The 288,358-nt window shown below is 38.6% G+C and overlaps 1 protein-coding gene and 3 long non-coding RNA genes across 9 annotated transcripts; 3 read left to right on the forward strand and 1 right to left on the reverse strand.

Moving 5' to 3' along the window:
* The first annotated feature begins 78,741 nt into the window (after nt 1-78,741).
* Nucleotides 78,742-82,625, forward strand: LOC120739495. Its single transcript, XR_005697231.1, has 3 exons — nt 78,742-78,806; nt 79,894-79,975; nt 82,454-82,625. It is a non-coding gene; the product is annotated as an uncharacterized LOC120739495 (long non-coding RNA).
* A 7,773-nt stretch (nt 82,626-90,398) lies between these two features.
* Nucleotides 90,399-224,567, reverse strand: LOC120739480 (leucine-rich repeat and fibronectin type-III domain-containing protein 2). Of its 6 annotated transcripts, XM_040041241.1 has the most exons (6): nt 223,485-224,567; nt 174,761-174,935; nt 150,231-150,349; nt 128,902-128,989; nt 98,589-99,985; nt 90,399-95,351 (listed from the first exon to the last, which is right to left on the reverse strand). In XM_040041241.1, the coding sequence occupies exons 5-6, from the start codon at nt 99,962-99,964 to the stop codon at nt 94,370-94,372; spliced, it is 2,358 nt and encodes a 785-aa protein (XP_039897175.1). In that variant the 5' UTR covers nt 99,965-99,985; nt 128,902-128,989; nt 150,231-150,349; nt 174,761-174,935; nt 223,485-224,567; the 3' UTR covers nt 90,399-94,369. The 6 variants fall into 6 exon arrangements, with proteins under 6 accessions (XP_039897175.1, XP_039897174.1, XP_039897176.1 ...); XM_040041240.1 differs by lacking the exon at nt 174,761-174,935; XM_040041242.1 differs by lacking the exons at nt 174,761-174,935; nt 223,485-224,567 and adding an exon at nt 152,901-152,970.
* LOC120739482 lies at nt 156,404-165,063 on the forward strand. Its single transcript, XR_005697228.1, has 3 exons — nt 156,404-156,517; nt 157,538-157,541; nt 165,052-165,063. It is a non-coding gene; the product is annotated as an uncharacterized LOC120739482 (long non-coding RNA).
* A 46,579-nt stretch (nt 224,568-271,146) lies between the features above and the next one.
* Nucleotides 271,147-273,243, forward strand: LOC120739503. The gene is made up of 4 exons (XR_005697233.1): nt 271,147-271,556; nt 271,711-271,863; nt 272,440-272,523; nt 272,624-273,243. It is a non-coding gene; the product is annotated as an uncharacterized LOC120739503 (long non-coding RNA).
* The last annotated feature ends 15,115 nt before the right edge of the window (nt 273,244-288,358 follow it).

A 288,358-nucleotide genomic window follows, 5' to 3' on the forward strand; every position in this document is an offset into this window, starting at 1 on the left:
AGAGGACCAGTCACTGGCTATGGTTAAAAAGGGCTGACATCACTTGGGCAGCTAAGACAGTCAGCTAACCACACAAGAAAAGAAAATATTCCTCTTCTTCCCTCTGCTCTTCTTCCCTTTTCTGGGAGGCAGTGGGAGGTAGAGCGTACAGCCCGATCTGGCCGGGAGGTGTGGGAAGCTCAGATCGGGCTCCCCCCTTCCGGCTCTCCTCTCTGCTCTCTCCTATCTTGTCCCTTTTGTCTTACTTCTCTCTATCACCTTTTCTATCCCTTTGAAGAAGTGAGGCTCCATAAATGTTAAAGAGGTAAGTACTGTATCTCATTTGCAGTGAATAGATAGGAGAAAATAAACTGTAGAAAACTAAACAGAAGGAAGTTGTTATTTCTCTTCTTCTTAAGATAAACCAGTGACACACTCCGGGGCCTGATCAACCCTGGGAGGGCCTCCTTGGATGAGGGTGTCTAGTGATCCAAAATCTTGATATGGTAATCTAGATCAGATCTCTAATCCCAAAAAATGGCAGATTAGCTTGGGTAAAAGATCGAAAGTTGAGGCACACAACGATGTGTGCTGCTGGTAAAGTTTCTGGGCTGCCTTTCCTCATAACAGCCATCCCTCAAGATTCTCTCCATTTAAAGCAATGCAATATTAGGGACTATAACATCTAGTCCTTTTACTGAATTTACTGGAAGGATACTATTTATTACACTGTAATTTCTTCCATTAATTTTTCATCAATTTTTGCGTCTAAGATATGAGAACAGCACTACTATTTTAATTTGTGTTTACTAGCATGCTTGTTTTATTCGCTAGTGTACATTTTCACTAGTGTCATGCTACTGCTAGGTGTCTTTTCAGTCTGATTAATGCAGATTGAAAATGAGAGGTCCAGTTTTACGTTTTAATTCAAATATCATTACATCCAAAGAAAACTGCAGGAATATTCAATATTTTCACATTAAAATTGTTGAAAGAGGAATTCCTTCTTGTTACAGCCAAGTACTACTTGCTGCTGGACAGCTGACAACATTTATCCCCAATATGATTTTAAGCAAATTCTATCAATCAAAAAAGCTAATTACAGCATAATAGATTATTTATTTTTGTATCAAAATGCAGCCGTTGCTATGGTAGACCAGTTCTAGCAGCAGTTGTTTGCTATTATTACTTCACCACTGCCTTCCATTGCAAACCGAATGTGTAATCATATTTTGTGTGACAACTATAGCAGCAAAGCCATTCCACACTCATAACTGCACAGGACTGCAAAGTTCAAAGTCATGGTGTCCTTACCATTTTCTGTGAGCACTGAACTGCTGCATAAGTGAAATTACCAGGAAAAGGAAATAAGAGCAACGGTAAGAGCAGAAAAATATATTTTTGAGAGGGATTAGAGTGTGCAGAGGTGAGATGAATGGACCGAGTGAGACTGATGTGTGGTACTTGTTGAAAAAAGATTTCTTAACCTAAAATGGGTGAGAGGGGCTAACGCCACTGTTCTGACTGAAAAGGACAGAGTTAGTTCAACACTGGGCAGCCAATATGTCACAGAGTGATGATGTAAAGGCAGGTGTGCAGGAAAAGAGGAGCTAAATCTCTAGTGGTGGCAGAACATTTGAGGATCAAAAGTGAAATGTTCTTTACTTTAGTCTTTTTTTTTAAATGCTGAGAAACTTGAAAAAATAGATAGAAAAGCAGCTTGACAGTAAATTTGTATATGTGTGTGTGTGTGTCTGTGTGTGTACACATGTCAGTATTGCTGCCCTTGGTATCCTTTGAATGAGTGACTGAGGATATTGAGATCAAGGTTTATCTAATATAGTAGTTTTCAAACTGCTGGGCAAACCCTGTTGGTGGGGTGTGTGAATGTAGAGCAGAAAAACAACAAAGGAGACTACTATGATTTGGATTTTTAAAGGGAAAACAGACAATTTGTGCTAAAAATTATTTTACTGAATTTAGTTTTAATTTTTTTTAAATACTGATAAAAATCATGGAATGTTGAACAGATACTCTTTCGCTCCGTTGTTCTGATTGATTGGCCGTCATAGCCAAAAGTAGAAAAAAAAAACTAGTGCCACAAGTCTTTTTTGAGTAACATAGAGAAAGGACTGAAGAAAATGACAACTGATGTACAGAGTCTGAAGTAGAAGCTACAGTGTTATGAAAAGGTGTTCATCCCCTTTCCCGATTTCTTATTATTATTTTTACATTACTTACACGTTTCAGATCAAACAAATTCTATTAATAGACAAAATTAACCAGAGTAAAACCAAAATATAGTTTTGTTTTTACTCAGGGGGAAAAGCTATCTAAACCTATCATGACAGAGCTGTGATTAATTCATGGTAGTTCCTAAAAAACTTTTCTGGAGTTTTAGTGTTCTGTGTATTGCAGTAGTAAAGTTATATGTGATCAAGCTAACAGCTGACAGGAAAAGAGTTTTGATGCTCGTAGTGGCAGAGGTGAAGCAAGCGGAGGGTGATTCTTTAAGTGATCAGGATGCAGTGTAGATGGGGAGGAGGCAGGTCTGTCTGAAAGGGAGGACGGCAATAGGTACTAGGATTTAAAACTAATGGAACAGAGACTGACTGGCACACAGAAGGTGGTTGAGAAAGTGACTTAGAGAGGTGGCAACAGAACTGACAGCTTAGGGACGAGGAAGTGGTGATAACGAACCGAGCCCAAATGCTCATGAATGCAAGCAGACAGGTGCAGATGTTCCTTATCAAATTGCCACTAAGCTGCATTATTTGAAACTTTGGCATATTATATCCCTAATTTCCTTCGGGATTAATAAAGTATTCTGATTCTGATTCTGATATTAAAAATCAGCATCACCAATGTAATAAACACACACATACACATACAAACTTTTCAGGGAATTCTGGATTTGCATGAATAATAGGCCAGTGAAAAAGAAAAACAGTAACTCTTGTTTTCAGCTGCCTGGAATGCCATTTTGACAAAGACATTAGGGATCTTAATATGGGATGTCTCCCAAAACCTAAATGCTGCCCCTGGAGTCCCCATGAACAGTATTTTACAGCTGGCAAATATGCTATATGGCAGTAGCTTTATGACCAGGGTAGTACAAAACTTGTTTTTAACCCAAACTTGTGATCAGAGCTTGTCCAACATGCTGTTAGCCTGAAGAGAGAGTGTCAAAGCTAAAATATAAAGTGGAGATCTGAAGGTGTAAATCCTCTCAAAGCCTTGAACATCACTGAGGTTTAGACTGAGCAGCCACAGGCCATCATAGAAGGAGCTTTAAATGTAAGAGTGAGATAAGATAATTCATGAAGGAAGGAGGGAATGTGGCCTGCAAAGGTCTCAATGAGCCGCAGGTGAGCATTTCAGGTGGCAATTGCACTTTAGATTGAAGATGACCAAAGCTAGAGGTGCAGGGCCAAGTGTTTGATGATTAGATTTTGTCTGCACTCTACCTCATAACAAACACTTGCCTGTGGGAGCATCAGTCATTGTAGAGTGATGCCATGCATCCCAACATTGTTTGAACTCACAAAACAAGTTTCCAAATATGTCAGGCCTATAAAATATATATTAAATGATGTATTGTGTATTTAGAAATTTCCAGTGTGTGAAATTACTTATTTCTTCTTCTTTTTTTTTGTTGTTGTCCCGTTTGGATCTTTAGCTATCAGAAATGTTGTCTTGATGATAAAAATGATAACAAAATAACGCTGAAAACCGATAAAAACCCTGAAAACCACACATTTCACACTTGAGCCTCAACTCTCGCGGCCCGGTACCAAACGACTCACGGACCGGTACCGGTCCGAGGCCCGGGGGTTGGGGACCGCTGAGATAGAGAATGGTTTAAAACGAATTACAGGGAAGTGAAATGGGAAAGATGCGCAGGATTAGTCAAAAGATTGGTCGCTCTTGCTGACAAAAATGAAGACATCAAAAGTATAAAGTAACAAATAGGAGAGTATTAATAATTAGGAATCAAAATACTATAAACAAAGAACAGACATTTTATGTTATGTTTGTTCACTCCTCATCCTTCCAGTCAGCTTTATGTCATGTATAAGGTGGGCTTTTCCAACAGTCCTGAAGGTATTTCCACATCCTGTACACAGAGAACTTGTTGGCTGCTTTTCTTTTAATGAGATGACACTGAAATTTGTGGTAGCTATGGATTATGACTAAATCACTGAAACACATTTAATACTTAACCAAAAACAAACTAAAATTATAACTGGGCATGCTAATTTTCACTCTCTATAATGACCGCCGCAATTGTTGCCTCTACTAACGTCTTTAAAAAGACAATCTGTTCCAGGTAACCATTGCTCAAACATCATTCAGTCAGTACTGGGTTTGAAAAGACTGAAATAAAAACTGTTGGCCTTTGCAGTAGGTTTAAAATGTGAGGCTGTAACCCAAATGGCTACCATCTTTATCTGTACTTAAAGCTGTTTATTTGGGTCATGAAGTCCAATTAAGGTCTGATTTCTGATGCTTGTAACTAGTACAAACATGTTCTGAAACAATAGAAACTCTTCTTCCAGTCTTCAGTCATCATTGTTTTTCAAACTGTCCTACTTTCATGTTCTAAAGTAATGCAGTGGGAACCTGTATATCGTACATCTTGTCCAATGCCAGCTGCAATAGGCTCCAACTATCCTCCACCAAAATGGTTGGATGAGTGTTATAGAAAAGTAACAGACACATTTCTTTTTACTTGACTTTTCTGAGACATTCTTGTCATATTCTCGCAACTGTGTCAGTCTCGCAGCTGTGCAAGTCTCTGAGCACTGTGTGAGTTGCTACAATTCATATGTCAATAGAATAATTTACTAACCCACAGAGGTGACAGTAGAGACACTTGGGATTCGCCATCATCAATCTGTACAACCATTAAACAGGAAGACCGTTCAGCAGTCTCAGAGTGAAGAGTGTGAGTGGATGCTGCTATGTCACAGGGGTCTTCACAGATGTTTTATTGAATTAGACCCTTGACACTTCTACTATGGGACTCAACTGTGATTTCTGGCACTCCAGAAAGACAGCAATGGTGCAATGAAATAGAGTGAAGCTGTTTGAGACTAGAGACGATATGGGGGTAGCTGTGATATTGTCAGAGCTGATCAAAGGAGTTTGGTTTCAAAGAGAAAGGAATAATATGATGGGATAGATGTAAAGCCTTGTTTCAGAAGTTTTAGCACAGTCCTCGATATATAGTTTTCGTAATATATATATATTTTTTAACAATACATTACCTACATTTTGTACAGACAAACACTAAGATAGACCACACAGAAGGACAAGTTTTACTATTCTTTTTGCACCTATGTTAACACAGCAGTTGGGTTCGGAAAACCATAGAAAAGGCCTTCATGTTGAAGGTACTAAAGTGTGTGTGTGTGTGTGTGTGTGTGCGTGTGTGTGTGTGTGCGTGACAAGACAAGAATAAATAGCTTGAACTTGACTGAACTATACCATCCAATCAGCCGAGAAAAATAGTGAGAAATAGTGAGACTGTATTAAATACAATATTTTAACACAGACATTACGATAACTGGGCAGGAGGGTGGCATGGTGGTTTCAACTGTTGCCTCACAGCGAGAATAGTGGAGTTCAAATCCACCATCTGGCTGAGGTCTTTTTGTGTGGAGTTTGCATGTTCTCTCTGTGTTTGCGTGGGTTCACTCCGGATACTTCGACTTCCTCCCAAAGTCCAAACACTGTGCTAAATTAGCCTAACAAAGTGGGGTTAGGGTAACTGGAGATTCCAAACTGCCATTAGGTGTGAGTGTGAATATTTGTCTGTCTTTATGTGTTAGCCCTGTGACAGACTGGTGACCTGTGCAGAGTGTACCATGCCTCTCAGCCTGTGGTGGCTGGAAAAGGCTCCAGCCCCTCCATGACTCTGATAAGGAAAAGTGGAAGTGGAGGAATGGATTACAATAACTAAAATGCCAGTTCTGCAATGACAAAGTTCTCTAAGACACAGCAGTCAAAAATACAATAAGCTTATCTGTAGTTATCACAGCTAACTAGAATCTATCCAAGCATACAGATTTTACTCAGCCTGAGGGCCAATTTTGCACAGTGTATAACATAGTCATGTACCCCTTTGCAGCAAAGATAGACTGTGAAATTTCTGCTTAATGATAATAATAGGCCAAAGCATTACCTTCATTTTATTTCAAGAATATAATACTCCAAATGTGACTTGGCACTCAGAGGTTTAGATGATAAATTTCCTCAAGAGGTGCACTGAGAAAATTGTTCCAAGTGTTCAAAATGTCTGTGAGGGCATTCATCAGGGATAGGTGTACAAGTGTATTTTCCTTCACTGGGGTGCTGTAACCACTTTCTAATGGAGGATGATCATTCAGAGGAGGCCAGTGCAGGGACGACTGGCAGCAATGAATTCATAGTTTGAGAATAAAACACTACAAAGTGTTAGTATTAGTCAGAAATCAGAAAGTGCATTTCTGTAAGAGATGGCAACGGTGTTTAAAGGCATAGATATTATTTGTTGGACAAGCTGCTTCAGTGTCCATTAAACTCTGATTAATTCCTCAAAACAACATACAACATCATCATTTTGCTAAATGAAGAGTGCCCTTCATATTGTATATTTGCTCCAACAGTTAAAACTCACTCAGTTCACTAAAAGGTAATCAGGAGGTGCTGTCTAAGGGAACAGCAAAACCCTTTCAAAGTAAATGTAATTCCAGTTAGGAAAGCTGTGTGCTGCTGAGTTGGATCATTTGAGATGACCAGCTGGATAGTGCAGTATGCCAAGTGGGATGCATGGCGTGTCCAGCTGGATGAGTGGTGTTGTGTTTGGTCAAGCTTTTGAACTGTTTTGCCTCCCATACAAATCAACAGAGCAAAGCCATGTTGGCCAATCAGAAGCTTGAAAAAGGACAAAATTAAATGATTTTAAAATTCGCTTTTCCTATTTCTAAGTTACACAAACATATTTCTAATGTTCGTATTGCTCTTGCCAAAACACATTAAAATAAACCAAGGTGTCACCATAAAATGCAGAAGAGAGGCTGACAGGAGCAAAAACTGGCACTACAAAGTGGGCACAGCCTCTTTGGGCAGTTCTGGCACAGTTATAACTACCGTGATGTCACCCACTCCTTTTCAGACAAAACCATGTTCTTTTTGTAGCATCAGAGTTTAACATATTTACGTGGGAAGCTGGAGCTGTTAGTTGTGAGCTACCACTTGCAGGCTTGTTAGCAAGGTGCGTATGGATGCATCACACAGACATAGATGTCTACTGTTGTACAATCAACCACACAACAAACACATTTGCATTAACATGATCCAAAAGGCATAAAAAACTCCAAAGGCAGCTTTATTTCTGCTCTAAAGTTTCTCATTTTAACATTGGTAAGTGAAGCCAACACTATTGGATTTACGTTTCAGCCTCAGGAACTGCCACGTGATATTAACCGACTGGCAATTAGACCACCTGTGTAGGTCATCAGTTTAAAAGATTAATAATTGCATTAAACATAAATGCATTTCAGCAAGGATCACAGTCTGTGAGAAAGCTGCAGCTTAAATCACTTGAATCTGATGACGAGTCTACAAAGTGATTCACTTTGTAATATCCAGCCCTGCAGAAATATGAAGTCAAAATATTATACCGCTTTCTAAATATTTTAATTAACAATGTTTCATAAATACATAAATAGAAAAGATAATCCAGCTGCCATTATGTGTTCTTCAAAAAAATAGTTTGCTCCAATTTCATTGCAAAGCTTTATCAGCTTCCACTCAACTTTGCAGCCATTATTTTCTCTTAATGATGTGATGTGCGCTAAATGCAGGTGCTTTGAAATATTCTAGATGAAACAAGTAGCAGAAGCAACAAAGTTAAAGGTTAACAGCTTTAATGTCAACAACCTTCTTCTCGAAAAAAAAAAAAAATCAAAGTGACAAAGAGAGAAAAGGGTCCAGGTTAGATGCACTAGATAGAGTGGAAAAACAGCACCAATACCAAGAGAGAAGAGCAGAACAGACCAAGAGAAAGAGGTCAGCTGACAAGCCAGGCCTGTGTCACTTTCTTTTAACTGTTTTCAGCCTTGTGTTACAGACTCCCAGGGCAGGTGTGGAGACAGATGGAAAGGTCTAGATGAACACAGAGAGGAGAGGGTGGGGAAGAGGGAGACCAAATGTTATGCCCTGTGGTGATGGCATGAAGGTAGACAGTCAAGAACGCTTATTAGCGAGGGGATTGGGGAAGAAAATCAGCTGCGTGCAAAGAAAACTAAAATGGTACAGCTGCAGAGAAGCCCAGGAAGAAGTGGCCCTCATTTAAACTGTTTTAACAGAACTAACACACACACACGCCAGGAAACATCACTGCTTCAGAGCTGTGCACATTCATTATTTTGTTTATTTTAGGATTTCATAATAGCTGTGTTTTCACTCAGACATGACATAAATTGGTTTTTCTCCCGAACAAAATAATGTGCTCATTATTTGTTTTTGCTTGCTTTCCTGAGATGAAAAATCACATCTCTTTGTGAGATGCTTCTTGATTGTTTGGGGAATTACTTCATTTGTGCAATGGATTTGATTTGAACCCCCACCTTTCTTTTGGTAATCTGAATTGAGACTCAATGCAAAAAAGGCATCATAGTGTAGAGAAATTATTCCTTTAACATTGATACAGATTGGATCCATCTTTATTAAGCAGCCTTATTGTGATCGCACTGGAGCAAGCAGTTAACAAATCAGAAGTGTAGGTAAGAACTGCTTTGACTAAATTTCATGGTGTAAATCAGTCCTTAGGAAAAAAACATTACTTTGCATGAAGGTGAAAAGGATTAAAAAGTAATCTCAAGGAGTTTAGATATTAAGTACTTTTTGTAGATGTGGAAACCAGATTCAAAAGAAAACATCTCTGTTCTTGAGTCTACCATGAATCGTGGATCTTGCATAAACATCATGCATCATGAGGAATGGTTGCATCATGGTTTTCCAAATACCACCTTGCCACTTGGGAAATACTGCGTCACATTTATATCGCATGTAGGAGCCTAGATGTAGTTTGTGGAATTTATATGATTAACACAATTTGGGTTAATTATTAAAACTATAAAGTTATGACTCACTTGCTTAGAAGTTGTATTATATTGGAAGGAATGCTTGCAGATCGACATATTAAGAATAATGGAATACGTTCATAGTTTGATTGCTTGTACTTGAAATGTATGCTTTTATTTTGATGGTCTGGGAGAGAAAAGAAGTTAGGTGAGAGGGGAGTGGAGCTACACAGTTTTTTGACCTCTCAATTACTCTGCATCCGTTTGAACTTTCTAAGTCTTTGATAATTCTGGACTCAGTTATCCTGTACCAATCTTTGGACATTTGTAAGTAACTTAAAACTATATCAAAGACGTCCGCGGATTTTTGGAAAAGGAAAAGACAGACAAAGTGGAGCATCAAGCTAAGCCTTCATTCACTGGAAAGGTACTTTACACTTCTCTAGTCTTACTGATCAGTCAAAATGCTTTTAACTACAAGATGCACCTGTACATATGACAGTACATAAGCACTTTATCTACTGCACATCCATGGCCAATAACAAACCATTAACCGATCATGTATGTCTCTGGAAAAACTCCACTTTACATACTCTAGACCTGGTTAGACATTCAAACTCCACACAGAAAGACCCCAGCCAGGATACAAACAGAATCCTTCTATCCTTCATATGTCACTTCTATGCTTTATCTGGGAATTTGCAGGAACCTCGCAATTACGTGACAGGAACACAAACAGTTCTCTTAACAGTGTCAAGAGCCACTGGGAAGGATAACAAACATTACAAGAAAGCGAAGAGAGCACTATTTATACACACTTGGGTAATCACATAATTGAACGCAGCTGAACAAAAAACAGGTGAAAGCAATCAGGGAAAATGAAAAATAGGAAGTGAAACTAGAGACTAGTCAGAAGAAAAACCCTAACAAAGTAAAACAGGAAGTTACAAATAAACAGAGAGGCAAAGTAAGACATGCACTAAGAAGTACTGGGGAAGGGTAGGGAAATAACTCAAAATACCAAAAAATACAGATCATGAATCACTAAATCATTTTTTTCAGGGATTTTCAGTGGTTTTATAGAGCATGATAAGGATTTTCAGCAATCTATGCAATATCTGAGGATATGTTTTCAAGTTCAAAGTATGACTGAAAAAAATTATTTATGCACCAAGTCTTTCCCCTATAATTTAGCATTGTACCAAATGATTTGGCCACTTAAGACTTATTCTGAAATTCTCAAAGAATGCAAACCATGATTAATCCTATAGTGGAAACTTCCAGGAATACCACTGCATTTTATAATTCAAAATTAAAGCTATTGCTCGAGATTTAAGTTGTGTTGTCATCCCATATTTGAAAATCAGCATTTTACAAAGCAACATGTTACTCATGTGGATGTGATATGCAAGCGTGGCTACTATACATTTTATACCCTCCTCAATGACAGCTGAAGCCTCTGTTCAACAATTTCCAACCAGAGAATATTCAGCCATCACATTCTGTTTCCATATGAGAGAAAGTTTTAATAAAAGCACAGAGTGATTTTAAGGCTTTAAGACTGGATCAGCACCATGACAAGATAAAGAAATCCCTGTACAAAAGTGCTGAATTATGTACAAGCTCAGATTTTGAACGGCGCTCATCAGAACTTTTGAGCCCTACCGCAGCGCATCCATGACAGATCCACATGAGACGCAACAAGCCCCTGGGTGGCAGGGAGTGGGTGGGGGAATAGGGGAGCTTAGAGGAACCGTTGAGTCGTGAGGGATGTACTCGTCTCTCACCTGCTATTAGCATGCAGAGAGACTGCCTAGTCGAGGCAGAGGTTTGTGGGTGATGTGGGAGGATGTGTGAGGGGACAGCAGGCCATTTGACCCTTTGCCTCAAAAGGATCTGTGCTTTTCACATCCTGCTGGGTGAAGGGAAGGAAATATACATCATGATGCTGCTCTGGGCCCTGTGGGGAATACAAGCTCTTGAAATACCAGCTCATGGCTTGAAACTCTGTGTGCGCGGATGTGTATGGGTGATTTCTTGTGTCCCTTGGCGTGAGTCTCCCGAAGCATCATGGAATACAAATGGCAGTCATCATTCCACCAACCACAAAGACCACACAAACACAAGCACACCACCACAGCTACACTTGCTGCCTCCCTGCCCCTGAACTGCTCTGCTGCTTTCCCACACATACACACAATGGGATTAACTAACACTTCGTCTGGCCTGAGGGCTTGTCACCAGAGGGGAATCATGAGCTCAGCCCCCAATTTACTGTGCTGCTTTTCCACAGCTGCCACATGCTGCCTGTAGTAAATGACTAAGGAAGGTCTTGAGGAAAGAGCGGGAGAAAAATAAGCCTCCTGCTTCTATTCTTGTGTTCTCCAGCTGAATACCTGAACATGGACAAATCTGCGCTCTGTCACATGTGCAGATATCAGTCTCTGTCACTCAGTGTCCCCAGTTCAGCTTACTGACAAAGGGAAAAATAAACACCTGAGGGCTGTTGAACAGTTTGTAGAATGCCAACTGCAGGTGGTTGGAGTCATAGGGGATCCAGAAATGGATGGATACACAGGTGCCAAACAGGTGTCTGTGCGCTTGGGGGGAAACACAGATTTTACATTATTTTTCTTTACCAAATCCACTGTGTTTTGAAAAACCATGCCTTGTGAAGGATGTAGAAATGGCGGAGAAACTGTCACAAGTGTGTGATTAAAAACAACTCATATATTAGCGAGTGGGCATGTAGAAACAGCAAATCCAAAACTTGTAAACAAGCAAAGAAATTGCAGATAAATGACAATAAGAAAGGGAAAAACCCCTGAGAACATAGGACCATCTATATAGAGAGAGACCAAATGATAAATAAGAAGCAGGGGAGGACCATGCAGTTTACATTTCCTCCACATCATGCATAATTCAAGCTACTTGCTTGCCGAGATTCCTGGCTCCAGTAAATATAAATACATTTCTGGCCTAGGACATTTATTTTCTAGGTGAGATTTCAGTCAACAGTTTCCTGCGCTCTCATTGGTAGTCACTTAAAAAAAAAAAAAAAAAGCTGGGAAGTTGAAAAAGGTTTAGTTCGGATCACCGTCACCAGCAGTTCACCTGTGGTCTCTCTCTATGCTCTCCGGTCGTCATGTCACAGCAAGTCGCTTTCAGTGTAAATGCAGCTTTACCTACATTTTTACATGTTTTCAATTAAACAGGTACCAACATCTATAGGGCTCCTGGTTGATGTCAAAGAATTCCCCTTTTTGTTGACAGATTTGATGGAATGTAATCCAGTTCATCATCTTGGTTCCAATTATCTAAATAAGCTGCTTGAATAATAAAAATAATGTTTCTTGCTGCTTGTTTACCACATGGTGATCACAGGTTAGATTCTTGTGAGTGACATTGCATTTCACAAATACCAGATTGCAGCCCTTTCCCTTTCACTCAGGGTACATTTACACATACGTTGACATTCCACAAGCTGCTTTTAATGCAGGTTCAGATACAAATCATGGCACAAGAAAAATGAATAAGTTTGCCATTAAAGGAGCAGAAGGAAACGGATTTGCTATTCTCAAAACAGATATCTGCTCCTGCACCAGTTTCACCTCAGCAAGTATTTCTGTCAAGTTGTGCTGACACATATGTGACTTATCTGACTAAGTGAGCCCTTTATCTTCAACCCAAACTTCATTTTATGAAAAGGAATATAGTCGCAGAGATGGTTGTTTTCAGGCAGATAGAATGAAGTTCTGAAACTCGCTGCATGCTTCAATAGTTTTGGTCAAAAGTCATTAATTCAACCCAGTAGCACCAGCAAACTTTTCCATCCCTGTAGGTAATTTGTGACACAGAAGTGGATGTGCAGCAGCTGAAGAGAGGTGACAGCAGACAGAACCTTTACATCTGTTGTTGAGATGCCTCACACATGACCTAATGACATGTTTCCTAAAATGACTCTACAGGGCCTTCACACTGCTGAAAGACCGCACTCAAACATAAGGCAACTTACAATTTTGAACAGAAGGAGACTCTTGCCTACTTAAATTTTGGTATTGTATATAGTATTAAAGTGCAGTTACACTTGTATGTGACGCTGAATTGCTGAATTGAGTCTCACTGCCTTTAAAAATAGTTCTCGGGATGTGCTTATATGATTATACTATAGTGCAGATAGGCAAGAATAATAATAGTAATGGCTTTTTCTTTTTCTAACATGTGCATTGATCAGTGTTGGTGGGCGTGGCTTCCCTGACTTTCTTTTTGCCCACGGCTCAGATTAGTCAACAAATATTGTCCACACTTATTGAGCGTTTCAGACAGATTGTAGAGCCTATGACACAACCAACTCAAAGGTTGAACAGAATTGATCTGTTACTCCGTTTTAAACACATGAAGATGAAGCTAAATTAGCTGATCTCCTGGTTCTAAAAAGATATCCCATCTGCTTAATGATTCAGCAAATCATTTCAAAAAAATCTGATGTTTATAGGGTACGTTTTGTTTTTTAATGTCATACAAGCATGCATTCTCCTCTTGGGACTAATTGGAAAGTTCAGTTCAGTTTGGTTCAGCTTTGGCACAACTAACGACTTTTAAGTCAGCCGCATATGTGTTTTGTTGCCCGCTGTGTCTAAATCAGCATCACAGAGCCTCAAGCAAGACTGTAAACTCCGATAGGAATTTGCAGCCTTTCTACACTTTTGACAGTCAATCAGCATTTTTCCTTATTTGTTGACAGTGTTGGGATTTTACGCATATCAAATAAAGTGCCACCACTAAACAATCCTTGTCTGTTCTTCTGCAGTAAGTATTTTCATGCACAAAATGTGTGAGGGAGGGCTGAACATTTATTCAAACAGTTGTCTGATTCATTACTCCAGATTGACCACTGTGGCAGGAACAGAGAGAAACACAAAGCCGCATTATAAAGTTGACAAGGGTTCACTCGAGGATACAATTAAACACAGCAGAACAAAAATCTAACAAGCTGCTACCTTTTACACACCTTTAAGTTTTTGTTTCTATCAGCCACCTCCTGCCAGAACATGCTTTTTATTCTTAACAGAGGCTCACAGGAGGTTCCAGTTTAGTGAAGCATAACTGGAGTAGCTTATATCTGCTTACTTTTTTACAATTTTAATATAGCACTTTACATTTAATTATTTATTTATATTTATATCTTAATTTATTCATTCATTTTCTTGGTGAGTTTATGGCATCAGTGTATTTAACAAAAAAAAAGTCATTTTCTTTTTGTGGCATGTGTGCAGCTCTATCCACCAGTGCTCAGTATTCAAGTTGAACAGCAGAAAACTTTAGTCATGCACTTTTTGACACTTTATGCAAATCAAATGAGCTGCGGTTGGTTTCATTTACATTTTCAGCCTAAGTAAAATCACTCTAAATTGAAAAAAAGTCTTGTTAATGAAAAATTCTGCTTCGGTTTTCACTCGCCTTCACGCACATTGAAAAAAACTTACAACCCCCCCCAACACTATAATATGCTATATTCATTGAAAAAAAAAAAATAGAAAGAATTACTTCCTAATTTAAGAGGAATGGTTGTTTTTGAATATTTACATAGTCATTTAAGTTTATGTGACCGTGTCTGCTCTTAAAATATATATTATAAATCGGTCCCCAGAGAGGGACAGTCATCTTTTTCAACTGTTTGGAGGTTGGTGAAAGAAAAGAGAATTATACCAAGCCAGGAAGCGAAAACAAATAAGATGTTACAGAAAGCAACACAAAACTCCCACATGTAATAAAATAGTAGTTTCCTTGCTGCCAAACTCGACTTATTCTGGCCATCCTTCCAGGTTTCTAAATGCCAGATCTTTAAAACATGGCCACTATTCCACTGTTACAGGTAGTACACATCAGAAGCACCAGCTTCGAATTACATCTAACAAAAACGGACTATATGATTCCCTGAGAACGTGTTGGTCTTAACCACAATAATGTGGAAAAATGCAGGAGTTTGCCTAACAGGAGACCTGTGTGACATTTAGAATGTAGGCTGGCACACTATGCAATGCAATTTCCTTTGATTTAGTCCATGACTGCTTTTTGAGAACATGAACATTATTGGCTGAAAGAACTTTCATTCTATTAAATTATTATTTCTTAAAAGACAAACTTGTGAGAAAACAGATCCAAAAAAAGAGAAAAAATGCCTGTGGAGACCGGAATAAAAAATCCCAGATGAAGAGGAGATCAGCAGCTCTCATAAAAGACTCAGGACTGAAGGCCACTGAGATCATTATTTCTGTAAGAACAGCAAGTTTTCTCATCAAAGCCATCTTCAATCTAAAAGTGATGAAAAAGCATGTAATTACAATTATGCCATCCACAGTGAGACTTCGCTAATCAGACTGAGAAGTGCCCTGAGTGGACTTCTCCTGTCCATCAACAACAGCAGCTCAATGAGCCAGAGGTTTCCCCCCGAAGAAGCACATCTGTCTGCTTGTTATGGATGAACTAAGAGGCTCTCACTCATGTTTCACGACTTCAATAACACAAATACAGGCAAATAAAATGACAGATTTAGAGCAGATGAGAAAACAGCAGCAAATTTATTAAGACAGATGCATTCTAAGGGTACAGTTTTTCATTAAAAAATAATTATTTAAAATGACAGTTTAAATGTAAACATACTTAACTGTACACCATTGAAGATTTTGGTGGATATTTGGCAATTAGGCATGTGATGACTTCATCCGCTGCCGAACCCTGAGAATTCACAGGGTCCATGGGATGGCTTTTCACATTTGGTGTTGTTCAACCCTTTGCACAACTTCAAGTTAGACCAAGCCCTTCCAATGTGAAGTTTATAGACTGCGTCAATTTCTTGAATTAAAAATTGACTAGATTCCTGCATCTGTTCTACTCTTATGCAACCACATTTTGTGCCAAACTCACAGTAGTTTGTCTTTGTGTTTGTTATTATCAATGAATTATGTTTAATAGTCTCATAGACCTTCCATTTGCAATTAAGACTCTTGCAAAGTACTTCACATCTGTGAAAGAAAAAAAATGCACCAGATCAAATGTGCAAAAGAAAACATTTTTAATTAATGATTTATAAAAAGAATAATTTTAAATGACAAGTGCCCTGAAAAAGGTCTAAAACAATAACCCAACTAAAGGCCTGAACATCTACCATATGGAAAAAGTCTACCAAATGATAACCACTGAGGGAAGCTTCCAAAAACAATATCATCTGAAATGATATCAACAATACCCAGAAATGAAAGATTGTTTTCTAAGAATTTCAAACACAACTGTCAATCTCTTCCATTTTTCTTTTTCCCCTGCTCAAAGCACTCTTTTCCTGCCATCAAGTCTTTTACCAGAGGAGCTGTGCAGGAGAACAAGGGTAAACAAAAGTAAGCAAAATGGAAACTGCTGTGAGTGATCCAGGAACATAAGGCCGACTTTAAAAACTAGATAAAGCCATTTGTGAGATGACATAACCATGTATAACCAGCTGCTTCTACTGAAACACTACTGTTGAAGTTAATTCAGGCTGGCATTGACAATATACGTTTTGAAAAGATAAAAACTAATTTTTGTTTTATTTCATGAAAATCAGAGGTTTCATTTAAAACTCTCTGGCAGTCCGGGCTGCTGAGTGGACCAGCAGTTGGGGCACACAGTTAATGGTAAAGACTGAGGAGAAAGGCACCACCACATGAAGTTAAACTGTGAAAGAAACAAACAAACAAAAAACTGATACACTACCAACATTAAATCACATTACCCAGAGTGCAGAGAACTGTAGAAAATGTGCCTTCCGGCCATATTGTACATTACTTTTACAATACATATTTAATTAGTATCATCTATTGAAAGGTTTTACACATTTAAACAGGTGCAGAGGATGGTGCCCTACTTTCCCATATTAACCTACGTCCACTGATTTGTATGTGTGAAATGTTAGGACTCTTCATGCGACTACCTTTACAAAATGAACGGGTGGTGGAACCTGCGTGGTGGGGCTGACAAACAGGTTGCCCAAGATAGTCGTACCAAATGCCCTGCAAACACTAATGTGAAACTGAGCATTTCCTCGTCTTCTGCGTGGCTGCTTAACCACAACCCCGACTGTGACCATTTTATCACTGTTAATTATAATTTGAAGGGGCCAAAGAACTGAAGCAAGACAACAGCTGTCCGTTAAGATGAAATATGTAGTTGTAAGATATAGAACTATAGAACTGAGTATAAGCAATGGATTGGACAAAATGCATCTTCTGGCCAGCCTGTGCATTTCAAGTTTTACATTTAATTCTAAACAAGGAAGAAAAAGGGAAACAAAATGTGAAGGCACTAAAGGAAAAATTAGGGTATCAATAATTTTCTGTAAGTCCAAGGCCAGTTAAAAACATCCATCTCACCTTCACCTGCCTCCCTAAGCCTCTCTATAAACCATAGAAAGAAAGGAAATCAAAGTGTAAGCAGCAGCTACTAGCAGCTTGTAATGTCGGGTGTTTTCTGACTTTGTTGTTACTCATTATCTGAGCAAATTTGAATTAGTTAACGCACCCTAAATATCAATACACAACTCTGTTCAACCAATTTGTTTTTATTAGCTGCCTTGCGTAGGGTATGCTATACTGATGATTTGATTATACAAAGTGTGGATGTTCCATTTCCTCACTTGGAGGGTAAAAAGGGGGCAGAACTTGATTCCAGTGGGCTCCAACTTCGTGATGTTTTTCTTGAGAAATTCTTAGCCCTCTTATAAGTACCACTCACCACTCCTAGTAGTAGCCTACCTTATGAGCATAAATTTTCATATTAGTTCTAACTTTGAGGTAAAATTCTTAGAAAATGTAATTATTATTGAAAAATTGTGAAGAATGTAATTTCTAGCAGCAATTCTTAATAATAGGAAACCTAGGTCTGTTATTGTGGTCCTTGAACCCTTTCTGAACATTTTTTCAGAGTAACAAGGAGCACTGACAAATCCTGTTGCCACAGTTGGGTGTGCAACAATATTTAGGTAGCTGATATGTGTCAAATATCAACAACTATAAAACACTGACCAGTGTTACTCACTTCACCTGTGAGTGGTTTTGATGCTGGGACTAATGGGTGTACATCAAGCAGCATCAAAGCCATGGCAAATGGATGTCATTCCTAAATCTGCAAACCTTTGTGGGCAAAACACAAAAGTTTTTAGCAGTGGAAGAAGAGAAATCATGTAGTGTAGTTGGCTCTTTGTTACTAGTTGAAATGAAATTATGTCTTTTTTTGGACATGTAAAACAGCTCCCACCTCCATTATTAATTTATCTGTTAATTTTTCATTTACTTTAAACCACAATGGATAACTCAGTTATGGCACTTTGCCTGTAATGCTTAGAATAAATGCAGGAACAGAACTTGCACTAACCAAGTAACAAACCCACAGCTTGCATGTGTGAAATTTTTCCAAACAATGGAATCCTGTCTTAACTCAGTGATTTATTGATTTGTTTATGTTGCCCACAGAGTTACCAGTTGTGTAAAGAAAGTTTTTACTGTCATAGTTGCAAATTGCACAAGAAAGAGCATGCATCAAGACATGCACAAGAAAGCTGCTTTGTAAGGGGTAGAAGGCAAAGCCACAGAGAGATGGAGAATGCAAAAGACATTTTTCATACTGCTCCAGGTTGTTGTACACATACAGCTACCAGCACTGTACTGTGTATGTAAAGGTTGGCATGTCGGAGCAATGGAGAATTCATAAGCACTTATTTTTAAAAGAGATCTTAATCAGCAGTGACTCCCAAAAACAAGAACTTTGGATGCAGTATTCTAAGTGTTACCCACATCATAAGGCCAGCAGACACTGATCTAGCTATGTTGTGGACAGGAATTAGCCTGCTATGCGCAGCTTGAAATACCAAATGCCACCATACAGTGACTGAGAAGAGAGAAGAAGAACAAAAACATTTTTAGTGTGCAGATGGTTTACCTTTGAACTGCCTGTGAGCTGAAGTGCAGCATGAGATCCTTGAACACTGAGTGAAAGTCTACATTTAAGTAGTTATTCTGCTGTTGTCACACCCTGCTGGAGGAGGTATAAAAAACTTCCAGTTTGATGGTACAGAGAATCCACTCTATAAAATGCTTTAAATGCTTACACATTGATATAATTCATACAGAGTAAGTAGTACAGAATATATCCAATATCAGCAAACCAGAGTTTGACTAATCAACTACTTGGACACCCCTGGTGATGGAGATGTAGCTGGTCTTGGATGAGTATCTGAGTAACTAGGATGAGGTGAAAATGGGGAGGAGGGAGGTCCCACTATTAAGAATCTGAAAGGCAGAATGACAGAATGTTACTGACACTGTAGCACAGGTAACTAAGACTGACTGGGTTGGAGAAGGCAGGCAAGAAAACTATTGGACCGGTGTGATGACCACAGAATTGAGTTTGACAGTGCGAGAAAGCGGAAGTGACAAAAAGAATAGACTAGGAAGAATAAGCAGCCCATATGCCAAGGAATGCAGGCAGGGAAGTGAATACTGGTATTTCTAAAGGAAAAGCTTAATTTAAACTTGTAGTATTTCCACCTTAGGATAACATAAACTTGAGCACAGCACTAACTGAATGAATGCGATGACTTGAAGCTTGAATAATAATTTAGGTGCCTTGAAAAATTATAGGCTAAATTATTTTTTTCTTGTAATTTTGAAAAAATGGTGGCTGCCCAGTGATCACATTGAGTTTTTTTTTCCATAATTGGGGACTGACTGCAAGTAGCTGCAACAACCAGTTGGTCACCCAGAGACTGAGCACGCAACACCATCAACTTCAAGCTTGTTTTACAGATGCATTTCTTGAACAGTACAGGAAATTTGCATGCATGTAAAACCACAACATGATAATAACAATTTCAAAAATCAGTCTGTCAGAATGCATTTATATACACTAGAAGCAAAACAGCTTTTTACAACCAAGCAACCTACAACTTGAAACTTCTAAAGAAACCCAACTCTGCATAAAAGCGATTTCTTTTTGAAAGTTCCATGTTTCACACGTGTGTTAACAGAAAGGAAGCTATAGACTTCACAGTCTCCAAGGTAAAAACAAGAAACAAAACCACCTAACCACAGATTTACTCAGACACTGGGTATGCAGGAAAAAAGCATTGCCCTGGATGAGTGTGGCTTTTATGCAGTTTACTAATGAGGAAGTGACTTTAGCTGTGCATCAAGGCGTTGCAGCAGGCCTGCAAACAAACAATAGAAGAAAAGAAAAAACCTTCTTGTAGTAAATAGAGCCCCTAGAGGACAAATGGATGTAATACAGCTTGACAAAAAAAAAAAGAAACAAAAAACCCTTAAAAATAAAAAAGAACAACCACAAAAGCAAGCACTTCACAGTTATTAAAAAGAATAAAACCTTTACAGAAAATTAATAAGCCACATGATTTTTAATGTACACCACTGACTTGGTCTGTTCGATAACGATTCTTTCACAGGTCATAGCATATGAGCAACGACTACATCTTCACTATGTTTAGGAGCGGTGGGGAAGGAGCAGCTGGTATTTGAAGACCTCAGGGCTTGTGCAAAAATGTGTGGATATAAAGTTAAAGCCAAGCATTGATTTTAAAGTTCTGAAAACCAAAGAATGGATTTTAAAATCAATGTTAAATGCTGTAAGGAGCTAATGTAATGAAAAAAGAATGCTTCAATGCTTTTCTGCTTTGTAATTTATATGATAGGAAGATGTGCTAACGGGGCACCACAGAGTATGTCTGACTGTATCATGATAAAATGTAGTTTGGTGATCTTAAGGACAGTTATAATTTCAAATGCAACATTCTGCTGTAAAACCTTGGGTCCTGGCATATCCATCCACCTGAACAGAGAAGATCCACACCAGTACTCCCTGATGGAATCATCTTCACCCAGTGGAAGTGGAAGTACTCACAAAATTCCACTTGACAAAGTATTCAGGAATGACTTCACACAATAAAGAGCTAAGTGCAACTGTGAGGCTGTTACTTGGGGTTGCCATGTTATCGCTACTTACCGTACTGTAGATACACTTCATTGGGGGTTTAGCTTCACTTGTGACCTTGGCAATTCTGCTCCACTTTTCAGCTGTTAAAAATAACTAAAAAAAACCCAAAGGCAGCAGGCTGCACTGGAAATTATGGCTTCTTAAAACTGCCCTTATGAATGGCCATAAACATAACCTCCGTCTGAACAAATAAGCCTTGCTGAGGGCTACAGCAGAGCTGCCATTAAACAGGAGTCCCCTGTAGCTCAGATTAGTTTTTGCGCGGTCAGCCTGCCAAGAATAAAACTCAGTCTATATAGTGAAGGGTTGTAACGACCATGAACCAGACGACTCCCCTCGGTCTTTAACGGCGGCCTCAGTGAATGGAGTATGAATCAGGAGACTAACATGCAAGTCAAGAGGAACGGTGCGGACAGGGATATCACAAGGCCCAGCTCAGACAGCAGCAATAATGCAGCCCTCCAAATCCTATTATCATTGTAATGGAACGGATGGCGTGGGAGGACAGAAGATGGGTGTGTGGGAGGGGGAGAGAGACGAGGTGTAAGGGTGCTCCTTCTCTCAGTCTTTCTTTGTCTCAAGAAAATGTGTGTGCTTGTACATACACGTAGACAGAGACACACATAGTCTTCTATCTTATTGCCAGTCTAGCGGAAAGCTCCAGGGTGACACCTGCGTGTCAAATAAATTTCTCCCTAAAGAAGAAAAATATCAAGAGATGTGGAGATTTCCGACGTATTTCCGGACTTTAACTGAAAACATCTTATAGGATTCCGGCAGGAACAAGACAGCCAGAAAAACCTGAAAGCAGATGAGGAATGCGTAACATAAAAGAGGCTGTGATATAAGGCAGAATACATACAGGCAAAAATAGACAAATGATAAACAATGCAATGAACCCTTATCACATTTCACTCAATTCATCATAAGAAGACTGCACAGAAAAGGTGTCTAAGCTGATGATTATCTCCAAAAACTCGAGTCCTAACAGCCATGTGAAATAATGAATAAGAAAAGCAATGAACCCCATCTGGATTTAATACTCATTAAGTCTTCAAATAAAAGCACAGCATTTTTCAAAAGTAATTGAGATGGTCCAGAGGGCAATAAATGGCTGTCTGGCACTAGTATATGGATTATGGATACCTTAATGAGACCCGTGCCATTTGCAGAGATAAAACCCTGTGACCCATTTGGACAGGTATAAAAACAGCTGAGAGACCGCCAACTCACAGGAGTTCATATAATGATGCATCTTTGTACAGTAGTATTACTCCATGTGCTAATTACTTGTTATATTTACTATGAAAAACATAGCCCCATAGCTTCCTTTGATCTGTGTATATATACAGTATATGTTAAAGCTTTCATGAGAAGTAATTCATGTTATTGTGATGATAAAACCATTATGTGCATAAATAAACCTCCTTTTATGTAGCTCGGGATAGCTGTTTTCTCGCTTGTAGTTTCAGGGTTTATTCTGCATCTTACATTTAATGAAAACCTGGAATTGGGGTCTAAGAATAGAGAATAAGGTCAAAAACACAAATGTAGATGTTTACACTATGTTATTAAGCGACACATCTTCACACACGGTTGCTTCAAACACACAAAGAGGCAGCAAGCTCGAATTTTCTGAAGAGTTAAATTGGAAAAAAAAATTAACATATCAGATATTTATGTGAAATTTTGCCATATCATATGAATCCTTGACGTTTGGTTAAAACCATCCTTGGTGAGGTCCAGCTTGCATATACATCCATCACCTGTTTATTACCTGATTTAAAGAGTCTTATTCCTTCAGTTTCTTGACTTTGTTCTGTCGTCCCCTCTCCTAGTCATTCTTTTAGTTTGATCCCCACCTGGACTCAGAAAGAACCTGCAAGACCTGAATACTTTGAGGTGTTTTCCTCTGCAAAGGAAAACTCACCTTGTTATTCCAAGACAGTCATCTCTTCTAAAAAGAGAAACCTTTCACCACCAGGGGTCATGCATTGTACTCCTTTTATTTCGGCATTATGACAAGTACAGATGGAAAAAACTGCTGCTGGTGCATAGGCAAGGTTACCTGGCTCATGAAACCCCCCCAAAACTCACTAATCAGGAAAGGCAGTAAAAGACAAGCATACTGACCCAAGAGGTTTGGTTACTTGGACTATGGACTATATTCCATCAGAAACTCATGTGTCTGTGTCTTACTGTCTTTTGTTATATGTGCATATGTGATGTTAATGTTAGGTTTAGCAAGCAGTGAGCCACCATCAAGGCTGTTGTAACCATTATGTTTACAAGTAAAGTATTGATCCTGAAGCTACAGTATGTAGCGTATGAGGAGATGCCGGACTAGAGCAGCGCAGATACTGAAGGACCCGTCCCATCCTGGCAACAAACTGTTCCAACTTCTGCAATCTGGTAGAAGGTTCCGCATCTTCCGGGCAAGGACAGAGAGACTCAAGAGGAGCTTCTATCCCCAAGCCATCCGTGCCCTAAACACACACACCCGCCCTCTCACATCATCTATAATTGACTGAGACAGGACTCTTCCAGACACTCTAAACCAAGGAACAATGTACATTTCAATTCCTTTAATTTTAAATATGTTTATATTGTCTATCCTGTAAAATAGTCAGATGTCTATTCATATTAATGTACAGAATTCACCTGCTTGCTGCTACTACTGCACATTCACCCAGTGTATATACTAAATGTCTGTATATATATATATATATATATATATATATGTATATATATATATATATATATATATATATATAATGTTCTTCCTCTACACCCCCCCCCAATTTTTTGCACATGTCGAGGAGCGTGTCAGGCTACATTTCACTGTGTGTTATACTTGTATAACCATGCATGTGACAAATAAAGAACCTTGAACCTTGATGAAGGACAGGGTTTGCAACTAAGAATTAGGATTTCTGTCTTCTGAGCCCATCTTCCCTACACAGTATTCAACAAATAACTTTATGGCTTTGGATGATTTATTAATATTATTTATTCACAATTTCCTCCTTAATGCACTTAAGATTTCAGTCTATGTGGGGCAATGGGCATGAATAAAGTTTCTGGTGCTACAGCACTGAGGCACTTAGAAAAGTGAATGCCCAGAAGACAGTGGAGATTATTGTGGACTTCAGGAAGCACACAGCCCCACTCCCCCCCATCATCCTGACTGACACCCCCATCACCTCTGTGGACTCATTCCGCTTCCTGGGTACCACCATCACCCAGGACCTGAAATGGGAGCCCACCATCACCTCCGTCATCAAGAAAGCCCAGCAGAGGATGTACTTCCTGAGGCAGCTGAAGAAATTCAACCTGCCAACACGGACGATGATGCAGTTCTACACTGCAATCATCGAGTCCATCCTCACCTCCTCCATCACCGTGTGGTACGCTGGAGCCACTATCAGGGACAAACAGAGACTGCAGCGTGTTGTGCGCTCTGCTGAGAAGGTGATTGGCTGCAGACTCCCATCTTTGCAGGACCTGTACACCTCCAGGACATTGCGGCGTGCAGCTCGGATCTCAGCTGACCCTTCTCACCCTGGACACAGTCTGTTTGACCTGCTACCCTCAGGCAGGAGGCTCCGGTCCATTCGCACCAGAACCTCTCGCCATAAGAACAGTTTCTTCCCCTCTGCTGTCGGACACATGAACAATAACCATATGACTGTCCCCGCCACTAACACATGACCCTACGCTGTGTCACTGCATCATTCCATGTTTGGCACTGATCACCACCTGCACTCATGTATATATCTTTCTACGTAGCACTTTAATTCTTATTCCTACTTTTATTTTTTTCATGTCTATTTAAGTGCTATTTATGACACTATGTTTGCACTGAAGCACCGCAGCAATTTCCTAATGTTGTAAACCTGCTCAACATTTGGCAATAAACCCCTTTCTGATTCTGATTCTGATTCTGAATGGGCGCCAGTGCATTTATGAATGCATGGATGAAGCTGGTTGCACCTTATCCAAGATAAGTACTCATGTTAGGACCTTTGGATATAAAAGTATTAGAACTGCATTGGAAGTCAGAGAACAGGACCTGCCATGAACAACCATTGTTCTCTATTTATATTGTCAGCATCTCCAAATGCTGGCCTCAGTGCAAACCATTCTACACTAACAGACTTTTTTTTTGCTGCTATTCCATTAACCCAGACAAATCAGTGCTCATTTCTAAAGCTTCTCGAGACCTCACAATAGACTGGATTGCATTGGAATTTTTCGGCCATCTTTTGAGCCAGCATGGATGTAAAATAGGCCTTAAATTGTATTCATAATTGTCATAAAAGTCTTAAATTCAAATTGTTAAAAGTTGAAGCAACTCTAAAATAGCAAATTTTCTAGAGGTAAAATTCGGTTTGCTCTACTGCCAGCAAATAAGCCACAAAAGAATACTTTTTTTCAAGTACAAGATGTGCTTCCTTGTGCCACATTTTTTTTTCTATAACTGAAAATGACGACGACGCTTTCAACACCTCATTTCCTTGTGATAATGTGGATGCTGACATAGTGTTTACTCTTGAACCAGCAAAATGCTCCTCACACGTTTGTACAATGGAAGAGACTTTCATTATGCAGCCATAGCAGAGCGCATGCAGCATTTCACAGATAAAATACAGAACATACTGTGTTGTGGAAAACAGACCATCAATTTAGCAGTGCAATTTTCAGTGAAAACATGCAATACACACAGATCTGATTGCAATGACAAATAGTGTTGGAAATGGGTATGAATAGAGGATAAAGAAGACTCATGGGCTTAATGTAGTGAGTGCATAAATAAAAGACAAGACTGCAAGTGGCAAAGGGTGGATACTGAGACATATTTGTTTTATTTGACAAAGGACACAAGCTGGGCAATGATAGAACTGGAAAGGTTAGCAGACACTGGGTGCAGAAAGTGGAGGAATTTAGATTTGCTATAAGTGGAAACACTAAATTTTGCAGTGACAAGAACCAGCTGCAGTCTGGCCAAGTGACATTTATATTCATGGTTAAGTTAGTGTTGTAAACAACCTATTCCTCCTACATATTCAGCCGCAAAGTTATGAGAAGGAATCTTGTAAGGAGATGGAGAAAACCATGTAAAAGCATCACATAACCTCCCAGAGCAGTTGTCAAAACTTTAGCTGGGCATCAGAGCATGCACTGGATCGCTTCAATATCTTCTCATCCTGTGCAGAATCAAAAATCCCAGTGAGAATGTAAAGCTGTGTTCTAGCCATTAAATACTGCATGAAAGTAGTGAGTGCAAGTAAAGCAAGTAAGACAGAGATGTACATTGATGATCCCCATAGGATACACAATGCAAAGAGACATTGCGGAGTCTAGATTTCAGCACTGTGATTTCAGGAATTTGTTTTAAGGCGCTCCTACATTAATGAATTTAAAAACATGTAACATTTAATATATAACATATGTTAAGCACAGGGCACAAGGGCAACTGACTTAACTGGAAGATTACTGAAGAATAATGGATGATCTAAGATGTACTTGGGACCTCGGATTCATTTATGCCGTCTGAAGCCTTTCAAGCCTCTTACTGAATCTATTTATGGTGAACTTCTGAACATTGCTAAAAATATAAGCAAAATTCATGAGATACATCTGAAATCTGTTGGTTTACAGCGTTTTAAAATTTCTCTTTAGTTTTTGAGACATTCGCTCTCTTCTTTTACCTACCATACTGGCTGTTTGTGACAAAATAATGTATGTCAGTATAATAACTGCAAATATGGTCAAGTCACGAATAAACAGACAGATGTTTTGCAGTGATTTCATGATCAGGCAATGGAAGACAAATTCAGAGCAAGGGGCATGTTGAATTAAAAATGTTATTACAAAACAAGTTGGACAAGTTTGAGATGTTGAGCTTGTGAAGAGAGAAGGGAAGTCAGCGAAAGGTACTGAAGTATATGTTGGAAAATGGGCAAGCAGGCAAATTAGATGATTTGAAGCTGGAAAAGAAAATATGAGGCTGGCAGGGAGACAGCTAAGTTACAATAAGGAAATCCTAACACAGAAGCAGAAACACAAGCTTAAGATGATCGGATTAGTTGATAGAGTCAAGGTGTCTGATAAGGGACCAGTAGAAACTGGTGGATGCATCATGCATCCTGAGGTCAGACAAAAACAACAAGCCAGTTCCACATTTGCACTGCATCCTGACAGAGGTGATTATCACATCCAATACACCCCCAGAAATGTTTAGGTTAAATTCCATTTGGTTACAGAGCACCTTTGATCAGATGTCTCTAGCAAGCATATTTAAATTAAGAATAATTCCACCTTCTTGAAGGACAATCCACATTAAACTTTAATATCACGAGATCCCTCAACCTGTGATATGAGTAATCCAGATGACACTGGTAGGATAGTAAATCAAACTGTGCACAATTTAATTCTGTGAGGAAATCCTATCATAGATGGAAGAGTTCAGTGACAAATCTGAATGGTGTTAAGATGCAGAGATCCTCCTGCATGAAACAGATACCTGCCAGCCAATGTTTACTGCAAGGCAACGTTTTAAACTGGCTGCTTTGTGTTTGCATGGCTGCACAGAGGAAAGGAGACAGATGCAAGGTTCCGGGATGAGGTCATTAAGATAGAAGACAACATGGATAGGTAGGAAAGCAGAGGAGCTGCTGAAAAGTCCTGAAGGCACCATTTACAAAACTGGTTCTCGATGATGACCGCTGATACTTAGAAAAGCCTACTGATGTGGACACTGAGCACCAGGATGTGAAAGGTTAGTTTCTACACCCTTATGGTTCAACGGCAAATGTTCACATGAAGGGATGTCCGTTTCTGTCCACTCTGTTGAATCTAGCAGGGAGGTTGTCTCCACTCACATCAAGCTGGAAAAAAGAGAGCTCTGAAGCATGGCCCCCGATGTAATTGACTTCACAGAGAGCACTCACTTCTGCAGCCTGCTTCCCAGTGGTCATACAGGTCAGATGGAAATTAACTGTTAAGAAATTCATCTTAATTCAAACAGGGCTGCAGAACAGACTGAGCAAAACCACAGGCAGAGAAGAGTCAAACAGACTGAAACCAGAGGTGGTAAAAACCAAACCAAACAAACGAGCTGAAAACATGGGCACCAAAATAGACCATAGACACAACAAAACAGAAAAAATAGGAACATCAAGATGCTGGTGAAACCAAGAAGGTTGGGCCCACCTTTGGAAAAAATATCAGTCAGTACTTTGCTAATTTACTGAGAAATATCTTTAGGTAATTAAAAACTTTACTCTCACACTGGATTTGCCAACATGATATTAGTGTGTTTAATAGAAATGAAACAAAGTGGGACTGATAATTCAATTCAAGTAATTCAATTTTCAAAAAGTGTTATTAAAAAATTTATTTCATAAATGCTATTTTTATGACATCTTTGTCTTCAAATACACTCATGTGTGACTTTACGCCTGTTTATCTGCTTATTATTTTTCAGTTGCAGTGAATAGAAAATAAACTGTAGGAAACTAAACAGAACAAAGAAGAAGAGAAATAACAAGTTAACATAAACCAGTGACACACTCCAGGGCCTGATCAACCCTGGCAGGGCCTCCTTGGATGAGGGTGTCTAGTGATAATGGCTGAAACACCCGATGAATCCAAGGTCCACTACTGACAATGTGTCCCAAACTGGTAAAGTGTCTGGGCTGCCTTTCCTCATAACAGCCATCCCTCAAGATATTCTCCATTTAAAGCACTGCATTATAAGTGACTGTAACATCTAGTCCTTTTTACTGAATCAGCCAGTCATATAACAGCACCCCAGTGCAGTTAGACATGTAGACATGGTCTAGATGACCTGCTGAAGTTCAAACCGAGCATCAGAAGGGGGACAAAGGTGATTTAAGTGACTAGTTTCATGAATTGCTGACCATTCCCTCTCTTTATTACCAGAGTGTACCCATCTACTGATAGCTGTTTGCAGCAGGATCATGTGTCATGTCACAAAGCTCAAAACATCTCAGTGTGGGTTTTTGAACCACAGTCACCAGATTTCAGTCTTACAGAGCACCTTCGGGAAGTGATGGAATGAACGACTTGCATCGATGATGTACAGTTGACAAAAGTGCAGCAGCTGCATGATGCTGTGCTGTAAATATAGACCAAAATCTCAGAGGAACGTTTCCAGGATCTTGTTGAATCTATGCCACGTAGCATTAATGCAACTCTGGAAGGGGTGTAACCCTGGACTAGCAAGGTGTACCTAATAAAGCGACTTTGAGTGTGTTATCTCAAATACAATAAATTAAAAGGTTCATAATTGCATTTTTACAAACACTAATGGAGTTTTTCGGACTAATCTAGTCATTGTTCAGATTAAAACATATGGGGTGATTTATGTAATGCATTTTTAATTCTTAAAATACACTTAGTACTTTAAATTGGATATTTACACACACCTGGAAACGACTGCCTTCAAACTGACTCCAAAGTAATTAGAGCAATTGGATTTACAAACTGTTTATTTAATGGTGTGTAATTAACTGCATACTTTATATAGTTTATATATTACATGTACAAGAAAGTCCTCTGATGAGATTTGCTTCTACATGCTGCCGATTAATGAAGTGAACAGCAAACAGCAGCTCTGCCAATATGTTTCTTGTCATTATGTCATCCAGGCAAAACATTACTCCCATTTGTACAAATATCTTGTCAAAGCAGTTTAGAGGAGATAAAACACTGCAGAAAGTAAATCTGTTGGTTTGGAACAGTGGGGCGAAGGGTCATAACCAAGGGCAAGTCTAGCAGTGCGTGAAATTGCAGCACTGAAAATAAAAATATCTGTTGTGGTAATAACAGGTTTGGAGTAGCTCCAGTATATTTTATTGAACAGTTAATGAATCCCTGCTGTATTAATTTTGACACTTAAGATGGCATGAAATTAAGCCTTTTGTGGCAGGTGTTACATTACTGCTAACACTCTAAAGGGACTTTTACATAAGTAAATGACATATTATACTAAATAACATTGAGCACTTAGTGAAAAGTAAGCAAATATTTACAGCTGCTGAAACAGGCTTGACATGTCTCAAGCATTTCACCTAGACACACAATTCATATTACAACTAAACCAAGAAACCCACATCTTCGATCACCACTTACCACCAACCATTAAGACCGTTCTCTAGATCTATAAATCATAGTCCCAGACTAGCGAGTCCAACTCAAAGCTAATTAAAGGATTTCAGCCTTCTTACTTCTGCCTTGAAATCTACAATCTTAAGCCTGTCCCTTTCGAGAGGTTGTCTATTGATCACTGCTCCCTTTGTCGAGTGTAGAGCTGTACGGCCGATGCAATCAGTTTTGATATAATGGGCCCATGCGTTTAATTGGGCTTGGCCTCTGCATTCTTCTCTATTGATTAAAATCTCCAGACTAAACCCCTAATCAAGCTCCAACATCGGTCAGACAATCACTTCCTGACAATAACCATGCAAGAGGATTTGTACAAGAATCCTGTCACATTAAGTTGAAGCTCTATAGTATTTAAAAGGACACATTATTTCTCGACACAGTGCTAAACTTTGTACAATGACATGTTTGAAACTTAATGCACTGTAGTTTGGTCATAGGATGGGCAAAATGAAATATGCATGATATGAGGGATGGACATTATAATGTGGATAATTTCTGCCAGGAAAGTCTGACAGCACACCAGAAACGATATATATTAAAGAAAAAAAAAAAAAGATGGCTACCACAGGAAACTGTATGAAAACCGATCCAACCAAAACAAGCATAAGAATAAAGACACCAGTGCAGAGTGACAACAAATTGACCTGCTAGTGTCCAGAAACTTGGCATTAGTGACTACTCAGCAGAGTACTGGTGAACTGCTGACTGTGAATTGTTCTCAACATTTACTGAGTGTATAGACACCTAACTGGCTCAGCAATTTCATAGTTGTGTGGAGAAAAACAAAAAACAAAAAAAAAAAGTTTGGTATTACTTTTACAAAACTAATATTTTAATATTATGTGATGAGGCTTCACTGGGCAGTAGATGGATCAACTGAATGACCAGATGCATAGATTTTGACTAATTACTCTTTGGGAATCATCTTGCTGGTATGAAAATACTTTTCATGCTTACCAAACTGTGTTCTCTTTGCCATTTTTGTATTTTAACAAAAGAAATGGGAAGAAATTACATGTTTTTGCAGTGCATCCAATTCAATGTTCCAGGGAGATTGGATACACCCTGGTCAGGTCACCAGCCTGCCGTGGGGCTAACACATGGACATACAGATTCACACCTATGGGAAATTTAGAGTAACCAGTTAACCTAACCCCACTAACTGTGTTTCTTTGGACTGTGAGAGGAAGCTGGAGTGCCCGGAGAGAAACCCATACCATTCATCAGAAAATGTTCAGATGTAAGAAGAAACTCTGGCTCCGTGAAGCAAAACATAAAAGAGGGGTTGCTCCACTTTTGCAGTCACTTACAGTCCAGTCCATTATCAAATTACATTTAACTGAGAATGGGCATCATGTTCACAACCATAAGCAAAATTCCATGAGTAACATTAATAATGTCTACAAAGTGAGGTGAAGCCTCATTGTGCATCATTGGTTCGTTGACACATTGCATTAAGGTCACCCATGAATCAGAAAACTCCAGGCAGTCAGTTTTGCTGAGTACAGCAATGTCTCCAAAAGACTCCAACAGATAATAGCAAAATATATGACATGATTATCGATCCCGTCCACTCCTCTGAGATCCAAGGGGACAGCTGATGACATCAAAACAAGTTTTATCTTTTGCCATTTCCAAAGTCTTTTTATCTTGATTGTTCAGTTTACTACCACAGGAGACACATCATTGTCCAGTGTGAACGTAACTGCCACCAGTGCACAAGCTAATAATGAAAAAAACAAAAGCAAAACACACGACTCCCAAAACCTGCTTGTTTATCGAGCATAGAAGGCAATTACCACACCGCTTGCAACTAGTTAGCCATATGCTCGGCGTATGCTTTGTACAGAAAGTGTATCTAGCTTTCATTAAATACATGCTTTTACTAGTTTATATATTCATTACTCCGTGTAAGCTCTTTTTGCCTGGAGTACCCTAATGGAACATTTTAATGGTCTTAGTAAATCACGATGAAATTCTTGTAAATGTTTGCTTGGTATATATGCTTGTATTATCAGAGAATACAGAATGAGACTTAACATTGGGAACGTAACAAGTGAAAAACAAACAAGACGTAATATGAAAAAAATATGACAGTCTGCATGATTTAGAGGCAGAACAAACAAGCAGTAATATTGTTTTATTCCACTCTGGACACTCACATCAAACAGAAGTAGCTGTGTTGCACTTCCACATCAATTATTCATCAGTACATTGGAGTATATAATCATAAATGGCTTTGCTGAAGAGGAATTCAAAGAATGTAGCATTTGTATGTTTGATGAGCCACCCACTACATATTTATTTTTTAGACCTTGTGACTTAATGTTGGGTATTGCAAAGAATTAAGCATGATAAATAAGCAGCTGATGAAAGGAGTAAATCAAAGTTACTACTACTACTACTATTATGTTTGCTTTTATAACATTTATCTTCCATCTCCAGCCCCATATGTCACCAAGACCCCATTTTAAAATTGAGTAACAAAATCAATACTTCAATAAATCAAGAGATATGGCTTGGTGCACCTGGTAATTATTTCTTTCATTCAGGTGGACACATCTCAGGTCAGCGTTTTATGAGCTGTCATGGACTTTGAGGGCTTCTAAGAGCAATTTCTTATCATAAGGTTGCATCTCAAAAATACATTAAGGCTGGCATTTTTTCCTCATTAACTATGTTGACACTTTCCATCAGACATCTTTACATAAATCAACTTGGGAAGCTGTCCTAGCCTGTCGAGCTTATGAAACATTTTTGTGTTGTGCAAGACCTTGAAACCTGCATACAGCCAACAAACATCAGAAGCCTTTTGTACAGCAATGAGAATAATGAGAGTTTTAAAAAAATGAAATTCGGGATGAAATAGTGTGGAGCAAAGAAAATGCAACAGAGGCATGTTTTATCAAAGTGTAAGAGACATTACTTTGAAGTCACCCTTGAACTTGAACTAAGGAGTGTACTTCTCAGACAGACCACTTCTGTGATTTTCTTTGGAAATTCTGCTGTCAGATCAAGTACAGGAAGGACAAAGAGTGGGGGGAAAAGCTACTGGTCAAGGAGAGGTCTCTGTATTCAGGGATTCAAATTATCTCCTAGAGCTGCTCTCTGACAGCGCTTTGACTGCAGCAGTGAAGTCAGTCTGGACATATTGTCATGATATAGTTTTCTGCTGCCATGCTAGAGAGAAAAGCTTTCTGACTGCAGCCATCATTTCAATTTTTGATTGGTTTACTACAGCTTACACTTTTTGGCTGTGCCGTGCCATTCTATTGCTTTTTTGGGCACCAAATGAAATTGTGAGTAATAGTTTTCTTAGGCCACCATAATTATATATTCAGGAAATTCTACATGTCTGTAGCTGGGAGCAGCACAGAAACAGAGATTGCTTCAATATCCAAAAGTTTCCTTCCTTGAAGTTTAATCTTTTTCTTGATTTAAGACTGTTTGTGTATGACGCATAGACCATATATATTGTAACAGGAGGGGAGTCATCCACATTATAGCATCCATGAGTATTACTTTGTGACCTCCAGCTCCAAAGCAATATCAAACTAATGTTTTTAACATAAGTGAACAGCTTTCACCAACTTCTATTTTGATATCAGTGAATATACAGTGACTTCCAAAGGTCTTGAGCCATCCTGTCATGGTCCTGGGTGGGTGACCCAGCGCTTTTAGTTTATTATCATTTTCTAGTTTATTATGATGATGATGATTATTATTGTTTGAGTTCTATGTGTTATATTCGGTCTGCCTTTGAGTCTGTGTTTCTGTCTGTCTATCGTGTCACCCCGTCTGTTTGTGAAGCTGTCTGTTTAGTTCTGTGTCTTGTTTGGTTCCCCGTGTCTGAGTTTCCTGTTTTATTGTGAAGGTCTCTGTCTGATGTGAGTATGTTCAGTTTACATTTCCCCTGTCCCGTCAGCTCTGATTCCTCCCAGCTGTGTTGCCCTCCTGTCTCTCATCCCCTGATTACTGGTGTGTGTATTTAAGCCCTGTGTGTTCTCCTGCCTGTTGCTGGTTCGTCTGTGGTCCTCCTCCTCGTCGTCAGTCTGTGGTCCTCGTCGTCAGTCTGTGGTCCTCGTCGTCAGTCTGTGGTCCTCGTCGTCAGTCTGTGGTCCTCGTCGTCAGTCTGTGGTGGTCCTCGTCGTCGTCAGTCTGTGGTGGTCCTCGTCGTCGTCGTCAGTCTGTGGTGGTCCTCGTCGTCGTCGTCAGTCTGTGGTGGTCCTCGTCGTCGTCGTCAGTCTGTGGTGGTCCTCGTCGTCGTCAGTCTGTGGTGGTCCTCGTCGTCAGTCTGTGGTGGTCCTCCTCCTCGTCGTCTGCCTCTCTGCCCTTTGTCGTATGCTCCCAGGTCTGTTATTTTAGTTCTCCCAGTTTAGGTGTCTTCAGTTATTTGTCATCCCCCACTGCTTGTTTGCCACTACACCTTGTAAATAAATTTCACTAGCATTTTCATCCATTGCTTGCATCTTGGGTCCTCCTTCCTCCACACCACACGGCTCGCCTTCCCAGCCGTGACACATCCCTCATTTCTTCATACATTGCTTCAATGGACAGAGACTTTTTTTAAAGTGGTTTTTGAACAGTTATTCCCCAGGCTTTCTGAAAGTCTTCCAAAGTGTTTCTTTGGACACTGGGTGCTTTCTCACCCATTTTAATCCAGTCCTGTACCTGTACCATTGTCAAATAAGAAACCAGTGTATCAGTCTACACATAAAAGATAACGGGCATTAGCTTGTTGCAAAAACGCACATTTTTCAGATTCATGTAGCTGAATCTATGAAAAATATCAGAGACAGCACATGCGGATAGGTATTAAACAGTCATGTTTGTGTCAGCAAGGTGATACCCAAAGGGCTATTAGCTGAAAAACTTGCCAGGATAGCTCAGCATGGTGTGCAGTGTGTTCTTAAAAAAACTGAGGATACTCAACAGGTGGAGGACAAAAGAAAAGGTAGCAGACAGAGAAAGATATCTAAAGCAGTTAAATAGTAATTGAAAGTCATGTCCTTAAGAAATAGGCAAAAAAAAATCCAGATCTGACAGAGGACCTGAAAGATGCGTCTGGTGGCTGGCAAGAAGAAGCCCTTCTTTAGAAAGGGAGGAAGGGGGAGAAGGCTGACATTGGCCAAATCGCACTAGAACTGGACTGAAAATCAGGGGCAACACAAACCTTGTGGAGAAATGAATCCAAATTTGAAGTTTTTGTTTCAAATTATTGTCATTTTTTTTTATTGAGGAGATCAAGAGAGGTACAGCAGTGAGTGTCTACAGCATCTATAAAACATGGTGGAGGCATGATGTTGGAGATCTTGTCCGAAGTGGTGGCTCTGCAAAAATACACTATCAGATTTTGTTCCATCATTCAATGCCATCATATTTTATTATGAAATTGATTGAAAACACATTGCAAATAAAGTAAAATCAAGAAACCTGGGGAACTATTCTCCTACTGGAGACTGCTTAAAGAAGTTACATGCCAGACAGCAGTGTTATTAGAAATTCTGAGAAAGCTTGCTTTGAAAAATAAAAGTGGTCAAACCAAATATATCTTGTTAGAACTGTGCAAAAACAAATAAATGGCTGCACCTATTTCCCATTTAACGAGAAAAATAAAAGAACTGAAAAGTAGCGGCAGCCTTTTACACATTACTGTTCACTACCACCCATTCACCTTACAAGTCTAATGCTTGAACTCAAAACACTAAAGCAAAATTTTCTTCTGGTCTAGTGTCTATTCCTCGTGTATCTTCTAATTGGTCTCCCTTAGTACTGTTTTTACCCACCACGAAGGCCTGATTTATGCAGTCTGCCCTGAACATTTGCTCTTGAGATCTATCGGTTCTGAGCTGAGAGGCCAGCTCTGAGGTTGGTTTATTTAATGAACTTTTAGAAAACACTTTCCTTTCCTAAGGCATTTTTCCCAGAAAACACGTTTGACAATTTTTTTCTACGACACTTAAAGAAAGTTATTGAAATGTTTTTGACTGACTGACCTTCATGCCTAAAGGGCTGCTGTTGTTTTGTTACTTAGTTGAGGTGCTCAGATCATTATTTAGATATTTACTAGATTTTAATGGCACAGGTGAATACATTATCAAGGTAATCATTTCTTTGAACAAGGCTCATCTATGAAAATATCAACAGTGTTCCTGTGGATGAAGCTAAGAAACCAATGTATATTACTTCCTTCTGTTGCCAAATAATTCCATATTGACCAGTATGCTCTACAATATAGTAGATGGTAAAAAAAATAAAATAAAGAACAAACCTTGAAAAAATATCAAATGTTTGACTGGTACTGTGCATGTAATGATCTTGTTCTATACTGACAATTCCAACCTCCCATATTCACAAGTACATGCCTCAACCATCTCTGCATAATCTGTTGACACAGTGTCTGTAGCTTAACACGGCTTCAGAGATGGAGGTCACAATAAAGGCCGTAGAGTTGTCTCTTTGATGTGTGACAAAAAACTGATTCTTTATACTTTTTTATTCAGCTCAATGTGCTTTAAATAGTGCCTTTTCTGTTTGATGACCCATCCTGTGGACTACTAGCAGGAAAAGAAGAGAACCTGCTTGTTGGACAGGTTACAACAGTTATTCAGTGACAACATTAAAAGGTGGAGTATAGATATGCCTTTGATTAAACCATATAACACTTTAAATGATTCATCTCTTTGTTAATAACTTGTACAATGGAAGAATTTAAACATCAATCTTGTTCATCAAGAGCTAAAATGTAATTTTAACAATAACGCTATGGATTGGCATAAATTACTCAATAGCTCTACCACACAGTATTCCTTTAATGCTCATTACGCCCCAACCATTTGTGCTCTAATCTGTTCTTCTTGATATCTGTGTCTTTTTCTCATAGCTGCACTTAATCAGAGAAGACAGGTTAATAGTCAGTGGCCTGTAGTAGCCGTAATAGCTTCACATACATGAAGAGCCATTGTAATGACTACATCTTCATGCCTATTAGGTTTAGACATTTTACTAATAACCTTCCACTTTAAGCTTCCTGATTCTTTAAGGTTGATGCTTTAGGGTTGCAGTGGTTCCAGTGTACATAAAGAGTGACAAAGGAGAATGCAAAGAGCATTCATGAGCATCGGCTGTAATATATATATATGAGTAAAAATTCAATTAGAAGAGGTCAGGCTTTTGCATATCAGCAGGCACTGAGCTCATCTACTGTTAATTGGGGTGCTAAAAGGTAGATCTGGCTCAAGAAGACTTTGATTTTCATTATATTGTATTTATTGTGGACTCTCCAGTTTAAAATATCTTTACATATATTTCCTAAACTGAATGAAAACATATTTCTCAGTGCAGAAACTGCAAATGTATTTTTTCTCATTAAGATTAAATTAATAGTATTTGGTTTTGAGTTATACACCGAAGCATGCTCTTTCATGTAGACTATTCAAAATAAAAGGCCTGTTCTGGCCAATTGCTATGAAATTACACCCTTAAATCAGATGTGAACAACAGGACGACCTGAACTTTAACAATAAATGCTTCCAAAGCATACACTTCTGGAAGCAGGGTGTGACGAATAAGCACAAGTGGAATCTCGTTTTTTCTGACTCTGTTATGTCAGAGTGTAGGCACAGCATAGAAATTAGACCTATATAAAGACAAATGACCTGGTGCTTTTAATCTACATTATTACAGCTCAGTCCTAACTATGATAGAGGAGGTTTGGGGAGAGGTGCAGCCAATGTGGTTTACAGTAGCAATTTCATCTTTAAACGTCCGACTACCGTTTCATGTTATAATTTTGATGCTTTCTGTCAGTAGATGCACATTTGGCACATTCGAGCTAAAAGGAAGGGAGGGTTGGAGGTGAGGTGTTTATGTGTATGTATGTATGTGTGTGTGTACCCATATCTATCAAACCGTATTTTGTTCTTTGAGGCCTTTGCTTCAGCACTTTGAACACTCTGAAACCAATAACCACTACATGAAAGTACCTAATGCGTAGGTGTTCTCTTTCTATGAAGGTATTATTTACTTATATATATATTGTATCCTGAAGAGTATTCAATTCAAACAGTGATTTTTAAACTAATCAGTTAAATAAAACATTTATTGGGAAATACTTTGCAGTTGATGGCTGGCATCTTTGACTGAGCAGCTGATTGAAATAAGAGCTCACTGAGAATACTCCCTCTATTCACCATGAAAAGTTTGATTGCTTTCGTTATAGGCTAGCTTTAGTTATTGCATGTACCCAATGGGTCTGAAGCATTAAGCTAATGGCTCCAAAGTAAAAACTCCTTTAAATCTGTATTCATCAGCAACATTTTTTAATTAGTGTTGTCAAGTTGTGCCCATTCCAGCAGCAGCCATAGACATTCAAAAGAGAGTAGAGCGATTGTTGTACCTGACAGTGGTCGGTACCTTGGGTCATGAGCTTCTAGGCCATACTCTTCTACACTTCCATACATACTAAACTTTTCATCAGTGCCATTGTGCAGGTTGATTTTATTTGATCAAGTCCATAAAAGTTTTTCCAGAACTTTTGTAAACTGCAGTCTGGCCTCTCAGCTGTTCAGCTGTTCGTAACATGGCTTGGAAGTTGTGCTGAATTCTCTGAGCTTCTCTTTCATATGCAGTCGTGATTTCCCACATCCTCGCATTTTTAAGCAGTTTTTAACTCACCATGCAAATGAAAAAACAAAACAAAAAAATAAATGAATAAATGAAAAAATAGAAAGTATCAGAAGTAACTCGGGTTATTAAAAGAAAATGCCACAATATGTTGTTAATTAATCAGTGATTTTGGCATGCACTTTGTGCATGAGTGCTAGCATGTTGAGTTAGGTACTGTTTAATAGAAAAGCAAAAAACAGATCCCAGCACCATGCAGATTAGGAGGAGAGTTGTAATTTCTAAATTCCTGTGGGAGTGGAGTGTGCTTTTATACTGGGAACTCTAGGACCAGGTGTTTAAAATCACTGACAACCTGAGCACACTCACAGGGCATCGGCAATACAGATAATTTGTGCTTCCTCATCTACTCTCTTTTCAGTTAATAGTACACCATGTTGATGGATATCTTAATTCCTGGAAAGCATCTGGGGAACAAAGGAATGAGGTGGCTTACCTAAGGAACTGTAATTAGCATGCACATGTACGTGTACTTCAGAAGTGTTTTTATGCTTAACAATTGAAGAAATAAATAAAGGTGTGGCAACAAAACCAAGGCAGGATTAAGTTAAGTTGTATCGAGTATTTAAGATGATCAAATTTCTGCTTACATCTGATTAAGTGAGGTATGAGATATTATCACAACTTTTTAAAAGATGCCATTCAAAAGAAAGTGCCATGTTATAAATTTAACACACATCATGAATACTTGTTACATCTGAGAGCACGAAGATAAAATAAAGCAGTAGTCGGGCTATAACAAAACAGTTTAAGATGCACTTATGCCACAAATCATTTTTGGTTGACACTACTTCAAAATGAGGCTACGAGGCGAAGATATCTCATTTTGTCAAGATGCTTGCTGTCTAGTCTGCTCTCTCTTCCTCGCCTATGAAAGAGGCAATCTTCCTCTCCTCTTTCACTTGCGTCACTGGTTAACAGACTAAGAAGGAAGGAGAATTTGAGAATTAAGATAAGGGGGAAAAAGACAACCTGCCAGCCCAGCAGCCAAAAAAGAGGCAGGTTGTCACAGATTTTAGCTTTAATAAAATCTGTGCTGACATATATTTTTGTCTATTGTCTGAGTCTCATTATTACATCCTTCCCTTGCATAGTTCCCCTTTACTCTTCATACTGACAGTCAGCTCAGCCTCAATCTAGAAGGGAATCCTCAGTCAGTTATGTGCCACATGAGAGGTTGTTTGGATACTGAATGGAAGTTTTTGCTTGTTTAAGTTGAAGTCGTGTCTTGTTTTTCTAATACTTTGGATTTCCTTCCCATGATTTACTATATTGTCTCCTATATCAATGAAAAGTGAGTATTTTATTAAATATAATTTTTTATAGATTTTTATCAGGATCAAAAGAATAAAGCCGTATCTGCTGCTATCTCATGCACTCTTTCTACATCACATCAGATACAATATTAGCTTGTTTTCCTGCAGCATGGGGCTGCACTAAAAACCTCACTGGGAATATTCATTAAGTCATACAGCGTATAGGGTCAAGGTCATCCTTGGTTTAGCAGTGGGGGAAGAAATAAAAGGGAAGTGAGATACACTACAAGAGAGCAGTGTCGATTCATCCTCTGCTGCCTTGCTCTTTCTGTTCATATATCTATTCAGCATGGAGGTTTAGTATTTTAAATGTCAGCCTTTACACAGCCAACTACACGTATAGCTCATTTAGAATTAACAGGAGAAAACAGGCACAGGAACTGAGGTAGCATTGAAATGACTGTATAAAATTAGAAACATTGTTCAAAACGACTTCAAATTAAATGTACGTGAATATTGTCGAGCTGTTGACTTGAAGTTGTCTTAGCTACCGAAGGCAAGAAAAAGAAAGAAAAAATAAAAAATTTAATTGTTTAATCATTTTTCCTTGTTTCCTGTTTCGTCAATCTTGGGGAATGACAGACCTGTATAGCAAATGTTGAGCAGGAATCCCACAAAAATTGAATAATCTAAGGGTTCTCTCACTTTCGTAGCAGGTGGTGATGACAAAAAAGAAAAACCTTCATTGCTGCACTGGAAAAATGCATTATGCAAATGTTACCATTTTTACTGCCTAAATGTGTGGCAAAAAATAAGACATAGACAGATCAGGCTATCCGTATCACCTTTGGCTCCTCAGTGAACAATATCCTCGGGTAGAGGAAAACAAATGAGCCCCCATCATAGAGTGTGGCGGTAGGCCCGTAACAGCAGGTGGAGATAAGGAGGATGTTGTTGAGGGTGGATGGCTGAGACGCATTGTCTGAGAAAACAACCAAGTAAACGCTCAATACCCAGAGCCCAGATTCTCAGAGAGTGCCTATTAATGAATGTTCTCCTGATAATATTCTGCAGTGGATACACTCATTTTATGAGAGCACAGAGGTTTCACCAAATTACACTGGCCTGTATTATGCATGCGAAGCAACAAAGGCCAGATGACTAAAAATGAACTCTAGTGTGGAGTCTCTCTATCTCTCTAACCTGCAGTGGTTCCCATGTAGAAATAACGTATACAGATATGGACTCCCCATATTTATAGCATCTGTTCCCTCAGCTACACTGTGCCATATGTGTTTCTTCTTCTTTTTTTTGCTGGTTCATCACAGCCAGGGCAGATATGTTTGTGGTGCTTTACTTGCTTGTGGAGCACAGGTGTTTTTAACTAGGCCACTAACTTAATCAAAGTCAAAGCTTTCTAGGTTGTTTGAGACTAAAAATGATATGTGGTCAACTTTGTCCAACAGTGAGGAATATGGACAGGGTGTCAGTAAAAACCAGAGGAAGCTGGTTCATAGAAGCAGAGGATACTACTCGCTCTTTATTCAATGAATGTAAGAGTTCTGAATTATTTTTTTTTTAATGCTACTGATTGATGTAAAGTATTATTAAAACTCAATTTTAAGTAAATATTGATTAAATGTCTTTAAAGAAATTAATTATATAAATTAAGAACAATATTTCAAGGACTAATCTAACACGTCTGTCACACAGGCTTAGAGACAAGTGGGCGAACCCGGTCAGTGGGGGTTGCTGGCTTTTGCTGGGTGAAAACTGTCACGAATAAGGTGCTGCAACATAAACTTCCTGGTTTTGGTCACACTGTACAGTTTCACTAGTACTTAATGAGTGTTTGCAGATTGGTTGAGGTCTTCTAAAACATGGGTGATTGTGGCAATTTGCTAGCAACCAAAGCAACTGGAAGCAGGTTTTTGGTGCAGCATCATATTCTTTGCTTAGCAAGAGCACGAAACACGAAGTAGAACAGCAACCCAATGCTGTTGCATTTACTGTCAGATTTTACAGCAGTGCATTTTCTTACTATGAATTCCCAAATCTTCCAGTGTTGTTCATGAAATGTTACATTTCATTGTAAAGAATCAACAAATGGCATATCTTCTTTCATCCCGCTGTTTTCTGAGGTATCTTTAGATTCTCTGGCAGCCAGAGAACACTTGCCCTAGACATAGGACAACCTTTTACACCAGTTCAAAGCTTGATTTTTGCTTTTTAATTTGAAGTAATATTGGCTTGTTTTCTACTTTCTCTTTTTACAGTTAGTTAAAACTGGTGTAGATCACATTGTCCAGGAATCCAACCTGAAAGGTCTGACTAATTTTTCACAGAGAAATTGCTAAGTTTATTAACTTCTTTAATTTCTCTTAAGAACCTAATAAACTTAATAAAAAATACACAAAATACACTGTAGAGGGAGAGCTGACTGTAAACTCTGTGGGTCAGCATTTTGGTGTAAACCTACTAGTATATTCAAATTGTAGCTGGCATCTTCACTGCAAGGAAAACACTGGTGTGCACAAATGGGCTGCTGACCTGTCACACTGACCTGACACATTACTACCACATCTGTGTGGAGAAGATACTAATCCCCTTAAGGTGGGTAACTCTTATCTGCCTACTGGTCACACTAGTGGCTCTTCATTACAGCCACCTGAAGCAAATAGAGGCTGCTCAGCAGATACCTAAGTCTTGTTTGGTTGTAAAATATCTAGCAGCTACAGCTATAAGACAAATGTATTTACATAAAAGAAATACAATATCACCCTCTGAAATGTAGCTCTGCTTAGAGAGAAAGATGCATGATATTAAAATAGGCTAGTAAAGTACAAATAGCTCTAACTGTAGGATTGCAAGTACATTAATTTTGTTATTTCATGTGTTACAGATCACTAATTTACTCATTTGCATCACACTGTGAAATAAAAGTCCCACATGTTAAAAAAGCAGGCTGAGTCTAAAGGCAAAGATAAATTAGTGACGAGTAGCTTCACCCCAAACACCTTGACCTTACCTGTACTCAACATCTATTAGCACAACAGTCTACTCATCTATAGAACTTTGCATTTACACTTAAGCTTACACCTACTTAACAGTCAAACACAAATGGCAGTGAGTCAGAACCTCTCCATAATGATTAAGTGAAAACACTTTTACTCCACAGGAGGACTTTTACATGCAATTGCTACAAATCCAATCCAGTACTAGAAACTGCACGTGTACTAATTCACAACAACTTCTCACATCATTGTGCAAACAATCTGTTTTACCTACTCTTCTCACCTGCAGCATAAATATACACAAACACATCAGTTTGCAATAAAGTGAAGTTATCCTTTAACACATTTTATTCTTATTAACAACTAAGATCTTGGTTACATTTCCTCAAAAACACTGTTAGGGCAAACTACCTGCAATTAAAAATAGGAATGTTGCCATGCTATGATTTCCTTATCCAACCTATTCCTTATCCTATTAAGGGTTTTGACACTTTCCTCTGAAATGCAGCTGGGATGAGTTTATACCGTTAACTCTTTACATTTCAGCTGCCTCTCCACCCTGTTAAGACATATTTAGAATGTTACTTCTATAGTAAAAGCACAGCTGTTCTTAATAGCATTTTAGTCCTTTACACATACAGTATAAATTCATTTTTAAATTCCTTCTCTCCAGTTTGAGTTCATGTCCTTAGACCCCTGGGGGGCAATTAGAAATTGTAAGCCTTTACCTGATTGCTCTTTAATTAGCCCCTCTGAGTGCATTTCCTCGTAAATGAGCCAATAGCAGATAGTCACCACTTGAGCCTTAGGTGGCCACTTTGACTGTGTTCACATGACAATAGTTGCCTGACTCGCATACTAGAAATCTGTAACGATTCACTTTTATCACTCTCGTCTTACTGGTAGATTTTACCCATACCGTACTCCGATGGTGAGCCTGTCTTGAGAATTTTTTGACTGAATTGTTTAGGTCAAAATTATGAAAAAGGAAAACTGCTGTGTTGTTATGACACACAATCTAGATGCTGTTTTACAGAAACAAGCCTTCTGCATAGATCCTTTGAGCAAGGGGTAAAGAAACATTGCACAATGCAGGTTAAAGCTAACAGTCCAAAAGTGGGTGATTGTGCTTCTCTCCTGTTCCAAATTATAGACAGAGCTTATAGTTCAGAAACTGCAAATGAACAGTCAGAAAGAGTGCGACATCAACCTGCACTCAACCTCCAACGATTTCACCTTAAACACTGTGATGCCTTCGTCTTGCACCACTTTTCAAACCTGCTTTCTAAAAGTTTGCAAATGTATTTCTACTGTTGAATTCAATAGAGCAATGTGTCTGCTGATTAAGATTGATGTGTTAGAGGTTGAGGGAGAAAACTAATAACCACCTCACCGAGGACACTCAGTGAGAATTATTGATCCTATCATGGATTTTTTTTGCCCCCAAAAGTCACTTCCACATGTCATAAACATTTTCTTTCATTTATTAAACTCCTAAAAATCTACCCGTGATCATCAAAACTACATCTTTGATGGTTTTGTTGTCTTTGACTGAAGACATTGGATGTATTGTTGTACCATTGCCTATGATTTATATGGCACCAATTCACAACAATCAGTCATTACAAGGGATTTTATATTTTTAAATGCGGTAATATGCACAGAGCTGTGAACATGTAGATAAGTGACTGTTGGTTTTGTTAAACAGAGGAGGAAAATCCATTGGAAGAAAAAAGCCTTTAAATGAATTACAACATATTGGGCCAGCATTGGGTCTTTTATTGCCCTTATAGTAACATAACATAATAAAAAAAAACATTGTAAAATGCTTCGTCAGAAGACAATATACATGTGAGAATTAGTGGATAATTTGCCACTAGTTCATCTCAGCTAAAGTAGACTGCCTTTCTATTTAGCTGTCTTTAAACTGGTCCAACAACAAAGACACCTTATGTGGGGGTACAGGTGCAAAGGGCTAAAGCACTTTCTTTAAGGTAACGCCATTTTAAAGGTTTATTATATGTTGCAAATGTCATTCACTGACATTTGAGTCTTTAAATGACTCTTCATCTTCCTTGGCTCCTGCTAAGCATGAACACTTACATGAAGAAAAAAAGTATAATTTTAACAAATAGTTACACTTTTAGCAAATTTTAGAATCACTACAGTAAAGGGTACTTGCATGAATGTGTGTGGCAATGGGCTTGCCATGTGTGCATTCACTGAAAAAGATGGAAAACCTGTCATCTGACAGAACAGCTGCATTTCTATTTTTATCACTCCAGCTGTCTAGTATCTTTCACTGCATCTTACAGCTGTCATTTTAACAAAGTGTTGGCCTGTGCGTGCTCCACAGCTGACCCAAACGTCACCTTTTTAGACACTGACGAGCACCAAGACTGCTGCTCTGGTTCTCGCACTACTGCCTCTGCAGTAAGGAAATACAGCTTAAAAGCCTACCGCTTTGTATTTCAGATATAATTAGTTTTGTTCGTAACCAAAGTATTAAAGGTTGATGATGATATATTGAGAGATCAGGAAATCCTTGGTGTTATTTTAACATTATGTTGGGAGCATGAATGTTCAAATAACATGACAATTACTGTTCATATATTTCATTCTGAGCTAAAATAACAGCCTGCTGGTTGTGCTGGATGAAAAGCCTGAAGCTAGTTGCACCAGCTGTTTATTAGTTCAAACTATGCTATATGTAACAATAGATGATGTATCACTGCTTCAGTGCAAATCCATTTGGTGCTATTACCTTTGAATAATTTTATACGAAATAAACAGACAAAACATTACCTGGCAAAACGTTGTGTATCTATATTATGTGATTATTTTTAAGAAAATTGTGAGAAAATTGGACATTTTATGCAATATCTTTTTAAATAACATTAAATTGTAACTAGAAAAAAAAAATTGGGAGACATTGTTGACATGTTTTGTTTCCAAGAAAATAATCTAGACTGAATTATCCCCCTGTATATAGGGACTCAAATTATGTTCATGATGACATATGACATATGCAGCCTTTGGCCTCTTGCTAATTATAAAGTGCCAATTTATTGCAAAGACCTCACAATATCAAAAAGCGAAAACCAAACAATTTCCACAGAGTAAAAGCTTTTAATAAGAAAAACCTTCCTGAAAAACAAACAAAGAAAAATAAAATTAATATATGACTTGTTCAAGTTTGTAATAGTGTTACTACATTACTCTCGAACATTGCCTGTGGAACTGACAATACTATATATTTTTTTATATGTGTAAATTAAATTACTTCCTTATATCCTTAAAAGTATCATAAGAGGACATTCAGAAAACCTCTTTTTAGTAGCATATTTAAGCATTACCACCAAGCTGGCAGTAAAGCCAGTGAGTAACAGCTCATAAGCCAGAAAAAAATATTGTGGTGACAGTGATTCTATTGTAGGAATGAGTAATGAGGAATGAGTACAGCCTGTTCGTCTTTGCTTTTTTTTTTTACCTGTAGCACATAAAGCTTTGGCTGCGTGGATATGGCTGGAATGCAGTCTGTTTGAGCATTACTCTGGGTTAGATGCTTTGTCACTGCTAATTTTGTGTTAGCATCATATATGGTACACAAACGAGACCAACATCTTGCTTGTGAAAGTGTTTATAGAGCTTTAATGTCTTGTTTGCAGTGGTGGATTGTTGTTTCTGGACTGAGAACAGTTCACTTTTTTCATTGTTTGCTTCCATTTTGGAGTAAATTGGAAGCAAAAGTTATTACTCAAAACTTATAGATTTGCCCAACAATTTCCGTCCTATCTCCGGCATGAATAGAGGTCAAGCAACAGTTGCTCAAATGTCCATATAAAGAATTTTTTTTCTTTTATTTTTTATTTTCTTTTATTTTTTTGTGTGTCCCGTTTGGACCTTTAGCCATCAGAATTGTTGTCTTAAGGCCAAGAAAGATGCCAAGCGGATTTATTTTACCAAGTGGATCATCATGGCCTTGCCATATTGGTCCATTTGATTGACCTTTATTATAATTATGAATTTATTTTATTTTCAGTTGCTACAAACGGGACAGACATGACTGGGGGATAGGACAGGGAGAAAGTGTCACGGTCCGGGGCAGCGGCCGTGTGGAGAGTGGAAGGAGGACTCAAAGTGCAGCACTTATTCAGGTGTGAGGGTGATTTATTGATAATAACAAACATAAAGAGGAGATGGCAAAACAGAACTACGGATGAACTAAACTGGGTGAAACTACACAAAGGAGTGGCAAACCTGAACACGAAGGGAGAACAGCAGGGAGAGCACGCAGAGGATTCCACAGGGTAGATGCAGAGTACGCAGGATAGCACAGAGGATGAACACAGGGTATGTACACAGACGACGCGACAAGGAGCAGAGGAAATCACACACTATAAATACACAAAGAGACACTGGGAAATCACACACAGGTGGGGGAAACAGCTGGACCTGATTAACCTGACGAGACAGGGGAACACTAACACCAGGGACCAACAGAGGGAGCACAAACCCAGAACCCAGTGTCTAAAATCCCAAACACAAACCATCCCAAAACAGCCATGAATAATAATGAAAGTAATAACGATAAGTACATAAACACAAAGTCACTGAGTCATGGTCGCAGGACCATGACAGTACCCCCCCCTCAAGGGCTGGCCCCCGACAGCCACAGAAACACACCACCAGATCCGGGCGGGCGGCAGGGGGCCCAGGACGGAGGGACCGGGCCACGACCATGGACGGAGGCCCCAGAGTCCCAAAACAAAGATGAACACAAAACCCACAGGGGAGCAGAGTCCAAAGCACAGTTCAGGAGGCCGTCCACGAAAGGGGCTGCGGCAGCGCGTAAAGAGTTCAGGAGGCCGGCCGTGCGGAAGGCAGCGGCGGCGCGTAAAGAGTTCAGGAGGCCGGCCGTGCGGAAGGCAACGGCGGCCGCTCAGGCGATGGCGGTCCGGGGGCCGGCCGTGCGGAAGGCAACGGCGGCCAGTCAGGCGACGGCGCCCGGCCAGTAGCCTAGCCAGCGGTCTAGAAAACGGCCGTTTAGGTCCAGACCCAAACGAGGCTGGGCCAGGCGAGGCTGAAGGCACGGAAGACGCTGCTGCAGGCGATGGTGCGGATGCTGCAGGCTCTACTGCAGGCGGAGATGCAGACACGAAGGCTGGACCAGACGAAGATGCAGACACGAAGGCTGGACCAGACGAAGATGCAGACACGAAGGCTGGACCAGACGAGGATGCAGACACGAAGGCTGGACCAGACGAGGATGCAGACACGAAGGCTGGACCAGACGAGGAAGATGATGGAGCTGGGCCAGGCGAAGCAGCTGATGAGGAGACTGAAGCTGAAGCTGGACCAGGCGTGGACGAAGCTGAAGCAGAAGCTGGACCAGGTGTGAATGAAGACACGGAGGCTGGACCAGGCGAAGCTGAAGCTGAAGCTGAAGCTGGACCAGGTGTGAATGAAGACACGGAGGCTGGACCAGGCGAAGCTGAAGCTGGAGCTGGACCAGGCGAAGCTGAAGCTGAAGCTGGAGCTGGACCAGGTGTGAATGAAGACACGGAGGCTGGACCAGACGTGAATGAAGACGCGGAGGCTGGACCAGACGTGAATGAAGACGATGAGGCTGGACCAGACGATGACGCTGGACCAGACGATGCGGATGACGCTGGACCAGACGATGCGGATGATGCTGGGCCAGGCGTGGATGAAACCGGGCCAGGCGTGGATGAAGCTGTAGCTGAAGCTGGGCCGGGCGAAGCTGACGCTGTAGCTGAAGCTGGGCCAGGTGAGGATGAAGCTGGACCAGAATCAGGCGTGGATGAAGCCGGGCCAGGCGATGATGAAGCCGGGCCAGGCGAGGATGCGTCCTCAGGCTGAGGTGTGGCCGTAGCAGGCGGTAGCACTGCCGGTGGTGGTACTGCAGGAGGCGGCGCTGCAGCCACAGGTGGAGAAGCAGCCACAGGTGGAGAAGCAGCCACAGGAGGCCGGACGGGCTCCTCGGGCCCCCCAGCCGACGTGGCAGCCGGTGTGGCATGAGGCCGGACGGGCTCCTCGGGCCCCCCAGCAGGCGAAACAGGAGGCTGGACGGGCTCCTCGGGCCCCCCAGCAAAAACAGCCTCAGAACCAGCGGGCACCGGGGCCCCCGGCACACACAAAACAAAACTAGGAGGCACGTGGGCCTCTGGCACACATGAAACAAAACTAGGAGGCACGTGGGCCTCTGGCACACATGAAACAAAACTAGGAGGCACGTGGGCCTCTGGCACACAGGAAACAAAACTAGGAGGCACGTGGGCCTCTGGCACACATGAAAAAGAACCAGTAGGCACGTGGGCCTCTGGCACATTTGAAACAAAACCAGTAGGCACGTGGGCCTCTGGCACATTTGAAACAAAACCAGTAGGCACGTGGGCCTCTGGCACACATGAAACAAAACCAGTAGGCACGTGGGCCTCCGGCACACATACGGAGGGCTGCAGCTGCGCAGAGCACTGACCCTGCTCAGGCAGTGACAGCCCGGTGCAGTTCACAGCTGGCATCTTGGCCACCAGGGGTCCAGAGTAAGCTGAGGGCAGCAACCCCGCCTCTGGGGAAGCCCCGGAGTGAGTAACAGTCACTAATGTTGCCAGCTGTTGAGGAACAGGTCCGTAATGAAACAGTTTGTCTCCCTGCTCAGAAACAGCGGTGGAAAAACAGTGTGAAAATTGTGGCTTAAGGGAGGCTAATGGTTGAGCTACAGACTGGGAAGCTTGTGGCTGGACACAGAACTGAGCCGGAGAATGGTGATAAAGTCCTGGCTCAGAAGGAGCGGCAGAGAAACAGTCTCTCGGTTTCACAGAGGGTCTGTACACGCCCACTTGCGAAGGATCCGTTACCACGAAGGTAGGTAAGCGATCCGAACAGTCTCCCATCCCGCTCTGAATAGCCCCAGAAAACAGAGTCTCGGAATCTGGGGAAGCCAGAACATGTCGCTCGCTCACCGCCTCGGGCTGCTCGAAAGTAAAAGCAGACGGGGGGTGAAGTCCGAGGTCCAAAAGGAGAAACTCCCGCTCCCACGAACAGAGCGAGTCCAGAAGCCATGGGAGACCGGTCACCAGACGCTGTAGCCGCCTCTCTATAGCGCGCTGGGACGTGCCACCCGGGCTTTCCAGCCACAGGTCGATCAGCTCCTGTGTGGCGTCGATGAGCGTCTCCCGTAGCTCCCTGGATGGATTAAGCGCTGCTGGGTCCATCTTGTGGTCGCGTCGTACTGTCACGGTCCGGGGCAGCGGCCGTGTGGAGAGTGGAAGGAGGACTCAAAGTGCAGCACTTATTCAGGTGTGAGGGTGATTTATTGATAATAACAAACATAAAGAGGAGATGGCAAAACAGAACTACGGATGAACTAAACTGGGTGAAACTACACAAAGGAGTGGCAAACCTGAACACGAAGGGAGAACAGCAGGGAGAGCACGCAGAGGATTCCACAGGGTAGATGCAGAGTACGCAGGATAGCACAGAGGATGAACACAGGGTATGTACACAGACGACGCGACAAGGAGCAGAGGAAATCACACACTATAAATACACAAAGAGACACTGGGAAATCACACACAGGTGGGGGAAACAGCTGGACCTGATTAACCTGACGAGACAGGGGAACACTAACACCAGGGACCAACAGAGGGAGCACAAACCCAGAACCCAGTGTCTAAAATCCCAAACACAAACCATCCCAAAACAGCCATGAATAATAATGAAAGTAATAACGATAAGTACATAAACACAAAGTCACTGAGTCATGGTCGCAGGACCATGACAGAAAGAATGAAAGAAAGAGAGGGAGAGAAAGAAAACCAAAGGGGAGAAGAGACGGTGAGAAGGGGGGGAAGAAAGAAAAACAAACAAACAAAAAAAAACAAAACACCTGGGTCACCTGTATGGAGAAAAAAAACAGAAGAGAAAGCAAACAACAAAGAGCAACATAATGAAAAAAACGGCACCATCACAATAAACTAGCTAGCAGTAGATATCAGTAGATACTAAATAATAAACGATATTGTGCAGCACGCAAGATAGACAGCGCACAATGTGCTTTGAGGCAGCAGCCAAGAAAGCTGTAGTCCGCGTCTGTGAATACCCGTGTGCATACCTGTGTGGATCAGCATGCTTGCATTCCAAAGGTTTCTCCATGTAACGATCTGCTAGGGAGTGTGGGGAGCCACAGCCCCGTCCTCCAGGGCATGAAGCAGGTATGGAGGAGATCAAGACTCCAGACATCCAGAGGCCCCCAGAACACAAGAGACCAAGGAAGACCAACAGAGGGGCAGCCGCGCCACTGTCCCAGAAAGAGCTGAGGAGAGTCCCAGATGAGGGCTCACTCAGCAGCCGCGGAGCAGAAGCCAGGGGGAGTTGCAGTGACGCGCCCGTGAGCTCCGCCGGCAGCCAGCTGTGCCTGAGTGACCGAGCCCCAGGCCGAGAGGCCGGGGGCACCCCACCTCCGAAGTGGCCCGAGCGAGCCCCAGGCTCCAGGCCCCGATAAGCGGCTGCCAAGGAGTGAGCCGGTGTGTACCCGGACGCCCACCCCCAGACACAAAGAACCACCAACGCACCGACAGAATTTTTTTCCCCATGTAGCCATCATTCAAAGATTGAAGAACTTATGGACCTCAAATATCGACATTTTTACAAAAATAAATATCTAACGTATCTAACTAATATCTAACATAGCGCACAAACAGTTCCATTTATCATTGTTTCTGCCAGTTGTACCCCTGATTTATTATTGCAGTTAACTTTTAGTCTACCTGCAAACAACACTGTTACAGATTTTCTAATTTAACATTAATCTAGGTATAATGTTTTGTGTCAAACCCTGCGCCGTGTCACTAACGCTCTTTAACATCCCTGGCATGTTATCAGGGCTTCTGGCTAACTAGCATGGGCATGACAGCAGGATCACCATTAGTTCACTATCGCTGGTATTTTTTTTTTTTCAAACTCTGTCTCAAAATTTTTTAGCAGTCAAGCCAAAGAGTTTACCACAAGTTTTTTGATCACACTGTGTGAAGATAAACATGAAGAACAAGTAGTGCATGGATTAGGTTACAAATTTTGTAGCAGTTCATGGAACTTTAATTAGTTCTCCATAAGCATCACAGAGACCCCCTGTGAATTACACGTTTGTTAAGTTAATTAAGTTGCTATAATATTTTCTGTAATAATGCAATACTCAGAGACATGGCCAAGGTAAGAAAGGCTGAAAGACGACCACCACTGAACAAGACACACAAGCTGAAATGTCAAGACTGGGCCAAGAAATATCTCAAGACTGGTTTTTCTAAGGTTTTATGGACTGATGAAATGAGAGTGAGTCTTGATGGGCCAGATGGATGGGCCCGTGGCTGGATTGGTAAAGGGCAGAGAGCTCCAGTCCGACTCAGACGCCAGCAAGGTGGAGGTGGAGTACTGGTTTGGGCTGGTATCATCAAAGATGAGCTTGTGGGGCCTTTTCGGGTTGAGGATGGAGTCAAGCTCAACTCCCAGTCCTACTGCCAGTTTCTGGAAGACACCTTCTTCAAGCAGTGGTACAGGAAGAAGTCTGCATCCTTCAAGAAAAACATGATTTTCATGCAGGACAATGCTCCATCACACGCGTCCAAGTACTCCACAGCGTGGCTGGCAAGAAAGGGTATAAAAGAAGAAAAACTAATGACATGGCCACCTTGTTCACCTGATCTGAACCCCATTGAGAACCTGTGGTCCATCATCAAATGTGAGATTTACAAGGAGGGAAAACAGTACACCTCTCTGGACAGTGTCTGGGAGGCTGTGGTTGCTGCTGCACGCAATGTTGATGGTGAACAGATCAAAACACTGACAGAATCCATGGATGGCAGGCTTTTGAGTGTCCTTGCAAAGAAAGGTGGCTATATTGGTCGCTGATTTGTTTTTGTTTTGTTTTTGAATGTCAGAAATGTATATTTGTGAATGTGGAGATGTTATATTGGTTTCACTGGTAAAAATAAATAATTGGAATGGGTATATATTTGTTTTTTGTTAAGTTGCCTAATAATTATGCACAGTAATAGTCACCTGCACACACAGATATCCCCCTAAAATGGCTAAAACTAAAAACAAACTAAAAACTACTTCCAAAAACATTCAGCTTTGATATTAATGAGTTTTTTGGGTTCATTGAGAACATGGTTGTTGTTCAATAATAAAATGATTCCTCAAAAATACAACTTGCCTAATAATTCTGCACTCCCTATATAACATACTAGTTTCCTATCAAATTTTGAATAAACCTTAAGTGACACCAACCAGACCGGGACATCAATGTCTTCAGGACATATTATTAATTTATCCCAGTCCGTAAAGCTAATATATGGTAAAATACCAGATAGTCTAATAATCTAAAGGTGATAGAAAAGTCACATCAGAGTCTGCATGATTTATTCTAGCTGTTGGGATAATTTTAAGACCTGCCGTATGACATGTAGAGTTTGTGTTAAAATCTGCTAATAAGTTTTAGTTCCATTTTCGTTGATGGGCCATCTGTACAGGTGATTGAATTAGTTGTCTTCAGTGAAGAGAAAATAAGTACATGACATTTATATTATAGTGACTTTCAAATGATTTTTGTTTGGGTGAAAATGTGGAACTAGGAGCAAAGTAAATATCATAAAAGTATAAATTGTAAAGATGGTCATGAAAAGGATTTGTATTGTTGTTTTTTAAAATAATTACCTGGATGAATATTGTATTAAAGTTTTTATTTTATACATGGGTCTGGGCAGCAGTAAATGACTCACAGTGATACGATGACCCGCATCATGATTCAGCTGCTACCTTCAATTAGTTCTCATCACTGCACTGGACACCCTGTCTACTTCTTTTTTTGCCTCATACAACACGGATCCTGTCTTCATGTCAGTTTTTTTTGCTGTTGTTGTTTTATTAGTATGTGGACAGACAGGAACAGCTGTTATTTCATGTGTTTAAAAAAAAAAAAGGAAAAGTGTGAAATTAGTGGCAGGAATGACGTAGCTGTCCCCCAATTAAATGTCAGCATACCTGCAGCCAATCAATAATTGGGTCCGTATGATTATTATATTAGGACTGACAATTAAATTAGGGAGTTAAGAGAGACGCAGACGTCAGTCAAACCCTTTAAACCTAATTAACTGCTGCCGTCTGAAACTTCCAATCAGTAAAATAATCCACACGCATTCACTCTATTACGGGCTAGATTAATTGTTTCACTGACGTCCTGAGGCATGAAAGCGCCTGGTGAAATTCACATTCATATATACAGACACAGATTTGCTATTTGAACTTCACTCAAACAATTCAGGGAAAGAAGAGTTGTTCTTTCCTGTCATATCTAGTTTAGGAAGCATACATTCTTCCCACAGCTCCCAGTGAACATTCACTGTAGCTGCTGACAGTACACAGTCTCTTTATGCAGAAACTACTTCTTTTGACAGGCAATTGCTCAAAATCAGTCCTGAATGTGAACGTACAGATGAAAGGAGTGGTGTTCTTCATAAACTGCTGAGGAATAATTACTTAATATTTACTACTTAGATTCTTTCAAGGAATGTATTTTTTTTTTTTACCTAAAGGACTGTACCTGCTCCTCTTTGAGACGCCCTGTAATTATACATCTTTTCCACTGTCAGTCATTTTAATCATTTTAATTATAGTTCTGTTTTTAATTTCTAGATGGAAAAAAAATATCTGATTTACCTCCACAAAACCTAATTAAATTATTTATGACTACTACTTTGACTGCATTTTGACGATTAGAGAAGAAACAGAATGGGAACTGTGAAAAGAGGTTTGTTGAGTGGGGGTTATGCGCAAATGGGGATTACAAATATTTGCTGGCTTTTGTATTTACAATTGCTCAGCCACTAAAACACCTGGGTAACAACTCTGACCTACCAGGATATGGACATGGAACTGTGGTAATTGGGGTGTCTGCCACCTTTGGGTACTGTGTATTTCAAAGTGAGACCTTGGGCTTGTTCCACCACATTTTGCTGTTGCTCTGGTATACTGGGATTTTAGGATTTTTCGTGGCTGGGTCAGTGCCTCAGGAACTGATGACTTCCTGAGCAGTTTATGCAGTAAGGTGGGGCCCATTGTGCTGCTGGGCAAGGGCAATGCCAGTGGGCTACGAGTTAACCTGCAACAATGTTTAGGTGGCTCATATATTGCAGTAACAACATGAACACCACAGCATAAATTATCTCAGTCAATCATTGCTTTGCAATGATATGACGAATGCTATTATCTGTCAGTAGTTTTAATGCAATGACATACAAACCAGCAACATTTTAGGACCAGCTTGAGCTTCTACTCTCTGCCAGATCTTTACTGTGTTGGTAAACAGGCCTCTGATGGTTACCTGTTGCTCCTACAGTATTTTCCCTTCTATTAGTGAAACATGCTTTCCTTTTGTGAATCCAACTCGCCTGCAAATCTCAAGATAATAATCAATAATTAACCTAAACCTACTAACTGTATGTCTTTGAACTGTGGGAGTACCCTGGAGAGAATCCACGTAAACATGGAGAAAACATGGACACTACAAACAAAAAGTCCCTGGGCAGATGGTGGAGTCAAACTAACACCTTCTTGCTGTGAGGCAACAATGCTAACCACCATGTCACCATGCTGTAAATTATCTACCAGTAATAATAATTGGAGATATTAGCTTCAACTGCCATATCATAGTCCTGCTCAACTTTGTTTTCTGAGTCAACATCATGTTTATATGTTTCATATATTTTACCAGCTCATCCACATGCACTGGATGTGTCTGTATTTGTCTGAGAAGCTCTTCTTTGGAAAACTCTGAACACTCATGGGCTAAAGAGCTGACTGAACTGCCATATTGTCTGGGTCCTCGATGATTAGGGTCATGAGTGTTCGTTCACTTTTAGAACAGACGGATTATTGCCTAGCTGAACAACATCTAAAATTCCCTGCCTTTTCACATGTCATAAAGCAATTTTCACTCTCTTCCCAAGGGCGTTTCGATTCCTTGTTGAAGAAAATTGCAGGAAGAGAATTTGGTTTTAGTCAATGCTCTTAACCAGCAGCATTTGGAGCTTGACTACATGTAAAAAAAATGCATCAGTGGAGAAGTTCTGAGAGCGCAGCTTCTAGAAACTTTGTCCACAAGCATTATCCAATTTTTTCTTCTCTGTTTATCCAAAAGAAAGCTGTGAAAATAATATTGCCTGTGCTGTTTACTTCCAGCTTAAAATCACAACTCAAAGCAGAGCAGTATGTCATCTTTCAGACACTGCATACTTGAGGCCATTAGAAAAAGCAGCTTTATAGCCTCCTTAGTCAGTGTTCCTTTAAACAAAAGTTGAAATGCATTTAACTTAGTATTAATAAACATGAATAATTCAAAGGGTTAAAACAGCTGTGCCAAATACTGGTCAAGTTTTTAAAATTATTATCATAATTCAAAATGCAGTGAACTATGTATGCATACCACACATACAGGACATTGCTCTTTGAAATTGTGTTGTAAACTTTAAGTCTGAAGGATGGTGCATAATCCCTATAGCTGGCTATGGGAGGATGCATTACAGGATATATTCCTAAACAAAAAAGAATAAATTAAAAAATATGAAATATGATAAAGGCCTACTGTGGCATGCAATATTATATTCTAGTTGCAGAATTCATTTCAGGTGCCTTTCATTAATGCTTAAATGTTCAGTATTATGAAGAAACCTGAGTGTCATTCCCATCCCGCTATATTAATCCTAAAGCTTATTCAGTACAACAAAGATATTACAAAGGCACAGAGGAAATGTAATTTTAAATGTAAATGTAAAAGACTTTCTATCCTCTTGTGCTGCATTGTTGAATGCGATTTAGGTAAACAACTCGGAACAGGACACAAAGCAGTGAGGGATGAGGTTGGACTGTAAATGACCTGCTGATAGCGACTGTTGCTAACAGATGAAAACAAGCTCATTACATTTCCCATGGCAAAGTGTGCTGTGATTAAAAGGATTACACAATGAATTCAGGGCACCTCAAACACTTAGGCAGAAAATAAATGGGCACATATGATGACGCCTCAGACTGCCTACAGTGGCTTGTCTGTCACATATGAGCAACACCCTCACATGATGGGAATTACCATGCATCTAGAAGGGTTTGCCCTGAACAAATTGCATTTTTCCAGTCAAGACCTTTCTCCGTCTTCACTCCCAGTGAGGTCACCAGTTGTTGCATTCAGCCGTTTCCTCTCGAGGACCCACAGTGATCCTATTTCATTCGTTGGATGCCTCGTTATTAATCCAGGAACACAACTAGTGGTATTTTCGCCTCTCTGTCCAAGTATTTTCTCTCCTCTGCTGCTGTGCTGAGGTAGTCTTTATCTAATAACTGCTCTACATTCTCATATCTCAGACTGGGATGTACAGTTTCAGAAACAATAACCTGAAGAAATGTTTTAACCCTAACTCAATTCCCCCTCTTTCTTGCTGTGATAATCGTTTCAACCATGGTGGCCCTTCATAGCTTTTATGACATCTCCATGATTTTTTTCTCTCTCTGCTGTGCTGTGTTCTCTTCATTTTCAAAGATTCTATTACATGATTTTGGTATGTGCTGGGAGGTCTTGAGTGGTTATCTCCTCTTTTTCGTGCTAAAGTCATGTGATTCTACCCAGTGTAATATGCTCAATTGATATTAAACTCCATCCTCTTTTTCTCTTTTCTTGGGAGTAAATCTACCCAAACCACACAGCTCAGCTAAAGTTCTGTGTGCCACAATGACCCCACAATCTGTGCCACAGCATCCTTCTCTTTCAGTCGGTGGCTACAGCTGAAGCTCTGGCCAAAAACTGAAAGCTGGGAAACCACTTTGGGCTGCTCCCCTTAAGGCACAATTACAAACGAGAAGAAGAAAAGTAGCTGTGGGTAGAAGGGCCTTGGGTTATGCTCAGCTTGGACCATCTGTTCCCTCTACAGGAGATTCTTGATCTATTATATCAGAGGGGAAAAATAATGGAGCCTGAGGGGGGGGGTCAGTGGCCCTATCAGAGAGTAGCTCTAATACAATGGGAAGAATGTTTGCGTTACACTGCTGTTTCCTGACTCTGCAGGTTTCAGCTGACCTCTGCGTGACATAGTGTAAGACTGCAGTCTTAAGCAAGAAGCACAAGGTCTTCTTGGGAGAATGCCTCGTATTGCTGGTGAGATGAATAATGTGGACAAAATAAAGTCAGCACATTATGTTCTTGTGAGGGCAACATAATCTTCATCAGACACAATTTCATCCCAGAAGATGAAAACACAATGAACAGCTTGACCCAGACGAGGCTTTCTCCCAACTCAGCTTTACTCAAACCTAACCAAGTAAATTTGCTGTCTTGAAACCATGAAAACCAATCGAGGCTAAGTGATGAAACAAAACTTCCGCTTCTTAAAGTGTGAGCACAAATATCAAAGAAATTTGATTTAATTCATTTCAATTCAATTTTATTTATACAGCACCAAACTCCCAGGAAGAAACCTCCGGCAGAACCAGGCTCAGGGAGGGGCGGCCATCTGCCACAACCGGTTGGGGAGGGAGAAGGAATAATTAAGAGTTAATTAAGAGAAGAGATGGAAAAATGAAGGTACTCTAATTCAGTAAGAACCAAGGGGTGGAGCCTCTTCTTTCCCACACATTCAATGGTGAATCCCATTTGACTGCTAAGCACATACTCTTAGAACTAGAGTTACATGTATGAACTGACATGAAAAAGCTGAAGCCCCCTCATCACCTGGGAAGCCACACAGAAGGCGAAAGAATTAGGCTTTCTGAAGTCCTCTCAAAACATGCGTTAGATTTTTTAATTACAGCAAAGCACAAATCTAAACTAAATATAATTTAAATAAGAATAGAACATATTTTGATGAAAGACTTTCGCAGACAAACCTTGAAATAAAACAAAAAATGTCTCTAATTTTGTATATACAGCTACAGCCATCTTGATTCTCCACCAGACATGTGTCTGAATGGAAGCAAAAGCAGAGTTAAAAATTGATATTTGGTATGATCATCTTTATTTCTCACCTCAAGTCTGAACTTTCTTAGGCAAGTTTTTGTCCATAGCAGATGACCATCAAAATTAATCTCACGAGCTGATGTCAGCAGTGGCAAATTTGAGTATTTTAAAGGGGTTTAAAATCTGAGCTTTTGGAAAATTAGTAGTATTAGTAGTTACTATTTGAAAATCAACTTTAGATAATCAATTATGGCATTACTTTTCTTGAAGAGTTATTTTATAATGCTTTATAGGACTGTGTTGGAGACTGCTCCCTTATGTGAATGTAAGCTTAATGCTCCCTGGTCGATCCAGTGGGATAGTACGGGACTATTCCCTTTCTCTTGTCCCTTTCATATCTATGTCCCAGGAGACGAATTGATTAACTCCTGATTTCTTCCTGCATGGCCAAGCTGATAATAAAAATAGATCCATTACAGACAGACTGGGGGAAAAAAGAACAGAAAAAAAAAATACACTTGTGATATTGTCTAACTTTCCAATCAGCTAGAGAAGATTTTCCATTAATGGAATTTAATCCTGTTATTAATAAAAATATATCACTGTAGGGATTACAGTCCACCTTCACATTTGTGGAATCTAGAATCCATATAAGCAATGATTTTCCTGTATATTCTACAGTAACACCTTTTTATGTACAGCAGATGTAAAACAGTATGCTGTTTATTTTTGGATCTACATTAGCCTATGTCTATAGCAGTCTTTTTCCATTTTCCTCCTGCTTGCCAACAAAGATAAAACTATCAGGGCTGCATCGGTTTCCAGCAATATGGAATGTTTTTTTCAGGTGCAATAAACAAATTCTCACCACAGGACAGCAGGCTGAAACAAGGTTGTTCAAAAATGTACCTGCCACAGCAGGGCAGTCCTGGGATCTGGTAATACTGTATGCTAGACTAAGACAGCATCATGCACTTCTATAACTTCTGGAGTTGTCACAAGAGATGCATTCTGTCTACGTGAATGTCATGCATGAGCTCTCAGGGTGAAATTAAGAGATAGCAATGCAGGAAAATAATGTCTGATTGATGTTTAATAGATGTAGTCAAACTTGATCTCCTGAGGTGCGGTTCACCAAGAAGAGTTCCACCAACTGCTTGACAAACAGCAGGGAGCCTTCGTCAGTGCACTACTTAATTACGTCAACACCACCCAGATTCCACTCTTGTCTGCACACTCCCACCCTTTTTGCAAACAAAGCATGTTCTGTAGTCAAGGTGAGTCCTTCAGAGGTGGTATATTTGCATCTGGTGCTACAGCAAATTAACATGATCCTCTCTTATCCTCAATGCTGTGTCACCTGGTCCATTCCCTGTCATTATGACAGCTATGAGCTGTGGCCTCCTTGTAATGGGATTATCCCACATGTTCACTATAGAAGATGTGTAGGCTGCTTGGAATGTTATCTTCTGTGTACTCTGTGACTGCATCTGTGTGCACCGTCATTACACAGACCTCCTTTCCAGTGAAAGACGGTCTATGTTCTAGCATAACAGGCTAGTATGACTCGAACATTCTGTGCCTCATGATTCCACCAAGCTAGAAAAGAAGTTTTGTGCATGCACCTGAACTACTGTCTAGCTTTGCATGGATGGAGTGGAAGTGGAGTGGAATAAATGATGATGGAGGTATCAAAAGTTTTACTGAACTTTTTATATGAAGAAAAAAAAAATGAAAATAAATGTTAACTGTGTAGTTAATTTAGGTTTTAGCCTTAGTTAGGGGCTGTTTAAAAGTTTTGATAATATAGGCAAAGACTTTGTCCAATATTGCGGTCATCAAATGAATTAACGGAGTAATTTTTATTTTTTTTTATTTTTTATTTATTAAGTCAACAGTCTGTCATAAAGATAGAAAATATAGAGCTTTACTAACTCTGCCAATGTAATTAGTGGCAGAAATTAAATGGAATGCTAGTCCCCATATATTTAATGATCCTACCATAGTTAAGGAGGTCAAAGTGGTGGATATATATGCAGTTTTTTTAGGGTTCCGATTTCAAAGATTTGCATTTAATATTCAACTTCTGGACAGCCATTATTACAATTTCTTTGTGATCCTAATTAAAAAAAATCTTTGCTTATTTCATTTATTCCTGTTTCTCATTAATGTGGCTACCATGTGGGATTAGGGTTAGTCATGTTAACACTAACTCTATGGGTCATATTAACTTTGCTCCACTGTCTTTTTGCAGAGATTCTGGGAATTGATGAGATGCACAAAATGCTGCATAGCTCCTGTTTCATGTAATTCAATTTATACTCAGGTCATTTTAAATAGAAACTGGCAGACACAAATTTATTTTCACCAAGGAAAGAAACCCATCATTAATGACGTGATCAATTTGGAGATTAATATGAAATGGGATTACATAATATAACTACAGAAACTAGCTAAATTTATATACTTACTTGCTTCAATGTACATGTACACTGTTTTTCCAAGTCATGACCAATAGAATTACAATGGGAAACACAATAGGTTCCAACAGAATATTCTTAAACAGTGCGTTTAGGAAATATTTCAGTTCTGTTTTTACAGTGCATCCAGAAAGTATTCACAGCACTTCACTTGTCATGTTGCACTCCTAAAAGTGCCCACAAATAAGTGTGCATCATACTCAAAAAGACTTGACTATGTAATTACTGCCAAAGGTGTTCCCATAAACTGCCCAGCAAAGTATGTATATACTTATGTGCGTATTGTATTTCAATTTTCTATTTAAAAAAAAAACAAAAAAAAAAACACAACTGTAAGAATTTCAAGCTTTTTTTCCCACTTTTTGGGGCAGTCTGTGTAGAATTCTGTGTGGGTGAAAAATTAATTTAATCACTTTGGAATAAAGGTGTAATCTGACAAAACACAAGTGAAGTGCTGTAAGTATGTTCTGGATGTGTTGTAAGTAACAGCTTGCATTTCACTTGTGTTTCACACTTGTTTATCACAAGTGAAATACATATATTTTATGTATGTATGCATTCCTTAGTAGAATGTGGCAGAAAACTGAAGCTTCTGATCTACTAAACTTAAGTAGAAAGTCTCAGCTCACAGCAGTACTGCATATTTTTGACAGTTGATGGTATATAGGAATAAATGTAGAGGAATAAGTGATCAGTGGCAGCATCATTTTATCATTTTTTCCAAATGTTTGGGACCATTTTCAGCCGTGGGTTTACTCACAATATGTACTGTGGTAAAGATTTAGGACAACAGGATGACAAATGTGGTTTGAATGGGACTAAACTACAGTGTGTGCGTGTGCACGTTCATTGTTATGATGTCTGTGCAATGGTTGGGCTATATTTTAATAGTTTTTATACATCAGTGAAGCTCTATGGGTAATAAAAAATGTATATCAGGGATGGAAACAGATGTTATGACCCTGCTTAAACTTCTGAAACACAATTCTGTTAAACCACAGGTGAGAAATGGAAAACTCTGAACCACTAACTTGTATTACACTGGTATCAGTCAACAACATAGCAAACCCTTGCAGATAGTTTACAGTCATTTTCTGGAAAACTTGTATTCATAGCCTTCTTTATACACAATTCACCCAGCAGCTTGTCACAGAAAAATAATCTGACAGCCACACAAGTGTTTTCTGAATATTTGAAGGACTTGTTGCTTGTATTCTTGTCACACCATGTTGAACTTGGTCTGTCTTGCAGGTGCAAAGTGGCCCTGCTGTCTCACTTCACTTTTATTTAGTATTCCAGCGGTCATGCGGGCAACTTGAGCTCATCTGCAACATTCTTGTCTCTGGCTGCAACAAAGGAGGTTTTAATGTCAGGGGATGGAACAGGCAGTGACAGAATCTCCCCAATGACTCTTTATGGAGTCTTCCTGAAAAACAAAGTCAATAAGACTTGGAACGCCGAGCCACGGGTATTGATTATCTGTCTCTGACTATGAGGCATGAGGGGTGATATAGTGAGGATGAAGGGAAAGGGGAGTGAGAGTAAGGCGCGGTCAGGGATATGAATAGAGTGAGAAATGGAAAAAAATAAGGATGGGGATGCTTTTGGGATTTGTAGACATCAGTGAGATGCAGGGGGGGGGGGCTGGTGAGTTGAATGAAGTATAAATGAGATATGCTCTTACAAATCAAAGCAAAAGTGCAGAAAGTTCAAAAAAGGTGCAAAGTGCCATTTAAAACAAAAATAATGAGACAGTAATCCACTACATCGCTACATGTTGTGTAGATATCAGAGATGAATATAATAGCTGGAAGATGTGAGAAGTACATTTTGTAATTCAAATTGAAAATTTGAGCTGAAAAATTCTGCTAATTAAATTCATATACATGCTTACGTTTATCTGCAAAAACCAAACAAAATAAAAACTTTTTTTCTCCTTTTTTTTTTTTTTTTTGCTGAATAAAAATAACTGCACTGTTAGCACAAGTTGTAGTTACCTTGTTGCCAAGGGGGTCAAAATGATCCCCTTTGTGGTTCTAATGTTAACTATTAATATGAATAAATTAAAAATATTAGATCAGATAAATTAAAGCCATTTATTCTGATTAGATAGTAATCTAACAATATCACTACATCAGGCACATCATTGTATTTACGGGCTCAAGAGTGGTTCCGAGTATTAAAAAATAAAAATAAAAAATATTTTAAAAAAACGTTTGTTTGCAGCACTTAAACCACCAACTAGTGTATCTGAACTGCTGCTGAGGACAGTGTCCAAGAGACCCACACTGTTTGCCTGATAAATCATCTCATGAAGTGCAATAACAAAATATGATAGCTCAGCACAGCAGAGGTCAGCACTAAACAGCACAGCATCATGCCGTTTCCTCCTAAGATCCAACCTTGGAGACAGAAACAGGCTCTGAAGCTCCTCCGCCACATCGAGGTCACCACAGCAGGTAGCTCCACATATTTGATTTTTACATCGGGTGCCCTTCCCAGTGCAACCCCAGTGGATTTATCTCTCCACCTAAACCAGAGACTTTTCACTTGTTTTGAAACCTTACAAGCTTTAAGTTAGCATTTTCCCTAAAATTAGAAGTAGATTAATTGGACGATAATGTACTATAAAAAGTTATTATGCCTGTTTCTAGGCACATGTTTTACTTAAATTACTTAAGTAGCACTAGTAGTTAACAATCAATCAGTCAGTATTGGTACTTATCAGGATTTGTCTTCTACATTTTCTCTTACTGTGCTAGAAGTGTTCATCAGCAGCATCCACCAGAACAGCTCACAGGATGGGTTTCTCCATAAGAAAGGATAAAATCAGTTTGCATGTTATTAATAAACAGATAAAAGTTTTTTTGTTTTTGTTTCATGCTTATAAAGTTGTTAACGTTTTTATATCGGCCACTGCTCTGTCTTACTGTAATTCCAGACAGTCAGCTGAAACTGACAGGAACAAATAAGAGTGTAAGAGAGGGGGGAAAACTGTTACCCTAGAAAATGTGAGATCAAATAAATAAATGACAAGTCCTCCTACATTCATGTACAATGCTTCTTTCCAGAATGACTGGAAAGAAGCATTAAGGCAGTAGAAAAAAAGAAAACAAGCCTGTCATGTGTTTTTTATCTAAACCTAGATGACCTACTAAACCTATTGTCTCCCCTTTTGACAATATATCACAGTTAAGAGTGGCTGCTTGAGAGGTCAGGCTCCAATAACATAACTCAGAAAATAATAGGTTAGGGTGTGACAAGCAAAAGCTCGACATAACTCCAGTCCACTGGGAGGGTTACAAAGCTCTGATTAAAAAGCAGACTTCCTCTCATCTCTGGAAATGCAGTGCTAAAAAAAGAAGAAGGAGGAGGTGTGAAACAAGAGTCAGGTGAGATCGAAAAAGTGAACTGATGAGGACAGAGACTATGTAGGAGGAAGGAGAGGGCAGGAGGGTGAGATAGATCCTGCTCACTGACTCCTTGCATTATTAACCCATAAAGCCCAGATATGATAAATTTACATGCTGTAGCATGACTTAGTGGTAGACATCTCACAGTACAAGATAATAAAAGGGTACTCAAGAACCAACAATGCATTTCATATTTTATGTGATAAGAAAATAGTACTGCAAGCTTACTTAAATAAAAGATATTGAAAAACTTGACCTGACCTTGGAGTGAGAGTTATTTATATTCATTTTCTTTTACAAAACTAGTAAAAAGTTCAGATGTACCTGCTGCTCCAAGGAAATCTTTATTTCGATTGGAAGATACTGACATGACTAATACTGTTGTATGAATTAAGAAATTGAACTGTGTGTTAAACAAGTGTAAAGAGTGACAAGTAACAAATGGCAATGGGGATCAGGAAACACTACAAAAAAAAAAAAAAAAAAAAAAAAACATATTAGTGGTGAACACCAAGTCTTGCTCCTGGTAGAGCAAGACTACCAAGAGCAAGAGGGCAATTTAAAACCTGACACAGGTGTGAAAAAGGGCACAGGTGAGGACAATGAAACACAGGAAAAAACAAAGATGTGGCGCAACGGAGGGAAGACAAGAAGTAAAAACAAAAACAAAACACATGAGAAACCAATGTAAAACAGGATGTAGAGGACATTTAAAGACAGAAAAATCAAAATGAGCACAGGCCACAATGAAAAATACTTCTTTGCCTACTCCAATCAGAGACGTTATCAGACACTGGTGATAACGATGAGAAAATGGTGATTGAAAGTCTCTACAGAACATAATACAACAATAAAAATGCAACACAGCTACAAATGAGACAAATTGTTATATCTGCAGAAAGTGGTTAACCAAGGGATTTATCACACAGAGAAGCAAAATAAACATTTTCATTTTAATTAATTACATTATTGCTGATCACTCTCAGTCCTGCTGTTTATTTCTAAGTTGTGGCTGCACATTAGAGCTCTGAAACTTTAAAGTGGATCCATTTAGATAATAAATGCTACTGCCCCACAGCCTAACAAAGCATACATGGAAATCCCTTTAGTTTGTCAGCAGATCAAAGTGAAGCTCTTTATTAATTGAACAGGTATCATTGGTGTGTTTTCTGCATTCTAGCAGCTACAACTCAAGCTATGTAAAAAAAAAAAAAAAAAGACTTAGCAGCAGTTTCAGAATACACTTTATTCAGTTGTTTTAGTAAAGTATAGCTTAACAGCGTGCATATATAAAGCACATTCGCCCAAGATAGTCTCTGCATGTAAAACATGCTGTATAGATAAGAATTTGCGAAAACAGAACATAAGCTAGTCCCAACCAGGTTTCAGAGGGCAGTAAGAGTCATCAAAAGTTCATTTTGATGCACTTAGGCTACACTTAAAGAAACTTCTACAAATCCGCTGGGTGAATGTTAGCTCATTTAAAAATCTATGCAAAGGTTTTTTCAGGATTGTGTTGTACTATTTTACTAAGTATGACTGTGCACAGACAATAAAGAGTTATTTTAAGGTGAAGAGACATCAGCAAGGAAAGAGGATGCAGAACTTTGGAGGATGGTCACTGCTACTGAAGGACCCAGCGACCATTTGGGATTTTTTTTTTTTTTTTTTTTTAATTAAATCTGCTATTTTGACAGTATCTCATCCTCCTTTTATCTTGTCTTTACATGTTTTCAGTGAATCATTGCAAGATGGACTGAAGAAGATTATCTTAGTTTGGTTCTTTGGTTTTTTAAGACAGAAAACTGCAGCTGTGTACTGTGGCCTCAGTTTGTTTCTCTGCTGCATTTATATAAATTATCAAAAATATTTCATGGGCTAAATCAAATTTGTAATGAACAAAGTCTCTAACAGATTAAGTTTTTTTTCTTCCATCTTATAAGGATATTTCATATTTTTTTTATTTACAAACATTTCTTTTATTTTTTATGAGATCCAATTTATGTGAAATATGCAGAAGCCACAATAATTCTACCTCATTGTCCTTTCTTACCTCTTTGTTTGCAATGGTAAGCATTTCCTTGTTGACATTCAATAAAAACCTTCACTCTGTGCTGTCCTTGCATCTCTGCACCTGTGTGACTTGACCTTTTCTTAACAAGTTAAGTAACACACCTGGGAGATTCGGTATATGGAAAAAGCAATATTTTTTCCCCTACTGAACCATTACTAGGCATAGCTTAGAGAAAGCTTTAGCCTGCAGTTCAATTTATTCTTACTTCATAAAAAGAAGTGGTGGGGGAGCGCGCCTTGGAGGATGAAAAAACACTCAGCGCTGGTTGATCTGGGGGGGTTCAGCGCTGCGGGGATCATAAACAGATGCCAAGACACTCAGAGGGAAGGTTTTCTTCTCTTTTGTTTGACGCCCTGTGTCGCTCCTTCAACAGCAAGTAGCTCTGTCGATGGATTTCTGTAAACATTCACCCTCAGTTGCTTAGTGCATTTCATCTTTTCTATATCCCTTAAAACAATAAAATGTTCACTATTCAGCTCAGTAACTGCTGAGAACCCATGGAGAAATCATTTGAAATAAAACAGCAATATAGTTTATCTGCTGCCATGTAGAACAAAGTTCAATATATCTTTTTGCAATGTAACAAAAACCCCCATTTTGATGCTTAGCTTACATAAATGCACAAGTAACACACACGCTTTTGCTATATTTTCAAAATGTACGTTTTACTTGCAATAAGAGAGACTTTTATGAGCTCTGCATTTGACCAGTTAATACCCTCTCCCATTAAAAGAGTCAGGCAGATGGTTTGAAATAATGACAAACTACTTTAACGTGCATACATTAGATTACATCCATCTATAGGTAGATGGACATTGTCCATAAAAAAATGTCAGTGCAGTGAAAGTGTTCCAGACACATTTGTTTTGTTTCTTCAGTCTTTAATCCGTCTCTTTATGAAAAGGCAACTTAAGCACCACGGTAAAACTGCACCAAGTGTGATGATAAACTCTGCCTTAAATACTAACTCTTTATATAAGCCCATGCAGCTTCATCACTCACATAGATACAAAAAATATGAAGTCAACACATTAGTGCACTTTTAAACTTTGTCAACAAGAAAATACTGCCAAGATTACAGATAGTTGTTTCAAGCTAAAGAGAGAAATCTCCAGAAGGAGACAGTAATGGACATGACATGCTGGTAAGTGGTGGAGCAATTATTCAGGCTTAGGAAACAGTGACATTGCATCATGATCGTATATATGCTAATATATAAAAAGTCAGCAATTTTCCCTTGTGAGTGCTTTGCTATATGATTGGGTCTTTACTGCTGTTGAATAAAAGTGCAGACAGCATTTTACTGTTGTACTTTATCAAGGGAGATCTGGTTTAAACTCATTTATATGGATTTTGGCAGTAAAATCTGGGTGAGTGCTTGTATATTATCAGCTTATATGTATAAAAGCTTAATTGAAAAAAGGAAATGGCTGAAAAATAAATGCAGTGGACTACGTAGTGCTAAATCTCCCTGTATATAGTTGATCAAAAGTGGAAATACTCAATGCTGTCACGGTCTGCGAGGGCAGACCGTGTGGAGAGTGTGTTTGGTGGACATGTCCAATACCAAATCTTGCAGGCTAGACTCCTGATGTGCAGCTAGAAATAACAGGGTGCATGAACAGACAACGCAACACTAACACGAAGACACACTGGGCTTAAATACACTGAGGAAGTCATCAAGGAATTAGAGACAGAAGGGGAACACAGCTGGGAGGAATAAGACCTAATGAGACTGGGGGGAACAAAGCTAGAAACACTGACATAAGACAGGAACATGAACCTTCAGAGTAAAACAGGAAACAAGACACCAATAAACAAAGACGCAGACATGACACTGAGAGACAGACTAGACACTGAACTAAACCTGCAATAAACATGAGAGCACAAAACCTACGAACTAATCCCTAAACAAGAATAACTGAAACATAGATTCATAATCATCATCATCATCATCGGAAAAGAATCCAGAAACACACCAAAACATAACTCAAAATACTGGGTCAAACTGACCCAGAACCGTGACAAATGCATTCCAGTCTGTCTTTAATGACTGATTACCTGCTGACTTTTAAATTTGTTACTTACTTAGACCACTCTAGCTGCTCTGTTGGAGAATTGACTGTTTTGTTTAACAAACCCAAAATATATGCTAATTTAACATTGATTGTATTAAGCACCCCTCAGATGAATGTTTCGATTGACCTTTTCATAAATGACTTAGCTCACAGAGGTAAGTGGAATAATTTAGAACTGAGATTTGTCACTTTTTCACAATTTATTTTCCTGTGTCGCTTGTCATATACCAAAATATCACTTTTCTCTCCATTCGTCCTAGTTCTGTCAGCATGTGCTGAACTTTTACTTGATAGCATAATGCCTGAGCAAAAATTTTAAACTTCAGAATGTGACCTGCTCCTTTTTCGTTTGGAGAAAAGTTGACTCAGTTATTTGAAATAACCTACTATTTTATGCATCACTGAAAATTGGCGGAGGAAAAATGTTGCTTTTCAGTTGCTTTGTAAAACGTAGATACCACAAGGACATTCGCAAGGAAAAAAGAAAAAAAAAAAAAAAAAAGCTATGCACATTAGAGTGCTGTGTGACAAAGCTTCACAATAAAGGCACTCAATATCCCGCAGCCCCCTGTCATTCCAGCCTTTCACAATTTTCCCAGCATGGACCATTAATGCTTAGTCGCCTGGGACTGGTTCCAGAGGAAAAGGGGAATAAAGAGATGATGTGTACATGTGCGTGATACACATTCTAATGCTGCCATTAGTGCTGTCAGTAAGTAATTTAACATTTGAATTTTGGAATGGAAAGCTTGTAAGACATTTTCATCACACTTTGTTTTTTGGCATTCTAGCACTTAGATATTGCGAAACAGAAAACTGGCAACAGCAGCTGACTTATTTGAAATTACTGCCAGCAGGACATCATTGTTGTTTTCTTTTTCTGTGGAGTGGTAGGTCAGCTGATGTTAGCAAGCTTGGTTAACAAGCATTCCTGCATACTATTGGTGAATTCCAGAGGCACAGATACGTGCTATGTGTTAACTAACACAGAAATAAACCATTTTACTCACTGCCACTGGGGTACATATTTCTTGGACTGTCTTTTGTTGCAATTAACTACACTTTTTCAGAAAATGATAAATTAAAAATGTTCCAAATGTCAACAACACCACAAACATAGTCAGGTGGTCCACAGCTTTATCAAAGAAACTGCTGTACTATATGTGGATAAGCCATATCTGTGCTGTCCAGTTGATTATATAGTTGTGAAAATGTAAGCTATAACACTGATTCACTTGCTAATTCTAACTCCTCACATTACTCTTCAGATCTTTAGAGCAGTAGTTCTAGTTTAAACATAGCATATTTCGTGTTAATATGTTTTCTTTCAATCAATATATTCTATCCATCCATCTTCTTTCACTTATCCAGAGTCAGGTAGCAGGGGCAGCAGCCTAAGCAGTGAAGCCAAGATCTCCCAGTAACCTCAGCCAGCTTATCCTAGGGAACATTGGGGCATTCCCAGGCCATCTGAGAGGTATAATATCTCCAGCGTTTCATGGGTCTGCCCCGGGGCCTCCTCACCTCACCAAGAGGCAACTTTTTTAGATGCCGGAAACCACCTCAGCTGGCTCCTTTCGATGTGGAGCAGCAGTGGCTAAGCCTGTCCGGGATGCCTGAGCTCCTCACCCTATTTCCAAGGGAGAGGCCAGCCACCCTTTGGAGAAAGCTCACTTCCACCGCTTGTATTCTGATGTCATTCTTTCGGTCACTACCCAGAGCTTGCGACCACCGGTGAGGGTAAAGACAAATATCGACTGGTAAATCAAGAGTTTCACTTCTATGCTCAGCTCACTCTTCACCACAACAGACTTGTACAGCGACCACATCACTGGATCTGTAGCCCTAATCTGTCTGTCGAATCCCCGGTCCACTCTCCCCTCACTCATGAACTAGACCCAGAGAAACTCCTCTACTTGGAGGGCAGCACCTCATCCCTCACCCAGAGGGGCACTCTAACCTTTTCCAGCTGAAGACTGTGGCCTCAGACTTGGAGGTCCTTATCATAATTCCCGCTACTTCACACTAAGTTGCGAACCAATCCAATGTGACCTGGAGGCCAGTACCTACTGGTGCCATCAGAACCACATCATCTGCGAAAAGCAGAGATGAGATTCTAAGACCACAATTTTAATTTTAATTTTAATTTATCCAGCATGACCAGAGGGTAGGGATGGGTATCGTTTAGGTTTTATCCGATACCGGTGCCAAATCGGTACTTTTGAAACGGTGCCGGTGCTTAAACGGTGCTCAAACCGGTGCTTAAAGAATGGAGAACACAAAATTGGTCCAAAAACCTCTCATGTTCAGCTGTTTTTTGTAAAAAGATAACAATGTTAGCCTTTTCTGCAGCTATGGGGCATATATGGTATCACTCTTGGCTGGAAGCAGTGCTTAAACAATGGAAAAAACACAAACTTTGTCCAAAAACCTCTCATGTTTAACTGTTTTCCACTTTTTCTTTGGTAGTTTTAGCCTTTTTGGCCAGGGTGAAGGGAGTATCTGCCATCAAACAAGAAGACAGCCGCATGTAGCTATGATCATGTTTGCTAGTTCACCTTACATGCATTAATGTAATAACGTGGTTAGCCTACTCAACGTAAATTACACACGAACAACATTAAGCTGCTCACGCAGAGAAGAACGGCTGCTGCATCATCATCCGTCATTATTTCTGCTACACTGGCAGGGCTAGGGGCCAGGACTCTCCTCTTCGTGTTTTTGCGGGATGTTGCATAACAGGCAACCCACCCGCAGTAGATGTGCTCGGTGTGAGGTCTCACAGCAAGCTATCAAATACGGCGCATTTCTGGGCTTTTAAAAAAAAAACGCTATGCGTTGCCAGGTGTTTCATCAGATTTGAGGTGTTACCTCCTTTGACAGTATCACAGTATCAGCTTAAAGCACTTGTTGCAGGCTGCTGAGTTTGCATCTTTTGCTGTGAAGTACAGCCAGACTTTTGACCACTTCGCCTTGGGCATTTTTAATCTGTAGCTCTGCTCTAAAAGAACGTACGTACCTGGGCCCGCCTACTATCCTCGGAAACGTAAAATGATTGGCTAGAAGTGTATCACAGCTCAGGAAAAAAAAGCACCGAAATAAAGCACCGAAATGTGCGCTGCTTTTCGGTCTGGTTACTACCGTTTATGTCAGAACCGGTGCCACCATGGCACCGGACACCGGTACCCATCCCTACCAGAGGGTATGCTTTCAGGACATAGTAGAGCCAGCTTTTCTCAAACCCCTAGTTTGAGAAAATTACATAAATTACTTATTACTTATAAAATACTTCACTAAAATATAACACAGACATCTTTTTCACATCAGATTTCTTCCATCCAGGCAGTTACTTGAGTCATTGTTGTTGATTAGCACATCTCAGCTCAAACAAAGGTGAATCATTGTTATTTTGTTCCTGGAGCAGAAATGATTTTTGTTATTGTCCCTTTTAAAGAGATAAAGATCATACAGAAAACAATTCAAACATGACCTGGATGCACTACTTTAAAAAAACCTGCCTTTTTAAATAAAACCCATCCTTCTTAGGTCCAGTGCTATTCACGTATAGAACAACCTGAAAGGGGCCACATTTTGTAAAAGCACAAATATGCATGTTTGGCATCAGTAATGACAAATTATATGCAAAAAGCTTTCCTCAGAGGATCTCTGTAGACCTTGTGTACTGTTTCCCTGACTTATGTGTTTGTTAGCAGATTCCTAAGGTAGTCCAGGGGGATTTCAGGCATGACCGGAGGGTATGCTTTCAGGACATAGCTAGTGGAGCCAGCTTTTCTCAAAACCTAGTTGCACAGATGTCTAGGACACACTGTTCTAAGCCCTGCTACTGTCTCAGGGGAACAGAAAATCTGAGTTGATAAAGGATATACACTGGCTGGTAAGTCTTTGCTCATTCAGTTTTTAAAAATTCAAGCATCCGTTTTCTTTTAGATTAATAATTTTTTGCTTCAAAAAAATTGCCCCATTGGTGTTCTGAAGAAATCACCAGCTTTTTCAACCTAAGAAGTTAATGTGCTTAATGCACGCACATAAGTATCACAGCGCCAATCACCTATATGTACTGGATAGATGCTTGCTTCAGATAAATGCTAAAGGTTAATGATGTGAAAAACAGCACTAAGCAACAACCAGATGGAGCTGCTGCGTGTGTTAATCTCCTTCTGTCTTTATTTCTTTGCCACACAGAGAACAACACATTATTGCACCTTGAAAGATTTTTCATGAGCGTTCATGGTGTTGTGTAAAGAAATGGATCATTAGTTATTGTTTGGGTTTATATCATTACCTCTCAGCACTGTTAGCATAAATTATGCATTGTTGGGAAATGCAGATGCAACATATAAACAGTTTATACTTTCTTGTCAATATTCATTTATTGTGCCTGGTTTGAAAGAGAAAAGCAAGGGTTACAGTGTTCTCTGATGTATTCAGCTCAATGAAAAGAAGTAGTAATTATGTGAAGAGGAAATTAAAAGGGTTTAGATTTTAAAACCTTTACACGGGTACAAGGGTAACCTGACAAAACTTTAGTTTCTTCCTTTTGTGCTTTTTTCAGGAAGAGTTTAGGCTAATTAAAACAGAATAATGGCTTGCAGAGAGTCAACAGAAATAGAGGACAGACAAAACAGTGCACGTACAAAGCAATGCAACGCAACAGACTGATAATTTAACAAACAGAAGAAGAGAAAGATGCAAAGTTACAAACAAGTGTTGTGACAGTAGAGCTGGGCGATAGAACGATAATGATATGTATTGCGAAATAACTTTTTCTCGATAGAAAAGTTAAACTATTGTGATAAGCCTCATCTCGCTTGTCCTCTTAAAAAAAAAAAAAAAAAAGAAGAAGAAGAAGAACAGCCAATCCAAATTAACTAGCGCAGAGCCGAATCAATCACAGCCGCAGCGTCACGTCAGGTGACTTGTTACGTACAGCACAAGTGCCAAGCCGCACATGTGTATTTGTTTGGGAAGCAGCCAGCCGCCGTGCCGCCCAGGTAATGGAGGAAATGAGTGTGCTGACTAGAGAAAAATCAACCGACAGCGTGACCGAAGGTTACCGAAGAGAAAACCGATGATGGTTCCAATGCTGGAGAGATTGTCGAACGGAAGAGCCATAGAAGTTCCGTAGTGTGAAGGTATTTCGGCTATTTCAAGTCTGACAAAAAACAGAGTAGCGCGCACTATAAATTGTGCCGAAAGCAAGTCTGGAAATACAATAAATCGCTTTCTGACTGAAAGCGCTAATTCGTCATTCGGCTTTTGTCAGACTAACGTAACTGTTAAAACTGTTTGAAAAGCTCATCTATACAACAAGGAGAGATTGAGAATTTCCTTTTAGTTCTCAGTTTATTTGATATTGACAAAAGTTAGTTTGTTTTACAGAAGAACAGACAAAATTGACTAAGATTTATTTTTAGAATTAATATTTTGTTTCTAAGTGGAATTGACAATTTAGTAGCCTGTTTCGTTTGTTCTATTTTGAAACTTAAACGCTTTAGCAGCTGCCTTTTGTGTAGTTTGCAATATTTGCCTTTTATTTATCTGAAAAAGTCATGTTCCTTAAGTACATCTACCCTGTTGAGCTTATTATGGGAAATAAATATTTAAATCAAAACAAGCTGCTGATTATTTCACATTTTACTTGTGAGCAACGGCACATTTAAATCTTACAAATATAGTTATTTAGCTTATATCGTGATATATATATCGTTATCGCCTGAAATGAAAAAAAAAACAACATATCGTGATATGAAAAAATCTTATATCGCCCAGCTCTATGTGACAGGCTGGTAAATTGGAAACAGGTGGAGTGGGAAGGTGGGTGTGTGAGTCAGGTGACTTCAAACATGAAGAAACATGCAGCACTGGTGATATGTGATAAAAGGTTTTCTAATATATCACACGAACCACTGAATAAACTTAATTGACCTATTCTTAAATATCTGTGTAACATATTAAACCATATAATTTTTGAAAAGTTGTAATGCCATGTAACAATTTAAAATTTTAAATCAATATTTTATTCAAAATAGAACTGAGAAAGTCTATCAAATGTTAAAACTGTGACAGCAACATGTATTATCAAAGTTGGGATCAGGGCAACAAAAAGGCTGCAAAAGTGGAACTGAAGGGAAACAGCTGGAGGAACACTATGCAACTAATTAGGCTAATTGGCAACAGGTCATGATGATGTAAATGGTTTAAACAGAGCGTCTTTCTCAGAAATAAAGGTGGGCAGAGGTTCACCGATCTTTACATAACTGAGGCTAAAGGTAATGGAACAATTTCAAAACATGTTTGTCAAAGTAAAATTACGAAGACTTTCAAAAGATTCCTGAATCTTTTGATGATATTGAAGCCTGGTTCAAAAGCCTGAATCTCTGATGGAGTATGGTGTATATGAGTCTTTATAAAAGTGGCAGCTTTTCCACATGGTAAGACACCAGTGCTCTGATGCATATAGGTTTAGTAGCATATGCTCCCATCAAAATGCATATTTACACATGCTAAGCTATATACAGCATCTTATAAAAGCATGGTTTTATAGTAGAAAAGTCTGGGTGCCAAATATGCCTGCCTGACTGCATGTTTGTATTGCTGCCATCAAATTCCAAATGAGCTAATATTTTTTTAAGTAATCATACATTTTCTCAGCTTAAACATTTGGTATGCATTCTGTGTTTTATTGTGAATAAAATATGAGTTTGAGATCTGCAAATTATTATTTTGTTAATCACATTTTACAGTGTCACAACTTTTTTAAAAGCGAGTTTAGATAAAATTGTCATTGATGTAGGACTCAAACGCAGGACTCGTACACAGAATGAAACTTAAAGTCTTCTTGCTGGGAAGACTTCTCCATAAAAATAAACTTCACAAAAAACAAACCAAAACCTCAATTATGAAAACCAGAAACTAAAAACACAACCTAGGAAACCAAACCAGGGACTGAGAACTAGAACTTCATCAGGACCACGCAGGGAGAAACACAGCACAGTGAGGGTACAACGTGGCAAAGGGAAACACGGGGCTTAAATGCACTGGGAAGCCAACGAGAGGATGGAGAACAGGTGGGAACACAGCTGGGACAAATCAGACTAACGAGATATAGAAAGCAAAGCAGAATACATTGACAATGATTCAGACTGCCAAAATAAAACAGGAATCATAACACAGAGACACGGACTTGACACAGAGACAGACTCTGAAACAGCGGGAATATGAAGCAGAGAGACAAGAGTCAAAGGATGTGGGACACTGAGAAGACATAAAGACAGAAAACTAAGACTAAACATACGACACACGGAGAACAGAATTAGACCTTCACCAGGAACACAGAGGAGGCACAGAAACAGAAACCTTCTAACCAGAAACTATAAATATAAGACAAACAGAAAACCATAATTCAAAGAGTATAGCCCAGGGGTGGGCAATCTCAGTCCACGAGGGCCGGTGTCCCTGCAGGTTTTAGATCTCACCTTGGGTCAACACACCTGAATCACATGATTAGTTCGTTACCAGGCCTCTGGAGAACTTCAGGACATGTTGAGGAGCTAATTTGGCCATTTAAATCAGCTGTGTTGGTTCGAGGACACATCTAAAACCTGCAGGGACACCGGCCCTCGTGGACTGAGATTGCCCACCCCGGTATAGCCTAAACCAAAAACACAAACACTGGGTCACCAGACCCAGTGCCATGACAAAAATATAGGCACATTTATTACAGAAATTCTTTATTGCAGGGGAAGGAAAAAAAAAAAAAAAAAAAGGTAAATGGCCTGTATTTTTATAGCACCTTACTTTGCCCCTATGGACCCCAAAGCGCTTTACACTACATTCAGTCATCCACCCATTCACACACTGGTGATGGCAAGCTACATTGTAGCCACAGCTGACAGAGGCGAGGCTGCCAGACACTGGCACCATCGGGCCCTCCGACCCCCACCAGTAGGCAACGGGTGAAGTGTCTTGCCCAAGGACACAACGACCGAGACTGTCGGACCCAGGGCTCGAACCGGCAACCTTCCGATTACAAGACGAACGCCCAACTCTTGAGCCGTGATCGCCCCAAGTTAATCTTTCATATCCCTGTCCAGATAAAGAACTCAGAAACCTTATTTGAAACAAAGCAAACAGCCTGAAAATCAATGGTAAATTAAGTTTCCTGCTATGGCAGACAAATGAATAGGGACGACTGATGTATTTAAATCTAATCCACTTGGTCCCATCACTCTACACTGTAACAGTACTACATAATTTGAATTACTTTATTTTAGCACATTCATGCAAGTGCCAACCAGAGGTCAGTTTGTCCATGCTGTTTGTGTGCTGGACTGAGAAGGATAATGAGCATGCTCTCTAGGTCACTGTACACCTAACATTTGGATTCTTCATGAAGTGGCATATGTACAACTCGCCAGCTTTCACTGGAAGGAGATCAACTATAGATTTTGGCTTTACAGGACACAAGCCCAACAAATCCTGATAATCTACTGTGAAAAAGGCAATGACTCAACAGTGAAACACTCAACAAGAGTTTAAAATGAGCTGTATAGTGTACACAGTCATAATGTGTTTGAACCGAGCACACATCTAACACGCTGCTTCAAATGAATTCTTCCTGCACATTTTAATCTTTAGGAAATATATGAAAACACCAGAATGAAAGTGAACGTGCCACTGGTGTCCATGTGATCTCCACACTGGTGAAACAAACAAAATAGATATAACCAGAAAAGACTTACCTGGCAGATGGGCCTGAGAAAATAGCATTTCAGTTAATATGATTTGTGGATGGAACTTATTTCCGGGACCATTTGCACACTTGAAAGTGTGCCATAAAATATTCATAATGCTTGTAGCAGAGAAAGAAAATCTGTCTCTTCAATTACAGAGGCAATTTTTATGCATGAGATTTGAAAACAAGTTTACCACATATACCTGCTACAGTTGGATACAATGATTTAGTCCCATTCATCATCCCAACCATCTGGATGACATGGGGGTGGAGGACGTAGCACCGGGGACGGTAGCCGCCAAGAGGAAGGGTTTGAGGTTATACACACTTCTATGCTCTATTTACTGAGTGACATTTACACAATGTTTTACAAAAGGGTGAGCTGAGGTGAGCTACTGAGATGCATCATGCTGTGCTTCAGATGTCATACAGAGCTTCGTTATGCGGTGCTCACTGTTTGAGCATCAACTCAAACATGAATCGATAGGTAGAACTAGCTTTTTCTTTCAAATGAAACTTTGGACCATTTATTAGTGTACCAACTTGTGATTTTTTGGTATATGTTCCAGTGATCAGATGGGTACAAAATTATGATTATATGAGCATAATCCTGTTATGAGACGTGATACATTTCATATGTCATGCCTTAAGACATGGCATGGGAAAAACAGGCTAAAGACACAGACCTAGAACGGATCTCCATCCATTATCCATCCAGCTCAGGGATGTGGGGTCTATCCTAATGTCACTGGGTAAGAAACACACACTGTATATAGTTTAGTTTGCACGTTTCGTCTCCTTTCTTCATCCCTCTCCTCATGCCTTAGTCCATCTACAGAGGAGGAGACAAAAAGGAGAGAGAGGAGTCAAGGCAACTAATATTTAACAAAATGAGACAGCCTTGCTTTGAAACCTAGTTTTAAAGCGGCGTCAAATGAATATGAAGTTTGGCACAGATGCTTCATAAACTGTTTTGTCATAGCCAAAAAATGCTCTGTTTTATCATCTCAGATGTAACAGTTTTTTACCATCCTAACAGTGATACTTTTTGCCCTATATTTAAGGCTGGTTTTATTAAATTCACAGCATTTGCCGTCTGACAGCAAATCTTACAGTTTTGATCATTTTATATAACAGATGTAAGTAATGGACACAAAGTTTAAGGGAATATAAGGCAATATACAAACTCCCATCACAGTTTGTATATTGCTGATGTGTGCTATGACTCTTTTACACAATGAAGGTAAAAAACTTTTCCACAAAGGATAAGTCTGTGAATCCTTGATTATAGCTCCTCTGTCAAGCCTTTTCTCTCTTTTTCTGATGCATTTTAGGAAGTCAGACACCTATCAGCACAGCGTATTGAGACTGTTTTCCAGGACATAGACAGGAAGACAGAGAACAGAGGAAAAAAGAAGGCACACATTCAAGAAATTCCTATCGAGACAACCATTCACACTCACATTCACATCTACAGTTGATTTAGAATCAGAAATTAACTGAACAGGCACAGCCTTTGAGGGGAAGCTAGAATACCTGGAGAGAACCCACAGAGTAAAGAACACGCTGCACACAGGAAGCCCCAAAACCAGGACATGCTTGCTGTGAGGCAACAGTGAGCACTGTTATGATGTTAGTACCTTTGTGCATGGTTCATTTTAGTCAACAGAACATATTCATGTTACATTTATTAAGGTTATATCTTATATTTGATGTTTTACATAATATAATCACAGGTTATTATACATCTTTTATGTCTTTTAAACATTTTGACACAACTCCTGCCATCTTTGTGCACAGTTGCCATGGTTCCTACTGTTATTTTTTATCTTTTGCAAGGTTAGTGGAAACTCTGCAGTGTTACCACAGACTATCACCAGTAAGAGTCTGTAAAATCCAGTTAAATCATCAGTAAATCCAGGTAAGTCACTTCTAAACTCTGACTAAATTCTCTGGTATTACCTACCCGATCTTACCACTGAATTGTAACTCATTCAGGAGAGGCTTCTATTACTTGTTCGCTGAAGTATTTTCTGTCTGGTTTCAGCTTTAGTGGCGATACTAAATCTTTAGATAACATTAATAAAGTGATGTTTCTTCAGCCAGCAGTCAAAGGATGATTTAGACCGCCACCATTAATGGAGCTTATTTGCTTCTCCTGACAGCAAAACAAAAGTTGTCCATCTGAAAGTCGCATCTGCTTTTGTGTAATTTGTCTCCTTTGTTTCCACCCCATCTCTGGGAAATGTATAGATAACTCCAGTTATCTTATTTTTCTTCCAATAACCTACAATGTCATACATTAGTGACAAACATATATTGTTAATTAATGCTGCTGGCACTTCTTGTTATCACTGATACAACAGCAGTGAGACACAATATAGGCCTGTTAAGGAAAGGCAGACGAACGTTATTGATCAGGAGCTGCAGTATGTAATTCTACTGATGCTGCGGGTCACTAAATTAGATTTTGCATTATTGCAGTGATAGCTAGAGTCAGCAGCAATCTTAACTTATCTTATATATTGACATTAATTCTCACCTCGAGTTGTTATTTAATTTGGTTGCAATTTATTTTTTTGTTTTGTTTTTTTGGACACGAGCCTACTAAAAAAGGAACCAGTTGGTTAGAAACATTTAGAGTTTGCTGTTGGGCAGATTTGACAAGAAGCCATAATTGCTATTATGCTATAGAAGACACAACATTAGTTTGAATCACCTGATGATTTTGGGGTCAGTGTGTGCCTCCTGAAACACTTGGGGGAACAACTGTCTGTTATGCTTGCTAGCTCTGCTGTGTTCACTGGCTAGCTGGCACTGCAGTTTGGTGAAGGGCATAGAAATTGTAAGATGACTGCATCCATAGCATTTTATTGTTTTATCAACCACTCATCTTGATTAACACAAAGTTATATTCACCCCTTCAAACATACATTCACACAAAGCCTGAAGTTTTGTATGTTTGTACATCACATTTTCTTGTGCCAAGTCTGTGATTCAGTTTCTTGCTTAAACACACTTTGAAATGTGGAGTGGAGGAGCCTGGGAGCGAACCCCTTTCACCTTCCAATTAGTGGATTCCACACTCTACCTCCGGATCTGTCGCCCACATGCTGTGAGATTTTATTTAATTTAATTTTTTCCCACCAAACAGTTCCATCCAATCCATCAGCCGAGACACGCAAAAACAAAATAGACCTTAAAGTGCACATCAAAATCAGATGACTGTTTCCTATAGGTTCATTATACACACAGTCATTTAATCATTTACCAAATATAAAAAGAGATTAACTGGTGCAGCTAAGACATTTAACACCAAACAGTTGCTTCTTCTGTCATTAGACAAAATGTATTAAACTTCTGCTCAGATCATCGCAGATTTTTGAATAATAAAAAAATCAGTCTGTCAACCAACCGATTCGAGCTGTCAAACTGCTGCATCGCTTCTAACAGTCAGTTAGAAACTCCATCATGACAGATTTTACATTTCTGTTCCAGAGCTTTTTTCAGTCTGCAAGGCAGCAATTACATTTTAGAGCTCAAAGTTTTATTCTCCTGGGTACATTCAGTAAACACAACTTTATCTAAGCTTTTCTTTAGTAAGTTTGTGATTAACTGTCAGCTGAATGAAGCATTGCTTAAGCGCTTATAGGTTGAGTTTGCACAGATAAGGTTGAAAAGCCTTCATAGACTTACTTTAATTTATAGAAATGTGTGTCTGTTGATAACACTATTTGACAGGGGAGATTTAGTTAGTTTTTCTTTTTTTTTTTTTTTTAAATTGATGATTGAGGTTTACCCCTTTTTTGCTTGTGACCTTCACGCGTTAGTATTGACATGCTCACTTAACAGGGCTATCGACAGCATACAGGGGTGATTTCAGTGCCAAATCTCTCATCGCATATGACATCATACTCTGAATAGCACAGGAGTCCTTGAGCTGAAAGATGAAAAATTGGAGGTGTTGAAAAAAATAATCAGTGGAGGTGGAGAAGTACTGATGCAACGCAGGGCACGCATTGACTGGTTATTTGGAAACTTAGCGCAGCTCCCATGCAGGGAAAGTTTAGGGGAACACAGACATTGTGTAGGTGCATCACAGGAGGCCAAGTCAATGAGATAGCTCCGGTTGATTGTGAAAACTCACAAAAAACTTAAATGTAAAATAAACAGAAAAAAAAAATATTTCAATATGTAAAGGAGTGAAGTTATTCTTTTTATTATTCTCCCATTTGCGTAGGTATTTGCCTACACAGAAGAATGCTGAGCCCTTAATACAACACCATACTCTCTACCTACTAGCTGTCTGCTGTGTATAGAGTTATGTGAAGCCTGCATGCCTGCTGTATTGGGAAATTAATGTAAATGACAGGACTGAATCTTTTACATCTTCTTTCAGATGATTCCTTTGGGGCCACCACAGAGGATTATCTCCCCCATGCTTCTTGTGTCAGACCAGCCCTCTGCATGTTCTCCTTCACTATAGCCATAAAACTTCTCTTTAGTCTTCCTCTTTTTCTCTGCTGCTCAGAGGTCCAATTGTTCAATTTATTCATTATCCCACCTCAGGTATCTCAGCCTTATTTCTCTAACTTTGTCTCCAAACTGCTGAATCTGAATAAATTATATAGATTAGTGAAGTTTTACTCTACAATTGTTAATGATTTTCTTCAGCCAGTCATTACTACATCTGCTGAAATAACTAGACGTTGGTAAAATTATTCAAGGAATAAATACTTCATAAAATCATGTTAGGTATGGCAGACATGAAAATATCAAGACTGGAATTAATAGAAATATGAGCCCATCATGAAGAAGCTGTAGAAATGACAGTTAATGTAATAATGGGGTGATGTGATTGCATTTTCTATCCATCCAGAGAAGCATTTTATTGCAGTTTGACTATTATTACACTATTATACAGGTTTCACTTAATTGCTTGTTACAGAGAGAGAGTCAGAGTGACAGCTAATGTGATACTTATTAAGCCTGATAGAAAGCAGACCGACTCGGAGAAGAGGCAAAATTGCATCTGGCAGGCACAAATTTTAAACTTTCCCTGCCCAGACAACTTTGTCTCAGGAATAAACAAACCCCACGCTGAGTTAGTGTGTCCCTTAGGAGCTATTAATAATAGGGTTATTAATATAGCATTCAAGGAATACAGGAACACCATGAATGTAGTGATGAGGGAGATGATAGATAAGGCTTGGTTTCACAAAGCACGTTGGACATGAAAACCTTTATTCATGACCTCCAATAAAATCTGCTTTGACTCTATAAAAAGACAAAACAGACTGCTGCAGGCCGTGCTCAGGCATCCTAGAAGATGGATAGATGCACTGTGGGTCTGCTAGCATGCAAAAGCTGCATTAAAGTAACTGTTTAAAAAAAAAAAAATCAGACAGCCTAAACGGGGTTACTGCCCTGTAAAATAAAACTTAAGTAGTAGTTTCTGGAGTAAAGCACTGACAGTGAAAGTCAAAGATGAAAGCAGATCAAGATAATTAGGATGAACGCGCCTACCGGGTAGCACAGCCAAAGAAACAATGATAGTCAACAAATCTTGCCTGCTTTTTCTCTATTCATCAAAACTTTGCTGTTAACAAAGTGCTTATTTCGTATCCTAGCTGGCACAAATCAGAACACTTATTCCACTCAAGTGAGGAAGCTGAATCTGCATATACTGCCATGTTTGTTTGTGTGTGTGTGTGTGTGTGTGTGTGTGTGTGTGTGTGTGTGTGGAGACTCCTGGCATATCATTAGCCTTAGTGCTAATGATATGGAGTTAAACTGAATTATTTATATTTGTGTAGGGAATGAAAGTTTTAAGCTTGTGTGGAGGCCAATGTCATTTTCAATTCTGCTTATTGGTAGGATTTATTTCGGGTTAGCTCATTTATCCGAGGTAAATTTTTCTGTGTGGAAAAATAAGAAATCTGCTTAACGTTATGCATTAGTCGAGGTGGTTGTAGTCTAAGGGCTGTATTGGGGAGTGGGGAACTACATGTAATTAAACAAATAGAATATGTATATGTAAACCCCAGGTGTAGCTTTTGGGTCTCAATTAACACTTTCCTAAAAACTTAGATGCTTTCTTTATTTTCAGGTTAATTAAAAAAAAAGTCTGTTTTGTAAATTATGGTCTCTGTGATATCATTACTGACACCATCTGATGCTTTACCTTTCCAAAGGACATGCACGCAGTAAGTTGCTGTAACAAAAGAGGGAGATGTTTTATTTCAAGCCAACACTCCAATTACCTACTAAGCCAGTATTTAAACAAACATTATTAACACATTTACATGTATACATATTAGTCACCTAGCGTAATCGTCTCTGGCGATGCACTTTATACGTTTTTTTGCTCATTAGTGACTCCTTGGCTTTAAATATATAATCTCCCTCTGCTGGTAATGCAACTTCTGCATTCTTGTCCATTTCATGTTTTGGAGAGGCAAAGCATGAAATGGACACAATGTACTGGCGTGTCTATTGCACGTATTACATGGGACTCTGTGAGAGTCAGAAAGAAAAACTATATTGGGCATGCTCATTGGGTCAGACTGTCATGGTTTGCTGTACTCACCTTTTCCTCCAGGGCGCTGTCTGGGTGTTTGGGCCATCTTGGACTCCACGCTCACGCACTACTCACCTGCTGCTCATCTCTGCTAATTGCTTCAGGCAGTACTTAAGGCCTTGGTGGAGTGTTGGTCCTCGGTGGATCGTTGTACTTACTTCCACCTTCTTGGACCCCCGCCTGTCTTCCCTGAACCCTACCTGAAGGAGCAAGAGTGTGAATGAGGCACGGCATGGATTTTGGACTGAGTGTGTTTTGTATCATGGGCTAAGTGAAGAGGAGTGTGAGTGTGTTTCCCCCCCAGCCTTGGACCTTCCCTTGGAATCCCTGGAGGCCACTCCCCACATTTGCTGTATATGTGTACATATCTCACCTGCTGCTGTAAATAAATCCTTTTCTGCATGCACAGCTCTGAATGCCACATTTGAATTATTATTTTTATTGTTATTAGTATCCCATTTTGTTTAGTTAACATATTTTTGTGCTACTACTTCCCTACTTTAAATCTTCTGTGACAGGCTCCGCCCTTTTTTAATGCCATGATTAAGCCCACTGTGATGCATTTGCCTCCAGTTACACCCCCACATACTGTATCTGAGACTTTGCTCAATTCTTTCCATCATCTTGGATAAACTCTATAAATGTATTAACTATTGCTTTTTATTGTTTCTTTAGAGCTGTTGCCTGTTCCCCAGTTTCTTGAAGTACATGGACCTGTCCCTCATTGTGAATCTTTGGTTTGAACGTGTGTGAGTGGGCAGGCCTTACTTTGTCAGAGGTGTTCCTGGATGCACGTACTCTCAGCAGTTCCTGTTTGATCCGTAACTGGTACACCTGCACCAGATCACATCCCTCGTGAATATTTAAGGACTGGCTCAGTCATCCAGCCTTTGCCAGATTCTACAGCTCAACACTGGTATCAGATTCAGTCTTTTTTTCTTTCCTAGTGTGTGCCTGAGCTTCTCTCCCCGTCTCACATTGTCATGTGCCAGCCAGTCGGACTGAGAATTCACTCTGAAATAAATCTCTCAGGAAAACCTCTGTCTGGGATTCATCCGTCCCCTTGCACACGTCATCCTAATAAATAAACCTTGAATTGAGCTCCCACTGTTTGTGTCTGCAATTTTGACTCTGCTAATTATGCTTTATTCATGTTATTTGAGACATTGACTGTTTTACTGAGCAGTCCTGCTTGGTGCACTTTCCTGACCTGGAAAACACTAAAGCTGACCAGCTTGCACCTGATGAATAGTACATTTTTTTTTTTTTGGTTGTTTTGCTGTTCTGGACCCTGTTTTGCATAACTATTTAAATCCTTTAAATTCTTCCTTTTAAATTCTAATCCTTGTAGAACTGCAACCACATAAGCTAGCGCAATAATTCTTTTTGCATATGAAACCGGAGGAGTTGTACTTACATTTTATGCCATCAGCTTGTCCTGATCAGCTGTTCAGAACACTTCCTACATTGGAATAGCTGTTAGCACAAACTATCGTATATCTGCCATTTCCTGCCCAAAACCGGAAGTGACATCATTTTCACGGAAAATGTAGTTTTTTATCTTCGGGGCCTTGTAAGCCTATTCTGGTGATTTTAAAAGTCGTGTTTGACTTTATGCTTTTCTGTATAGTTTCTGGGATGCTTAGAACTCAAATTGCACTGCTGGAAATAGTTTATTTTGATGCACTTTTTTTTTTTTTTTTTTACAAATTTACATTATGATATTTATTTTTGGTTTTTCCTGCAGTATATAAAAATTGGTGTATCTCAAAAATAAAACTATGAAGACACTCAAAATAAATTTCCTGTGGTGGGAAACTATTTTGTGCTACTTATTTGTATTTACAGTTTTGAGGGATAAACGTCTTAAATGTCTCTAGCTAGAAAAATATGTAAAAAAGAAACCAAAACGATTTTCAATTTTTTTGTAGTTTTTTTCCACTTTTTTGCAGTTTATGTAGTTACTATGGACTTAATGCATACATATTATTAAAATTTGGGATATAACAGTTGTATTGATGTATAGCAATTTGAAATGCTCCCAATAATGGCACTACAGCGTGTAAAAACATAAAGATAAGCTCTGGCGGACTTGGTTCTATGGTAGGTAGGGTTAAAGTGATAATTTGTAAAACTATCCCTTTAAATTACTAAGATGTACCTGCAGTAACTGTCTGCTATTATTTGAAATAGAATAACATTTTACACTTGTTAATAAATAATCAGTCCTGAAGCAGGGGTGCTTTTGAGGAAGTTTCATAGAAGTTACCTTTCTTTGTGAAGCCACGGATTGGACCATTTAATTTCATCAGAAACTGGATCTGATTCTTGAGTCATATCTCTTCAAAGATGGCGGTGTCAGCCCATGGTGTGCAGATTAAAAAATATATCATCAAGTAGGAAACTCTGGATTTTGACCAATACCTGCAAAACTCACCTTTATCTTTGGTAAATAGCATATGATAACATTCTAACATGGTGGGAATAAATAATGCATCGATCAGTTCTGGTATGATTTTTGTTCAAGCTGACTTCCTAGAAACCAGCCAAAATTAAAGCACTTATTAGACAGACTAATAAGTAACTCGGAGAACTGCTGCATGTTTTGCATTCTGGAGTGGGCATTCTAAAACTTCTTGTGTACATTTATGTTCTACTGCGGCACTAAGAGCTCACAAAGAAATGAGTAATTATGGACGTGATTGTTATGTTTATCACTCTGCACCTGCAGATAAGTCACTTAATTCTAACAAACACTTCATGAGAGAACGCAGAGGCATCTGTACAAACATTCTGGGATGCTACTCTTTTGAATCAACTTAAACCACAAAGGATGTAAGCAAAACAGAATAGTTCTCTGTCCTAATGTGCTGGCCATGGTTATCCAGTGATTTACATAAATACATGCTAAACAGAAATATTCCCCGAACAGTTCGTAGACAGCAGATATATTTGTTACTAGCAATTTACTCTAAAATCCCAGAACTGTTTTCACAAAAATCAAATCAAATGTGTTTGGTTATTTTCCTCTGGAAAGAAAACTCACCAGAGTCCACTGACTACACTGGAAAGAGGCTCTTCGGGCCACATTTGATTTGACCGACACTCTCACCATTTCAAATTAAATACACTAGAATTTGTTTCAGCTGAATAGATTTGAAGTGAAAATGCTTAAAGACATGTGGCCTAAGGATGAACAGTCCTTTTCACGTGCTGTACATTAAGGTCTCTGTTTCAGAAATAGAAGAAAAGCAAAGGTGCAAATTGCACAGTTGTTCAGTTTTGTGCATCTTGCAAAGATAATCCTGTATAATATAGAATTAGAGATCAGAAAATCACACAAACATTTACTGAACCTGACTGTTTTCCCCAATAGACTGGCTGAGCAGCAAAAATCACATCTGAAAAGTCTAGAGATTACAGATACAGTACAGCTATCGCGTGCACACAAAGGGACCGGGAGTAAGCCTGATGAGTGAGAGAGACGGAAGCTGATTTTTTTTTTTTTCATGAGTCATCCAACCATTACACCTCCGGTTAAGAAATCACCAGACTGTGTAACCCTTTATCACTAAGGGACTTTTTTGTAGCACTCAGTGGTAAGACAATTCTGCTTTCCTCTGCATTCACTTTTTTTTTAAAGAATTATTTTTGTTGTGGTATTAATATCTTAAAATATTTTATATTATTTGAAGTGCCACTGCTTTGCCATTATTTATGCTGTTTCTTTATATCTTCTCGATTGCAAGAATCCATGTTTTCCTGTGTGGCAAATCATACCTGCGCTATATTTAGAAAGGTGGACGTAGAAGCAGGCTGTATTTCCTCATGTAGCTTTCTTCTTGTGGGCTGTACGGTTACATTTTTTTTTTCATCAACATTCCAAATTCAGCAATAGTGAGGGGAAAAAACATTTCTTTGTTTTCCAGATACATCAAAACATCAGGTTTATTTACCAAGGCTTTATGCAAATATGATGACCTGCAGACTGGGCTCATGTTCAGTTTCAGTGAATAAATGCTAAGTGGCAGCAGACTTTGTAAACACATTGACACTCTGATTTGTTTTCAATGTAGCTGTCACAAAAAGAAACAACAGTGTAAGAAAAAAAAACACACAAAAAGACTACTGTCAGGTTTGTTAAAGGTGCTTTTTTCTTCAACTTGTTTTACTGAATAGCAACCTGATAGCTCTTACAGATCTCACACATAAACCTGTGATGTGAGAAAAAAATGCAGTGTCCTTAATTTACTCTCTTAAAAAATGCTGCTGTCTATCTGATAATCTTTCAGCTCAGATCCTATAAAAGTGTATATCTGAATATCCGTTGTATCGTGAAAACACAAAGCCCCGTTCCAAACAAACTTCCCGACGTTCAGCACGCAGCGGTCATCTTCCTCTTGAGCCTTCAGGAGGTGCACATCGCTGTCTTATCAAGCAGCGCTTGGCCCTTGTGGAGATTATATTTACTCTGTGCTGCCGTAAGCACCTTTCCTGACAGATTATATGAATTAAGGCCTTATTATGGGCTCTGGCCAGGAGCTGCATGTACCGGTGATTTGTAATAAGGGCAGTGCTGAGGTGAGTCAGCAGCAACTGGCCTGATTACAGCAGCTGGACCTCAGGAGGAAAACCCGTGGCTCATCTGCGGTAAACAAACACCGCATGAGGGGAAGAACACTCCATTAGCTTCTTTGTACTTTGTAGGCAGACGCGGTTAGACAACACTTTCCATTCATAAGGATCACATTTGAAAAATGTCATCAATAATGGAATCTGTAAAGTAACTTGATGTCGCAGGAAGAAGAACGACAGAAGAGCCATTTTGGTTCATAGGAATTAGACAATATTTTATATTCTTTTGTAGCAAAATGTTTTCACACATAAACAGTTTTTTTTTCTTGTTTTTGTCCTGGAACCTCAGGTGAGAATCATGACTATGTTGAGTCAAATACACACTTAAATTTATATCTTAGTTAGCAGAGTGGAGGGGGATGTTATATGATGTCACAAGCAGAGACGGCAGGTTAAAGGGTCACTTCACACATTCACTAAAATACATATTTCAACGTGTACCTCCAGTGTCACAAAAGCAAATGTTTTCTGGTTTTATTTGCTCAAATTCCAAAATAAGCATCCTTGAAACTTCAGATGAAATAAAACAGATGGGAATAGATTTAGGTTTCTTCTGCTTATAGTCACAATGAATTCAATTTCAAAATCTTTAGCAAAACAACTTGTTTTAATATGTAAGGTAAAATGCTCTCCGCTTATAATAATGAGTGAAACTATCAGGATTCTCAGGATATAATGAGAAATTAATAGAAATGAAACCAAAAGAGGGAGGATGATTTGTTGCATGAAAGTGGACAATATAGATAAAAATTTACCTAACTTGTTTTTTTTTTTTGTGTGACTTTGTTGCATCGTTGTCATTAAAACCTACTGTTATTGGCAAATTAGGCAGACAAGTGTCTGCAAACAAAACACCTGAGATACTAAAGTAACGTGCTGATGATATTGGGTAATCTGACTTATTCTGTTAAGAATAAATAATAAATGTTATGAATCACACAGTCTGTAGCACTCATTCATTCGTAGCAAAGACAAAAATCTTCAAAAATGTAAGCTAACAATTGTTTAAAAAGTTGTAATGTTTTGGCAAACATTAAATTGAGGGTAAAACGACATTCGTTGAGGACTCAAAATCTCAAAGATACAGATTAACACTTTATTACGGGCTCAGTCATTTCGATTTTTTCTGTTCAGCATTGTGTAGGTATTCCTCAGGCTAGCAAATTCTTGCGAAAAGTTACATAGTTGGCAGTGATTCGAAGTCTTTCATACAGGTTTTCGTGGAAAACAATATGCTGGGAACAAAAAAAATCAGACAGTGATACAGAAGCATGTCTGTGTAGCTTATTGCTGCACCTGGGCTACAGCTCTGGTACAGAAGAACATTTACACTGATATTAGAGGGTTTTGATGAGAACGGTTTTGCTGCTGCTGCTGAGGAATTAGTTTTTGTTCAATTCATGAATCAGATCATTTTGGAACTGAACTGGAAAATGGGAACGATTGTCAAAACAGTAGAAATGTTATTATAAAACAATATATGGTTCTTAAAGAAGTAAGGACTAATATGAGTACTTTTCTGTCACTTTTATGCAAACAAACAAGATAATTTTGCAAAAAAAAAGAAAGAAAGAAAGAAAAAGCTGTATAGATGTTTTTCCTTATTTCCTTAGTTTTCTTTTCATTGATTTAATATCAATCAAACTTTTGAGCGTAAATCGAAAACTGCTGCTGGTTAAGTCGAACGTGGGTGTTAAGGTGAAATATGACATGTCTCTACTGATTAGAGTCACAGCACTCACAGTTGGTAAATAATTGTGTGGTGAAAGCATAGAAAGAGCAAAGAAGGCAGAAAAGTCACTGCACAGGTATGTTTATATCTAGCCTTTGCCTCAATAACACAAAGAATGTTTTGTTTTATAAAGTACTCCATGTAGATTGCTTTTGTTCAACAAACTGTGAGGTGGAAACTGATTATGAAAATCCATATCTGGCTACAGGCAAAAAAAAAAGTGAAGTAAAATAATACCAATCGTAGTTTAAACATAACATTATTGCCATTACCAAGATGAATGTTATGTGCAAACACACCTACACATTGATTTTATGTCATTCATGCTCTCACTCTCTTATTTGCAAACTGTGGAAGCTGCCATGCTGACCAACAGAGACTGCCCACGAGAGTGAGCTCAACAGTAAAACCTTTGGATTTAAAAACAAGGTTTTTTTTTTTTTTTGTTTTATAATGCAAATGTAATAGTTTAAATGACACAAAAGTAACTCCATGCCTCAACTGTCTCAGTCCTAAATGCACATGTGGCTTTCTGGAACAAAGTGCTATCCCTGCAACTGAATAATAAGAATAATAAGAAAAAAAGTCTCATTCATCCATTGGAGCAGTGCACGCTTCGTCCCATAACCCTGTTGCAATTATCTTGAACAAATGATTTATGTCGTTGGCCGCTTTGTAGGTATTACTCTGAATTTATCATTTATTTTAGACACATTATTGGAAAATGTTTGTGCTTTTTAAATTGCTGAATTTATAAGCTCATGATTTTAAAGCTCATTTGGATATACTGTATGTCATATACAGTTAAACACACTGAATGTCAGCAGTGTGGCTCACTGGCTAGAATGGATATACTGTATGGCATGGATACAGTGCAACTCAGTATTGCGGCAAAACATGTAATATACACTCTGGTCCACCGCGTCCGTTTCACGCTTTGCCTCTCCAAAACATGAAATGGACACACAAACAGAAGTTACATTACCGCATTACCAGCAGGGGGAGATAATATATTTAAAGCCAAGAAGTCAGTAGTGACCAAAAAAACGTATGCAGGACATTCCAAGGTCCTTAATCGCCACAAATGATTAAGCTAGGGGGCTAATATGTATTTACATGTAAATGTGTTAATAATATCTATTTAAACACTTTACTGTGATTATTTTCAAGTTGGCTTGAAATAAAATATCTCCCTCTTCCTTTACTGCAGCTTACTGGAACTTCGACATGCGTGTCCTTTTCACGCTTCGGAGAGGCAAAGAGTGAAACGGACACGGTGGACTGGCGTGTCTATTGCACGTTTTGTGGTGATATTGGGTTAAACAATGATTAAAGCTTTAGGTAAACAGGGTCCTGATCATTTTTGTAACAGATGTAACAGATCTATAGAAGAGATACATTGTTAAACTATATATATATTGGTCTGCATTTTCCAACACCGTTGTATTGCACTAGAGGCAAAGCTCTCTGAAACCATGAGCAAATAAAACCAAGATTGTCTACAGTGTACATGCAGGAATACCACTTGAGATAAGTTGGAAAATAAGTATTTTAGTCATTTGAGTGGCTTGACCCTTTAACAAAAGCCAGTCCTCCACTTCCCCCTTGCAGTATCACATAAAATCCCATTTCAGTAAGCCAACTAACAATGATCAAGTTGGTACGTCACAGTAAAGCACCTTCTCACTGTTTGCTTCACATAAAAATAAAAGTACTACTGCACGATTGCCCCCTTCCCCCATCCCCATTTACATTCTCACCCAGTTATTGTACAAAAAGAATGCCAATATACAGAACGGTACACCTACTGTAGGGAAGAAACGAAAACCGATGACCATCCCACATGTTAAAATGCAGCAGAGATCCACAGAATATCGAGAAAGGCATTAAAATGCAGAGATGTTGCAGTTTTGATCAGCAGTAATCTGAGTAGAGTCTAATTCAAAGTATTTTACTGCAATGTACAGCCCTGTATGAAAGAGAATGAAAGATAAATGGGCTCTCTGATGGATCAATTGAAATAATACATAAACCAACAAAGGTTCTGTATCATGTAACTTGGTGAAATGTTTGGCCCTTAATGAGTTATCGTTCCCCTTTTTTCCTTTCTTCTAAGCAGCACGATGACCTTTATCAAATGACAAATTCCCCCATTTAACCTGGCTAAATGAGTAATTGCCATACTCTCTTGTTTGTGTTACCTCATGAGAATAACAGCCTGACGATAGATCCTGCTTTTGGCAGCTTTGGGCAAATGATTAAGTGGGCTTGATGGATTTCAAACACCATCCACGTCCAGTGACTATAATATATCTTGATAACATCTGAAACCGTACCCTGAGGCGAACACTCTGTTTACATCAATGGGCCTTTTGCCTGCAGGGACCATTGTCACCAGGGCTAACCTATGGGGAGAGTATCAAAGCACTCAAACTGACATTTTGTTAGAGCAGGATTTAACCTGAGCTGGAAACACACTGGATTTTGACTGGATGGCAACAAATAGTTTTTTGACAGCTTTATAATCAAGCAAAGAACTTTGTGTGTGGAGCTGTTTGTGTTCAATCTTAGCTGTAGTCCTACTTGCTTTAAAATAACAACGTACGATACATAACCTGAGGTACAAATACAAGACTGGCTTGCTGTGGTTCATTGTTATGGTATCTAGAAAATAGGACCATATTGTTACTGAAAATTAATCATGTTATCAATTTGAAAGTGTTTGCAATGGCTGTATGAGAGATGGTAGCCTCTACATATGTGTATGTGTGAGAGGGTCTATTTGTATGTGACCAACAGCTACAACCTCAGTACCGAGATGTGCTTCTGCTGATGAATTGCCTCAAATAATAAATAGTAAAAATGATAGAAAAAATGACTGAAAATAAAAATGACTTTGTTTTAATTTTCTACTAGCTCCTCTGGTCTTTCTACTGTTGCAGTAGTCCCATTTCATGCTGAGGGTCCATGACATTGTGATCCACTTCACCACAATCGAGGCAAATCCTCTTGGTATTCAGTTGTTTTAATAAAGACATAGTAAATCCACTTAGAATTTCTTGTCTTTCTTTCCCTTTTCTCCCCTCAGGGATAATCTCATGTACCCTGTGGTTTGGGAAATATTCCTTGTGGGCCATTTCTGCAGTTGTTTTAAAATGGGGACATTTTTCAAATACAGTTTGACACTGTCAGAGATGAGATCATGACCAGGAATCTATTGATTTGAGTGTCTTATATTGTCACTTGGGTTAGCTTCATGCAGAAGATAGTTTCCCTTTGGGATATCCTTCACTTTTCACTCATGTTTCTTTTATTCTCATATAGATTTATTGTTTGGTCATGAATCTCACATGTGGTCTTTATGGTCTTCAAACCGTGCTCTCCATTACCCACTCGGAGCTCTCAAAACTGGGCTTCTCATCCTCACTGTCATCATACTGCAGCAGCATGCCATTAACAGACAGACTGCGTTTAGTCCAGATATTACTGATCCTGCGTGGGTAGCTGCTGCGACTCTGTGTGGCCCCTACGTGACCCATGTCAAACGAATGGCTCCTCTTTGGCTTACCCTCCTGGGGGAGCCCTAGGATGCGTCCCAGCATGGTTGTGGACTCTGCCCTTCCAAGCAATGGTTCTTTATCAGACGGTGGTGCCACAGCCACTGCCATAGCATTGGAACTGGTGGAGGGTCCAGAAGTCCCTGCGCCATCTCTCCCTGCCCCTCGCAGCTCCAGTGAGGTGAAGGCCCCTAAAAGGTGGTCCAAGTTTGGGCGTGCTTTGGGGCCGTGCCTCCTGAACTTGTTGCTGGGCAGGGTGGTGCACTCACTGCTTTGCATGCTGTAGCGGTCACCAGCCCCTCTTGCTGTTTGGCTGTCTAACGAGTTAGAAGAGGAGGAGGACGAAGAGAGACTGCTCTGGAGCGATCCACACTTGAACTCTACCATTTCCTCACGCATGACCACCACTGTAGATTTGACCTGTGGTGGGGCACCGTTGAACCTGTTCATTCCTCCGTTCGTCTGAGAGTATGTGTTACTCACAGTGGGCAGTTTATTAGTCTGGATCCCACTCGTCACCTTATAGCGAACCATGAGGATAATGATGAAAACCAGCAGTGTGGCCACGATGATGCCACCGATGACCAGGATCATAGTGCCACCCATGAAGCCACTGTGAATAGATTGACACTGTGGGTAATCCTCAGTGGTGACAAATTGGACACAGCCTACAATATTGGTGGCAGTGAGAGTCGTAGCAGTATCATCCCAAATGGCCAAGACACACAGGTCATACTGCATCCCTGGGACCAGATTAGTGAGTACAAAGGCCCTGTTAGTCATGGGAATCATTCTGAAAACAGAAACAGAGAGACGACATTAAAAATACAGACCTCTTGCCACAGGGATTCAAAACAAGGCCATAGTGCCAAAATGTTGAAAGTAGTTTGAATTAATATCTTATGCTTTGACATATCAAGGAAATAGTACACAATTAACCATGCTAAGTAGTTATTTATATGCACAAAGTAATTCAAAAAGATTACTTCATTGCTCCCGGTATATACCATTTGATATCCATGCAAGCAAATAGTAATGAGATAAATAGTGAATGGCCAATTTTTAAATATTGTTTTGGCTAAATGTAATATCTTGTACAATCCATTAAACACACATTAAGTTGTTTCAAGTCAATTTGTTATTATTTCTGATGTTTTAATATGACTGGTTAATTAAGCTTCAGTGCCTTTTGAGTTAAACTGAAACTCAAATCTGCAGTAAGTTAATTGCCCAAGAGCTTTGCCAATGAAAAGGGTGTTTTCAAAACCTGTATTTTATTGCATAGACAGCAATTGCTTTTATCCACTCATTCATCTGGATATTTGATCTCAGAGACATTTAATTAGTAAATCCTCTTTCTCCACATGTCAAAACATGTAATTTAAAACCCTGCGCATGACTTTCCAAATGAATGCAGTAAAGTTTTTTAAGTGTTACCCTACAAAGAAGCAAGTCAATTGTAATTTGCTGTGCTTGACAGGTCGCACATGCTGCTATCGAATCCAAAACTTCAAAGTAGTTGGATTTAAAATGCTGTTTTGATGCTAAATTAATAAATCTTTGGTAATGTCAAAATAACATTAGTGGACATGCACAGTTTAGAGAACACTATTTCTGTGTTTAAGGTACTTTACGTATAAATTCACGACCACTTTCAGCTACCGTGTCCTAGACCATTAGATTTTTAAAAATCTAACATAGGAGCAGTACCATAAGGAACAGGTTGCACCTTGAAGTGACTTGTTGTGATTTGGAAACTGAACTGAATTAAACAGAATTAAATAGAATGGAAGTTGGCCATTGATCTTCTGCCAAAAAACACAATAGATGAATATAATTGGTCTTCAATCTTGCTTTAACATCATGGTTAGAGAAGCCTCAACAAACTTTCGAATCCAAGCCATTTTTGAGCCATAATGTATTTCAACTTTTGATTTGAAAATGTATCATATGCCAACACAATTCTGTAATTACATGTACAATACAACAAATAATTAATTGATGTGAAACTGGAAAACACTGGGGTAAAAAAGGTTGAGACTCCAACATACCCATAAGGGCATGTATAAATAGATTCCTCAGTCATTCATCCATTGTTGCTTGCTGTTTTCCTATAGCATATGTGTTGAAAGCTTTGATCCCTCTGAAGTGCCTCCACCAAAGAGCCCAGACACCAGCGGGGCTACAGTTCATTATTCATCCTTAATTGCCTCTTTCTCCCATAACCAGGAAGAAGCTGTGCTTCCTCACATGTTCCAGTGGACTCATGCAATCCCTCCTCTGCTCCACATGGCTGTGATTGATTTTTAATCATGCCATTGTTTCAGTGCAGGCAGTGGGAAACTACATCGGCCAGCTAGGGGTGCACATATGCATGCTATGAAAGGATATCAGTATTAATTCAGAAACAGTAGTTGTCCTGTCTTTTCACATTATCTTTTCCTTCCAGTTTATAATGTGCATTCTGGTGTGCAGATAAATGAATTGCTTTAGGCCATTTTTTCTTCTGCATATAAACTACATACTGAGGATTACATTAAAGAATAAAGCATCAAATCACATGGTAAGCAAAGTTAGTGCTCAACACTTAAATTAATGGCTACCAACTGTGCACTAAAGTGAAGTTAAACTAAGAAATTCATCCTTAAATCTGCATTTAAGAACTTGCATGATTTTAATATCTCAAACTAGCATTCAAACATATAAATGTAAATGTTTTGTTATATGGGGCCAGTCTTGACTGACAACATCAAGAATGCAATTTAAATAATCTCTTTTCAGGGAAACAATTTTGCTGCTGCGAATCACTGAATGAAAAAGGAAAATACATTTTACAAAGCTTACATTAGCTTTACAGTTGCAGTTTTGTACAAATTAGAGAAAATTCATAAGGCCGTTTACTAGAACACAGATGAGTCATCCACTGTTTCTGTCACTGGGATAAAAAAAAAAAAATCTCAAAATTCATGTTGTTCCCTTTTTCTGGCATGAAAAGCTGGCACTAAGTATGAAAGCAAGGATATCAGATAAACAGCTTATTATTGAATTTACAGTGATGGCAAGTTGCATTAAAAGCATTTGGGCAGAGTGATATCTTTCACAATTGCTGTGCACAGTTCTATTCTTAGAATCCTAGCTAATACCCAGCCGTTTGGATTTTCTTATTATTTCATTAGATCAGGTATTGGTGATCAGATATGGTGTTTGATAGAGAAAGTAAGCCTCAGTTATCAGTACTAGTAAGCATGATATGAAAATGCTCAATTTCCTGCCTAAAACAGACCATAATGTGGTAATGTATAAACTTCAGCATACTAGTCATTCAAGGATCCTTCAGTGAGTTTCTTTAGATAAGTTAACATTAGTTTGAGGAAATAAAACACATTATGTGGCAAAAAAAAAAAAAAAAAAGCCCAAATAGCAAAGACAAATTAAAAATGTATGCCATGAAAGAGTTGGGGTCTTAGGAGGTTAATGTACCTAAATGCATCAATTTAATATTAAACAGCATGGCTGTATTTTTGTATTTCCAAACAGTTATCTTTGCTGAATGTTGCCACTTTCACTGTCTCATTTGACATAGGAAATTGATTTCACAGAGCCCAAAGATCTTCAGTAACAGTCTCCAAGCTCACACTTTATGGACTTGAGCAGCTTAAGAAGGATACATTGAAATGAGGGTCTATAATCCTTTTTCTTCTTGGATTTCTAATTAATGGTTCAGGGCAAGGATTTCACTTTGGATTGCACTTTTTACTTAAAAATGTGAACACAGCAACCCGTCAATTCTCAATTTAAAGAAAAAAATCTCAAGAAGGATTAAGAAAAATGAATGTTGATCTTCAAGTAACACTTCAAAGGAACTGACTGTCTTAGGTACTCACCCACCACACAATTAACAGCTGAGAGAAGAAACCCAACTGTATGTATTCTAAAGCTAAAGATTACACTCAAGACTCAGTGTGCCACTTTGAAGAGAGAGTTATTAGCCCATACTTAGATGTAATCAAGTTTCAGTAATCACTCTTACCTGTAAATGAGCACTTCATCTTCAGAACAATTGTACTGAAGCTGATACATTTTGACCTTTGGAGTTGCTTTGCTAACACTCCACTTGACCAGAGCAGAAACAGCGGTCACTTCTGATACAGACACCACCTTCTCTGGAAGAGTTTTAGGCTCCCCTTTACTGATCTTAGTAGAGCTTGTTATGTCTGACAGGCCTGACTTGTTCTGGGTGGTACGGTTTGTACCATTACTCAGATGGGGGAGTTGAATGATTGATAGTTCAATGGACGCTGTAGATTCTCCTGCAGCATTAGCAGCAATGCAGGTGAATGTACCGTAGTCCTTAGATGTGGTGACTGTTATATCCAGAGTCCCATTTTCATATACAGTTGCTCTGGAGGAGTTGCTAATCAAACGGTCATCAGGAGCAACCCAATGCACTGTTGGCATTGGATCGCCAACAGCTTTGCAGCGCAAGCTAGCTGTCTGTCCCTCGAGCACGAGCAATTTGTGTGTATGTTGTGTGATCAGAGGGGGCTCACACACAAATTCCTCCTCACGAACAGACCAAAAGTAGCGTCCCTTTAGACTGGCAGGAGAAGCACAGGTTTCCATATCGTCCTCCCGTTCCAGTCTCCGAAGCCAAAGCACTTCACAATTGCAGTGCAAAGGGTTTCCGCCAAAGCTTAGTGAGAGCAGAGGTGCATATGGTGTGCTCATCACCACATTGCTCTGGGAGCGTGCAAAGATAGGATCTGGAGGGAGCTTCTGAAGACGATTAGAGGTGAGGTCCAAGCGTGCCAGTTTGTCGAGATCTGTAAAGGTCCCCTCAGCAATGAAGGAGATGAGGTTATGGTCCAGACTCATTTGATGGAGGTTAACCATCTTTCGGATGGCCTCCCAAGGCACAGTGCGCAAGTTGTTATATGACAGATCAAGATCCTCCAATGTCAGTAACAAGTCATCAAAGGCTACTTTAGAGATACGGCTCAGTTGATTGTTGTTGAGGATCAGGTGTTGCAGGTTAACCAGTCCTCGGAGGTCATCTGGTCCCAGTTCAGTCAACCGGTTACTATCCAGGTGTAACGATCTTAATGTCTCCAGGTCAATAAATGAGAAAGGCTGGATGTCGCTGATGGTGTTCCGGGACAAAGTGAGATCCACCAGACCTGTCATATTGGCAAAGTCCAGGGTGGAGATCTTTAGGATGAAGTTGCCACCCAGCCGGAGCTCCACAGTTCGCCGGTCAATGTCTGGTGGAACAAAGAGCAGACCTTTGGAGGGGCATAAAGTCCCCAAGGACTCTGACAAGTTCTGGCAGACACAGTATTTGGGACATGCATGGACCATCGTAACTGCGGTTCCCAGGAACAGGAGACTGATGACCACTTTGTCCATGTTAGCTTATGCAACGAGGACCTGAAAAAAAGAAAAGCAAAACAAAAGATAAGCTTTATGATCAAAACTAACGTTATACATTTTCAGTTGCATGTAACTTAATGAGCCTGTGTGATCATGGATTGTGTACAGGGTTGGGAGCCAGAAATCCAGTTCTGACAGAATGCCAGTATAGTCTTTGGACCATATGGTCCAAAAGCACTTGTTTAATGAGCAGGTCTGATATTTATGCTTGAGACTGTTTTACATTAATATTCTCTATTATAACCTTCATATGCATGTACTTTGCAATGCAAAGAAGGTGTGAGAAATCACACGAGGATTGTCTGAATGAAGCTCAGGATTAAACTGTGCTAAGAAGCTATTTTTAATGACGCACATGCTTATAAGCTGTCATTACAGATACCGACATACATGCAGTGGAAACTAGTTCAAGTGTAGGGTACCTGAACTAGTTTCCACAACAAACAATGCATGTTGTGTTATCTCTTGGGATGTTACACAATTTTGTTAAGACAAAATGCAAAAGTTACATGAACTACTCCTCATTTACTACATTTTTTTATGCTGTGCGCTATATATGATTTTACACAGTTTTTCTCATTTGTTTCCATTTTTCATTGTGTCTGCACCATTGTAGTCAGAGATTTGGAAAGAATAATAACAAAAACCACATGTGTTAGACATGGAAAAAGTCAGCCCGCCTCTGTACGTTAACAGTCCTCACACCTGGCTGACTGCTCCAAATGGATGGCCACACTTGACTTCATACAGCTAGCTTTTAATTCCCCCAGATATTTGTATCATTAATTCCTAATACACTCAAAACCTAAAAATCAATTTCAATCATCCTTTTTTTTTTTACATGAGCAATTTTGATTAATGGGAAACTCTGCCTTGTAGTCTGCATGGTTCTCTCTAGAACCATGGAAGCATGGTTGTAATTTGTTTTACATTAACTACGTCAATTCAGATATTCATTATTATGTATGTGTGAGGTGCTAGTTGCAGCATTGTGACTTATGTGTGACTACCTTGCAACATCTCTTCATGTGTAGGCTGTGCTTTTCAATAACTTAGAAGAAGAAATATATGACTATTTTTTCTAATTTACAAAATCAATCTGTAATAATATCACAAATGCTTCCTCATTTGGGTTGTGTGTCACAGTGAAATGCTTAGAAAGCTCATGCAAAGTGAGGTTTTTTTGCAATAATCACTTTCACCAAAGAAGTTGATTAAAAAAACAAAGCAAAAAAACAGCAGAACTACCAAAATTATGATCCACAGTTTTGATGAGGCCAAATGGTACTATAAACCTTTTAATACCAAGAAGAAATACAACACAAAATTCTTAGAAATAAAGAAGCAACATGTTATAGATATATGAGAAAGAGAGAGAGAGAAAGAGAGATTTCTCATTTTTCAGTTCACACAGCTAAAGTCCTTTTCTTAATTTTTAGTGTCGTAGAAAAAAGCTACAATGTGGTACTAATATTTATGCTACAGACTTTTCTGAGGTTTCACTGTCTGAATCCTAATGTAACAATTTAAAATCAGCACTCTTTAAAACTGTGAAACTCTGTGCAAAAGGTTTTTCTTTTAGCCAAGTACTGCAGGCTGGATGCCTACTGTTCTGATCCTCTCAGCGCTCTGAAGCTGATCCCCAAAAGGCCTCATGGTGAGAGCTGTCAGTGATGACAGACAGGTTGTCTCATGGACTCATTTTAATGGACACCATCTAGAAACAGCAGCTGAAAAGTCCTATAACCTCAAAGAATCTGCCTTTATATTTTATGTATCGTTTTTCATAGGCAGTTTTTCATTTGAAGGGTACAATTTTGGTGGGTAAATATTATCAAAAAATATAGAAATTCTGCAGAAATTCATATGTATTAGATATAATCTCAGAAAGATTCCTAGTATTATCTACGTATATTCAACGTGTATTACGGTTACTGGGCAGAGAAATGTAGGCAGAAGAGATTCAGAGGTGACTTTTCAGGAAGAGAAGAGGTTCACTCACAAAGGCGTACAGTATAAACCGTGGACCATGTTTGAGGCCCATATCTATTTACTCATGACCTTTACCAAGCCTGCACCACCATCTAAAATTTACTGTAAGGGACAAAAAAACAGAAATACCAACAAGGATATGTTCTATACAGTTCCACAGTACATTAATGACGCTGACATATAGTTCAATAAGAAGAGATCATTAGAAGGAATTGAGCATGGTTTATTTATGTACAGAATTCAATTTGAGGTATTTGGCGGTTAGACCTCGATGGCATTAGGGCAGGACCCCCTGGAGTCTAAACGCTGGTGGTGGAGATAAAGATGGAGTCTTGAATAGAGCCTGAATAATTAGAGGTGGTGATCGGGGAGAGGGTTGGTTGGAGGAAGGAAACTGCAAGACAGACGCACAGTGAGATTTAAAGTACGCGGAGTGAAGGCTGATTGGCCGGCAGAAAGCCGATTGGACTAGACCAGTGATGTCAATCAGCTTGACAGTGTGGGAAAGTGGAAGTTATGTAAAACTTAGATTAGGTGCCAACACCTGAGAAGCAGACAGATGAGTGACTACAGATGTTCTTTATTGATCTTACAGATAAGCTTCTGTGAAATTAATTCAACTTACGACACAACAATAGAAGTCGAACAAATAGACACAAAGTGTTCATCTATTTGTTAGATATTTTATAGACATATACTTCATTGTAGTATTTTTGTAATATACTATATGTCTATGATTGCATCAAAAGTTCAGAGATCTTTTTGTCACGATCTGGTTGTAGGGACTCAAGCGCAGAGCGGTTAGATGTCTCCAAAAAACAGTTTATTTACGGCTCCAGTGCACAATATATATACAGTGAAGGGAATCCAAAACTCCAGGGAATCACAAGGTAGCTCTCTCACTCTTGCTCACGTCTTCTTGCCCACACTCACACACGTTCACACGGCAGAGAGGTCGCAGGTCCGGGGGGGGGGAAGGTCTGAAGCAGAAGAGAAGGTCAAATCACAAACTAAGCACAAGTTCACAGGAGCTGTGAGAACACTAACGTCAGTAGTACAATCATCCAGCGACGAGAGGATCTGTGTTCCAGCCTCAAATAGTGCTCCCGGTGATGACAGGTGATTGTTGTCAGGTGTGTGGGCCAAGGGCGGGAGCCCACAGTGAGCTCCGCCCAGGCAGAGAGGGAGAGAACCGAAACAGCAAATGTACCCTTGTGGGGCCGGCCGGGCAGGCACGGAGACCATGACACTTTTAGCGCTGGGAAATATTCACCTTTTCAAATCTTTCGTATTGGTTGCTGTCTTTGTATGAGACTCTTTATCCACTTTATGTAAAAATGCCACCCATATGTTACTTTTAAACAGAATTCACGAGCAATAAAAGCGATTATTTTTTCCTGAGGCACGTAATATAGAATGTTATTGCACCATTAGGAGCTTCTGCTTGAGCTCCTTGAATTTAGTTTCATAAATGAATTTATAAATCTATGAGCAAATGCAGTTTTCAAACTTCTTGTTCTTGCATTTTATCGGTAAAGGTTCCACACAGTAATGTGGAGAAATGCGAGATTACAGTAATTAATGTTTTTTTTTTCTTGTTTTGTCCATTTGCTGAAAGAGAACATGTATTATTGGAAATTATTTTCTGTCAGAAACAAACCAGAAAGAAATCTTATTGACTGCTAAAATGCACTGATTGGACAGCTGATGGCTTTCAGTCAGTTTGAACTAGATTGAAGATAAAGTATTATTCAGGTGACCCCAAACTTTTTATACATTATAAACTGAGTAAGAAATCTAGCTGAAAGCAAGGTACATACTTAGTTGTATGGAGATTCGTTTAACTACAGCATTACTATAGTATTAGCATTGGTTAGCTTAACATAAAGAACAAATTGTCCAAAAGAAACAAAACTGGGCTGATTAATATATTTTATCTCTTTCTAAAGGCTATGTCATGTTTGGGAAAAAGATTATGACTTGGGTTGAAATACAGCCATTCACAACAAGTTGATGTGATGCCTTACTTCAATGGTTTTAAAGATGTAAACAGAAGACACTTGAATCAGAAGACTAAATCCAAACACCATACTTTTAAATCCAACAAGCTAAATATCATTAACAGGTGACTGAAAATGAAAATGTAAGGTCCAAAAAACAGACAAAAAAAAAACAGTAAGATGCACAATAGAACAAAAATACACAACAAAAATGTAGAAACTGGGAAAACACAAAGAACACTAGTTTGAAAGGAGAAAATGACATAATGGTGGAAACCCTTAACTGTTTAGTACAAAACACAAAGATGATCAAGCAAGTTGATGGTAAAAGATTGTGAAGATAAGACATGGAGAACAATAATTGTATAATACGACCGTATGTAACAGAATTAAAACCCCATAACTATGACAATGACCAAGCATCTTTTTGTGACCCACTGTGAACGAGACCATTCTAACCATTGGTGTAAGGAGTGCATCAGCCCAACAACGCAAAGAAGACATTGTGCCTCTCTCTCAGATGCCAGTGGCTTTGATATAAAGACAGCATCCCACACCCTAGTAATGAGGACACGCTTGAATTAGGGGAACACAAACACACAAGGACGAAAAGTTTGTCAAAAACAAGGTGTATTTTGTAAGTGGAAATTTGTTGTACAAGGGTAACCATCACATGAACATGCTTACACAGCTGTGTTGCCATCTGTTAGACAAAAATCCGACTGTACTATATAGGTTGAGTTAGCCCTGAGGGAGATGACGGTCACTCTGATGGTTTTGCCTTCCCTTGGCACCAACAAAGCCTTGTCCGCATCAGTTTTATTCCTAATGCAGGTAAGCCAGGCTGTAAACGTCAGGAAAATCTATGTTATACAAAATTTTCATTCTTTCTTCGACCCATTTGTCGTGTTAGAAGAAAAAACAATAAAACTTCTAGCTGAGTCCTTTCACTGAGATTTGTCCTTTTTTGCCTCAGTTGTCAGCTTTGTTCACAAATCTTCCAATACATTGCTGTCTCCTTAACAACGGGAAGAGAGCGCAGTGCAGACGGAGCTGGACTCTCCAGCATTACATCTTTCTCTTTCTTCTGGTATGCTTTGATAAAACATGTCACAGGCTGACAGCTCAGTAAGCCTGACTGTGCTACATACAATCCACTGATGTCATGTTGCATCATTTGTGGGTGCTGACGCTCAAAGTAGTGACAACAGCTCTCTCTCACTACCGTACGGAGCCGCCAGCACATACAAAGGTGCCTTACGCAGGTGTAAAATGACAGGCTAAGCAGTCTTCTTCCTTTCACGTAATATAAATCTTTTGATTTGATTATTAGAATATATATGTGAGAGTATGTACAAGCATAAGACGACAACTGCTCACAGGATTTAGAAAGTGAATTTTGCAATTCTGGAATAATCTCGACAAAAGATGGAAATTATCAGAGTGAAAAATGGAGGGAGGAGACAATGGCTGAAACCTTCTCTGGATGCTAACCAAAGTAATCTGTGTGCTCAGTCAAACATACGTGTTGCACAGAATTGCCAGTGACTGGTAGCAAAGAAAAGATTAACTGAATTGCTCCACCTTTCCAGAACACGAAAGCCAGCTACCGAGGATTACATCAACCAGCTGTGAGCTCGTCTTTTCAGCTACCTGTCCTGACAAGCTTCTCAGACATGGCTCTATGAATTACATGCAGTCCTTTATCAGACTTGAACCTCCTGGATAGCTGCACAAGCAGACTGAGGCAAAGCTTGGAGGGAGTCCTGGTACAACAAAGTTCTGTTGTACCAAGAGTTTTTTTTTTTTCTTTTTCAGAAGGGTGCTCTGATGTTAAATTGAAAATTTCACCACTGCCAGCTGATTTTTGGATTCTAGAGACAGTTTTTAAGCCTGGGCAAGCTTTACTCTTGAGGGTATCAAGTGTCTAAATCCTGTCCAGACTTTCCTTCAGCAGATTCACACACACAACCTTTTGTCTATAGAGATAATAGAAAATACTTTACTGTAGGATACTAAAGGAAGAAATGGGATCCAGCTATTAAACTGTTCTAAGGTCCTTTCTGTTCCCCATCTAAATCTGCACACTGTGTGTTATATACTGAATACAAAAATACAAAACCAATGATGAACTGAGTGTCGGTACAGTCAGTAGAGAAATGACAGATACAGATAATATCCTAAACTTAATGATATTTGTTGTAAACCATAAAACACTAATAAAGTGATGAAAGGACTGTAAATTTAATTAGCTCCTCTATGCGCTGTGGTTAAGCTCCATGCTTGGCACCTTTCTTTTTAATGAGGACAGAGTAACAAAGTGAGAGCAGTTATTTCTGGTGTCCAGGAAATGCCAGTGCAGCATTAAGCAGTCTGGCTGGTTAATGGTGGGCATTGGGGCACTTTCTCTCTTTTCAATTATCCAGAAAAAAACGAAAAACAAACTCTACTTATTCAAGTTAAACATAAATTATTGATCCATCTTCTTCCACTAATCCAATTCAGTGTCATGGGGCAAGGCGTGCTGGAGGCTATCCCAGCACAAGAGGCAGGGTATACCCTAGACAGGTCGCCAGTCCATCACAGGGTCAACAGAGAGAGAGAGAGAGAGAGAGAGAGAGAGAGACAACTATTCACAAGATTATTCACAAAGATTACGCAAAGACATCTGCCAATTTTCCCAGAACTGGACTTCCCAGGAAATTCGCCACATGGTCAGACTGCAAAATAACCCAAGAGCGACATCTCAGATACTCCAGACCTAAGTTGACATGTTAAACATTAAAGGTAATATTAGAACACTTGGGAAAAACACTGAAAGACTTGTCTTTAAAAAGATACATAAAAGCTTAGATTTGAGAGAGGGTGTACTTTCTTTTCATCATGGCTATATTTCTATAGTATTAGCCAGGTAAGTACTTTAATCTTTGCAAGCAGGTGACTCAAGACTGACCAATTAAATCTAATCTAACAAGCTGTATATATTTTATAGATATACAAGCATTTCCCAGCCAGCATTTTTTTTGTATTATGCTGGTGTTTATTTCACTGCTCCTAATGATGGTTTGAAAAAAAAAGGAAATTCATATTTGCTGAGAAGGAAACTAAAAGTTAAGAAAGCTACAGAAAAAACACCCCAAAACAAAACCAACTTGTCATATGTTCATAAATCTGTTATGGAAGAAAAAATATTACCAGTTGTATAGTTATGTTTCAATCTTACACAAACTACTCATCTCTTCTTGGTTTCTATCAGTCTCCTTTCCTCTCATTACAGACAGAATTTATTCAAATATATCTAAAGTCTGAGATGAAATCTAACTGAAAGACAAAATTTCCAGGATGTTTAACTATAAAATGAAAATAAAAAAATCCACACTTTGCCTTCAGCCTCACACAGCTAATATGAAGTCATTACACAATTAGACGGGGCTATGTAAGACACAACTAAACAGATCTATTCTTTGTGGGTGGGTAAAGAAGCAAACTTTGATATGGCAGACTTAACTTTTGTTGAAAATGAGACGTTCTTGAAAGCTGTGTTCACTTCAATTCTTAGTCAGTGAGTGTGTTGGCTGTGGGCTACAACTTCAGCCCTATGTTTGCTACATTTTGGCTTTTAAAAGTAAATTGAATTAGTTGTTAACAGCACCTTTTAATGTACAAAAAAGAAAAGGATCACTATCAAGAGTACCAAGAGGGATTTGTTTTCCCCTACGCTTTCTCTGTCTTAGATTTTAAGGATATGTATTTCCAATGAACATGTAATATTGACATCCTTGCAAAGTTTAATTCACACTGAATCTCTGAAAATATCAGTTACTGATCATGTTGAATTTATTTCCTGTTGTTGCTGTTATTGCTTTACAGTTCACCCTATGTAGCAGTTTTGCATCGTGTTTCTCAAATAAGTTGTCTAATAAACGAACCAATAGTTCAGGAAAAGAAAGCCTAATTGCATTTGAGCAAAAACAAATCTCCCTAAGCTTTCATTTCAGCACTGTTTGCAGCATGCACTTGCTGATACATCAACATCTTTGACATCATTAACATTTGCAGGGTGTGAGTGGGTGTGTGTAAGTTCTCTGTGAGCATATGAGTAACCCTTTGTTTTACTGTTTCTTCCCTACATTTTCATTCATCACACATGACAGCCAGGTCATAAACAAGTCATCAAAGTAGCAAAAGGCAGACATGTTAAAGCTGTGTACCTTCTTCATTCCTCTAGTTTACCTTTGTCATGTGCTCAGTGCAGGCATATCGCTGACATCCAAAGACAAACACATGTTGTCACGCACGTGATAATTAATCAAAGAATACCCACAAACCCTGCAATAAAGATAAAGATTTCCTGCCCTTGCACAGAAATGAGTGCTAACAACAGGAGGTGGGGTGTGGGGAAGATGACGGGTACTGTAGGTGAGGAAGGGGGTTGAACACCCTCAAACAGCAACAAATTAATTGATGCCAACTTGAGACCAGCAGTTAGAAATGTGACTGTTCATTATTTTAAAGCTATTTTCTGACCCAATTAACCTTTATCAAATTAGACAATGTCCATCTATCGCTGTTGTTTTGTCTGGCATAATAATATCTCACATGCTAAAATTCCATAATGTTTTCAAGTCTAAAAAAGGCAGAGAAGCAATTTGGACAATGCTAGTGGTCTTTAGATAAAAAAAAAAAAGAATTAATAAAAATGTTAATAAGTTTTAAGATAAATTAAGACGTGAGCTGCCAGAGTCTTAAGCCAAGTAAGAAGCTTGATCATGATGGCTATACAATGTGCACAGGCAGTCTGGAATGTCTGATATGAGCTTAATTCATATTCAGCAGCTAATGTGCCAATGGAGGTGAAGCTGAATCATCTGAGCAGAACAGGTTGCACTGAATTGTCAGGGATATTGTGCAACAAAAATGTGCCAGAAGCATGATTAAGACGCGGATCCTGCAGATGGAGAGTCGGGCTTTGACAGGGTTTTATTTTCTTTTCAACCACCATAATGATGTAGGCTGCTTAAACCATCTGGAGGTTGTCGCACAGTGACACACACTTGACGCCGCTCCTCCTAGGTAAAGAAATTAGCTGGTGAAATCGTTGTTGGTCACTGGCATTTCAATCCCGTCACGTGAGAGTTGTAATTACTCAGATTCTTTCACTGAATGCTTCAGTTTGAATTTTAGCTGGCTGAGGCAGTTTCCCCATTGATATCATTTTTCAGCATGTGTTGAAAGCTCGCTGTGGGCAGCTCGTCCAAACAAACTACCGTGAAAATGCTGATCATTGAAAAGCTGTCACACAATTATTTTATGCCAAACAGTGTAGCAAAGGCTCAACTATACCTGTATGTGTGACTTAATCTGTCAGGTCTGGTGTTAGCCATAAAGTTAAGACTGCAGCAAAGCAATTAGTTTAAGAGGAGAGAGCTACAGCAAACCAAAAAGAGTCTGTAATCATGACTGCACCACAGTTTTTACAGTCCTTTCATTCATTACTTTTTTATTTTCATGTTTAACCATGTTTAGTTTATATAAAAGGCCCTGAATAAAAAGTTATAAAAAAAAAGCAACAAATAGAGAGAAGAATCACAACAAACTAGCGTTTTAGAATATGGTAATGACATAATTACTAAAGAATTACCCAATTCTGTAGCTGCTAATAGGAAGGGTTTAGTAGTATACAAGGATATATTGTAAAACAAGAGAACCTTGTAGGGATGAGTCAGTATTCTGTGCACTTTCAGAAATCTCCCACTCAAATTTGACTTTAAAGCTATATATATAGTTCCAGTGGTGGATACGCTCTTGTATTCATCACATAACATCCCTCACACCACCTGAGGCAAGTCATAGGTTCTGCTCTGTATCAGACTTAAATGGGTAATTGACAAGTCATTGCCTACGCCTCATGCTCTTGCTCCCTTTATCCAACTAAAACATCTTACTTGTGTCTCTTATTCATTCAATATTTAGTTGGCCTCTTGCACAATACTGCTGAAATTTCAGATCAGACCTTCTGAACCGTTCAAGTGTGAGATGGAGCAACGTGTAACATATTCAGGGTCATGACAGTGTACATGTGTATCTCTGCATTATCACGGTTTTTGTACGTATTCCTATGCTTGACAGCATGCCTAACACGAGAATCAAGATCCTGAAACACACAAAGCCTGAGGATAAGAAATTAATAAATATGCAAGTTGTGAAGTCATATTTTATTTATAGTGATTTGCCTCAAGCCTGAATTATACTTTCTGCACCCACGAGTCTGCTAGGGTCCACTCAGCTCTGCTTGACCTGAGTGAAAATCTCCATCAGATGGTGAATAAGAGGGTCCGTGTGGATGCCAGTGTTTGCCTGAAATTTGTAACCCTGCAGACTAGACCATGGGGAATTTAAATTATGCCATTACAATGGACAAACTACACATTCACCCCAGCTGGTAGACTTCAAGCGGACATCAAAGAAGTATAAAAGGAATGACTGCTCATCTGTTGGGCCTCGAGCTGACTGTGTCTGTAACACAATGTAATCCAGGCATCAGTGTAAAAAAGCCAAAAGGCTAATGCTGTAGGAAAGAAAACATCTTAAAGACTCAAAGTTCTTGAAAATCTACAGTGAATTTTTATATGACAAACTTTTGGGCAAGTAATTATAATAAGTACATTACAAAATCATCTTGCATCTCAAATCCACATTATTTATTTACTGGGTTAAAAAAAACGTCATTCTTTCTTAATTACACATCTTAAAAGATATAAAAACTTGATCCAACATAAAAACATAGTTTTGAATATTTCACATGAAAGATTTTCCTTACTTTTTACCGTGGTTTTCTCACTGTAGCTAATATCATATAGAAATGCTCTTAAAACTTTTATTATGATAAAGATCCCTCTGCTTCCTCCCACTAGCTGCAACACTTAGTTGCAGCGATGCTAACAAGCCCATTTTTTTCATAAAAAATATCTTATATGCTAAACTCAGTGATCCAAATAAATTAGTCTCTGTTGTTTGTTTTGAAGCAAAATACAAATAAACTCCTTGTGCAGAGGATATCTAATACCACTGCTAGCAAAGCTACAATCAATCTGTGGCTAATGATGCCCCACATTCTCTCACAGGGCCTAACATGGAGATGATTATAGCAGTTAGGTATGTCTGGCTCTTTCCCCAGAGGAACATTTTGAATTAATTGCAGACTGACAAATAGTGAAAGTCCCCATGCCCACCCTTCTACCCCTAGGTCAAGCACAAAATGAAACAAATGGAAAAAGTGAAACAGGGGAGATGTTTCTATTAGGAAGGCACACTATTCAACAAAGGAGGACTGGGAGTCGAATTAATACACATAAATTGCAGTATTTGTCCTATGAGGTAAGCATAGCTTCTAGAAAGAAAAAAAAATGACTGTGATAAACTACAGCCCATTGCTCAGATTTTCTATTCACAATCACTATGTGAAGGAATATTTTGATTTTCCAAGGTCAACTTTTACAGAGTGCCTCTTTGCAAGTTCAAACACACATTTCCTCACCTTTGTGCCAGTATTTGATAAACAGGCCACTCATAGAGCTTTCATATTAGCAGTGGATGAAACTACAGTGTAATGGTCATTGTTTAGTGATACAACCACAAAACCTATTAGCATAGGTAAGGGTTTCCTCAGTCTATTTAGGGTATTTTTTTTACTTATTGTTTTGTTTTTACAGAAAGAGAGTTTAGGGGAAAAAACCCAAAAGGCAACAATAACAATAAAACTTCAGGTGCACAACTTCTGATTGCACTCTGAGCACAGTGGCTCCCATCATTTGTAAATGGGAGATGTTTGGAACCACCAGGACTTCCTAGAGCTGGACAAACAGCTTTAGTCAGGGAAGTAACCAAGAACCCAATGGCCACTCTGACAGAGCTCCAGTGTTGCTCTCTGAAGAGCAACACTGCAGGCTGTCCTTTTGTGTGGTTTTTTTCTTTTTCAGAAGGCCTGCAGCACTTCACGAATCAGGCCTTGTAGAGTGACAGCCTGACTAAAGTTTTCCAAAGGCGCTTGAAGGGCCCTCAGACCTTGAGAAACAAAATTCTCTGGGCAGATGAAACAAAGACTGAACTCTTTGGGCTGAATGCCAAGCGTCATGTTTAGAGGAAACTAGGCACCACTTACTGTATCACCTGACCAATATCTTCCCTATACTGAAGTATGGTGGCGGCAGCATCATGCTGTGGGGATTTTTTTGGCAGCAGGAACTGGGAGACTAGTGACGGAAAGGTGAATGCAGCCATGTATAGAGACATCCTTGATGATAACCTGCTCCTGTGTTTTCTGGACCTCAGACTGGAGAAAAGGTTCATCTTCCAATAGGACAATGGCCCTTGAGTGGCCCAGCCAGAGACCAGCCTTGAACACATCTGAAAAAAGATCTGAAAATGGCTATCAACCGGTGCTCCCCAATGAAACCTCCCCGAGAGGAGAGAAGAATGCAGAGAAGAAAGGGAGAAACTGCCCAAAAATTAAGTTTTGTGTGTGTGTTCCTACTGTACCCAGTCCAGACGTTGGGGCCTAAATTAAAGTAGCTGGTTGGGTTTGCAGTTCACAATTTCTGAAAGCTGGTGATGATGACACCACATTACACTGACAATTAAAATTATGTGTAAAGGCTTGTTGTTTTCTATGGGAAAGCATATAATTCCACATAACATGGCTCAGCCATGGGATAGGGTCATGATCATTTCATGTTTTTCTGTGAGACTAGGGTGTTCCACTTCTATTGTATAGTATATTCTTGGCACTGTCCTTCAGACATTGTGAAAAAAAAAATCTTGGCCAGTGGTCTCCCTGGACACTCCGTCAACCCCCCCCCCCAAAAAAAGAAAAAAAATTCAAAAGAATCTCAGAAGGAATAGAACCAGCTCACTCGCTCTCTTATCAGAGGCTGCCAGATGCCAACCCACAACACCATCCCACACACAGCCTGAAGGTGCACCACAACATGGAGCCATTGCAGTGGGGAGTGAGAATGAGGGGGAGAGTGAGATACAGTAGAGAGGAGGGTGGAAAAGGAAGAAAGAGATGTATAGCCTAGGAACATTCAGAAGGAAAAGTGGATCACAGTGCAGAGGAGGGTCGACTGGAGCAGAGGGAGTCCGGGCAAAAGAACTTATAGAGACCAATCGCCTTTTCCCCCTGCGGTGCCCGATAGGCTAAAGACCAAAGAAAGGAGAGAAACAACTGTAGATATGCTCTGTTACCATGAAAAGACAGAAAAAATGTGTTTTATGATGGTTCCCACGTAAGCTTTGTGGCAACGGTAAAGATGATGCAAATCACTTGTGAGTAACAGCCTCCATCCATCACCCTTGTTACAGCTCCAATGTATAGCACAACACCAGCGGCAAAGCCACTCAAGCTCACATTGTATGCAAAAGCCTACAGGCTGTCTTTTTCTGTGGGTGGAAGATTTTCTTAATTTTACATGTGGAAGGCAGAAAACCTTTTACCAGAGTGAGACACACTGTTTGATCAAGCCATCTGTGATTAGATTTTGACAGGCTGCTCAAAGTGTGCTGGTTGACAGCCTCAAAATTCAATTTTATTTCACTTTCTCATGTGCTCTGCTTAAAGACTACCATCTATGGTGACATTCAGATGCACACACAAACAGACACGCTGATGCACACACTCGTGCACACGATGGCTGGCAGCTGTTCAGTGCCTTAACTTCTTTTTCAAGCCACCAGAAAAAGCTGATTACTGGCACCAGTCGTCCTCCAACCAAACGGCAGAGAGCTAGCAGAGTATGAGAGCAGAACATTTAAGTTTAAGAGGAAGACAGAGAAAGACAGGAACATACAAGAAGCTGTCATGGAAAGCACTGAGCCTTGTATAGATACATAATTCGAGCATGCCAGGTGAAAGAGAGAAGGAGGCAGCTTAATGTGGATGTTTTAAATGGTTAAAGCAACACTGTCAAATGTCAAAGAATAGAACTGGTTGAACCTGATTAATGATGAATAGCTTATATAACAAAAAAAGTGAAATTGTCCATGACAAGCTAAGGTGCTACTTAGCAAAGTACAAAGTAAATGGCCTGCATGGTAAATGGCCTGTATTTATATAGCTCTTTACTAGTCCCTAAGGACCCCAAAGCGCTTTACATATCCAGTCATTCACCCAGTCACACACACATTCACACACTGGTGATGGCAAGCTACATTGTAGCCACAGCCACCCTGGGGTGCACTGACAGAGGCGAGGCTGCCGGACACTGGCGCCACCGGGCCCTCTGACTACTTAAAGGCATCGTAAGAGTGGCAATCATATGGTTATTTAGGATAATACATGATGTACATAGTTTAGAAAATGCTTCAAGTCTCAGTTCCCCATATTCATTAGTTTGGGTGTGTGAATCTGGACTGTAGATTGCAGATTGCTACCGGCATAGTTTTTGTAGTGGTAGCTTATCTGCTACCTTGGTTGTAATGACTGTTTTGATTCTATTAGATTGAAGCAGTCTGATCAATGTTCTCTGACCTCTTGCATAAAAAAGGTACTGAATATTTTCTCATTTCCACGCCACTTTCTGTAAACCTTACAGATGACTGTGCAGGAACCAACCCTTTGGGAACGAACAACCATGCCACATTCAAAGTCACTCATTAAATAACATGTTTTCTCCATTCTGATGTTCAGTTTGAACTTTAGCAGGTGCACTTGACCTACATGCTTAAATACACCTAGTTGGTGCCATATGTTTGGCTGGTGAAACAGATAAGTGGCAAGTCAGTATGTATTTGTTTATTCTTTAACAATGTACTCTGGTCATAAACATATTTGTTTTCCATTTCCTAGTTCTGTGAGCTTTGGCATGGGAAGGGGAGGTGGACATAGTGGTGAGTCTCAGTACTCGGTACTGATCTCCCTGTTGGAGCTCAGTCTGGGGGGAGTTATTTTTTCTCCTCGTCTTTCCTCATGTTGTGCATTTTCCATTGTTATACCTCTCTGACCTGTCTTCCCCATGTGATGTTGTAATGTATGTATGGTCGGAAGGGTAAGATGGCACTGGCAAAGGTCAGCGGCCTTAACCCAACAAATTTCCCACACGTGGGACTAATAAAGGTTATCTTATCTTATCTTACTTTAGCTTCCTCTCAAAGACATGTGTGTGGTTCGGTTAGCTGGTAACCACAGACGTGAAGGTGAGCATGAATTCTTTCCCGTCGATATTTGTTGGCCCTGCAACAAATTCCAGGCTGTACTTTGCCTGTTATTCTCGAGGACCATTAGGATTTGTATTTAACAAAATCATGTAGACTGATAAGACAGTTCATTTTTAAAACAAGTCTGAAACATGACAAAAATAACAAAATGTAACGACCTGAAAACTTTGCAAATGCACTACAGAGTGATCTCCTTTTAAATCAGTGTATTAAGATTACCATGCCACAACTCTTAAAGTATTTTTTTCTAATAAGATGAAATCATACAAAATCTTCCAGCAGCTGTAAAGTCTGAAATGATCAGAAATTAACTCAGATATTCCAGTCATACACTAATATGAACAAGTATATTGACCTCATTAACTACTATTGGCCAACTGACAAATAATGTAGCACTTGCCAGTCTCAGTGGCCCATGTATTTGTTATTCAACATCAGTTGCAAGTTTTTATTTTCCATTGTTCGATCTCTGAAGTCCGAGTTATCGTCAATGCTGCCTCCATCCCTAGTCCTTACCCTAAGGATTGAGTGCAGGATTCAAATTGGGGTCATCACTGACACTGGCTTAGATCTCATAGGGATACCTTATCTGACCTACTGACCTCACAGTAAGGGAAGTGGAAGCTTTACTTATTTTGGCTGACCTGCTCAAAAATGCAAGCACATGAAATGTCTAGACAGTCAGAGGGAAAGTGTTTGCAAGAGGAATTAATGCTGCCATCTGTAATCCAAACTTTACCCAACACGGAAAACTCTAAAGTGCTAAACTCCACCCATCTGTCACTGCAAGAAGGATAAAACAAATACCAAGAACTGTAAGCAAATATAAATTTAACCCAAGCCTATCCTCAGACTGAGAGAAAGCTAATCAGTCTGTTGACAGATATGATACGAGGTGATTAGTCTCCATTTGTGGCTCGCAAACACTCATGCCAGGAAAATATGTGGCTATTCAGAAGACTGTCCATATGGGGAATTGTTATATAATTCATACTGCATGTGTTAAAGAGCTTAAGCTTGCTGAATGAGAGACAAGAGGCTTGAAATAGGGTCCCTCATATACAATGAGTCTACATGTTTGCAAAATGGCTGACAGGTAGAACTCATTGAAGAGAAATATGCCTGGGACAGAGGTACACAACGGGGGGAGAATATGAAGGGCACAAAAGTAATCAGCCAGCTGTCAGCCAGCTTTTTGTCAAACAGGAACATGTCTGATGTGAATCTTCCATTGTAGGGAGAATGAAGGATGTTTCAAATGTGTTTGAAGATGAGCTGCTAGAATAGATTCCCATCAAATCAAAATAATCTGCATGAAATTCAGAAAGCCAATATTCCTGCTTCAATAAAAGGATTAACTTTTGTTTCTTGTTTCTTATTCAATATGTGACTTCCTTTCAAAGTCTGATAAGAGTCCATTTTAATTAGTATCAGCAATAATAAAAGATAATGAAAGAAATCAAAGTGACGTATGATTAAAGCAGGCAGCAATTTGGAGAATCGTCCCTTTGATGTGAGATGCACTTTGCTGCATATTCTGTATAGTGATATAGTGAACGTCCCTGTCACAGATGCTGATGCCTCTTTTTGTCATCTTCCATCAGTGAAGGCTTGCGCGCATATATATCCAAATAAATAAATAAACAGTAGCAGGAAAATTATAGTAGGCTTGAAGATAAATACTTTTCAGAGTCTTCCCACCTCTGAACTCTGTGGGCTTTGTGGTGTCACCAGTATATAATCCACTTGTGATACTGGAGGCAGCAAAGGCAGAGGCACAACTCTGTTATTTTTTTTGTTTTGTTCTGTTGGCGTCATCTGTTAGAGTTAAATTTCTAATTCAGCTCTCTCCACACTACATTCTCTTCTTCCTGTGCTGCATCACAGTTCAGAAAACAGATGTCTAAAACTAACCATTTCAAAATAAAGTCTGGCCTAGGTTCTACTAATTTATCTTAACAACAAACAGGCTCATGAACTTTTTTTTACGATTGCATTACCACCATGGTTCAAATGGTATAATCCTGTAAGGTCTGACTAATGATAAATCACATGTAGCATTAGTATCAGTATGAAAATTGGGTTTTACGACTACAGCTGCAGAGCACATAATGCACACTGTGGCTCGATAAGCTGTGGGGATGATTGTGCTGACCATAGATGCCCATTCAGTAAAGTATATTGACTGAAATACAACATTCAAAGCAAGTGTCAGAAAGACCAGTGTGTGTACTGTCAAACTCAGTCTGGAGGCCTCCTGAAATCCATTTATCGATCCTTGCTGGATGCTCACTGCTTCTTTTGACAAGGTACCCTCAGAAGGATGTCATCGATGCACAGTACTTCAAAAATCCTATACTCCTGCACCACGTAAAGCAGTTTGATTCTAAACTCTAGCTCTTTTGTATCTTATTGTTCTCTTTTTAAAGGAGTCCTTTAAATGTTTTAACAATATTAATGATCTGGAACAATTCTTTCTTCACTTTAAAGAGAACAAATCTTACTAACTTTTAAAATCTTTGCTGAGGACATGTCACCTGTGAATTATGTTTGTAGTTAAGTGTTCGTGGTGTTTCTTCTCTTCATCTTTTCAGATTTAAATTAGATTCGATTTTCTGTGTTGGTTTATTTCTTGTCCTCACTGCATTTGAATCTTGTAGACTCTGATAACTGTACAATATATTTTCCAGCACCATAAGAGACATCTGGCCTCATATACTAAAGAGGATTTGTCACCAGTTAGTTCTTTTTTTATTCTGTCTGTCATTTAAATCAGACACTTTTTGAAAAAGTGCTCAATTTTTCCCACGCACTTGTGAGAACGTGTTCAGGGGGATAAAAGAAGACCTTGGACTCATGCTTTCCTCTCAAAAACATTTCCAAAGCATAAAAATAATGCAGAAGCCATGATGCAATGAGAAGCAATGAAACATGTTGGACTACCATATTTCTGTCTACATCCTTGTCCACAAAAGCCCTACACTTGATGTTGTACTGAAATTGAAAGCTAATCACAGAGGGGAGACAGGTGAGGGACAGCACCAGGAAAAAGAAGAAAGTTGAAACTGCAAATGATTTATAGAGGAAAAAAATGATACGGTATCACAAAAAAGATGCTCTTTCTTATCAGGATTGAGCTCTTCTGCCTTTTGACTCTGTGTTAAACTTTTCTTCCTCTCCAAAGTGAGAAAAACACATCTGACAAAAGCACATGCCCGCTTGTGCAAATTTTAACAGCATTAGCTGAGCTCCGGGGGGGTTGTCACACTGAATAGGGGAGTGGGATCAAAAACTTAGCGCTGATTAATTCTCCTCTTTTTCAGAAACTCTTCAATGTGTGCAACAGGTTTGAGCAACAGAGTTGGCCTAGTTTGATTCAAATTTCTTTAGCTGATGGGTGCCGCTGCGGAGGGTTTCATTTGTGGACTGAATCTCATTAATTATCACACGAAATCACATCAATAAAACACAAAGTAATCCCGTGGTAATAAGCAATTACATCAAGCGATAAAGAAATATTCTTGTTGTTGTTCCAGTTGAATGCTGCAATAATAATATTCATCTGCTTTGATCCAGTAAGAAGACCTGCTGTATTAAACTAAAACTGGGTTTGTAACTTCACCTTGACTGAGCTTCGTGACCCCTGCTGCGACTAAAATGGTAAAATGGCCTGTATTTGTATAGCGCTTTACTAGTCCCTAAGGACCCCAAAGCGCTTTACACAACCAGTCATCCACCCATTCACACACACATTCACACACTGGTGATGGCAAGCTACATTGTAGCCACAGCCACCCTGGGGCGCACTGACAAAGGCGAGGCTGCCGGACACTGGCGCCACCGGGCCCTCTGACCACCACCAGTAGGCAACGGGTGAAGTGTCTTGCCCAAGGACACAACGACCGAGACTGTCCAAGCCGGGGCTCGAACCGGCAACCTTCCAATTACAAGGTGAACTCCCAACTCTTGAGCCACGATCGCCCCATAAAGGACGAGAAAATCATGTTGGAAATTTTTGGAGATTTTGAATTTTTAACTACATAAATAATAAGTTTAGATCAGGGGTAGGCAACGCCAGGCCTCGAGTACCAGTGTCCTGCAGGTTTTAGATATCACCCTGGGTCAACACACCTGAATCAAATGATTAGTTCATTACCAGACCCCTGGAGAACTTCAATACATGTTGAGGAGGTAATTTAGCCATTTGAATCAGTTGTGTTTGATCAAGGACACATCTAAAACCTGCAGGACACCGGCACTCGAGGCCTGGAGTTGCCTACCCCTGGTTTAGATCAACTTCCAGTTTGAAATAGTTATAATATACAGAAATTTGGTTCTAAAATATTTACAAAATACCTGCCTGTATTATGAAGCACTGCTGCAAACTGCAATTTAGAGGCATATGGTAATAATTATGTAAAAGGGTCATTTCAAATGCATTGATGGGGTTTTCCAGGATTAAAATGAAGAACAGTCAGGCCAGTCTGCATTACATTTTTCTGGTTTTAATGACTTCCTTTCAGTGATGATAATTACATCCGTCGTTAAACACAAGAACGCGTTTTGTGCTCTGGATTTTCAAAGGCGTCACTTGAAGCTGCACTTGCCGATGTCTTCATAACGACAATAACAACTACACCAGTCAGCCACAATGTGGATGACATTTCATAAAAATTCAACTTGGAAACTTTATTTTCCATCAACTTTTTTCTGCTTCTGAATTTTAAGAAGGAAAAACCAAAACACTTTAAAAGAAAACACAATTTCTCTTTAATGAGACTGTGTTAAACTCCAAGAACACTGGGACTTACATTTCCCATGATACAACTCTGTGGTGTATTTCTTGTAAACACTTGTCTTAAAAAGTCATTGGTTCTGGTTTGTTACGCATGCTTTCAATTAAAATGTGATATCTCCAAGACAGCACTGATGCCGCTTAATTATTTATCCAAATTTCACAAAGATCCTCGACTTGTGAAAAACGAAAAATTTGAGGGTGACAAATGAGATCTGTGCTTGTAGTCTGATCTCACACTTCTTTTTTAATTACCAAAGGTGAAATACCAAAACAGTCATCAGTAATCTGAATCTGAATATAAAGATGATATTTTGAAATCAACAGATCTTAAAGGAGACATGTTTTCAAGTTCACATTTTATTTTTGGACTTTACTAAAGTTACTTTGCATGATACACAAATAGTTTTTATTTGTTTTATATTTGGCCTTGGTGAAGCCCTTCAGCTCATCCACTGCCTAAAACAAGCTTTTTTTTAAGCTCCCCTCTAATTTCACTTTACTTTAAAGCCAGTTTTCACCTGGTTGCATTTGCAGATTTGAACACCAGGTGGATGTAGTTTCTGTGCTCAAATCGCCACATTAGGGATATTCCCTCTGACAACATCAAACAGATTCAAGGAGGGAAAAAACGTGTATGAAATCAAGCATTTAAAACAATCTGGAGCCTGACATTTTCCCCTATAATGGCATACATTGATGTCAATATTTGGATAAAGTCTTTCCATGCTTATTAGGAGCAGCAACCATTGTGAGAGGATATACTGTATTTTGCAGAAAATATGTAAAAGCTTATTAGGTCCACTTTAAAGCAAAACCCCATCAGTAATGCAAACCTTTGAGCTCATTAAATTCATGTTGCTCTGACACAGACTCAAAGACTTTTATTTTGTTGCACCAGACGTGGGCAATGTCGAAGGCGACAGAATGTAGTAATGAAAAGAATGAATAGGGATAAAACAAGTGTTACACCCACCCACAGTCCTCACTAATTTAGTTTCTATTCATCTTCATAAAGCAAAAGACAAGAGCTGTGTGGGTTTGCTGAGTGTTGTTCCTTGATAATTAGATCTGCAATAGTGTTGTGTTGGGCAAAAAAAAAAAGCATCAGTCAATCAATTAATCTAATACTATTGAAAACTAGACTGATGTACCGTATCTGGCAGTGGGGTAACATTACGCTTGTTCAAAATGCATATCAGCTGTTTGTTTGAAGATAATAACACACCCACTAGCAAATTACATCAGAGGGGGGAAGAAAAGAACTAAGCATGAGAGAACAAATGGCCTGCTAAAAGGACATTTCTTGCAGTGAAGATGCTGTATGCTCTATACTCTACATGTATCTTGATATCTCCTTTGGAAATCATAACGTGGTACATGGGGCAGATCAGAACATTTTCCATGGCGCCAGTGAAGTAGAAAGAGCTTCTAAGCCTGATATAGATACTGTAATTGGTTGATCTCTGGAGTCTAGTAAGGCGGAGAAAATTCTCAAAGCAGAAAAAAAAGGAAAAGGTTAGAAAGAGGAATGCTGCAGCCAATCAATAAGGAGCTGCAAGTAGAAATAAAGCAAAGTAATTGAAAAGGAGTGGCATGGGTGGTTGTATTGTGTTTTTTTTACTATGTTAATATCGATGATGGGTCATTCAACTTCATAAAGAGTGGTCAGTATCGCATTTGAGCCACTATTGTGGTCTCCTGGAAGTTGGGGGAAAATAGGGTTAGATCTGTATAGAAAATTATTATTTTGCAGAATGGTTTTATAGCAGAACAAACTGGCAAAAAAAACCAACAAAAAAACCCAAGGCCAACAACAACGACAACAAAAAAAAGCACATAAAGGATACACAGTAAAGGAGCCATAAAAGCCATAGAAGCCAACATTCACAGCCAATTCCTTGGTATGTTTGGAGATTTGAAAGCTCTCAGAAGCATCAATGGTTTAATAATTAAACTAAAAAACGCAGCAGCTTTGCAGAATAATTGAAAGTGGTTTGTGATAGAAACAATGTGTGTGGCTGAAACGAGGAAAAGGTTTTTCCTTGTCCATTTTAATCACTTACTGCCATTACATTTTCTCAGTTTATGGGAAAGGGTTTCATTTGGTTTGTTTTAAACTCACTCACTCCATGTCTTAGCCTTAGACTCTTCTTTATGTATGATCTTCATACATAAAGAAGAGTCTGTATCTAAACCACAGAATAAAGATGCACCACTGTAATGTCACCATATGGTTAGTAAAATTTCACCTGATAGCTTTGAGCTGAATGTTTTGGCTATCATCACCTGGGTATTTTGAAATCAGACATGATGTAGGAACCCAAGGGACTTTCAAATGGTCTTTCAAATGAACTTTTTTTTTTTTTTTTCAGTGGGGTTTATTACTTACAAAACTGAACGTGTGAAACAGACTGTCACCTCATAAGGAAAGTATTTACTTAGGATCAAACAAGGAGAAGACCAGATTTGCCATAAACTTATCCACACTCACTTTCCACTTCATTAGGTACACTTGTTACTGTTACTGTCAGCTGCTTGTTAACATAAATATTTAATTAGGCAATCTTATGGAAACAACTCAGTGCATTTAGTTATGTAGACATGGTCAAGACGACCTGCTGAAGTTCAAACTGAGCAGAATCAGAATGGGAAAGAAAGGTGATTTGAGCGACTTTGAACATGGCATGGTTGTTACTGCCAGACAAGCTGGTCTAAGCAACTCAGAAAGTGCTGATCTACAATCTACTTTCCCACAGAACCATCTCTGGGGTTTACAGAGAATTGGCTGTAATAGCAAAAATATCCAGTGAGAAGCAGTTCTCTGGAAATAAAATGCCTTGTGGATCCCAGAGGTCAGAGGTGAATGGTCAGACTCTTTCAAGTTGATGGGAAAGCAACAGAGACTCAGATATACTTATTACTACCAGGGTATGCAGATGAGCATCTTTAACCTCACAGCATATAAAACCCTGAAGCAGATGGGCTCCACCAGTGGAAGGCCACTCTTTCTTATATCTGGACGCTCTTGTCAGTTATAAGAAACGCAGGCTACAAGTTACTCAGGCTCAACAAAATTGGACAACAGACGACTGGAAACATTGCCTAGTCTGTTGAGTCTTGATTTTTGCAACAAAATTCAAACCCGTAGTTTGACATAACGAACATGGATCAGTCCTGTCTTGTCTCAAAGGCTGCTGGTGGTGGTGTAATGGTGTGGGAATATTTTCTTGACATGTGGCGAAGCTCAAAGCTCAAATCATTTCAAATGAGCTTGTTGAGAAAGACCATGAGTTGACTTTACTCAAATGCACTCCACAGTCTTCAGATTTCAATACAATAGAAGTGGCCAGCAAGTGTATATTCAGGCTGTGTTTGCAATGCAAATCTCATGACCATTAAACATGGGCTTATTTATATGCAGTCTGTGGTCTAAATAAAACTCTTTACTCAGTGGGGCAAGCTATTCTTTTTCTTTTTTCTTTTTTTTAAGTTTCGGTCAAAAGACAGTGCAGATGTTTCTTTAACACCTCTAGTTCATTCTGTCTGTAGATTAGTCCAATTTTCATTCAATCTTTTTATCTCTGATTATGCAATAAAAATGTAAAAGCATTGCGTATCTAAGAAAATGTGTATGCTTCACCCAAAGGATGTTAGATTGTTGAAGTTTCTAACATTGATGTTTGAAGTGAATTGTGCCACACTAAAAACCAATAGCGACAGTATACTGGATGAGTAATTCAACACAGTTTATGTTGTTCTCACTGGAAGTGGATCCCATAGCAACTCCAGCAGCTGACTTCTCCCTCGGTATCTTTGATCACTTTTCTTTCATCTTTTGTGAGCCTGGGACGGGCACAAAATTGCTGCATAGCATGATATATGACATTCCATCTCAGCAGCGTATGAAAAATAAATTAGATTTCCCTACACCATTTCCTGATCACCCCAACCCCCCTCTACCACCAGCCCTCCCTCCTGTCATCACACCTGCCTCTTTCTTCCTGCCGATGCATGTGGCCGCTCAGCTGCAAGACACAAACACTCAGAGTGTGTTCACACCAAGTATGTGTGAGGAGGTTTTTTTCAAGCTAGAAGCCTTGATTTGTACTTTGAATGGTAGTAGAAAGAGCCAAACATGGACAATTTCCAAGACCTGTAAAATAGGTGTACTGCTATGGCACTTAGTAGATAGAGTGCATTATTTTACAAGATCAAATTGATTTTAATTTTACACACTGATGATGATGAGCACCTGTTTTCATCCATTCAGTACTTCTGTGTAACATCTGTGACTGTAGCAGCAGACGACATTGTATCAGACATGTTTTGAATTTTAGGCTGTGAACAGATTCAATCCTGACAACCTAACTGTGACAAAATCTACTCTGTCATGGCATATCATATTTTCAGGCAGAAATAATAAGTGGTTGGGTTTTCCTAGGGAGCCATGGGAAGAAACAGAGGCCTCTTTCTCTAATTTTCAAGAGGATTCACCAAATCAAAGCTCCTTTGATAGGTTGTTTTCCAAACATATTTGCATTTCTTAAAATTGTCATTCACAATAGAAAACAGAGGTTGTTTAAGTCAGCTTAGCTAACTTACATTATAAGACCATGCCAATCTTAACATGTTAGAGAATAGCAAATACATTTGACAGATTTTTCTTTTTGTGTGATTTTTGTGTTTCAGCGGGCTGTTATTCTGTTTTAGTGAGCATTAGATTGTTGACAAACCCAGGTTAACCACATTTCCCTATGCCTCTTGTATGCTAAGCTAGCAACAAAGAACATGGAAAACATCTACCATTTTAGATGCTACAATTTCTGCTCGTCACTGTTGTGAGTTATCCAAAACGTTAAACTTGCAAAGCAAAGACTCCTACAAAAAGATAGGAGATCTACTCTTAGAGTGCTAAGAAGTGCTGCACAGGGATTAGTAGACATGTGGATTTGGGTGATGGCTGCTTTCTTTCACAATGCACATGTTCACTGGGCTTAAAGTTTATATAGAATATTCATTATAAATTACAGCTTGGAGGTTGTGATACTTATTGTACATTTGTTCATCTTACTTAGTTATCAGATGATTAATTTGAAGCAGATTGCAATTAAGTACAAGAGAAAATGTAGATGTTATCTGACTATAGCAAGGCTCCAGTAATTTGAAAGTTAACATCTGTAGCATGTGTGCCAACAGTTTCCATTAACATTTCAGTGTTCTTGGAATCCTGGGATGAAGAGGGGAACTAACAGAAACAATGCATGATGGATTTCCAGAGACATTCCAAAGAGGAATCCAATTACTGAGTCAGAGCTTGTCGGCTCCCCTTACTGTTGGTCAAAAATGATTTAGCAAGCTTTCACTCAGTGAGGTCTAAAAATATGTCCTCATCTATCTGTGTTTTATCTTCTCAGCCTCAGGAGTTTCCTTTTCACCAAAAAAAAAGATATTAATGAAAATATGTGACGCACCATCTTCCACGTCACAAAAGACACCTATGAATCATCTTGTACTACTGCACTTTACTTTATATTATGGGCATTAATATAATCACATTACACTATATTAAATCCATCCAATCCGAACCTGTGTTAGATGTATAAAAAAGGTATGTCAGAGCCAAAGTACCAGCTTCAAATGATTTGTAACAGTTTGATTCTTTCAGTGCCAACAAAAACCAGACACAAACCCATTCTCTTTAAGTACTGTATGCTCTAAGCTGGACGTACTTTGGATGAAAACAAATCCCCCGCAGCTCTGAATGTAAGCATTGCTTTGTTTCATTGCAGGGCTTACTAAGACTGAGGCCAAATGGTGAAAGTAATGATCTAAAAATAGAAAAAGTGGAAATAATTCTGCATGTCTTCAAATATCTCTATTTTTTTCATGAGCTTCATTTCCTTCTGAGTGAACCAGAATAAAGTGTCAAAAGCATAAGAGCATCGCATTGAATCTCCTGCATATCATGATGGATTTAAAGTGTGCATCAAGAAAGTAGGACAGCTTTCACAGAGGCTCCAGACTGATGCTCAGTGACATCACTTTCATAGCAGAAGCCTCATTTTGAAGCATTTATAATCATAGAATCGCACCCATAATCATCATCACACTCTGCTGCACCTGCAACCTCTTCATACGTTTAATGTTATATTCAGATGTATAGGTGGAATAAATGGGTGTCTGCATTTAACGACTCATCAGACAGCTACAAATGGTTCATAGTATGCACACTGTCAGTTTTTTCAGCACATTTATAGCCATCAGAATCCCATTGTGCAAGACATTTGCACTTTCACCTTGTTAAAGTGCTGCATGACTGTAATTAAAAAAAGAAAAAAAAGCTCTGTGAGTAAGTAAAAGAGAGGACAAATATGTCCTAAACTGAGAAATAATTTGAGTTGTCAAATATACAAATACAAACTAAAATGCTATATTAAAAGTATTTAGTCAGTGTATCACTAAAGTGGCTAAATGCACTAATTTTCAGTTACGTCCTTGTTCCAACTCCTTCTAAGTAATCCTTCTCAGTCAGTTGTGTAACTCTTTAGGTTGGTCAGGAATTTAACCTTTAAAGGAATTTAACATTTGGAGAACATTCTTGTGTGATTTTTGAGTAGACTGATGCCTACTTAGGCAATAAAAAGCAACCTGGAACACTAACTTTAGCATATATACAAGAAATAAGGCAAATAAGTTAGTCAGCTAACTGCTGACCCCTGACCCAGGAAAACTTTGCATAGTTCCCTTAAGAATTTATTTGTAAAATCAGCATTTTTATTTGATTGTGTTTCAGACTGAACAGCTACTAAATATTGACACCAAAAAAATCCTTCACACCAAATGAACTCCATTCAGAATAATCACAGCTAGTCACCCTCTTTTTCAACAAGTCATTACCATCTTGATTGGCTAATTTTAGCATCTCCCTGTTTGATGGCGGAGGTCATTTTGAATATTGTTGTACTATTACTGGGAAGTTAAGGCTTTGACGCTTGGTATGTGGTGATTGATTGACACTTGCTATCCCTCCTGTGCTCCTTGTAGCTTAATCATCTAACATTTGCTCACGTGTGAATTCATCTTTGTTCGCATTACTGTAAGTTATTTTTACTTTAGTCTCGCTGCTTCCAAGTTGGGACCTTAGCTGGAAAAGTTAAAGTTGGTACAGTCTAAAAACTGCAAATCAGTGTAATCAATTGGTGGGACATGAATACATGAACCTATATAGAGAGTCTGTGGAGGAAACAGCAAGTGGTGTTTATTTTTTCCTATACTAACTGTATAGACATGATATTGGCATCCTTAACATTGACTTTCTTAACGTTTGTTTCTATGATAATTCCAAGTCTGTCAATCCAAAAACCACTCCAGATAACTCTTTGAGTGCTTTGCGCATCACCCTGTAACTCGAATATAAATTTGAACAAGTGGGCACCTCCATCTGCTGATCAAGATTATGTGATAACGCCGAAAGCCCCCGAATAGCTATTGTGTCAACATTGTTCTGTCAGGAGCGGGACTGTCGTAGTTTCACTGGAAACAGACAGTTATTGCCCATTTTTGTATTCATATTTCACAGGGACTTCAGACAAGAAAATCAAGATGAATAGGTAGGTGTGTGACAAAAATGTAACACAGGCAACCTTGAGACTGATTTGGAGCAAAGCTGAATGGTTTCTCCTTTGCTATTGTGAATGTTTCTGTAAAACACTTTAATGAACACTCAGCCAATAGGATTGTTTATCTATCGAGTAATTTTGTCAAAGTTCTGCAGGGATATTCAGGATATTCAATTGTTTTCAAATGCAGGGTAATAATTTCCTCAGTAGATGTACTCTGACATGCAAAATTGGTGGAATATTTCCCACAGTGCATCCAAATAATATCATTTCACTGCTTATGTATTTACCCACCTTACATTTACTTTGTATGCATTTGTCTCTGAATTCAGAAATCATCAGGGTTTTCTCTTTCAAACTTTGAAAAGCTCCCTGCTGAGTCACTGAAGATATTATGCAACTATTTTCACAAAGTGAGCAGCAGTAATATTACGAGCAATGACCCGTGTGTGTGTAAAATTGGTGGTGCGTCACTTTAGATCATCAATATGATGTTAATGTAGTTATTAAACCTTTTCACCGACAGACCATACTAAAAATTACTCTGTAAAAACAGAAATATAGCACACACATTTTGGTAGGTGGTTAATTGTGCAAGAAAGCAACACTTTTAAGTCCATTTAATTCACCTTTTTGGCAGCTAAGACAGGCTATGTACATGACAGGTGAAAACTAGAATACTTTGTGCCTGCAATGACTAAATAATATGCAAGGCCTAATATGTGGAGGGCAGTGTTATTAGACTGTTTGACTTGTTTATGTTCTCCACATCTGTTATGGAAATTTTTAGGATATATTTTGACAGTTTCACTTTACTTCAAGACTTTGAAGAAAAGAAATGCTCACTAATGGCTGTAAGAGTCTGGTAGGAGTCAAATTGGGATTTCCTACTCAGGGCATTTAGGTATGGGGTAACAGCTGTATGTGGGAATGAATTTAATGCAAATGAGAGAAAAGAGGTTTCACTTGATGACAGTGAGCTATACACTTAATGAGACAGTCGAATATGTTGACATAGCTGCTAATTCACCGAAAGAAACTACAGGGTATTAAACCCTGTAGTTTCTTTTTTAGCCATTGAGAGAAAGGTTACATACACTATAAAAAGAAACACTATGCACTATCATGTCTTCCTTACATTTCCATAATATTTATTAGATTAAATATCTTTTGAACAGTGGATATCCTGCCAAGCCCTCATTTTGTATGTGTGCTGGAAAAAGAAAGGTCAAGGACTAAAACTATTCCTGTCTCCGACACAAAAATTGACAAAACGAGATCAAATCTTACCTATATTGTGCGGTATTTTGCCATATGGTCCCTTGGAAATATCTCAAGGCCACACATTCACACTCAAAGTGCAAGGTGAAGAATTAGCCTGGACAAAATAAAAGAGAAGTATATAAGAAGCCAAAAATGAAAAGGTCACCAAAGTTCAATTGCAATATACTTCTGCTAAGGACTATTTTAATTAGGAAGAACACATGCGGTGACGAATCACACTTCATATCGTACATGTCAGATATATGTCTGTGCGAAAATAACTTTGTGTTGTGTGGTCTGAAATTAGGCCATCTGAAGTCCATCGCAAACAATACAGGTGTTATCATGCATACTTGCTGTGAACCAATCATGCCACTAAGCTGAGAAACCTTTTACAATTCAGTGAGCGCTATTATGATTTATAAGGAATTATCTGCTTCTCAAACAAAAGCCTATAAAATCTTCTTAAAGCACAGTGTAGGAGGGAGGGAGATTAGATTGGTTTATGGAAAATTATTGAAATAGAGCACAGCAGGGTGTTTGTGCAGGGCTGCAGCTCCCGAGTGACATTGTAATCTCTGCAATGACTTAATGCACATTATTTGTCTCTTTTCTTTCATTTTTTGCGACCAGTTGTCCCTACAAGCTGTTTGCCTTTCTAAACACACAGTCTGGAAGCTGTGCTATGTCTTTGCCGTCTGTGGGAGTAAGAGTGTGGGTGTGTTTGAATGCGTGTCTATGAATCTGTTTGGGCACTGATTCATGTATGTGCTGCATTACAGACTTAATGCAGGATATCATGCATGACCAATTTTTTGTTCTTACATGCATTATATGCCCTCTACAGTGAACAATATAGTCTCTAAGAGTGTGCTTTGAAAACATAGTCTTGCTGTAAGTGATGTTCATAATATTAATGACTCTTTCTTTTCTACATTGATAACAAACATATTGGTATTCCACTTATCCTTTAGGGAGTATCACTTCTCTCTTACTTTTTAATAAGTAAGTCAAATCAGTCAATTGAAGTCCAGAGGCAGGAGAATCCCCACAGTCCTCAGGGAATCAGCACCCAGTTCGAAGTTCATTGTCGTACAGACTCCCCCATAGTCTCCAGATCGGAACTCAGTCAAATCCAGCCAGTAGCAGTTCCCAGTCTAGAGCTTAGCCAGCCACACCCAATATTAGATTCTAGCTCAGGGCACACAACGATGCGTGCTGCTGACAAAGTTCCTGGGCTGCCTTTCCTCATAACAGCCATCCCTCAAGAGTCTCTCCATCTAAAGCAATGCATTATCAGGGACTGTAACATCTAGTCCTTCTTACTGAATCAGAACTCTGGAGTGATCCAGTGACCGCTGCAAAAGGGCAGCTGACAATCAGGGAAAGACCAGATGACAGCCTGGAAAGACTGCTGACAGGAGGGAATAGACCCTAACGGGGCTGGTGTGGGTTAGCACCTCATACCAGCAGGACCCAGCGCTTCTTAGCGTACCTGGGTACTCCCATTATTGCTACAAAATCTTTAAAGGAGAAGATACCCCTAGGGTCTGCGAGAGCAGGGGCAGAAGAAGACCCTTTCTGGACGGATTTAATGGCAACGAACCACGGAACGGTACCAATGATGAATAGATCAACCAGCATTGCTAATAATGATACATCAATGATGGTAGGAAAGAAGCTGCAGAACTGCATTTGTGGCTGGTCAAAACTAACAACTGACATGGGCCTTAAAATCCACCAAGGCAGGAAGAAGTGCCTCAGCGAGCTGAGAAAGGGGCCTCGCACTGACACATACTTTTTAATAAGTAAGTCAAATCAGTCAATTGAAGTCCAGAGGCAGGAGAATCCCCACAGTCCTCAGGGCATCAGCACCCCGTTCGAAGTTCATTGTCGTACAGACTCCCCCATAGTCTCCAGATCGGAACTCAGTCAAATCCAGCCAGTAGCAGTTCCCAGTCTAGAGCTTAGCCAGCCACACCCAATATTAGGATTCTAGCTCAGGGCACACAACGATGCGTGCTGCTGACAAAGTTCCTGGGCTGCCTTTCCTCAAGAGTCTCTCCATCTAAAGCAATGCATTATCAGGGACCGTAACATCTAGTCCTTCTTACTGAATCAGAACTCTGGAGTGATCCTGTGACCACTGCAAAAGGGCAACTGACAATCAGGGAAAGACCAGATGACAGCCAGATGGAAAGACTGCTGACAGGAGGGAATAGACCCTAATGGGGCTGGTGTGGGTTAGCACCTCATACCAGATTCTTACTGAATCTTGCCTAACTACACAAAAGCCAAACAATCCAAATTCTCTAGCTTCAATTCTGTATTTTTCTGGAACCGAATCACGGGAACAATCACCTCAAGGTTCTTTATATTGTAAGGTAAAGACTATACAATAATACAGAGAAAACCCAGACAATCACATGACCAAGCGAGCACTTGGAGACCGTGAGAAAGAAAAATCCCCGTTTAACAGGAACAAACCTCCGGCAGAACCAGGGTCAGGGACGGGTAGCCATCTTTTCATAGCTAGTCAATGCTCCCTTTCACTGAAACCACTTTTTATCTACTGTTCTCTTCTTGCCTGTCTTCAATGTCTCATAACACACCTTGTTTCATTCAGGTTCATTTTTCTCCTGCCTCCCCTTTCCTCATCATCTCACAATGACAGGCTGGTGAATTGAAGGTCTCCAAGAGCACTACTAGCTGTATTTTCAATCCGGGCTAGATTTTGCTCATCAACAGTTGTCACAAGACCAAGGAATCCTACAAAAAGAACAACCTAAGCCTCAGCTTTTAGCTGGTCCCCAGTTGGACTTTACCTGTCAGTCTCAGTGTTACCAAACACAGCATGCACCACATACTTACCTAAGAGAATTGATCTGACTTCCTGGAATATTTAAGGTGAAATGATCTGAGAAGGTGTGTGGTGGGTTGATGCTGATCATTTGAGATTTCCCCGGTTATAATGTCATTATTAGCCTTTAAGGCACAGCAGCCAGGGAATGCAAATAACACATTATTGACCTGCTGTCATTAACTGTCTGCATTTAAAGACACTGCTTAGAGCAAATAACCTGCTGTGATGCCCATTCAGGCTTGGAAAATGACTGAGGGAATTGAGACTTTCAAAGATGCCAGGAGAGCAGAGTTTCATTATAACAACACAACAAGCCTATTAATAAAATGTATAATGCATTTGAAATCTGTTTGCTCCTGTTTCCGTGTTTCAGTCACCATCAAATTGATCTTTAACTAGTTCATTTACAAATATGAACCTAATATGAATGTAAAATCAGCAGCTTAATGAAGTGGTAGTGAGGGGACATTCTGTTTCAGCAGCTGAAATCAAATCTAGTGAACCAGCAGGCAATGAAGAAAACAGCTTGATGTCATAGGTGCTCAGAGAAACCATTTCACTGCTATCTGAATAATCTTCAGGCATTGTGGACATAATATGTAGTGATATTATTATGTGACTGTGCAATGGGAAAAGTTTAATTAGGTTTTGGCACAAGAACAAAACAATCCTGACCAACAGGTGTATCATCATCAGGGCAAATCCACCTTGACCTACAGTCTAGACTTTGTAGTTTCTATAAAACCAGTTCTTAGTCCCAGGACTATGTCATATTTTCTAAGCTGCTGCCATGTCACAGATATGTGCAGGATGTTCTCACACTCTATGCAATTTGGCATGATTTCAGTGATGTATGTAGCTTATAGCAACATTAGGGGCATATTTTAGTAAAAGATCCTTATTTGGACTAAATCCAACTGAGATTTTTGTGACTAAACTTCACCAGCAAATAAAAATGAAATGAATGAATCTAAGTGGAAAAAAGCACAAAACATGAAGGTCCAAACAGGAAATAAACTGTGATCTTGAGAAGATATGACTTTTCACCATCACCTCTCGAACCTGAAAATACAGACTGAGGAGGAAGGCTGTGATCTAGACAATCAGCAATGCTGAAGCTGGTTAGAAATTGTTACTAAAAATATCACTCCGCTTCCTCCTTTATCCCTGTCATAATTGCAACACCCACTAGAGACCAATGTCTTCTGAAGACAAATGTGTTATCGTGTAAAGTTTTTCACTGGTTCTTTGTTTGAATTTTATGGATCGGATTTTGCTATGAAGCATTATTTCCTGTTTAATAGTTGGTAATAAGAAAAAGGGATCACAAGTCTTTAATGAAAATACCAGGATATTGTGGATATTATAGCAAAACTAAGCTCACTGAAAAAATGAATTGTCAGTAGTATAATGCATTTTCAAGTTCCTAGAAAAGATAACTAGTTCTAAAAAAAGAAAGAAGGTCAATCTTGGAATCCATATATTCAATTAAATAGGGCTGTTGATTTTTGTAGCATTATTTGAAAGACAAACTATTGAATCTGTGTGCTTAATCTCAGTATGGCATCAAGTAAAATGAATAAATTCCATTTCATTTGCCTTCTTTGAAATTTCACTTTGAGGAGTTGAGGTCTGGCAGAACAGATTGCCGTCTGGAAGAAAATAACACGAGAACAAAACAGAGACTGATGAAGATTTTAATGAAATGTTCTGTTCGCTTCAAACTCCAGACGTGGCTCACTGATTGGCATTCATGCTTGAAACCTGGAAACACACGGTGTCCCAAACCAGTGCCTGACAAAAATGACAGAATGTACAGTGGAAAGTTTTACCAAGTATATCCAAATTAGGATGTTTTATGATTCATTTGAAGGGTTTATTCATGTTATTATCAAGGCCAGTGGCTAAGAAATATATTATTCAAAATAGGGACGGAGAAACATACTTTCAGACTTACTGTAACTCCAGATTTATCAGCTGTATCTCTTACCTGTTACCTCCTACAATTACTCTATCGTTTTACTATTAGAGCAACCAAGTACATATTAAGAAATAAGACAAAAATGAAATAGTACTACAAGACTACAAGTAAAACGGACAAAGTATGTGTGTTTATTCCCTTGTGAAATGTATGTTACCTATAACCCAAAAGACCTTGAGAGAGTCCACACAGGCACATGTAGAACATGCAAACTCTACAGAGAAAGGCCTGACCCAGCCAACAAGTCAAACTAGAAGCGCTTTTGCTGTGAGACAACAGGAGTGAAAACTGCACCACTCTTCCACCCTCCCCCAAATATTATTTATATTAAAAAGCATTATGAAAACAAGATTTCAGCTCACAACATTATCACCTTGGGGACACGACCAAAATACTTGCAAGTAGCTTTCAGTTTTATTCCTCTAGCAGGCATTGGTTAGCTCTGGATTTGTTTTTAACGTTCAGCTTCTCACTGGGGTTCTTTCCAAGTAATTGCAATGGCAGTTAAATGGATATTCTTACATTCCCACCCCATTTTTTCAGTATGTGCTTCAAGCTAAGACTTCCACTTATTTTAATTGCAGAACAGTGTCTTGTGCCCTGTACTTGACCATTTCACATGAGGAAACTGTATATTTGTGGTTCATTTTGAAAGATATGTTTTTCAGTAGGAACTAAAAGCCACTGGTAAAATATCAAGAGAGGAACTAAGGCATTATTGGTCTTTTCATAACATTCGTTGACAAGAGAAACACCAGCATTATCCCTAAACATCAAAGGCAAAGCTATGGGCTTTCAGATGTTGGGCTTGCTAAAAGGATATCTTCAACCATTAATGTAAAGCATTAAAAAAAAAAAGAAAAAAAAAGAAAGACTTTAAATATCAGCTATCATACGTCTACTATGTCTACTCTGGCACACTGTAAGTGAGTTATTCATTTTCTCTTTTTCAGGAAAGTGAGTTTCAGTCATGAGAGCTGTTGGGAGCTGGCAGGCTTTTACCATTCTGGCTCAAACTAAAAACCCACTTTGTGACCACAGCATGTTGGTTTCTTCATTCACTCATATTTCAGTTCACTTTAACTTAATAGTCAGTTTACACCAGTGAGGCTACAACACATGCTGTCATCCTGTCATCCACATTACGCATCATTCAGTCATTATTAACTGACTCACGTTCAGCTTAAAAAAAAAGAAAAAACAACAGAGGGAAAAAAAAAGAAATCACACATAAATTCTTCCTCCGCAATCTGCCTCGGACTTACACGCGTCACAAAGTTGTTAGTGGGTTTGAGGTAAGAGACAAACATGGGTCTCAATGACAAGCCAGGTAAACCCCCCGCAACAACATGCTACACTGCACCTCCCGCTGAGAAATGTAATCACATTTTCTGCCAGGGTGGTTCTAGTGCCCGTGAGAAAAGGGTTTATCGAAACACACACACTGTCATTATGCAGTCCGTGTGGTTTCCCCTCCATATCTGTGACCACTCATCCAGCCAGTGCAGTTTAAAGAGCTTCAAAGCTTCAGAACACACACACTCGTCATTACACTGAAAGCACTGGAGATAACAGACAGAAGAAAATTGCAAGGCAGGTGAGGGATGTGTACCGAGTGGTATTTGTCTGCTTTTGAGCACACATACAAGGATCTTGTGTCGAATCCTTCAAGCAAGACCTTGAAATGTGTATACCTACACAATAGCAGCAGCCATGACCTAAATAATTATGTTTTCAGATTGCCCGACAGTATCATATTCATAAAAATAAACACACTGCAAAAAATATTTTAAATTATTTACAATTGGCCTCCGTAATTCACTTAAGAGTTGGAAGGTCAAAAGTCACCGGCATCTCAAAAAATACATTTTGGTCATAACTCATACACCAGTTCTAACAAACTTCCATACAAATTCCAAATACTATGAAATGATGATTTGATCATTTCTTGGGTGCCTGCCTATTGATTTCATTCAAAGACTTTACTTCATTCTGTATATGATACGAATGCAGACAGAACAAAACCAGTTCCACTGTCATAATGGTGACTTAATCTATTCCACTGCAATCTTAAAGCCTCTCCTTGATTTAACTTGTCATAGAGCTGACAATTTTTCTGTAATCGGTTATTTTTAGGGCCTTTCTGTCCAAGCACGACTGCAAAATCTACAGTGAAGTGATTTCCAAATGGCATCCATACATACACTGGTGCGTCATTAGGTGAATGAAGTGTGTCTTATGATTTTGTGTCAACCCTATATTATTATTATCATCACGATTACTATTATTATTACAACATACAATTGTCTATAAAGCAACAGATACGTACTGGAGTTTACTATATTGGCACTTTGTGGGTGATAGGTGTGTATGTTTCCATACCCCACTTCATAAATTGAGAACAGTTTGTAACTTGGCCCTGGCCTTCAGAGTCACCACATTTCAACCAACTCAACACAAGGAAACATCAGCACTAAATCCTTTAAAAAATGAATAAAGTATTACACTTCTTTAAAAGTCTACTCCATCCATTATAGTTATATTTTTATTTCTTTTACTTTTTGCCAGGGACGTTCTCAGTAACATCATTTAGGTTGATAAAGCCACGGTTGGTTGGGTATCAACATGTATTTAACCCATAATGTGAGCTTATTTTTTTAAATGTTTCTTCTGCAACTTTCATTATTTTACTGTAGTAACTCTAAAAGTGGGCTAAGAAGTTCTTTGGCCTGCTTAGAACTTCAAACTATGTCATCCCTGATGTCTAGGCATGGAGAAGTATGAGCATGTTTACTCCAGTTTGGATGACACAGTCAGATTGGCCATCTGGAGTTTTTTTTTTTTTTTTTTTCCTTGGAGGTTGGTGGATATGTTGTCCAGCAGCGAGCCAGGTTAAGTTTAAAATGCATCCCTCTGTGATATTGGCTGGTGGCTGTCATGAGTATAGTGCATCTTTCTACCCCCAGGTAATGTTACTTTGGTGCCATTCAGACACTGAGCAGACAGTAATATCTAATGTTTAATGTAAAAATGAAATGAAGTGTAAAATTGAAAAAAATAAAAGGAAAAAAGAAACATCCCTGGGGCAAAAGTGGCCTTATGCCACAAATTGATTCAGTCATTTTGGCATGACAACAACTACTGTCAGGACAACAGTGCTCCCAAAAACATCCTCAATTCGGCTAAATACTTTGTTCTTTTGCCTATAATGGCTCACAGGATTTATTCCCTCCTGAAAGGTATCTCAATACAGATCCACAGCTTCAAAATGTGAAAAGCAGTCCTAATTTATATTGGCAGGTGCCAGGATCGTTAACCAAAAGAGCTTGAAAAGAAGATGAAAAGAGCCAGCAAAGCAACTTAAACAGGCTAACACAATCTTCCCTTTTCAATATGTATTGATATAGTTTATTTAAATGGAGTGAAGGTGATTCAGATCATTAGGTAACGCTTCAAGGCTTCAACTTTAAACTGGCCAAGTTTCCTCTGCACACCCATCTTGAATAGAAATGAGGACCACCGCCTCCACCCTTTGTCTTCCTGACACTAAGAATATTTATTAATTTAAAACATTTGTCTTTTTGACCTTCATTCTTTTCCTGTGTTTGGGCAAGATACACATATCTACTGTAGATACATATACTCGTGACATTGTAAACAACTTTAATGAGCATAGACAGTTTAATCACACTTTTTGCTAATAAACTCTTGACTGAAAAAAATGCTTGGAGAGGACACATGAAGCACATTCTTTTTAAAATGCTGACCATCATCGACGTGCACTGTGGATTCTTTGTGGAATCTAAAATATGAAGATTTTGGTTGATTTAGGACTGTTTTGTTTTACTTTATGAATCTACTTCTGTTGTCTCACAGTTCTAATGTGTGAAGTTTGCATGTTCTACCCACGTTTGCTTGGGTTCTTTCCAGGTACTCCAACTTCCTCCCACAGTCTAAACAACAGGATAGTTTCCAGTAACCCCACTCCACCCCACACCCCCCACCCCCATCAAGGATGGATGAATGGATTTGCGAGTGAGTTAATAAGGCCATGATTGCTATATTATTTTCACTAAGCAACATAAATATTCCTTCTTGATTATTCATTAAAGAGAGAAATCAGCCATTTGATTGTATTTTTGATTGTAATCTTTTCCTAGTATGTTTCTAATTAATCTACCCAGCCCAGATTTGCATGCATATTTGCTCCATTACATTAGTTGTAAAGGTGCTGATTTATTTTAAGCAACTTTCAGTGTTTTTATTTTATAGCTTTCAATGAAGCACTGGGGAGGGAAAACACGTTTTGAGAGCCTTCCTGCTGCTAAATTGGCAAATTAAAACGTCTATAATTGCCACTCTGAGCATGTGGTCAATTTAGGAGTCTGTTTGGCTCCTGATAGCCTGACTTCTAGTGTCAAAGACTTTAGATGTGCATGTTTGAAGAGTACAACCCTTTGTATATTTTACAAAAATGGAAAGAAAATTTTAGATCTGTTGCTTGTCTATAACTTCTTCCGATGGTTGTTTTGTGATAATGTGGACCAGAGTAGAGCAACTAGAAAATTCAGAATCTGTGAGTTTGGACAACTTTGGACAGATTTCTTGACAATCACAGGAGCTTCACTTGAAACAACTAAAAATCAGTGTGCAGGCTGGTGCAGATGCTCCACTTAGAGTATGTCCTTTCTTTTAATAACAACCTGGTTTTTGTGCATAACCAAACCTGCCAGGATTCAAATCAGTTCTGTGAAATCAGTTTTACTGCAACAACAACAGATGGGAATTTAAAATTATGTGACTGTTTGTAGTGAACATGCATTCCCTACCGTGGTAGATGGGCCAGTTTTTGAAAGCTATTTTAATGAATAAATACCTCACTTTGCAGTTGATGCGGTCTAGATTGAGGTTCAGCTTTGGTAGTTTAAATTTTTTTAATGGGGTAGTAAAGGTGCATTTACTTGTATTTCAAAAGCTGTCTAAAATATAATTAGACCGAAAAACAAAATCAGACTGTGATAAAATAACAATAGAGAGATACTTGTTCATGACACATGAAACGCACCTAGGTGGTCTGGATCTACTATTTATGCACAATATTTTTAATGGTCTCTTGAATCAGCAGAAATCAGTTTTTGAAACTGACTAATCAGAACAGAATGGGCTCATTGGGGCCTTGAACAGATAGGAGCCAAAACAGCCTGCATTAAAAAGAGCTCAACTGAACTGTTGCAAACAGGCCACAAAACATAAAGAAAGAGTGAAAAAATATATTGCGTACATTGAGTGATGACATATAAATTAGACAAAGAATGAAAATGAAGGTTTCTTTAAAGATACTTCCTTATGAGAGTATGAGAAACAATTAAGTTATTCTCCACAACCCATGTAACAGCTGGTTTCACTACAATTCTGTAAATGATCCCTTTCACTCTTGCTGGTACCCATATGTTGGGAATCATTCGTGACTTTTATGTTGTTTTTCCTGCCATATGTCACATGCAACAATCAGTTGCAGCAGTGAAATACACTGGAAACCATTTTTACTCACTTATTGCTATTAAATATTATGTTGACTTTACATTTTTTTAACCAGATCAAAAAAATTCCCATGTAGACTCCATCCATCTATCCGCTTATCCTTATTAAGGTCACATGGGTGCTGGAGCCCACCCATCTAGACACATAATATTTAAATAAAAGAGTAAATTGTGTAACAAAATGTCCCATGTACCAAAAATTTGCTAGAGTTACACAGTTTTAAACGACAACTTGTGCTCCATTCTGTGGAGGATATAAAGAAAACTGCTGAGTCATAATTAGCTGTTATCACCTAGACAACCCCTGGTTTTTCATCGTAATACCTTGTCATACACTTAACTCCTCTGGTACAGTATTTCACATCTATTCTCTTCCCCCTCTGGGATTAGAAAAAATCCTTACTACCAGTCATTTATAAATAGAACACCTCATCAGCCTGTGCATATTTTTGGACGGAAAGCCAAAGCTTCTCAACTTTGTGATTCAGTCTGAGAGCGGATGATTTTCATTCTTCAAGCCCATCTCCTGCTGCCTGTCACTGGCATTTTAGCACCGTTTGTCAAAGGGCTTTATGCGATTGGATGGGCATGATGCATCACCAGGATTTTCAGATGCAGGTTGGACTCTGACGACGGTGCTCCCGATTGGTCTCAGTTGTTTCCGAGATGAATCAGAAAGGCTTTTAATAAGGAAATCCAAAGAGCTCACGGGCTGTATGGGTAACTTCAAAGGGAGGTTAATATAGATCCCTCGAGCACTTGCCACTCTGCCACAACCTTTACACAAGCTGAAGAGCAGGCAGAATTGCATTAAGTCAAGGAAACTCAATTTTTCAGCCTATGAAAAGTATATTTGTTTTTGTGCTCTCAGAACTTCAGGGTGAATTTGGTATAGTGCAATACGATAAAACACAAAGAATAACAGCAATAAATGCAAGATGGATTCTGCCCGGAGGCTTAATGTGCAGTATCAAACAGCAAATACACACATAACATTATAACTATCCCTGCAACTCAAAGAGGAATATCAGAGTCCAAAAGAAAACACTTTAGCTCCAACGTAGGTGAATACAGTGTGTGCTAAAGGCCAGCTTTATAGTATAAAAAGTAACGTTGATAGAAGCTCACAGAGAGTCTGTAACAAGCAGCATGAGTGCAATCCAAGCAATTTTCCCTTCACCACCAAAATGAAGTGAGAGTAGCTGCCTTTTCCCATTTTATCTGGTCCTGCAGCTGACAGAGACATCAAAATCCTGACACACATACTATATTGCACATGGCAAATTCATGTCATCTGCACATGCTGCCAAAGATGAAAGCTAGAAGTCTGGTACAAGGCATGTGGGAATAGATGTACAGTAATGAGAGCCCTGGGGCCTGACTTAATGAGCAGGATTAGTGAATCGTGATAGCGCTCTTGTGTGCAGCTTTAAGAGGGGCGATGAGTCGGGTAGTGGTGAGAACTGGACAGCTGAAGGAGTAGCAGTTTGTCAGGTAGAGGACGGGCTCACCTCAGCTACCAGGAAACTCTGAGACCAACAGAATAGGCCAGATTGTAAAAGCTGACAAGTGCAATCAATAGATCGCAAGTTGATATTAACTTGCTATCGTCTTTTTGATTTCCTGCTGGGATGGGACAGAATAGGAAGGCCATTCCCAGGTTCAGCAAATTTGCCATTTCTTCTCCTGGCTGCAAATTTTCAAGGTTGATTTTACATAGACGTTGTGACCTTAAAACACTTTTTTAATTTCGAGTTAAATTAAAATGAAAAGAGGCACTTTGATACTTCACTGTTACCTGCTACAGCACACGGGTATGAATGACTGCCATTTATTGACAAAAATGTCGCGAAAAAAAGGTTTTTGCTGAAAAAGGATTTATGATTTATTTCTTTTCATGTTCTATAAAAGTTCTACATTAGCCAGATTAGAAACAAGATGTATATTGATAAAAAATAATTTTGTTTTAGGTTATAGTTCCTGTAATATGAGGTGTCTTTTATTATAGAACTATAACTCTGAGTATTGTTAATGGGTTAAGAAATTACAAGCATGATAACTAACCATCAGTTTCTGATCTAATGTGTGATTGGTAAAAATACTGCTCTTAAATGTTGAATGCCTGCTTAATAATTGACCCTCAGATCAGAAAATGTCACAATGAAGGTCATGTAAGCTTACATGGGATACAGGTGGTACTAGAAGCTTTGTGAGGTAGGCAGAACCTACAGGGTTACTTGATGAACTATAGTAGGGTCATATGGCTCTGTTCCCATACTTAATGCAGGATTTCTGAGAAGATTTAGTCATTCAAAGTATTCAAAGTGTCTTAAGCAGACATTATAGCCTGAGCCAACCTGAATGACCTACTAAAAGAAAACATATAGCATGGACTTTAGGTCATACAGAAATAAATATTTTGCCCTTCATTTTGGTTTAATAACTTTCATAGCTTTAGGGGGGAAAAGGTATATTTTATCTTAAAACACCAGGTTTACTGTTTTAAAGCAAAATGTTGTGATATTATTCAATGATCATGTACGATATTGGATCAAAGTGGGAAACAGTCTGCAACAAACCTATATAGTATTTGTGGCTCATGAGCTACTTCTCATTTCATCATATTTTACTTCCAAGGAGACTTTCTTTTAATTTATTAACAGTTAGTTTTGAGCAATAGTTCTCCAGGCTTTCTGAAGGTTTTTCAAAGATTTCTTTGGACAATGGCTGCTTCCTCACTCATTTTCAATACCTGACTATTTTCCTTTTTTGCTTGTTCGTTTATTTTGTTAAGCCACTCACCAGTGTGTCCTGTGAGCCAAGCATAATACAGAAAGAGGAAATTCAAAGGATCAAACAGTCAATGTATATCTGCACATATTCAAACAAACTCTGCTCCTATTACCAATTTTCCTGAAGAAAAATATGAAGAAATGAGTGGTGACTCTGGATCTTTTGCACAGTACCATATAACACCATGCCTGCAGCTTTCCCTTTGTTCCTGGCGACATCTCTAGAGTCAAAAGGGGGGCTGACACAATGAACCTAATATATGGGTCATATTATGCTCATTGTACAAGCACCTTGCACAGGTGCTGTACCAAAAATTGAAGTAAAGCCAAAGGTCAGACAAAAGGTTCACACAAACTTCATAAGTAGCTCCTTAAAATGTGAACTTAACAAAACTCATTGTCAGGAATTTTCAAATAAAATTTCAAAGAAGAGCGCAAACAATAAACAGAAACAGAACATCCATCACTCAGGTGGTGGTGATTTGTTTGATTGAGAGCCAGTGTATTCTCAGGCTGGGCCAAACAGACCAAAGCTGTCTAATACTGCTGTGTAGAGGACTGAACAGGCCTCTGTGGAAATGTCAAAAGATGAAAAACACATAAAATATCAGAAAAAATATATATCTTTCCAAAAGAATATTTGAATGCTGGACCACATAAAGAAAATAAAGAGCAGGATACATCAAGACAAACTCCTGGGATAGACAACAAAATTCATTTTCAAAGTGAAGCTGACAAGATGACAATGCCTGACAGATATCTGTTAGATTGAAACATTGCTCTGTTAAATTAAATTTGCTGGCGTCTATGAGTGCACTGTGTGTCAAACACTATATTTAACACATAAATGCATCCACAGTCTACTGTACAACACTCGGTTGTCTGCCTAAGCTCATGTTATGATTAAAGATAATGGACCGGGGATGGTGGGGGTGGAGAGGTGTTAGCTCCCATCTGATAACACATTTGCAGACCAGCACTCAGTCTTTGAGAATCACTATTCGAGGTAACATTCTTAATAGCAATGTTGCAAATTCTTTTTCTCAGAGGAATTCAAACTATTGGCTATTACATTTGCCAGCTTGAAATTAATTTTGCAGTACGCCTGTAATATTCTACGACAGCAATGTTTTTACTGTAAAAATTACAAAGCAGCGTGATCTATAGGGAAACATTTCAAAAACTGAAGTGTAATGGTATGTTATAGAAGTATAATTATGTTATAAAATTATTTTTAACAGGTTCAATCTGCATGTCCTCATCTATGTACCAAAGATTTAGTTCCTTTGCTTTGTTTTTTAGTTTTCTAGAATAACACAGTTCAGCTATCCTTTGTACTGGACAGTTACCAAAATGTTAACAACTACCCCGAGAATGACCACTAGCTTGACCTAACCAGTTGCTGACATTGTCCTCAGCCACATAAACACCAGAAACCACACCACACAACATATAACTATTAAACCACGTCTAAATTAATCATTTGAAATTACTGCTCAATGATGCCACTAGTCTCTGTGCTTCTCCAGAGTCTCCAATCTCCTGGATTTTCTGCAATATCACTCTACAGTTTAAATCCTTTACATTGAATGTATGATAAATAGCGGGATGTGACGCTTGTCTTGATTTTGCTCAGATGAGTTATGGGGTAGTCTCAAGCAAGAGAGTGTGACTCGAGACTAATGTACCTCAGGACAATGCTGTATTATACTATAAGAGTGTATAGAAACTTCCTGGTAATATTGATTTGCCTCAAAGGCATTTACAATATTCAGCTGGAGTCACAATAAACGGTACATTAAGCAAAATTCTGTTTTTTTTTCAGGAACATATTATAGTGCAGTTTAATACTCTAAGGGTGCTAAAAATAACTTATTTTGAAACTTAAAACAAAGCACCCTTATAAACAGTTATTCTTAATAATTCTAAATTCTAGTCATAATACATGATGAAGTCTTAAAATGATGGTTTATATTTCACTTTTATATTTTGATATAGGGTATATATAGATATATAGATATTGGGAAGGGTATTTTTAGGTTTTAAATAAGGCTAGCTTACTCTGTTTCCCATTTCTCTGAAGAAATTACAGAAGGTATGTCACTGGAGGACAATATGCTGTCTTAAGTGAATGAATATTTCTCCATGTGTCTCCATATGGCTAGCTCCAGAACTAGTATCTCAAATAAACAGCTCTTCTTTTCTGTCTTTCCTGTCCCTTCACTCTGGCCAGCTGCAGCAGATAGTTGCCTCCTTGAGTCTATGGGGGAGGTTTTATTCCACTAAAAGGGAGTTCTTCATCCCCACTGTTGCCGAATGCTTGTTCATAGAGGATTGTTGGACTTCAATATAAAATATAAAACGTACCTTACTGATCTGACCTATATTAACTGAGCTGAACTGAAAAGAAGCCCAGTCAGCAACCACAGACTGTCCAAAAGCTAAACCTAAAAATAAAGCAACACGCCACATTTTGGAATGAGAAGAGAAATATAGGTCTGCCAAGTAAAGCCATTTACTTGGCAGACCTATTTGGATCAACTTTCTGACTCTCTCAACACTAATTCTGGTCTCTTAGGTAAATACTGTGGATATAATTAGGTAAGCTTTCTCTAGGTTAACAATTCAGCTTATTGGACTTGCTATAATTAGACTCCTGGAAAGAGCTTTATCTAAGACAGTGAGCTTTACTGATGATGGTTTACATTTCAGTGGAAGAGCAGAACAGTATAAATAGGACTGCCAGTTTTTCCTAAAGCTTCTGCCCAACTTCAGTAGCACTGTTTTGTGCTTCACCTTTTGTGGTGAGGCCAACTGATGCGCCACAACACCTTTTTTCCTTTTATTGTCTAAAAAATTAGTTTTAGTTGATCTGTCTTGTTACTCTGTACTGTACAGTAAGTATGAAGCAATTTGAAGTAAAAAAAAACAAACAACCAAGCAAAAAAAAAAAAACTTACAGAAACACCAAACATGTCCATGACGGTCTTATAGAAATCAGCTCAGTTCTTCTGTTATGCCTGGGGTATGGTGCCTCCTTACCTGAACTCTCTATCTGTTTTCTCCCCCCGAAAAGCTAAATTGAAACAAGCACGGATTAACTCAATGTCATGGTAGCTTTGTCCCTGGGATAATGGGGGACAATGAGCTCCGCGGTGACAGCAGTAAATGATGCCAATTTTCTCCCAGAAAGAGAAAATGATAGAACAAGAATGGAGGGGAAGAGTTTGGGGAGATAGCTTAAGACTCTAATCCAACTTTGTAAATCAGAATGCTTGGGGGCTTTGCTGAGTGTTTTTCCTGTAGAAGTGATTCATATCATCACATCATTGCAATGTAAGCAGTACAAATGCTGGCTGAGGGCTTGTGACGGGATGGTTTTTAGAAGACTGGGTAAATGTCACATTTTGGAGAAAAGAAAATTTGACATTTTTCTTAAGGGAATGAAAAGGTTCAGTTTTCTCCTACTGGTAGGAGTGAACACTATGCAGTATAATTCTCTATACTCTGAACTTCTGTTCCAAAACTGTTCATATGTTTGGCTACCTTTGGCCTTTGTTACTCACTGACAGAAGACCCTTATCTGTAGCTAGCACATCAAGGCTTCAATTGACTAGATAAAGGAATCCTTTGGACTTATTTGTGCAAAGCAAGCAGTATTTGATAGAATGTCAGTATTTGAAGCCTTGGTATGGAAACGCTTTAATGTATGACAGCTAATCTTTTTAGGCTAGTTCATTTAAATAGTGTATTTATGCTTGCTTTACTTTTATTACATTTCACAGAAACCGAGTCAGCTGCATGTTTGTTCATTTTTCATTCTATAAAATGGAGGATAGTTCTTATCTATTATACAGTGTTTTTTTTTTCCTTTTCAGTTCTGGCTGCCCAGTACAACCTTTTAACATCTGAAGATATTGCATTTTTTTATATTGAAGTTACATTAAAGCTGTGTTTATTTCTGTTATTACTGCCAGTTACATTTCTGACTCGTGAAGCTCCTGTATAGTCTCATACCTTTTGACATATTGCTCAGCCTTTTCAACATCATAGGAAATAATCTCTAAGAAAGATATTGGGTGACTGACTTATCAGGAAAATAGAGCTGCACACATATGCTCTGTGTTTTTAAGTTAGCAACCACAATCTGCACACGGTCAATCCCTGACAGATGCCTGATAGCAGTTCAACATCCACACAGGGCTGACCCGGGAAGAGCTCCGCATGGACTCAGCAGGGGGATTTATATGATTTCTATCTCTGAGGTCTAAAAAGACATGATAACCTATTGATCTTAAACATCATGAGAAATGAAAAGAAGATTAACTGAAATGCTATGGATTATAAAAAAAAACCTCACAAAATATACACTGAGCACCAGAGAGAGAGAATTATACCTAGATTCAACAATCACTTCATTATAAGCAGTCATCCCATACTAGGTCAGGCCTGCCTTTGCTCTGAAAATAGCTTTCATTCCTTGGAGTCATGGAGTCTGATGTTTTGGAAACCCCCCTTTAAGATTATGTGATGCTAACTATTCATGCTTATTTAAAAAGGGAGAGTGCTTCACATTCATGCTGCCAAGCTACCATTTTACCACATTCAAATTCAGACCTGCCAACTGGTGAGGTCCCTGACATCCACTGAACTGAAACCTGTCTAAAATTACTTTTGATTTATGATATGTTTTATTATCGTGGTGGTTGTTGTGAATGAAAGAAGGGTCCGGCAAAGGCTAAAGTGCGTTGTGCTTTCTGTGCACTCGTCACAATTGTGGTTATTTGGGTCATGGTATCCTTTCTACCCCACTTAATCTGGCCACTCTCCTCTGAACTTATTCATCAACAAGGAGCTGCAATCTGCAGACCAGCTGTTTGCTATGGGATCCCCACCATTCTGATAAAACTGAAAAAGCCCCCAAAAACCATTTCACACACACACACACACACACACACACACACACACACACACACACACACACACACACACACACACAGCATTCCCACTCCATCACATCATATACCATACATGATTCTAATCTGTATGCATAAAATTTCAGGCATTGCATTCTTGCCACAAGATTGGTGATTGGATTAATACCTGAATATTCAGGCAAAAGGGTATTACTTTTTAAAGTGTTCAGTAAGCACACTTACTTACACTTACGCTGCATTAAACAAAACAGCAACAAAAGCATATCCCCATCCATTAGTCTATTTCTTGTCTTTCTTTTTGTCTCAGTATAATTCTTTTTTCACCATCATAACCTTCCTAATGGTTCTGCCTTTAAGAGTTGGCAAATTCTTCCCGCAAAAATGTATGGGGCAGCAGATTAAATATCTAACCTGTGTCCTCCTGTCATTTTCAGTAATGAGAAGAGAAATGGAACCCGGGACCTTGTTCATCTATCTGAAAAATACATCACACACATTTGAGACACAATGTGTTACAGCTACACCAGAAACAAAAGCACAAAAGCCACCTAGCAAATCTACCCTTTACATATGCAGAAGTAACCAGGTTACTCTGGCAAATCAGGAGAAATTGAACAAACACTATATGTTACTGCAGTAGGTTAGTGTTTACTGCCTCTCCCTCGTCAAGCTTGTTTTGAAACTGTGGCTTTCTTACTTTAAGCAGGATATGTGCTGCTTTCCTGATTCATTGAGCATGTGGTGGAGTGCCCTGTACTGCGAATACACTGTTTTCCTTTACAAACGTCTAAATATTGGAGTAAGAGATTTAGTACTACATGACCCCTGCACCCTAGCAGTGCAGCGTGGGGAAGCAAGTCACCTGATAATTTGTTTTGTGAGCTCCAGCTACTACAATATTCACTGCTCTTTGTGGATGTAGCCAACTGAGATCAACAAGATATAAGCAGATGGTACGTGAGCTATATGGCTGATTTCCAACCTGTAGCCACTAAAGCTAGTATAAAGGTACAAATTCAGTCAGTAAATCTAATCAACACCACAAACCTTAAAAATAAATCAGTGCAACCAGTCCAAGACCTACTATGGATGTGGATTGGTCAACACTTACTGCCCTGAAAACCAAGCACCCCAGCACCAAAGGTTTCTTGTCACCTACAGTATAGTGTAAAGGTCTAGCAAATAAAATGCTTTTGTAGTGAAGAAGGGGTGAATACCTTATTTGGAAAATTTGTTATTATTGTTATTTGTCCCCTTAATTCTCCAAATTATAAGATGCTATAGATTATTTTATGACAAACAGACAGCTAGTGTACAACCGTGCTGCCATGGTGGAAATACATCCATCCATCCATAATGAGTGAGAAGAAATTCAAAGAGTCTCCAGACATCTTTGGCAATGGAAAAAAAAATAAACTAGGAGACATCATGTCAAACAGCCAAGAATTACAGCTGTCATTGATGAGCTAGCTGATGAGCTAAAAAAAAAAAAAAAAAGTGAATGTTTACTGTCAAAGAAAATTATTCAGATTACTTCAACAGCCAGACAGAAGAATATGTGAATCTGTGATTGACAGAAAAGATGAACAAATATGGATTTCAGCAGATATGGTTTTACTTTTATGAGTTCAGTTAAATTCACTTTAATGATATAGGTCAAATTAACAACAACAATTCCCTCAAGGCACTTTATATTGTAAGCTAAAGACCTTACAATATTAGAAAGAAACCCAAACAATCACGCAATTCCCTTTTAATAAGAAGAAAACCATCGGTAAAAGCAGGCAAAGAGAGGGGCAGCAACCTGCCTTAATTGGTTGAGTGAGTGAAAAGAGAAGAGAACAGAGAGACGGGGCAAAATACAGACCGTGGCATAGACAGACAGAGTTTAATAATTACTAATGATTAAATACAGTAGTGCTTAAACACACGAGGAGTGAAACTGGGAGCTGGTTCCATAGTAGAGGGGCTCTATCTCCCATTCTATGTTTAGATACCTTAGCAACCATAAGTAAGACTGCAGTCTAAGAGCAAAGTGGTCTGTTAAGATACTGTGAGGATAAAATGTTTTAAGATAAGATGTGGGGCCTGATTCTTTAGGACCTTGTACGTGAGGAAAGATTTAAATTGGAATCTCAATTAAACATGGAGACAATGAAGTGAAGCTAATATGGGAGAAATATACTTGCTCTTTCTAGTCCCTGCAGCGTTCTGGATCAACTGAAGGCTTTTCGAGGAGCTTATAGCACAGCTTAATAATAATGTATTACAATAGTCCAACCTAGAATTAATAAATACATGAACTAGTTTGCAATGGAAGCTTTGCATGTAATCATTAGCTAATATTCATGTCTGGCTCTCTTCCACAGTATGCCTTTTGTCCTGGGATCGTGTGATTGTTGGCATTTTCTCTGCATTATTCTAGGGTCTTTACCTTACAATATAAAGCAGCTTGAGGTGGTTGTTATTATGACTTGGTGTGATATAAATACAATTGAATTGACAGGTCATTGAAGGTCATCATGTGGTATTTAGTGCCAATTTAGCCTCTACATAAATTCCATCCTTAGAGAACCACAAGCAAGTCTGGTGTTTTAAGCCTGCATTTGTGCATGGACACATACACAATGTAACTGTGAAACTGTTAGGAGTTGCTCACATAGTCATTTCTGTAACATGAGCTAAAGGGGTCTTGATATTATTATTGCTTTGGCACATTGGAGTGTCAAAGTGTTTAACATGACAAAATGATGCACAAAATGAAAGGGTTTTTTTTTTGTTTCTTTCTTTTCCAGTTGAACTTTTACAACTCCATTTTTTGTTGAAATTAAAACACTGAAGCACCCCAGAAACTCTATCATCAATTTGCACCTCCTGGGAAAATCAAAGCTCAGTTAACATTCTGTTTTTAAGTATTTTCAAAGAAATGGTGGAAAATATGAATAACTGAAGAAATTCTGCCTATACAAAAAAATTAAAAAATAAAAATGTTGGAAGAGGCTACGAGGGAGATTAATAGAAACTGAATGCAAAGCAAAAGTGAACCTCAAAGAAGGATTAATTTGATGCAGAGCTCTGAGAGTTGGCAGGGTTCAAAAGTAAGTTTTTGTTGGCAACGTGTGGTTGTGGTGGGGAAATATTCTCTTCCTACTTTAAGTACAGAACTTAAGTAAACTAACAAGTTAGACTCTACCACTATAGCTTGAATGACTATACTTTCTTGTGCATTATATTTGTACTCACAGTAAAAGCATCTGTTGTGTGGTCAGGTCAGGTATCCAAACTCATATTGATTCATCTTTATTCATACAACCACTCTTCTATGTGGTTCTCAATCACATCTGTTGAGTCTGTTAGGTGACCTAAAACAGAAGGTGCACAACAAAAAACCCCACTGTTAGAAAAAGGCAGTTATGTTCATCTGGTCATACTAAAAACAACAACAGTAAAATAATAAAAATGCTGAATTAAGCAACAGTTTTGGTATCTGGTTCCAAAAGCACACGGTTATATTCAAAGTGCACTTTAGAGTGTAGGAGGGGCAGAAAAAAAAAAAAAAAAACACCTTTTGCTTTCCGATTTGATGATTACATCACTCAAAGTGGTTTTTTTTTTTCAGTCTTCACAGTTAAGGGGAAACATATAAAGATGTATCTAAAAAGGTCAAACAGAGGCTGACTCAGGTCCAAGATGTTTCGTTAGAGTCCTCCCTGACCAAATCTCTTAGCTTCATAAAGGGAGGAAATGTGAATGGTGGAATAATGCAGCTCTTAATAAATCTCCTCATTAAAATTCTGTGACCATGTCATAGCACATGTCCTCCCAGAGCCCACTGCAGCTTCTCATCCTAATGAGAGCAGATAAAAGCACCGAAAGTGAGGAAGAGAAAGGTAGACACAAGCCGGTTTCAGAGTGTTTATTTAGGCAAAAACTGTGTGTTCTGGCTTCAGGCTGCATCAGGTGAGGTGCACGAACAAAAAGCAATTTTGAAGTCCCATTACAATTTCTACTGTTCTTGTAGAATAATGTGTCTCTGCAAAAACAAGGCTCCTCTAAAGATCTGCATCTGTCAAGCACCCGTCTTTGCCAAATCAGACGGTTGGGGTAGAACAGTAAATGACACAAAATCTCATTGGATGAACCAGAAGGAGCCGCAGTCTTATGGCAGCGGACAAGACACACCAAATTAAATAGTGTCACTTCGATACTGGATAATAAGCACTGTGTCGCAGTAGTCGAGCATAACAAAAAAGCAGATGGCTTGATCTCTGAAAATAGCCATTCTTTGCAGTATCTCCATTAAAAGCTGCCAGTAGCTCCAGAGATGTGAAGCTTCTTTAAATGGTTTGCTCACATAAAATTATGGAAAACAAATATATTCTCAACTCAGTGTAGCCATGTTGATACTTTTTAGTCTGTTCACATTTTTTTTATGTTTCTCCAAATGAACAGAAGTGAAAGTATTTTTATTAGAAACCAGAAATGGATACCCTAGACAATCTGCAGAGTACACAGTCTGCAGTTTTCTGATCATTCTTAGCAGGAGAAAGTACTTCTAATGACTTTGTCAGTGTCACTCAAGCTAATGGCTCATTGTGCTGCAATGTAAAACTATTACATATGTACCAATAGTAAATTAATTGTTTTGGCTTAATTCAAATGAATAAAGATACTTTAATATATCTACAAACACTGTCAATATGGGAAAAGATGAAATTACGTTGGATTTCAAGATCTAAGACGTCACCCGCTGCTCAGAATGGGGACACTGAAGTGGGGTCCTCATCCTTGGCACAGATAAACAGAGCGCAACTGATTAAATTTCTTCACCTCTATGTCATGGTCCATCTAGACTGTGGACACTGTTTCTGACACATTTTCGCATCAAGTTTTTCAAATGATCACTTTTCCAGTGCTGTAGGGATGATACATGTCCCCACTCACTCTAACGGTGAGCCAATTTCTGCCTCCATCCCAAATAATCTGGGTCTCTATCAATTCAGATCATCTGTATTCCATTCAATCATAAACTATGATCTATTTAATGATAACTCATGTTAAGCCAATATGCTTTTTAAGAAAACTCATTGATAGGCATTGCAATTTTGGAATCTTTCTCCATGCACAGTGTCTGAATGTTGACTTAAGAATACTGAAACTCTTTCAGAAAATGTTGGGGTTTCTTTCCAGATTGTAGACACAGACTGAGAGTAATCAGGTGAGATTTGTATTTCCAAACATCACCAAACCTGTACACAAACCCATCAATATGTTCTCCATAATGTTTGGTGCATAGCTGCATGGATTTTCTCAGCACATCTGTCATTGTAGATTTGACACCACTGTTATGAGTGAGTGGTGCAAAAGCTCATTTTAAATGCGATTTGTGCATCTCAAGTGTCCACAGTGAGACACATCTGAACAAATCCAATTGTAATCACATTTCAAACCACCTAACCACCAAACGTGGTTTGGATCAAATGTGCAAAATGTGATTTCATGTTGCTTTTTAGTGTATAGGCCTTTCTAAAATCAATCTGGATACAATCTTGATTTGTCCAAAGTAAGAAAGGCCTAAGTAATAATTTCCACCTTTATGCAATCATTGTTTATTCCAGTGACTGGAATCTGCCTCACAGTGGAAATGTTTGCTGAATTCAATACAACTAAGAACACAAGAACACACACAACAATAATTGTTGTAACGTGTATCTTGTAGCAATTAAGAAGTTTATACACTTAAGCACAGGTAAACGTCAATTTCTCACTTTTTTCCTACTAGCTGGAAATTAATGTTTGAGACAATATTTGCCATGCAAAATATAAATTAACCTTTCAAGCTAACTGTGAAATGCACTATACACAGGTACACACACACATAGGTCTTTATCACCAGGTTCCACATTTATTTACAATTTTCCCCGGTTATGACTGAACACAGTCTGACAGCTGTCGGTCCCAGCCGATTTCCCTCTCCCTCCGCTCCTCTCCGCCTCACTATAAAAAGGGAAGGAAACCATTATCAGTCCAAATCGCCATCAGCTGTTCTCACCGGCATCTCCAGCACCGCCCCGTTGAGCCCACTGCACCACTCCTCCCCTGCAGCCGCGCCCGGGACCACACCTCCGCCACACTAACTAATCAATGACCACAACCGCATTGTTCATTAGGAAACAACAAATTCATGGGAATGTTAAGCTGCAATTCCTAATAAAAACTACAATCAGTGAAAAAAAGAGAAAACAAACTTTTCCTTTAGAGGCAAAGTGTTATGTTGTTGTGTCAAGTGAGTTCTGCCTCTGTCACGGTGACAGGCAGCAGCATATCCTCCCAAAATCCCATTGACAAGCTCTTTCTGCAATGAGAGATGTTACTAAGCCACAGAGATTTCCTGACTCCCTTGGTTGAAGCGGTTAGGTGTTGCCAAGTACACCTCTGCTTTCATTCTGGCAAAACAATATACTTAATGAGATTCCAGAGCCTGCAAGCAGTGTTCTCCGTCTCTGCGTAAACCCACCTACGGCAGCCCAAGTGCCCACACTGGCTCGTGGTGGGCTTAACATTGTTCAAGTGCAAACAGGCATGGAGTTGTAAAAGTTCAACTGGAATTCAGACAGTTACAATTTCATGCTGTATAATTGAGGCGCTGCTGTTGGCATACATGTGGCGTAGGTCATCAACAGCTGTCACTCTGGATTATGGTTGATGTAAGAGAGTGAAACATGGCACACTGAAAAAATAATATTCTTTTCCTTACTTTTCCTTTTTATTTCTCAGCACCTAAAAATTGCTAGAGTGGTACAATACCTCTGCTGTGGTGGTCCCTTCCTTCATATAAAACAAGCTGCATGCAAGCAAATGCAAGCAAATCAGATGCATTAGGAAAGGCAAGAGCTCATCCTGAGAACATCTGATTCAAAATTACTTTCATCAGTCATTATGCATGGTCATTTATGCCAAATGATCAAAATGGATGGATAATACTATAATAAGAAATAAGAAATACTAAATAATATTCAAGAAATTACTTGAATAAAGAGTGTTCACTGTCAACCACAGATGTGCATCCACATCACAAATCTGTTGTACAAGCCAACATTTGAGGAGAGAGGAAGTCCTAGAAGTTTCTATTGACCTTGTTTTGTCTTTTACAAAACAAGGTCAAGCATATGCACATCTACGTGCATTCTCCTTATTCCTGATGTATTGACCTTTCAAATCACACCCAATCTCTTGCAAAGAGGCTTGTCATCAAAGCGTTGCAGATAAGCTGAGTATTCCATGACTTTACCTCTTTGAAAGAATTTGCACATGACACCTGAGCTGCAAATGAGGTCTCTCATAGATGTGAAGTCAAAAAGAATGCCACACACGTCCCTCTGCCCTGCTGTTGGCATCGTTTTGATCCAAGCGCTGGGAGAAGGGCAGGGGTGGATGGCGGGGTTGTACCTATGAATGCTAATAAATTGTGTCTTCAAAGACGTAACACTCCTCTAAAGTCACCTTAAACTCTTATACGAACAATATGTCTAGACTCAAAAGTAGGCCTGAAGATTATTTTCCATAACAGAAAGTCATTTTTACTTTACGGCACACAGTCCTGAAAAAAAACAACAACAAACAAATCCTTCCATTCAACTAAATCATGAAAACATGAGAGATGTATGGTAGAGTTGAGAATGAGTGAACCTTTAGAAAAAGTTACCAAACAAATATTTTGCAATGCTTTGCTACCTCTCAACTTCATACACTCATATCCCAGCATGCAAGCTAGCACATTGTCTCACCCATTTAAATAGCTATTTTGTCATTGCCAGCACCCCAACTGTGCCATACATTATTAATATATGCATCACTTGCCTCACTTCTTTCATACTGTATGGGCATGCGTTCAGTCTTACATTACATTAAATAAGCTCTCTGAACCACCTCTTCATTGAACCTACTGTGGTTTTACAACACTGTAGGCTCAGTGCAGGGGAGGTTAGCTTGACCTGCTGTTGGTTCTATCTTTAGCTTTGCAGCACACAGCTTGTGGTTTGCCACAGAGGGCCTTTTGGTTCATAATTCATGTATTTGAGCAAAATCAGCTTGAAAGGAATTAATGCTACCTTGGCTCCAACCAGCAACCATTTATTCATTATATACATGCTTAACTGTTGAAACCAGTCTTGCTGCTTGACCTCTCGGGAGAATACCAAGTGAGGATATGTGGAGAGTTGTGTTGTGAAGCAGCTTGTGTGGGGGATGGAGAGTGGTCACAACAAATTAGTGAAGAAAATGTATAAAATTAACTAGAAGCCTATGTGGAGAGCACATCTTCTGCAAAGGCCAATAGCCTATTTTGGAATTTTTGAAGACAGTGATCCAAAGCTGCACCTGATTTTATAGAGGCTCATTTTTGCCCATAACCCACCACGCTAGCAGATCTCAGGGAATGCAGCTTTGTAGTTTTTTGTTTTTTTTTTTCTCTCAATTCCTCCCCCTTGGCAGAGGAATAATCAAACATGGATTTTCAAATAACAGCAGGATGGAGTAGCTTTAATGTAAAGTAGGCCTGTCTGCTCTGATCTCATAATACCAATATTTTTACCCAAGCTTTACAAATGTAACTACTATATCCTATCCCTATATGTTTATTATATGTTAATACCATATACTGCACATAATATGTGCAGCAAATACATTAAGCCTGTTGAACAGAACTCTATGACAGTGATGTTGATCTTGCAGCTCACTTGGTTTGTTGCATAGTAATCATATTCCTCATTTATGGTCTCAGTTACAAGCTTAATGTTGAATGCAACATTAAAAAGCATATGGTTCAATTAGAATCCAACACATGAAAGCTAATTCAGAGCATTAGGTGCATTCAGTTTTTAACTTGTGATATCTTGTTTTGTTTTTTTAAGAAAGACTCAAACACAAAAGGCTTTAAATTGGTATTAACTAAACTAATAACGACTTCAGGCTAAGTATGTCCATTTCTTTTACACAGTCTGTGTACATGGTGTGAAATGGTGGGAAGGAAAGTGTAATACAGTGCATTGCACACTGTTTAACATCCCAAAGGCTGATGCAGAAATGAGATTGTGGTCTCATTTGCATGGAAGAGCTATGATAAAGCTGCATATAGTAATCGCCTGTGTAAACTGGCCCTCCAGTGCTGTACACAAGATGTATGCAAAAAGCAATGACATGTTTTAAAATCCAAAATTCTTTCTTGTTGTAAAATGTGTTTAGGAAGAGTATTGAGAGGAGGCTTTTATAAAGACGCTGCACCTCCAGGTCCTGTTTTCATTTTTGCTGTCAGGTTAAAATGCACTTGCGTCTATTACACTCGATGTACTGTAAATGTTAAAATGTATTAGACCCAAAATGAACTCCCAAAACAAGCTCATTTCATCTCCTGTCCTGTGCATTATCTACCCTGTTTACACTAACTGCTATTCATTTGCATACAAAAACACCAACTGACTCATTCATTTTAAACAGCTCCTTCACACCAAGTTCTCAGTAAAAGAACACGGGTCCGAGCTGATGGACACATTATGCATGTAGGCACTGCAGCAGTGAAACTGCTCTCCTTTGCCAGAGGGTCATTCCTTGACGACAAAGGCTGGCATTTTCAAAGGTCAGCCCATACAGTATGAATACATGGGATCTCTCTTTCTAACCTCTGCTCGTGGCATGCAGTCTCTTTTGTTTCTTTTTCTTTTTGGCAAACAACCACTCGGTGAAAACGGCACTATGGTGTTGTTTTGACTCTTGCATTTTACGGTTTACAGAACATCCCTGAGGTATTGAAATGTACTCAGTGAATTATATGTCTGATAGCTTGTACCCTAAAAGCATCACTTGACAACCGCTTTTAAAACAGAGCTTGTTTAAAATAAACTAGGCTGTTTGAATGCCTTTCACACAGATGACAAATGCATACATTTGTCATCGAGACAGATTTTTAATTAACGTCAAGGCATTTTTATTAACAGCAAAAGCTTATTAACTGAAAGGCCATTTGTTGTCCATTAATAAAAACAGGGAATAATTAAGGTTAAGTCCTGTCTAATTTATGGATTAAATTTGAGTTGAGTAATGGGTTAGTTAAGTGCAAGTAGTTTCGTAGTCATGGGACTAACTTGTAGTTTCCAAAGCCCCAGGGTACTTTCAGTGTGACGGCCATACACTACATTTAGTTAATCACAGACAGTCAAGTGAAAAAAACCAAAAATGTCTCATTTAACACTTCATCGGCAGAAAACACTTTCCCTATTCGGATATCTTTTGTATTTGAGTGCCATTTCTGGTTTTGTGCTTATCAGTGTGTGTGTTTGTTAATCATGACTGAAAATATAGTAAGCATAATTTAAATCTTACTTTTGATTACCTTCAAGGCATAAGGTTTAATGCTTTAAAGTAGAGGTATGACAGTTGCTTCACAACTACAAAGTTTGGAGGTGTGAATGTTATAGAACGTTATGCCCTCTGACCTGGGTGGGTTTTCTCTGGAAGCTCTAATTTCCTCCCATATTAGGTTAAATGTTGGCTAGAAGAGTGAGGTGGTGAGTCATGGAAAGCATCAGACATGCAAACACATACAAGTCAGTACTTATAACCTTTCTAACATGTTTTTTTTTTTTAACATAAACAGCTTAGGTAAGTAAGTAAGATGCTTGTCTCCCCATTTAACTTTTTTCAGTATTCTGTTCGGGACCATTCTCTAAAGAACCCAGCAAAAACCATATTTGAACTGTATAAGCTTGTGTGTTTTGCTTACACTGACGATGGATGATGTGCATTAAAGAAAAATTTCTCCATATGAATCAAGTGACAGTAACTGAAATGAAGATTTGGAAGCCTCCTCTCTAGGATGCCTTTTACAATTGTGACTTAGACACAAACAGTCACAAAAATTGATGTATGAAATATCTTTAAACAAGTTTTTAAAAGGAAAATCATCCATTCATTATGCATCATTTCAGCGAGGATCAATGCTTTTACAAAAAAAATTAATCCATTACCTGATTAGAAATGCTTCACACGTATCAAATACAAATTAATATTCAAAGCAGAATATTTTTTAAGCATTTGCAAATATGCTTGGTTGAGGATCTTTAAGTACAATAATTCTGAAACTGCTTTATAATTTCAAACACATTTGAAATGCTGTGTGTAAAGTCAAATTTTCCAGTGCTATTAATTCTGATAGTTATATTATGATTAAATTTAATAAATGGTTGCTTGGATCGAATCATCAAGTCATTAGGCCATTTCTTTGCTTTCACAATTCCCTCAGCTGTTGTAGCTTCACCTACATTTGTATCATAAAGGTTTGTAGCCACACTGGAGCTGGTCAGTGTGGCTGCATTATGCTAATAAGCAACCTCTGTATGTCACATTCTTGCACTATTGTAGGCGTTAAATGTTTGTCAAACACTCAAGCGCTAAATCCTTTATGACTTAGAAATGTCTAACAGCTATTTACACATACATATGTGTGTGTGTGTGTGTGTGTGTGTGTGTGTTAAAACAGATAATGGAGACAAGACTGATGGTTCATTTGTCTTTGCTGCTCTATCACTGAAACACATTCAGAGACTTTTGATTTGAGCAGTTGTGTATAGAAAAGCAGTCCAGGTACATAAGGCTTTTGGTTATGATGGCTGCACCTTTGATTGCTGTACCTACTAATCAGCCTACCAGCATCGGGGTGGATGATGCCAACATCTACCTCCTGCACTGAGCTCTGACTCACCTGGAGAAGTCTGGAAGCACTGTGAAGATCATGCTCTCTGATTTCTCCAGTGCTTATAACACCATCCCGAATGGTCTGGAGCTGTCAGGAGAGGACCATCACCTGTCACAGTGGATACTGGACTACCTCACTGGCCACCCACAGTATGTGAGAACACAGGGCTACGTCTCTGACAGGCTGGTCTGCGGTACCAGGGCCCTGCAGAGAACTGTGCTGGCACCGTTCCTGTTCATCCTGTAAACTGCAGACTTTTCTATCAACTCCCCAGGCTGCCATCAACAAAAGTTCTCTGATGACTCTGCCATAGTTGGCCTCATTACAGGTGAGAATGACTCAGAGTACACACAGTGGATTCGGGACTTTGTGGACTGGTGTCAGTGGAACCATCTCCTGATCAACGCAGAGAAAACCAAGGAGCCGGTGATGGATTTCCGCAGGCGTAGATCCACCACACCGACACCAGTGGAAATCCAGAGAACTGGCATTGAGATATTGGACTCTTATAAGTACCTGGGTGTTCACCTGAACAAAAAACTGGACTGGAGTCACAACACTGATGCTCTTTACAGGAAGGTTCAAAGCAGACTCTACCTGCTGAGGAAACTGAGATATTTTTTGACTCTGTGGCGGATTCAGGCATCTTCTATAGCGTTGTCTATTTGAACAGCAGCTTATCTAAAGCTAAGAGGAAGCAGTTGGATAAGCTCATCAGGCCAGCTCTGTCCTAGGATGGCCCCTCGACCCAGTGCAGTGCAGGTGGTAGGAGACAGAAGAACTCTGGCAAAAACAACATCACTCTTGGACAATGTCTCCCACCCCATGCATGAAGCTGTTGCAGAACTGGAGAGCTCCTTCAGTGACAGACTGCTGCATCGTAGGTGCACAAATGAGCGTTATTCCAGGTCCTTCCTCCCATCAGCTGTTAGACTTTATAACCATCAGTGCTCCCAACAAACAGAAAAAGTTGTTTACATCCCTGCTGTCATTGGCACAGTTTTTCCATTTTCTGTAAAAAGCCTGTTGTTTTGTTTAAGTACAAATATACAGCACATTGTGTACATTTAAAAAAAATTCTCATGTTGAAAATTGTCCTCACTTACTGTACAGTCACTATTTTATTTTTCTGTTCTTTACTTTTGTCTGAATCTGCACATCTACCTTTGACTTTGCTGCTGGAACACTTGAATTTCCCCTGATAAGGGAGAATAAAGGATATTTCTATAAAGAATATTTGTGCAACACAAACATTTTTATTTTTTTCTCCTCATTTTTGCCCACCAGACAATATGTTTTGTGTTTTCAAGTTGTCTTATCAACATTTTTCATTGCATCTTTACAGGCTCAGGAGACTAAAGGAGGAAACGACAAATCTGTTTTATCTGTCAAAGTTTCTGGGGTATACAGCAGTGAAACTTGTACTAAACTCAGGAATTGACATTGCTGATGTTGATATGACATCAACATTACTTAACGGTTTCACTTTTACCAATAATTACAATTTCTTTAAGCATTTCCGCAGTCTAGAGAAAATACGGAGGCCAGACTTTTCTGTTTGCTTGTTTATATTATTTGACAGTAAATTGTTTTTGTCACCAAAGCCATTAGACTAGAGTATTATGAACTTTTCAATTCCCAATACAATTTCATAAGACCACATATAGGACCGGGAATGTAACTGAGCACATTTACTCAGGAACTCATATTTAATGTACTTGTACTTTAGGTGTTTCCAAATATTTTGAATTCAGTTATTGTACTTTGTCCTACATGTTATTTCTGTTAAAGTCTGAGTTATTTATTTTGCAGATTACTTGCAATATTATAGATCATGCTATTGAACAATGTATACATAGTTAAAATCAATAGCATCTACAACATTAAAGAGATATCTACATCAAAAAATTAATAATTATGATCCAATAATGCCATGTATGTAATTCTGAAAATTCCACATAGTAAGTAAATTAAATGTAAGTACCATGAATATATCTTGATGAAACAGCCTGTGCAGTGATTGAGTTCTTCAGTAGTTTAAAAGTTCAGCAGAACTTTTAAAGTTTTTTTTTTTTCCAATTTGCAACGGAAGAGAGAAAAATTTTAATTAAAATTTTTAACTTTTAATTAATTAATTAATTAATTAATTTTTTGGGGGGGCGATCTCCTTATTTCTTTGCAATGTCTCTTGGTGACATTTCATTAATGGAAGTTTCGAGCAGTTTAATCAAGGAGTCACTTCTTTAATACCTTCTTAAGCCCCATTTGGACAGGATTCGCAATGCAGCAAGCGATGGGGAAGAACATACTTGGCTCTTCTTTTATATATTGCTTTGTCCTAGATGGAATCTTGCAGGAATCAAGGTCAGCTGCTTCTATAAATGTACTTGATGAAATCGAGTAAAAAAAATAAATAAATAAATACTTCCTAGGGTCTTAGAATACTCAAGTCTAAACCTGAAATGCATCTTAAAATGCTGTGTGATTGATACAGTATTCTAGTTTATTTCAAATAAATCTTAGAAGAAAGCTGCTGGAGAATCATCCTATTATCCTAGTGCTATCTGTACATAAAAAAAATTACATCACAAAGAGAAACTCTACATTGTCTACATTGCTGTTTGTATAGTATGGTCAAAGAAATTACCAGTACCTATGTGTAGAAAACTCATTTGATGAGCTTCTGCAGAGTTTTCTCCTGATGGCTTTCTATTTTTTTTCCAATGGTCATTTTATATAAGCTCTTTATGCTGGTGTTGCCAAGCTTCAGGCATTTTTTTAAGTTTAGCAAAATCATTCCACCTTATTCAGAAAAGTTACACTTCACACAGAGAAAAAAGAGGAGAAAGAATATGACTACTAAATGAGATCTAAATTAGTCTAGCAACTTGGGAATATTAAAATAATCCACCCTCTGCTAGAGGGATAAATCCACTCTGACTAAGCATTTGACATGCAGTATTTAAAGCCCTAATGATTAAATCAATCACAAAAAGATGGACATGGAACCATATAAATAAACACATCTTTCTGTACCATAAAATCCTTTTAATACTCTTGGATTTACCCAGTGACCCCGTGGAAAAAAGTCTTCTATACGTTGTTTAATCCTATTTATATTATAAAACTGCTAAATTAATAATAAATAATTGAGAACGCTGAGAGGCGATAAAAAAAAAAAAATGAATTGCATATGGGTTGGTTCCAAACTGTCCACCCCTTTCGTGTTTGGTCAAGCCTTCAGTGAGCTGATTTACAGGCAGAACTGAAAATTTCATTACATTAAACAAAGTTCACTGACATAAGAAGAGATGTTAATAGTAAAGTAGCCTGTAAATGACTGTACATACAAAGGTTGGGCTGTGTCGCATGTGATTAACTTATTGAAAACACCCATAAAGTATTCCATTAAAAATTCAGAATGCTGTCAGTCAGTGAAATATGACTGCATTGCTTTCCCTCCCTTTGATCAAACAGTGATGTTTGTTGATAACAAGCTGCCTTCTGTTTGCCGAGCGCTGTAAATCCAGCTGCTGATGGCAAAAAACAAGATGCTGAAGCACAAAAATACCAGAAAACACCCCAGAGAGACATGAATGAATAAATAGGGCTGGCTCTATATTTAGCTTCAGCATCAGCATGGAGTCAGCTCTTCTGATGAGGCAAATGAAAAGTTGCTCCACATTTGCATGAAGTGGGGCTTTTGTTGTCTGGCAGTACAATATATGTGTCACCAGCTAATTAGAGGAAGAAAAACACATCCCTCTATCAATAGTTCCTTTGATCAGGAAAACATTAGAGGTTTTGTCAGTAGTCAGTCACACTAAAATAAAAAGATGTCCTTTTCTCCTTTTTTTCTATTAACTGAAACTAGAAATGAAATAGATTTGCACATTTTATTTGCCGATCTGTTCTGATTCTCTAAGTTTTAATAGACTTTAAAGAAGAAATGTCTTGCTTTGCATTAATTGGAAGCATTCATTGGATATCTTAATGACCCAGTGGCCCCTGAATGATGGTTTAACCTATGGTTGTTCCCTTTGTTCACTTCAAATGATACAATATGACAAGTTTGCCAGTATTACACCCACACTTGCCTTATACATGCTGAAGCTTCATGAAAACGCACTCATGTAGCACAAAAAGATCTAGTTGATATAAATAGAACACATGTTTTGGGTACTAAAAATCATTCCCTTCCCTACAGACTCATGCACCTGCTCTGAACTAAGTCATTGCTGTGAAGGCTTGGGTTAAATATTTTGCTAAAAGGTGAATAACCCCTCTTGTCAGATATTCCCCATCATATTTCCAGCAGGGATAGACCTAATGACATGATGATCAGTATGTGTAATGTTTGCCTGTTACCCTTGTAGCTTTAGCCTAAAGAATTCATGCTTCCTCCTCAGCCCGTATAATGTTTTTCTTTGTACCCTTAAAAGCTCTTTAAATGCCACTCATCAAACTCCAGGCAGGCTGTCATATGCCCTGCTCTAGTGCTATCTTTAAAGCCACTCCACTAAAGGCCAGATTAATAGAGCACTGATGACAAGGCCATGCTTCAAGGAGGTTCTCTTATTTCTGCAATTGAGTTCTGAGGGTTTTTTTCAAGAGTCTTCAGGCTTCTTAGTCAGTTTGCTCACCTTCTTATTTAGCTTTCAAACTTGAATTATTAAGGTTTCTGTCTTCACAAAATGATGAAAACTTTAAAAATGTTTTATTCTCTTGCTCTAACACTGGAACAATTACAACTTCATCATGACTTGGACATAATGTGGGTGTGTGCCATTCTAAACTAAGTCATGTGGAAGCTTAAGCCAATCACAGACTTCCTAATTGAAGTTCCAAACTGAAGGTAATTGAAACAAACACTACAAAGCTGAAGTGCCAGAGCAAAAATGTCAGTGTTTTTTGCGAAGGAAAAACTTTGGGTTTGCTTTATGTATAACACTAGAAAATAAAATGTGTCACTTATATATGATATATGAATATCAGGTTTATATTAATAGGAAATACCGGTGTAAATCGAAATGTACAATAAAGTATGCAATAAGTAAGTCTGATGTTTTCTGAGTTTTGTTTGAATCCTTGCATCACATAGTGACTCAAATTTCACTAACTCAATTTTCCAGCAGTGATACCACTTTCAGTGTAATTAAGATTGTGTAATCTAGATGGTCACCTGTTGTGTTAAACAGTGTTTAGGAAACAGTTTTTTGCTGTTGACAATCATTGCCATCATTAAACCCTGGCAGCGATTTGAGGATATATTATTCTCATTAGAATAGTTAGTCATTTTGCTGAAAAATGTCCCCTTACAGCAATATTATTAATTTGTTCAGTGCAATGCTACTTTCTACATACCATTTAATCCGGTTTAACTCAATTTAGATTGAGACGTATGAGGAATCAACTTGCAAATGTTATGTATGCAATCATATAGACATTGCAGTTTTTACAATGTGGGGATTGCACAACAATGGAGACTTTTGTAAAGCTCAAGAAACAGCTGTTTGTGTACCGATGGATTGATCTTTTGGGGGCACAATTGTGTTCTGTACATTGCAGGGAAATCCCCCTGTCAGATTTGGTCAGTTTTAAAGTTTTAAAAGGTTTTTGTATTTATAAATCCTCTCAAGACCATGAATTTGCACAGCTTGCCATGAACCAGCTCATTCTTTTGAGGAGTGACGTTCAAATGGGATCAATACAAATCACAATTTATGTCTACTGCTAGTATATACTAATGAGCCAAAACATTATGACATTTTCTAATATTTTGGTTCCAACAATGATATAGATACATTTAATGTACAAGCATAGAGCCTGTGTGAGTCTGACTTGCCACATAACTTATCACCAAATAATGTTTTGTCCCTCTTCAGATCTTCAGGCTGACTGACAGTGTCCCACAAGTCAAGAAGTTTTGATGTTGCTACCCACTTATCTGATATTTTGGTCTTCATTAAAGCTGCTCATTTCCTAGTCTCTCTGTAATAAATTACTGTCTATTATAAATGAAACCCAGGCATACACCACGTTATAATTTTATCACTTTACTTAAAAGTGGTTGGAATACTGATTTTTTTATATGTGGTTAGGTGCAAGGATATGATGTGGATATAGGAAAGTAGTATATCCAACTATCTTGCCTAAAACCAGTGTTTCCCAAACCCCAATCATTGAATCCTGCTTTTGTTTCCTTATCCCCATCACACCACACTTTTAACCATCCTCTAGTACAACTTGGAGGTTTGCATGGTTGGATGGTTTCTACAGTCTTATCTGGACCCTAAACATATGTAATACTTAAAGGCACAAGTCTGAGTACTTAGTCTTGCACACCATTCAGGTCTTGAGAGTGTAGTGCACAGGGACAGCAGTTTGGCATGTACTGTCAAGAGCAGAAAATCAGGTCAAGTATGGGAGTTTCTAATACTGAATATTCTCAGCAGTGAGCGGATAGCATAAGCCCTAAGGGGGGAAACCTGTATCAGGCTACCCACCCTCCGAAATTGCTTATTTGATGGAAGCACTACAAATGTGTATAGCCTCCACTGAACTCATAAAAGTACTGACACAAATAATATGCAGTATCTATACAACGAACACATTTCTGGGTTTTGCTCTATTCTTCAACATCAATTTTTAGGTGATAATCAATCTTCAGGTGGTGATCCAACCTTATCTTTATTTATTGGACTGGCCAATGCATTTCAGATTGACTTTTATAGGAAAGTTAACAGGAAGCCTTCTAAATGCATTACACAATGGCATGGTATTCATGTAAACTGCCGACAAGTCAATAAGCAATAAAGACAGTTGGGCCAGTTGGAGTTGAGGGACGATAGCAGATATAAGTTCCAGCATATGAGAAGTGTTTCACATATTAGATAGACGTGAAGCTCTGAGTCATACCAGCTCTGAGAGAACAAACAGCTGTGGTTCTAATCATCACTGTCAACAGCACATCCAGGAACTGTTACTCAAAACTGAAGAGGTTGTGTAGGCTGCAGAATGTACTGTCTGTCTGTTTCTGTTTCTATTGTCGGCACAAATGTATGTTATAATGATAACTCATTTCATTTTGTTTTTTCTTGTGCCAAAGATGAAAAAACAGAAGAAAGGAATAAAAGACATTACCCATGCTGTTATACGAGAGCGTATTCAAATACAACTACTGTCAAACTAAGTCCCATTGTATGTGTTTGACAGTGACAATCACAGAAGGCTCTATTTAAAATCAAATCTGTATCTAAGAAGCCCTTGAGCTTTCAATGGGCTAAACGGCAGGTTAGGCAGACAGTGCACGTCGTAACACCATAGAAAGCTGAGAGTTTGGTTGTTTTTTTCACTTCTGGCTGACAGAAAATAGCCCAGATCCCCTTCCATTCTCAATCAATACTTTTTAATCAAGGCAGACACTTTTTCAGGTCACTGACAAGTTTTTGATGAAGAGACGTGTCTTTCTCAGGTTTTATCAGGGCCAAGGCTGAGATTTTTTTAACATCTAATTTCACATTCTGTTCAAGTCTTTAATAGGGCTTTATGATGGCTCAGAAGTGATCATCACTGTCTCATAAAATGCCCAAATACTTTTATGAGACAGTGATATCCATCTGTCTTTGTCAGAGATACTGCTACCTTATCTGCACTTGCATTTAAATAGCAACTAATAACTTAATAACTGGTTTTATTGCTTTCATATTAATATGCATGTATCTCTGATGGTTGGAGGTTATTTACAATTCAGTACCTGTGAAATTGTTCGGTTCTTCTTAAACGTTTGCTAGGGAATGATGCAGGCTGCCAAAATCTTTAATGCTGATGTCATTCAAAGGGTGTCAGAAGACAAAATCTGATGAGAGTTGTTGCTCCTAAGTTTCGATTTGTCTTGCCCATTGTCCATAATCACCTTTGTCCTCATCTGGATGTGTGGAAATTATGATAAATATCCTGTGGTGGTGTGGTGATATTACCAACTGAAATTATAAATGCTTAAAATAAGTTTTATAGTCACTTTTAATCATGCTTTTGTTTTGGTTGGTTTTTCTAGAAAACAGCAACAACCTGGCACTGAATAAAGTGAAGGAAGGGAACATATCTATACACTAAGGACTAACTAGCTTATTGAAACCATGATAATAATCGCCATCAGGCTGGTAATCACAAAAGACATAAAATAAATAATGAAAGCAGAATCAATGCTGACAGATGTAAAATGAGAATCAAGGCAGAGTCCCAAAACAATGATGAACAAACGAATGACTACTAAGTCACAAGTGCAGTCACGACAAAATAAAATCTTACATTAAAGCAGGTGCAATTGATTCAGCTAATTAAAAGGGGCAACTCTTTGTGACTGTTTTCTCTTGTTAACAAAGACAGATATGTAACACACAGAAGCAGCTAATTTAGTCTAAACTTTTATTTCCCATGTGCCTATAATAAGGCTAATCAATTAGGAATAATGTGAATGCTCAGGAGCCAGGATGGCAAGAGATTTCACTGTTCCTCCCACTCTCCCAGCAGGGTGTGAATGCAACTCTTTAGAATTAGCATGCATAATGGCTAAATCTTTTCATTTCAATGGAGATTACTGCCATCAGTCGAATAATTGGCTCCGATGCACTAGTCACTTTTATTTAAGTCACTTTAACTAAACTACAAACTGTTGAACTAAAGAGACACAGTTTGGTGAGTCAGTGGTGAATAAATTCTAGACTTAACTACTTTGCTTAAGAGATTTTTTTTTTAAGGAAAAGATAATGATGACATCCTGACTATCTTTCTCTGTCTGGAAAAGCATGATGAGTCATTTATTTTGACACTTTACAAGGGCATAAGCTACACAACTGAAACAACATTATGTCAAACCCATAAGCAGCAGAAAGAGAGACATAATGGTTCTTTGCTACACAACCACCCAACAAGATTTTCATGTTTCCAAAATTAACCTAGACTTTGACAATCATATGGAACAAAAAAAAAAAAAAAATCGGTACCTATAATAGGTAGTAAAATGTTCAAGTCAGAGCTCAGTAGAAAGTCATGTTGGATTTGCAAAGGCTAAAAGAAACACATGCTTTACCAACTCCACTTTCTAGATACATCAAGCAGACAATAAGAACCAATAGGTCCTGCATGATTGTGATTGTGCAACACTGGCTGCATTATTACTGGAAACCTCCCCACTGGATGTAGCTCTTTGTGCTTAATGTAAGTAGGCCAAGGATTTATATGAAAAAGTATATATTTTTGTCCTTACTCTATAAAAGTACAACCCAAATGGCATAACAAAATCCTTAGCCAGTGAACAATTGAAGATACTTTATCACTGTCTTACTCTGTTTTCCCCCAGAACTCAGTCAGCATGAGGCCAGTTTATCTGTATCTATAAAAGAAGTCTTATTTAGCACAAAACACTGCCTACTATAGCACAAATGAAAGAATGTCTAGGTAGAAATATATGTTTGGCCCTCAGGAAACCTCTAACCATATGTCACTGTTTTGACTACAATTACACACATGAGAAACAAAACCTTAGCTGGCTTACACGTTTCTCCTAACATGTGTGGCAAGTACATGCCTTCAAACACACCCACTTATCATTTTGATTAACTAGCTAATGCTTTACTGTTCACCAACCAGGGTGGAAGTTTTGGGACAAGTTCACAAACACTTGCTGAAGGATGAAAAAACTATTCAGAGATCTCACCATCCAGACATTTTCTGATCAAAGCTCAGTCAAAGTAGGCAAAACACATTTTGCTGCACAGAAAAATCTGTTACAGTTTCATCAGCCAGTTTTTATATAATCTTCATGACTGTGGGATGTAGCAGATTTTGTTTGAATGTCAAGTTTGGTTTAGTTCTTTGAACTCAATTTGCTTGGGCAACGTTTTAAGCATATCACATATTTCCCGATATTCCTTTCACAGATCTCTTAGGAGAGGCTTCCAAACACACCCACTCTCTGAAGATATCTGCAGTGGAAACAATACATCTCGGCTTTATTTAAAAAAAAAAAAAAAAAGATCTGAGCACATCACTTCCAATGCATTACAACATGTGCCTAGCAGTATTTTCTTCTTGTCAGAGAAACCAGCTATTTCACCAACTGACAGTAATAGTTATGCTGTATTCGATGGTGCATCTAAGCAGTACAAACAGTACATGCAATGCGTATTGATGTGATGCAGTAGTAACATAGTAGTGACCTGTAATTCGTAGGACATTCACATTGTAAGCTGAAAGTAGTGTACCATATGCTGGATGCAGAACATAGACTGTATATAAATAGACATAGCCACCTAGACATCATGGAGTGTTTTCTTAAGCCAAAAGCTATCATATTTGAATTAGGGCTGGAGCACAAGCTCAAATAGCAAACTGTGTGCATGCAACACAACAACACTAACACATTTTAAAAAATAAATTTAGCTAAATAGAAATTTAAAACTGCAATCAAACCTTAAATTGAAAGAACAGCTTATTCTCTGCTAGACAGTGTTGCCTGTATCGGTCCTTGTGGTGGAATTGAAAAGCTCTATTATAGAAGGTGCCCTGCTGTCTGTCCAGTAAGTACTGGCGGTCAAGGATTATCCAAAAGTGTATTGAAATGTGTCTTATTTGCAGCCAGTCACAGAGCCAGCCTTCTTAATCAGTTTAGTTAGTTTGACTGTATCACCAGACCTGACGGTGCTCCCCTCTGCTCCCCCAGCCGACCACATAAATGTATACTCAAAGCTCACCACAACTGACTTATTATTATTATTTATTTATTTATTTTTTAGAAAATCTTCAGCAAATTGTTGCACACATTAGACGATTTCAACTTTCTTAGGAAATAGAGACTCCTATTTTTACAGATGCTTTCTTGTTTTTCCAGATCAGCAAGTTCATATGGAGACCCCATTATAGACACAGGTTGTGGAGTTGTCCGCCTCATTCTTCCCCTCATTTATACTTCCAACCATTGCAGAACTGTGCTACTGTAGGTGGCAAGTTGTAATGAAAGTCTGAGGTGTCCATGGTGTACTCACCAAAATTGAGACACCATCTTCAACCATCTGTAGCATACAGCAAGCCACATTATTTGTTATATAATTCCATAAAAATGCTCTCAAAGGCACCAAACGCACAAATATAATCAAAAGCCCCAGCTCAGCAACTCCGATTAGTGGCAGTCAAGCTTAGCAGACGGTTATCAGCTACACTAGCCTGCTGGTGCACCCGTCAATCAAAATGGCTAGGTTTCATTTTTCAGCCCCAGAAGCTGCCACTTGATTTGGCCAAGATATACTTTTTTCTTCTTTTTTTGGTGACAGGGTTATTGATAGGTTTGTAACATAAACTTATTCACTGGAATGTTCAAGACAATTCAATTGCACAGCAAAGCAAGACACGAGTAGGCAAAGTTCTTTATGTTGCTCTCGTCGGCTCCCCTGGTAACACTGCTCTTTATTGAGGTTACATGAGTATGTATAGGTTCATTAACACATGATGTCTTACATAGGTATACACGGGGACAAAGAATACCTTGTCTGTGTGTCGTGTAGGTGTAGGTGTGTGTGTGTGTGTGTGTGTGTGTGTGTGTGTGTGTGCGTGTGTGGGGGGGTCACGATGTGACCCTGTGAAGAGTCCCCAAAGCTGGTGCCCGGAGTCTAGCGGTCCATCTGAACAAAAGGCTCTTATACTTAACCAGATACAGAGTAGGTGTCCTCCTATACCATAAATCAGTAAGAGCAGATATAACCTTTCTCCTGACCTTAAGTTGTGTGTGCATGCCAGAGTGCTCTGGGAGGCACACAGAGTCTCCACAGACTACTACGGCTCAAACCTCTATCAATCTACAACTAATTATAAAACTCTAAGCATATATGAGTAAATATTTCCAAGCATAAATGACAATCCACTATATAAACCTGACAGTTATCAATACACAAAATGATCCAATATTGTCTGCAAGGCTGTTTCAAAAGGGAAACTCACCAAGCAATAAAAAGAGAAATACTCTAAGCTACAAAACAAACGTTTTTTCCATTTAAACTTCAGTAAACCAGAGTCACCATCTATGTCCTTGAAGTCATTCAAAAACTCACTAAGTCCTTGTTTCAATACTTTTAATCATTCGATAGCCATGGAAACATGTTGATACTTCCTGAAAACACTTGGCATGTTAATTGATTATTAGTAAAAGACTATAAACAACCCTCAACTCAAATAGCTCTAACTACAACCAGTCCACAAAGAGCTATATTTCTCTTAATCTATATAATTTATAAAGATCAAATCAATATTCCCTTAGCTATTATCAAAATTCAGATTATGGAATAGGAAGTGTGTGGAGGTTGAGAGGTAGGTGCACTATGGAAAGAGCTGATTGACTTTTAACATATCAATTAGACTGGAATAATGTGACAGAATGACTATTTCCATTCACCCAATGAGTTCCAGAACACTGATTGGCTAACATTACTGATATTCTGTCTTATTTACCATTGTTGCTCTGAAGTTTTTGTATAGATTTCTAATTCGTGTAGTGATTAACGCCTATTACATCTCGTCGCATGCTGCAAGAAGGGCAGGATGAAGAGTCTCCTAATTTAATTGTCTAACACAGTGATTTTTATAATATTAGCTGCTGTTGAGGAACTGCTGGAGTTAAGTGATGAGGGGGACTTAACGATCACACTACACACTATGCTCAGGTCCAGCTGAGTCACAATCGGCCCACCTCTTTGATTGCCATGCTTAATCATGCCTGAGCGTGGAACACAGCAACACTCCTCAAACAAATTGGACATTGGGGTTCAAATGTGCTTGGGGGCAATCATCTTTCTGCCCACTTTCTTAAAGCCAATCAGCCTCCACTCTAGGTTCTTTAAATTGCACTGCTCATATTTCATTCTTCCTTGTAGACTCAACCATGCGACCCACCTTGTCTCCATCCCCAACTAATGCAAGTCACTCATCCGGCCCTAATTCCTGTCACTGCTATGATGTGCCATTGGAATCTAATCGCCAAATAGCATAATTGAATTCAGTATATCAATAAATCATGTTAAATTCCCTCTAATGATCTCTTCTTATTGAAATACAGTAGGAGGTTAAAGAGTTTAAGTTAATGAGCAGTGGTTGCTGGTTAAAAATTTCCATGTTTTACAGTGACTGTAGCTCAACACCGATTCAAATCAGTGAAGAATATCAGCAGTTTGCATGCTGCACAACACACAACCCTGCTTTATTTGTCCATTAGTGTAGGTGCCGAATACTTATGTGTGTAAACAACTCTGTAAACTTCCTATAAGGTCTAAAACTAGTGTTGTCAAACTATAGGTTCACCATAATGTTCCCTGGCAGCGAAACACAATTTACAGTCTCCCTTTGTTTCCGGCTGACCCTCCTTGTCCTTCACAGTGCCCTGAGATTCTAAACCTATAAAACAGGTCTTATTTTCCTCAGCTAGTGACGTAACTTGTTGGAATATTTTACACAGATTCTGTGGCAGGTATCGGTCAGAAGGAGTTTGTTAGTGTATGGCCCTAACCTCATCTAAAGGTATCATTGAATCCATGACAGCTGTCTACAGTTACCAAGAAGTAAGGTAGAAACTGAGAAAATTATGGGGAGAACAAAAATATGAAACTGACAAAAGATTCAATGTCAGACTGATGAGTAAGGAAGAAACTTAAAAAAAGGCAGAAGGGAAAAGCTTTGAACCCTTAAAAGTCACAAAGGAAAGGCTCGACTTTACAAGAAAAATAAACAATATCAAAGCAGTTTTCACTCTTGATCATTCAAATGTCTGTAGTCTAATTATAGATGTAGAGTATATCAGATGTAGCAATTTACTCACATTTTTTCCACATCATTTTCTTTTGTAATGTCAATAAAAAACATGTGGCAGATCCAGACCTTCTTTTGTTAGTCAGACTGGGCAGATGGCGTGAGTAGATGAATGAATGACACAGTGTTCAGAAACTGACTCACTTCAGTTATTTTTTTTTTTTTTAAAGCAAACTGTTCTGATATTCTCCATGTTTAATACTACATCCTACAGACTGGTTAAACTGAAAGACTTAACCTATTTGATAAAACAGACAACTGCATAGTTTGTAATTCCCTGATTTAAATCTGCCTCTTTTTTTAGTTGTACCATACCATTTCTGTATTAGGTACTAATATAGGAGAGTGCATTTACAGAAGACTAATTTAATGAAATCAATCTGTTGTTTTGCCCAGTGCCACATGCAGAGCTGACTGCGTTCTGCGTATATTTGACCCTGTTATAATTTGTATACATACAGTACATGATATTTATTCCAAGCCTCTATTAGCATCTAGAAGTAGTTTTGATTCAAATTTAGGCCTTTTGAATATAGGAAGTAAAATAAAAATAAGGAAGAAATGACAGGAGGGAGGCTGGGAGCAGAAAAAAAATCAGGGGGTGAGGAAGGGAACAATAAAACCAATCAGGGAATCAAGGATTAAGAGAACTAAAGGAAGCAGAGCTTGATAAAACAGAATCCAGCAGAGAAGGCCGAAAGAAGAAAGAACAAGGCAGGGGAGGGAAATTCAAGGAAAAGAAAGCAGGGAGAAAGAAGGCTAGATATAAACTGAGGGGCTGAGGAGGGATGATCAGGTATTGTGTGAAATCCTTGTCTGTTCTTACTAATGACTGGCTAAAATCCCAGAATACAATTGGGAATAAAATGGGAATAAAAACGTTTGACTTCCACACATTGAGTGCATTAGTTTATCATCCTGACATTTAACAGTTTCTTGGTTAATAATGCAGCTGTGAGATCAGCCTGAGGACTATCAGTTAACTAATAAGTGCACAACTAATGCCACTGTGTGGTCGACATGAAACCTTAGTGCTTGCTTGTTTTCAGCACTTTTGGGGCATGATTATAACAAATAGGTGAGCATGATGAACTAAACTTATTTCACTTCCTTCCACCCTTAAGACCCTGGCAAAAACACCATGTTAACTTGAAGTGGATAGATTCATACATTGCTGCTTAGGGATATCAAATCCCTTCCCCCATGGGAATCGGTTAGAGGAAGCAATGTTAGATTGAGATGAAGTGAAGGCTTTGAAAACTTAGTAGTAAGTAAAGTTTTTGTACTATATTTAACCTTAAAGCAACCTTTGTAGGTGTAGCTCACTTACAGCATTGAACTGCTAAATAGACACAGTAAACATGATCCTGTCAGGATGTCTTTGCAGGAATGACACTTTAAAAGCTTTTTGAAACTGGCGTCGTCATTCCCAGAAAACAGCTGGATATCATCTTTATTTCCATAGCTGTAGCTAAATAACCTGCGACACGGCTTTGCTGGAGTTACTGTGGCTGGCAGCATTCAATTAAAATGCCTCTGTCTTCTTATGCAATTAACCCAGTTCCTTGGTGAGGCAGGGATCTATGGGGAAGCAATTAAAATCCAAATTCTTCCCAGTATGTGGACTTCACAGGGAAAAAAATCCTTGGACAGCCTAATGTTTGTTTGGTGTGTTGACTAGTGGTTTTCTTTAGATATAAGAAATGTTAAGGGGGGATAAAGGACAGAAGGAAGGACAGCAGAAGCAAAATGAAAAAGAAAGCGGGGATTAAAATAAATGAGAGAGGAAGGAGGGGATAAAATTCAGAGCCAAGCAGAGATGAGTAAGGAAGTAAGAAATGAAGAGAGAAAAAAGAAAGAGGGAAGTAAGACTTGCAAGATCAAGAAAAGAAAGGAAGGAAGTGTGTGTATGTGTGTGTGTGTGTCGGGGGGAGGGGTTAAAAAGGGGCAACCAAAGATGCAAACTTACTTGAAAAGGATTAAAAAAAAAAAAACTGGTGAAAGAATGCAAGGATGAAAGGAACTGTCAATAAATACCGATATAAAACTCTATTATTTATCTATTAAGCTTATAATTATAGTCAAGCAGCAACAGAAAGGAAGACTGTCCTTCTGTTTATTTGTTCTCAAGTCAGACTCTGTGAGTTCGTGTGTGAACGCACTATGCACTGACCTTGAATTCCTCCTGCGGGCAACAAACAATCCAAAGTTGTTCTCTTCCTCCCACGGATGAATGTTGCAAGGTGACGTTTGTGTGTGTGCTTGTGTGTGTGTGTGTGTGTGTGTGTGTGTGTGTGTGTGTGTGTGTGCACGTGTGTGTCCTCCACCTCATCCGTTCACTTTTTCACCTGCAGGAAAACAATGCGGAGAGACAGGGAGCAGGATGGGATGAGAAATGGCACTGATCTTGGACATTTGTGTGGCTTCTAATCCTGTTTATTTAGAAGAAGAGAGACGAGTGGCCCTAGAAACCTATAGCCGAGGTCTGGAGTTTGATCTGTTGTTTTGGGGGCAGCATAATTTTGAAACCTGCCTCTATATTTGCTGCTTGTTTCTGGATTTATTATATCTAGTAAGATACATGACAAGATTTCTTTATGACTGGTGTTTTGTTCTTAGACAATTAATTTGTTACATTTTAGGGGGAAAATGCATAAAATAAGCATAGCGTCATCACAATTTAAAAATCAATGTTCCCAACACAACTGCTGTGATCATGAGGCTCACCTTTCTAATCTTTAAAGAGTGGCTCTAATAATGATCAGATCAAAATCAGGATCTAAGCACACACAGTCTATCAAAATTAATTAATAAGAAAATCAGATACCTGTAAAATGTGAACTGTGTTTAAACTACCTCTTTAAGTTTTATTAAGACATTGACCTAAGACTGGACCTCTCTACCATCTTTTCATAGTGGCTGCCTTACAGTGTTTTTACTTGCAATATCAAATAAAAACAGTTCAACTGGTCTAATAATAAGGTTTGTTGTGGTTACTCAAAAAGTAATGCATTCCACATTATCCATTCCTTTTTTTAAATTTATGGGTCATGTTGCTTATTTAGTCTTTGAAGTAATAATACTTGTGTTACTCCACAACACATCCCGAGATGTTACATAATTACCAGTTAAATTTAGACTACTGCTCCAAACACTGGCACAGATCTCTATCCTAATGAGGAAACAAGGTCTTTCTATTAGTGTTTGAGCGCTCTAACACACTGACAGCAAAGTTGGTGAAATCCAGGTCAAGGAACACTTCACAGAAAAGTCTTGCCAGCTGTAGCAACCTTTGACTGCTTGGCTGGGGTCGGCATATACTGGTATTTTGTTGTTGCAGAAACAGAGGGAGATCTGATTTTATGTACGTAGAAGTACAGTTTGGGTTCAGATTGCATTTTACCTTCTTATGCTTTGTAAGCTTGTACATTGCTTTGCCATTTTCCCCTTCCTTCACACAAACTTTCCATCTGCAAAGACTGCATATAATTAAAGAACGTGTGTTTTGAAATGCTTTGTTATGCACTGCATTGTTCTTTGCTGAAAAATGTAAAGTTGTTTTGGTATAGCTTAGTTCTTTCTAATGAAGATAGTGTTTACTGATCGCTTATCATTGACTGGAAATCAGTGTGGTTTATTATTTAAAACTCTCTCACACACACACATACATTTTAGCTTATCACTTTTCTCATTTTACCTGACTACGTCATGCCTGAACTTAGAGTTGCACTGCTGGGTAGTAAGATGTGTGGGTATAGTTTCAATTCCAGGTTCACACCATAGGCACAGTTTTCTTCTAACCTTGAACCTACTGTTGTTCCCTACTGTGTGGCCCAATCATACAGCCTTGGGTCAACATGATAATAAAGGACGCTTCTTTGCGTCATGCTGACTTTGCAAATCACTTCAACATGTTTTCCAGGCAGGTGCCCGCGGCGTACATCACTCAGCCACCAGCCAGCTTCTCTTGGAGCTAAGTGCTGTGCCAATTATTGCATGACACCACCATCCATATCTGTTCTCATGGAAATTCATAATTTATGACACATCCTCATTTCTGCCTCCAGGGACCTGAATGCTATTATCCTTCCAAAGTGAGATCTGATTGGGCAGCTGCTATCTCAGTTGCTTCTTTGAAGTCTCATTTCTTCAAGTGCCCTACTAAAGTCACTATAATGTATCATTGTCCAGCAGATATCCAGCCGCATAAACACCACCTATTGACTCTGAGTGGAAACTGTAAATCTTTGGCTGAAACCTTTAGAATTGTCGGGTTAATGCTCTAACATTTAAATCCATATCTATCTGAACACAAAAAACCATCCCAGTTGTCAGAAGACACTCCCAAACAGACTGAATAACTACTTCAGTGCATTAATTTTAACATAAGCACTCTGCCTGTAGTTAGATATAAAGTTCACAAACATCTAAATGATGAATGCAGTAGAAAATGACTAAACCTCTAAACACAAACACAGCCTGTTAGCTTTAAATCATAGTAGGTCTGTTCTGTTTGCCATTTGGTTCATCTTTCTAACATTTCTGTACTGTTAGCTTAACTTTTCCACCTTTAACCTTAGCTTGACTGTTTTAAACCTTAAAACTAACTGTAGCCTAATGGTTTCAACCTAAAAATAATAATATTTATTTCGTTTTTTTTAAAAAGAAAGAAAAAAAACCACCACGAGTTTAAATTTAAACTTCGGTCCATTTTTATGACATGTGCTGTAGAACATTAGTAACATTTTATGAACTTTTTGTGTGCTACAAGTTTGTAATGATTTACTCCTTTAATAATATTTGGGGGGTCATTTCAAATATTTTATAGAATGGATTTATTGTAAAGTATTCTTCCACTAAATGTGTCACAATTTATTGATTATTTTCAACTTATGGGATGTAGCTTGGCTATTCTTTTATTCTAGTATTATTATTTGCCAAGATTTTATATGAAATAATGTACCATTAGCCTGACGTTTACACATATTACCCAGTAATGGCTTATATCCTCAGACATATCAACCAAAAACTCTACTTACATTCCTGAGTTATAAATATGTTATTAAAATCTATCATACAGTGATCATTATGCCTCCTGGCTGACTACAGTTTTTTCAGCCGGCACAAAATGAAAGGTTAACAAGGGACGTTACATATTTCAATACATCCCTGATTAACACGAGTCAGCTAATGAATCATTCCTGCAAACCTTGTAGGTTGAATAGTTTTTGAATGTGCTTTACATTTTCTGCCTTGTAGAATACCAGTGAGTGATATTACCAGAGAATGTCATTAAGAACTCTTTGTTCTTTGGAAAAAGGCAGTGAAAAGATAATAACATTGCAATTTGTTATGAGTTGTACTTGTGTAATTGTTTCCCTAATGAAAAAAAGACTTCATTGTTGTATGATTCATATAACACCAGTCACATCAAGCTGTCACAGAAGCTGCACAGTCCACCTTTACTCAAGTTTGAAAAACACAGGCAATTTGAATTTAGTTTGTCCTACCTGAGAATCTAACTGACAGTCTTAATCTTGTGCACTGACACTTATTTAAGAACTTAAGTTTTGCTTTTCCTTGTCTGCCCTTGTTGTTGCTCTATTCAACTGCACACAATAACACCACAATCATCACACCTGTCAAACCCAATACTTCACAATAAGTCTCCAATTGTAAATGAAATTTGTCTATTTTTCAGATGGCTGATGAAAAATCATCTGAACTATAAAATTATGGATTTTAACTAATGCACACAGCTCAGAAAGTTTCAAACAAAAATCCACACACAAAAAAAAAAAAATCCACCGAATTGAAGGATAAAGACCGCCTCTCACTGCGAGAGGAAAATTTTTAATATATTATAATATATTAAAAATTCTCCTCTCGCAGTGAGAGGCGGTCTTTATCCTTCAATTCAGGTCGTCTACCAGAGCTTGAAGGTCATACACTGTGTCTTTGCTTTTCCTGCGACTGCTTTCTAGTGGACAGAAATCTCAGATCTTTTTTTTTGTCCGCTTTGTCGTCTTCCTCCCTCCCTCCACTATTGCCTTCACCCACACCCACATTTTCTTGAGTTCTTCTCTCAGCCCTTTGTATTTCTTAAGCTTCTCATGTTCCTTCTTCCTGATGTCGCTATCAGTCGGTATAGCTACATCTATCACTACAGCCGTCTTCCTTTGCTTGTCCACCACTACTATGTCCGGTTTGTTGGCCATCACCAGTTTATCTGTCTGTATCTGGAAGTTCCACAGGATCTTAGCTTGGTCACTCTCAACTACCCTAGAAATCTCCCATTTTGATGTGCCTGTACACTGTGTCAGCCACTTGGTTATGGCGTTCCATGTATGCCTTGCCTGCTATCATCTTGCACCCTGCTGTTATGTGCTGGATTGTCTCAGGGGCATCTTTACACAGCCTGCACCCGGGGTCTTGCCTGGTGTGATAGACCTCAGCCTCTATCAATCTTGTGCTGAGAGCTTGTTCCAGTGCTGCCATGATAAGTGCCTCTGCGCTGTCTTTTAGTCCACCTTTGTCCAGCCACTGGTAGGATTTTTGGATGCCAGCCACTCCCTCTGCAACGGGGACAGGGCCTTTCCTTGGTAGATCCTGCACTTGATGGTAAATTGTGCAATTAGCTTAAAGTTGGCATCTAGTATTGTTTGCCACGTCTCATTGAGTTCCTGATGAAAGCTTTTAGGGTCCTGTGATCTTGTATACACTGAATAGAAGTGGACTACTGGAACAAGAAGGCATAAATGAGGAAGAGTTGAGAACAGGAATATATATCATATTTTCCAGTCTATTGCTCTGTCATTGAACTACCTTTTTGGAGCCACTTCTTTTTAGGAGATAGTTCTTCAACTTCATTAGGAAAAAAGTTGGCTAAGAATGCCACAAAGCAATGCCACAATTATTTTCTCCTCACACATTTAGGTTATTAATAAACTTTTAAGTTTCACTTTATAAACTTTGGTTATTTTGCCTCAGAGCATATCTCCTAATTGCAGTTTGCCTCTTTGATATTTAACCCTATTCTTTTATTTAGAATTATTAACCATATAGCTTATAGACCTTATAGACCAGTTGTGATGTAATGCTTAATACACTTCAAACACATCTCTGCATTTCTAAGCCAAATATCTTTTATATCACTACACTTGAAGAACTTGATAAAATAAATTGTACAAATGAGGATGGAGGTTTAAAGATAAAGATCTTGGTCACGCTAATGTAGTGCTCTCCTGCTTTTTGGGTAAATGAGGAGACCTACAAGAAAAAAAAAATGCATGTTAATATTTCATATGGAAAGCTAATTACTTGTTACATCCTGCAGCGGGTGGAGGTGTTCTTAAGGCACTGTTGGATGATCTCATTAGTACTTTAAAGCCTACTAAGGCTTCCACAGTCAATTTGCTAAATGCTAGCAAGTTATAGTCTTAATAAACCAGCATGCACTGGGTCCAGCTCAATGCTCGAGAACACGGCAGTCATTTTTACAGTTTATATTTTCTCGTTTTGCTCACTGTGACGTTAGAATCGAACACAATCTAACAGACCACACTGTGGCTGCGACATTCTGCCCTCATGTGTAAAGAAACTAATCCCGGCCTCTGACGTCGAAATGAATGCGCTGAAACAAAGCTGTTACAATGGGCAACCTTCCAAGACTGTGACTGGACATGGTAAAACATCTGTGAAAGGTTTAATCCCTCTAAAATGAAAAGAACAAAGAAAAAAAAAATCTAAAGCAAAGATTTAAAATGAAATAGAAACAGACCACTGCCCCTTTTGATTATTAAGCATGAATCCTACTTATGTACTGCCTTTCTGGATATTTCCTGATCAAAGGTAAATTTCCCAAACTCCTGCCATAGAGAGATCTTAATACTTGTCTACAGAGCCAGCAATGGATATTTTAATGACGCATGCAGAGTTTAATGTGATTGTTCTGCTTGTCAGCATTACCTGAGAAAAAGCCTGTGGACTCATTTAGATCCTGCATACCACAGATCTGTGCAAAGTGCTTGTGAGTGTACAGACAGATCTCAGGGATGCAAGCTTTTCCTAATGCCTTTACTGAGATTTTTTTCTTATTATAAGTCTAAGCTGAGATATTTTGGCATGTCGTGTCATAAGCTTAAGGCTGGAAAGAACTTGATTTGCAATTCTTGATCTGGACCAATAGCCAAGTCTTTCCTTAATGCTAGTGGTGGTGTCCTTATGGGTCAGAGTCTATTACAAACGAGAACCTTTCCTCACCCAGCTCTCCCTCTTTCACTGAAGAGGAAATACAAATGCCTTGTGTTGGGTAAACAAAAATCAGCCCAGTTGTTTCCTTCTCTTCTGTGATCTATTGCTGCCATGAAATGACACAGAATAAGGAGTCACAAGAAACTCCAGTCACAATGCACAGTGGAAAAAACCACTGCAAAATAAAGAGCGTGAAAAGGAAAGAAACAGATTTTTTCAGGATGACTGTGAGCTGAGGTCAAAGAACCCATTTAAATGGCTTCACTGCACAGAAAAACACCTCACAGTTTTCTTTGCAACCTAGAATGGCAGCTATGTCATCCAAAGCAGCGATTAGATTCAGTTAGCATTTCTGATATCACACAATAAGGGACCACTCAGCATAAATATGTAAATATTTAAATAAATGTGCATGACAGCAGAGCTCTGTAGTGAAATATATGCTGTAAATTTTATCATATGTGACAGCTTATATCAGCATGATGTGGTTTCCCATAATACTGCTGAGATTAAGTGATACGGTGCCATCAGTTTATTTCATTGGCAACTTCTGACTATCAATTGTGCTGTGGGAAAAATGCAGCAGTTATCCTTCTTTGCCCAATCCAGTTACAGCACACTGACATAAGAGAAACAACTAGAAACATACTAGAGATACGACAGTAATGAGAGACCAGGAAAAAGTGACACCTTACATGATGAATGGGCTCTTTTTACTTCTTTCACAAGCTTTTATGATTGAAGCTATAGATGTGCCTATAGCTCACAGCATCAGCTGAATATAGGATACTATGGATACAGCAGCTTGCTGCTCCTTTTCCTTTGCCTTTATTTTGGCTTAGTTTCACTGAAATACAAAATTTCCCTTTAAAGTAACAATTTAAATTAATTTTATAATTAACGAAATTTCAGAAAATAGAAATAAATATGAAGACCATTCAGCATTTAGTCAACTAAATGCTGAAAACTGTAGTAGCTGCCAGCTGAATACTAACAGTATAAAATTTGACAATATTTAATTCATTGTTTCTTCTTCTTCTTCTTCTTCTTATTATTATTATTATTATAATAATACTGCTATCACTTTCTATTTAAAAAAATAAATAAAGAATTTAATCTGGAGAACATACCATGTAAAAAACTTCAGCATTAACTTCCTAGACAATACACAGCAGCACAGTATTAATCTAATACTCAACAATGTCAGTTCGCTGCACACGCACAAACCCTGCATTAGCTGGTGTTACATCCAGTGTAAGCTGATGTGTCAAAGTACGTCTCAATGAGCTTTGGCAGAAACAGCATCTGCTGCATATTTCTAATTCGGCTTTCTATGGATTAGAGGAATACACTGTATTGCATGGTAACACAAAATACTTTGAATTAATGCAAAGTATTAAGAAAATATCTTGAGTGATCTGATTATAGTTCTTCGTACTGTTTATTGCATTTCATTTCAAATGAATGAGCTCTACTATGATAAAGGTTGGTTAAAAAGGGATCATGTCACCCAGATTACAAACCTGGTAATTTAGCTGTATTACTTATTATGTCATTTAAAGGAAAATGGTCTGCACACTACTAATAAACCTTTAAATTACAGGGAATCTTGAACCAAACAATACTGTCCAATGAATCTGTACTCGGCTTTCATTTGTTCTTTCAATGAAACTGTCCTCCTCTTTGTTGTTTTCTGCAATCTTTTGTTTGACCCGTCGTTATGTTTAAAGCAAAGTAACCTCTAGCAGCTCTGTGCATAAATGAAAGTCTTTCAAACAGGTTCAATGAAAAAAGCATGATCTTTGATCTTGATGCCAACAATTATTATACAATGTAAAGTTTTACTGATGGCTACCAGAAAAACTTGGTAATAAATGGTTTAATAGCATATTCTTGATTTTTGTTATCAAGCATGCCTCCTTTAAAAACCCTGAAAAAATGTAGTCAGGCTATACCAAAACATTTCCAGATACATATTTGCTTAAGCATAAGCAAAACAGCAGCCGTTTTAAACTTCACTCTTTGCTTATGTTAGCTTGATGAATGCAATGCTGTGAAGCGAAACCCAACCAATAAAAAAGTGTTTCTTCATTTCTCTTTGGCAGTCTTGGGTTTGTGTGTCTTTACATAAATGTATGTGGGAGAGTCTAACAATGTGATGAACAATGTTACATCTTAAAGCGTATGCACCCACAAGAAAAGAGTACAGCCAAAAACCATTTTATGTCTGCAAGCCTTTCTCTGCCCTCATTATTGAGACATCAGGGATCCATATGCTTCGCACACACTTCCAAATCCACCCGAAATACAGAGACACATGCATGGGCATAATTCATTCTCCCAGCAAAACAAAATCAATCATCATATTGGTTTTAGACGGCGGTTTGTGACTATCTCTGCACGTGAGGTTTGAGTCACGTGCCTGATCCTTCCCATTAAGCTAATTCAAGGCTTTACTCAGGGGCTACCTTTAAATCCTAAGCTTAAGAATAATATGTAGCGCAAAGAAGCCATGGGCGGTGAATCCACTTTGTGACACCACAAAAAATGCTTTCCTGGGCTGTGCCAGCATCTTAACAAGGCCACTGTTTACTCGCCTACCCTGGCAATAAGCGTTGCCAGTACCCCGGCAGCCACCTGTTTATGCCCATAGGTGGCTGTGGATCGGGGAAAGTGCTGCCTTCTGCTTTTCCTGGTCAGAAGTCAACAGCCTGCCATCACACTTAATCCGTCCTTCAGAAAATTCTGAAATCCACTAGTAGTCTTTCTAAGGGCGGCTTGACAGCACAGCTTCATCTCCAATATTTCAATTGTTTTGATGAACCATCATATCTGAAGCCCCCGCCCCTCCCCAAATGCTGCAGGTGAATAACTGCTCATTCTTCTCTTTTCTTTGCTCTTTTAACTCGGCTCTTCCTTCAGGCAACCCAAATTGAGCCAAGCTTGGCAGTCAGAGAAGCAATTTGTTAAAGGACTGTGGAGTGCACTTGTCTAATGTTTCATTAAATTATCCCTATTCACCCGCCTCTAGCCTGTAGTAAAGCCTCTTATGGCGGCATTGGGATTTCGAGCAGCAGGACTGAGGTCAGCTGCAATCTGATATTTCTTTCCGTGGATGGAGAATGTTACGGAGTAACTCCAGCTGGGGTTCCAAGGGTCAGTGCTTTGTTTTTCCATCATATGTGACACTGTGTCCCTCCAGCTGCTCAACAGAGGCTAACACAGACAATTAGGGAGCTACATGAGCTACACCATGTGCTTGTCTGTTGTTTCACACATTAGTGTTTTGCTGCACATAATTATGTCATGGTTGTTATTAGGTTCCTTGTGCTAAGTAGCTTATTAGTTTAGGTCCATATACACAGCTACTCTTAGAGACAATCAGATTCAAACTGAATTGTTTTGTTTCCCTAGACCAGAAATACAAGGTAGCCCTATTAAAGAAGCTAACGCAAACCACTGCCCTGCACTTCATGCATATCATGTCATGCAGCGTATTATTTCCTTTCCTCAGTTGTGTACAGTTGTCAGCTTCTTGGCTTATTCCCTTGAGGCAGAGCATTAGCATCTGTAAAGGTTGGAAATCTGCTATGGCTAATGTAGCTACAGTGTCCCAAGGCAGCTGTTAGCTTTTGCTGTGGTTTGCTTATCAGCAACAGAAACATGCTTTGATAAAGCCTGAAGCAAAATAGCACCTGAGAGAGAAAAAGCGCAAAGGCTCCTTTACTGTACACCTACCACATGTTTAATCTATAGCAGAACTGTACTGCTAACCAGGGCTGATGTGGGACATTTTTTGGAGAACAATCTCCAACTTTTATTGCTGAATAAAAGACTAAATGTGTGCATAATTCTAGCTTTAATGCCAGCATGCAGCACTATGCCCTAATTCAGTGCGTTAGGAATAATACAGTACAATGCGGTTATAATAGGTTCTCTCATTTGAAACTAGCTTGCAATGGAATGTAATTCATCCCATACATGATTCTGCTCGTGGTGTGTTTTCTCTGTTACTGTATTTCAAATTTGTAACCCCTGCGTGTTAAATATAGGTTAAGTCCCATGCTCTCTGACACGCTTCTTATGTGTACAATACATGTTAGCCTATCTCAGTAGTGCTTAGCTAATCAGTTAATTTACTTCCACACTAAGAAGCTCAGGTACATTTCACTACCATCCTAAACTGTTCATAACCAGGAGTGCAGCAGGTACTTAACACACCCACACCACAATTTCTTCGTCCTTTACTAAGCACAACCACATAATGCTTCTTAAATATCCACATTTTCAAGGAAGCCCAAAGACAGAGAATCCCGTACACCAGAAACTGGAATGAACACACTGCAGTAAGAACATATTGGCTCTGCAACCTTGGATCTCAGCTGGCATGACCTGAATAACAATCTGCCATGAGCAGGAAACCCTGCTGATCTATTCCATATGTTGAGAAGGTAACAATATTATATCACTGACACTAAATGCACAATAAATTTTAGTTGTACCATGTAGCTTTGCACCTTAGGAGACGAGCAAGAAACTGGCACTAAGTGAACATGGTCTCCTCATATTTAAGAATCATATAAGTAGTTAGTTATATTCTTCAGAGGCTCTGTAGTCTAGTCATTTACATATTTTCCTAACAAGCAAAACCCCTGGTCTGACATTAAGAAAACACACATCACTTTGGGGTTATGTCATGAACGGCATCTGGTGTAAAAATCTACCAAATCAAACATTTAGAGCTACCTGCTTTGTTGATCCAGTGGAATAAGGGAGTAGCTGAAATTATTCTATATAGGTATATACTTCATTTTCATATCTGGCTATGGCTGTATCGATAAGTCTGGTGTGTAGGAGACTCTTCCAGCAAAATGTATTAGTTGACATGGTATGAAATTTTGTATCCCAGAGGATGGAGACTTAATTATGATCCACTGACATTTCTCGTCCACCAACTTTTCAAAAGCTAGAAAATTCTGTGTTTGGGCATAACATTTGGTAACATTTAACATAATTTAACAATGACTTAAAAGTATCTTAAATCTAGACGGGTGTAATTTGCACACATATTAATGGGTTTTAGTTGACATTAGTAGATTTACTGTGGAATGCATTGTTGGAAAATCTCTGGAGAATTCCTATTGCTATACATAGAATCACTGGCAATTCCAAATTAGACATAGATGTGAGCATGAATGGCTCTGTGTCTCCGTTCTACCCCCATGATGACTGACGACCCTGCCTCGTTTCCTATGACATCTGGGCTAGGATGAGAGGTTGAGAAAATGGATAGATGGTTGTATTCCAATTACATTAGTGATCACATGTGCATCACCTACAAATGAGTAACGACTATTGAGAGGAATTTAATTAAAAGAGTTTGTGTTCTTTGATATGGTAGATAAGGTCAAGGTAGAAACAATGAAATGTGTCCTTTTACCTTCTGGCAAACTGTGAGCATAGTAATAATAAGATTAAATTGCATTGTCTGCCAGAAAAAAAATATTGCGAGATTAACTTGAACCAATAATGAAAAGAAAGCCTAGCAACATAAATCAATCATGAGCATGTAATGACATTATACTGTGGGCCCGGTTGCTTTTTGCCTTTAGCTGTATTGTCTGTTTTCTCCCTTGACAGCTTTCTTTGAAAAGCAGCTAAAACCAACTAAGCCAAGATGTGATTGCCCTTAACATGAGACTCCTTCTGGATACTCCTTCCCTCTATCTTTTGACCTTTTTTCTCAATGCAAATTCCAGTGTTTATATGCCTGGCTGGCTGGAAACCTAAAGTTATTTCACCAAGGGAAATGAGGAATGGTGGAGCCTTTAGTCATAGAACTGGTGCAAATTTGACATGTAGGCTTGTGTCTGTTTCTCAGGGAAAAAAAACTGCATCATCATTTCTCAAGTAGAGAAAGCAAATAGTGCTGCATTGAAGCAAAAATCTCTAAACAAATTTTGAGCTGTGTAGTCAAAATTCATCAGCACTGAACAATTCTTAAAGCTATAAACATATTCTAAAATACACACAAGCGCCACTTTATTGAATTATACACTAGATTATTTAAACACAGGTTCTCGGCTTGCAGTTGCTTTAAAAACCCACTCAACATGATGCTTCTCACTTCTCACTCACTGAAGTGTAAGATTATTGGGCAAACCATAAGTACACCACCCACATGAGCAGCATCTGTTGCTACATTTCCCACAGCCACACTGTTTAGCCTCACTAGACAACCTGGGAGCAGGGAAATTTAATTTAATCCATACCGTTCTAAGATTCACTTAAAGTAATTGGTTGATCAATGATTAACTTTTCCCTGAAAAGGTCTATTTATCCATTTGAAGTGTGAAAAAACAAGTCCATCGGGACAGAGCTAAAGTCTGGATTTAAATAACTGTTTGATGCCTTTTAGTAGCTTTACAGTATTTGTTGACCTGATATTTATTTTTCTATAAAGGACCAATTAGACAATCTTTACTTTGTTCTGATAATGTTCTGTGTTATCCGTGATCTGCAATTTTTAAGACTTAAAGCTGCACTAGACATTTTTTTAATAACAGATTAAATGACTGTAAGAAATGCAATACAAAGAAGGTTGCTTGTCATAAACATAACAGTTCCCTTGCAGCATCTTTCAGCTCATGGTTCATGTTTTACACCCTGCAGCTTTAACATTTTAGTTCACTGTGACAGTGAAACAACCCTAATCCTAGCCAGAAGCCATTTTTAAGATAAAAATTGTAACGCCAGCAACACTGAACTGCTTAGCATCTAAACATAGGCAAACAAATAGCAATGAGAACACTTTATTCAAAATATGAATGTTATTTCCAATAATTGTAATTTGTATTTGGTAGTCTGTTTCAGCTCTGAGATGTTCATGCCCTTCCAGTCACCTTAATGGAAAGCCTAGGTCCGTGACAGCAGAATATCAGCGTCAACCAAAACAAAACTGTGAGAAATACTATGCAGCCCACTTGTCAATGCTTCCTTTTAAAGTATTGTGTAGCAACAAGGGCAATTGTAGGCTTAAAATGTACAGAAGGGCATCAGCTGATGTTGGCTGGCACTGAGGTCAGCTGATATACTGGGAATGCTGGCTGAGCGCTATGCACAATTGAGCAACTTGTAGCATTGGTTTAAAAAAAAAAAAACTGGAGCAGTTAGCTGTGTTTTATATTCTTAGATTACAGTACTGCGCAAAAATATTGACCCACCCCATATTTAATATATATGGCAGGAGAACACGTAATATGCAGTATCTCTAAAACTATCCATCATTCATGAAAATCATTGAATTCACACGTTCCAATCATTTCCAAGGGCACAGATATATAAAATCAAGCACCCAGGCACCTTGACTACTTCAACAAACATTTGCAACTCAGCCACAATGTGGAAGGCCATTTAAAATTGCTAAGTTCTATAGTCAATCGCTACAGTCCTCCAAACTTCATGAGGCCTTCAGATTAGTTTAAGCACAGTGTGTTTCCATAACCCAGCAGCTACATCTGCAGCCAAAAATATTTCCATAAACATACTCCCAAACCATGTGGACTGCCTTCCCAAAAGATTTGGAGCCATTATAGCTGTGAAGGATGGGCTGACATCATATTAAACTCTATGGATTAAGTATGAGATGTCTTTCAAGTTCATGTGCGTGTGAAGAAGCGCGAATAAGTTTAGCAATGGTGTAACAATTTATTGAAAAACGTGCAAACATGCATGGATGAAGAATATTTGAGTTAAAGACCGAATTTGTATAACTTTAATAAACCTAAGCATTAATATTTGGTATGACCACCTTTATTCTTCAGCACGGCCTAAACTAGTTACAGTAGGTCAGGCAAGCTGTCTTTGAATCCCATTAAGTAGTCGTTAGGAATGGTTTCCCAAGCTTTTTCAGAAAACATTCAGAGCTCTTGTTTGGATGTTGGCTGCCTTTCCTTGTGTTTTCTGTTAAGATGATCCCACCCTGCCTCAATAATGTTGAGGTCCAGACTCTAGTGAGGACAATCTATGACCAATAATGTTCCATTGTGTGTTTTTTCTATCCAGATATGTTTTTCTTGCATTAACAGTATATTTGTAATTATTGTCAGGTTGACAAATGAATCAAATGGTTTTCATATAAATATTCATAATTACTGTTGACAGTCATCTGTAGACACTGTTATGCCTTTCTTCTGACCTTCTCTGTACATGTTTTTTGATGATTTGACCCAAAAATGTCAAATTTGGATAAATCACTCTATAAAACCTGTTCTACCACTGATTTTTAGTCCAGTTCTTAGATACCTCAAGTCTTTTCCTCATTGGGTATGACTTCTTGACAGTCAGCAAACAGTAAGGGGATCAATTAAAGGTCTAGATGCATCGCTCATGTCCTTTATGTCCATGTCCTTTATCAAGCCTTTGCAGGATTTTTCCTTTAAGATTCTGAGCTAAGCTGTCTGTTATTTGTAGACAAAAAACTGGTTCATCCCTTCAGTTTAGTGGCTTGTTTTATGCTTGAATGATTCACAGTCAGCTTAACAAACATAAACAAAAAAGGTCAGATAAAAGTACTGAACAAAGACTCATGACTTTTGCACAGCACTGTAAGTTTGTGTTTAAAGAAGGGTTACATTCTCCATGTGGAACAAACCATACCTCTATTATTTAATATGTTAGCTCTTAAGTATCCAAAAATGCACTAAGACATAAAATACCCAAATCTATGAATCTATAAATGCTTGACCCTTCTGAATTAGACGGAAGTAGCATAATTAAGTAAACATGATAAAACACAACTGATAAGAAACAAAAGACAACCAAATTTATTATTTGCCTCAACTAATTTACCATTCAAACTGTGATGCCACCCACTGGATAAGCAGGAATATGTTTTTTCCTTTGCTTTTAGATATTTTTCAGCCCTGAAGGCTCGGAGCTATAGCTTCGACATTTGTGTGGTTCTGGGATTAAATTTTGGAAAGTTGGGTTTTAATCTTGCATATTCTTCTAAACCTAAAAAACAAATTAGTCTCAAATGCATTAAAATAAACCATAGTGTATAATGCAATCAGCTCAGGCTTTTCCCTGTGGCTACATCCAGAGCTTCTACCTGTAATATGCAGCACTGAAATAAACATCATGTGTTGAATGTTCCCTAACTCAAAGTGTTGTGTGTGTTTGTTTAAATTTCATTGTGCACATTTTTAGAATTTATTTAACTAGTAAAACTAAAGGTTCGAGCTGGACTACAAGAAAGTCATGGCTCTGACTTCTGCATCCTCTGCAAGCCAAATAACAGACTGAGCATGCTCAGACAGGCTTACATTTATAAATTCAACCTGACAGTGATAATTGCTCTTGGTTTAATGTATCCTAAGGAGTTCTAGCTTTCTTTTACACTTGCTTCTTTTAATCACTCCTGAAGAAAAAAAACAGAAGATCCATCTATTATCTAAACCAGTTTGTCCTGTGCAGGAACAAGGAGGCTGTGGCTCACAGTGAGCCAGTGATTTGGTGCACAATGGACAGGATGCAATGCTGTCAGAGAGCTAACACATTTGGGCAGAAAACCATTCACACTAACCTTTCCAATTAACCCGAGCTTGGACTGGACAACGTCGGGAAGATGTTTCACATTTTTCCTAGTTGAAGTCAAGACAAGTCTTCATGACATCACAATGGCTTTCTCAGATTTGGCTATTCAAACTGAGCAGGATGACACTTTAAATCCACAACCAAAGACTTTTTGGGTTTCTTTCCTCATTCTTCCTTACACTCTTAGATCCTTACACTCTAGTGAGCAACCCCTTCTGTTCTATTTTTCTTTTCTTAATCCATCCATTACAAAATGTCAAATTGTATCTCGCTGAGTCTCTACAACACACAGCAGCTCTGTGGTCATTGTCACAGAGGCCACGAGGAAGTGTTATTGCTGGATAAAGACCAGACGGCTTACTGTCACAATGTGGCTAGTAAAACATCAGAAACTCTGATTCTATTTTAGGTTGCCTGTAGTATCAGAGTATTTAGCCTTGTCCTTATATACCAACCATTTTGGAAGAATTCTTGGTATTTCTTTTGACTTATGAGTTGTAATTTCTCAGAATGATTAACCAGTATTAATGCTTTCCTTTCATTTTTATATGCATTTCTGGAGTTAAGGAGTACAAATTCAGTTCACAACTGTTAAACTTTGTTACCAGTTTTTTTCTTCTGGTTACTCAAAATTTTGCAGTGAAAGAAAATTATTTGCTGCTCTGAATGAACTAGTTTCTGAGGCACTTTAAGCATGATAAATTCCCTTAACTATATAAATCATTAAATTGATTGTAGACTATAATAAACAGCACTGATATTCTAAAGGGATTTTATATTACCCTCACTGTAAAAAACTACAATTAAAAATATTACATAATGTTATTTTTTTGTAGTTGATATGTAGACTTTATGGGCACCTACATTACACCTACAGGAGCTTTTATGAAATCCCCATTTGATATGTAGACAGATAGATAGTAGATAGATAGCTAAGAGTAAGGACATTGCCAGGGCAATTTCAAGTGACCACTAGAGGAACTGGAGTTATTGGAAAGGAAAGGAAAATATTTAGATGCTAAAAATCCCAAAATGGTTTTATTCAGCATCAAATTCAAATTTAAATCCAGCTGTCCATTTTTTGACAACTTGTGATGTTAAGACCACTGGTAGTCTGTTATTTTTATCTTGTGTTCCACCAAAAAGAGCCCACAGGTGTAAAAGGGTAGTTATGCAAGTCATTGGCATGGTGAAAAAGTACTTCAAAAGGTAAGACTTACATCAGCTCATCCTACACAGACCTAAAGATTTGTAGTCATATCCAACAAGCCCTGGATTTTTTTTAAACTACATAAAGAAATGTCAGTAACAATGAAAGAAAAAAAAATACAATGTTGCTGAGAAACAGTTATTGTAAACAATGAGCACTCAGAGTGCATTCTAGCTAGACTGACTCACATGTTACATAGTACTTAGTGGCACTGTAAGCTTACAAGTTACTTTGATACAAAAGCAAACACGTCTAATTGTGCACGCCCTACAGTGGGACTTTGAGTCCTTGATTTGACCTCCACAGTGGAATAACTGGCAGCTGAAAGCAAAAAGCTTTTATTTCACTTCTTGAATTAAACATACACCAGTGAACTCTCACAGAGATCCAACAAACTACGTAGCAGACAAATCCCAGACCAGAGATGTGTGTTTTCCCTCAAGGCTTAGTTTATTCATCCATAATTCCTTTAACCTCAATTAGACATCTGCCAACTAGAATAGAGCACATAAACGACTCTAAACGAGCCAGATTGTCTGCAATAGTTGAATAAAATGCACAGTTTCTGCCCTTGAGGTCCTCTGTTCACTCTGGAGCACTAAAAAATGAAAAGCTGTATGGCGTCAATGCCCTTAAGTGCACATACAGAGGCTATGTTGCTACAGTACATGAAGCATTTTCAAGAATGGACTAGAGACTATTTTTATTCTCCATGACCAGTGCATGCTGAAGCCCTTCTATCATATTGCCTGCCTGCGGGCAAGCAATAAGAAAACCAAACTTTTTTTCAAAACTGCAAGCACCTCTAAATGTAAAGTTTTGCAGCAGTGAAAACTGACTCAGTTTGAATTCCTAACGCCATCCAAAATGCTCACAGCACCTCTGACAGATTTGCACTCTGTTTCTTTCAAGTCATTATCTGTGAATGTCAAACTGTTGAACTGAAAAAGAAAATGACCAAAAATGAAGCAAGAATTCCTCCACTGAGCAAGAACTGAGGGACTAACTGAGCAGATTTCCAGAGCTAGTTGCTTCACTGTTATGACAGCATTTACTGGATACTTTATTGTCACTGCTGAATAAAAAGAAACTCCTGTTAAAAAAAAAACACTCATCGTAAAAAGTACAATTCAGTAATTGGGGCAAGGTTGTTTCTTATTGTTAATTTTGATTTCCTAAAATTTGATTATAAAATTGGTGAACAAGCTTAAAAAACTGTCTTGAATACCAAAAGACAGCGTTATTATGTTATGTCTCACAATAGCACACAACGAGAAGGCATTCTGATGTTAATATATCACTTCTGTTTTACTGGGACTAAGTAAATTAAGGATAGCATTAGTACGGGCAGGCCACAAACTCAAGCTTAGATGCAATCCTTTTAAATCAACTAATCTCAAAGTCAGGCCACAGCAGCTGATGGATCATCTTCTAACCTTCTACACATCCAAATCTCTATAGATCTACAGGGTGTACTTTTCAAGTTACTGTATACTGTGAGATTATTATATTATCTTATGCCACGTTATACCCCTAATTAAAGATTGTGAAATCATTATGTAGTTTTAGGTTGCATTATTCTCCTGACTTAGAAGAAGGTGACAACTATTACATTTATTAAACTGATTTGCATTATTATATTAGTATACTTCTGATTCATAAGAAATACTGTTTTCAGAGAAACATGGCCTTATTTGTCTGATTAGAAAAGAACAGAACATACTGCACAGGAAGCCAAGCTCATAAGTTTAAAAAGAATGTGGATGCTTAGGTTTTATGACTGTGGAAGGGGGGCCAAAGCAATAAGAATGTGAGAAACGGTCAGACACGTTGAGATCTGCTGTGACCCTGTTCATCTCCCCATCCCGATGGTTAATGCTCAAAAGTGTTGTATGGAATAATGAGAATTGTATGGAATAAAGGGATTGTTGATTAAGCATTTATACACCGAGTGGTGTTCTTCCTTCAGCCCAAAGATCAAAGAATTGAGGATTTAACAATACCTTCAAGCTCCTTTTCACTATAACTCTAGCGCGCTTAGGAGAGCTCTTTCAGACATCAGGACAATTAACAATTTTCCACACATATCACCATTCTTTCAGCTCAGTTTTGTAGCATCATCCACGCAATACTTTCATCATCGTCTCACACACATCGCCTTTTCTCTCAAAACAATGTGCATCTTTAATCATTCATCCAAATGACAATTTTACCCTTCACTTATTCATTCACACATTTATATATAACAAAAGACACTGACTGCCAATATAAATTATTTCCATTACCATATCACAACTTCACTTCATCTTCCTCTAGTACTAGTCATCCTACCATTTCCACTAATTTAAAAGCATCTAAGCCCAGGTTCGCCCACCTTGCTGGTCAATTATAGCCGTTATCTGCCCGGGGCAGCAATCCGATTGCTAAGTCCTATCTTAATTTAAAAGCGCTTCTCGCAGTTTGACAGGAACCCCACCCCAGCGTCCTGTTGGCGTCTGGAGCTTTACGTAAGATTACCTGCCGTCCACGTTTGAAATGGTCACACCCAAGGGCCCCCCTCTGTCGGTCAAATGGTGCAAGTAAAGTGGTGCTTGACCACTAGCTATTAACAAGCGTCCCCAGTGCTCGCAGTTGCCAGCTGAATTAACCCTCTCGCCCAAGGACAATGTTCCGCGTCCGGAACAGAGTGGAGGCATAACCCTCAGAACATTTTGCACCCCTAGGAAGTCCAAATTCCCTTCCTAAGTACTTTAAATAATTCTGGAAGCATCACTGTGGACTATAACCACCAGTTTATTATCTGATGCCCGGGTCCCACCCTATAATCAGTGTGGGAATAAAATTCCCTGACCAAATGTCCTAATCTAATCTCTTTTCTTGGCTGACTTGACACACACATAACACACCAACTTCAAACATACATCACAACAACTTTCAACTTCACCCTAAAATTAATCACAATAAATTTTATCAAATATCCCCAAACTTTACCTGTATTTATTTCTAATTACCCAAAGGTATCATGGACATGTCACCTGAGATCTACTTAATAGATTTTATAATTTAGTTTAATTTCCACTACTGAGCCACTTTAATGGTAATAATCATCAATTCAGTGGACAACTAATTTAGAATTCATCCAATGTGCACAATTTTCAACAGGCTTGCGCTTACCTATACTCTTTTAGACCGGTCTGTTGTCCACCTCATATCAGATCGTACCTTAAGGTCCAAATTAGTCTTAAATTAGTATTAAATCCCAGTTCTTTAGTATTCTTTAAGGCCAAGAAAGACACAGGGCTCAAAGTGGTCCTTTTACTTCAAAAATGATCTTTATTTTACATATCCGGGATATGGAGACCTGAACACAAAACACACAACCCCAGGTCTGAAGCACAAACGGAAGCCTAGGTATCTATATACTTGCTCTCTACGTCACACCACTATAAGTTTCGATCAAAGACTCTGCTTAGTTTCACTTTCTGGCTGCAAAAGCGTGTAATTTCCTGTCAGCCTGCAACCTAATTTTACACTGAAGTCTGGGCCTCTCTTATATAAACCAATATAATCAGCATATAAGCATTTAAGATTATATATTTATTAACTAACACCTTAAAGCTGTATGACTGAATCACTATAATGTCATCACTGATATCTGTAAAGATCTCTAGTTTTGGTTTCTCCAGCCTTATGCTTTCCACATATGCAAATGAGAAGGGGAGCAACCAACATCAATATAAATGATTGCTTGTGAAAATATTTTTATTCATAAATGTATGCCACTTAGATCTGAAACAATTAATTAATGAATCACCTTTGATAAAATTATGTGCTTTTTTACATTTTTTGTTTGAAAATAGCTCTTAATTGTGACATATTAACGTGCGACTGCAAATGAAAAACAAAAATATAATTGTTCACTGTATATACAATTAAGGAATGATGTTTTACTCCTATAGTAATATAGAGACAGGTGAGAGCTAAAATGTCTTACTAATACTGTACACCTAAGCATTTTTCATTCTATGCTCCATATATGCTTCAGGCATATATGGCACATATCAGAACTCTGAAAACGGGAAGTTAGAAGTTATGACTGTGCCCAAAAGGTCTCACAATATCACACTAAGGAAAACATACTAAGTCCTTGTGCTGTTGTGGACTTTTCTACAGTGACCTTCATGCAATATTGAAATATTTTTAAAAGTCAATTTAAAAAGGAACCGTTCAGACTTTTCAGTAGAGCACAAATGAATACAGCGTTGAGAGAGGAATGAAACATCTATAAAAATGAAATGGAATAAATTGATTTGTTTGTGTCCAGATGAGCACAGAGTGAACACCTGGGGCCCGTGTCTGGTGGAAGGCTAACACATGGTACCATTCTCTTTGCAGATGCTAATATCTGAGCTCTATTGTTGAAAAAAAAGAAAAAGAGAAAGACTGAGACCCAGGTCAAGGCTTCATTTAGCAATAAGGGCCATATGAGGATTGTGTTCTTGGGAAAATTTAGCACAGGGAAGTATGCTCACTGGATTCCAAACTGTGAATGATGTAAGCTATATTTTGTTGATTTATACCATTGATTGTCCATAAATTAGGAGGGAAATTTGACAAAGCTTCCTTTTGTGTTCCCAGTCATAAAACAAAATGTTCACCACTGCCCATTTATTATTGAAAGAAACAAATAATCAAGTACCAATTACAGAGTAAGTCAACAACAGGGAAAACATACTAATTTAATCCACTGCATGACCAAGGCATCTTGATAAGATTCAGTACAGGGATAAAACCACAAAACCAATAACAGAATCTTTTTCATTATGTTGATCTTCAATATTGTAAATGGATTGGAAGTGTTGCTCTGGGTGACTAATTCACAGCAAAGTAGAAGAATGAAGCTGATGTCTTTGCTACTCCAGAAATAATACAATAACAATTTCATCAGCAAAAGCTGACCATAAATGTGTTGACATCTTTTTCAGCACAATTTTTAAAAGGTTATATTTAAGGTTTGCACAGTTTCTGGTCCCTTGGAATGTAACATTTACAGCATTAGCCACACAATGTAGGGATGCCGTTTTCTGATTGGTACGGGGGTATACTGAAAGATGAGCTATTTTGTAATTTTAAAGACAAAATTAAAGAATAAATCCAGCTGGTAGTATGATACTTGGGAAATAAACGGTTAATTCCAATGGAAGTGAGTTCCACAACAGTGGAGCCACAATTTCAAAAGCACAGTCTCCTTTTGTCTCTAATTTGGACCTAGGTACAGCCAACAAAGACTGATCAGCTGACCTCAGATCATCATTATGTACTTTACAATTACACTGATAAATGTATTGTGAGCAGTTTGGGATGCGAAACTGGAGGAGTCAAGGATGCACTCCTCTACTTTTTAATTCCCACGTGACTCGTTCTAGTTCCTGAAAGATCCCAACCCTAAAAATAAATGCTATCTGCTGGGTCTTCAGGTCCTCACATGCAGTAAATGAAAATGATTTGGATATTCAATCCTGCAGCAAGCAGCAGAGCACTGGGTGTGCTTTGCCTAAAATTTAGTTAGCAGAGGTGGCTGTAGATAGGAGATAACAATGGCAGACAGCTCCTCGGGTTACATGCAGTCTCTCCATAGCAACCATATGTAATTATAATCGCACTGAGCGACTGATACTTTCAAAGTATTTATGCAGGACCTATTGTTTGATTAAAAAACAATATGAAAAAACAGAAGGAAACGTTTAGTTTTTAAATTAGTAACGTGGCAAACCAGAAGAGGATTGCTTATAATGTGACTTTATTCCATTCTTTTTTTTAAACATATTCTTCTTATAAAAATAGGTAGAAGGTAATATGCTAAAAACAGTACAAACAATTTAAAAGCATGCCAAACTATACAGGACACTCCTTCACAAGCCTATAATTACTGATATATTCACTTTTTACAGTAGTACAAAAGTGCAGTAACCTTGACAGATTTACTTAAACGCTTAACCATGTAGATTGGACTGTATTTTATAATACTTTAATGATAATCATAGCAGGATTAAATCAAAAGCTTACCATCTGGATCTGAACTTCATGCACATTCTAAACTGTGTAATTTCTATTCTGAGCAAGATTCAGTCATAAAAGTTGCATGCTTGTAAGCTGAGCCTTTCATTGGGATATCAAGCACTTTCTCACGAAGGCTTTCAGTCACTTTGCAATTTCAGACATATGTCCTCACAGACAACTCATGTCAAAAACTCTGACCAGTACTCATGAAAAAATAAAACATCTTTCAAAGAATAAAAGCAGGTTATGAGCTGTGATCCTCGTTAAAGTGTAATGACATGATGTTAACTCGGCTCAGCCAAAACAGCATGACTTCTGCATTGTTTTTGGTGCATGTATTCCCAATCCACAGGGCTTTCTATTATTTATGACAGCCTACATCTAGGCTGCAGAAACTGGCAGTGGATTTGAGTGCTGGGCATGCTGGGAAACTGACAGATGACACCACTCTGCTGGTTGACACGCTTGGTCTCTCTGCTGGGGGAGGAGTGCTGAGCGAGAGTCGGCAGTCTGGTTCGTAGACTATCTTTAGGTATAATGCAACCGTGTGTGTTAAGCCTCTGCTTGACTATTAGTTTGAGCTTTCTTAATCATAATAACAAATACCAGCTTGTGCTTAAAGTTGCTTTTGTGGTCTCTGTGTAAATTCTACTTTATACAGAAAATAAAGAACAAAAACAAAAGTAACAAAGCATCCCTAAATAGTTTCAGTGTAATACATAACAGTGATAAAGGTTAATGAGTAGCAAAACTGTACAATGGAAATAGACACTGAGCAATGAGTAGATGTCCCTGAAATTAAGACGCATTGCCAACCCTTGCTTTCTCTAAGAATGTCCCATAAAACACTGAGCTTTTGTCACTGTTTTTATTTATGTCAACGGCTTTAATCACAACTAAATTATGCTATTTGCTATTTTGTGTTGTGGAAACTTATTCACTAATGTACCATTTTGCACTGTATTGTTAACTGTTGAGTTGTTAAGTGATGTATCTAAAGTTGGTTCCAAAATTAGGCTTTTATTCTACAAATAAAGTAGTAGTACAAATTGAGGATAAAACACAAGCAAAAAAATGTCAGCCTCAGCCTTACTCAAGGTAAGCCTCAATAATGCTCTTACCTACGTTAGAGCTGAAAAACACCCTTACTTTATGCAACTCAAGATACACAGAATATTTAAAAATTAATTATTAAAAAAAATGTCTTTGTTTGTGGTGGATTTAAAGCTCTGCTAATAGATCTAAATGGATCATACCAATTTGTTTGTCTGTTATCTCAAACATTTTTATTACCTCAACCCCCTGATGCAATATCTTATTTCACTTAAATGTTTGTCTGAACTTCTAAATTTAACTTGTGAATTTTAGCATGCGATATAATATTTCACTCCTCTTTTCAATATAGTTTTCATTTATTTCTGACTGTTACTTTTCTAATTTAATTACCCCATTCAATTCAGGTGCATAGGCAATAGTCATCTTAAAATGCTTTATATTGCAAGATGAAGACCATAGAGAGGTAAGCACAACCATCAGACAGTTTATTATGATCAAGGATTTGGCGACAGTGGGGAGAAAGAACTCATTTTTAACAGGAAGAGACCCATGGCTCTTTTAAATTAGGTTAATGGCTAACTGAAGAGTTAAGTTAACTTGAGACTGAAGTTCAGTAAAAATTTGCATTAAACTATTTCCACATGGCTTGCAAGGAATGATCTTGCAAGCCATGTGGAAATAAATTCTGTATTCTCACCTGCCAATGTTAGCAGGTTTAACCAGCATTTGCCTTCAGAACTACCTTAATTCTATGTGGCACATATTCAACAAGGCACTTGAAACATTTCTTATGGATTATATGTCCATGTTGACATGATAGCATCATGGATTTGCTGCAGACTTATTGGCTGCACATCCATGACTGAATCTCCCATTCCCCCACATTCCAAATGTGCTCTATTGAATTGGGATCTGGTGACTCTGAAGACTATTTGAACTCATGTAGTGTTCAAGAAATCAGTTTGAGATTATTTTTTGTCATTGTGTGCTATCATGCTTGAAGCAGTCTTGGATGCTTGAAACAAAAAAGGCACCTGAACTTCTTTTTGTTTGTGAAGACATTTGTCCTCTCATTGAAGAGGCCTCTTCAGTACTAAAACAATTGACAGAGTCATGGGTACTATTATTGAACAGAAGTCGTGTTGTTATAGAACTGAAGAAGGCTGTAGCATTTAAATGATGCTCAGCTGGTACTAGGGGGCCCAGAAAATATCACACACCATTACACCTCAAGCAGTCTCTCCCTCTGACTCAAGACAGGATGGATCCATTCTGACTCTGCTATCTCAGTGTTGCAGCAAAAATCTAGACTCATCAGACCAGGGAACATTTTTTCCCCAATCTTGCATTGTCCAATTTTCATGTGCCTTTGCAAATTACAGTATCAGTTTCCTATCCTTAGCTATCAGAAGTGTCAATAATGTGGTCTTGTGTTGCTGTAGCCCATGACCATCGTGGTTGAACATGTGCATTTATCACAGATGCTTTTCTGAATAACTCTGTATTATTTAGATGTAATTTGACTCACTGTCGCCTTCCTATTAGCTCGAAGAAGTCTGGTCACTATCCTCTGATCCCCAACTTCAACAAGGATAATTTCATATGTCAGTTGTTAATGGCCCATCAGTATGTGGGAGCCATGCTGAAAATCCATGCAGGCAGGGGTGGGACTTTTTGATGAGAACACCATGTGCCCAATCACAAGCAAAGACAGACTGGGCTCATACCATTATGTGAAAGAAAGAAGGGTGGGGAGATGTTCCAAAACAGCAAGTGTAGTGGTACAGATGGGAGCCCTATGTAAATGCAAGCCTGTTGGGAAAACATAAAATAAGCAGTATCTGGCTACATTGCAATAATACTGGAGACTGCAACACTGAGTGAAGAATTTATAAAATTAGGAGTTGGATAAAGTGATACCTGTTTTAATTTTCAGCAATGTTGTATTGCGGAGGACAAAAGGTTTCAAAACTGTGCAGGCCTTAAACCTCATGTGTGTTGTGCCTAGTGGTAGAAAATCCATAAAAATAAGGCTTTTTTTTTTTTTAAAAAACACTAAATAAAATAAAAATGTTCCATGAAAAAGACTAAAGTTACTTTTCAGTATTGAATATCACAAAAAATAAACTATGTACAAAGTGTCTTTGAATGGCACAGATGCAGAAATGTCTGCATGTAGCACAGAGCCTCAGGCTCAGTGTCTGAGTGTTTAAATGAGTCTCAAAGGCCTAAATGTGCACTTGAAGCCATTTATATTCTTGATTGGTTGATCGGCTGCTCACCACAAACAAGCATAAATCTTGGACTTTTAACTGTATTTTCATAAGTTTTACAGTTTGTCCTAATGATAAAAAACCTCCCTTATGGCCATTCATACAACACAAAGTAATTGAGCAATAACCAATTAACCTGTTAAACCCCAATGCCCCCTGTACCGGGGTCAATAGGGAGAACATCTGGTTTAACGGTATGTACCACCAGATCTGTTATACAAATATAGACATGTGTGGTATTCCACAGAAATGTCAAAATGTCAGCTAAAAGCCAATGAAACCATTTCAGCAACCACCAAACAGTTAAAATGAAGCAAATGATTAAAGAGCAGGTAAACAGATTGTGCAAAAAGTTGTAAATACAAAGCACGTATCCCTCTGTTCACATGGTGGCACATACACGGACATTCTGCCAAATTACAAAACGCTTAGCTATGTCCCTGTCATGAGATTTTGCAGTGAAGTATTCCCAGCTGGCATTGCCACTATTGTTCTAACTGTGCAACTATCAAAACCTTGCAAAACTCAGTTTGCTAGTAAAAGACCTTAATCAATCAAAGCTCACACTGATTGCAGCTGAAATTTGTCTCCTAGTTTTTGGAGTTTTTTTTTTTCCCCTCTCATCCTTGATTGAGATTGGATGCACTTTGTCATTGGACACTTTGCAGTTAATCAGCCTGCACTGAGCTGCACTGTTTAAAAGGAACTTGGATCTTTTCTTTTTACAGACATCCACGGTTGCGTGAAGACATTCTGAATTTTGATGTGTGCGTCTGAGATTTGTACAGACAACCATAGAGAGAGGAAGCAATCGAAGTCAGGCAAGCACCCAAGTCAGTCAAGTCTTGTTATCCATGGGAAAAAAATCAATGTTTTCCCTTCTTAGTGGGCTTGCTGCTCTGCACAGCTTTCACACACAACAGCAGAGTCTGAATACGTGGGGCCATGCTGACTGACATTTAAGGAGTCAGCTTAGCAAAGCTGTGTTTAAGTATTAACTAGAAGGGATGCCATTTACTTTGAATGGAAACAATTAGCTGTTTTTGAGCACAGAATGAGTTGGGTCATAATTTCATGCCATTATATAAAACACTCTTACCTGATTATATTGGACCTACTCACTTGGGTTTTTGGTGTGCGGTAGTTTCCAATCTACAGTTAAATTAAGACGTTAATGATATCACCATGTAACCATATGCAGCTATCAGCTTGATTGTTTTCTGCACTGAGGCAGATCAGCTACACCTGTGTTTCTCAATCTGTTTGATCATCAGAACCAATATTAAGCTGTTCTCTGTCTTTACTACTTAGCATCAATTTCAATAAATTGACACCGAGTATAAATTGGAGTTTTTGGATAGTCATACGATTGTTTTTAAAACTTTGAACAAATCATTTTATTACTGTCCCTATAGCAGCACTTGTCTTAATAGGAGGGCCCATTTTGTTGTTTTAAGTGTAAACATCACACTGATTTTATTCTTATGCCATGTACAAAACATTATACCACATATACCAAACACCATGCAACAAAGGCAACTAGTTAAGAACATACAATTCCAATGGGTTGATTAGTTTTCTGAGATAAAGCTTCCAGAAGAAAAAAAACAGCAATAGCAAAGCTGAGGTGTTTCCAGTAAACATAGATTTTTCTGTACTCAGAAGTGGAGCTGGAGGGAAAAAGAAGGATTGATTTTCTGCTTTTTGTGTCTTTAGTCTCTTTTAGCAGTGCTTTTTATGCAGAGGTGAGAGCTCGAGAAATATACAGATCGTGTATGATGTTAAAACTACTTAAAAGTAAGGTGAAATACATTTTGCAACATGTCGTTTAAAGACATCAGGTCAAGACAAACATAACTTACACAATATCAGTATTTATTATGTTATGTTTATATCACGGTAATTTTATATCCTTATATATAGAAATATATGTAGAAAGGTTTCCATTCTCTGACATTAAATAAACAACTGCATACAATGACATGTTTGGTTTTCATGTAAGATGGGTTAGATAAATAAGCTTCATTTCCATATAGAAAACAATCTGCCACTGAATGATCTCAAGAAACATCCATCCATTCATCCATCCAACATCCATCCATCCCCTTCAGCTTATCCTTTTCAGGGTTGCGGGGGGTGCTGGAGCCTATCCCAGCTGTCATAGGGCGAGAGGCGAGACAGGTCGCCAGTCTATCTCAGGGCTAACACATAGAGACAGACAACCATTCATGCTCACATTCACTCGTGCATTCTCACCTATGGGCAATTTTCGATCAATCAATATCTCAAGAAACACTTCAGAGTAAAATAAAATCCATGAGTGTGACAATATAGGACTATACAATCCTTTTTAGCTTTTGAATAAGGTTTTTACTATTCTTTTACTAATCTTCCTTTTATCTTTCTGTATTCCCACACATTGCATCCAACCAGTAAGATATACTTTTAGCCCACAGACCATAGGTATACAATTCTTACTCAAATCCCATGACTACCACATTTAAGCTTTTATGTAAGGTACAAAGTGACCTTTAACATTGTCCCCGATTACTTCACCCTGAAAAATATATATTCTTAGATCCCCTTATGTTTCATACCGTATCTGTGGTTTACATTGTATCATTCCATATGAGAGTTTGATAAACTATGAATGCAAAAGGAAAGTCATGTTATTTAACATTATTTACAACCATGTATATCAAAGACTTTTTTGTACACCTAAACATAAGAAACAACAGTGGAAACAAAATTAATGATGTTCTGTTTTGCTGCTCAAGTTTCAAAGTCCTGCACAAACATGCATAAAATGAGCAAGAACACAAAGAAATGCCTGGAAAGCTTGACTGGTGATGATAGGAAAACCTCCAAACATGGAGTGCTAAGTAGGATGTAGGCTACTGTATGTCAGGGATGGGCAACTCCAGGCCTTGAGGGCCAGTGTCCTGCAGGTTTTAGATATTACCCTGCATCAGCACACCTGAATCAAATGATTAGCTTGTTACCAGGCCTCTGGAGAACTTCAGGACATGTTGAGGAGGTCATTTAGCCATTTAAATCAGCTGTGTTGGATCAAGGACACATCTAAAACCTGCAGGACACTGATCCTCGAGGCCTGGAGTTGCCCACCCCTGCCTGTATGTTGAGGTAGGTGTTTACCCGATGAGACACAGGTGGGGCACAAAAGGGCAGGGAACCAAGGCAGGAAGTAGCACTACAGAGTGATCGTGGGTCAAGAGTTGGAAGTTCGTCTTGTAATTGGAAGGTTGCGGTTCGAGCGCCGGCTCGGACAGTCTCGGTCATTGTGTCCTTGGGCAAGACACTTCACCCGTTGCCTACTGGTGGTGGTCAGAGGGCCCGGTGGCGCCAGTGTCCGGCTGCCTCGCCTCTGTCAGTGCGCCCCAGGGCGGCTGTGGCTACAATGTAGCTTGCCATGACTGTGTGTGTGAATGGGTGGATGACTGGTTGTGTAAAGCGCTTTGGGGTCCTTAGGGACTAGAAAAGCGCTATACAAATACAGGCCATTTGCCATTTAACACAAGGGTAAACAGGAAATGAAAACCAAATCATGTGTACTCTTCAATTTATCAAGTGCAGTTTTTTTTAACATAAAAAAGTGAAGTAAATAACATTGTGTGGGATATCAAATAACTGACTCTGTTCTCTCAACTTTAGCAGCGCAAGGTAATGTTAGCGTCACCAGCTAAGTCAACAGAGTGATGCTATAAGACAGTTGCAGTGCTTAAGATAGCATTTCAAACAGTATAATTCAATTCAATTCAATGTATATGCTGCCAAATCACAATAGCTGCCTCCAGGGGTTTTATATTGTAAGGTAAAGACCCCACAATAATAATCAGTATAATGAGGGGATTACTTGTGAAAAAACCAAAAACAAGCAGGTGTGGTTGGGGATGGAACCAGAGCGATCCTTTATACTCGTAATCCTGTTACAGTATTTATTAGTGCTGTTAATGTAATGTTTAGCTTAAACATATAGCACTAGCATTTAAAATATTGTATTATACTTTTGATGAAATTAGCATGTCCAATATTCTTTCTCCTGTTTCCCTTTACAGACACTTGCTTCTTTTAAACACATCTTGAAATCTCCAGACAGCGAAGGAAGTGACCCTTTTTATTTACTTAGAATAACAGCAGACTTTCACAGTTTGGTTAACACGTTTGCCTAATAGACACAAGATCCCTAGTTCAAGATCAGGAGGAGTCACCCTGGGAAGGGTTTGTCAGGAAGGGCATAGGGTGTAAAAAAAACCCTTCTGTGTCAAAAGTGTATGCCAACCACACTGCAAGCTATTGCTAGCTATACACTATAATTTTGAAAAACAATGTTTGATTAAGAACTACCTTCAAGTAAGCCTGAATATTTCTACACACATAAAATATAACAACTCTTTATGTATTCATAGAGTGGAGTGATTGATTTAAGTTGGCATTTTATGTCTGAATAATAGGAATGTCTTTTTGGGATTTTATGCATACTGATTCACTGAGTTTTATGACCTTGGTTTGTACCTACTAATATAAGCTGTGCAAAGAGAATCTGCCTCATGCAAACATCACAGGATTCACACAAGCTACACATGAAAGTGTGTAGCTCATTTTTTGTGCTTTTATTCATATATACAAGAAAAAGTGATTCAAGCTTTGACTAGTATTCTTGAAAAAGATTATTCGCTAGGCACCTGCCAAATGCCAGTCTTAAAGCATCTCCTTTCCATTTCTACTGTCACCAGTTAAATTCCATTAACATAAGTAATTGAACTCATTTTACCCCTGTGAAAACCCATTTGACTTCTAATCATAATCTGATTCCTAATTTTAGGCAGCAGGAGATCAGTGTCTTCTCTTTGTTTCACTAGCACTGCTGGACTTGTTCACCTGAGTGTATGAACATCTTTTTTCTGCATACGGCCATTATCAGAGCTATAACAAAAGAACATGACGGGCCTGTTTCTTCTATCTTTAAATCATCACCAATATGTTATGTTTACACAACCACTTCAGACTAATATACTTGGTGAAGTCTTCTGATGGTGTACCGTGCTCCAAGTTATGTAAAGCATTAAGACTGAAATGGTAATGCAATTTCAAAAGCAGTGGGGTTGTATTTCTTCATTTAAGGTATAATGTGTTTCTTGGTCCTTCAAGAAATAAATATTGCCTCAATACAGCTCATATAGCAGATTTTCCCCAACAAACACTTTCTGCTAGTGAATAAACATAATGAAACAGTTGCAGCCCAATCTAAAAGGTCATTCTAACCAGTCATAAATGCCAATGGCATTAAGCACGTTAAAGGGTATCAGAGCAGCCGCTGGGGGAGAGTGAGCGAAAGAAGGGGAGCTTTGACATAGCTGAACATCAGCCTTGTCTGAAGCCAAACTACCACAGTTATCAATTCAGGCCTGGGTACAAAGATGCAGTGTGTTTCTGAGGCCATGTCTGGGCAGAGCTGGCCCTCTGTAGTGTTTATTAGTCAGTAACAGCTCTCTTTGCAATCTTGTCAGAGCCCAGAGGCAGGATGAAGCAGCAGAGGCCAGCTAAGGCTGTCAGCGCCACCGAAATCAAAGTACCTCCACAGTTTTATCACAGCACAATCTCCTGCCATGACACTGTCGCCAATGTTGCTGTCTGAGTTTGCACGCCACTTTGAGCAAGATCTGGTCTTTTAGTTGGAAAACACGAGGAAACATTTCTCTACTACTGGAAATATGATTCAGGTACTACTGGACAGTAAGCACTTTTTTTTCTAGTAAACCTACCTCTATCGTCAAATCCATAAGTATTTAGATGGTAACAGAGTTTTTGTGTTACCGTTAATCAAATTAAAGGAGTCCATCATTATACACCTTGAAAACCACTGAAGACAGCTAAAGTGGATGCTCACAGAATTCTCGACAAAACAACACTGGACTGTACGCAGCGTTTACACTAAGGTGCAAACCACAGGTTACAGTCAAGAAAAGCAAGGTCAGAGTAGAATTTTTGAAAAAAAACAACATCTTAAAGAGCCTGTACAGTTCTCGAAAACAAAACGGATGGATGAAACCAAGATGAATGATTAGAAAAGTTTGGAGAAGGGAAGGGGAAACATATGCCATAACTTTTCAATCATGGAGGCAGTTTTGTGGCACAATTGACTGCTAGTCAAACTGGGTCACTAGTGTTTATTGATTATGTGAATTAGAAGAATTATGAATTGTACAGAGCTTTAGTATATGCTCAGACTCTGCCACGGCTGCAAAGCCGATGTGTTTATGATGTGGACAGCTGAAGTTTAGCAAGAGGCGAGCCATTTGTTTGGCCGACAAAACATGAATACAAAATAAGGCAAAAGCAAACAGGGGTGAAAACTAAACTAAAACCTAAAGTGCCAAAACTAGACTGTGATAACTATGACTAAAGGACATGAACATGATTCTGGGCGGGAGCATGTGAAAAACTATGAGAAAAAAATGAGCATGACCTGAACAGAATCATGAAGTACCTGAAACTGAACATAACATGGAGGGAGGAAAACAGACACACTAACACTGAACAGAAGAAGACCGAGGACTTACATACACAGAAGGGTAATGAGGGAAGTACAAACACCTGGGGAAACACAGCTGACACAAATGGACCTGACGCCACAGGGGAAGCAAAACTAAACACACCGAACATGGAAACACAAGACTTTCAAAATAAAATGGGAAGCAAGAAGAGACGTAGACATGACGACACAAGCTTGACACAAGAGAAAGAGAGAGGGAGTGAGAGAGGGAGAGAAACACAGAGGAGAGAGAGACACAAGGGGAACCTACATAAACAAGGAGGCATAGAAGAAACATAAACCAGACTAAAAATTCAACTAAGACAAAATAATAATAATAATAATGATAGAACTTAACATTGTCTCATAAGTAATCTTAAATACAAAACTCCTCAACTACCCCCTTAACTTAAGAATAACACGTGAATTTCACATTATATTAACATAAGAAATCAACAGTACAAGATAACTCAAAACGCTGGGTCACCGATCCAGCCTGTGACAGATTCAGCCAAATTCTGCAAAACTTACTGGATGATGATTCACAGTACAAATAAATAATGCTATAAAGCAAAACACAGCATACTCTTCAGATGGTAAAGGAAAAACAGAAGACAGAGAGACACACAAACAAGAAACAGAAAAGGACCAGTTTACCATCTCAAGGGAGCAATTGCAGCAATTGGTGATGTTTATGGGTTCTAGTTTCAAGTAATCAGTACAATGTTTCTATTTATTTTATTTCTGTATTTTTCTTATTTTCCTAAAAAAGTTTAATTTTTTTAAAACCTTTCGGGACTGTGTAAGTGCAGTTTTATCAAAATATTTTGTTTCCAAACGGCACATTCATCACTATGTTTTTGGAATATTTAAACAATGTATTTTTGTTTGTTTGTTTGTCCCCCACCCCCACCAAATAAAAGATTAGGAAAAATAAGGTTTCAATAATTTTGAGGTCCAAATCAAAGCACCATAAGATTCGCTAACTTTGATGTTTAATACAAAAGAAACATCAGATCCCATAATCTATAATCACAGGCCAATCTTTAAGCCGAGTATAGTGAATATGGTGAATAGGGCAGAGAATACACATTTTTCCTTCATGACCAGTGGTTGCCAGATGGTCTTTAAACCTATGTGGCTGAGACCTTAGCTGTACATGCGCACCTCTTCAGCCAAAGACAAATAACCCCAAATAACAATGACATCTTGGCCAGTTCTACCTCTAATGTATTATTGGGACAATATACCGAATGTTTATTTTGTTCTCTAGAAACCCTAAGAAAACACGACAACACTGATTTGATAACTGAAACTTTTTTTAAATCCAAAATTCTTCCCACCGAGGGGATAACAAGCTCTATTTTTCCTTATTTTTGGCAAAAAAAAACCAGCTATTGAAAATAACTGCAGTCCTATAATACTTATATAAAACAAATCGTCTCTGTGTGAACTAAAATAATATTAAAAATAATATAGTATAATAATATAATACTAAAAATCAAATACTTTCCCTAGAAAACATCTATAAACTGGTCAGAAAAAGACTGAAAGGATAAGAGCAACGTTGACCTGATAATGGTGACATGGAGATATATTTTTAAATTATCTAGAGAAATTGAAAAAGATCCACTGGGCTGTTTGTTCATAATACATAAATATCCAAATTCACATTTTTAATAAAGAAGGAATGGGAAACTAGAGTTTTTGCTCGCTGGCATTTCTCACACTTCACAAAGCTATTCCAGAAATGTCACAAAACAGATTTCATGAGTAAAGTCTTTGTAGCTTCTTATGTTTAGTCAGAGCTACTTAAAAAAGTACAGCTGTGTCTTCTTCACATGTTCTTTAGTTTCTTCTTTCTCAAGAAAACCTACATTTTAATGTCACATGTATTTTAAAATCAAATAAAAAAAAAAAGCTGCTGATTTGACTGGAGAGGAACCTTCAGTGATGATGCATGAGGCTTCTTCATCCTCAATAGTGGATGAAAAACCGATTAGACAGACTGGGATTGGTGCTTGCCTAAGATCAGCGGGTTCCTTGTTTGCAAGAAGCAGTCAACACCCCAGGACTGCCCCACATGCAGTGCAGTGCAGAAAAGAGCATGCAGGCGAAAAATTGTTCCTCTAAAATGAGCTGCATGATGGATGGATTAAGTGACACTTTTTTTGTTCTGCCAGTAAGGAAAATCTCAGTTTGTGAGCTATTGTTGCAGAGGACTAGCAATTTACTCAAGCAGAAGAATGAAGCAGCAGTTTTGGGGATAATTTGCCTTTTAGTGAAACTGAATCATGCGAACAAAGTAAAGCTCAGCTCAGGGTCAGCAGGACATTGTTCACTGATTATCTCCTGGTGTGTTCATCAAGTTATTTCAGAGAGAACACTACAGTGCTTAAGGCTATTTTTTATAAAAAGAATCTCTGCAAAAGGATCATGTTGAGTGTGGAGAGCTGTATAATGAACGCCTCTACCTGTAAAATCCTCATATTAAGAAAAAATGTAAAAAGAAAGTCTTTCACAGAAGTCAGAGAGAAAATGAGCATTTTCTTGCTCGCTTCTCATATTTCCTCCATTAAGTCTCAGGTGTATGTAACCACTGAATCACTGCACCCTCTGTTCAGACGGTCTAACAGAATGACCAGTCTGTGCTTTCGTATGAGTCAGAAGAATCTCAAGCCTTCCTGTTGTTTCAGTACAGCTTTTAACACCCTCAGGCTCAGCAAGGAATACAAGCAGTCCTTCATTTCAACCCAACATATTCTCCCAAATGATGGTTTCTCAGCGTGTTGGCTCAAAACTAAAAGTTAAAAAATGAAAACAAATCTAGAAGAATGAGGGTAAACAGAATTGAGCTTAACAGACTTTTATGGCCCGCTCTACATGTTTTTTTTGCTTGAGGCCAGTAGCTCAAAGCTATATTAACCACTACTTCCAATGCATTGAGAAATCTGTTGTCAGATACTATACAACTAAAACTCTTTGACGTCCTACTTCAGAAAACAGCAAATAGGTTCGGTTAAAGTTGGAGCTAAAACTGGGAAAGTCTGACCCATTTCACACAGTCTCAGGTCCAGTCAGTGTGTAAATGAATATGTTTTAAGATAACATTTTCCTTCCTCTCCTTGTTAATAAAACAAGGTATAAAACTTTAATGTAGAGATGTAACCTTTTTTCAAAAAGGTCAGCACTTGCATTGGGATAATAAAAAGAAAATCTAACACGCTATAGTAGGGATTAATGAATGAACTCATTGGACCACTTTTTGCCATATCCATACTAAAGTGATATAACTAATATGTATGAAAGACTTTTGTATCTATGTTGATGTATCCATTAAGTGTTGCCTTCAATCGACTGTGTTGGACCATTATAACACTCATGGCACTCATCGGGTGTCATGAGTGTTATAATGATTTGAGCACAAAATTTAGAACATTCAACTGATTAATTTTGGACTTCTCAGACAAATCAAACACTTAATTTAATGGAACTACCAGCTATGTAGGTAATGTTGGAATAATGTGACCAGGGGTAAGTGCATGCACAGCATAGTTCTGAAGGGTAAGTGCATCTTTAAGATAGCATGTAAGTCTATCCATTCAAGATAAGGCTGACACAATTGTCTACACCAGAGAGACTAAAACACATTAAAAGACTAATGTAGGAATCTATTAGGTCAATTGGACTTTTGGGCAGAAAAGACTCCTTTGTAATTTTTAAACTGTCCATTATGAGTCTTACACTTCTACAGATATTGTTATAACCAGTTTTCTCCTATGAAGTACACGATCTAAAGGAGAAGCTGATGCATTACCAGTTGTTCATCTAGAAGCCATAAACATAACTGTTATGAGGTAGGTTTAATCCAACTTTTTAGTGTTATTCATCATTTATTGTTTTAATGAATGTGTCCTCGGTGCAGGATTAAAATAAAATCCCATGGTCACTTGTCAGTCTACTCTACCTGAGCAGTGACCTTTAGGAAGAGCTATAAAACACTCTGCAAGAGTCACTGACGTGAACATTACACCCAGGAGTTCAGTCAGCATATACGGACTTCTTGTGGCCACAACATGTCAGTAGATTAAATGCCAGTAAGACCTTAAGGCCACTCTTAAACTACTGCATTAAAACAGACTAATCACTGTTAAATATTCACTGGGTAACTATTTGTTCAAATAATTATTTTACCTTCTCCATCAGTTCGTCTGTGTGTGTGAGAGTAAGGGGTCCTTCCTGTCTTTTTGTATATCTATTCAGCACCCACTTCATACCAGGAACAAATTGAGGCTTTGCTGAGCCTGTTGACATCTAAAGGATAGCCTGCTGTGGGATTATACAGGCTCATCGCCTGAGGCTGTGTGGCTTTCCTCTGTGTTTGCTTCACCGGTAAAAGGCAGAGACATAATTCTAAGATATTGTTTGTTTCTTTTTTTCTTTTTATGGCACTGATCTTCTTTTGGTAGCAAAAACTTCAACGTCTCAATTACAATTCACAGCCACTACTTTAAACTGTGTATCCTGACTGATATGGCCCATAACCACAAGTTTATCAGGCTGGGACACAGTTGGCATTCACTATCACACATTCAGCTCCAGCAGTGAATTATGTTTTTGCTCTGATTTTATTTTTTACACTGTCAGTGAAACATGCTGTTTGTGTTGAAATTTGCAGAAGCACAAAATGATCACCCGAGGCCCAAGGCGCTACATTTTTTAGCACTCACCTAATTTTCCTATTTTTGGCGGTTTCCTCTTCATCCCAGGATATGCTTGCCAGCGGCTTATTATAACTAATTACGGCACAATTACACCACTTCATGTAATCATGTGGAACACAAGCCATGCAGCGCAACACATCTTAGTTACAGTTAAAGGGAAGAATGCAAGCTAAATGACTCCATTCATATTATAGAAACAATATCAGCTAGACTTGGTTAAACCAATGTTTGTTAGCACATCTATATATTATCATTGCTTAGAAACAGGACTAAATAAGAAAACAAGGGGCCAAATAAGGGACTTTGTTGTAACACCCACTGCCTTGTCTCAACATGTCCTTAGGCAGCAGCACACTGGGTTATGGCAATATTGGGATGGGCTGTCTCCTAAGTTATCATTTATCTCACCCCAAAATTATCCTTTTGCTAACCCAGTCACTGAAAGTGAAAGTAAAAGCAGGAAAACCTAAAAGATTTAGTGAAAGAGAGAAAAGAAAGCATAAACAAGTGCAGGGCACAAAGGTCCAAAATGGGAAACAAACCAGGATCTGGTGGCTGATAAATCTGCAGATTTTTACAGACCTGATACTTCTTGGTGGTTAAATGTTTCAGCCCCAAAAGATACCTTGTTTGTAACGCTGACGCAAAGGGGACATTTAATGAAATTGTATTATGTGAGGCAAGGTGGACATGAAAACTCTGAAGCTAGATAGCTAACAAATGTCTGTAAAAAAAAAAGAATAAAAATGTAGTAATGGCAAAGTAAAAATCTTACCCTAAACCTAATTCAGATGCTGCGGTGAGACCTTAACAGTGAGATGCATATAAGAAAAAAAAACCAAAAGACAAAACGATGAATGGAAGCAGAGTTAAATAGAACAGCTGTGTGAACATTACATCTGAGAGCATGGGGCATGTAACATAGCCCCTTTATCTCAGAGGCTAATCTTCTGCATTGTAGCCTGCTTTTAGAACTGCATTTAGAATGCATTATTTTTCACGTCAGTAAACACACTGAGTTTGAGGACTTTGAAGAAGAGATTACATAATGGTTGACTGCTGGGGTGACTGAAAAAGACAACTCTGTACTAAGCACAAATGTAACCAGCCTGAAATTATTTTACTAAACGATTTGAATATGGATAATTTGTTTGCAACCTCATCTATATTACACTCTATCAAGATAAGTCCTGTCAAAGAAAACGGGGGGAAGTGTGCGTCAAACTCAATTTCCAGTGACAATCAATAAAATCAAACCACTTAGATGTGTGCTGTTGTAACACAGAGAGATTTATAAGGGGAAAAATATTTTACTGTCTGAAGCTTCACAATTCCTCTCAACTGAATGCCTAATAAACAAGCAAAGGAAAGGTTGGTGTTCAAAAGCAGCGCAGAGGGAACACTGTGTGCATACTGTAGGCTCATGCTGACTATGAGACGTAAACTCACTGCTGTGAGACAAGGACGGTGCTTTGCAAAGAACCCATCACGAGAGCAATCATCGGGGAGGACCCGAAAGGAGCACGGCGAGATTAAAAGACCTGCTATCAATTTATCAAAGACGCCGCTGAGAGGGAACTTCAACTTTAAGGCAGAATTGGGACATTTTCCACCTAATGACTGCAATTTATAACAGAGCATGGACAACTCTGAAACTAAAATCTTGAGAACCAATTATAATAAGCACTTAAAGTTGCATCCTTGTGAAGCTTACTTGTTGATGGCGCTACCGACTGCACAAAATATGCTAATAACTCCTGAGAATTCCACTCAAACGAACACAAATGTATACCGCAGAGCTCAAGAATATGGTGTGGCACATGTCGAATGGGATTTAAGGTGCAGTAGAAAAGGAATGAAAAGATGTCAGTTAAACATGAAAAGAATAATGCTCCTTGTGTAACTTGGCTAACAACTTTGTTATAGAAAAACAAGCAGAGCAACAAATTTCTTGTCTTCTTCTTTCATTTACCACCTTGACAAGCTCTGCAGCAGAGTAAAGATAGTTGCCTATGTGCAGTAGCATCTGACCTTTTTGGAGCCAGTCTGGGCGACTCTGGCTGTCTTACTGTGAATAATAAGTGGGCCTGCTCTCTCTTTGACCACAGACCTTCATCCAGACAGTGATTTCACACGTTTGCCAATGCCAATGACTCATTACTTCTGTCTTTTGTGTGTGTGAGTGTGTGTGTGTTTTTCGCACTCACTATTTCTTTATTTTGCTCAGGGGCTTAGGAAGATAAGCTGTTCCAGCCCCTCTCTAAATTACAGCTCCTTCACTGTAGCGACATCCCCAGCAGAGCCTGAATGTTATCACTCCACAGCGGCACGAGGAGCTCTCCATTTTAGATCTCTGGAGCTAAACAGTTTTTGTTGCTAACCTTGGGGCCCACTGCACATGAGCAAGTAAGAGGAGCAATCCTGATGGAGCTGCTGTCATGCTCTTGGTGATAACTTCAGCAGTGTCTGTGTTTTCTTGCAGTGCAGCAGGAAAAAAGTCAATGAATTTGTAGGTGTAAATTTAACAAGCAGCATTCAAATAACAAAAACACAGTTTTGTCAGCCTGTTTATACATTAATGATATATTAGTGAGTTCGCTAAATAATGTATTGCTCACTCACAGGCTATGCTAACATTATTATTTACCGATAGACGGAGCATCTGAGCCAACAGCTCATGTGAGGTGGCACTAAGATCAGCTTTTATCTTGACCTTGTTCATCTAAACTACAGCTATGCTAAATTAAGTTGACCCTGGTGTAGGGGTATTTTTTTTTATAGAAAACAAGTTGGGAAAAGGAGGGACATTTGTGACAATGCCACCAGCACAACCACAACTCTTACCATCAAGAAGCAAAATGTGTCTTGTATCAGGGATAATCACTTCTAATCGCCATGTTGGCAGACATGTTTGCCACCTTTCCCCTCTGAGGCTGTGATCCACAGAGTCTGTGAGCTGTAATTTACTGTAACAGGCAAGGGTACATTACACTTCGAGGTTGTTGATAGAAATCCATCTTACAGTCAGCTCTAGAGTGTGACTTGAAGGCACAGAGAGTAACAATATAAAGTCTTTAGAGCAACACTCTGCTTTCTTTTCCATTTTCCTTTCAGTTTTATGAACATCAAATATTCAGACATACTGTATTTGTAAAGAAAACAAAATAGCATATATCCCATAAAGCATATTTTTATCCTGTATGAGACACTGGAACCCACATGACTGCCTTTTACTTTCAGTCTATCAGCTCTACTGAACGCTGTGTGAGCAGCAAAAGGCTTAACACAGAGGCTTTTAAAATGTAAAAGTTAGTTGAAATCCTGTAGCTTGAGTGGGCTGGAACTGCTGACTGTGATGAATGAACCCACCATTAAATGATGGGCGCCACTGTATTCAAAAGTGCAGCAGTAACAACAACAGGGAATTCGTGTGGGAGGGGAGAAAAGGGTCACAGTGAAACTAAAATGCCAACTCTCAGTGTTTACAGTCCTACTGGGTCTGGAATCGAAACAAAGAGAAGAATGGGAAACATAAAAGAGCAGGGAGGGAGTGGGGTTATAAAATGAATTTACCTTTTGTAATCTGATGCAGTGTAATTTTTCCTAATGTATTTAAAGTGCTTAGTCGTGATAGCAAGAGTTTTAGTCATATCCCAGACGTGCCGTCATCCATACCAGTTCTATAATCATGTCACCAGAAAATACCCCACTTCCCACTGAATTGCTCTCGAGTTTCGCATCCGCAGTCTCTGCTATCTGTGTCCCTACGATCATATTGGTTAGTCAGCAGTGACATCTTAATGTTCTGACTTGTGTTTCACAAAGGAAGGGAGCCGTCGCCTGTGCAAGCTCCCTGAGGTTCTCTAAAAGCTCCACAATGGCTCTACCTTCCACAATATGTAGCTCACTTTGATATACTCTAGAGTCAAGAGCTTCCAGCTGTGACCAGCAAGAAGAAACCACATCAGAGTAGTGTTGTGGCCAACCCCCAATCCAGCGCAGTAAGGTGAACTAGCAGATGCAATAGAATGGCTCTTTGTGAAAAGTCAAGCTGCTACCTAAAGGTGATGAAAGGTGTATGGCGGGCATTTCATCTTCAGACAGCTCATATGTAGTAAGTCGTTGTTCTCCTGCAAATATCCACTAAAAACTTGTGCTAAAAATACTTCTCTCAATGGGAACTTAGCACTATGTAGATGTTTTACAGAATACTTTTTGGAAAGAGCTCCGTCATTGAAATAATGCATTAACGATCTGTCAGACAGTTCACAATGAAAAACCATGCCCACACTGCTTTATTTCATTTTTAGGATTTAACTTGCTTTTCCATATATTAAAAAACCCCTGAAACATTTCCCTAAAATCACTAATCATTCCACCAGTCTCAGGTCTTAATGTCCGACCCTATGCTCTAAGGATAAGAGACACTTGGAGACTTGTCATATTTTAAAATTCCTTTGGCACCACCACTCTATATGAGTGAGATTTAAAAAAAAAAAAACCTCAACAAAAATGAAGCATGACAAATGCTTCTACTACGAGGAGGCCTTTTTACTGAATGTTAGTAACTCGGTAACCTCCAAACCTCCATCCTTCTTCATTAAGTGGCTTTACATGTATGAGAACATACCGGATTCCAAGACCTCGAAAACTTCTGTGCTTTTACCCCCACAAAAACAAACAAAAAACTGCGGCTCATTCACCAGCAGTATTTTTTCGATTGCTGCTTTTTTTTTAAAGGTCACATTTGAAAATACCAGCACTTAGCATTAAGGTCGAGGAAAGATTGTGGCCTAGCAAGTAATATATGGTTAATTTATTAAATGTTAAGGTACTGTGATGGCTGCATGTACAGCTACACAGTGGCAATATCCACCATGTTAGTGTAGAGGCTTATACATTGCATTCACATTTGTCTTTAAATATAGGAATTAATTTACAGGACAACAAATGCCTGGTTTTGGCTTAGAATTAATTCACATATCCACATAACACTGCATTCTAAAATAAGTATGCACATTTTAGTTTACACTGTTATGTATGATTTAATCTTTGTTTTCTGAGTTACCTTAGTTGCAGCTGCTCCAGTCCCTTGATTGAGGACCCAAGAGGTGGAAAAGGGGCGGAGCGAGCCTTGATGGAAAGCTGCAAACTGGCTCATTCCATGACTCGGGACCATGGGGGGGAATTGGAGTTCATTATGTCATTAGTTAGGTTTTGTGTGTTTTACCCCTTTTTGTGGGCTTATCAGCCACTATTTAAGTTTCCCCTTTGTCTGGTTAAGTTAGGTCAGTTTGTTTGAGTTACCAGTATGGTTTGTTAACTTTGAGTAGAGGGCTGTTATTTTGACCTGTTTTATGGGCCCAAGATTTTGACTCTTTTTGCATGATTTAACCAATTATGTTTTTGGGTTAAATAAAAAAATCATTTTTTTGGACTTTAACCTGTGTCTAAGTTTCCTTCGCTGCTCGGTCCATCACAGGTACTAAATCACTTGAGGAATAAAGTCACAGTGATTGCCTCAGTACATGAAGGACATAGTACATCCTGTTTTAGTACTTAAGCAGGAAGTAATGGTTTTGCTTTACAGAGAGTTTTCTTCTAGGCATTCAGGCCAGTTTAGATATAATGTAATGGTTTTGGAGAGAAGGACCCAAACACTGGACATTACAAGCAAGTAAATCCAAAATCATCCAGGAAAACAAGGAAACAGCACTAGGAAGTGAGCCGTAAAGCTTGATTCCTGCAATTTATAAGACAATCTGGTAGGTGGAAAGTGGAAACAGGGGAGTGTGTATACTGTTGTGATTGGCTGACTAAAGACAAGTGGAAAAGCAAAAAAAAAGGGAGGATGCACCATGGATAACAAAATAAAACAGTGATCAGACAGTATTGATAGGAATCCAAAAACAGGACATAAAAAGCTTAATTGTCACAATTGGAACGTTTTTTAGATATTCTTCTTATAATTAGCAAATCGAGGATAATCTGTAAATTAAAGAAGGCAAAGTGTGGTTAACAGGTTCCTCAAGATAATTGAAACATCACCTCTGAGTGACCATAAGTCATATTCATAACTACTGTACTGTATATTGCTGTCAACATTAAGGTGTCTGTTGGGTTTATCTAGGCACAAACCCCGCTCGAACAAAAGTTCAAACTGCACGACAAAACAAGACAAGACAGAGCTCTTTGTTTTTGTGGCTCGTGAGGGAAGTCAACCCAGGCCTTCACCTGTCCTTAGCCAACTTCGACTGATTCCTTCGCTACAGCCCTTTTTATTGTCAGCAAGCAATCATTCATTAATATGCAATTACAAATACACGTGACAGTCTTAAGCAGGCATATCTGAGCAGCATCAGTGTCTGTATTCTGTGGGTGCATGTATGTGTGTGTGTGTGTGTGTGTGTGTGTGCTTTCAGCCATTCCATATATAGACATACAACCTTTCAATGAACTTAAACTGTGTGTATGAGGTATGCAGAAAAGCAGAAGTAAGCGTCTTGCTAAACTATAAAAACAGGAACTTGCAATAGGTCATATCTCAAATGAACATATAAAGGTGTGAAGTCTTGCACTTCAAAAGAAACAGAACATGGTGCTTTTCAAATGTATAGCATAGCTCATCTCTGGACTAAGCTGCACTCTAAATAAAGAAAGCACATTTTGTCAGCACAGACACAGATAAAGGAAATGTTAGAAGGTTGAAAATAAATCCTCTGACTGTCTGGCCTTTTCTTCATATTAATAGCCATATTAGGACACATAAAGGCAATGATTATATATCTATATATTTTAGCACAAATGACAATATAAAAAATATCAATTCAACAGTGTCTTTACTTGGTCTTTTATTTAAATTGTGTGGTTCTCAAGGTGTGATGTAATGGACATAAAAGCAAAACTATATTCTACTGAGTTGGAAAAGGCCTCTGGGTTACTTCATTCAAGTTCTGCCGGTGGGAAGCTCCATATGCCACACCTGAGATTTTGGAGGCAGTTGGTAAAACAACAGCAGACTTCTTTTTAATGTTGAGAGCTACTGATTTCAAATTGTTCTTCTCAAAACACGGATGTGTCATGTGTACCAAACTGAATTTAATAGTAGCTCGATAAAGGAAGCGATGGAAATAATGGTTGCAAGCAAAAGTGGGAAAGAAATCTGTTGGATTTTTTGCTTATTAATGGGTGGATATTTGTAGTTTGTGTCAAAAAAATGAAAAGAATCAGTGATGAAGGCATAGGACTCTACAGATGAAAACCAGAATAACTTTTACATATGACAATGGGCGTAATTTGTGGTGTCCATTATACAAACAACAAATCACAGCTGAACAAGTGTAAAGAAACCTTAAAACCTTCAATGGATATCAGTTCTTCACACATATTCCATCTAATCTAGAGAAGTTAGATAACATTTAAAGACCATTGTGTTCTGAGGTGAGCAAGCAAGAAGACAAACACGCAACGCCAGGAAAAAAATAAAGAAAGGAATTGCTGGAGCTATGTCTAGGGGCTCCACCCCAACAGCTGATTTCTCCAAACACTACATCAAGTGTCAGCTTCACTCTGCACATATGCCGCACTCCAGCAGCTGGGCTGTAGTCAACATGAATGCAAACAAAAGACCAACGCAGTGACAACAGTAGTGATGATTAAATTCATTAGGGAAATGTCTCCCTGTAATGCATGGCAATTTGAGGTGAAGAAAGCACATGAAAATGCCCTGCAGCTGCACTCTCTTCCTGAGTGCTACTTTTCTGTATATTCATTATTTTAGCAGAGATCAAACGTATCTGACTGCCTTTACACTCCTCCCAGCTTCAAGCTTAGATCCTTTTCTTTATTTCCTCAGCATTCTGTGCATCCATACATCTTTCTGCTGGTGAAGGTGAGCGAAGAAGCCATGAGGGAGAGTTTTCTTCACATAGCATACGAGATGCCACAGAGGGTTTAAGGCTAAATCCCAAGTTATTTTCCACTTAATTTTTGAACTGCTATTGCCCTCCATAAAAGCTATTCCACAGACGCTAACAGGAATTGATCCCCTCTCTATTATTTCCCTGTGCCTTGCTTAATAAAAAAGTCCTCTAGTTGTCATTCCCCCTACATCGCTCTCATAATTTCCTTCACAAAACAACAACTTTCTAACGTTCTCTGTGAGCCTTCTGTGCACGTTGAGCTTCTCCCCACAGTAAAGCTGCCCTACTTCTGAGTGCGTCCTAAGCATCCATCTGCCATACTCGTAAATTGTGTTTCCCTGCGATTGCAGGTTATCTCATCTGTCAAAGCAGGCCTATCAATTCCACCAAGCAGTCTCGACAGAAGGCATTAGCCCTCCAGCGTCATTCTGGCATCAAGCATTGACAGACAATAAATGCTAGTGATATCAACATATCAGATGAGCACTGCTGACAGTTCTGTTGGGACTGTTAGCAATGAGCAGCTAAAGACACAAAAGCAATTCATGCTTTTGTTGTTTTCTGGCTACAAAGGCATGCATATCAGTTAAAGGAATGTAAAAAAGCTTCAAATTGCTAAACTTAAAGCAATAATTGAAGGCAAACAGCTATGCGCCTTGTGCTGCATGTTAGCTGATAGCCAAGCATTAACAACACTGAAGGAATAATTTGAATTAAAGTTTTAAGATTAATGCTTTACAAATCCTGGATCCTACAGTTTCCAAAAAGGAATTCTAACACCTTTAGCAGAAACATTCCCATGTGTTTCAAATGCCGGGCCCTCTTCTGTAACACAGTTGCTCAACACTACACACTCACCACACCCAGTCTAAACCAAAAAAAGAACTAGTGACATCACAATTCCTGTAATGACATCATTCTTCACGAGTCACATGGGAAAGTGTGTAACTGCTGAGGCTGAGTAGAGCCATTCACACACAGATGCATTCAGGGTTAGAGCATCATATGAGTGTTTTCTGTTCCTTAAAGTGGGCGGGGCTTGGTTTGCAGTAGATAATTTATTCCTGAATTAGAATCTACCACTGTTTAAATCAGAATCTATTCCTCTTTGTTTATTGTTACTGTCAGTGCAAACTGATTTAACCATGATTAATCCACACACATAAAGAATGTGAATTTCTGTTTTCAGTGTCATTGTACAGTAACTTTGACAAGGCATAGAGAAGTTTATTTGTTGTTGTTTTGTTTTTTCATTGTCATTTAGTATAAAGTACCAAATGACAATGAAAACACTATGACAACATAAATGAGAGCACTTGTTCAATGACCTCAATAGAGAATAGCAAACATAGCATTGAGACAGACATTTCTCTTGAGAGCCAGTGAATGATGGTGAGCAAGTCCAGGGGTATATCAGCCAAACAGACTCAGACTTCAAGTGAATAATATGCGCCTCCATAGGTTTTTGGTTTATAAAGAGTTATGACTTAGATATAAAATGAAATAATAGCTTCTGCCTATTATTTAGGATTTATTTCAAGTATGCACAGGGATTGCTTTTGATTTTCTTTCTTTCTTTTTTGTAAGAAAGGCTCTCTCTTCACCAGAGCAATCTTGATTTTTTTATTTATTTATTTTTTAAATTAAGCCAATGATTACATTGTGAGATAGTGATTTTCACAACCATCCATTTTCAGAACAATTTGATGTCCAAACATCGCCTCTGTGCCACCACCAATACTAAATAAACAATCATAATAGATAGCTTTTCCAAATACTATTCTCTTTATCTAAACACAAGCACCTGGACAGTGCAATAACTGAAAAATAGTCATATTAGTCCTACATAAGCTATTCCTGCTCCATTCAGACACATTGCACATTTGGACAATGAGATGGACTGTAATAAATTAGGCCTACGTGGCTCTGGGAATAAACAGGGTGTGGCGCACCTGTCAATGAGTCATTTTGCATCAGAATATTGCTTGTTTTTGTTGTTGTTTTCTGAGTAAAGGCTGTTGGGTCTCTACAGTAGATGATTTCCTTTTGTTTTATTTTATTATTATTATTTTCTTTTTACAGAAACTTCCTCACTCTGTGTGCTGGAAAGAAATTCTCCATGGTGGGGACAGTCTGGGTTGGGGCGCAGCCATCGATGTCGATAAAATATCAGTACAAATCCCTCTGTGGAAAGGAAACGCTCCCTCCGGGCGCAGTTTGACTGCGCTGTCCGTGGTGCTGAAAAGACTTCAGCGGCCGCGGAACAGGTTCCACCTCCGGACACGGAGTTCGTACTCCGTCCCCGCAACTGCCAAGTAATCCACAAGAGGGTGGTGATTACAGTGGGTGGTGGCGTTGGAGCCTCATGGCGGCCATCCCTTAACCACACACACACACACACTCCCGCATTTGCGTACCTGCCAAACTAATATTTTCATTGGCGATAACCAGCACCTATCGGACATGCGATTAAAACCTTTTATTCTCTCGCTCTCTCTCGCGCTCTCTCTCTTTCTAGCTCTCTCTCACTGTCTCTCTTTCTCACACACACACACACACACACACACACACACACACACACACACACACACACGCAGCAGCAGCAGCACCAGTCCATTCGTGCAACTTAAAGGGAGTTTAATAAACGTCTCAGCCTACTGTAATCACAGGGGGACGTTTTGGAAAGAGTAGGCTAATCTCTTCCTTCCCTCAATCCCCCCCTCTCTCTTTCTCTCTCTCACTCACTCACACACACACACACACACACTCACACACACACATTTGCAGACCAGCAAAAGGGGCACGTTTATGCACACCAAGAATTAGCATGCATCGGACACAACTCCCCATCCTCTCAGCCTTATGTCCAAGCGCAGTGTTATTTTTCTACATAGGTACAATAAAGAAACGTAAAAATACATTAAAACACAGCATCCGTCGGCGTAAAGCTCCGACGTTTCTCCGCCGATCAAGTTACTTTCTGAGAATACCAGAAGTGTGAGCCGCTCTTCACTGAATTAACACAACGCCTGCCTTCATTTCGCAAATACAATCGAATGATGTATCACTTGGGTTTAAATCCATCATCGGTGTATTAGAATTACACTAAAAGATGATTTGTAACCAATAGACGCAGCACATATACATAAAAGACAATGCAATAAAACTGTTAAGTGCATCTTCAATCCCCGTGTAGTGTAAGATAGGCAGAACTCTTGCACGAATCGGACATTTAAGGTTTCGACTTACCTTTAAGGGCAGGAAAGTATCCATTATGTGCCGCCGCGAGCTTTAAACAGTACACTCTTTTTTTTCCTGCTTCGAGTCTAAAGCCGCTCCCTTCCCATTCATGCACTAATTCCAGAAGAGGAACTGCAAAAGCAACTGCCCGACCAGCCGCATATCGCTTCTTCTCTCGCTCCTGACAATTTTTCCCCCCACCAGCAGATGCTCTGGAAGAACCTGCGCTTTTGCCGGGAGCCAAGCTGCGACACAGAGCTTCACAGCATTTTTTGTAGTTTTCCCCTTTAAGTAAAAATAACTAGCTCGCTGCTGTGTGGGCTCGTCTGCATATTTCCATGTGAGAGTGCAGCTACATGGCACAGGCGTTTGTCTATTTCCCCCCCCGCGGTGCAGTAATTACTAGTGTCCACGTCCTTGGAATCGGTTGCTTCTCTTTTGCTCCTAAACACTTATCCAAGCAGAAAGAATGTCTTCTTTTAAAACGAAGTAAAGGCCGTAGGTCCAGAAGAAAACTTTCTTGTTTGTTTTCAGTGATTCGGAAGTTATTAGTTAGTCCAAGAGTGAGCAGATGGCGAGACGCAAAATCTGCGCCAGAAAGACTGCAATGGAGCGGCGGATAACCCTAGATGGCACAAACACCATGAAGTATCACGGAGCCCAATGGACAGGCGGTGGGTGGGGGAGAGGGGGGCAGAGACAGGCAGGTCACCCAGACGTGCAGTGCATGTATGCAAACACCCACTGTAGCGAGTTTGTAGCGATAATTGCGCGTAAATAGCCACTTTGGCACGGTCCACAGCGAGCACCGTTCTGTCTGCAGAGGATTAACGATCACGGATTAGCGTGTGCTTAGGGCTCACTGCAACAAAGTAGCCTATCAGGGCTGTGGGCGAGCCTGGTTCTGTAGCATGTTGCAATCTGTATGAGTATGTGGGCATTTTTCCTGTGCATTAGCCTACCTGCAGAAGCTCTTAAATACTTGCAGGTTGCATTCTCTTTGACCTTCAAAGACCAGCAGAACTCTTTAAACAATTAACAGATATTACACAAAAAGTGAAGAAGGGAATGGACTGGTGGATTTACTGTGGTCACAGAAAATACATAATTTAATATTTAGAATAATCAGTGTTTCCCCATTAACTGAACTGTGGAACTGTTCTCTCAGCCCTTTTTATTCTTAAGTTTCTCGTGTTGCTTTTTCCTGATGTCCTTTTTGGTATGGCTTCATCTATCACTATGGCCATCTTCCTCTGCTTGTCTACTAATAGCATCTCTGGTTAGTTAACTCAGGCCAGAAAACATCATAGCAATCTTCTATTGTCCAATTTTTGTGAGACTGCATACATTTTAGCCTTGTGTCCCTGTTCTTATGTGACAGTGGCACTTCTACTGCTGCAGCCCATCTGTTTCAAGGTTCTATGTGTTCTGTGTTCAGGAAAGCTCTTCTGCTTTTTTTTTTTTTTAGCAGTAAGTGCTTGTTTGAGTTACTGTTGCAGTCTTAGTCACCTAAAACACCTTTCTTCCTTATCCTGATCCTCCGTTTGAACTAATTCTATGTGTGCAGATCCACCAAGTTGCTCCCACGTAATTGGATAATATGATATTTGTGTTAATGAACAGTTGAGTAAAGATCAAAACAATAAGCTCATTAGCTTTTAGGACTGTAAGGTGCGTAAGGTGTGCCTTCCCCGGGTGGTTCCTCTGGTTACAAAAGACTTAGATAAGAGACAGTCAGATTAATACGTGTGTCAGAATATTTTAGTTTGGAATAATCTATTTTCCTTTTATTGTGAAAATACTGAAATGAAATACAGCAGTGAAGAGCTGACATATTATTCATCATACTTTTTCTCAATCTATTCATAGATAAAGAAATGCTCAGTATTTAATTCTATGCATCTGACTCTGAAAACATCTGACCTGTTAGAACTTACATCAATTAACTATTTGAATTTAAAAAGGGTTATTTTTCATAATATCCATAAAAGTAATTAAGTATGAGAGTGATTAAACAACATAAAATATGTTTTGAGCTGTTAAAGAGCCGCAGGACTCCAATCACAACTTTAGGATTAAAGGGATTTATTACTTCAGCACCTAAACTATATTCTGATGCCTAATGTGGAAAATGATTTTGGTCCAGCACATGGAGAAAATAGCTGCATTGGAGCTTAGTGACAGGAGCATTTGTTTTTTATTCCAGGTGTAGTATTGCACACTTTATAAACCAGTTGTTCTTCATAAGCCTCAAAATAGCTCACAGCCAAATCCCAAATAATGAAAAGTGAAAGTGTGCAAGTGCATATTTCTTTGCATATATTCACTACATCAATAGGACATTTTTTTCACGTTAACTCAGTTCAATTCAATTCAGTGTTATTTATATAGTTCCAAATAACAAAAGCATTCACTTCAAGGTGCTTTATATTCTAAGGCAAAGACTCTACAATAATACAGAGAAACCTCAACAATCAAACCCCTATGAGCAAGCAGTTTGGTGACAGTGGGAAGTAAAAGCCCCCAGCAGCCTAAGTCTATTGCAACATAACTAACGGTGGACTCAGGGTCACCTGATCTAACCGTAACTATAAGCTTTGTCAAAAAGGAAAGTCTTAAGTCTAAACTTAAAAGTAGAGAGAATTTCTGTCTCCCAAATCCAAGCTGGGAGATGATTCCACAGAAGAAGGGCATGAAAGCTGAACACGCTGCCTCCCATAGTACTTTTAAATATCTTAGGAATCACAAGTATGCCGACAGTCTGAGAGCAAAGTGCTCTATTGAGATGATATGGTACTATGAAGCCTGATTATTCAGGACCTTCCATGTGAGGAAAAGGATTTTAAATTAAATTCTGCATTTAACTTGCGCCCAGTGAAAAGAAACTAATGTAGGTTTTTATGACAATTTGATAATAACTTAAGACGTTTGGATCTTTTACTTCAGTGTAAGCGTGTAAAACATATAACTCACATGCCAGATGGTCAAAGTTAGTCCAAAAGTGAGCTTATGCTATTCTAACTAAAATTTAATAAATAATCCCAAATGAATTATCTCTTTATTTTGATAACAACAACAGTAATGCTTTTTTTTTAACAGTGAGCAACAAAATATGCAAAACCTGAAAAAATCTTGCTGAAATTACTTTTATTTTTTCTCAGGGATGTTTCCCACTTTTAGACTAGTTGTATTTCTTTACAGTTAAATAATTAGGATAAAAAAAAAAATCAATTATTATTGTTGTGCAGTACACTGGTCCGGCCCACCTGAGATCCAGTTGGGCTATATGTAACCCATAATCTAAAAATTGTTACACCACTGATTCTGTTCATTGTACAAAGACTTGTATAGCTGGCAGTGACAGCATATTTTTATATTAATCACCAACACAAATTAATTACATATATAGTGAATCAAAGTCTTTTAAAAATAGTGTTCAAATGAAAATATTATGACAAGACTTGCAGCATTATGTTGAACACAAACATATTTATCTGTCTTGACAAGAAATTTGTTTTTCTTACCAAACTATTTTCTAGTATAAACATTTGTTATACACTCATGAGTGCTAACACAAGCATTCAGTTGAAGAGATGATGGTCATGTGACAGTTAATTTGTGTTAGGTGCATGCAAAGCTTTCATGTTACTTCATAGCACTAAAGTTTTGTTTAAAAGATTGTTCCTTTATAGCGAGTGTAATGCTTACTTACATTAGGTTAATTACTATTTTTGTATCCACTGAATTGTTTTTGTATCCACCTCGGGAATGTCTGGAGGAGGCACACAAATATGTTCACTAATCCATTAAATCCACAAAGGATCAATAGTTCAAGCTCTTTCAGAGTAAAACAAACATTATATTATTACCTATTACATCCAGACTACATTTTAAAAACATGAAAGTAAATCCTGTTTTTCATAACCAGGTATTTGCTGCCACGCTAGCAAACTGAAGCGAAACCATATTCAGTCAGACACACTTAAAGTTAATGAAACAATATCCTTTGGTATTCAGCAGTTTGAAATAGTGCTTTCAAGGCTTTTGATGAGTCTATTTTCAGACAGTGTAATTAAGCTTGATCTTTTAGTACCATTGATTTATTTCTTGATGCTTAAAGGAGGTCAGAAAAACAAGTGGTGCCATGAATGGAAGGTTGTCAAACATGGTAAGGCAGTTTGTTTGCTAAATAATTCATGGTCAAGGTGCCAAAGCTTTGCAATATGAGCATCATGCAATACAATTCTTAACATTTCTATCTTGACGTAATCATCAAAACAAAATGATTGCATATAAACACCATTTCCTGGACTGAATATGGTCTTTTTCTACACAAATCAGATTTGTTCTGATCTTCAGAACCAGCAACCTTTTCATGTGTTGTTAACTCCAGCTAGTTATCTACAAGTTAGCAGGGTTTTTTTCTCCTCCAGTGTTCCTGAGCAGAAAAGATTCTCTGGCAGCTGTCTCATAGCTGCAAGTCTCTGTAGGTGGAAGTCTCCTCCTCCCCCCTCTCATCCTTTTCTTTTGCCTTCTCTCTGTTTTTTATCGATGCAGACGGTGGGGGACATAGCTGCTGTGCCTCTCTTGCCCACTGTGCTATTGATCTGTGTTTATATCCCTCTTTTGAGATCCACTTAAAACAACATTCTGATGGCAAAAATATCCAATTATACCAATTAGTTAAAATACTCATAAAATGATTCTTTTTAAAAGACAGAGATGTGACTGTATGTCATCTGGAACTGTGCAGATATAATTTAAACAGTGACTTCTTCACTTATTGTAATTTCTTATTGCAGGAACACAGTGTACAAATAATTTAAGTCAATAGAACACACGCAGTATTTCAAACCATGGTTCTCATTTCGCGATATTTTATGGCACCAGTGAAAAGGCTAATAAACTACACTGTCTCTTATTTCATCCTGACACATATTTGTAGCAGTACTTGTTGTGACTCTTGTGTGTAGACTCTGAGCCACACCGAAGTCATTATAATGATTCCAAACAAGGCTTTTAGCTGCAGTTAAATTACAGTAAAGGAGCTGTAGGTGTCCCTGTGTAAATGGAACTGGAGACAAAGGGTGCCTCATTTAGTTAATGCACATTTCATGACCAAACTGTCAAAATATAATTTGCACAGACAGATAGTTGATGGAAATAAACAGAAACGTGTTGTGGAGAAAAATGTTAAAGGACACAAAGACAAGATATAACAAATCGTGTGCATGTGCTCAACAGCAAACATGTCAAATCCATGGCAACAAAGGCAAGAAAATAAAAAGAACAGGTAATGAGTTAGACAAATTCAGCCAAGACAGTGTGATTATGGTTTTCAGGAGGATGATAGAAAACAGAGGCAGGACTGAGAGGTCCGGCAGCACTGATGGAAGTAGTTCAGACAGACTGACGCACTTTGATATACTCTTTAAAGCACTGATTCACCTTAAGGTTTGGCCTTGCTGCAGTTAGCCTCCATTGCCACTTTAAAGATTTGAAGTTAAGGTTTGTATTTTTTACTTTTAATTCCATTATTGCTTTTTGAGATTTTTTACAGGAAAACTAGTTGTCTGTCCATCCAACCATTTTTTAAACTGTTTATCCAGTTCAGGGTCACCGGAGTCTGGAAACTACGCCATGTGTAGGTTTACAGAGACAGGTTTCACGCCCAAGGGGTCTGGTGCTCCCTGGACATGACAGGATATGCAAACCATAACAGGGATAGCACAGAGAAAGAGAGAGACAGCCAAATACACTCTCACATTCACACCATTTGCCAGTTTAGAATTAGCAATTACAATGATATACATGTCTTTGGACTGTGGTAGGAGGTTAAAATACCCACACATCTCCACACAGAGAAGCCCAAGCTGAAACTCTGAAACTCTGAGACTCTTACAGCTCTGAAGTTTCCTGTTAAACATGGCCAAAGTTTTAAATAATGAGGCCAGCATGTGCACAGCTAGTCGTTGAGAGGCCAAAGCTCAGGCTACAGACTGTGGTTTTGTCTTGTTTTTATTTGTGGCTCTGAATGTATTCACTGAAATGGGATATTTGTCTATCATCATCTTAGGGGTACAGCCCGTCCTGTTATCACAGAAGCCCCACTAACCACTGTTCATTTTGTTTGTTTGCAAAGGGCAGTCAATCAGCTGTTAACGCTGGATGAGAAGTCTCCACCTGTATTTACTCTAGAAGACTCTATAGCACTGAAAGGAGTCCAATACAGGTGAGTGAGTCAGAGAAGCTCACTTCTGTTTGATGCCAGGCATCTGGGTGAGCTGTGGAGGATTTGCTGAACTTGACAGTAGCTGCATTTTACTGGCTGCTAGCTATTTTTAGCCTCTATTAGTTGCTGTTCGCAGGCGTTAGTGAAACTTTTCTTTGAAGCTGATGTAACATTTTTGGGGGATTCTGATGCTTTTTGAATAAACTCTCATATAATGTGAGAATGCAATCAAACAGTTTATCAGAGGGAAAATTTATGAGCTCACCAAACAATTAAAACACAATAAAACGTTTTTTAAATGATCAAAAATTGATTTAAAAAATGTAAACAAATACAGCCTAATGAAAAAATCCCCAGTATCAACTATATTTCCTTCTGCTAGACAAACATTTGTTTATTCATTTAAATTCAGTTGTATTTATATTGTGCCAAGTCATAACAACTGGAAGTTAGAAATAAAAACAAGGGCCTACAATGGCAGCAGAATCTCAGTCACAAATATGTAAGTTTTACATAATCTTCAAATTCCCCATTTGAAACAGACATGATTTATAATAATAAGAATTTGAACTTGTGATTTAAAGTCTCATTTCCAGGGCTCTAAATTACTATTTTGTCAAAGCTGCTGCCAAGGTACAAGGTGTCCTTTGGCATCAGCTGCAGTAATATTGGATGCCAAGAGCAAACACTGGTAACCATGTTTTACAAAGAAAGGTTCTCCTGTTTACAACAAACTTCTTTGTCAGTTTCCTGGTTACCATTTTGTGCCCTGCAACAGTGAAGATATCAGCAAGATGGAAACTCTGGAACATATGTCTATGTTCTCAAAGCATCGATTTCAGATGGTATGGAACCTAAAAGTCTGAAGTCTTTCTGATTAGATATCCAGCTTTTCTGAACCACAACTATTTGTACCAGGAGGCAGTGTAAAAAAAAATCAATTTTTAAAAAATTCATATTATTTTCTTTTATTATTATAGCACTTTCCCATGTTTTCAATCTAAATACTGACTACATTACTCTACTCCAATCATCTTCTTTCCCACCTCCTTTGAGCCAATCAGCTTTCGCTTTGCATGGTTTAAATCTGTGCTCTCTGTCATTCTCCATTTCCAACTCCCATTCGTGCAGTCCACCTCCTCCCCATCTCCATCTGACAGACACTTCAGTCAGAGCTCCATCCAAGCCTCAGTCTTCATCTTCTAGACTCTGGGGTGATCCTGTCCTAAATCCTATCACTGCTGGGGTTCCATTCTGCAATGATGGGTCATCAGAGTCCAATCACCACATATATTAATTTCTCAATCTCAGTAAATCCTGTTCAGTTCTTTAAAGTGATCTCTCCTTATTGAAATAGCATAATTACCATTGAACTATGCACTTTGTCAAGTATATTGCCATAGCGTCTGTTTAGGTTCACTTCCTAAAATCGCTCTCTGGGTAGTCACATCCCACATTAAAATGTGAAACCTAGAGCTTCTTATAAACGCATACGTTTTTTTAAGCTTTAAAACACTGGTCATCGATTTCGTTTTGAGTTTTACTGTATCATAAATTGCACACTGTCAAAATGCTGTAGTTACTTAAAGGAATACAACATGCTTCAACAAGAAAGTAAGATTCAAGTTTCTCCCTTATTACTCCTGATAGTTGCCTTATGTCTTCTTGCCTGCATCCACTTTTGTGTTTTAAAGTTTGATTTATAAATGCTTTCTTTATTCTGTAGTCTTTGGTAGTTCATCCTGACTCACAGAACCTTTCAATAGATGGCAGAAATCAACAGAAGGCACTTTGATGCAATAGAAAGTTAGTGGAAAGTCACCCTCCGATGTGGATGCACTCAGTCTGTATGATTTGCACATTCGTTATTTTTTTTACATTAAAATGTCACCTTCAAAAATGTTCTAGCACAGCCAGTCTTATGTACAGGAAAATAATCCTAATAATCAAAAATCAACCAGTAAAAAATGTCTGAGTTTGTTCCCTGAATGATATAAAAAAAACACCTTTAGTGGAAGCTAAGATTCAATCACTGAACACTTACATTTGCAGGACTTGTGACAGTTCTTAACAGTAATATCTATAGGGAGAAATTCCTGGCTTCCTTCTTGTTTTGTTACTTGCCATGGTAAAATGCCACACAGCATCTCAATTCCCACAACTTGTCAGTATAAAACGGGGAAGGATTTTGCTGTTTCACCACTTGACAGTTTTTCTCCTGCATGCTTTTATGCCAGGCTGACAGCATTGTTGCGAAGATGCATGGCCCTGATCCTATGTTGCTGTGATGCAATCCATCAGAGGTGCAGAGGATAGAGTTCAGTTTGTCTCTATGTTTCTACTGATCTCCCATCTTCTGCACAGAGTCGATTGGAGTATCGGTGCCTGTGGCCTGCTGACACACTGACCTCTGTGCAGTAGAAAAGTTAACCACATAGCAACAGGGTCATCAGATAGAATAAAAAAAAATCTCAATGAACTGAATTAAAGGCATGACAAATTTTATGGTCACGGCAGTTAATCTTGTTCATCACAATCAACCCGATGACCTTTTATGAAGCCTCATGGAATTAGCTGCAAGTGATTGATGCTCACTGCAGCCATATCATGTTCATAAGGCCATGAATGATGACAGGATTAGGTAATTGTTATCTACTTGTAATGATGTGGGATCACATTTTTCAATGACTGTAGCTTCTAATTAATGTGTTTGTAAGCTTGTACTTTGATTTCAAATCCTGACCTTCATACTGTAGATATCTCATTATGCACAGAACAAAGAAGTTTAGTAATTTCATGTTAAACTGGCATCAGATAACTTAAATATATAATGTAAAAATGTATAATAATAGCAGCTTTATAAGTTTGGACATGCTTCCTCTTCTTTATATTCATTTTTACATTATAGAACAGTAGTAACTAGCTCATTTATGAAATAATGCATAATAAATAACTCATTTGTAGTAAGAAAATATTCCTATAAGTTCTTTAAAGTTGCCAGCAGCTGCTGTGTCCTTATCATTGTCTGGAATCAGCGACATCACCTCGAGTCCTGCAAAAGGTCTTGAATGATTTCGAACTCATGCACTTCCATCTCAAACATCTGTTTTTTTTTTCTTACCTGATCATTGTGAAGGTCAACTCACTGAATCAGCCTTTTGCAAAACAAAGCTGCTCTGCTTGTCTTTCTCAGTATAAAAAGGTCTACAAGATACACCCTAGGTGTGAATGAGTTTGTATGCTAATTGGAATGTCAAGCTACCCAGCTGTGATTGGCTTCTGGCTCATGATAGTTTGTTATATAAGCAGCCAATATGGCTATTGCCTTGGGTAGAAGATTCATTAATTTTCTTCCAGTCCCATCCAGCCAGTCCTGGTTCTTCCTAGAGCTCTTGCTAGGTGTTTTGCTTGTTAGTCTTAAGGAGTTTGGTGGCGTGTACTGCCATTTCTTTTGACCTGGATTTCTCTGTCAGTAAGTTATGAAGTAAGTGGTTATATTTTGATTTGTTGCTTTTAGTTATGTTATCTTGGTTACACCACCCCAAAGTGATTTTAAATGTCCAAAACCTTGTGAAAATATTATCACTTAAACACACAATATATATTTGTTTTACGAAGTTCTTATTGTGGCTTCTCGAGACATGAAAGTTTGGCTTTTCTTGTTCTGTAGGGATGCTAAAACACAGGATGAGACAGTAGCTTGTCATTTAATTTTTATATATTTTTTTTTATATTTTGATCTCATAACATATGTGTGCACATAAATATAAAACATGCCATTTGTCGCAATATAGCAAACAGACTCGTTTTCTAGACATCTAGCCTTAAAGAAAAAGCCAGTCCATGTTCTTCTCTCTCTGAAAGAATAATCTCATCTGTTGTATTATGTAGCGCAAATGATAAATCTCTCGCACGTGCTCTTTCATCCACATGAACAATTACTGAAGCAATGTAGTCAGTGCCACTGACAAAAAATGATGAATAAACCAACCAGATGACAGTCAGTACCTAAATCAGTCAATCAGTCAAGATGCCACCCTAGGGAGACTGAGAGACATCCATCTTCTCATGACAGCCGATTTATTTACTGACCACTTGATCCAGTGGGAAAATGTGTTCATTTGCTTTGGAGCAAGAGACATGAGCCCCACTATGGAATGCTAATGAGACACTGAAGAAATAATAAAAGGTGCATACTTCTGGAGATTTACTGTTTCAGTTTTGTTATTCTGAAACCTTGAGAGAGGTGCATGCTTTGATACTGTTTTTTTGTTTTGTTTTGTTTTTTTGTTTTTTTGCCTGTCCCGTTTGGCTCTTTTGCCATCAGAATTGTTGTCTAAAGGCAAAGAAAGATGCCCAACGGATTTACTTTACCAAATTGACCATCCCAGCCTTACCATAATGGTCCATTTGATTCACCTTTTATTGTTTATTTTATTTTCACTTGCTGAATACGGGACAGACTTGACTGGAGGAAAGAAGGGGAGAAAGAAAGAGGGAAAGAGAAACAGCTGAGAAGAGGATGAAGGGCAAAAAAACAAAAACCAACAGAATGGGCAGGAAAGAAAAAAAATGCATATATCGATCACCTGGATCACCTGTTGAGAAAGAAAAAAGAAAACAAGTAGAAGAGAACACGAGTAATAGAATAAACAACATCACAATGATATATGGGAATATGACAGTAAATACTAAATATTAAACCTTATTGTGCAGCACATAAGATCAACAGAACACAGTGTGCTTTGAGGTAGGAGCCAAAAAGGGTGTAGTTTGTGGGTGTGATCACCCGTGTGTACACCTGTGAGCATGGACGCGCTTGTTTTTTGTTTTTTAAAAGGTTCCTTCATGTAATGATCTGCTAGAGGGTGTGGAGGGGCCACAGCCCCGTCCTCCAGGGCATGAAGCAGGTATGGAGGAGATCAAAACTCCAGACATCCAGAGGCCCCCAGAACACAAGAGACCAAGGAAGACCAACAGAGGGGCAGCCGCGCCACTGTCCCAGAAAGAGCTGAGGAGAGTCCCAGATGAGGGGTCACTCAGCAGCCGCGGAGCAGAAGCCAGGGGGAGTTGCAGTGACGCGCCCGTGAGCTCCGCCGGCAGCCAGCTGTGCCTGAGTGACCGAGCCCCAGGCCGAGAGGCTGGGGGCACCCCACCTCCGAAGTGGCCCGAGCGAGCCCCAGGCTCCAGGCCCCGATAAGCGGCCGCCAAGGAGTGAGCCGGTGTGTACCTGGATGCCCATCCCCAGACACAAAGAACCACCAACGCACTGATGTCTGAGGGAGTCCGCCACTGGCAGGGGAAGTGGTGGTAGGGGTGGAGATAGGCCTCCAAACCTTGGAGGGCCTGAGATGTCCCCAGAGAGGTGGCGCCTGACACCCAACCTGACATACAGGCACAGACATACAGGCACACACATATACAAACATCCATTCCCACCCTCATGCTCTCATATGCACTTACTCCACACTCAACCAACGTGGAGACAGACATGAAGAGACGCTGTACACACGATCACACTCCCCAAGCGTACTCTACGAACCGGGTCTAGGTACCCTTGCCCCTGGAGGGGGGAACTGCACCCAGACCCAGGTGGTGTTACCCTTTTCCCTGTGGTGGGGAGAGGCAGACCGCCCCGACTCCGCAGCAGCAGGGAGGCCCCACACTCCAGACCGCAGTCGGACGGCCAACTCCTCCTCCTAGCCCCCCCGCTCCAGCAGGTCGCAGAGAATGGGGGTGAGAGAAGACTCCAAACCTCCCTCCACCCGCTCATTGTAGTGTTGATGCATGTGTGTTCTGAGGTGCATTTAAAACCCAGGAGGGCATGGAGCTACCTGCCAGAGAGCAGCAGGTAAGCGCATAGTCCCTCCTGCTAGCCCTCAATGTCTACGTGTATTTAAAATTGAGAGGTGGGCAACGACGCCAGGGGTGGGGTGTACACCCTGATGGTAATTTGGACTCCGTGTATCGTGCCCACCCCCAATATCCTATATGTATGTGTAATGAGAGTGTGAGTAATGTGAATGTCTAAGTTGTGGGATAAAATTGAGGCAGAGGCAGCCAGAAGGGGACAGAGCGGGGGGGGGGTAGCCTCCTCTGCACCCTGGTGACATACCCCTACTCCAAGGCCCTGCATGTGTGGGTGGTTGTGGTGGAGCGGGAAGAGGGAGGCAGCTGGAGATGGGGAGGGAAGGAAGGGAGGGGCAAGTGACCCCTCCCTGGGGCCAGCTCCCCCACTGACTCCAGTAGGCACCCCCATACTCCGCAACCCACCAGGGAAAGGGGGCCCAGGCCCATCCAGACTGGGGCCCAGTGCAGCAGCGCCTCCAGGCCCCACAGAGCCCGGGACAGTCCACCCAACCCCACCACAGAGAAAACTGCACCCACCCCACCATCCACTCATCTTCCAGACTACATAAGACAATAGATGCCCAGGCTGAGATCTTCCTCCACCTCTCCTGTATCTCCCCCTCCTGCAGAGAGAGTTCCTGAAGAGAGGAAAGCTCCTGCAAGATGTGACAATCTCCCCCACCAGATGAAGAGCCCCCCAGGTGTCTCGACGCACCGGCGGCACCCTGCGCCAGGGCTGGGCCCCCATGCACCCACCCGCCCACAACCCCGGCAACACACCAACCAGGACCCAAGCCCCCGAGGCCCGGCCAGGGCCCCAGCCCAGAGACGGAGCGCCCCCAGAACCTCACGCCCATCCCGGACCCACCCAGGGGCAGCCAGGCTACCAGGTCAGTAACCCACGTCCGTCAGCACAGACCCTCCCCTAGCCCCGCTGCACGCAGCCACGAGGAAACAGTCACCTGAGAGCCAACAGAGCTTTGATACTGTTTTGGTCTGTCCCTCTTTTATTACTAAATTTCCTCCGTTGTGGTTGTTATAGATTTAACAAGAGAAATCATTATAGGATAGGAGCTTTTACCTAAACTCACTTTTGTTTAGGTAAAAAAAAAATCAAAAAAAAAAAATCAATATTTCTTTATAGGTTTTTACTGCAGAAATAGAGAATGATGAAATGTGAAGACCCATGGTCATCATTATCACTCAGCTATTACTACACATATCACTATGTGATGCAGTAGCAGTCTATATTTCTTGGTGAGAATGTACTGAATATTGAATATCAGCAATAAAACTTCACAAATGCGAGTAGAGATGTAGCTAGAGTGCACCTGTTGGTTAAAAAAAGTCTGTCCCAGCTGATGATGACTACCTCAGAATCTACATTTCACTCTTTCCTTTACATTCCTCCTTTGGCAGAAGGCCACAAGAGCAAAAGATGAGGGAGAATTTTGTTTTGTTTTGTTCTTTTGTGATGGAAAAAAAATGCATAGAGCAGGATACATTAAAACCAACCAAACAAACAAACAAAGAAAAACCCTTCCCACTAGCCATCATTGCATAGCATTGCAGAGAATGGCTATTTATCACCCAGTAAATATTATTTAAAGTAATACTAATTTTAAGCTTTTCATGCAGGGCTAACAGGCAGGAAATGATGCTGCATTTTACTTTTACGCTACAACTTTTAGAAAGGGTAAACTATAACTGCCAGAGGACTGAATCAGATTGTGTCCACAAGGGTCAGACTACTGTGGTTCTCTCAGGTCAACAGTGGTGCGTATCTAACATTAGTAAAACCACAAACTAGCAACAGTATAGAACAAGAGTCTGATTCATGGTAGCGTGAACTCACAAACAACAAAGCACAAGAGATCTGCTGCTACAATCTGTTTTTGGTACTAGGTAAGTAAAAATTTGTGCAGTTTTATAGTACTTTTTTACATTAAAGTTTGAATTTGATGCCAAGACCTAAAACTGTATTACATACTCCGTCATTACGGTTTCTTTATCAATATTTCATCATTATATCTCTATGTGGATCAGTGAATATAACAATGCTGAGAAAGAGCAACAAAGTTAACAACAACTGTCAGACATAGCTTGGAGAGATTATGTAAAACACAAGTTTTATAATGATCATCTTTTTATGCTTTCTCTATAAAATCTTCTTTTCAAGCTGCTGTCAGATTCTCACTTATGCATTTGTCAGCATAAGCAGATTTTCAGCAGCACTCCTGATTTTCTTGCAAGTACAATCGAATGTTTTCAGCATCTTTCCAGGCAAATTTCAATTTGCCTCTTGCAGTTGGCAATTACCTCCTCACGTCTAAATGCTGACAGAGCACTGTGCAGTAGCTGTACTGTAAGTTAGAAATACTGTACTTGGCTATTTAATATAAAACTGATCGGCTGGTGGAAAGGAAATAAAAGAGTTGATGAACAGCTGTGGTGCATGGACAATAAACCCCATTATTCAAAAGTGGATGTACTGTGAAAAACTGGCACACTATTTTATTAGCCCATATGCACTCATTAGATAAGGAAATTTGTGGGCCTGTATTTTAACTCACACTCAATCAGACTCCTGTTGTTGTGCCGCAGGAGTTGTTGTAGCTTATCCTTATTAAATCATTTTTATTTTTCATATAATTGCATTATAAATATCTCATTTGTTACAAACATCGAAGAGGTATAGGTCAGTGACATGCATTAGCAAAGGTGACTAACTGAACTCTAAGACTTAACCAAGTGAGTTATAAAACAGTTATTTTTGTTACTAATAAATTATACAATTTTGACTCATTTGATCTCTAAGTGACATGCACAATGAAGAGCACACTGTGTGTATACTGTATATCTGTCTGGGCCTAAACTGTTACTGCTTTGAAATCAAGTCCTTGAGACATCTCTGACACCTCTTGCAAAAGAAAGTTTCTGAAAAAAACAACTTTGATTATCCAGCTCAACTGAGGAGACTAAAGATAATGTTCATCAGTAACAGCTAATATTTTTCTAATGTGTGTCAAAAGCTCAAGGTGTCCTTTATTTGTTATGTTTTTGAAATGTACACGTGTGAGGCAGACTGGATGAACAAAACATGAGTCATTTAATGAAGCTGATATAACGTCCAAAATACAGGAATCTACAAGGAAAAAAAAAACTGAATTCAAAAACCTAGCAAGGAAAAACACTTTGATTTTAATAGACACTCTACTGAGGGGAGGGGCTGGACTAGTTATACACTTAAGATAAACATGAAATTGGAAACAGGATTGAAACCAAATCAGAAAAAAGAGAAAGTAACACTAATCACAAGAAAAAGGAGACAATGATATACCAAAATCAAACCAGAAACGATTAACGACCATACGTGAAACACGGAAATGAAAAAAGTGAAAATGGAAGTCATGTTGAGCATCTTCATGTGCGTGCTTTATGAAAACACCACCACCTGTAACCAGAAATGGACCTTGGAAGAGAGAAGGGTTAATAAATGTTAAAACTATAAAAATGCTTCCACATATAAATAACTTTAAATGTTATGTTAGAGTGGGTATATTTGCAATAATCATTCACTGAAATATCATTTAACAAAGTCTTCATAAAGTAACACGAACAAAATAACACCGTATAAGAATCACCTATATAAGAATTCTCGAGCTTCTTCACAGCACATGAATTGAAACTCCAGCAAACAAACTCTGGGCACAGGAATCATGAATTTATTAGCTAATCCCCAAAGCAAGAAAAGAAAGCTATAGATGCAGTGTAAATAATAAAAGCCACTGTAAACAAAATAACTGAGTGTGTTTTGGATTTATAAATATAGCACAATTTGAAACTACAATGTAATAAAAAAAATGACTACATTATACCTTTGTGGATGACAGTATTTGAAACCAAATAACCAATCTGAGCTGCCGCATGAGTGTCTTTTCAATCCAGTCCAATTTCTCTACCTGCCTGTTTTTTTTCAGAGTCACCAAAAGGTCTGGAGTATCTCCCAGTCTGCACTGAAAGAAAGGCAGGAAACTATAGCTCAATTTACAGTCATGTCTTCAATTTGACATTCTGTATTAACACAATTGATCTAAAATCAGACAAAAAAAAAAAACATAAAATCCAAGTAGAAAGTTATATTTTTTACTGTAACAACCACAAACATGTTTAATGAATCATATTTCATAACTTTAAATGCAAATATAAATTGTCAATTTTAAAATCCTATGCACAAGTTTTGCAAACAAAGTTATTTGCAGCCATTTACCTTTTACCCCCTTTTTTTAAAATAACCATTTCAAACTATTTACAGAACAATCAGCTGTTCTGCATTCAATAAGATGCCGCACAAATTATTTGTGCCACTCCAAAAAATAATTTCTGTCCACTATAAAGGAGAACATCACAGCCTGATACCTGCAGGCCTGACAGCAGCAGGTGTATCACTCCTCATGTTTTCATTCAGCAGTTGCCTCATTGTTCTGTCACTCCCAAAACTTCCCTCTCTCCCTAAACAACCAAACAACCATGTTGCCATATCATTTTTTGATTGGTCGACATGGTGCATTTTTCCACCTACAGGAATGGGCTGTTTTTCGGTTTGTTTGTTTTTTTATTTCTTGCTCATAAGCAGAGAGATCTTGCTAGTGCTGTCCTTAGACAGTAAACGTGACGAAACTATTGAGGAAAAAACGTCGCATATATATTGTTTATCATGACTCTGGTTTTACGTGGCCTATCAACACAATTTAAAAACTGGTATATATCACCTTGTTGCTTTGTCATCTTAAAGTGGCCATGTGATTGGCTGTGATTGGCCGTTAGTAACGCCGTTACTTGTAACGGCGTTATTCCCATCACTGGAAATAATCACAGCCGATGGTATCTTAATAAGATTAATTTGATTGTTTCCCAAAATGGAACAAATGATCAGTGGACAAACATGTCTGAAAAATATAAATATTTAAATAACTGCCATCTTGCATTTCTCTTTATCTCTTTTTTTCCCCAACTCTCACCACCTTTTTATCTTATCACGGGCGATCGTGGTCTGGCAGCCTCGCCTCTGTCAGTGCGCCCCAGGGTGGCTGTGGCTACAATGTAGCTTGCCGTGACTGTGTGTGTGAATGGGTGGATGACTGGTTGTGTAAAGCGCTTTGGGGTCCTTAGGGACTAGTAAAGCGCTATATAAATACAGGCCATTTACCATCTTCATTTCTACCTTTTCACTCTCCTCTGTGTCACTTTTTCCCCATCCATAAACACTGCAAATGACTGACAATCCTGTCGATTAAAAACACCACTTTTGACAACATTAAAGCTCCAGATCGATACATAATTACCAGCAATTTAATTACCCATTCACACTGTGGGTAAACTGCTTCTTCTATGAAAGAAAAAACAACAACTAAACATGCTTTGTGTGTTGATTCTTAGAAAAGAACACTAAAAGCCAATTATGATTACATTAGTCTAGTCATGCAGACAGGACATGATGATGGCTCAGCAGGCTATGCTGGGAGCCTATTATTTACCTGGGTTGGGCTTTTATTTACTGCATGTATTTATTTCTCTTCATACAAGCGCATTTGCTAACCTTACCTAAATCCAACAAAATGCACATTTCAGAATATGGCAGTTCTTTGAAAACAAGATTAGAGAGAATTTGTCTGACAAGTTGCAGACTGATGGTTAAATCCCAAACAGTCCTATACATGCAATGCTCCATTCGTTTTACTGGGATTTTACTCCTTAAATTGAAATACTAACACAGCAAACATTAGTAATCCTGTTGGTTCAAAGAGAAGGGTCAAATTCTGAATAAAAAGATTGTTTTTTTTTCTGCAATGGTGTCAGTTTCTTTCCTTGTAAAAACAAATTTTTTTCTCTTCTTGCATGTGTGTTTTTATATATATATTTTTAAAGCAAGAGGCTAATCAATCTTTATCTACACGTAACAGCTAATGAAAAAGATAGCAAAAGCTCTGTGTAAAAACTATGATCCAAGTTCAACCTGAAAGCCTCTTTGAACCTTAGTTCCTCGTGGAGACCAGTGGCTTGAAGTCACTTTTATAACTACTCAAAAAGACAAGTTTCACTGCTAAATAAATAATAATTCTCTTAATAATCCTTCTTTGTACTTGTACCTAGAAATGTTTTTCAAATACATGAAAGAGAACTTCATTAATTTCATACTGCACTTTCATACTGACTTTTGAGATAATCTCTTCAAAGAAAAAAAAGATAAGGATGAGGTTGAGACATCTTAACTTTTAGTATCTAATGGTAGATCTAGATTCTCCTGCTGTACTCATAATCTGTGTAGCCCACTTTAAGATAAATATTTCTGTATATATACACACATTGGTGTAGCTCTGCAGTTTTCCATCTGACAAAGTCAATTTAAGCTCTTCTTCAAGGATATACTCACTTTTAGGTAGGAGTCGTGTGCCCCAGATGACCATATTGGCAAAATCTCCCCTATATTACATCAGAAAGCAGAAAGAAGCACTTCTAGAGTCATCCAGTAAAAGCTCCAAATTCACTAATAAACAATAACTATTGTCCATGTCGCCAAGCCAGAATCAGATGTGGAAAACTGTGATTTTTATTTTTTTTATAATGATTCAATGCCGATGATGTTATAGAACTCAGCTATAACTAGACCTACTATTAGTGGCAACAGGTTTCATTTTAATAGCAGTTTGGTAGCATGGCTCCTCCAAAGGGGAAAGGGTCATAAATGTGTTGAGAAATGTGAGAGAACCATTATCTACCCGGACCACGTCATGTCAACACTGAAACAATTAACCAGAAAGCCAATTTAACTGAGCACAAATCTCTCTGTGAAAGGTTTGTGTTTTACTGCTAAAGGTGAAATGCGGACATCGTGGCACCTTGCTTCTTTTTATCTCTTTTTTGTGGACAACTTTGTCAGGCTTGTGAACAAGTGTGCGCATTTTTATTTATCTTCAAGAACTAGCTGCTGCCCTTCCTCCTGCCCTTCAGAACTGCTTTGAAAGACCTCAAGCATAAAAAGATACTGTCCACCAGACAAACATCAAACAGATGACTGAGGAATGTGGCTTACATGCATACAGTGTGCAAAGGCTGTTATGTAGGAAGAGTAGAGAGAATGAAACTGGATGAGAGATAGGGATGGGTATCGAAAACCGGTTCTTGTTGAGAACCGGTTCCCACTGTTTCAATTCCTTGGCATTGTTTGCCATTTTTGCAAACGATTCCCTTATCGATTCCAGTCGCCCCGAATGACGTCACCACGTTGCGGAGCGTCATTTACCTGGCAGGAAACACGGCGGCTCAAATCCTCAAAAGTTTGGTTATACTTTACGAGAACGGATGACAACAGGGCAACTTGCAATACTTGCAAAGTAGATATTTCATTTAAGGGAGGAAACACTACGAATATGCAAAAGCATTTGCTCACAAAACACGCGATGACCTTAAATGAATGTCGTGTTTTTAATTCTGCTCCGGACTCGTGAATCTCACCCCAGCAGCAGCGGTAACGTTTGCACGTCCTCTCCCGTTAATGCAGCAGGTAAATAATCAACTAACAGTGCATATTATGTTAGCGCGATCTGCCTTATTACAAAACCTGCGATTACTATGCACTGCATTTAGGTGACCATGATGAGAGAGACAGACAGAGTCTGGCTCAGATGCTGGCAGTTGTCGCTGCAGTCTACCGGTAGCGTCTCCTTTCAGGCCAGGATAGACGAATGTCACCGAGCAGTGACTACGTTTGTGGTCAAAGGTTTGCACCTATTTGCCACAGCAGATGCCCCCGATTTTCGGTAAGTGAATGTGTTTAATTGTAGGCAGGGACATTACTGGATATTCTTGTGTAATTGCTACAGAATAATTTATGTTATACTTTGTTATTGCTACAGAAGAATATTTATTTTATTATTTTACATTTACAATTTCTTTTCCTGGGGACCCCTGTGACACCCCATGGAAGAGCCGTAGGCTGTGGATCTCTTAAGATCTCACTGCTGGGTTTGTAAGGCCATGTTACTCCTAAATTTCTATCTTGTTCAAAGAGAAGATATAAAACAAAGTTCTAAGCTAATTGACCTTAGTGTTCTCCTTTTTTAAAAAGAATCGATAAGAGAATCGATAAAGAATCGAATCGTTAAACAGAATCGGAAATGGAATCGGAATCGTGAAAATCTTATCAATACCCATCCCTAATGAGAGATCAAGTGTGCTGTGTTACTAACAAGTTCAAACTTTATTACTAAGAGCATTTGCTCCTATTAGCTGCAACAAAAAGAACACCCAAAGATCAGAGTTAATTACTCTGAATGTATTATTTAAACAAGCCTCAATTATGATTGCAATCATTTTGGCTTTCACAGCAAAACTTTTTTTTCTAATCACACTTGTATGATAATTGGATAACATGAAGCAAATTTCTTTCTGTGTAAATAATGGGAAAAGTGCGAGTTAGCTGTATACATTACCTTTTCATTAAGTGTGCAGATCCTGCACAATCACAGGGGAGTTTACGGTTCACCAGATGGACTGATTGCATAATGCTGCTTTTTTTCTTTATTTTATAACTATTACAATACAGTAATTATGTCAGTCAGTCCTGGAATCAATTTCTTACAGGCTTTGAGGTCTGTATCCTGTCAAACCATTGCCTATACAAATGAATGAATGAAGGAATGAGCTGAATTAATGAGGAGTTGAATATGATGGTTAAACAGCTGAGTCTTATAATGACTAGAACATAGAGAATAAACGATCAATAACAAGGCAACTGTGTGGTCCTCACACACACACACACACACACACACACACACACACACACACACACACAGTTTGCTTTGTTCTTATTCACAGGTTTTGGTTCTGTCTGCAGAAAAAGTATGTACACTGTATAATATCAGAGGAATGTTTGAATAAACCAGATTCAGAAATAATCTTTTAAATGTCAGCGCTGGGTAAATTCTTTCAGATTTTAATACGCTAATTGTTTTAAAAACCTACCATTTAAAAAAATCTTTTGCTGTTTTGTTGTGTGCAGAAAGTCACAGTGTACCATGTTTTTACTGATCATCAATATTCAAAATGATATATTTTATACATTCTATTGAAAATTCTACAGGAAATGGCAAGAAACACTGTTACTTCCCAAAAACATACCACAGGTAGTGTTTGTGCATTGGGCTGATAATTTCTTACAAGTATACAGTATTTTCTCTACTCCATTACTAAGTATGTATAAATGGACTATCAAATTGCAATATGAGGCCAAAACTGGACTCTTTTCAGTGAATTCAGTTATTGCACAGTGGGAATTCATGGAGCTGGACATAGAGCTATTGCACACAACTATTATTAAGAAATTCAATCCTGAAGTATTTTTAGATTCCTGCCCTGGAAGTTCTGTCCTGACCACTTTTATTATTACCACATCTGCACTGGATGCTGGATCAAGCGTGTGTGTTGAAGCAGCGACCATTCAACTTCAGTTACTTTTTGGAAAAAAAAACAGAGTGACAAGGAACTAAATCCAAAGAGTACTGGTAATGTTGATATGGCAAAATATAAAAAATAAATAAATAAAATGAAATAATAATTTTAATTTAGAAAGTCAATTTATCACTTAAGCTCATGTGTCCTCTATGTACCAATTTAAAGTCAGCAGTGAAAACAAAGATACACACATGTAAGTGGTCAAAATCTTGTGATTTATAAATATTGGCTAATTTAATTTAAAAAAAAATGTTTTCACTTGTGTGGGCTGATGTTAACTTTAACAAAATGGCATAGGTAGAGTGATGCCAATGAGTAATATGGATGTATCTACATTTCTACATCAAAATGTTTGGAATAAACCCTGAAAAAAAAAAAGAAATGCAGAAAGTAGTGAGAGTCAAACCTTCTGATTCTTCTGCCTTCACATTCCTGCTAGTTTCACCAAAATGTGTGATGCTTTTCCCTCCTGTGTTAAAAGAAATGCTATTATTGATATATTTGTAGTCTGACTGTTACATTACCGAACTGAATGAATCTTATGTCTCCATGATCTGTGACCGACTCTGACACAGCTTGAATACCATTTGGTCAAACAATCTGTGACCCCCTCCCCCAAATCCTTCTTTGACAAGTTCAGCTTTGACATGATGTTTTTGCTGTGCTCAATGCTGCAAGACTGAGTACTGACTTTGAGCTCCCATTTGCTTCTGTTACATTGCATTTAGATGTTTTTTTTATTCAAAATTAGCCTGGGTATTAGCCTAATATTGTCTAGACTGTATCACTGTCACCAGTGAAGTGATTTAAAATTGCTACCTGTTGACCAAAAAGACATCTATGTAAAATTTTGTCCAAAAGAAAAATATAGAGCTACACTGGCACACTTTAGCCACTTTCCCCCACTGAGCTTTATATTTGTTTTGTATAGCACCTTGCACAGGTTTTCATATGACAAATACCATCTCTACAGTGAGGAACAGTGGTGGTAGCAAACACCATGCTGTGGGTGTGTTTCTCAGTGGCAGGACACTCAGTGCGGTTCAAGCTGAGTGAAGGATGAAAGAAGCCAAATGCAAAGTGTGACAGGCTTGAATGTGGAGTTGACACAAATTTAGGTTTATACATTCATGCAGAGTCAAAGAAAAAGTCAAAATTTCTGCATTTATTGTTCAAAGGAAACATACACAGGAAGGTGAAAGACACCAAATGAAATGCATGAGGCTGACTCAGAGGACGCTGGCTAATTGAGAACAACTTAAAAAAAATGCTGAGAAAAAATAACATAAAGAAAAGATGAAAGAGAAACAGGACTTACAAAATAAAACAGGAAATGCTTCTTCCTAATCACTGGACTGTCATTTCTTTCATTGCATACAGAGATACGAACGAAGAGCTATTCCAGAGTGCAGAGACCTGAGCCTGGATGCTAGTCCAACGCTAAGGCAACAAACACTTAAGTGGCCTCATGCTAAGACTCTGTCCTTGAGTGACTCAGCCAAAGCTTTGACTTAAACCCTAAATGTGGAGTGACCTGAAGATTGTAGTTCATGAATACTTCCCATCTACTGTGGATGTATGTCAAGCTGTGGCTTCACGGGACTTCCCAAGCAGGGATAAACTGCCTAAGACGTGTTCAGAGGAAAAAAACAACAAAGCTGGTCTCTTTAAATGCACCCAACAGCACTTCTAACAAGTATTCAATTAAGTCTAAATACCTTTACCTTTGGTAAAGTAAAAAAACAACAACAAAGAAACAAAACAAAAACAAAAATAGCACTGAGTAGGATTTTTTTTTTTTTTTGGAGTCTGTGTCCTGCACAGGAGAGTTATTTCAAAAGCTTTATTTTACATTCTTTACATGCTTCACTTACAGTTCATTTTTGCTTATTGGTTAGGTTAAAAAAAAAAAAAGCAATTCTAAGATGGAGTGCAGAGGTACACAGGCGTGTAGGGAGGACAAGTCAAGGTGTGGCTTGATAGTTCTTGACAACTATATTAATACTGCTATATACAACTACATAAACTGTATGAAATGATACTGATTTTTTATAGTATCAGTCCTTTATAGTCTTTCTAACCCTATAAAAATACTAAGAAATCCTAAGAAATTGAAAGGAAAACCCAATTCTTTCATACAATCTCCAGATGACAGAAATTATAATTAGTATGATATATCAAAGGTTCTGACTGACCTTACTAGGGGAAAGACTAAGACCAAGTACCTACCATGTGAAGAAAAAAGCCAAACAAAAACAGTAGATTGTGTCTTAAAATCAAATCATTTATTGGGCAAGATGTTAACTAATGCTACCAGTTTCTAAGTGAGATGATGCATTTTTCTTGAAACATAGCCTTCATCAAACATTGCTGATGTGAATATGAACAGACAGAAAGTGTCTGACAAGGTGACAGCAAGGAATGGTAGTCAAGGAATGAAAAACATTGAAGGTGTCATGTTAGGACAAAATGAGGACTTGTGTTGCTTCTGTGTGTCAGTGAAGTTTCCATTTTATTAGTTATTTTTATGATACATTTTGAGAGTTTTAGACTTGTACATTAAGTATCTATATCATAACTAAATCTTTAACAAATATTAATTTATTGTACACTTTTTGTATGCACAAGACAAACATAAGTACAAGATTACTACACAAACAATAAAAAATAATTCTACATGTTATTATTTTTGTAAGATGATGGTTGAAATGACCAACCATCAGTTCCTGGAGAAATCCTTTGTGATGAAATTGTATCCACTCACAGGTAGGGATGGGTACCGGTATCCGGTGCCATGATGACACTGGTTCTGACATAAACGGTAGTAACCAGACCGAAAAGCAGCGCACATTTCGGTGCTTTATTTCGGTGCTTTTTTTTTTTCCCGGAGATGTCATACACTTTGGATTCCAGCCAATCATTTTACCTTTGCAAGCGTAGTAGGCGGGCCCAGGTACGTACGTTCTTTTAGAGCAGAGCTACAGATTAAAAACGCCCAAGGCGAAGCGGTCAAAAGTCTGGCTGTACTTCACAGCAAAAGATGCAAACTCAGCAGCCTGCAACAAGTGCTTTAAGGTGATACTGTGCAAAGGAGGTAACACTTCGAATCTGATGAAACACCTGGCGACGCTTTTTTTAAAAGCCGAGAAATGCACCGTATTTGATAGCTTGCTGCAAGACCTCACACCGAGTGCAGGTGTGGTGCCTGTTATCAGACCCGGAGTTTGCAACATCCCCCAAAAACCCGAAGAGGAGAGTCCTGGCCCCTAGCCCTGCCAGCGTAGCAGAAATGATGACGGATGATGATGGCAGCAGCAGCCGTTCTTCTCTGGGTGAGTCGCTTAATGTTGTTCGTGTGTAATTTACGTTCAGTAGGTTAACCACGTTATTACATTAATGCATATAAGGTGAACTAGCAAACACCCTTGTAGTTACATGCGGCTGTCTTCTTGTTTGATGGCAGATACTCCCTTCACCCTGGCCAAAAAGGCTAAAATGACCAAAGAAAAAGTAGAAAACAGTTAAACATGCGAGGTTTTTGGACAAAGTTGGTGTTTTTTTCCCCCATTGATTAAGCACTGCTTCCAGCCAAGAGTGATACCATAAATCCCCTATAGCTGCAGAAAAGGCTAACATTGTTATCTTTTTACAAAAAAAAAAACAGCTAAACATGAGAGGTTTTTGGACAAAGTTTGTGTTCTTCATTCTTTAAGCACCGGTTAGAGCACCGTTTAAGCACCGGCACCGTTTCAAAAGTACTGGTTTGGTACTGGTATTCGATAAAACCTAAACAATACCCATCCCTACTCACAGGGCTTTATTTCTCACAGAGATAAGGCAAAAGCAGGAATGCAGTTTTTTCTTATGAAAGAAACTTAACAAGGCCATCCAGTTGTTTAACTGAACCTTCAGAGCAACGTTTTGTTTGCCTCCACAAAGTTTAAAGCACTTCCAAAATCCCCTCAGAGTTAAATTAAAGCCAATCTTCCTGCTTTGTACTGTGTGTATTGTTCAGTATCTCACTTTGATTAGTGTTTTACCCCACCAGTTCTTTCATGCTTTAAAAATGTGCTTCTTCTTGAGGGTAATTATCACTGGAACAGCATCAAGTCTTAAACATAATACTTGCACAACAAAACCACAGTCAAATTGCTTAATGGTACCACATTTTTAGTTAAACATAGTGAGAAGAAGCATAAAAGACACATACTGAGGCCAGATGCATTAAAACGTGATATTTCAGAAGGTTTTGCACTTCAACATTGATTCAGTAAATCCAAGTTATCCTCTTTTAAAAAGGAAAAACATTTTAACACAGCGTCCTGTGGAATGTGTTAATCTAAAATCTGTATACTCTCTATGTCAAATCCAAAAGAGGTTGTTTATTTATCAGTCAGGGTTCAGTCAAATAGGAATTTATTACAAAAATAAATAAACAAATAAAGCCAAGGTCTTCTCGTTGGTGTGTAAAAATGTCTTAACTGTATAATTTCTGACTACTTTTTTTTTCAGCAAATTAAAACGTTTTTACTATTTGGTACAGACATAAAAAAGACTATCCACATGACATGTTGACACCCACACTTGCTAAGGATGGCTGTAGACATGCCTGTATTCACCTGTTTACAAAAAAAAAAAAAAAATTCTCTCCCTGTTAATATTATTTGCAGGATAATTTACTGGTGCCTTTTGAAGCATTTAAATTAATTATGCCCCCAAAAAACTTCAAAAACTTACTTGGTGAATTTAATTAATTGAATTCAAGATTAAGAGTCTTCCAGCAGTGCAACTGTCTGGGTCACTTTCTACTTGTCACTCAAAGCTGCCACACCACTCATAAAGATTGATCTTAAGTCTGTGATTGAATAAAAATTTGATTTTCCGTTTGTTTGTTTTTAACCCCATGAGTTGCCAATTGCACATAATTAAGTGATTAATAATTAAAAGTCCATCTCCACCTTATTAAAGACTTGTAGATGTAGAAAATCATGAACCAGTCATCTAAGGGGAGAGCATCTTTTAACATTTCTTGCGTAGAGCAAACAACCAACCACCAGTGAAACCAAACAACATGCTAAGGAAGAGAAAAAAAAAGTATGACTAAAGCCGCCTGACTTACAACCTAAAGTAGATTGGGGATGTTAACACTCCTGAGCCAGCATTCCTTACAGTGATGCCAGACAAACTAAAGAGGTTTTGGAAAATAACCATTCCCTCTGGGAGAGATTTGGCCTATTTCCAACAATTGATCTGAATCACAGGTACTCCTTACAGATGTCATGCTAGATTTAGATTCTAATGGGCTGTCAACTACAATCAAAAGAAGGACTGGCGACATGTAAAATGACACATTGCACAGATGAACACATAAAGTTCAAAAACCACTAAAGAGCCAGAGAATTTATATTCTAACACGTGATGATCTGCGCTTCATATTAGCAACAACATCCAGATCTTCTTTTGTGTTCGACCAGCAGGCTGCTTGGAATCCTTTGTGCTCTTATGATTAATGGTAACAGCATGAATGAGTACAGTGTAATTAGAGTTTATCACAGATGAGCTGCTACTTTTCACTGAATTTTGAGGAAGGCTTTAACAACAAGCTAAAAATAAAAAAACTGACAACTACTCCTAATGCACCAGACCGGTTTTCTTGTCCTTTTCTGTGTCAGGGGCCTTCACTTTCATTCAAGGATATGAGTGTTTATACTGAGAATTATGGATTGCTCATTATACAAACATTGTATGCTGTATACTTGCTTCCAAGAGCAAAAAAACTCATTCAGTTACACCTCTATTCCTACTGTGACCATAGAAAACAAGGAGATATGCCATGCATCCACAAACATTTGGATGTATTTTTACAGTATTATGCGGTAAAATAAGGTCAGTATGCTAAGTGATGATGGTGTCATGTCGGTGCAAGAATGCACAGTTTGATTTGTCTTTTTGATTGTATGTTTTGCAGACAGTGATCAAAAGTTTTGAAGAGCACAAACACATGCCCAGTGTCTCCGTTTTACAGTCTGTACATCTCCTACTTCAATATTCATTTCTCTCCCACTCTTTTCTAGATAATCTAAAAATAACACATTAATCAATGTTTTTCTTCTTTACTATAAGAAGCATTTTTTATCATATTGTTTGCTAATGTACGTTTTGTGTTTCAGACTTGAAATAAGTCTGCCTAAAAAGCACTGGTGGTCAACTTCTGTTGTTTTAATGTGTTATTTTGATAAAAGAGGCTTACGTTGACTTGATTTCACTAGTAAGCATTAATTGCACGATCATCACAAACTGATCAACAACTATAAATTTATTGAAACCAACATATGGACTAAACTGAGAGGTACCTTGTTTTCCCAGTCACAGCAATATTGGATGCCTAGAGATAATATTATGTTGTGCCTTTGGCAGCTTGAAGATCATGGTTTCTCTCCCCTTTGTCTCTTCATGGGTTGCATTCCTTCCATCCATCCATCTATCCCTTCATCCATCCCTCACCCCACCTCTATCTGTTCATCCAGGAGTACATCAAGATTTTCTCAAACCAGCCGAGAGATATAGTCTCTCGAGCAAGTCTTGGGTCTTCCCGGGGCCTCTTAGTGGAAAAACCAGCCTGGAATACCCCACCTGTCCAGGAGGCATCCTAGTCAGATACTCAAACTACCCCAACAGCAGTGGCTCTACTCTGAGTCCCTCTTGAACGACTGAATGAATTCCTTACCTTATCTCTCAGAGAGAGCGGATCCACTCTTCAAAGGAAACTAATTTCTGCCGCTTGTATCTGAAAACTCATTCTTTTGGTCACTAGACCGCAAGTGAGGGTAGGAGAGTAGATTGACCAGTAAATTGACAGCTTTGCTTTAATGCTCAGTTCTCTCTTCACCACAACAGATCGGTACAAACCAATACATCTCTCGCCTCATTTGTGAACAAAACTCTGACTTCTTTTAACTGATTTTTTTTTTTTTTTCATTTTTCCTCTTCCCACTCTTTACTTTAGCTTTTACTGGCTCAGGCATTCAAAGCCCCCTCCACAATTTTAACCCTGAACATCTAAAAATTATTCTTACCCACTGTGTTTAAATAAGACAGATAGATAGTCAGAGATCCATTAATGGTCATTTTAAAGTCAGACCCTGTCATAGGTCATACACCACCATACACTCTCTCTCAGTTGCATTGCACTTATTGCTGACTGGACCCTAATTGGTCATTGTTGCAATCCATCTTATTGTATCCTGACTCAAAAATGTAGATTATGCAAAGATAATAGACTATACAAATAGAGGTTATAGGGTGGTTATGGGTCATAGAGTTCATCAGTATCATTGCACAAAACTGATATCTGTTTTAATTATGTAGTGAGTTACAAAAATCAGTTTTGCCACAATTTTTGCATTCTGCACACAAAACCCACTACAAAGTACACAACCAATTGTCTGTAGTAATTTTTATCTACTTCTTTTTTTTTTTTTTTTTTTTGCCTGTCCCGTTTGGCTCTTTTGCCATCAGAATTGTTGTCTAAAGGCAAAGAAAGATGCCCAACGGATTTACTTTACTAAATTGACCATCCCAGCCTTGCCATAATGGTCCATTTGATTCACCTTTTATTGTTTATTTTATTTTCACTTACTGAATATGGGACAGACTTGACTGGGGGAAAGAAGGGGAGAAAGAAAGAGGGAAAGAGAAACAGCTGAGAAGAGGGACGGGGGAGAAGGGCAAAAACCAAAAACCAACAGAATGAGCAAAAAAAGAAAAAAAATAAGAAAAAAAGAAAAAAAAATGCATATATCAATCACCTGGGTCACCTGCTGAGAAAGAAAAAAGAAAACAAGCAGAAGAGAACAAGAGTAATAGAATAAACAACATCACAATGATATATGGGAATATGACAGTAAATACTAAATATTAAACATTATTGTGCAGCACATAAGATCAACAGAAAACAGTGTGCTTTGAGGTAGGAGCCAAAAAGGGTGTAGTTTGTGGGTGTGATCACACGTGTGTACACCTGTGAGCATGGACGCGCTTGTTTTTTGTTTTTTAAAAGGTTCCTTCATGTAATGATCTGCTAGAGGGTGTGGGGGGGCCACAGCCCCGTCCTCCAGGGCATGAAGCAGGTATGGAGGAGATCAAAACTCCAGACATCCAGAGGCCCCCAGAACACAAGAGACCAAGGAAGACCAACAGAGGGGCAGCCGCGCCACTGTCCCAGTAAGAGCTGAGGAGAGTCCCAGATGAGGGCTCACTCAGCAGCCGCGGAGCAGAAGCCAGGGGGGGTTGCAGTGACGCGCCCGTGAGCTCCGCCGGCAGCCAGCCGTGCCTGAGTGACCGAGCCCCAGGCCGAGAGGCCGGGGGCACCCCACCTCCGAAGTGGCCCGAGCGAGCCCCAGGCTCCAGGCCCCGATAAGCGGCCGCCAAGGAGTGAGCCGGTGTGTACCTGGACGCCCATCCCCGGACACAAAGAACCACCAACGCACCGATGTCTGAGGGAGTCCGCCACTGGCGGCCACCCGTTCCTGCTTTTTCCACTTAAGAAATATTGCCAAACTCAGGACTATTGTCTCCACAACCGAACTGCAGATGCTTGTCCACACCTTTATTTCCTCCCAGCTAGACTATTGTAATGCACTTTTCTCCTGTGTATCTAAGGCCTCGCTAAATCGGCTCCAAGCGGTTCAAAATGCTGCAGCAAGGCTTTTAACCCACAGCAATAAATTTTCCCATATCACTCCTATACTAAAATCCCTGCATTGGCTTCCGATTGGGTATAGATATAAGTTTAAAATCCTCACCTTTACGTTTATGTCTCTACAAGGTGAGGCCCCCATCTATATCTCGGAGCTTCTCAAACCCTATTCTCCAAAGCGAACTCTTAGATCCACTGATAGTGGTCGTCTATCTATTCCACGGACTCGTCTGAAAACAAAGGGGGATCACGCCTTTCAAACCCTGGCTCCAATACTGTGGACGCAGGGGAAGTGGTGGTAGGGGGAGATAGGCCTCCATACCTTGGAGGGCCTAAGATGTCCCCAGAGAGGTGGCGCCTGACACCCAACCTGACATATAGACACAGAAATACAGGCACACACTTATACAAACATCCATTCCCACCCTCATGCTCTCATATACACTTACTCCACACTCAACCAACGTGGAGACAGACATAAAGAGACGCTGTACACACGATCACACTCCCCAAGCGTACTCTAAGCCCCGGGTCTAGGTACCCTTGCCCCTGGAGGGGGGAACTGCACCCAGACCCAGGTGGTGTTACCCTTTTCCCTGCGGTGGGGGGAGGCAGACCGCCCCGACTCCGCAGCAGCAGGGAGGCCCCACACTCCAGACCGCAGTCGGACGGCCAACTCCTCCTCCTAGCCCGCCCGCTCCAGCAGGTCGCAGAGAATGGGGGTGAGAGAAGACTCCAAACCTCCCTCCACCCGCTCATTGTAGTGTTGATGCATGTGTGTTCTAAGGTGCATTTAAAACCCAGGAGGGCATGGAGCTACCTGCCAGAGAGCAGCAGGTAAGCGCATGGTCCCTCCTGCTGGCCCTCAATGTCTACGTGTATTTAACATTGAGAGGTGGGCAACGACGCCAGGGGTGGGGTGTACACCCTGATGGTACTTTGGATTCCGTGTATCGTGCCCACCCCCAAGATCCTATATGTATGTGTAATGAGAGTGTGAGTAATGTGAATGTCTACGTTGTGGGATAAAATTGAGGCAGAGGCAGCCAGAAGGGGACAGGGGGGGTGGCCTCCTCTGCACCCTGGTGACATACCCCTACTCCAAGGTCCTGCATGTGTGGGTGGCTGTGGTGGAGCGGGAAGAGGGAGGCAGCTGGAGATGGGGAGGGAAGGAAGGGAGGGGCAAGTGACCCCTCCCTGGGGCCAGCTCCCCCGCTGACCCCAGTAGGCACCCCCATACTCCGCGACCCACCAGGGAAAGGGGGCCCAGGCCCATCCAGACCGGGGCCCAGCGCAGCAGTGCCTCCCGGCCCCACAGAGCCCAGGACAGTCCACCCAACCCCACCACAGAGAAAACTGCACCCACCCCACCATCCACTCTTCTTCCAGACTACATAAGACAATAAACACCCAGGCTGAGATCTTCCTCCACCTCTCCTGTATCTCCCCCTCCTGCAGAGAGAGCCCCTGAGGAGAGGAAAGCTCCTGCAAGATACTTCTAATCTCTCCATACAACAAAGCAGATGACAGAGAACCTGAAGATTTTACAAAAATTGGGACACAGTAGCCTTATCAAGAACTGAGGCCACTGCCTAAATAGATAATATGTATTCAAATATACTGTATAAGTAGCCCCGCATTGTGCCATACCAGCAGAACTCATTAACATGACTGCAAATTAAATAAAGGCTGCAAGTGCTGCAGTGGGAGAAATAAAATGGTCAATTTATATGCAAATCGCAACCTTTTACAGACAAGAGCCAAAAATAAAACTCCTTTCCTCACAAATATTTTCTGCATTACATGTAATGATGTACACAGCATAATTTGCTTGACTGTTGGTAGACTTTTTGTGTATAATCATTAGGCCTTCCTAAAAATGTCAGCCATTCCAACTTTCAACCCATGCTAATGTGAAAGTCACTAAATAACCTTTCAAAATGATTTAACAGTATTTATGAGCTAGCTCAAAAATGTAAAGGGGATTTTTCTCTGTGTTTTTGGAGAGCAACACATTAGAAGTGCACTGTAGCAATGCCCAAGCTTAGAGCGGAAAAGTGGCATACAGTAAAGTCTCCTCTCGGTCAAATTTACAAAATACAGTGCAAATGAACAAGCAACAAAAGGTTCTCGGGTGTAAATTACATGGATTAATAATAATTTGCTTACTGTGAATTTATTTTTATAACCAGTATGTGTCTGCTTGTGTGCTTGTCATTATCGGTATTATTCATACTGAAAGTTGTGAATGATAAAATATGTCTTGTTTCCGTTGTATTTTATTGTACATTAACAATTAGCTGCAAGATACTCCTTTTTTTCCCCTAACAGGTGCCCTCAGAGCAGCCAAGATGATCTATAAAAGAAAAGCACAAAAAATACAACCTGTGACCATTAAAGTAGAACTTTGGTTGGGCTTCATCCTTATACTTTAAAATGCATTACCCCAGTCAGCTCAAACCCCAGTCCTGCTCAGGGGCTAGCAGCAACATGAATGTAAAATGCAAGAAGAAGAAGAAGAAGAAGAAGAAGAAGAAGAAGAAGAAGAAGAAGAAAACCATTTTCTACTAAAATACAACAAATTCAAATTTTATGTCAATGCCTGAGAGTTGCTGAAAGTTTTCTATACTGCCAACAAATCCCCATGAAGACATGTTAACCTGCACAGTGTACACAGTATCTTACAGGGCATGCATACTGATGAAAATCAGACTTGCCCTAATGTATAGAGTGAAAACAGTGCCAGATATTTTTACATGTACTTCATAAGCCTTTTATATAATTATACGATTTATTGTGATGCAATAGTTCCAAAAAAAAAAATCACACTCAGACCTGTGGATACAAACACAAATCAACATGCAAATCATCTCCAGACTGCTTTCCTGTGGGTAGAAACAAAAAATGTGCCCACAGTTGAATGGCAGGAGGTAGTATTTTGTACAGATAGACCCAAACAATGCTAGAGGGTCTCTGGTGAACACCATGACTTACCTCAGAGGAGATCACTTCCTAATTTAATTGCTTTATGGCCTCTCAGATGAGGTTTTATGTGGATTTTTTTTCCTTTAGTCAGTGTATTTTCCTTTTGCCTCAGTTGAAATATCAATAGCTAGAAACCTAAATTAGCTTGCTATTGTGTGTGTTTTTTTATTTTTATTTTTTATTGTTGATGTATAATCCAGCTCAAAGCTTTCTAATTTGTAGACTATGTTTGAATTCAATTTAAATCCAAATAAAGATTTCTGTGTGCAGTGAAGTTATATTAGAAAGCTTGGGTAATTTGAACAAGAGAAAACATAAAACATAAAATTGACCTGAAATTCTATCGTAAATATTACAGATTTAAGGCATTTAGTCTATATTACAGAATCATTCTCGAAACATCAAATCCAGAAACCTTCAGAAGTTTCTAATTTGTAAATTAGAGACAATTAGAAACACAGTTAGAAACAAAAAAGAGAAACAAATGATTTATTCTTTTGATTTTTGTTTAAGTATACACATTTCTCAAAAACAAGAAAAATAATTGTATACTATACGTTGTCTAATGAACAAAGTCAGTTCATTAGACATACAAATGTAGCCAAGATTTTAAGATGGCGAGCCAACTCACTGTTGCACAGTACCCTTAGTGAAGGAAACCACATCTTAAAAGGCACTGATCCGCCAAGTGTTGCAATGGCTTTTTGAGCAGCAAGCTTGTTATGTTTGAACAACAGCAGTGGACAACCCTCCATGCTTTGCTTGGTAGCACTTCACCCATTCCTCAATACGGTCCCTAACCTTCATCAAATTCAAAATCTGAAGAAACTAACAGGTGAAAGGTTCAGCTGTTTGCTGGCTACTGTGAAAGCATCTCTCCCTTAAGAGATACTAGTGATCAATGCCCACACCTCAGCTCTCTTTGCTCTGTGCAGGCACTTGAGGTCCTTAAACCCAGGGTCAAGTGCTGTGGAAATCTTTATATTCTGCTTGTTTTGTTCTCCTCTCTTCCCATGTCAGTGCTGAAGGTCTGCTTGAACTTGAGTATGTAGGCGGGTCATTCTCTGAAGTTTTCTTCACCTGAGACGATAGTCCACTTTACCCCCTCATGATACAGACTTCTCTCCTCCATGGAGTTCAATAAAATATCTGCTATTCAAAATCAATTAAACTGCAAGAAAACATTCACATTTACATTAAGTCCTACACAAAAAGCAATAATGAACATCATTTAGATTTATGTGCAGATTGAATAAAGCAGTCATGACTGGTCTTTTTTTTCAACAAAAGAAAAAAAAAAACATTGCCATTTTTTTTTCATTAGTACAGTTGCAGGTTATACTTGTTTTTTTATCCTACTTGACCTGTATGCATGATTTGACAAAGCTGATCATACAATTTTCTACCTCTCCAAGAAATAGAAAAAGGTAGTTGGCCCAGGTGGAACGGAATTCATATGGATCTCATTGCTTTTGTTGCTTTTGACATTTTTGCTTCATTAACTGACATGTGGTCCAACACACAGTTCTGTCCTTGGACATATTTTGTTTAGTAGATATCTATTGCCACTTGCCCCATGTGACCTGCATTTTTAAGAAAGTACCCTAACATTGCTATCCTGATGGCTGCCAGCTGCATGTCTCATTTACTCTGTGAATTCCTCCATTACTGCCATCAAGGACTAGATGACTTCCAGTTGCTTGCAAATTAACTAAATACAAATAAAGTACTTTTTACTAATAATGATTATGTTTCTAACACTCTCACTCCCCATTTTGACTAATTTAGGCAATTTGCGAGAAACCTGGGCATTATCTTTGATCAAACTCAATCTAAACAAGCATGCCAGGAGTCTTGCTATACTGATATTGGAAATATCTGTTTTATCCCAAACAAGTGCAAACCTAAACCATATCTCTCTCTCTCTCTCTCTCTCTCTCTCTCTCTCTCTCTCTATATATATATATATATATATATATATATATATATATAAGATTATTGCAAATCACTGTATACATGCTTAAATGATGCAGCAGTTTCTTGTCACTGTACAGTATGAAACCCATCAGCAAGGATTTGATGCAGGGAACACATTATTCCAGCTTCATATTCACTACAGAATCCAGTTCAATAATTTAATTGCTCCATTTTACATCTAAAACCCATGAACAGCCTATTCCACACTCATGTCCTTCAGATTGTGGTGTTACAGGTTCTTTTATAGGCTTTTACCATTTTAGTCTAACATTGTGGAAAAAACCTGCTCTCACTGATACACAGTGAAACAACAGTTATGTCCATGTGTATGACTGCATAATGAATCCTGCTACTTTGTTACTTCAAGTATATTTTGATGTTAAAGAGTTTGTAATGTTATTTAGCTTTTAAGGCCTTTTACCCATGGGTCATACTTTTTTAGCAGTATCACAAAACATTTTTTCAATGCAAAACAATTAGCAGGATTTTGTGAAGCACCACTTTTCTTGTAATATTGTTGTATGAGGGCAAAGAGCTGCACTACAATTTATGGACTCCAAGACCTTAAAGTTCCTCCCCTGTGAAATAGAAAATGTTACTTTACACCTTTTCTCCTTTAGTATTCATGGATATATGATTTTGCAAATTATTACCAGCTTCTATAATCACCTCACTGATGCTCACTTACACTAAGGTACCCCTGCTGACATTTAAATCTGCTTTGCCTCCTAGTCGGTCAGAATGGTAATGTATTTTATGCATTGCTCTTAGAAACAAAACACTAATCAATATGATCAGTTTTCCGTTAAAGGATATATGTTACAAATGGGGGAAAAGGTTCAGTAATAGGACATTAACTACTACTTCCACTGTCAAAGCTGACACACATGAAGCATTTTGAATTTGCAACGGGAGTGATGGTGCAAAAATGTGTTTGTCCATTGCACTCTTCGGCCTACATCAGAGCACAACAGCACCCTGGGGCATGACCTCAAAGTCGAAGCAGGGGACGTCACCCACCATTTGTTCTGAAGCAGATATATTTTCACTTGCACAGAAATTGAGTTTGGATCCAAAGCTTCTCTATAGGGCTGCACACTCTAATGGATGTCCTACAGTGTTTAACAAGCATAGAAAGAAGCATGAGGGGAGGAGCAGAGAAGCACATTCCTCCTTGAATAGCCCTCAGAAGCAAAATCATAGAAATGTATTCAGATACACTGTGTGGTAGCTCTTTGTAGTTGAGCCCACTGTTCTTGGCATTTTCACAGACCACTTCATGCAGTTGTAAATGGAATACAATACTCCGAAAAGATGTAAGATATATTCCAATTCTAAGAATTATTAACTGGTTTCAAACTTTTCTACATTCTACAGACTGACTCACACTAAACTTTTATGCTGCTATTACTTCATGACCTATCCAGTTTTTATTCTCCAGCTTTATAATTCAACGTACATATCTGAGATTTGATTAAATGTGGGAAATACAGAGAAGGTCAGTTAAATTAAGAAAAACCCCAAATAGGGTATGCTAAATACATTTATTCTGCCAGAGGCCAAGGGCTGGTGCCTTCTAAAAAATGTGACACAGACTTTACATTTTTTGCAAAGAATATTCAGAAAGACAAAGTATAAGGATGTTGGATTCTTTTGAAAAAGAGAGCTGATTTACCTCCTTTACACAAAAATAGTAGGGATCATCTGCCTCACTGTAAACACTTTAAACACAGAGTTTGTTTTTACTAACCCTTTAGTATGAAATATGAATGAAGACTTTTTTTCCCTGTTTTTTTATTTCCTCACTTGAAGGTAAAAAGTCTTGAAATGTGTGTGACCACTATATTATATGTGTACAAGTTTCAGAATGAATGCATGCTCTGGGATTTGCTTTCAGCAAAGTGAGTTTTGCAGGATCAGGAAGTTTCCCATTGAGTGAGTTTTGAATACTTCCCTGTTCAAAATCTTTTCCAACTATAAATCTCTGCTGAACTATTAAATTTAGTGTCCAGTGTCAGGAAAGGGAGGGTTCAGCCTTTAGAAATCAAAGAAAGAAAAAAAATATTTTCCTTGCAGCAGCATATTTCATAATTTATTTGATTATAGTCAAGCAAGCAAACACCCAACTATTTACCTCATATTTGTCTATCTGCATACAATGACTGTTTCACTGCTTCAGCTGTTGCAGAACACAATCACTGATACGTTTCCTGTGTTGATGTAAGCAGCGCATATCAGCATTTCTGTTGATCTTTTCTCTGCAAGTTCTGTGAGTTCCTTTTGACATCATAACATTATTAAATATGACTCATTGTTTTGGAATTGGCGGTCAACTAGTACGTCTAACTCAACCTGATCCTAATATAAATTATTAATATAAATGATATTTATCATCATCCATAGCTGGACTGGCCATCGGGGATACCGGGCATTTGCCAGGTGATCCGATGGTGATTTTTCGTTTTTATGGGCCGATGTTTTTTTTTTTTTTTTCTCTTCTTTCTTTTTTTCGTAACGGTATAAAAACTGAAAGGTGGTGGATTGGCCAGATGCTGGCAGATGTGTAAAAATAACTCAATTGTTTGGTGGTGGCTATTGCGGAGCTTCCACAGATTCAGTAACATTAGCAAGTGGTGGAGGCCAGCAGGTGAGGCCGGTCCGAGTATCAGGGGAACTGAACTTCAGGTGAGAAGTTATGACCTGCAGTCTATCTGGGTCAGATATAAACCAAGTTTAGGTGTAGTTTATTTTCGTTGTGCTGACTTTTTACAGTCAGTTACAATAACTCGTACTGTGTACTAGCTAGCATGACAGAGTTTCTATACAGCTGGGTGGGTGCTATGATGTTACTGATGGTGAACTTTATTTTATTCATAAGGTTAATTATTAGAGTTGCCAACTGTCCCGTAAAAAACGGAATGGTCTGGTATTCAGAGAAAATATTATGTGTTTCATATTGAGCTGAAAAGGAACGCGATTTGTCCCGTACTTCAGCTAGAATGAAAAAGACACAAAGCTGGAGTTATTCTGTGTCTTTATGCTGCACAGCTGTTTCTTCTTCTCTCATTCTCTCCCCCTCCCTCCCCTGTTGTTATTTCAATCATGAAACTGATCAATGATCAGCTGATCGGCTTTTCTGTCACAAGTCCCGTCTTTCTTGTTTGTTTATCGCTCACTTTGCGCCAGAAAGAAGAAAGCAGCGGATTTTGCGTTAAACAACAGCAGCACGTTTAAGCTTGATCAGCTGTTGTTACAATTTATTTAATATTAATTTCTAGTATCAGCTGATGTTTGCTGGAGCCACAGCTGTAAAAGCTGCTGGTCATGATGTCGGTTTGGATATGTGGTGAGAGGGAAACATGAAGATTAAACCAGGAGATGTCCTTACTGAATCATCAGAGCTGAACAGATGATGGAGTAATAGGGTTACCTTTTAGGTGACATGAATGAGTTGAAGGGAAGTTATGAACTGTTTCTGAGAAATGACACAAGGATCCTTTTTTACGCTGACAGCTGGTAACTGTGCAGGGGCAGGTCTAGCAAAGTTTTGCCAGGGGGCCAAGTAGGGCATTAATAGGGAGCAGGGGGCACAAAGAAATACTTTTCTTCCTTATTCTCATTTAAAATGTCTCACTTTCAACAAATAATTATCTTAATATTAAAACAAATGTTTTCATGTGATATAAAATGTATAGAAATCCATTATTGTACATAGTAATTTAATTTCCTCAGAAATAAGTACTGTATATGATGCCAGTATTTTCCCACGTTTTCTAGATTCTGTACCAGTACTGTGTAAAATGCCATCAAAAAGTCAATTAAGTTTTATTCTTTCTCACCTGTCTTTCTGTCTCCTTTCACTTTTTAAAGGTTGCCATGTTAGAAAAAATATTTTGCCCTGCCATGCTGTTTATTGATGTGGTAAATGAATAGTTTATGAAAATATCTCTAAATCTGTCATTTATTATTTTTACTATTCGGTAATGATCATGTCTCACCTCTAGTCTTCTCTGTCTTAATTTCAGGTTTCCTCCATGTGTTGTAGATAGTTCAGGAGGTTAACTCGACCAAGCAGTCTTTGGGTTTCGGCTAAGTATTGTTTAGAATACCAGAATAGGGAGGATAGTGTAGGTTTAAGTTTCTTAGATACATATATACCAATATATACCAATGATGAATTTTTGGACAAATCAAGAGTTTCATTGACTCGTCAAGCAAAAATCCCAGAAACCTTCACATAACTCTAGATCACCTGCAGAAAGAATGGGATAAACTCTCCTAATTCATGTGTCCAAAGACTGCTGAGACTACTGAGAGATGTGCACCTACTAAAAATAACATTTTACAGTGAAATGATGCACTTAAAAGAAGTACACTGACATAACTCAGCTCTGGTTTGTAACTGTAAGTGGCCAACTAAACAATCCAGCTTGGCCAAGTGAATTTCTTTGCAGTGTGAAAACTCCTGAGGAGCCAGGACATGCGATTTTAACTTATCACTTTTTGGGCAAGGAAGCATGGTGTTGTGAGGCTGTAAGAATCGCTCAGATCGTGAGAGTGAGTATACAAATTTTTCTGTACCTGCAGACTGAATCATCATCATCAGTTTTAAAGCATTCTTAGTGATGAAGATAGGATCCAAGGCCTTGCAAAAAAAAAACTCCACTGGTTTAGGTGATAAAGCTAAGGAGAGATGTAAACACATTTCTCTGAGTTGAAGCAGTAATGACAGGAGACTGACAGTCGAAAAAGTGAAATATATTGAAATTGAACATATTTTTCTTGACACCTCAAGCTGTTCCCCATCTGTTTTCTGAATGGATGGTTCATTAAATTTGAGCATTTCCAGAATGTACGTGTACTTTACACTAAAAGCAAAGGAAAAAAAAATTTGGTTGTATTTTTATAGGCTATCATGGGATGATTTTACTGCTTCAGCTCCTCTGAGATCTAACTGGGTTCTACAGACAAATGAAATAAACACCAGGCCATTGTCATGATTGGAGTTTCATACCTCCAAGAATATAATATGTCAAAGAAGAAATATTATTAATGCTGTACAATCCGGGAAGAACATATATTCTATCTATTAGAAGGAAATGAAGCACTGGTCCAGACTCTGTATGTAGGCCACCCTGCATACTTATTTTAATTCCACGCTAATGCCGTATTGTCACATTGTGTCATTCTAAAGGAATGAAAAGGCTCTGTGTCTGACATTAATACTCAATTTCTGACAGCTGCTTCTAAAGCAGTTAAGCCAAACTGATGCCTTTAATGTCCCTTTTATAATAAAAAGGAAAAGCTTTGAATTTATTTAAGCAGCACTGCATTCAATACCGTATTGTTGTCTGGGAAGGAAATGTGCCATGTCATGTGGTCACTGATAAATTTTGGCTATAATTGATTATGATTACAGTTACATGATAATAACTAATATAATTATCAAAAGTTAATTTCACGAGTATTTCAACAATGGCTAATTTTGCCATTCTGCCTCTGTACACCACCACACTTTTTAAACAAGTCAATCAAGATTTGATGGAAGTGCAGATTTTGAGCTTTAAAGTCACAGTAAGTATAAATATACACAGATTAGTGTGTAACTATTACCTTCAAACAAATTGATTCATTCTCATGAACTTAGAGAAATACACAATACCCAGTTTATTAAAGCTGACATATCGCAACACCATCTTGAATACAGTGGCTATTCTGACTAATCTTGTTTTACATATGTGGCTAGAGACCAGTACCATATGTAGTACACCTTATAAGTTACTTTTAATTCAATTCAATCCCAAATAGTTTTTTCAAACTATATATGACCATTTAATGTTTGTGTGGGTATATTTTTATAATGTCTTTCTCATAATGTCTTTCTTCTACTCCACCACTGCTGCATCATATTCTCCTCAGGTCAAGCATCATCTAACACACAAAAACCTGCTTAAACAGGATATTTATTCCCAATAAAGTCGCATTTACTTATGGCAGCAGATTACATTAGGATTAGTTTTAATACTTGAATGCAGTCAATGACTGCCTAACATCTATGACCCATGCACATGGACTCATAAGCCCATGAACCTTTGACGTGCTCTGCTAGACCATTACTGCAGCTGCTTATAGCTGCTTTAGTTTGTGGGTCTCTCTATCTTCATTTTGTCTTCAGTAACTAAAAAAAATGCACATTTGGATTACAGGGTAATTAAAAGACCCACTGAAGAATCAAATCACAACAACAGTTGCCTCAAGGCACTTTATATTGTAAGGTAGACCCTACAATAATACATACAGAGAAAAACCCAACAATCAAATGACCCCCTATGAGCAAGTACTTTGGCAACAGTGGGAAGGAAAAACTCTCTTTTAACAGGAAGAAACCTCCAGCAGAACCAGGCTCAGGGGAGGGTGGCCATCTGCTCTGACTGGTTGGGGTGAGAGAAGGAAGAAAGGATAAAACTATACTTCAACAATGATATGCCTACCTCCTTAAAAATGTTCTTGTCTTGGCTAGATGTTATTTTCCTAAAAGTTTTTAAGGCCTTTTGTTGTTGCTGAGCTAGCTGTTTTTTAAGAACGCTGAAAGTCTGCACTGATTTCAAACCCACTGTGGTAATGTACAGTGTCAAAATTAAAAATGACATTGTCCAAATATGTATGTACCTAACTGTAAAATCATTACAAATATTGATATGGTCAGAATGGTAAAATAAGAGGTTGAAAACACACAATTTCTCTACACTTTGTTACTATATGACATATATGATTATATGACAAGTTACTTTATGACATTTTTGAGTTTCGTAATACAAACTAATAAGCAAGCTACAATCAAGCTATATAGTTTAGCTAGGAATACATCCTCTTAAAACACTAACTAATGTACAAGAGGAGCGAAATTAGAAACTGAAAGTAACCACAAAACATGATAAAATAAATTAACAGTGAATATCATAGACTTGGATAAAGCAAGATAAGGTGTGTTACTTATTGAGTGAATAATTTAAAATGCATACATGACAATAAAATGTACAGTATTGGAAGCAATCAGCCACAAGCTTTGAAAATAATAATACAGCTGCAAAATATTTTATTGAAAGGATGCAAAAGGGGCACAAAACACAGTCAGAGGTGAGCCCAGTCCATTTATTGCAGCATTTATTTTCTTTCTTCATAACCACCTTTGTTTATTTTACTGGCATGTTTAAATTTCAATAAAACATTCCATAGAGATAAAATGTCTGAAAATCCAATAGCACGAACAGAAAGACATCTTTACGAATATAAGCAGTGTTTATAGAGTGTTTCTCGCACTGTATGTGTGTTTATCAGTGTTTACCACAGCTACACACTCTATTTGTATTACCTGCTGCCGCCAAAAGATTCAGTAATAGATGTCTCTCTCATCTCAAGAGCACCTTTGTTGTACTCCTCAGACCACGTTTATAGTGCTATAATTTGCATACATCACTAAGACAGATGAGAGAATAAATAGTTCCTTACAGCTGGGTATTATTTTGGCTAAATCGGGGTGTTAACGGTTTGGTCTTTTACTCTATACTGTGTCTCCTGCTGATAATAAAATACACAGTTAGGCCAAATTGCTGAGTTTAGCTATTTATTTTTTAATATAAGAATCCACCCAATTCCAGTATTGATCGTAATTTTAGTGTTTTCTGATTTTTTTACTTCAGTGTGACTCTGAAAACGAAATATGGCACTGGGAAAATAAGAGTTTACGCATAATCCTCTAATTTAATAAATTCACCATTCCATGTTTGCATTAACATAAATATAAATATACACATTCTCTGTACTTATGAGTTCTTGTAATGTCACAACATGCATTAAGTTGCCATAAAACATAGTTTCCTGCCTGCCTCCTTTTATATGCTTTCCATGATGTGGTGTGATAACCTCGGTCAAGACACCTGACAGAAACATAGTCCAGACAACAACAGTAACTGTGGGGGCTTCATTAGTGTGCATCCGGTGGCATTTGGTAGGCTCAGAGCTGAGCCTAGGATGACCCATATTCCTACCCCCTTATCTCTGATTGCTGCACTGTGGCAGGGGCTTGATTAAGTGTTTTCAGCCACTGTGCTGCTGCTCTTGAAGTGTGGTGGGAAAAGTGAAGGCAAGCATTTGACTTTCAAATGAGCCTGGCGGAGCTAAACTTGGAAGCCACATATAGGGGGACTATTCTTGAGCACTGGAGACAAAGAAAAAAGAAAAGAAAAATGATGGGGAAGTTTAAAGGAGCAACACAAACAAAGTATAAAGGTGTAAGACAAGACAACAACCACGAGTGAGAGCCATGTTACTGTGTCGAGAAACTTTTGTGTTGTGAATGAACGCATGCAAGTGGAAGCGTCGCTTTGTAACGTGAAGGTATTGCAGGAGAAAGGCTTGTGGGGGGTGCACTGAATCCATTTCAATGTAATATGTGTCATTCAGCCTTCTGCCAAGGCACTGTGCTATTTGTGGCCAGAGCGGAAAGGGAAAGTTAATGATTGCTCATAATGATTGTCAAAGCCAGAACAGCAGTTAAGGTGTTTTAAGTGACAGTGGTGATAATATGAGAATTCACACACTAACAGATTTCAGAACTTGCACAGCTATTGTCAGGAGTTCTGTCACAGATTAGTTTTAAGAAGGTGCAAATTGCCTCCAGTGTTGATACAAACTTAGAACCTAAAAGAGTGAGAGGCAATCATTAGATCCCAGTTTAAAACCTGCTGGGGATATTAATATTCGTGAATAGTACCATTTTAAAGTCTCTCACTGTTAAGAGTTATTTTGTGTTAATTGCTGCATACATGGTGTAATCACACTACTAAGAGCAGGGTAATAGTGGTGGTAAGGTCACAGAGGAAGTTAGACTTACATTGTATTCTCTAACTGCTCCCTTATTTACCTGGGACTGCCACAGCAAATTGACATATTAAATATGATTTTTATACTGGATGCCCTTCGTGATCAACCGTGCCAGGGACTTGTGTCTCCCCCTTGTCCTGCTTTTTGTGTATGATGATGATGTGTTAACCACTATTCTATGAAAGAAAATATACAGTAAATGTATGCTAGAATCTCTGGGATTAGGACCCAGTATCTTGATTTTTGTTCATGTAACTCAATAGTACTTACACCAAAGCTTTAATTTTTGTAAGTCAGGGCTGCTGACCTTGGACACTTCTCTAATTATTTGTATTCTCAAGTTCACTACAATAAAATGGCCCAAAATTGTAATTTATTACAAAGAATTTATTCATTACAGAGATTACAAAGAATTCCAAAGTTCTTTATCTAATCACAAATGAGTTTCTAATTTCTGGATAGAGATTGGCAGTAGCTCCTCCAGGATAAAAGCACTAGACCTAGGTGAGCTTAGCCACTAACCTGCTTGCACTCAAGTAATTAACCTGCAAACAATCTCACTCCTAAACATGCATGCACATTTAGTTTCCTTCCATGACAATAAAATCACAACATTTACACTAAAACTTCATTAAAGGTCTAATAATGACATATAGCATTAAAAAGATACCAAGGTTTCCAGCCTATGTTCACCCAAGAAGGAAAAGGAGTACTGTGGCATGTTCAATGACCATCAAACAGTTGTAAATTTCATGCACCAGCGAAAAACCTGGGTTACGTTTACTTTCAGCATTTCCAAGTTTCTCTGTGTGTTGATATTCTAAGGTTTTATTTCTCATCTAGTTCTGTTGTTTGTTTCAGTTTAGATCGTATTTCTTGAGCCCCTCATGTCTGGTCTAGTTCTGTCTCTGTGCTTTGCCTTCCATCCTTCTGTGTCAAGTTAGTAATTCCTCAGTGTTTAGTTCTTTGTTCTGGTTCTCCTTGATTTTCTCTCTGTGTTCATGGTTTCTTCTTTAAGTCTTCTTTGTTTTACTTTCTGGATTCTGTTCTCAGAAAAGATTGTTTGTATTCCATCCCTCGTTTTGGTTATCATGCTTGTATGTTCTCATGGCTGGTCTAGTTTTCATTTGCCTGTGATTTTGTTTTAACTAACTTACAGTTTTATTGTGCCAGTCCTCATCCTGTGTTTAGTTTTGGTTCTTTTGTATTGTCTCCCTTGGTTGTTGTCATCTGCGCTCCCACCCGTTTCCCATTCTCTCATGAGTATTTATTGTCTGTGTCACCCTCTGTTTATTGTCATGTCTTGGAGTCATAGCTGTGTGCGCCATGCTCTGTGTTTCCTCGTTCCCTAGAAGTGTATTTTCCCTAGTAGCATTTTTACAGTGGTTTGTTTTTGAATTTTTTGAACAGTTAGCAATAAAGGCTTTTTTCCATTCCACTTCCGAGTTCTGAGTTCTGTATTTTGAGCACACCGTGCCCCTTACACACTGACTAAGAATTTATATAAATAACTAGGAGAATAGTGGTGGCACTAACTGTTATTTCAAGCTTTCTATCATTTTTAAATATAAATATTTAGTGTATTATTGCTGTAAGCAACAAAAATCTCACATGATGAGCTTCTAATAAAACTTCAGCTTCAAACAGCTGAAGCTTCAAATTCAAACATGTGGTTAACATGCACTGAAAATCGGGAATTGGCAGGCTTTTGAATTTGCACAAATGAATTTAGTTAATGCTACACAAGCTTTTCATGTTTCTCTTATTTACATGATTAAATAAAGTACCATTTACTTGATTATAAACAATACTGAGACTACTCATTTTTCTTGCATTGATTTAAAGTGGCTAAATTAGAATACTAAAACCATTGTAATCATGTTTGACCACAACCGGAAATGATGCAATATATTCAAAGACAACAACTAAATATGATTGGATAATACGACCTAGAGTCTTATCCAATAAGACAACAACATAATTTAGGGAGAGCGCAATTGACCGCCAGATTCTGGAAGACTGTTTAGCCACATGCAACCTTTGGCACTGAGTCAGGCATACTGAGAAGGTAAGTAATTTAAATACATTTGTTTTAGTTGGGTACGTTTTCACAGAATTGTTGTAGTGCATGCTATATGAAACGTAATCTGTAATGCATCTACATGTTGTTTTTACAGTGCTAGCTAAAGTTGGTATTAGCTTTGTGGCTAAAGCTGAAAAATAGTAACAAATTGCACATAGTCGGGAGAAAGCAGCTGTTGTCGGTCAGATATGGAATTTATAAATGTGACAGAGCACTGACGTTTTTGATGGCTTAGCAAGTTAAAACGTCACTGAGAGAGCACAATAGTGTTTGTGTTACTGGTGCTAGTTATTATGGCTACAGTGGCTAATTAGTCTGGCTGTAACCATCAGAGTTTCAGAAGCTGGGAGCCCCACAGTGCCATTCCTTAATTTTTGCTGCTGACACACACTCAAGTTATAATAAGCATCCTGCCACCTTAGACGTGGGTTTGAGAACCTGTGCCCATAAATGCCAAATCATTTTTCCATTTAGTCATTGTTTTAGATGAAGTGTCACTTACTTGACTATTCTATCGGTCATGCCCAAATAATACAGCAGATATCTACAAGGAGATAAGTTTGTTCAACAGACTATGTCTTATTAAGTGATGTATTGTGAATTTTCCAACATCGTCCTAACAAAAATTAGGACCCCCCCCCCCCCATTTTTTTTTCTACTTTGTGTAGAACATATGTGAGCTGCTTCTCAAAACATTATGTATAAATGAGAGAAAGATTGGTACTTTAAAGAAACCATTGATGCTCTTCTGGACTGGAATACCGTTTTTCAATTAAAATTAATGTTTTTTGTGATGGTGAAATTGTTACCTTTATGATTACAGAAGTCAAAACATCAGATGATGATGATAGCTTACCATTTAAACTCCCCATCTCTTGGCAAGTCTGAATTAGAGGTCTCAGCTGTATCGGCCTTTCTAGTGGATTTGCTTAAAGAGGAGATAGCTTAAGTCATTAGGTACATATTCCCTGACATTCTAGAGGTCAACCTTGCACAGTGTGTGACATTAAAGGGCATAACTTATAGAAAGGGAATGGTACTCGCCCAAAGGACAGCAGGTGGATTGCCAGAATACTGAAAAACCATATCTGCATTGTACCACAGCATATTCTACATTGTCAGAGAGCTTGGTGGCTGGTACAGAGAGCACGACAGAGCTTTTGAGCTCCGCCCAGTATCCATAAGAATATACACTCTCGCTTCACTCTGTGAACTCCTTGATACTTATCCATTGGTTGACTATGAGATTGGATCAGTCCACATTGTGACTTTAAAAAGGCATATAGAAATAAAAGGTGTTCATATAAGTGTAATAGGTTCAGTCGCATGTATTTCATTAGATAAATTCTTCTTTTTTTATGTCTGATCTTTATAACTTTGACTATTGGGTATGGATAGCTTTATGAAAACTAAACTAAAATGATTCTTTCTGAATGTCTGATATGTAATTCTTTTTTGCCTACAGAGTCCTATGGGGAGTCCTATGGTCCTAAAGACTATTTTGGCTGACGGAACCTGTCGAAGGCTCACTCTCTAATGGAGCGCCTGAATCAACTGAGGATCTCATCGTTGAAGTCAAGAGACAGTGTTGTCTTCAGGGCAGTTTCAGACTTCAGTTTATGGATTCTTTGTTTGGGAATGAGTTTCTTAACCTTACCTCAGTTTCAGAAGTAGCAGACAAAGGGACTCTTAAAGCTATTGACATGTCAAAGCCCACAACATGGACATAAAAAAGAGTAACAGAGTTGGTGAAACTCAAGATGGAAAAGACTTTCATACAGAAGACATGAAGTTGTTCGTGATGCACCAATGGTGGAGGCTTTCATGGCAAGATGGCCTGATCTATTTGATTTCCATGAGGTAAGGTTTGCCTCATACACAGTGTTCTTGTGGTATTAGCCTAAAATGGTTAAGGCACAGCCCATTGACAGCCCATTTCTTCAGCATGAGTGATTGCAGCCTTCTTCCAGGTATTAAACCTTTGAAGCTCATTCTTCTGTGCTCATGTTTTCAGATCAACGCTGAGTTTAAGAGAATTGCCACCATCCCCCCTCAGACAAAGTTCCTGGCTCAGCTGGCTCTCCACTTGGACAACCTGGTGAAGTTGGTCAACAGAAGAGGAGAGCTTGGACTAATACTGAAAAGAATTGTGGCATAAATGGATAATGTAAGTGATAAAGCCTGAACATTCACTTAACATGGTAAATGGTCTGCATTTGTATAGCGCTTCACACTACATTCAGTCATTCACCCATTCACACACACTGGCAAGCTACATTGTAGCCACAGCTGCCCTGGGGCACACTGACAGAGGCGAGGCTGCCGGACACAGGCGCCACCGGGCCCTCTGACCACCACCAGTAGGCAAACATGGGGTTAGTATCTTGCCCAAGGATATTTGGTATGCAGCCAGGAGGCAGCCTGGGATCGAACCACCGACCTTCTGATTAGTGGCTGACCTGCTCTGCCACTTGAGCTACAGCCACCCATAATCCTCTTTGGATGAAACTTTATAATTGTGGAAGATTTCAAATGTTTTCCCATGATAAATTCTCTCATTTTGTATTTTTACATCTGCTTCTTTTTTTAACCTTCACTTTGTCAACTTATTATTAATTGCCAGTAAACCTATTATTAATTTGTGTGCCTTTACTTTAAAAACATTCATGTAAAGTACACTATTAAAACTTAAATGAAGGACAAGGGCTGAATGAAGATGCTAATTACATACATTTCATTTCAGTGTGAAGATGTTGATGCTGAGTGTGTCAAGGGAGTGTGTATCTACATGGGTGAAGACCCTGGCATGCTTATCCGGGAGTATGTGGTATGTACTTGTCTTTTTCTTTTCTTTTTTTTTTCGGACTTTCCACAGTGTCATATTACTTACTTGGCATGAAATGACTAACATGGCTTCTTTTTTACAGGGCATGGAAGAACGTGCCATCAGTGAGACTGTTGAAGACACCACTGTTTGAATTTATCTTCTTAAAGAGCAAGCTTCGGCAGATGAACAAGAGTTGTCCTTGCAGGCATCAGGGTGGCGAAGACTTTGGATAATGTAGCATTTGCTGTGATAATGCTATTTGGACTCATGTATGCATTAAACCTTGCCTACCCTGCGGACCTTCGCTACAACTTTGACGTTTTCCAGAAGGTTTTCATGGAACTGGATGGAGCTAAACTCTCTAAAGTTCTTGCTTTCAAAAACCATCTGTTTCATTGAGAAGTCAAAGACTGCACTTCTGCAATTCTTTGCAGTTTTTCATTTTGTGTTCAGTAACGTTATACTGCTTATGTTTTTATTGTTTTCCCCTCATGTGACTGCAATGCAGGATGATTTTTCCTTTTGGTATCATGTTGTAAGAAATTTTTACTGACTATTTTTAGCAATATGTTCTAAGTCAACCTTAATGTCCTGCTTACATGTTTAAAATGAAGATTAAAATTCATGTAGGTGTTTGGTATTAGTTATGTAACAATGTCATTTAAGGCTCAACTTAGTTGAAATCTTGTACAGGTAAATACTTAAGTACAGAAGCTGAAACTGTTGTCAAATATTACACAAGTTATATTTGTGTAAATCTGTTTATTCATAAAAGCGTGTTGCTTTTTTTTTTTTAGGTAGTCTTAATTTAGTTTACATTTTCAATTATGTAATTAATACAAATGTTATATGTAAGAGATGACAGGATCATCTATAAGCACTCTTTTATTTGCTGCTAAGGTCAGTTTTTTGTGAAATATTTGCAAATATATTCTCAAACTAACTTTTTCTTTTAGTTATTTCTGCAGGCTATCTTTAAAAATGTGTTAACAAGTTTACATGGATGTGATTTTGGACTTGTTCATGGCAGAATTGCTGCTTTCACTGCTGTTACAGTTTAATAAAGGTGAACTGTTCAGTAGCACTCACAGTCTTTGCCTTTTTTGTCAATAATGATCAGTTAATATTTCAATTGAAAAAATTAAGTAGGATTTAAAGCCATAATTTGTGTTGCAGGACCATAATTGCAATGTGTTTACATTACATAATATCATTGCATACCACTGGCAAATAAAAATAAGTTGGTGTTAAACATTAAAATATATTGACATTATGCAATACATTCATATTATGATAACAGATTAATATTAGTACATCAAACATGATTTTTTTTAAAGTAATCTGATGTAAATAAAATACTTTGATTTGGCAAGCATTAATTACTTGAGGGAAAGTGGAAAATTAAGTCAGTCATACTTATTCATATTATGTGGGACCGATGTACACAATAAAATCAAGTAAATTGAAAGAACTTTTTTTTTCAGTGTGGGCCTTATTTTCAGCCCAAACCTCGTTTCTTAAAGCTCACCATACAGAGAGTGAAAACTAAAAGTCTAAAAACCTCTTGAATGTCACTCTTTTGGTTTGGTCTTCAGCAACAATCCTTAAACTGAAAATAGATTTCTTTATTTATTTTATTCTTTATTCATGTATTTATTTATTTATTTACTTTCCTCATCTCTGTCTCATACCACCATCTCTCTGGGAGAATTTTTTTTTCCAGTTGCATTGGGTTCATTTTTATAAAATGAGTTTTAAAAAAATGAACTCTCAAGTAAAAGCAACAGGACATTTTTTTTTTTCCCGTCAAACCCAATAATGCAACGTGACACGCGCACAAAGCAGCAACACTGAGAGCCACCACCTGGTTGGCTCTCATACATTTGCATATCACCCAAATGTCGCATCCACTTCAAATTTGCCACTCTGAGTGATGGAGTGTTGTGTACTATTGAAATGTATAGTTACAGCTGTACAGCAAACCAGTCAGAAAAGCAGTGGTGGGGACAACCTAAACCTAAACTGAAATTACGTTAGCTCGCCAATGTCGTTGTTTCAGTGGCTGCATATTTAGGTAAATCTTGTGCTTTAAATAAGGGGTTGACTTTTTAAAACTGCTAATAATAAATGCTATTGAAGGAGTTTTCATTTTACACTTAAGATGTAACAGCTGTCATAATTACAAGTGAAAAATCACAGCTGTAACTGAATCCTAATCATGGATCTCAACAAATCTGCTCCGTGTCACAGAAATTAGTGTGTGGAACACCTGCACAGATGAAATGAAGAAAAGTTCATCAATACAAAAATTCATACAATTGTTTAAAAATAATAAATTGCATGAATATAGGAAATCTTCCTCTAAGTGACTCAGAGTTGTCTCATCATGCTCTATTGAAGCCTTGTCCTAATTTTTATAGATCAAGGCAAGAGTGCCCTAAGCTTTAAGTGTTCATTAAGTTGTTTGTCATATAGATATATAAAAAAAAAAGCTCACAGATTAAGCGGGTGTTAACCACAGGGTTTTACATTTATGTAAAAATGTAGTTTGTTGTTGTTTACATGCAAAAAATAGTTTTATTTGTGTATGTTCATGTGTTGTATATGAGTGTAGACTTGTGTATAGTTAAACATGTATGGATCATATAATGTCAAATTCTGAATATGGATTTTTAAGTAATGAAATTTGAAATAAGGGAGTAGGAACAGTAAAAGTGTAAACTTCATCCTACTCTTTTTCGAGCACACATATTCTGTAGACAGATATACACATGAAAAATTCTACCCATCCATCTAACCATCTAACTATCCAAAGTTTTCACTTCACTTTGTGAACTTTCTTCACTGTGTTCCTCTAAACTACATTATGAATAAATTTTCCAAAATGTATGAAAGCAAAAAAAGGGGAAAAAGTGGAAAAATGGTTCCAGAGAGGATACTACTAAAGGATATACTATTTTTTTTTTAATTTTAATTCTTGTAGCACTCAAACACAAGTAATTCCTTTAGGTAAGGTAGGATTTACAGTCAAATGTTCTGAGCTTCCAAATCAGATGGTTTAAATTTAAAAATGACATAAAAATAATTTTGGCAGATCAAGAGTTTATTCTAAAGTTTCTCTTTGTTTTTCAGCACCAAAGACATCAAAAAGGTAAAGGACTAGGAAATGGGTAGCATGGAAGCAAACCTTAACTCCTTCAAACAATGGAAAACTGGGAAAGAGAAAATATGCCAACACAATGTGCAAACAAACTTTCAGCAAAACCAAACTAACAAACAAAAAGCCTTGCAAACATACTTTTAAACAGTCATTAGAAAATACGATGGATGCCACTTTGGTTTTCTTGGTTGACACAGTCCCGATTTATCTGCAGATACAAAATGTACTGCCTGTTAAAATACATTAATTACAAAGTCATGCCAGTTGTCACTAACAATTTGACATTGAATGTCCATGTACACAAACACATGGTCACGCAATGTCATGTTGTATTAAAGCGGGCTGAATAATAACAGGAAAGAAAAAAAATCATGAATTTCAAAAGTGCAGCTAAGCAAACTTGGAAAGGTCCCATTGGAGGGTTTACCAAACTGAGATGCAACCATGACTTATGCTGACATAAAAAAACTGTTCTGTGACACAAGCAATTAAAAAAAACAAAAAAAACAAACAGAAAACAACCCATCAAGTAAAAAGGTCCGGTAAATCAGACGTCCAGCCATACTTGATCCCCAAAGCTCAGGGCTAAACTCCAGAGAGATAACCAGCGGAGCTATCTAGCAGCTTTGATGATACTGTGAAATTTCTCTCCAGTGAAGACTTACTGAAGCGCCACTTGGATTTAAACCCTGAATGTCTGAGTTAAAATTCTGTTTTAACAGTTAGACTGTATCTTTAGAGGAAAATACACCTCAAGCTGAGATCCAAAACTAACGTTTTACACAAACTACATCACTGTGATAGTTACAAGGAAGCAGGGAGCTCCAATGCCATTTCATTGATAAGTTATGACTGTTAAAAGATTTATTCAAGAATAAGTTTCAGAATTACAACTGGACTTGAACCTCAATCTTCAAGTTAGACACCATAAAGCATAACTTTAGTTAGGCAAAGTATCCATCAGCTTTGATGAAGGTGTGAATTTCCTGCAGATCGACCATTAAATATGAAGTTTGCAGTTGGTGAAGTTCCTTCAACCAAAAAAACTGGGGCAAAAATCCTCTAAGATGCATAAAAAAATAAACCTGTAAAAAGTATAATAAAATCCAGAGAGAAGATCGCTCAAGTTCATATTTTTATTTCTGAAAGTTCTCACACAGAAATAATTCTCGCAGCACAAATTGTATCAAAAAGCACATATATTTTTTTTCAATTTTCCAAATCAGACTGAGCTTTGAGAGCTCTCACATTTGTCTGAAATGTGAGCGCTGATTCTGAAATTTCTATTTCTATTAGTGCTGAAGATGGTACTGACTATGCAAGATGAGATAAAGCACTGTAGATCCCTGCTGTTTAGAGACATTCATGGAAGAGTTTGAACAACATGTAGAAACACAATAATTCACCAAGAAAAAAAAAATGAAGAAATTGTTTTCTCTCTTTTTTTCATTTTTAATCTTGTGTTTTGCACATCATGGAAGTAACAATGTTCATTTATCACATGTTAATTTAAAAAAGAAAAAAGAAAGACCAGTTTCAAGTTAGCATGTTGTTTGAAGATTGCATCCAATGAAGTATTGTCACAATGTGTTATTTATAGTTTAAGATAAAATTAAAGCTCTGAATACTTTCCTATTTTGTACTTGTTCTTTATGGTGCTTTCATGTATATGTTGTCATAACACAGTTTGATTTTATGGCAGAAATAAGCATGTTAAAGCCTGGTGTAAAGTCACTTTCCTGAACTCGACCTTTGGATCCAAATAGAGTATTTTTATTAGAATTATCTGAAAAATAAGACATCTTATTCTACAGTCAAAAACATCTGCGTTCCAGTTGTATGTCTTAACACAGGGTAAATGGCCTGTATTTGTATAGCGCTTTACTTCGTCCCTGTGGACCCCAAAGCACTTTACACTACATTCAGTCATCCACCCATTCACACACATATTCACACACTGGTGATGGCAAGCTACATTGTAGCCACAGCTGCACCTGTATAATGCTAACACTGAAGCTTCAAAATGCACTAATACAGATGGTTACATCACTGTGACTAAGTACATATTTCATGCATAGTTTGAAAGAAAGACTGATGTGCTTTCCCGAGGCTCTGAGAGATTCTGCATACAATAAAACCATCAATTTCCCAGTGTGAATGTTTTTCATTAACTTCAAGGAAATCTTAGATTCTCTTCACTGTACTGTTCCTTCCCATGTGCTTATTTTTCTCTCATTTAGCATTATGATTTGACCTGATAACTGCAAAATTACTTTTCCAAGATTAAAATTCCAATAAAGCTTACTGTAGCAGTTGTGAAAGAAAACTTGCCAAAGAATATTAGTACATATGTGGCATCATTGTATACAGTATTTATTACAGTAACATTTCGCCCTATTGGACAATTTGAGGGCTTACAGATATGTATTCCCCCTTTTTGAATTATGCCTGAAATATGAAGCACACTTCAGTGTAAATACCTTCCCCCCCTATTCATCACAGAAAAAAAATAAAATAAAATGATGTTTTCCAGATCTGGTGGTGAAAATGAGCCCTTAAACCTGATATCTGACGCTTTGACACTCATCGCTGCACCTGGCAGGCGAGCTCTTAACCTTGAGTCATTACACTCGTTCACCGTGTCAGATGAGCTCCAGCTAACAGCACAGGGAGGTGATTTGGTGCATGCATACAGGCCACAGAGCGAAATGACTGAGGCACTAGAGATGAAGTGCATGCTCAAATCTCCAGCTAATATCCCAGTGAGAAACAGGGCCAATTTCCTCCAAGAGCGCTTGTCTCCTCCGCCAAGTGTCATGCGTAAGGATGAGACAACTCCAGGACTGCCCGAGATGTCTGATGAGCCAGGATGTGAGAATGAGGAAACTAGTAAACATTACTCGGGCAGAAATGCGCGATGTTCTCAAAACAACACCAAAAACAACCCCGCACATGCAACTCACAGTTCCAAAGGAGTCACCTCCATCCATCCAACAGTGTTTGTGTTCATGTGAGTTTTTGACAGACTTTAAAGAGTCATTCAGATCTATTAGCAATAAATAAGACACGTCGATTATATTTAGCCATAGCACGAGGAAGAAAATGTGTTATACCCACAGTAGAGTAAGAGGATCAAGAAAGAGTCATCACAGCAATCACTAATAGCTGTATGCTCAAGGTTAAGGGACACTTTGAATTGATGGATAAGGTATCTCGAACATTTTTCTGTGAGGTTTACGCTAAAGTGGATCTGATTCTTGTCAGAATGAAGACATAACCTAGTGAATTATAATACTGATTCATCTTTTTTTCCTTTTTTTTTTTTTTTTAAACAGGCTGTGACCAAAGCTGAAAAATGCTGGTTTTCCAGAATGGTGCTTCTGTGAACTCACTTGGTGGATGTTTTACAAAAGGAATTTGTGAGCAATATGTTAGTATAGATTATTATAATTATGCCAACACTTAGTTTTACAATTTCCTCTTCTACGTTTATCCATGGGTCACAATTGTGAGTTAAAAGGGTCAAAATTACAAGAAACAAGCTTGTTTGTTAGATTTCTCATGAAACTGAATCCTGCAAATATTTGCAGCTCCATCATTTTACTATCCCTTTACGGCAAAAACAGACAGCTGTGTAGCAGTGAGTCTGAAATAAGGCACTGTGATGGTGACTCCCTGAAGTGCAGCTGAAAATAAAATCAGCGGGAATTGAAACAGTAGATCAGAGTATTTTTTTTATTTTTTTTTTATAATTCCGGGCCTAAACAATTGAGAGTAAGCAATTATGGATAAAAGTCCCTCTGATCTCATAATTCAGAAACACTAGCACAAACTTAACTCTATACAAAGTAGTTCAATATTTAATTAACTTTATCCATTTATACAGTTTCAGTGATGATTTTGCAAAGACAGCACCTTTGTTTCTGAACATAAAAAAAATAAAAATCACTTACTTAGTTAATAGCTCTGCTATAAGCTGGTGGGTGAGTAAAATCACAACATGGAGCAGGTGATGCAGTGCTTATGGAAGCTGTAAAATACAGAGAGGACTACAATTATCACCTTCTTTTTTCAAGTGTGTAGTTGGAGTCCACTGATAGAAGATGATTAATCCAGGGTTATTTACTGTCACAACAAATATATAATGTTATTTATGATTTGTTAAGTCAGTGGTCTCACCCCTACCGCCACTAAACACGTATACAGGTATGCATATAGCTGCTGTTATTCAAGAGCCAACATGAATTGATTCGGTTTCTATGAGTCCAGCTACTCCTGTGCCAAATCTATTTTTAATTTTTAAAATTGTAAACTAAACATTGTGTGGATGCAGTTAGGAAAATAAAAACACATGAAAGTTATCATGATGGAATTTGGGAAACGCATGGGTAATTTGTGAAATTTAAAAACATTTTAAACAGACTAAAAAATTAACTGAGAAAAGTATTTGCACAATAACCAATGATGCTAATAGTTAGTTGTAGCCCCATTAACTGACTAACTAATAATAATCATAAATTTAATTATTATTATTAGTGACAAGCATTAGTAAATAAGTTTAAAAATGACTTATAACGAAAAGTTATACAATAACAGTATCTATGTATACAGATATATACAAACAAACAGACAATGCTATTCCTGCTCTTTTTTATATCATCAGGACTCCTGTTATCACAGTGGATGGAGTCCTTACAGCAGTGCTTCTTAGCACTGTGAAGTTAATTGCTTTGACCTGGCCTCCCAGGTGCAAATCACTCCACGATTAGAAGGTGTCAGTGATCCCCTACCTCTGCCTGCCACACAAGCACACACTGCACTTGTAGACCAACTCACACACCATTACAGTTCTTCTACACTCCACCTTTATTCTGTGTGAGATTCAATTAAAAGTAAAACACACCAGTAGCTGAAGGTAAGCTAGAATATCACATGCAACCACTGCAAGGCACACTTCATTCTCTGCTGACAAGCAACATCATCCAGCAATAAAATTAAATGGACACCAATAAACTGTTTATTCAATCATCCATTTTTTCAAATATTTTAGCATAGTCATTTCACACTTTTGTAATTTTGTGTAAAAAATGAAATAAAAAATTAGATCACCTAGTTGAGAACATGCACCATGTATTAAGCATGAGTCCTATGGTGCATGTCAACTAAACAGTTTCATGTGATTTTAGGACTTTTGATGACTTTGCCAATACCGCGTGCAGTGACACAAATCATCGTTTCGCTATCATACGTTGCCTGTATACATATATAAGATCATTCGTTTATATGTTTTCTGTTTTCTTTGGTTTTATCATTATTCCTTTGGGATATGATGCGGCAATGTTCGACAGACATCCCTTTGAAAGATCTGTCTGGACACTTTATATAAGGGGTCTCAGCAATTAGAGCAGAATGTTTTATTCCAATAATCCCAAGATCCTTTGATCCGCAGTGCAGATCAGTGGCATGGATGAAAGATGGACTAAGCAGTGTCAAATTCTTCAAAGAGCAGCTTAGAAGCCTCAACATGTCAGTCTGTGACATGGACGTAATAAGAGGACGAAACGTCACAGAAGAGAAGGCAACAGGACTGACAGAGTCCGAATGAGCAGGGAAGGTCCTGATAAATGTTCCATTAAGTTTCTGACACCTACAAGAAAACAGAGACATTGAGATCCGCTTCACTTGAACACTGAGGAAGCCCTTCATGCCACTTAAATCACAAGGGTTTCTCAGTATTAGAGACATAACAAATTCTTTATCATCTTTTCAAAAGAGCTGAGAACGTTGAAAAGAAAAGTATTTTGAGTAAAGAATCTGCCATCCTCTTATCACAGAGTATTTTAAGATGTATTTTAATGTATTTAATGTATTCAAGTCATATTTTCAAGGCCGTATGTGGTACATGCTATTACATGCTACCCACTAAATTTTTATGGAAACACTTCAACAGTATGATACAGTTGTGCAGTCCTGGATGTTTTATCACAGATCGGTCTGTCAGTACAGACAAATGCTGTATTCTTCAGGCATTCCTGGCATTTTTTCTGGAATGATAGGAGCTGAAAAATGCATGACCCTTACTGACAATTATTTCCAATTACAAAAAGAAAAAAGGAAAAAAAAAAAAAGGCAGGTAGAATTTTAGCAAGGTCAGCATGATAGCATCAGGAAACTATTGTTTTTTTCCCCTCATAAATCTAATTTATTCAGCTTGGTTTAACTTCATATTTTTCTCTAGTAATTTCTGCATGGATCTATTGCCCAGCAGGAGGGTCCACCCAGAGTTTGAGCAACATTGCGTTAGCAAAACAGCAGTAAGCATCATAGCTGCTGTTTTTAAAGACACCTCTTCTTCACACAACACTCCTCTTGTCTTAAACCCCTTAAGTGTTCCGATCATTAATAATCATCAAACCAACTTTTTTTTTGATCGTCTTCCCCTTGCAAACAGTAGGTTTGATTAGAAGGTGAACTAGGCCTTACAACCAGAGCTGTGTGCCATAGATAACATTTCTCTTTGCTAAAACATATTGTTGGACCAGGTGACTCTGAATCCTCCCTGTAATAGGTCTAGGCTGCTGGGGGCTTCCCAAGATACACTGAGTGTTCTTCACTCACCTTTTTCACTCATTTAATCATTAGTTATTGTTAATCTCTGGCTCTTTTCCAACTTGTATCTTTATCCTGTCTCCCTCCCCTCACCCTAACCTGCTACAACAGAGGTTTCTTCTTGTAAACGGAGTTTTTCCTTCCCGCTGTCGCTAAAGTGCTTGCTTATAGGGGGTCATGTGATTGTTGGGGTTTCTCTGTTTTCTCTGTATTATTGTAGGGCTTTTAGCTTACAACATATACCAACACTCTATCACATTATTCAGGAGTAGATCTATTCTACCTGGAGTAGAATAGTTGATCTACTTTAGTAAAGCAAATTTATAATTAAATCAGATTATCTGGATAGAAATTTCATGTTGTGATTCTTGTGCGCTGGATTTTTATTCAATGACAGCAGCTTAAATATAAGTACCCCAAAGAGATACAGTGCAACATAAAACTGCTCTAAATACTATCGTAAAATCTTACAGCTCCCACTTAAAAATAATTAGCTGTTCCAAAGACTTGAGATCTTGTAAATGGAGAAATTTATGAATAAACCGCAGAGAAATACAGAAGATTTCTCAATTAAAACTGTGCTTTTCGTTGCTGTAATTTGGATTAAAAAGAGGAACCAAGTCAAAAGATCGGAGGCGGCCGAGGTCAACTTCTGTTTAACTTCTTCAGCATGCTGATTTTACTACATGGCTAAAGACCCCTGCACTGTTGCAAGCGTCTTTACCCCTTCATGCACTGGAGAAGAAAATCATATTCATCTGAAAGTTGCACAGTATTTAAATACTGTGGGAATAAAGCAATGTGTGGCCTTTTCTTGATATGAAAATATTTGAAGTGTGAACAATTCTACTGTGCCAGAAGCATTTTTAGTGAGTTCATACGGTATACAAACTACTAAAAATGAACATCTGCGGCTAAAATTCTTAAAGTATGTATATCTGTTTTAATTAAAGCTGTATTTGCTTCACCAATAGCTCAAAAGATACCTGAAATTATCTGCAGATAACCTGATTTCAGTGATCTCCTTTGTCAAAGACTAAATGACTGAGATTACCGCGATACGGATATTTTGCTGGAGCAGCCCTGTTTGTTTACCGTCAGATAAGATCACATTTTATTAGAAGCTATGGCATGAAGTGCAGAGCAAAATCAAATTATTTTCAACAATGTGCTACAGAGATAAATATCCTGCATCCAGCAGCTCTTTGCATGACATTAATTCTTTGGCAAAGATTAGCATTGTGTGTACAGGAAAGTAAAGTCGAGTCGTTTGTCTTCGGCTCGGTCCCTTCACTTGGAATTAATTGTTCTCCATATGTGGAAGAAAGAGAAAGGATCTTACTCTATCCAGACTTCGTTTGTTATAATTACTGTGTCTACAAAAAACAAAAGAACATATTCTGATGTGTGGGATAATTTGACCCATTCATCAGCTCCTGTTGTAATCAAACTGCTTGCCAGTTCTTCTAACAGCAGTGGGACCAGAGCCATAGACAGTGATACTGAGGCACCTTTGTTGCTTTCATCAACATTTTTGGATGTAGTTTGATACCAGTAATTATTGTCTAAAAGCACCATACCAAGTCACAATCAGACTCCAGGAGTGAAGTAATGAGTGCCGACATGAACGTTCCTGGTTTCCCATTTCATCTTTTTAGTATAATTATATATAATTTGTATGTTCCAATAAAATATTTCCTTTAAATGCAGAGAAATTCATATTCACACAGGAATAATTAGAAACATTTAAAGCAGTTCCAGGTAATTTCAAGATGATATTATTGTGCTATGTTCCACCATGGTCCTGGTCTTTAGACCAAGGGTTCTGAGGTGCTGGACATTCAATTATTAATACATATTTTCTTTTTGGTTTATTGTTTACATTTTGATCTTCTCTACTTCTGAGTTTCAGCTTTGATTTTTTTTAACTGTGTGTTTTTATTTGCTCTCTCACTATTCCCTGTTTTCATCCTCCTGGGTCTGAATTTCCCTATTATTGTTTCTACTTCCTGTTTTACTTTGGTAATTATTTGGTAATCACTTGAAACCTTTGTTTTTCTCTCGCTTCCATCTCTTTGCTTATCTTCACCTGTACCTTATTCTCCTGTGTTCAATTCCCTGATTACCCTCATGTATGAATAATGCTGCCTTTAGTTTGTTTTTGACCATCTGTGCATTGGCCTGCAAAAATGGCTCTCATTTTCTTCACGCAGTCTGTTTCTGTGTGTTTTTGTGTGTGTCCACTTCTTCTACACTCTAGTTTCTTGATAGATCAGCACATATACTTTAGAAACTAGACATACCCCCCCCCCCAAATAGTCGAAAAACAGATGATGTGGGTGTAATCGTTAAACCTACATTATTTTGAATGACCAGCAGGGGGTCAAGTCACTGGCATATGATGTTGCAGTATCCTTTGTTCCTTTCATCTGGTTTCAAAAAATTTTCCATTTTTTATATAATCACACGAGAATATTCAAAATTGGACAAAAGCATAAAACAACATTTCCTAAAATGCCATGCCTCTACTTTAAATGTTAAAGACAAGAAAAGCACATTAACACAAGGAACAAAAGGAATAGCTGGAACTCAACTCTGAATCATAGAGAGAAAATCTGGCAAGAGAAAACTGTTAGAAAAGATGTATATACACTGGGCTGAGGAATTAGCTGAACAAGGGCAATGTATAAAATTGACGGGGAAAACAAATGGACAGAAGTAGTTCCATGAAAATCACAGACTAGATAAATAAAACTAATTAAACTAGTATACTAAATAAAACTTTATTTTAAGAATTCAAACTAGATGACACAGGAATATAATGCAAGTGTGAGTCTTATATTATAAAGTTCATTTTGATTTGAATGTTAAAATTACGCCCCAAAAAGATTAGTAAATACAGTAACATGTCTGACTTTGTGCTATTCTAGTTTCATGGGTTGTAATTCTATTCAAGTGCTGAGTCATATTCCTTTGTGCTGTCACTAGGCTGAATGAAAGCTTTGTCCAAGCAAGAGATCAAAGGCTTTTACCTTCCTGAGCCGTTTCCTGCTTCTGCAGTTAATCTCTTCAGTGAGAGGAAGATGGAATATTATCCAAAGCAGCAGTATAAGAACATGAGAACAAGGTAGGAACACTTTAATAGGCATTGCTACTGAATTTGTACTATAATCATCAACTCAGGGTTACAATTTTATGTCAGTTATTATTTGTCTAATACTGTAATGTTATTAGTGTACCTGAAAACTTCACATTACCTACTTCACCACCATTTATTTGGAACAAATCTGTCATAATAAATCCACCCCCGAAAGCTGGTGGAGTCCATTTATTCCATTCTCTCTGTATGATCAGACATTTCCTTGGGTGAGAGACTTGGAGAGAAGCCAGCATATCTATCCCACTCTAATCCACTGATGGGCTGAGAAGCTAGTGACCCATCACATGCTGTACATCATTCACTGCTGACTGCAGGGTGCTCATGTTTAAGTTATGAACAACAGCAGACTGGGAATCTTAATTCTTAAACTGTAGTGGGATTAAACTGACAAGACTATTGCAGAGATTGCCAAAAACAGAACAGTTTGAAATGATATAAGAAACATCTTTCCCTTCCTGCTGAGGAACCTCAGGCAAATTCAGCAGAGTTAAAGATACAGCCTGTGGGTGTGTACATGATTTCATATTAACAAACCGGTTACAGTATATGTTTTGGTTGTCCTTTTCTTTCTTCTTTTCTAGCTACATTCATGAGAAGTCACACAAGGGGAAAATGTAGGATGTGATAGCAACACATCTGGGCCTAACATGGACTACTTTGGACACTAACAACAGCATAGTTATGGCACTTTGATTGCTGGAACTGGTGAGCTTACATGGGTCATGGAAGGTGAAGTGTGGGCCAGATGTAGCTCAGAAGTTATAAGCAAGACTTGATACACATCACGAGTGATTTCTGGGCTACATTTGGTAAACCTGGCATCAGTCACTTTTTGTAAGTCAGTGCCTTCAGTTAGGAAAACAACAGAATACTTCAAAGACAATTAATGAACACAAAAAAAATATCTCTGGATCTGAATCAGTTTCACTTCCTGCTAATTTGCATCCTATAGCATGGTTAACCCACCATGCTCTTAATAGAAGTCATTGTACATTTAATCAAAAAGAGGTTGTTAAAACCTCTTGTAATGACTTCAATACTAAACAGAGCTAGTTGAGTACCACCTCGTTTAAACTTAACTGCACAAATGATTCTTACCATTATTGTCCATTATGGAATCCTTGGATTGTAAATACATAGAGTGCACAGTATAATGGATTATGGCAATTGTTTCTTCTGTTTTTTTTCTCAGCTATGCACAGAAGACATCTGCACTATTAATTATCTGGAGATTACAATATAATACTATATTGCTGTATTTCAATAGTTGAATTGTCTGTCATTGTCATTGAAGTTGAATTCACAGTGCAGAGCACAGAATGCATGTGCATGCATAATTCATTTTGGTGAGTGTATGAGACTTCAACATATGGTATAAGGTGAAGAGCTCAATCCAATTTAAATTAAAAATCACACAGAATTATCTGTGCTTTTATCACCAAAAAAAAAAAAAAAGATTACAATATAATAATAAAGTAAAAAGTTGGCTTTTATCTAACTAAATTAATTAAAGTAGTTAGAAGCACATTGTACACATAATAAAGCTTTCTTACGATCCTCTTTGTCCTGATGGTAATGCTAACAGGATCATTTTTCTTGTTAATACCACACAGTAAGTATAATTGCTGTACTCTGTAAGTTTTAATAGGTTCCTTGCACTTAACAGTTAGTGATAGCATCCAAAGATGCTAAATCAGCAAGCAGCTCTTGTATGTCCATTGGTAATTATTTCTATCAGCCCTGAAGCGCAGCTGGTGTGAGTTTAAGCACTCCAAAAGGTATTGGTGTACAGAACCTTTCTCATTTGCCATACTAGCCCTGGGCTTCCCTTCAAACTTGCCTATAGAAAGCCTTTAGGGCACCTTTCCTGTGCTGGTTGCAATTATTAAGTGCAGGGTTCACATTTTCATATTACTAAACAGCACTTATCTTGTTATAATTTCATTCAAAGGTGCTAGCATGTATTAGGAGACAACATGCAAATGTTTTATGCAGGTTCCAAAAGTTTCCTCATAGAGTTATAAACACAGATTAAAAAAAAAAAAAAATAGTGTGCAAAACAACACAACATTTGCTTTTGTGTGCGTTTATGTGTACAAAATATATACATGAACACATCGATCCATTTTCTTCCACTTTTCTGGGGATGGGTTCGATGGGCAGTAGCCTAATCAGGAGCTCTGATCTCCCTCTCCCCTGCCACCTTATCCCAGGAAACAGAGGTATTCCCAGACCAGATGGGAGATACTATCTCTTCAGCATGTCCTGGGATCTACCCTGGGACCTTCTCCCCATAGGATATACCCAGAACACCCAGAAGGCACTCAGAAAGCATCCTTATCAAATGCATGAACCACATCAACTGGCTTCTTTCAATGTGGAGGAGTAGTGGCTTTAGTCTGAACCTCTCTTGAATGACTGAATTTCTCAGTCTCTCTCTACGGGAGAGGACAGCCAACTTGCAGGGAATGTTCATTTCTGTTGCTTGTATCTGCCATCTCGTTCTTTTGTTCAATACCCAAAGTTTGTGATGTCAGCTTCACTTTTATGCTGAGCTATCTCTTCATTAGGAATAAACCAGTCATATATCTGTGGATGTGGCCTAATAAATGAAAACATTTAAAACTGAAAGTTTTTAAGAATTTTTTTTTAAGAAAATTAAAAAAATATATTTTTTAAGTGTCTACTTATCAATCTAGCGAGGATATGGCAAGCAAGCAGTATAAACACTTCAGGGTAACTGCTGAAGTAGCAAGAGGTAAGCTGATCGGGGAAACACAACAGATGAGGTGGGACTGGGAGACAGGAGCCTAAATATGAAAAGAAACACTGAAGACCTTTTCAAGGGTGAAGAGGTAATACACAGAAAAACAAACATGGCTCTGAGGCCTGGCAGATCTGGATTG

This window comes from Simochromis diagramma, unplaced genomic scaffold (genome assembly GCF_900408965.1).
Source record: "Simochromis diagramma unplaced genomic scaffold, fSimDia1.1 OVJJ01000304.1, whole genome shotgun sequence".
Classification (NCBI taxonomy): domain Eukaryota; kingdom Metazoa; phylum Chordata; class Actinopteri; order Cichliformes; family Cichlidae; genus Simochromis; species Simochromis diagramma.

Coding starts and splice junctions, on each gene's coding strand:
- LOC120739480 (XM_040041244.1), bottom strand. CDS start 99,964: ATGGACAAAGTGGTCATCAGTCTCCTGTTCCTGGGAACCGCAGTTACG. Junction 95,352..98,588: donor GATGAAGTGCTCATTTACAG/GTAAGAGTGATT, acceptor TTCTGTTTTCAG/AATGATTCCCATGACTAACA.